This window comes from Cryptomeria japonica, chromosome 10 (assembly GCF_030272615.1).
Source record: "Cryptomeria japonica chromosome 10, Sugi_1.0, whole genome shotgun sequence".
Classification (NCBI taxonomy): Eukaryota; Viridiplantae; Streptophyta; class Pinopsida; order Cupressales; family Cupressaceae; genus Cryptomeria; species Cryptomeria japonica.
In genome coordinates, this window is record NC_081414.1 from 502517178 (window position 1) to 502805535 (window position 288358).

Genomic DNA, 288358 nt, shown 5'->3' on the forward strand with positions numbered 1-288358 from the left:
TGCCATTTGTTCAAGCTAGGAGTAAGGAACTTTTACAGAATAAGGATAATGAAGAGAATGATGTACTTAATGAGAGATGTCAGAAGATGAGTCAGGAGAACACGGTTATGAGGAATGAAATGCAAGCTATAACTATGAGGATATCAAAGGAGATTAAAGATCGAAAGAAAAAGGAAGAAAATCTTGTTGTATCTCTCAAATTTTTTTTTGAAGAATGTGGTAGGTTGGTTCATAAAAATGATATGTTGAGAATTGATTTAGTACAATCCCAGAGAAATGAACAAGAACTTGAGAGACAAATGATAATTCTGAGAGATGATCTAGCTATTGCAAGTGAGTATAAAGAAAAATTCAAGGTTAGTTCAGCACAACTTGATGAATTATTGAAGAGACAAAGACAGAATGGAGATTCCAGTGGACTTGGATTTGAACAAGGACAAAGTTCCAAAACTGCTAATGAAGATCAAAACCAGAAGGCATTGGTAAGGCTGTTTAATACTTACAAATTTAATGGTAGATGCTTTGTTTGTAATAAATTTGGTCACATAGCTAGGCAATGTAGAAATAGAGCAAATCAGAACCCTGATTTTGCTCCCGGTCAATGTTCTAAATGCAATAAGTATGGTCATAAGACAAAAGATTGCAGAATGCATGTTAAATGTTATGCATGTGGAAAATTTGGACATATGGATAATCAGTGCAAGTCAAGCAATTACACTAGTTTTAGCAAAGCAATTCAAAAGAATAATGTTACATGTTATGCACGCAATGAGGTTGGACATATTGCTAAGTTTTGTAGAAGCAGAAATCCATCGATTGGTAATGATGGATCAAATGAGAAAGGGAAAGAGAAGGTAAATGAAATCTATCAAGATCATACCCAGAGATGGGTCAGGAAGTCAGAAGAACAATCAGCAGATGGAAATGCACCAGTTACTCAACCGACAGAGGAGGTTGCTCCTGCACCGGCAGGAAGCTCATCCGATAATTGAAGCAGATGTCTTAGGGGTAGGAAAAATTCATGAAGACGCTGCTTATGCCCCGGGAAGAGGTTCTGGAAGATGTTCCAGACATTGGAGATGCTTATCCGGCATGGAGATGTTTGATCGAGATCTGATATCTTCCACTGGAAGTCATTCATATTAATGATGGATTAGGGTTTCTTGGAGGTTAAAAGGTTGAATTCACTTCATTTTTTATCACTTTTCATTCAGAGCGATTCAGAGGAAGTCTAAGGTGATTCAGTGTGATCGATATCTTCTTGAGCAATTTCACCAGCGATCAGAAGAGTTCTTTAGGGTTTTTCACCAACAGCTATTCACAGGTATTTATCTTTCATCATGGAAGCGGGATCATCATTTGTACCTATGTTTATTGCAAATACTAATTTTGTTGAGGTCAAGGACCATCCTAGGCTGATCTTCAAGCGATATCCGCATATTGCTACTTTGGATGATTTGGTTGGCACTTTTTCCTATGTCCCGGAAGGATTCGTGTATGTTGAAAATGTCAGATCTTACATTCACTGTCATATTGAGGATTTTGGAACAAGTGATATTAAGAGCATGTACATGAGCGAGTTAATGGGAGATTTTGGAAAGATTAAGCCCAAGTACCAGCATATTGAGGATCTAGGGTTTACCGACATTCTGGATATTCCAAAATTTGAAGATGAGATTGTTAGATTTGTTTTTAGCAGAGTGCATGGAGAATTTATCTGGTTGGACAGACCATATCAGATCTCGAAGGAGGCCATCAAGGCCATCACTAGTTTACCATAGGTTGGACAACATCCAGAGAAGAAGGTTTCTAATGATCAGGTCAACAAGATCACCGACACAACATCAGATAGGGGATCAATGAGGGTTAGTACTATCACCGACAGATATCAGATTCGGAAGCATGATTATTGGTTACAAGGTAACTCAATCAAACCGACTGAATTCTGTTTCTAGCTCCTACATTTATGCAGCTCATAAAATGATGAGGGAAAATGAGAAGTTAGATCTCTGTGGTTGGATGTTGGATGAATTGTTGATTAACCTAGGAAAGAACAAAGGAGAGAAGAAGGGAACATTCCGGTATGGAAACCTAATTGTCTGTTTAATGTTGTTTTTCATTAATGAAACTCCCAGTAAGAGACAATGGGCATTTGATATCCAAGTAGGGAGGCAACTAAAACAATCTATTGCAACATTGGGTAGTCAGCGGGATGACAAAGTGTGGGGTTACTTTAAAGCATTTCAAAAGGCTATGAATTCTAGGGAGAGAGTTCCAAAGCACATTGTTGAGAAGTACTCAACTGAGATATGCTTCATGGTTAAGAAAGATGAAACTTTGATGGAGGTTGTCAAGCCCCAAAATATTTGGATTGAGGAAATGGGTTATGAAGTTGATGCACATATTCTAGATGCTTATGCACAGTTGCTAATTGATGCACCTACTGACGAAACTGTAAAAACCTTTGGTACTGCTAAGCAAAAGAAGTAAGAGGTTGAAACTGAGTTAAACCAAAAGAAGAGGGAGAAGCAGCAAGGCAAGGCAAGCAAGTTTGTGGAACATGTTTCTCAGGACATCAAAGCATTAATTGATGATGTTCCGGAGAAAGGGAGAAAAAGGAGAGAGCCATAAATATTCGTTGAGCCAATTGCAATAGAATCTAGATCTGATGATGCCACACCCTTAACATTCAAGAGGGTATTAAGGAAGAAAAATGAAGAGACAAAGGTGGAAGCTAAGATGCAACCGGATAGGAAAGTTACAATCAGGGTACCGACATAGAAACGAGCTCCTAAAGAAACGCCTTTTGCCCCATCTAGTAATCGAATAAGAAAGAAGAAGGATGACACCGATCTTGCACTTGTATCTGGTAATGTAACTACTATTCCACCCAAGACTTGTACAAAATTAGTAGATGAAATAACTAAAGATGGTATGTTGAAGAATGTACAATTTTATGATGAGCATTTGGATGATGATGAACAGAGAGAAGTTGAGGAATCAGTTTTGTTATATTTGGACATTTATAAGAAAGCCTTGTTAGAAATTGAAAACCAAATACCGACATAGTTATATGACATATTAGATGCTAGAAGATTATCAGCAATGGAGGAGGACAATCATATAAAGATTCAGGATTTGTTATCTATTTGTGTTTCTATTACTCTAGAGGAGATGGACAAGACACTTGAGGTTGCAGATAGAAAGATATTTCACAACAAACACAAAATAGTAAGTCTTATGTTAGGTAGGGTTAATGACATAGTCAAGGAGACCCACAAGGCATGGGTCCAATTCTTTGCAGCAAACTATGGTTTTTATACTTCACCGGAACCTAAGATAGATACTACAGATATCTTGGTTGAAGGGAAAGGTAAAGGTATTAGGGGTACTTCACCCTCAATTTTGAAAAATTAAGATATTAGATATAGAGTCCCCGATAGAAACTAATGTATAGGAAAATGTTGAGATATCGACAGAATCAGAGAGTGTAAAGGTTGCAAGTGTACAGGTTACTAATATTGAGGACAACAGTCCTTCAGAGGGGAACTGATAGTAATTGATACTGCACCAAGTGGTGAAGCCACCGGTGCAAGTGAGGAAGCTATAAAATTTAAACCATCAAAGGAGAAGAAAGGGGAATCCGACAAGGAACCGATAGTGAGCCCATCATTGTTGTCAATTTACACCTTGTAGGTTGAACATAAAAGCATTACAAAGATGAGTTCTACTGAACTCATGATGATGGTTGCACAAAAAATGACGAAGGAAGGATCTATGGACAAAGGGGTTATTGATTAGTCTATCACTGTTTTGCATAGACTTGTCCTGGAGTGCAAATTCAACAAAGAAACAAGCTCATCCAGTAAGCTTAAGATAATAATAGAGCACATTTCAAAGGATTTTCAATCTCTACAACAGATATCAAATCGACAGGCATTGGAGAGGTTTACACAGGCAAAGAGAGAAACATTTTATCAAATGATTGAGTCAGAGAGGAAAGAGATTAATGATAAGTTGAAGTTGATTGATAATGCATTAAGGCAATGTACTAATATTTATAGAGTATGTTGTAACATAGGTTTACTTACTGCTGAGACAGATAAAAGGATTAAGGATATTCAGGGGGAGATTGTAGGTATAGTCAATTCTTTTGATGGATCAAATTCCTTAACTACATCTATAGATGGTCAGATTTTGGTTTTGGAAGCCCAAGTTTTATCTCTTGAGAGGGAAAAAGATAAAATCATAAGGAGAGCTAGAAGTCTTAGAAGATTGGTAAGTCCCCGGTTGGATTCATTAAGTGTACATAAGAAAGAATGTATAGATATGGATGGTAAGCCCACACCGACATAGCTAAATGAGAAAGAGTCATATGCCCATATGCCAAATGAACTTGTATCTATTTCTGACACTTTCAAATTAGGTTGGGATACTTATCTAGAGATTTTGGAGAAGACCTATTAAAAAAAATTTAAATATATTCAGCTCCGATAAGGTATTTTGGGACATTCTTTGTATAGTCTTTTCATTCTTCCTCCCGCTTTTTGATATTTTTTGGTATTTTTGGCATTGATGTCAAAGGGGGAGGTATAGGTAAAAAATATTTAGGAGGTATGGAGTATTTTGTATTGATTATGATCATAGATGTATATTCAGCTCAAGGGGAGAAGGCTCAAGATGAAACCAACAGATGGAAACCATGATCATTTTTCACATGAGTGTTGCTATCAATGCCAAAGGGGGAGATTGTTGGCAATTGACACTCAATTGGTTGGTTTCAATATGTTTTCATTGATGGAAACATGGCAACATGTTCCGGCTTCTTATTTTGGTTTAGTAGTGTACTGACACTGACATCGACACCGACAGGATTCACCAGTTGGAAGGAATTCTTTGGTTACCGACATTGTAGGCCAACATGGTTTATATTCAGGTTATCAGTATTGGAGGCCAACATCATTTGGGAGATCCGACATCGACAATTGTTTTTGATATATATGTGTTTATGTTATTGAGCCGACATGTATATTCATATTGTAATTATCTTTGTAAGCCGACATAAGGCATGATGGATTGTAAAGGGTATATAGGTCAGTTGATTAGATCATTTTTGTAATAGGTGATGATATGTAGGATGTAGGTTATGACATGCAATGGAGATGTGAAATATATGAGAGAGATCATGTATGTGAGGATATTTATGTAAGAGGGTATTCTAGTAAGGGTTTAGGGTTTTAGATTGGAACAGATAGAGCTTAATCAAAACTGTATTCAGGCATAGAAGATGCTATCATTGCAGTTCAATCATTTCTCTGGATTGTAGTATGGATTTGTATGTAGTCAGTGAGGCTCCTTTTGTGATTGAGCAATGTGATCTAGACTGTAAGCCTTCCTTTAAGTGCAGGCCCCTATATTTTGTAATATCTTTTCATATGGCTAGTGGATTAATATTGTGGGTCACAAATCCCATCGTGGTTTTTCCTCTTTGAGGTTTCCAGGTATAATTATATATCTTATGATATTCATTTGTGTGATTGGCTTATTGGTTGCTTTAATTCTTTCAATTCTATATGTACCGGTATACCAGTTGGTGAATGCATGTTTTAATAAGGTTAAAATTGATCATTATGGTACAACACTGATTCACCCCCCTCTCAGTGTTCTTGGATTCCAACATATTGTAATACTTGCAATAACTATGGACATAAGGCTAATCAATGCAGAAATAGATCACATCCAGTAAGATAAAAAATGAAGGATATCAGTTTCTTCAAATGCAAAGAGTCCAGACATTATGCTAATCAAAGTAGAAATGAAAATGTAGAGAAATATGATGGTAAAAGTGTAATGAAGAATGGTGAATCAAAGAAGAAAGAAAGTTTGGTCTGGAGAAAGAAGAGTGAGAACAAAGGAAGTAAGCCTGAAGTACCAGAATCCGGTGCAAGCACCTCTTCCTTTGGTAACTAAGTAGAGTGCTTTGGGTAAGGGGGAGTTCCTTTTGAAAGAAAAATATTATGTCCTCCCCATCTGAGTGGATCATGTCGTTGATCCGGAATGACTGTGCTTTAATTTCTTTAAAGGTTATCCGGTAATCAAAGGAATTTGCTAACATCATCGATAAGATATTTCTTGGCAGAAAAACCCTAACGGAAGTGTTTTTGGCAAGATAAGTATTAGCTTTTTGAATTCATTCTTTCATTATCAGTTTAATAATATCGGGATCAATAGAGGAGTAGCAAAATAAGAGAGCGGTGCGAGTAATCATGGAAGAAAAAATGATTGTCGGAGAATCTAGTAGCAAAGAATTTTAAGTTTTAGATAAGGTGTTCCTAGATGAATTTAACCCAAAGAAAATCATAGAGCTTGAAGCTAGTTTGAGTGATGTTGATTTGCAAAGAGTCAAAGGATTGGAAAGAAAAGGTCTGAATCTTTGGACAAAATTTCCTTGGTTTGATAATGTCGAGGTTATCAGGATGATCCTTAGCCATGTATAGGATGACAACACCATGTTAGATAAACCCTACCCCATCTCAAAGGAGGTTATCTGTATGATCACCGATTTGTGCAACAATGGAGAAGTTCTGGCAAAGAAGTTAATCTCGAACAGAGAAGTGAAAACCCTAACCAGTGTGAAGGGTGATCAACGAGCATTGATCATTAACACTATCATCAACCTTGTGGTGAGGTATGTAGCCTACGATATTTCTTCTAAAATCTATTTCAAGAATAGTGAAGGTGCCACCTTGGCAATTGCAGTATATATGGCATGTGTATTCTTGCGATGGAAAAAAAATCATTCGACTTGTGTGAATTATTGAGAGCATTGTTGTTAGAGAATGTTAAGATGACAAAAGAAAGGAATTATCCTTTCCGGTTTGGTTCATTGCTTGTGAGTTTGGTTATTTATTGCTTGGGATTCCTTTTGACAAAAGATGATATTATATGGGAGTCTGGTCTTCTGATTGAAAGATAGATATTTGAACAGTCTGAATAATAAAGAGGAAGTCTGTGATGCCTATTTAAAATCCTTTCTAGACATGTGGAGTGTTGGCCCGATATCTTTTATTTCTGGTTCTGGAGGTTCTTCCTCCAGAAAGAAGAAAAGAACAGCCTATTCTTATGAGTATTTCAAAGTCAAAGAAAAGAAAAGTAGAGGATATTTTAGTGATTGAAGATCCAGAGTCTCCTGTAGTTGGAGGATATTCGGCAGTTGCAGAGCAGGAAGCTAGAGAATTAGATGATGGATCTAATTTGCTCAAATTAGTGGACAAAAAGGAGGGAATCAAGACAATTGGTGTGATGTAGTTGACTTCAGTTGAGTCAGATAGAGTTGAAAGCATTTTTTTGAATCATTTGATCCGAAATAACATGAGCATTGAGAATATCAGTAATTTACTTCTGGAATCCCTAAATGAGGTTCTAAAGGAGAAGTTCTCTAAGCAGTTTTTTAAGGGTAGAATATCTGAATAAAAAGGTTTGGATATGCATAATATGCTAAATGAATGTGCTAACGTGCAAAAAATCTTATCAGCATGTATTTAGGAATTGAGGAACTGTATCCGCAGTGCTAGCATAGTTTACAGGTATTGTATCTCTTGGCTGATAGTTGCAGTGAAACACAAAAGCAAAATTGATGCTATTGAAGATGAGTTGACAACTTTAGGCAAATATTTTGATTTTCTGGATGATAAGAATGGTGAGCAGAGGAAAAGAATCAAAGAAGAAAGAAAGTTTGGTCTGGAGAAAGAAGAGTGAGAACAAAGGAAGTGAGCCTGAAGTACTAGAATCCGGTGCAGGCACCACTTCCTTTGGTAACTAAGTAGAGTGCTTTGGGTAAGGGGGAGTTCCTTTTGAAAGAAAAATATTTTGCCCTCCCCGTCTGAGTGGATCGTGTTGTTGATCCAGCATGACTGTGCTTTAAGTTCTTTAAAGGTTATCCGTTAATCAAAGGAATTTGCTGACATCATCGATAAGATATTTCTTGGCAGAAAAACCCTAAGGGAAGTGTTTTTGGCAAGATAAGTATTAGCTTTTTGAATTCATTCTTTCATTATCAGTTTAAGAATATCGGGAACAGTAGAGGAGTAGCAAAATAAGAGAGCGATGCAAGCAATCATGGAAGAAAAAATGATCGTCGGAGAATCTAGTAGCAAAGAATTTTAAGTTTTGGATAAGGTGTTCCTAGATGAATTTAACCCAAAGAAAATCAGAGAGCTTGAAGTTGGTTTGAGTGATGTTGATTTGCAAAGATTCAAAGGATTGGAAAGAAAAGGTTTGAATCTTTGGACAAAATTTCCTTGGTTTGATAATGTCGAGGTTATCAGGATGATCCTTAGCCATGTATAGGATGACAACATTGTGTTAGATAAAACCCTACCCCATCTCAAAGGAGGTTATTTGTATGATCACTGGTTTGTGTGACAATGGAGAAGTTCTGGCAAAGAAGTTAATCTTGAACAGAGAAGTGAAAACCCTAACCGACGTGAAGGGTGATCAACGAGCATTGATCATTAACACTATCATCAACCTTGTGGTGAGGTATGTAGCCTATGATATTTCTTCTAAAATCTATTTCAGGAATAGGGAAGGTGCCATCTTGGCAATTGCAGTATATATGGCATGTGTATTCTTGCGATGGAAAAAAAATCATTCGACTTGTGTGAATTGTTGAGAGCATTGTTGTTAGAGAATGTTAAGATGACAAAAGAAAGGAATTATCCTTTCCGGTTTGGTTCATTGCTTGTGAGTTTGGTTATGTATTGCTTGGGATTCCTTTTGACAAAAGACAATATTATATGGGAGTCTGGTGTTTTGATTGAAAGACGGATATTTAGATATTTGAATAGTCTGAATAATAAAGAGGAAGCCTATGATGCCTATTTAAAATCCTTTATGGACATGTGGAGTGTTGGCCCAATATCTTCTTTTTTTGGTTCTGGAGGTTCTTCCTCCAGAAAGAAGAAAAGAGCAGCCTATTCTTATCAGTATTTCAAAGTCAAAGAAAAGAAAAGTAGAGGATATTGTAGTGATTGAAGATCCAGAGTCTCCCGTAGTTGGAGGATATTCGGCAGTTGTAGAGCAGGAAGCTAGAGAATCAGATGATGAATCTAATTTGCTCAAATTAGTGGACAAAAGGGATGGAATCAAGAAAATTGGTGTGATGTAGCTGACTTCAGTTGAGTTGGATAGAATTGAAAGCATTTTGTTGAATCATTTGATCCAGAATAACATGAGCATTGAGAATATCAGTAATTTACTTCTGGAATCCCTAAATGAGGTTCTAAAGGAGAAGTTCTCTAAGCAATTTTTTAAGGGTAGAATATCTGAATAAAAAGGTTTGGATATGCATAATATGCTAAATGAATGTGCTAATGCACAAAAGATCTTATCAACATGTATTTAGGAATTGAGGAACTGTATCCGCAGTGCTAGCAGAGTTTATAGGTATTGTATCTCTTGGCTGATAGTTGCAGTGAAACACAAAAGCAAAATTGATGCTATTGAAGATGAGTTGACAACTTTAGGCAAATCTTTTGATTTTCTGGATGATAAGGATGGTGAGCAGAGGAAAAGAATCAAAGAAGAAAGAAATTTTGGTTTGGAGAAACAAGAGTGAGAACAAAGTAAGTGAGTCTGAAGTACCAGAATCCGGTGCAGGCACCTCTTCCTTTGGTAACTAAGTAGAGTGCTTTGGGTAAGGGGGAGTTCCTTTTGAAAGAAAAATATTTTGTCTAACCCGTCTAAGTGGATCATGTTGTTGATCCAACATGACTGTGCTTTAAGTTCTTTAAAGGTTATCCGGTAATCAAAGGAATTTGCTGACATCATTGATAAGATATTTCTTGGCAGAAAAACCCTACGAGAAGTGTTTTTGGCAAGATAAGTCTTAGCTTTTTGGATTCATTCTTTCATTATCAGTTTAAGAATATCGGGAACAGTAGAGGAGTAGCAAAATAAGAGAGCGGTGCGAGCAATCATGGAAGAAAAAATGATCATCAGAGAATCTAGTAGCAAAGAATTTTAAGTTTTGGATAAGGTGTTCCTAGATGAATTTAACCCAAAGAAAATCAGAGAGCTTGAAGCTGGTTTGAGTGATGTTGATTTGCAAAGATTCAAAGGATTGGAAAGAAAAGGTTTGAATCTTTGGACAAAATTTCCTTGGTTTGATAATGTCGAGGTTATCAGGATGATCCTTAGCCATGTATAGGATGACAACATTATGTTAGATAAAACCCTACCCCATCTTGAAGGAGGTTATCTGTATGATCATTGGTTTGTGTGACAATGGAGAAGTTCTGGAAAAGAAGTTAATCTTGAACAGAGAAGTGAAAACCCTAACCGACGTGAAGGGTGATCAACGAGCATTGATCATTAACACTATCATCAACCTTGTGGTGAGGTATGTAGCCTACAATATTTCTTCTAAAATCTATTTCAGGAATAGGGAAGGTGCCACCTTGGCAATTGCAGTATATATGGCATGTGTATTCTTGTCATGGAAAAAAAATCATTCGACTTGTGTGAATTGTTGAGAGCATTGTTGTTAGAGAATGTTAAGATGACAAAAGAAAGGAATTATCCTTTCCAGTTTGGTTCATTGCTTGTGATTTTGGTTATGTATTGCTTCGGATTCCCTTTGACAAAAGACAATATTATATGGGAGTTTGGTGTTCTGATTGAAAGATGGATATTTAGATATTTGAACAGTCTGAATAATAAAGAGGAAGCTTGTGATGCCTATTTAAAATCCTTTATGGACACGTGGAGTGTTGGCCCAATATCTTTTTTTTTTGGTTCTGGAGGTTCATCCTCTAGAAAGAAGAAAAGAACAGCCTATTCTTATCAGTATTTCAAAGTCAAAGAAAAGAAAAGTAGAGGATATTGTAGTGATTGAAGATCCAGAGTCTCATGTAGTTGGAGGAGATTCGACAGTTGTAGAGCAGGAAGCTAGAGAATTAGATGTGAATCTAATTTGCTCAAATTAGTGGACAAAAGGGATGGAATCAAGAAAATTGGTGTGATGTAGCTGACTTCAGTTGAGTTGGATAGAATTGAAAGCATTTTGTTGAATCATTTGATCCAGAATAACATGAGCATTGAGAATATCAGTAATTTACTTCTGGAATCCCTAAATGAGGTTCTAAAGGGGAAGTTCTCTAAGCATTTTTTAAAGGGTAGAATATCTGACTGAAAAGGTTTGGATATGCATAATATGCTAAATGAATGTGCTAATGCGCAAAAGATCTTATCAACATGTATTTAGGAATTGAGGAACTGTATCCGCAGTGCTAGCAGAGTTTACAGGTATTGTATCTCTTGGCTGATAGTTGCAGTGAAACACAAAAGCAAAATTGATGCTATTGAAGATGAGTTGACAACTTTAGGAAAATCTTTTGATTTTCTGGATGATAAGGATGGTGAGCAGAGGAAAAGAATCAAAGAAGAAAGAAAGTTTGGTCTGGAGAAAGAAGAGTGATAACAAGGGAAGTGAGCCTGAAGTACCAGAATCCGGTACATACACCTCTTCCTTTGGTAACTAAGTAGAGTGCTTTGGGTAAGGGGGAGTTCCTTTTGAAAGAAAAATATTTTGTCCTCCCCATCTAAGTGGATCATGTTGTTGATCCAGCATGACTGTGCTTTAAGTTCTTTAAAGGTTATCCGGTAATCAAAGGAATTTGCTGACATCATTGATAAGATATTTCTTGGCAGAAAAACCCTACGGGAAGTGTTTTTGGCAAGATAAGTATTAGCTTTTTGAATTCATTCTTTCATTATCAGTTTAAGAATATCGGGAATAGTAGAGGAGTAGCAAAATAAGAGAGCGGTGCGAGCAATCATGGAAGAAAAAATGATCGTCGGAGAATCTAGTAGCAAAGAATTTTAAGTTTTGGATAAGGTGTTCCTAGATGAATTTAACCCAAAGAAAATCAGAGAGCTTAAAGCTAGTTTGAGTAATGTTGATTTGCAAAAATTCAAAGGATTGGAAAGAAAAGGTCTGAATCTTTGGACAAAATTTCCTTGGTTTGATAATGTCGAGGTTATCAGGATGATCCTTAGCCATGTATAGGATGACAACACCATGTTAGATAAACCCTACCCCATCTCAAAGGAGGTTACCTGTATGATCACTGGTTTGTGTGACAATGGAGAAGTTCTGGCAAAGAAGTTAATCTTGAACAGAGAAGTGAAAACCCTAACCGGCGTGAAGGGTGATCAACGAGCATTGATCATTAACACTATCATCAACCTTGTGGTGAGGTATGTAGCCTACGATATTTCTTCTAAAATCTATTTCAGGAATAGGGAAGGTGCCACCTTGGCAATTGCAGTATATATGGCATGTGTATTCTTGCGATGGAAAAAAAATCATTCAACTATGTGAATTGTTGAGAGCATTGTTGTTAGAGAATGTTAAGATGACAAAAGAAAGGAATTATCCTTTCCGGTTTGGTTCATTGCTTGTGAGTTTGGTTATGTATTGCTTTGGATTCCTTTTGACAAAAGACAATATTATATGGGAGTCCGGTGTTCTGATTGAAAGACGGATATTTAAATATTTGAACAGTCTGAATAATAAAGAGGAAGCCTATGATGCCTATTTAAAATCCTTTATGGACACGTGGAGTGTTGGCCCTATATCTTTTTTTTTTGGTTCTGGAGGTTCTTCCTCCAAAAAGAAGAAAAGAACAGCCTATTCTTATTAGTATTTCAAAGTCAAAGAAAAGAAAAGTAGAGGATATTGTAGTGATTGAAGATCCAGAGTCTCTTGTAGTTGGAAGAGATTCGACAGTTGTAGAGCAGGAAGCTAGAGAATCAGATGATGAATCTAATTTCCTCAAATTAGTGGACAAAAGTGATGGAATCAAGAAAATTGGTGTGATGTAGCTGACTTCAGTTGAGTTGGATAGAATTGAAAGCATTTTGTTGAATCATTTGATCCAGAATAACATGAGCATTGAGAATATTAGTAATTTACTTCTGGAATACTTAAATGAGGTTCTAAAGGAGAAGTTCTCTAAGCAGTTTTTTAAGGGTAGAATATCTGAATAAAAAGGTTTGGATATGCATAATATGCTAAATGAATGTGCTAATTCGCAAAAGATCTTATCAGCAATTATTTAGTAATTGAGGAACTGTATCCGCAGTGCTAGCAGAGTCTACAGGTATTGTATCTCTTGGCTAATAGTTGCAGTGAAGCACAAAAGCAAAATTGATGCTATTGAAGATGAGTTGACAACTTTAGGCAAATCTTTTGATTTTCTGGATGATAAGTGTTGTCCTCATTTTTTTTTCCAAAAATGAAGGACCACTACATGAAATTTTTGCGAAAAAATGAAAAAATTTACTCTATGGCATGCTTCCCAAGGTAGAATTTTGACTAATCCTTGGACTGGCTTAATCCTCAGTCCATCGTCAAACTGTGTTTTGAATTTCATCAAATTCTGGGTTTGTTTGCTATGTCTTTCCTTCAATTTTGGGTTTTAAAATCCCGATTGCAGGTGGAGAATTTTCTTCAAACTGCAAGTTTTAATGTTATTCATTGTTTTGGTCTTTGTAGGGGAATTTTTGGCTTATTATATGTGCACTTTTATTTAAAAGATATTACTTGTAATTTGTTTTAAATTTCTCTTTTATTTTTGTTATTTTTAATTGTTTTTTGGTCTTGTTTAGTTAAAATAGGGATTTTTTGGCTCAATTACAAGTAAACTTGCAGTTTGGTCTAAAAACGCCTATTTTAATGGTTTTTACATGTAATAGGGATTTTAAATCCCCATTACATATATGCAAGACTTTCTAACTTGTTGTAGGGATTTTATTTCCCTTTTACAAGTAATTAAAACTTGCATTTGTCTCCAAAAAACCCAATTTTATGCATAAAGTGCATTTTTGACATTAATAAAACTTGCTATTTGGTTCAAAAAACCCGAATTTGCCTTATAAGTGAAAAAGTCAAAAATAAAACTTGCTATTTGGTTCAAAAAACTTGAATTTTCCTTATAAGTGAAAAAGTCAAAAATAAAACTTGCTATTTGGCTCAAAAAACTCGATTTTGGCCTAGTGAGTGAAAAAGTGAATTTTAGAACTTGTCATTTGTTCTAAAAAACCCGATTTTCATTCCCTTATGCATTTCGAACTTGTTCTTCTCTCCAAAAAACCCAATTTTCAATTGGAAGTGAATTTGTTGAATTTTTCAATCAATTTTTGTGGAGATCTTCAAGGAAGGAGAGGCGTTTTGGTTTCTACCCTATTCTTGTGGATTTGGAACCACTTGTCACTCCATTTGGGGATTGTATTGACCGGTTTTTCGCCCTAAATCAGCAATCACATTTTTCTTTAATGCCACATTTTGGTTAATCAAACCTCCAACAAGTTGCAATCTCCTAAATCGATTTGACCTCTCTCACCTAGGCGTGGAGTTTGGGAGGAGTTTTGAGCTATTTAATGATGCCATTGAAGATGCTTTTGGTGGCCACGTTTTTCTCCACGTGTTTCCTTTGGCTACATTTTGCAAGGATTTAACACCATTTCTTCTTCTGCTCCTTAGGCGTTTTGCTATAACTCTCTTAGGTATGCTCTCTCGTTGGCATTTTGGCCCTTCAAATTTGGGATTGCTGCCACGTTTTTCAGTTTGGACCATTTTTGCAAAAACGTGATAAGGGTTTGGCATTATAGATTGCTTCTATTTATTGGTTTTTCTTCTTCTTTCCAAAGATTGTTGCATATTTGGAGAATCTTTTTCAATTTCAAGAAAGGTATGTTTTCTTTCCTTTCTTTCCTTCATTTTGTTTTTTTCTTGCTTTCTTAGTTTTCTTTCTTAGTTGCATTTTTTGGAAATAAGTGTTGTTCTTCCCCCAAAAATCGGTTTTTGTGAGAGAAATATTCCCCTTGGTATGCAATTTTCGAATTGCATTGTTCTTCCCAAAATTCCCTCTTTACTTGTATTCAGGATTTTTAATCTCGACTACAAGTTCGCTGGAAATTCTTATTCTTGCCCTACGATTAAGGAATTTAATCATTTTTGGTTAAAATTCTAAGTTGAAAAGTGTGAAATACCTCTCCCTTTCAAATTTGGGTTTTAAAAACCAGATTACATGTTGAAGAGTTCTTCCCATTTTCATGAAAATGACTTTCTCAGATTTTCCAATTTCTATCCATTCATATTTACCAAATCCGTACTTTCCATCTCTGTCATTTTCCGCAAGTCAAAATCTCATTTTCCATCCATTTCTCCATTTGCAATTTTACAAGTGTACTTGCATTCGGGTTTTAAAACCCCGATTGCATGTATGTTCATTCCAACTTGTATACTTGCGAAAATTTCCCCAAGATCCGAAATTGGTCAAAGTCAAGATTTTCTCATGTATTTCCCATCTTCCTCTTGTAAAATCGTGAAATTCAAGAAACGAAGTTTTTCCCATTTGGAGAAGGAAGAATGATATTTGTAGCTGACTATGATGTTGCCTTAACTCTTTTAAGTCTTCATCACAATATTCCAGGTTCACAATCAATGTCAGATTTGTCGGCATCTCCAACTCCAAAGAAGATGAAATACAAATATGACAAATATTAGACCGAGGTTGCACCTTCCTAGGTTTCTTCTCCTTTGGATTGCATCAGAGACACGGAAATAGGGCACATTGATATGTCATAATTCATCAAAAGGGTAGAAGATCCACAGGATAATAACTTACAGCGGTTGTTAGACAACCATATTCGCCATGCATCATCTTTTCCGGTGGCTGCCCTACAACCTGAATTTGTTCTTGCCTGCGCCCATCATTTTGACAAAGAGTCAAGAGTCATAAAAAATGATGATGGCGAAGCTATAATTCATCTCGATGCAGATACAATCGAGAAAGTCTTCAGAATACCTCCTGCACTTGTTTATATGGAAATCTCCAAAGAAAGTGCAGCGGAGTATTATGTGAAGAGGGCAAAAATTGCAAGCGACACATCAATAGATGGATCCAAGAGCCATGAGCCTCCTTCTCAAGGTGGGCAAAGTTGTACTGCTACGATTTCAAATGGGAGATTGGAGACACCATAACCCTCCTTAGCAGGATGATGGGCCTTGAGCATTCCAATGTCTTTGAGCCATGGATGTACCAGTTTATCATGTTCATACGGCAATCTCATCACATTTCATGGGGAGAAGTCATCAGCGATGCCTTGTGCGAACAACTTGCAGCAGTTCCTACCACCATGACCTTCTTCATGAATTCATATTTGGTATACTTAGCAGCATCACTTAGACACTTTCCAGGTCTTTCTACCAAGGGTGATCGCTCACTTATACCAATTTGGGAATATTATGACCAGTTGCCATTGAGACCCAGTGGACTACATTTCAAAAGAGTCCAAGATGCATTCTTCGAATATTTCATGTGTCAGTTTGACAAAAATCTCAGGAACAAGAGAGTATCAGATGAGGCATGGGATAAGGTGTACAAGTATGGATGTTTGTTTCTGTAGTTTCCCACCTTCACCTATATGAGGATCGGATGCTATGATGGTCAGTCATATATGCTTCCCAGATACGCAACTAATAAGATCATTCTTATGGAGTTGGGAAGACAAATCATGGCTGTTCACACTTTTTAGTCTGCTAGGCACAAGGTTGGAATGGGGATCTCTACCACAAACCCATTGAAAATTGGTCGGTATTCCCTTGTCACATCTATGAAGGCTAAGGCCATGGAGACTAAATTGCAAGAAAATAAGCTCAAAAGGTTTAAACCTAGAGCCGATTTTGATTATAGGGGTATGAAGGAGAAGATCAAGAAATATTTTGTGCATGTACATCGCATTGAAGACATCTGGGTAGATCTTCGCACGGAAGCCGAAGTTCTGAAGATGGATTACTGCAGGCTCACTGTTGAGCAAATTGTTGATTTGAACTTGGTGGATATCCCACAAGGGATGATTGATGATGGGCACATACTTGATCCTGAATACATTTGATGGAGGGTTGAGGAAGCTCCACTTCCTTTGATCCAATGGTTGCACAAAGAGTGCATATCCATCCTTGATAGATTTCAGCCTATCTTGGCTAACACCAACGCATGGTTGAAAAGTAATGCAGTTAGACTTATTAAAATCAAGGTTGGTAAAGAAGATGATTCTATGGGGCCTCTTGGATGGAAGTCTGAGATTCAGGTTGACAACAAGGAGGGTGCTTCATCTTCGGGCACAAGGATCAAGTTGCGAGTCAGTCGTGCAGTAGTGCTTCCTCCTGAGGAGACGATAGTTTGTGGGAAGGAAAAATCATGATTCCATGTTCAAGTAATTGATTTGGATAACCCAGATGAGGGGCAACAATCTGATGATGCTCCCAAATCTCCAGTTTCAGATTCGCCTCATGAGATCATTCCACCAGTTTCCACTGAGACGCCTCTTTCTCCTCCTGAATTGCTTGTGGATGAATCTCCTCAGAATGCAATTCCCATTTCAACATACGAGCCATCTCTTGATCATCAACAAGAGAGTGTGTTGAAAGTTCCTGATAATATTCCTACTTGCATCCATTTATCATATATTGATACTTCCACTTCTGGTTTTGAAGAATTCATGAGGCAATCTTCATGCCCATTGGTAATTGAGCAAACCGTGGTCGTCATCCAAACAGATATTCCTCCCAGGATGACCATGGTGATTCAAACATAAACTGCTTCTCCTTTGCCTACAGTTGCTACTGGAAATGAGTTGGTAACTTTGCCTCCATGGCTTAGTTCTTTTACCCCAAAAAGGAAGAAGCAAAAAATCTCACCTAATGCCTTTGATTATCAGCAACTCAAACAGTCCAGTTCCAAAGTTGCTAAGAAGGCCAAGACTATCTCCAGAGTAACTGTTGACGGTAACAAGATGAAGGTAGCTAAAGTTGTTGAACCTATTGCAGATAAGCCACTTGAAGAAATGTCAGTGGCCGATTATAAGGTTACAAGGATAGAGTTGGGAAAACAGACACATTAGGTCATTAAACATGATGCTCAATTTTATGTTGCTTCATTGGCACAAAGGTGTGATGATCTTCTAGCAAAGAAATACGAGCTAGAAGAGGAAAACCGACAGCTTATGGTAGCCATTCATAAAATCACAAAACCTGTTGCTAAAGGGAGTAACTCCATAGGTTCTTCTGGTTACCAAGAGTCAATTCGTGGAGTGGAAAGGGCTGCTCAGAAGGTACAAGCACTGGATTCCTGGGTTGATCAGCTTCATGATCTATGTGCACAAGTAATGAAAGACATTTTTCAGATGATGTCTAAGTTAGAGACCATTAAGGAGAAACTGGATCAGACTTCTAATACTTTCAAAAAGAATCTGGAAAGTGTTGAAGAAAGTTTGACAATCCGGCGTACCATTCCCCAACAACAGCTGAGTGTTCTACAGGAGCATGTCATCATCTCTTCCAGGATCATGTACTTGGAATTTGAAGAACTCCTGGAAAACAAGGCCCTTGTTCTTAAATCCCTCATTGAGGAGATTGGTGATGCAAAGAGATTTCGAGGCGAAGTTTACTGAGATATTGTCTCACATTGTGAAAGGGCCTCTTGTAACATATTAAGTCAGGATGAAGAGTTGATTCCAGAAGAAGAAGTTCTTGCTGATTTACAAATGAGGATTCATAATGAATGGAGGAGCGAACAATTCTCGGCCGCTTCAATTCAGACATTGATGAAACGCCAAGTCTTTCTGCATGAAATCCAGTCTATCCTGAATAAAAACAATTCTGCACTCCTCCAGTGTCATGACACTATTGTGAAGACTATGGTTGTTGCCAAGAACACCCATGAACAAAATCTCGAGGAACTACAAACGAGCATCCAGAAATTTCAAGGATTTGTGTCTTCACAAAATGCAACTTAAGTGTTTTTCAATACTTAGTTGAATTTAGTTGTAATTTAGTTTTGACAAGTTACAAGTCTTGGTGGTTGAGAGAATCTCTCAAGTTAGTTATGATCCTCCCACCTTTTTCTCAAGGCTCCTCTTCTATAAATACTTGAGGGGTCTTTTGTAATCTTTATCTTTTGGGAAAGCAAGCGAAAACTCTGCCAAATTTACAGCAAGAAGTCTTTGAGCTTATGTATGTGAATTGAAGGTTTTGAAGAATAAAAAAGAAGGATCACTCAAGTTTTGATTCTTTGAGCTACATGTTTGAGTTTGAATCTTTTTATTTCTTCTATGCAAATTATTTCTAAAGGAGCTTAGTCCAATCTAATTTGAAGTCTTTGAGCTGCAAGTAGAGAAGATTAATTAAAATAGGAAAATCTCTAGAAGTAGCAGCAAGTCTTTGAGCTTGCATCTATTTTTGAGGAAAAATTACTGTTTGATAAGAAATAGCAGCAAGTCTTTGAGCTTGCATTAGTTCTTGTCTTTGTGTTGAAATAATAGATTATTCCAGTCTTTGAGCTGTTATCTTTTATTCGTTGTAAATTTTAGTATAGCAAAGGGTAGATAGGACTTCCAATAGTCAAGTCTTTGAGCTTGATATTGTTGTCTTGTCCCGAAGGATGTGACGGGAGTCTTTGAGCTTTCAGGAAACTTCATTTCCTTTCTCTCATTTCACTTAAAAGTGGTTACTGTTGTTCATATTCAATCACTATTCTTTTCTGTGAAGAGAAAAGGATATTGTCTTTCTTGAAAAAAGAAGAAAGATTGTTGTCCCATCCTATTTTATTTCCAAAGTTGTAGTTAGATAGGGGGAGCCTTCCCTTAATTAGGAGAGTTTTTACTCATGTGTTGTGGTTAAAACCACAATTTTGTATATTTCCCTAAGTGTACAAAATTTTCAACCAACAATAAGGATGGTGAGCATAGGAAAAAAATCAAAGAAGAAAGAAAGTTTGGTCTCGAGAAAGAAGAGTGAGAACAAAGGAAGTGAGCCTGAAGTACCAGAATCTAGTGCAAGCACCTCTTCCTTTGGTAACTAAGTAGAGTGCTTTGGGTAAGGGGGAGTTCCTTTTGAAAGAAAAATATTTTGTCCTCTCCGTCTGAGTGGATCATGTCATTGATCCATCATGACTGTGCTTTAAGTTCTTTAAAGGTTATCCGGTAATCAAAGGAATTTACTGACATCATCGATAAGATGTTTCTTGGCAGAAAAACACTAAGGGAAGTGTTTTTGGCAAGATAAGTATTAGCTTTTTGAAATCATTATTTCATTATCAATTTAAGAATATCGGGAACAGTAGAGGAGTAGCAAAATAAGAGAGCGGTGTGAGCAATCATGGAAGAAAAAATGATCGTCGGAGAATCTAGTAGCAAAGAATTTTAAGTTTTGGATAAGGTGTTCCTAGATGAATTTAACCCAAAGAAAATTAGAGAGGTTGAAGCTGGTTTGAGTGATGTTGATTTGCAAAGAGTTAAAGGATTGGAAAGCAAAGGTCTTAATCTTTGGACAAAATTTCCTTGGTTTGATAATGTCGAGGTTATTAGGATGATCCTTAGCCATGTATAGGATGACAACATTATGTTAGATAAACCCTACCCCATCTCGAAGGAGGTTATCTGTATGATCACCGGTTTGTGCGACAATGGAGAAGTTCTGGCAAAGAAGTTAATCTTGAACAGAGAAGTGAAAACCCTAACCAGCATGAAGGGTGATCAACGAGCATTGATCATTAACACTATCATCAACCTTGTGGTGAGGTATGTAGCCTACGATATTTCTTCTAAAATCTATTTCAGGAATAGGGAAGGTGCCACCTTGGCAATTGCAGTATATATGGCATGTGTATTCTTGCGATGGAAAAAAAATCATTCGACTTATGTGAATTGTTGATAGCATTGTTGTTAGAGAATGTTAAGATGACAAAAGAAAGGAATTATCCTTTCCGGTCTGGTTCATTGCTTGTGAGTTTGGTTATGTATTGCTTGGGATTCCTTTTGACAAAAGACAATATTATATGGGAGTCTGGTGTTCTGATTGAAAGACAAATATTTAGATATTTGAACAGTCTAAATAATAAAGAGGAAGTATGTGATGCCTATTTAAAATCTTTTCTGGACACATGGAGTGTTGGCCCAATATCTTTTATTTCTGGTTCTGGAGGTTCTTCCTCCAGAAAGAAGAAAAGAACAACCTATTCTTATCAGTATTTCAAAGTCAAAGAAAAGAAAAGTAGAGGATATTGTAGTAATTGAAGATCCAGAGTCTCCTGTAGTTGGAGGAGATTCGGCAGTTGCAGAGCAGGAAGCTAGAGAATCAGATGATGAATCTAATTTGCTCAAATTAGTGGACAAAAAGGATGGAATCAAGAAAATTGGTGTGATGTAGCTGACTTCAGTTGGGTCGGATATAATTGAAAGCATTTTGTTGAATAATTTAATCTGGAATAACATTAGCATTGAGAATATCAGTAATTTACTTCTGGAATCCCTAAATGAGGTTCTAAAGGAGAAGTTCTCTAAGCAGTTTTTTAAGGGTAGAATATTTGAATAAAAAGGTTTGGATATGCATAATATGCTAAATGAATGTGCTAATGCACAAAAGATCTTATCAACATGTATTTAGGAATTGAGGAACTGTATCCCCAGTGCTAGCAGAGTCTAGAGGTATTGTATCTTTTGGTTGATAGTTGCAGTGAAGCACAAAAGCAAAATTGATGCTATTGAAGATGAGTTGACAACTTTAGGCAAATCTTTTGATTTTCTGGATGATAAGGATGGTGAGTAGAGGAAAAGAATCAAATTTTTTCAAGCTGAACTCTTATTCTTTCACTTTTTGGCATTGCTTGGAAGTGTAGTTGAGTATGAGAAGAACCTATCCACTCCAGATAATTCTTCTCATCCAATTGATCTGTTGGTGGAAAATAGAATCCTTTCAGTCATCATTAAACTGGTCATAAATTCTTTGGAAGTTCTTCTGGATCTGAAGGAGAAATGCAAGCTTATCTTTTCAAAGAAGAGCAACTGAAGGTTCTTGTGTGGTATTCAATTTCTGATATTTTTGTAGTTATATATATATTATGTCTTTTTCTTCCTTGATGTCAAAAGGGGGAGAAAGGAATATGGTTTCTTGGACTTGAGGAGTTGCATAAGAAAGGGGGAGTTGTGTCATACACATATATGTTTTTTCCATCAATGATAAAGGGGGAGATTGTTAGACTTGTGTGAATATTGTTGTCATTGATGTCAAACTAGCTATCCGGTTTGGACTGGACACTATATGTAGTTTTGTATTATCTGGATTGGTCTAGATACTATATACAGTCAGTATGTGCAGTTCTTTGTTATGGACATATGTTATGATGCAGTTAGATGGAGGTGATATGATGAGGTAATCTCTAGAAGATCTTCGTTCTAGAATTTTGAGTTCTCATTAGTCCCAATATCAGTTATGAGCTCTGGTAATGATAATAGTATCTCTTCGAGTTTCGTGTTGCGGCATTCTTAGTACGCGTGGAGTCTATATCTTTGGAAGATTGGAGATGCTATGCTTAATTTTCTTTGGAAGATTGGAGATGCTATGCTTACTTTTTTAATAATGGATTAGTATCTTTGGGTCCAGATGACCCTGCCCCATTCTGGTAATATTGGTAGATGCATTGGCAAATGTAGTATGAAAAAAGAAGCATGTAGAGATCTCGCAGAGACCAATGTAAGTGTCTTGTTTATTTTGGATAATGTGTTGGGCTTGGTTGATACACTATCTCGTGTTTGTATCCTCTGGTATATGTATATATATATATATATATATATATATATATATATATATATATATATATATATATATATATATATATATATATATATATATATATATATATATATATATATATATATATATATATATATATATATATATATATATATATATTAGCGTGTGTGGTAGAGAGAGTATGTGTGAAAAAACATTGAGAAATATATGAGGTGCGTATGTGGAAAATATCAAAGAAGCAGAGTCTGTAGTATGAGTTGCAGCCAATGAAGGTAGATAGTGTTGCATTAGTTCTTCACCAGACTTGCTATAGGACAATTGTATAGAGATCTAAGCTTAATCTTGGAACTGATCTCATGCATTTGGAGATGCAATCCTTTTCAATTCAACTTTTTCTATTGTAGTGAGCATTCCGGCAGTGATCCATTCTTTTGTATCTTTGCAGTGAGCAGTCCAACAGTGAGTCATTTTTGTAATCTGGCAGTGAGCCACCTGATAGTGAGCCACTCCTTTGTAAACACCATATAACTAGTTATATTATCCTAAGAGTTAACACTCTCTGTGGTTTTTCCGCATATAAAATTTGGTGTTTCTCTTGTGGTTGTGTTCTTCATGATTATTCTACTTTTGTAGTTTTATATCTGTTAAGTAAGATAGATGAAGTTTGATATTTCTGCGAAAGATTAAAGTATTGCTAAAAGTTTCTTTTTACATATATCTATGAGAATACTGATTCACCCCCCTCCTCCGCCCCCCCCCTGCGTCAGTATTCTGGTCCTTTCAACCTAGTCAACAGTTTTGCCTTTGTTTTCCATCTATTTGATCGAGTAGTGTCATTAGGGGAACTCATGTAATTCTTGTCTTCTTGATCCTGCTCATCATCTTGGTTTGAGAGGGGGTTCTTCACTCAACACTATAGCAACTTTTATTCAACAGTTGTCTACAACTTCTTTGTGCTTTGAGGATGTTCTTCATGTTCCTATTCTTTTGGAACATTGATTTGGAGGCTTCTTAGTCCTTCCTTTTTAGCAGTTCATATTCTTTTCATGCATTGCAACTCTCGCTTTTGGCGAGGGATTTTTTCCCACATGGTTTTCCCTTTTTCTCTTCTTAAAGAGACTTCATTGATTTGTACATGGGTACCTAATTAGGCCTTTTGTTGTTGAGACCCATTTTTGCATTCATGCATTTGGAGATTTTTTTACTCACCCTAAGTTTTGCTTAAGGTGGAGGGTGTGTGTTAGAGCATTTTTAGCTATTAGTTTGTTTTTTACAACTAGTTATACTTTTTTTCCCTTTTGCTTACATTCACTTAGGAGTGCTTACTTCTAGTTGCTTTAGTTGTGCATCTAGTTTAGCTAGAGTTGAGATTTTTTTATCTCCTCATGCTTGCACTTTAGTTCTCTTAAATTTAGCTTAGGGCATATTTGTGATTTCTTTAATAGCACCTCGTTGTACAATTGTAATTACTTTTTTAATCTTTTCTTTTAAGGAATATGACATATTCTTGCTACCCTCATTTGTGGAAGGTTTTCTAGTTTGTTGTTTGATCTTGCAGGCTTGTGTTGCAAACTTTTATGTTGCAAAATTCAACATTACCTTGGTTATTTATCACCTAGGTTCCAATTACACGTCACTTAAGCTTACTTAGGTAACTACACAAGATTTGTTGGAGAATTTTCACTCTAGGTGGACTTATCATATTATTACTTTAACATATCCACTTATAGTGGTTCCACTTTTCCACCTTTAGTGGGTGACCCACCTTTTGTGGTGTTATCACCTGTCTACTTTAGGTGCGATGATAGCTTTTCATTTAGGTTATCATGTCATGAGATAAATATACTTGTCATTATCTCATTCTCTCTTTTGTACTCACCTTGGCTATATAATCAAAGGGTATCCTATGTACATATGCCTAATTCTTTGCATCATTGATGAGAATAGAATTTGTTCTTGTCTCTATTGTTCTCTCTTATTATTGTGCTATTATTTAGGCCTCTAGATCTTGGGTGGCTACCTTCATGGATGATTTAAACAATTTTAAAAGAAACAAGTAATAATTTTATAATCCTCACCCCAAAATGGGTTGGTGCAATACAATTTATAAGATATTCTCCAAGCTACTAGTCCAATGTATCCAACCTTTCTTAGAAAAAATCATTAATCATAATCGAAAGGGCTTTGTTCTTGGAAAATATATCATAGACCCTATTATTTTGGTCCATGAAACTCTCTATTCTACAAATAAAAGCAATAAGTGGGGGGTGGGGGTATGATCTTAAATATTTTTTAAATGTAAAGTTTATCATAAAGTGTAACAAACATTCCTATCTAGTGTCTTATATAAGTTTGGCTTTAGGATTTTTTTAGAAGGGTAGAGAAATGATTTTCAATCCTTGCCTTTTATATTCTCATTAGTGGAAGTTTGCATGGCCAATTTAAAACTATCAAGGGTATAAGGTAAGGATACCCTCTCTTCCCCTATCTTTTTATTATTTTTCTAAAAGAAAGTGTTAGATGAGGTAGTCTCAAAAAATTCAAACGTACTTCCCACCTCCTGCCTATTTCCCACCAAAAATTTGTGGATGACACTTTGTTTTTTGGAAAAGAGTATATAGGTGAAGCTACCAAATGAAGAATTATTCTCAACAAATATGCTTAATTTTTTGATAGAAAATCAACCTACGTAAGGCTGGCCTATTTTTCCTCAATGTTCCTATTTGGATGAAAAATAGAATTTGATAGAGTCCTCATTTGTAATATTTAGAAGCTTCCTAAATCTTACTTGGATATGCCCCTAACTCAAGGAAAAACTCAAAACTCTACTTGGGTTAATTTAATTGAAAGTATTCGATGAATTTATCTACATGGAAAGGTATTATTCTAAGTAATACAAGAAAATTATGTCATTAAAGACAATATGAAAATAAATTCTATCTACTTTTTCTCCCTCTTTAACATCTCGAGTGTTATGGCCAGTAATACTAAAAAAATCCAACATGGTTTCTCTGGTCAAGTGTTGAACAAAAATAAAGGTTCTCTTGTTGCTTGAGATGATGTTTTTTCCCCTAATATCAGTGAGGTCTTGACATAAGGAAGACTGAGATGATGAATAAGACCCTCCTACTCAAAGTGAGATGGAAATTATTGATGCTTAGTTTTGAATGGTCTTCTATAATGAAGGTGGAATATCTAAATGCTAGAGGACTCCTTTTGGTTCAATCACAATAATTTTCAAATGGTTTGAACATATGGAATAATATGGTTGAGACTAAAGACACTTTATCTATGGGTTTGAAATGAGAGGTTGGTAGTGATGGATAATTCAAATGTTGGGAAGGATCATGGATTATATTTTTCATCTAGAGTCTCCTTCTATATGTTTTGATATGCAAATTGATATGAAAATAATATTGGGAATATTTTTGAAGGAATATTGGAACCTTGATTCTCACCCCTAAAGGAGGATTATTGCTAGCTGGAGTGACCCCCCTCTTACTATAGGTACCTCTAAATTGCTTCACATTATTTCAAATCATAGATTCTACAGATATTTGCTATGGGATAATTTTTTTATGCCATTTATTAAGACAGGGATTAATCTATTAAATCTAGATATAGTTTGATGTCCAATTCATCTTGCCCCTTTAAACTATATGAATACTTGGAAGCATAGAAATATTCCCAAAATTAACTTTTTTTGATGGACTATCTACCACAAAAAAGTGTTAACAATAAATAATTTTCAAAAAGGAACATTCTAGATGGTGAACAAATGCTTCTTGTGTAAAAAAGATGAAGAAAATATAGATCATCTCTTTATTAATTGTATTTATGCGTATAAAACTCAATGAAATATACTTAACAATTTCTTTATCACTTGGGTTTGATAGGACACTGCTAGAAGGATTACAGATAGCTAGAATCACCTCTTCTTTGATCCCCCTGTTTGATGAATTATGGTGGCATGCCTTCTTTCACATTGGTTGGGGGATTTGGAAAGAACACAACAACATGATATTTAGAAACCAACATAAATCATTGGAGGATCTGATTGATTCTATATTTCACAAAACTAGTGAAAATGTCAAATTGATAGATATCCGAAAGCCCAAATGTAATCCCTCGGATCTAGAAATGAAAATAGCTAAAAGATGAAGATTTAAAAATAAAATAAACTAATGTTGATCTCTCCAAGGTGGCCTCCCATCAGATCACTATATAGTCCCCTTTGACTATGGCTGGTTCAAACCCAATTTGATGGCTCTTCTAGGGGGAGATCAAGCTAGGTAAGTGGAGATGGTATATTGATAAACAAAAGGGGTATTAATTTTGCGTACATCGTGAACTTGGAAGTCCAGCTCGGTGATTTTTCCAAGGTATCAATTATCTTCCATGGTATTCTTATTTACATTAGCAAAGGTCTTAGAAATCTTATTATTTAGGGGGACTCTAAAATTTTAATCATCATGCTAAGTCCCAAAGCTAAACCAAGCTAGACCTATGAAGATATCATAAGGGATACTATATCTAACATTAGAAGATTGGTGTATCTAAAATCCAACACATGTTTGAAGAAGGGTATTCGATGATGGATCTCCTCACTAAATTTATCTCCCAAGTTGATTCTATAAATATTTGGAATGATATTTCCACCCTCCTAGATCATATTAGAAATCATGTAAAAAATAAGGCACAAGTTAATGATTCTTCTATTGTTACTTAATATACAAAAACTTCCCATTGATACAAATGCATTAATTTTAGTATAGAATCACCCATAATGAAATTTTAAGACATAAGATTATAACTCCCACTCAAATTTTCTTAACAGGAAGAAGAAGAATGGCTTCTAGTTGTGCAATGATAAGGATAGCTATGGTTTTTAGTAATTTCCACTTTTGCCCCTTTTTGCCTTCATTATTTCGTCACCCACCTTTATACCATCATGGGAGGAAAGGTCTATTACGAAAAAATCCTAAAGACTATGAAAGTATTATAAATGATAAGGAGGTTTGGTCCATCCATTAGAAAGGAAATCTAGCTCTCTACATCGAAGCAATGAATGGTTATGACTCCCTCATCTTCGAAGAGTTTTCTATCTTATGGAATGCCAAAATTGTTTATGTGAGAGGCATTTCCTTCCAAGTATCCATGGATTTGATAGCTTCAACTATTGGTTTGTCTTTGGAGGGGGGCCACATTCCTAAGAAGGTGAAAAGGCACTACTAAGAAGATATGAACAAATTCCTAAAAAGAGGCAAGAAAGTTAGTAGATTGCAAAAAGGGTTTAACAAAGATGATTTTCTTGGTGTATGGAAGAAATTTCTAGAGGTACTGATGAGGTATATCGCTCTCAAAGGTTGCTACAAAAGGTTCCATGCTTACATGTGTTGGACATTGTTGCTGCTAGGATATGTTGTTGTCATTGATGTCAACATATTCCTACTCTGGTGACTGCAGATTGGTTTATTAGGTTCATGGTTTGGTGTATGGAGTATTCTTAAGTATCATTATATTCTTCTGTACTAGTGTTGTTGATCCGACAAGCTTAATTGATCATATCATATGATCCGGTTTTGCAGTTTGTTTATCTGATCAGTGCTTTGTAGAGTTCAGTATTTCCTTTAGTATATTCTGGTGAGATCAGCTCTTGATCTGAGATTTTGGGATATTGTTTGGGATGGTCTTGTGTATCTTCATTATAGATGGTTCGTGATTTGGGGCTCTACAAGTTATCTTTTCTTCGTGACAGTTGTTCTGATTGAATGAAAAATAGGTTTTACAGACCCGAAACCATTACAACATAGTTAAAATAAAAAGCTGAGAAAATAGAGTCCTCATACAAAGTGACTGGTCCAAAAAACCAGCGAATAGAAAAAACAGCTAAACAACAAAAAACAGCTAAGAACCCAAGGAGACACTACATAGTAATTTTCTTCAGCAGATCCTCTGCCTTAGTCACCAGCTCATCATAGGTCGCCCCAACTGCTTTTAGCTCCTCCAGGTCCTTATTCACTTTCTTTTCCTTCCTCTTTCCATGGGTGCAAGTTCTGGGACCTTGGGCTTCCCCGGTTCCTTCTGCATCCAGGTCAATTTCCTGGGTTTCCTTTTCATCATCGAGCTTGCTGATGAGGGTATGGGTGTTGTTGGCTGAGATTTTCAGAATGTTGAGACTCTGCTCCGCAATGTTCTTGAGGCACTCCTCTATCTTGTCCACTTTGGCAACTATATCCGAGAGCCTTTTTTCGTTAGTTTCCTCCAGGGTTTTTCTATCTTGTATCTCATTTTCAATTTTCTCAAATCGAGGATTAAAGGCATCTCTGATGTCTTCCGCTTTGGCAATTGTGTTCTTCAAATCTTCAATATAATTGGCCATAGTGTTCCCCTCTCCAATGTTAATGGTCTCCAAGATCATGACTCTGTTGCAGAGTTTTTTGTATTCATCCACAGTATTCTTATTCCCGTCAATAAGCCATTCAATGGTTTTCATAAAACCCTTCAAGGCCTCGGGGTGAGCACCAAGAGAAGGAGAAACTTTACTAGGGGTTATATGTTCATCTTTAGCAATATAGAGGGCAGAAATATTGTCAGCGGCCCTGAGGGTCTCCTCCATAGTCTCCATCTCCAGCCTTTGTTCAGCTTCCAGGGTTCTTGTTTGCTTGTCCTCTTCTGGTTCCTTGCCTGTGTCCTCCGAATCTTTGCCAATCTCCTCTGTTTTCTTTTGCTTCTTCCTGGGTTGGGCTTGGACTTTACTTTTTTCCTTCAGCACTCCCTTAGGGTTCTTCTTCTCCTCAGGGAAATCAGAGTCCTCTTCTTCCAAAGAAATACTAATCAAGGGTTTTCTTTGGGGTTTTTTACTCTTAGAAGAAGAGGGTCTTGATTTCCTCTTCTTTCTCCTCTCATACTCTGAGTCGTCAGAGCTTTCCTCATTTTCAGTCGAGGAATCATTATCTGAATCCCCCTCCTCCGACAAATCAGAATCAGACATTTCTTCTTCTGAATCCACAGAGAGCTGCATTCGATTAATTTTACTGGCCTTTAGATGATCATAAATGAGGACCATAAGTCCCTGGTGCATTGCAGTGTCATCCCGAGGATTTTCTTTATATGCTTTTAGGGATGCATCCATAGAACAGAGCAAGAAATAAGGGAAATTCACCTTATCGTTATGCCTAAAATGATTTAAGAGGACAAAGTGATATCCATATACTTTCGTAAACCTGCCATCTAGAGTTATATACCTCATTAAAACAAAGAGAATTTCCTACCAGGGCTTTGCAAAAGCCCTAGGCGGGTAATAGGTTTTGCTCAACTTTACCAGTCTTTTCTTCTCTTTCTCTGTGAGCGGGTACCTTTCAATGGCTTCCCTGCTAACCTTCCTGTCTCTGTAGAAATTGCAGCCCTTTTTGCAGCCCTCCCTTTTGAGTCCTGTAGCTTTAGCTATTAACTCTTCGTCAATTTCCACCAGTTGGTCGCCCATTTTAAGCTTGCCCTTCTTCCAATTTTTTTTGCAGAAGAAGCTGGTTATCTTTCCATCACGGCCATGGAGTCTCTCAAGGAAGCTCGAAAGACCACCCTTCTGCAAAATTTCCCACACCTCTTCTTTCTGTTTCCACTCCTTGCAACTTCCTGGCTCATATCTTCTCCTATTTCCGCCCATGGTGTCGTTTCTCACAGTCAAGTTTAGGTTATAGAGCTGGTGAAACAGAAAGATTTTCGAAGCTAAAACAAAAGCCCAGAAAGCGTGCGTAGCATTATTGATTTGACAAGTTATAATGCACGTTCTGCTAACTTTGATGTTATAATGAGTAATTCCCTCATTATCGAAGTAACTCGAAGAGCTTACTTCAGTACATATAATAATTGCCTTGTCAATCAAGATTCTTTGGGGTACTTCGATATCTTTCATTTATTATGATTTGTCTTACATCTCCGGGAAGACCGCTCTCACTTGTCCACGTGGTTATTGTATCATTCTTCACCGCCACGTTTGCAGCCCAATTAGCAGAACAGTTGGCCTCCCGATATATATGGGATATGTGGCATTTTTTGAAGGTTCTGATGATGTCAATGGCAGAAAAAATTATATTGTGGATCGACCAAGAGGGCTGAGAGGTCCCATTGAGACACTTAATAATATTGTTGGAATCCCCTTCGATCCAAAGATGGGTACAGTTCCATTTTTTGGCTAGAATAATGCCTTGAAGGGCTGCCATAGCTTCCACCTTATGATTGGTTTGAATGCCAATAGGGACAGCAACCATACCTTTGCAAATGCCTCTGTTGTCTCTGAGAATAGCTCCACAGCCTGAAGGACCTGGATTTCCTTTGGTTGCTCCATGAAAATTGATTTTAAGCCAACCATGGGGAGGGGTTTGCCATTTAACTTCAAGCCTTTTATTGTGGCTGATATTATGACCATCAGTGATCTTCATATTCCAGGCTCTTAAGATATTTGACTCCAAAGAGTTGTTTGAGTAACAAGAGACCTCCATAGTTACCATATTTTCCTGAATAGCCCTTTGAATTTTCTGAAAAACAATGTCTTGATTTAAGGACACATCCCTAAAAATTCGATTGTTTCTTTCCTTCCAAAGACCCCACAAAATGTGAGGCAGAGAGAGCTACCACATACACCTCAGAAAAGAGTTGGTCCAATGAATTTGCTAGGAAGAGAACAAATCTCTGATGTTACTAGGAAACACCCAAGCAAGACTAAAGCTTTTGAGGAAGCTTTCCCAAACAGAGGTTGAGAAAGAACAATGGAGGGCAAGATGGTCCACTGACTCTTCCTCTTGAAAGCACAGCACACACCTATTTGGAAGAGAAAAACCTTTGCATTTAAGGTTGTCAACAGTAAGGATCTTATTCTGGAGAATAGTCCAGAAGAACATATTGATTTTAGGAGTTAGCCCTTTTAACCAAGCTTTAGACCAGAAAGGATTCATAGGAGGGGAGGGGGAGAGGATACAATACATCGAAGATACAGTAAAGGTACCTTTGGGGTTATATCTCTAGATCAGGGAATCCTCTTCCTTATTTAGCCAGATAGCAGACAGTTGGGTTTTGAGCTTGGAGAGACTAGGATGAATACTATCAATGTTCTGCCAGTTGTTCCCATCCCAGTAATCTGCCACTAAGGTACCAAAAGAGTCAATACAAGAGGGGGCATGGGAAGCCCACTCATAGAAATCCATTAGGGGTTTGTCAAAAAGCCAGGGATCCTCCCAGAATCTCACTTTTCTACCATTTCCAAGTTTCCATGTCACACCTTTAGCAAACACCTCTTTACATTTAGAAACATGGTTCCAGATATGAGATCCATTTATACTAAGATCCGAATTAAGAAAAGAAGATAGAGAAGAGGACAGAAGAGAATACTTACTTCTCCAAATTTTGCACCATTCAGAATCAGAGTTAAACCATCTCCAAACTTGTTTTGACAAGAGAGCTTCATTTAAAGTGTGAATCCTCCTAAGCCCCAGACCACCTTTGCTTTTTGGCTTTCAGACCTGATCCCATGCCACCAAGGACATTCTTTGCTTTTCCTCCACCCCAGACCATAGGAATCTTCTTTGAATTTTCTCAATAGCTTCAACATACTTGACTGGAATTCTGAATAAGCTAAGAGCATAAATGGGGATACTTTGAAGAGTAGCCTTAAGAAGAAGGAGCTTACCAGCTTGAATTAAGAGAGCCCCTTTCCAAACTGCAAGTTTTTTGTGAAATTTATCAACCAGCGAACTCCAATAGGATTCAGGAGGGGCAATCCCCATGGGGAGACCAAGGTAGGTAGCAGGAAGGTCGGCAATCTTACACTCCATAATTCTGCTGATCCTTTGTTGTCTTCTCTCTGGAGTGTTAATGAAAAAGACATCACTTTTGGCCCAATTAATAAGCTGCCCCATTGCGGAAGCATATTTACACAAGGTATTCTTCAGAACTTTAGCTTCTGAGATGCTTGAATCCCCTATAATTATTGTATCATCAACAAACTGCTGGTGTGAACAAATAAGGTCAGCAGAAGAAGGTTGGAGACCCTTAAAGGATCCTATCTGCACCAAATTTTCCATGGTCCGTCCAAAGCATTCTACCATAATAATGAATACGATGGGGGAGATAGGATCTCCTTGCCTAAGACCTCTCGAAGCTTGGAAAAAGGTTGAAGGAGAACCATTGACAAGAACAGCAAAGGACGCAGTAGTGGTAAGTTGGGATAAAAGATCCACAATTCTTGGGGCAAACCCAAAAGCAATAAGGACTTTCTGTAGAAGAGACCAGTCCACCCTATCATAGGCTTTGGAGAGATCTAGCTTAAGAATGAGACCCTACTTCTTCGCTTTAACAAGAGAGTGAATATTCTCATGAACAGTATAATGGAATCGAGAATTTGTCTTCCAGGAACAAACCCATTCTGTTGGTGTTTAATAAAAGCTGGGAGAATAGACAAGAGTCTAGAGGTCAGGACCTTAGATATGATCTTGTAAAAGGAATTGCAGAGGCTAATAGGTATGAACTTGTCCAGAAAATCAGCAGCTTGAATCGTGACAGTTGTTGTTGGTTGAGTGTTCTTGAGTTTCAGATGTTGATCGATGAAGATTTGATAAGTGGTGTTGGTGCAGTTGTTGATGATGATTCTAACGTGCTTGTTGTTGTTTCCTAGTTATGTCCTATTTGTTCTGATGATCTGCATTGATCACTTTGCAAGTTTTTGGTGATTTTGTTGAACCGGTGATGTTTTTCGTGTTATGCGGTTTTCCTGGTGATGTAGTGTGTTGTGGTTGATCTTGGCGTGATCTTCGGTGGTGTTGCGTGTTTGGAGATTTGAATTAGGTCCATTCTATCTCATGTATATCATTATATTGGTCCGGTGGTTGATTTTTGTATCGTGTGATGTAATTTTGTAATTGTGAGTCGAGGCTTTAGCCAACCTTGTTATCAAGGTTGATGAATTGTATAAATAGGTGATATAGTCATGTAAATTAGGTGTCGTGATTGTGTCTACATTATCAAAGAGTGGTGTATGTGTGATCAAGTGATTCATCCTTCGACATTGTGATTGAGCAGAGATTGGTATTGCAGAGAAGACAATTGAGCTTAACCGAAACTGTCATCAAGCATTTGGAGATGCTATTCTTTCAATTCATTTCTTTCGGATTGTAGTCTGAATCTTGTTGTAAGTCAGTGAGACTTCCCTAAGGGTTGTAGCCTTTTAGGTCATTATCTTTTGAGCAGTGAGCTCTAGACAATGTGTCTGAATGCATGTGCATTCCCCATTGTATTATTTTCACATACTACTATTGAGTATCATCTTATTGTGGGTAGGTTCCCACCATGGTTTTTCCCTTAACCGGGTTTTCAATGTCAAAATATTGGTGTTGTGTGTTGTGTTATCAATTTGCTTATCTTTGTTATTACCGCAATTTATCAGATTTATTTTTATGATTAAGTTTGTGAATCCAGTGAAAACTAATTCACCCCCCCCATCTCAGTTTTCCTCCATTGTTGCTACTAACAACATGTTTCCTATGTTGAATCATTTTATACAAATATTACGATGAATTTTTCATTTTGGTTTCATTCCTCTTCGATTGATTTTGTTCAAAAGGTCCTTGTTAATAGTAAAGCCATTCTATTGCACTAGGGTCTCACAAAATTCCTTTACTATTACAATTTTTCCCTCACTTAGGTCCTAATTATTTTTTCATGTGTTTATAACCCCTCCTTAGTCAGGTCAGAGGAGGGTCCTACCATTAAAAAACCAAAATATGTCCTACCTAACCTTGTTGAGTTGTGTGAAACCCCTCAGGATAACTCTGCCTGTGATCCTTAATTGGACCCCTCTCTAGTTTCACCCGAGCCCAAAAGCCTCTTTTATGAATTTCCTTATTGGTATTTGCATCTCCTCTTTTAAGGATGAAAAATTGACATATCTCTCCTAGTCATGGCTATGTATCTCATTCCCCCTAGTCAAATACAATCCACTCCCTCATACAACCCTCTGCCTAAGGAATATTTCATCAAAGACAATCTAGATAGTTGAGTTCCACTAAAAAAAACCTTCAAATGTACAATCATTTGGGTCCTATTCAAAATAACTCGACTTGCAAGTCTTGTGATGAACTAGGAGAGAAATATGAATAACCCATGTAATGAATATATATATTCAAAATGACATTCTCAAAAGGAAATTACCACAATGGCATGTTTCCAAGAGAAATATACATAATCTAAAATTCCTTTATCTGGGTTAATCCCTAGAGTGGCACGAGGAGTCTATTAAGGAATATGTTTGAGATTTTATTAAAATACTGGTAATGAAGTTTGATAAGTGGGAACAACTTGATAATGAGGTGGAGGAGCTTAAGATGGTGGTTGGGAAGTTTAAGATGTGGAGAATCATGGAGAAGTAGGTGGATTCACTCAAAGTGAACAAGGAAAATATCATAAGGAATATGAAGGAATGATTGCTTATTGCAAAGAATTGATGGAAAAAAATGCTAATACCCTTTAGGTCTTTTAGATTGAGCTCGAGAAAAAGAAAAAAATACAAGGTAGAGGAGTCAACTGTTTAAGCTATCTCTTTGGGCATTGTTATTAGATTAGGTAATACAAAGAAGGTAGCAAAAGGTAATGCTATTTCTTAGTAGGGTGTCCAGGCTTCTATCACTAATGAAGATAAAAGTGGTATTTGTAAAGAGGTTTCATTTGAGGAGAGGTTAAATTTCCTCAATTAGGAATTGTAGATTGCTTGTTGATCCCTATCCTTTTTCTTTTGATCATCTATTGGTTCTAGTATTCACTACTAGGTTTTCTCCTATTTTTGTTTTATTCTATGCTTTGCTTTAGTTTCACTCTTGGTTAGAGTCATTTCATTAACCTCTATGGTTGTTTTGTGATAGGTTCAAGTCTTTTTTCATGTTTAACTTAATAAAAACAATTGAAATAACTTTGAAATACATTCATGTACAATCCTTGGTCTCCAATGCCTTGATAAAGAATATTTTATCATGCTTTGTCTTTGTTTAATACTTGTTCTTTTATGTGCTCTTTAAACTTTTTTAATTTTTTGCATATTTTCTTTGTTGCTTTTTCCCTTCATCCATTATTTGCTACCATTTTTCTTTATCCATTTTTGCTATCTCTTACTTTTTCCAACCATTATCCCTTGTGTTTCATCATTCTTGTTGTGTATTTGATCCACATTACACTATTAAAAGTGGGATAGTGAGCTATTTAGTTGATTGACAACAATGGATGTTATAATTTAAATGAAGTTTGTGTTCTTCTATAGTTTTTAGTAAACACTGAACAAGGCCCAAATAATGCAATATGAACCATTAAGGCAAAAAGGGATGACTCAAAGTAACTAATCCTTGATAATCTTAGAAAGGCTACAAATAAGTGTGGAAATGATGAATAGTGTATTATCTCGAATAATAGGTTTATGGTTCCCAATGAAAACCATCTACACATTTGAGTTAGGAAGTGCATACAAAATTCATGACAATGATTAATAGAAAAAGTGAAAGGATGTGATTTTCTCATTGGTGTCCTATTTGTAGTGAACCAGGTTAGTGAATGTGATGATTGAGCCAATATTCACTAAAAAATGATAAGAATCAATTAATAAGTGGATAAAATGATAGGATAGAATGATTAGCAACGGATAAAAACCAACCTAGCACCGTGTATTTCAAATAAAAATGAAAAAAAATTATGAAAATAGATTTATCTCTGTGTAGTGGGATGATGGAGGATGAGAGCATTCATGTTTGAGATGGTGGTCACCTTGGTTCTTGTTACATTTATCTTGATGGAGCACATGGAGCACTTTAATTCCTTGATGGTATATGTGGCTATGGGGATTGTTGCATTGCTCATGTTTGAGGTTATTTGTTACCCCTTATCCCATGTATACAAGTGGGAGAATGTTAGGAATTATGTATTTTACACCTTGTATAATGTTTATAATGTTTAATATAATTATTATGGGTGTGGTCCACCTAGGGGTTCCTAGAAGTAGATGCATCACAAGGAGTTAACATTCTTGAGGCCACTTTATGTGTTGTAACAGTGGAAAATATATTTAATGTGTGGTCACACATTAGGAAAATGTATTTAATTCAATATTGGGGAACACTAATAGCATGAAAACTTAGTGTCGAATATTAAACAAAGGGTCAATGGTTTTATAATTTGATAGTTTTAGTAACATGGTTTTATATAATACCACTTGGTGGTTTTGTGTGAGCTTGTGTCTATGAAAGAAAACACAAGGGTAGTTGTCTAAGGTTTCCTTGTTGGGGTATTGAGTCTTCTTCTGAAGAGTGCATATGTGAAGCATGCATGGGTTGTGTGGATTCATGCTTGGACACATGGAGGATGCATTGGAGAGGCTTGATGTTTCTAAGGTATTTATGGAGGCTTTGAATATGTATTGTAATCGTCATTGTTAAGTAATACATTAAGCACAGATACTTTTGCCGCCTATGTTTTACCCTCTTAATGGTTTTACTAAGGTATATCATGTATTATCTTATTACTTGCCTATTAGATCTATGCATAATGGTTATTCTGTAAGCTTGTATGCATGTTTTTTTCTCATGGGTTATGTAGGAAATGGATTAAGAACTCAATATTGACACATTATTTCCTAACAAGTAGTACAAGAGAAGCAATCACATGTGGCAGTCGATTAATCAATTGAAAACTAATGAAGCATGGGCAACTAAATAACTAAGATAATGGAAACCCCTTGCATATCTTGAGTGCTTGTAAAGGCTAAGAATGATTACTTGGGATGCCCCTTGCATATCTTGAGCACTCATAAAGGATACATATGTTGACTTGGGAAGACATGCAAACTCATGGAGCATGAGACATGTATGATCGAGTATCCTTATCAATACAAGAGGGTATTAGCTTCCACATGTAGTCGTCCCTTAAGCTCCATGATGACACTCACTAACTAGCTCTCCTACATCTAGTCCTAGTGTAGTTGTGTAGCACGTAAAAGATGATTTGTTCCTTTCCTATTGGTGTTGACTTTATTGATGCATACTTGGATGCCATGTATTCTGTATTCTTGGATGTTGTGAGAACTTTGTGATTCAATGCTATGTATTCTTTGTGCTTGGATGTGCTTATGCCTTCTCCCCATGTTTCTTGTGTATGTGAGTGTTTGGGGCTTATGACTATCTCCTAGGATGGGGGAGTGGATCTTTTGATTCCATGTGGTTGGGTGACATGTATACCACCATTGGGGTTCAGAGATTAAGGACCAAGTTATCTCACTGGACTTTCTCTCTTGTATTTGCTTATGTATTTTTAGTTGATTCATTGAAATGCAATGTTGATTGTTAAGGGCATTTAAGAATAATGAACCTTGGACATCTCATAATGGCATGGATTGCAATTGTAATGTAATATGGATGGTAGTGAAATTGATATCATATTTAAATGACTTCACATTTGAGTTGTGCATGGTTGTGTCATTGATACGTTTGTATGCTTTATGGTGCAAAGGTAAAATGAACATAGGCATTTTTAAAATTTGGGTGTAAAATGAATGTAGGGACTTGTAATTTGGGCTTAAAATGAACTTGCCCTTAGCAGTAGTTAGATCCTATCTTGAGCTTCATATAGCTACTTTTGTTTGTAAAATGTTTCTAAGGGTTTCAAGCTTCGTTGATCAGGCTTTAATCTTTGGTTTTCATTGAGTTTGTGAAAAGGTTAAGGCTTAACATCAAACCCTGATAATCGGTGGCCTCTTTTTAAGCTCCAAATTTCTCTAAGGTCAGTAGGCCTTAGATGTTTTCTTTTCACCTTAATGCCTAATCATTCCTTGTGGTAAGAGGAAAGGTTTATTTCCAACCACCAACCCCTAATATGTGACCAAAAGGCCTTGTTTATCATAAGCTATTGGACATCGGGCATCAAGCTCATGCCCTTTCAACTTTGACCAGACTGGTAAAAATGGTAAGCAATAACCTAACATCTGATCCTTGATAAATCTCCTTTCGACCTTCAGAGTTCCTAGGTTCATCGGGCTTTGGAATTTGGGCTTTTGCCTTACCATTTACATTCTTGCTAGGTAATGGGTAAGCTAGAACCGGATCTAGTCTAGTGGTCTTTGGACCTTGAGCTTTCTCTTTTCTAAGTTCCTCTATTTCAAAAAACAAGTAACGCAAAATGCTTAAACCCCAACCACTGAAGATCAACGGGGTTGAGAGGGAATAAGGCTTCCCGATTAGGTAACCTCTTGTATAGGTTGTTCTTTATGTTGAGGGTTCTCTTTGATCATGTCCTGGATCTTATAGTGTCCTCATCCTACCCCTTTTCTCAAAAATTGGCAATTTCTCTGTCTAGTCGAGCAGTGTTGGTTTCTAAGTATGTTGTAAGTGTTTTAAAGTGTAATTTATAATGCATTAGGGGTTGATGATTCCCTCATCCTATCATTACGCGGTCTTGTGAGAGAATGTGATCATGGGTTTATCCCTGATTGGCTTTAGGTGATGTTCCCTCTCTTTCATAGGTTCATCATGGTAGTTTTATCCCATGACCATTCAATCTTTTGTCGGTGCCACCTTATGCATACAATGGTGAGGTTGTTCTAGTTGTCAATACCATTGTGTCATAATGTTCCTTATCTCACTTGTGTGCATGTTCTAGCGCAAGTGCAACATGTTGTTGTCATGTCTTTGGTGTTGTTCTTATTAAAAAAAGGGTTGTTCCACCAGGTTTTGCCTTAGCCCTTTGAATGAGGCACTACAAAAGTAAAAGAGGTTGGAGTATTATCACCTCAAGCTAGAATGAGAGATGAAATCTAGAAAAAACCATGAGCAAGATTACCTCAACATATGTAGTTAATCCAAGGGAAATTTGGCTAGATATCAAGTGGTTCAAAAACCTTTGGTGAATACTAATAAGTGCTTTATATTAATTTAGGTATAAGGTTCAATGACAAAAAAAATAAGAGATTGATGTATGTGAGCCAAAGAATTCAAACATTCTTGAGATTTATTGATTGATTGATACATTAAAAAATGGAGTTGGGAGGGAAGATAGAATGGTCCAAGGTTTCAAGTAGATGTTTGGATTTGAGTGAGAACTATTACAAAAGACCTAATGGTAACTGTACAATAGTCTATCATGAGACACTAGCATGTTGTAGAGATGTATACACAATACAAAAATGTTTAGTTAGCTACAACTTCTAAAAGTTCCAAACACTACGAAAACGCAAGGTTAATGCAACAAAAGAATAGTTTTGCACAAAAAGGACCATGAGAAGACACAAACACAAGGACAAAAATGACACTATGGATGGGAATGGCTAAGTCAATGGCTAAACGAACCTAAAACATGTTAGGGAATATGGACACCAAAGCAACTCCAAAATTTAATGTGAAAATTGCAAGGTTATGCAATTATCTATGTTACAAAGTGAACGATCATATACAAGTTAAAAATGGAGGATGTAAGAATAGAGTGATAAGAAATTGTGGATTTTGGAAATGAGATGGTAATAAGGGAGAAATATCTACAAATGATGGTAATTTATAAATTCCAAAAGTTATAGCTAAGTGTAGTCAAACTTCATGATTGGATGACTCAAAATTGGAAGCCTTTGATAAAAACCAGAGGCATTTTTTGTTTGTGTGCTAATTGGTGGTTCTTAATGGTCTATAGAAACCAGTTGGACAAAGATGTCTTACTTAATAGTGGGTCATGATTTTGGGATAAGGTATTTTTGGGGGCAAAACCATGGTTTGTAGAATTAAACCCACTCATTGAAGACTTTTGTATCTCCATGATGGGGGTTAAGTTGGTAAACCCTAATCTTCAAGATCAAACTTGCAAGTGCTTTTCCTCCATTGAAAATGATGTGGGCAAATTTATTTCTACACCATCTCTTAATCAAATGCTCAAACATTTCACCTTTGCTAGAATTCTTGTTGGGATGAATCTTGTTCATGCCCAAATGAAAATTAGCTTTCAAATTGCTTTTTGTCAAGTTAGTTGTCAATTAATCTTGAAGTTTGCATTGAGCTCAAGTCAATTGTTGCTTGCCTAATCAAATTGCAGGAGTTATCTTCTCTTTGGTCCTTTCAAGTAATACATTTTTAAGAAAAAATGTGATCACATCAAAGCAACAACTAATAAAAAATAATGGAGCAAGACAAGGACATAGTCAAGAAAAATGGAATTTTTAATCATATAAACAAAGGTAGTTATGAAGCCAAAAATGGACTGATGTAGCATACGAATGAGACCTATTTCTTCATACCAATGGATTTATCCTCCTAACTCTTATCTCAAACATACCAAATCTCCACCACTGCCAAACAAATTCTAAAATGCCATGATGCACACTTTTCATGGGCAAGACCATTAAATTACATGTAAGAAGTGAAAAACTACCAAGGAAATTAGGCCCAAGGAGAAGAGTTTAAATGAAAAGAATGATGCTGAAAATAAGTTCCAAAGATAATAGAAAATCATGCTTCAAATGTGGTAGTAGCATCATGAAGATGCAACAAGGGAAAAAAAGATTAAGTTATGAAGTTGAGGTGTTATTTCAATAATGGAAATGTCACTCTAGAGTTCTACTCCAAGACCCCATTATATGACAATCATTAAAAAACTCTACCCAAAATGTAAGAGGAAGTGCTCTAAGTTAGGGCAGTCAAATGAGCTAATAATACCAAATTAATATTGTGCTAAAATATAATAGAGTATTATAAAAGTGCACTAGTTAAAGGAGCATATCAAGATAGTTTAAATAGTGGCAATCACCTTAGGAGTCCATGCCTAGATAAAAGAGGCCATAAAACAATTAAAAGAGGCACACATTTTATGTGGCATTAATCCACATTAAAATCTAGGAGAGAGGATTTTAAGTCAACAAAAGCACATATCCACATTAAAATCTACTCGGCTATTAACAAATACAACAAAGACCTTAGAAATGTGTGCCCAACTCATGACACAAGAATATGATAAATAGTGTGCATCATATAGTCTAAAGTCAAATTTAAAGAAAAAAGCTACAAGTTAAAGCACAAGTGTAAGTCAACCATTCCTCATACAAACTCACTAAACAATTTTATCTATGTTGTTTACAAAACCTACCATGGTTTTATGATTTTGTATGTTTATGAAAAAAATTATACTACAAATAAAGCATCCTACAAATGTAGCAATTGAGAAGATAGATTATAACATCTCTTACAAATTTTCTATACATACATCACTTAAAGTTATAAGGATCGCACAAAGATTGATTTTCTTGAACAAGTTGTGTCTTATGGTTTTTAGTATAGTAAGATGGATGACCTGTCTCATATATGATTTTCAATCTTAATCACATTTCTTAAGGTTTGGCCATAGCAATGAAAAACATTTACTACCATCTAAGTATTTCAACTATCAGAGTGTTTACAATTTCATTCAAACAAATAGATAGGATTACAATACCAAAGGATTGTCATATTAACATGTGACGTTGAATGATTCATTATAGTTAGGGTGTCAATAATTTTCCAATGGCTCTAAAAGGTTTATCATATTTAAAAGGTTCAAAAGGGTTAAAAAAATTTAGGTCAAAAGTTATTTTAGATTTTCAAAAAGTTACTCATGATTTTTTTTCAATGTCAACCACATTTGGCTACTATCATCATTAGCAATGACTATTTTTGAATGATAACTTTGAGCCTATTTTAAGCCATTATATATAAATTATTGTTTTAGTATTAGTTTCCTTTAAAATTGTTCTTTTCTACTTTCTCAAAAATAAGGATATGATTTCTTTAAAACAACACTTTTTAAGAATTTTTAATTAATATACTTAAATTCAAAGTAGCTACCCTTTGTGAGTTTATTGTAAAGTGATATAAACACATAAATTGTCAAGGTAGTTGAAGTCAAGAACTCTATACAAATATTGTCAATGAATTAAACTTAATTTTTTATCGCATATTTATAATTTCATAAAGCAAATTGAAGAAGATGACATTTATTCAATCTTCTAAATTGTCTCTAAATACAATTTGTTTGCTTGCTTTATCAAATTGTTTAATGCTCAATTTATTTCATTTTTCTTGTTAATGTTAATTTGTTAGTTTTTTCTTTACACAACACATGCACACACACACATACGCACACACATAGAAATATCACTATAGAGCTTGATTGTAAAAAATTCAACCCATGCATTTCAAGAAAAACATAATCTATTAATGACTAGCATTCATGAAAAATCCATTGAAATCTTTCACATTGTGCATGCTTGTAATTGTTTTCAATTCCAGGTTTGGCTATAGGAATCTTCCCTAAATAATTTGGAGAATAGTTAAATCCTATATACCTTATTTGTTTGAGTTGTCCTAAAATTTACAAATTAAAATGCAAATAATTTATCCAAAAAATCCCTTGAGGAAATAAGTTTAATAATTGGGGACAAGACATAGAAGTAACAAATAGACTATGAAGGAAATGCTTTCACATATAGGTTGTGTTATGCAATTGGCCACTTGGTTGCTAAGTGCTTAAGTCTTTTCACTCAACTCCCTTATTAGAGACCAACTAGTTGGTGAAGGGGCAAGATCGATATTTCTAAATTGTCTTTGATACAATTTAGTTGTTTGCTCTATCAAATCATTTAATGTTCAACTTGTTTTATTTTTCTTATTAATGCTAATTTGTGTGTGCATGTGACGTTTGTGAAATCTTGCAATAGAGCTTCATTGTAAATGAGGCAAAAACATAATCAATTAGTGTTTTACATTTATACAAAACCCCATATTGAAATCTTTTACATCATGTAAGCTTGTGATCATTGTCTATAGTTTTATTCTACATTTGATTAGGTCTTAGAAAGCTTACATATATAATTTGAAATATGGTTAAACCATACATACTATTTTGGTTTGAGTTATCTTAAAATGACATTAAAATGCTAATAGATCTAGCAAAAATCCCTTGAGGTATAAGTTTAATAGTCGAGGACAAGATCTGAAAACGACAAATAGACTATGAGTGCAATGCTTTCACATGTAGGCTAAAATAATCAAGGTGGTTGTAGGATGACCTTTCACTCCTTTATTAAAATGGTTTACTTTGGAAAGAAGTTTAAAATGTTAATATTTGAAATATTAGATCATTTTAAAATTGATAAAAAAAAATACTTTGATTCGAATTGGTGAATGTATGATTACTCAATTCCTAACCTTTTATTATTTTTTTGACTCTTAAATACCTAACCTAGATTATTTAACAGAATATATTCAAAACTTATTTAAATTTCAATATTATATTTAAAAAAATCGCTAGACCATCAAAATTGCTATACCATTCAAGAAAAACATATTTAACATTTAGAAAGCCGAATAATAATAATAATAATGATAATGATAATGATGATGATGATGATGATGATGAAGAAGAAGAAGAAGAATGCAATAATAATAATAATAATGATGATGATGTATGCCATTTTTTTATTTTTTTTCATGTTTGATGGATAACAATAATGATGTTTATAACATAAATATAAAACTATTGTTTAGCCCTTCTTGAAGTCGAATAGAGCCAAATATAAGAATAAGAATGACAGTGCCTCAAATGAGGCATTCGTATATTAGGAGCACGTATGTCTATTTGCAAGTTGTAATAAGAAATTTTAAGCTTAGTTACCACTTCTTTTACCATGAATAAAAGTATGATGCGGTTACATTTAAATTGATGAAAGAATGACAAAAATAAGTGCACATATACATCTATAGACACCACATACAACAGCCATTTCTAGCCTCCAATTGGCCAATTAAGGGATATGATCAATTGGCTAAGCATTTAGATTTTAAGCTAAGCAATTGGCCAACTAAAGGATATGATCAATCTTCTTTTGCATAGAAAATATCATCATATGTATATCATCTAGATTATTTCCTTTCAATAAGCGAGGATTGCTGGCATTGACCTTCAAAACGAAGTACCTTATGAAAAGGAAAAAATCTCTGCAAGAGACACATGAACAAGACATTTTGCTAGTACAAGTTGCAATGGCACTCCCCCAAAAACATAAGCGAAGGGCTACTTGCATAAAAGGTCTCCATTTAGCAGAGGCCTGGTTGATCTGCACATCAAAACCTTGTTAGGAAAATAAAGTCAAATGATGAAAGGGGCATATGTAAGAAGTTAAACATGAAGAAAATTCTACACGTTTACCTCAATGTCCTGCAGACAAACTTGGACGCGGTCTCACAACATTTAGTGCACCTCTTGCTGTAGCCTGTTGACCATCCCAATATATTAATGGAAAAAATTACTTTGATTGTACTGATAGAATTTGCCTCGAAACCTCCAGGAAAATAGGAAACACTTCCTATGTAAATAAAATTATTATAACATGGGCACTCTAACAAGATGACATTACCTCAAAGAAAGAGTTGTAATTTAAACGGAGCAAGAATTGTCTCAAGAAGGGTGCTCGCTGGCTTCCAGCAAGCTTGCTGCTCCGGAGGATTGTATATAATGAATTTGATTTCTTGTTGAATTCCTGCTTTGTGCAGAAAAAATTCTTCAAATACAACTAGCTCAAAATATATTTAAAATCAATATTTATCTAAAAAAACTCAACTTAGAATGGCCCGATTCATTTTACTTTTCATTAAATGCTCTTCTAAATTTGCGCCTAAGAAAAATCAAATTATTATCTTAATTGGAGTTTGTGCAAGCTGTGGATGAGAATCAGAAATTCAAATAACTCTTCATCTTAGCGGTTTTTCTTATCAGTTCAAGACACTGTTATGATATACATTTAGTAGTCATAAGCATTGACATGCATCAATTCGAATCTACCTCAACTCCATCTTGAGCATATAAATTATCATTAAATAATGAAACCCAACTTAATAGACATTCGATGCTTCATGTGTAGAGACTTAAATTTATCCGTAAATGATCACATTTAATTTGACCTTATCCTTATTTAATTAAATAAATAATAATTAATTAATTCTTATCTTACCTCTGTACTTCACCTTTAATTAAATTTATTTACATTGGTTTAATAAAGTTTAACTTTATCTCCAAATCATCCAATTAAATCAATTAATCAATATCTACTTAATTGATTTAGGCTAATTAATCTTTATTACATTTTTGTCAATATTTAATTCCACAATATTTCTAAAGCCACCAAATTTTAACCATATCAATTGATCCATTTACATGGATTAAAATCTAAATTGATCATCATCTAACATGTGTACATATTCCCCTTAATGCTCACACGTGTGAGCATGCTTACTCAGCCCTCCTTACACGTGTGAGCATGCAAGCTTATAAGCTTGAAGCACTTTCAAGCATCCACCTCATCTTTGTCTTATTAATCTAGATCCACTACCTTGCTCAGATGTGTGGCATGTTTCTCAAACGTGTAGCTGTTAAAACTTGAACCAGAATATAGAAAATCTGAGAACAGAAAATAGAGAAAGAAACACAAATGAACAAGCCCTCTTATCCTGGAAAACCCTCCACCCGAGGGTGAAAAACCCAGCCCACTCAAAATTAACTTTATTATATCTCGGAAAAGAATACAATTGACGATAGTCTCAGAATACTATCAATCGTAATAATGTGAGTTCGATTCTCTATGAATCAACCAAAAAATGAACTCAGCTGATACAACCAAAAACTTCTTATATCTGAAACTCAGTATTCAGAAAGAAATACACACTATTTCTGATCTGACAGACATGATCATAAGGAAGAAGAAGCCGATCAAGAAAGTTGCAGGAGAGGAAGACGTGACAAGGAAGAATGACAAATATAACATATCGGAGTATCAATGAAGAGTCACACGAAGGAAGAGGTAGAGGCATGGACAGTTACTTCTGCATGGACAGCCTCTTCACCTTCACCGACAGCCTCATCACCTCCACCAACAGCCAACAAGGCAAGGAAGGAGCGGAAGCTAAGGAGCCGATGCTAGACAAGATAAGTAAGGAATCGATTATCTCTATCGAAGCTATATCTTCAACACTCCCTCTTACCGAGAGAGAGAGATCTTCATTATATCAACATATAACAAGTACAAATACCTACAACTCAGAAAATGTCAACAAAAAACATCACAATTTTTATTCAATAAGGTTGTTATCTCAATATAACAATATTCATCATAGCTACTCCTAGAGGATGAGTAAAACCAAAAAATAAAAAAACATAAAGTCATACACGACTTCCACCATAGCTACTCCCAGAGGGTGGAACAAAGGATTTCACCTCGAACTTCTCTCGCAGAGAAGAATTCAATAACAAGGGATTTCACTTCCAACTTTTCTCGCAGAGAAGAACTCATTAGCCAAAGGATTTCACCTCGAACTTCTCTCACAGAGAAGAACTCATTAAACAAGGGATTTCACCTCGAACTTCTCTCACAGAGAAGAACTCATTAAACACAGGCAATGTATCACTGAAACTGAGACTCTCTCTCAGCAAGTGCATCATTCTCCATCATACCAAACTTTTCTCGGAAGTAACAGAACTTCTCTCGGAATTGGCTTGGTGAGAATGTCTGCAGTTTGCTCCTCTGTAGAAATGTACTTGAGTTCAACTGCTTTTCGCTGAACCATGTCTCTCAAGTAATGATATTTAATTTCCACATGTTTGCTTCTATCATGAAATACTGGATTAACTGAAAGTTTCACATAGCTTTGATTATCACACATAATCACAATAGGTTCCAAAGGCTGTCCAAACAAGCCTGCAAGTAATTTCCGAAGCCACGCAGCTTCTCTTGCAGCCACACACGCTGCAACATATTCTACTTCAGCTATACTTTGTGCAACACAAGATTGTTTCCTGCAGCATCAAGAAATCATAGCTGAACCTAGACTAAAACAGCAACCTGAAGTGCTTTTTTTGTCATGGACACAACCTGCCCAATCTAAATCAGAAAACCCCTGCAAGTTCAGCTCTACACACGAAGAAAATTTTAAGCCAAATCCAATTGTACCACGTACATATCTCAATATATGTTTGGCTGCCACAAGGTGAATATGTCTTGGTTCACACATGAATTGACTCAAGGTATTAACTGCATAGCATATATCAGGCCTTGTGTTAACCAAGTACATTAAGGAGCCAATTAATTGTCTATACATAGTAGGCTCAACTAAATCTGAAGTAGCTGCATCCTCATGAAATTTCTTCAAATTTACTTCCATAGGAGTCACCATAGACTTACACTCTAACATGTCAAATCTTTTCAAAATATCAACTGCATATTTACCTTGACTCAATATGATTTCATTTGGTCTTTGCCATACCTCAAGTCCAAGGAAATTATGTAACAAACCAAGATCCTTCATTTCAAATTCTGAAGCTAAATCCTTCTTACATTTGACAATGAGATCATCATTACCACTGAGGAATAAATCATCAACATATAGTACTAAAATCAGCACCTTATCATCACATACCTTGAAGTATAAGTTTGGATCAGCATCATTCTTTAGAAAACCCAAGCTCAAAAGATAATGGTCTATCCTTTCATACCAAGCACGAGGAGCTTGTTTAAGACCATATAAGGCCTTTTTCAGCCTGCATACATGAGAGTTTCTATTGTGAATAATAAAGCCCTCTAGTTGCTCAATGTAAACCTCCTTTTCAATTTTACCATTCAAGAAGGTTGTTTTCACATCCATTTGATGAAGTTTCCAACCCTTAACAGCTGCAACGGCTATGATAGTCCTGATAGAAGTGTAACTTGCTACAGGTGCAAACGTTTCTTCGAAGTCTATACCTTCCTTTTGGGAAAAACCTCTAGCTACAAATCTGGCCTTGTACTTTTCTATACTCCCATCAGCTGAATGTTTGATTTTAACAACCACTTAGAAGAAACCACTAATTTGTTTTTAGGCCTTGGAACAATGTCCCATACATCATTTTTCATAATAGATTGATATTCCTCTATCATGGCATCCTTCCACACTTGCTGATTAAACCCTCTTCAACATCCGAAGGCTCGAATGCTAAGATATGACTCATCAAAGATACATAACCAACAAACTTGTGAGGTCTTTTGCTTTCTCTGAAAGTACCACGAGGGGCTGCATATTTTTCAGCGTCTTCCTATAGGAGTTGAGAAAATACAACACCACAGGAGCCCAAATAATCTCTGCAAGCTGAAAAACTTGTTACAAGGAGAAGCAATGAAGCAAATCACAGAAGGAAAGAATACACAGGAAAAATATGCTCCAAAAGATGAGAGCTCAATAATCTCCAAAATGTATTGTCAATAATAATCCTTTTTCATACAATGAAAAGAAAGAACTCAACCTTTAATAGGTCAAGAAACCCTAAAAGGGAAAACCTAGGTTTGCACATAATAATTAATTAAAATAATTAATTATATGCACCTAAAGTTAGCTTAAGTGTAAAAGAGATAAAGGGAACTTAAATAATTAACCAAATAATGTTTAATTAATCAAGTAAATACCCGAATACTCTAACAACCCCCCTTAAGCTAGACTTAGGGAGAAGCTAAAACCTAGAACTGCTAATGAAAGCAATAAAGATGGGTCCCGGCAACAAGGCCTGATTAGTTACCCAAATACAATGAAATCTCTATGAACTGGAGAAATAGAGAAAACCACATAGGAACACAACTCTACTCCAAAAAGAGATGGAAAAGAACACCACTGAAGCATGAAGAACCTGCAAACTCTGTCGAAGAATAACTGCTGATCTGAAGAACCTCCACTGAAATTGAACATGACCAGGTAGAGAAGACTGTAATCTGCATGAGTGCCCTCAAATGACACTACTCGAATCAGATGGCAAACAAGGCAAACACTGAAATCGAAGATACAGATGACATGAGAAACCAAAGCCTGAAGAGCTGATCAATCGAACCACGGAAGCAGTAGATCCAACAGGATAAACCTCCCCATAATGAGGAAGTGGGAAAGGAACAGGAACACTGAAAAGGACAGCCAAAAAAAACTGCATGACGAAGAACCAAGAACATCAAAGGTGCTGAGACACATCATCATGAGGCGAATGTCGTGGAAGGAACACTCACTGGACAAAGGAAGATGACAAACAATAGGCAAACATCAACCCCCTCATGGCACTTGATCAATAGTGCATGTACAACAAGACACAAGATATGCAAGATTCAAAGTAAACAATGCATGATGGCACTTTATCTCAGTGTGTTTGCATAAATACAAGCTACAATGATAAGAAGACTGGAAATAGAAATGTGAACCAAAATAGAGACATCCTACTCAGAGAAGAGATCCCAGGACCTGAAACAACCACGATATCCACCAAAGTGCTGAAAAGCAAAAAACTGAATAAAATATGCATGGAGCAGAATCTGGAAATAAAACTCAGATGGCTGGAAAGTACACAGCACATGCTTTCCGAAAATATAAAGTTTTTGAAAAACGGAGGTCGGATGCTCATTCTATGGCTCCCAGAGTGCAAAAACTAGACCTCACTTTGACTGTAAAAAAACACAGTCAAACAGCAAAATTGGAAAAAATTACCAACACCATGAAGTCGGCCTCGGAACCAGCTTTCCGACGCCTATTCGTTTTCGAAAAAACGACTCCGTATGCCCAAGATAGGGCCAAAAAACCAAACCCCCCCCTGAAAAAGCCAAAAAAGGGGGTCTGGTGGCCAGTGAGTGGTCCGATGGCCAGTGGGTGGCGCTCCGGTGGCGGCCTGGTGGCTCCCCGGTGGCTGGGCAGCCAAGTCCTGGCAACGCCCGAGCCTGGCGGCGGTTTCCGACAGGCAGTGGAGCCAGCTGAGCGGTCGGGCGGCAGAGGAGGCCGGGGAGGGCCGGCGGCAGGGGGCTAGGCAGCGAGGGCCGCAGGCGGCGGTCGCGGGGCTGACGGGGGCCGGGAGGCGGCAGCCGAGGAGCGGGGGGCCGCAAGCGACGGCCGTGGGGCCGGCAGGGGTCGAGAGGCGACAGCCGGGGAGCGGGGGGCCGCAGGCGGCGACCGTGGGGCCGGCGGGGGCCGAGAGGCGGCAGCCGGGGAGCGGGAGGCGGCAGGGTTGCCGGAGGTGGCCAGGCTGGAAGGAGGCCAGAAAACGGCGCTGGCAAGGGGGCCGGGGGCTCTGATACCATATAGGAGTTGAGAAAATACAACACCACAGGAGCCCAAATAATCTCTACAAGCTAAAAAACCTGTTACAAGGAGAAGCAATGAAGCAAATCACAGAAGGAAAGAATACACAGGAAAAATATGCTCCAAAAGATGAGAGCTCAATAATCTCCAAAATGTATTGTCAATAATAATCCTTCTTCATACAATGAAAAGAAAGAACTCAACCTTTAATAGGTCAAGAAACCCTAAAAGGGAAAACCTAGGTTTGCACATAATAATTAGTTAATTATATGCACCTAAAGTTAGCTTAAGTGTAAAAGAGATAAAGGGAACTTAAATAATTAAACAAATAATGTTTAATTAATCAAGTAAATACCCGAATACTCTAACACTTCCATAGTATGTCTAGCCCACAAAGGTCTTTTCTTGTTAGCTGAACTAATATTGGTACCTGTTGATGTAACTATAGAGTCAACTAGATCAATTGGATCAGCTGATTCAACATGATCTTCTAAATCTGTAAACTCCCTTTGAATGTCTGAAGTTGGATTCGGATCAGCTGTATCTAAATCTTGAGGGTGCTCAAAATCTTCTTTATCAGCTTCTATGCTAGATTCTTTGAATTTCATGCAAGCTACATCTTCATCAAAAGAAATATCCTTGCTGATCTCAATCTGTTTTTGTCCAGGAATGTAGATTCTATATGCTTTTGAAGAATCACTATAACCAACAAAGATGCCTTTCTTGCCTTTAGGTTCTAATTTAGATCTTTTCTCTTTAGGAACATGAATAAACAGGGCATCCAAAAATTCTGAAATAACTTACATTTGGTTTAACACCTGTAAAGGCTTCTTCTGGAGTCAAGTTGTTTAGAATTTGATGAGGACTATGATTCTGAATGTGAACTGTTGTCCTGCAAGCCTCGGCCCAAAGAAATGTTTGAAGACTTTGGTCATGAATCATAGAATTTGTTGCTTCAACAATTGTCCTATTCTTCCTTTCAGCCACACCATTTTGTTGAGGATTGTAAGGGACACAAAACTCCCTCTTAATCCCAGCTTCAACACAAAAGTTATGAAAAACACCAGAAACATATTCTCCTCCATTATCAGATCCAAGAATTTTTATTTTCTTGCTAGATAGATTTTCAACTAGAGCTTTGAACTCTTTCAATTTGGACAGCACTTCATCAGACTCTTTAGACTTAAGAAAGTAAATCCAGCACTTACGAGAAAAATCATCAATAAAGGTGACATAATACCAAAAGCCAATAAGAGAAGCAATTGACACAGGTCCACATAAATCAGAAAGAATTAATTCTAGAGCATTCTTTGCCCTACTTTCACTACTATGAAAAGTGCTCTTAATGTTCTTACCTAGAGCACACCCCTTTGCAAACACCTTCATGGTTTTGATTCAGCTTAGGAAGACCAATGCCAACCTTCTCCATTGAAGACAAAGTTTTGAAATTTAAATGACCAAATCTTTTATGCCACAACTCACTTGAACTTGAAGAATCATGAGCTAAGACTTGAATGGGATGAGCTGAAAGCTTGTAAAGACTATCATGACGAACACCAATAACATGAGTTGATTGAATACTAGAGTTCTTCTTCCATGCTAGTACTTTTCCATCAGAAAAAGCAACATGATACCCTTTGTCTTTAATGCAGAAATAGAAATCAGATTCCTCTTAATACCAGGAACAAATAGGACATCACTTAAATGAAGAGGAATACCAGAGTCCACCTGAAAAGAAGTATAACCAGCACCCTTCACAGAATAGCAAGCATCATCACCAATGATAAGTTGAAGATGAGAGTCTTTTTCTTTTAAGTTTGAAAGGTGCTCACAAAAACTAGTGATGTGACGAGATGCTCCACTATCTATCAACCATGTATCACAGTTAGTAGGAACATTACTAGAAAGTGCAGAAATAAATAAGAATCCTTCAGAATTTTCACTTGACTCACTTTGAGGAGAAGGATTCTCAACATTTGCAGCAGTTGCTTGAGTCTTAGATTTTGAAACACAATCACAGGCAAAGTGACCAAATTTGTCACACCTAAAACACTAAATTCTAGAAAGATCCTTCCACTTTTTCTTGGCAACAGGGGCTGACTCATCATTCTTGTCTCTGAATCTTTTGAAGTTACCTTTCTTTCCTTTCCCCTTAGATGCATGGGCAGCAAGCACATAATCACTTCATGATGAGATTTGCGACCATAACCTCTTGCTTCTTGTCTGCATTCTTCTTGAATGCAATCTGCCCTCATCCTATCAAATTTAGGAAGATCATCTCTTCCACTAATGCCTTGAATGAAGGATTCCCAGGAGATGGGAAGTCCATTCATAGCTAACATAACCAAGTCTTTATCAACAAAAGTATCTCCAATTGCACTAAGCTGATCTTTTAACTCAGAAATCTTCATGAAATAAGAAGTAACAGATTCTCCTCTAGACAATTTCACATGCAGCAGTTGACGCCCAAGGGCTAAAGCTCTGCTGGTATTGTTGAATTCATAAAGATCCTTTAGAGTCTGAAACATTTCCTTAGCTGAATCCAACTTAGAGATGATAGGCACCAGATGATCCTTAACAGAATTAATCAGAATTTTCTTAGCCATGGTCTTGTTCTTTCTCCATTGAACTTTCTCTGCATCAGCAAAAGGTTCTTCTACATCTTTCGAGACATAGTCAAGGAGATCATTTTCTTCTAGAGTGATCAGAATTCTAAATTTCCAAGAAGAGAAATTTCACGAACCATCTAGTCTATCTTCTACTTTCAATCCGTTCACCATAATGAATTACTCAGGCAAACAACTGAAAAAAATAAAGAACTTAAAAATTCTGGTTCTGGATCGATCTTCTAGACCCTCTCTGATACCATGTTAAAACTTGAACCAAAATATAGAAAATAGAGAAAGAAACACAAATGAACAAGCCCTCTTATCCTAGGAAAACCCTCCACCTGAGGGTGAAAAACCCAGCCCACTCAAAATTAACTTTATTATATCTCAGAAAAGAATACAATTGATGATAGTCTCAGAATACTATCAATCATAATAATGCGAGTTCGATTCTCTATGAATCAGCCAAAAAATGAACTCAGCTGATACAACCAAAAACTTCCAATATCTGAAACTCAGTATTCAGAAAGAAATACACACTATTTCTAATCTGACAGACACGATCATAAGGAAGAAGAAGCCGATCAAGAAAGCTGCAGGAGAGGAAGATGTGACAAGGAAGAATGACAAATATAACATATCGGAGTATCAATGAAGAGTCACACGAAGGAAGAGGTAGAGGCATGGACAGTTACTTCTGCACGGACAACCTCTTCACCTTCACCGACAGCCTCATCACCTCCACCGACAGCCACATCAACTTCACCGACAATAAGCAAGGCAAGGAAGGAGCGGAAGCTAAGGAGCCGATGCTAGACAAGATAAATAAGGAACCGATAATCTCTATCGAAGCTATATCTTCAATAGTAGCCACCCTACCTATTATACATGTCGTTCTCACATGTGAACACACCTACTTTTACACCTCATGGGACACTTGTCCCATGATTACAACTTCAATCAATGCCTCCATTTACCTCAAATCCTAGCCCTCCATTAACAATGCATCGTAGCTCTTGAATTCTCATATAAAATCTATTAATGAGTGTCTTCCTTTTTCATTTAATCATCTATCCATATCCTAGCTACATAATCATTTTTTTCTAATATATCCATTCTTCACTCTAGCCTTATACTATCCATTTGATCATCTACTTTCACAATATCATCATGCCATTTTCTTAATCAATCATCCTAATACTACTATAATGTTGCTAGTCTACTAAGTAACTACATTCGACCAATTAATCCATCACAAAGAGCAAATCAAGTGGAACTATTGGGTGTACTTTACTTTCAACTCAATTAGAGGAGCAAAGAAGAAACAAGGCAAAAGGTTTCATTATTCAATTTAGAATCTTTGTGTTGACAAAAAAGCAATTAACTCAAAAGTGTCTTCTATTTGTCTACTACACCTTAGAAGAAACTTCATTTTATTTTCAAGCCAAAGAAGAAGGAAAAAAAAGAGTTTTGAGCCAAAATTGGATTACATTAAAGGAAAACCAGCAAGAAGATCGAGCAAAAATCAGTGGTTGACTCACATTTGGGCAGGTTTGTAGCTACTTTTGGTGCATCGAGAAGAAATTGCATTGAATTGGGAAAAACTCAACATTGATTTCAAGCAAGATTTTAGGGGTAAGTTTGTATTTTGAAGGTTTCTTTTGTATTTTTAATAAAAAATCCTTTTTTTTACATTTCTTTTCTTTTTCTTCTATTTTGTTTTAGGGGACCAAACACCAACCACTAGGCATTTTTGTAAAAAAAAAATATTAGTTTTATAGTTGCAAACCCTAGATTTTTTTAAATTAATTATAGACCATAATTGTTAATTTTTTTACTTATATGTTATTGCAGCACTCTTTAGATTTATAAATTGTCTTTATCACAATGCCGGAAGCCCCAATTAGAAAGGAGCCTTGTTGGAAACATGCTATCTTTGAGCAAAAGAAAGGAGAGATAATTTGTTTCCATTACAAACAAATTATGCTTGTGGAAGGCATTAACAGGTCAAAATACCATATTGCACATATACCAAGCCGAGATACTAAACCATGCCCACATGTGCCTACTAATGTTATGCATGAAGTGCCAATTCAATTAGAAGCCTTAAAGTGACAAAAAGAACATAAAAAAGAGGCAAAGAGAGGAGATGACATCCATTGGTGGAACTTGAGAGTCTTCTTCCATTCCTTCACTTGTCCATCTTTGGGTAGTGGTAGTGCTAGTGGTAACAACAATGATAGTGTCAACATTGAGCCTAGAGTTTGTGCATCAAGGTTAGATTCAATTGCCACGCACCACTCCAAGTTCCCAACCGTCACTTGAGAGCATGTGCTGGAACAAAGATAAACATGATGCAACTAAAAATGTAATTGAAAACTTGTGGTTCTATTGCACCATTCCATTCCATGTAGCTAGGTAATTTTTTTTTTTGTTTGTTTTAAAATGAAATATATATAGCTTAATTCTTTGTCTCTTGAATTTTCATACTTAGAGGTATGTTGAATTCAAATTCAAACTCTTGACTTTAAAATACTTATTTTATTTAATTTATTTGTGTTAGGTCTACTTATTGGCAAAACATGGTGGATACCATTATTGTTTGCAGCACAAGGTTCAAAGCCTCTAATGATTCGGAGATAAAAGGCCCCATTTTGTCTTAAAAAGTGGTTTTAGTGAAAGCGAAAAGCAATGAGAAATATGATGGAAGAAGGGCTGCACCATCACGATCGATGGTTGGAAAGATGAAAGAAATAAAACATTGCTAAATTTTCTTGTTTCTTCCTCAAGTGATTGTACTTCATGAAATGCATTGATTTAGTGATTAATATTTTTAATTTATACTTCAACGAATTATTGATTTTGTTTCTTTCTTAGGTGGCACAATGTTCATAAAATCTATTGATGTTTCAGGGAACACAAAAAATGTTGAATTCCCTTGTACAACTTTGGAGAGAATATTGGCTATGGATGAGGAGAAGATTGTGAAAGTAGTTATAGATAACACAAAAAATCATGTTGCTGCAGGTAGACTACTCATACACCCATTATTATTTTGGACTCCTTGTACTGCTCATTGCCTTGACCTCATACTTGAGGATCTTCGCAAGATTCCATGGATCAAAGATTGTAAGGAGATAGCCAAAAATATTTGTAAATTCATATATAATCATACATGTGTCCTCAACCTAATGAGGCAATTCATAAAGAAAGAGTTGATTCATCCAAGAATAACCCAGTTTTCAACTAATTTTATCACATTGTAATCCTTGTTTGAGACAAAGGAAACTTTGAGGCACATGCTTGTTAGTGAGCAATGGACTTCCTCATCATATGCTAAGACCAACATAGTGGTTGATGTGGCTAATTGGATTTTTGATTAGCAAAGCTTCTAGATACCGACCAAAAAGATACTAAAGGTAAATTTAATTCTACATTACATTTTTATTCCTATTTTTAATATATTTTCTTTTTTGGTTCACACTCATATTAATGTTTTACAATAATTGCAGTTCACAGATCCTTTAGTGGTTCTCCTATGAGTTATTGATGGGGAGAAGCCAATGAGTTACAGATATGAAGGCATGGATAGAGCCAAGGATGCTATTAGATCCATTAATGAGGGAGTTGAGGATAGCTATCACCCCATTTTGGAAATCATTGATAGACGATGGCACCTCAAACTTCACAAGCCCCTACATGTAGTTGCTTATTTCTTCAATTAGGCATTCCAATTCTACTTTGATTTCAAGATGGTTGACAAGGTTTTGAGTGGGCTCTACTTAGTCATAAAGTGGATGATGCCTGATTCTAGTGTTGGAGCAAAAGTAGTCACCAAGATTGAGATCTTTAGAGTTGCACAAGGAGATCTCTTTGCATGAGATATATTGAAGGCAACTCAATTGACATTCAATTGAAATTGCAACAGGTAAAAATCTATTAAGGGCATAATTTAAGTTTAAAAATTAAAACTTTTTTTTTACATTATTATTAAATATTGAAAGTTAAAGTTAGACAATGAGATCGATTTTTTTTATTTTCTCACTTCAGATGCATGGTGCCAAAAGTACCAAATTTTAAAGGATTGCAGTTTGAGTATTGAGCCAACCATGTAGTGCTTCAAGTTGTGAGTGCAATTGATGTATGTTTGAGTGCATATACTCCAAGAAGTGCAATAGACCGTCAATGCAAAGGTTGAATGATGTAGTTTATGTTCATTACAACCTTCGCCTTCACCACAAACAGATTTTGGGTAGTGACTTATCATCCAACACACTAGAGGAGGTTGATCCACAATCAAATTGGATCACTAAGGTTGAGGATCATATCTTAAGTGGTAAGAACCTTGATTGGGTTGACTAGGTGAATAGAGAGGCAGAGGTAGTAGCCAGGTCGAGGATAGAGCACAAGAAGACACCTTGAATGTTGGTGTGAGAATCAGTGAGATACAGGTAGATGTCATGGCTACATCATCATCCAAGACCTATCTTAGATACCCACACATGAGGGCTAAGTGATGCACATTGTAGGCTCCTTTGTGCCATAGACTTCTTTTTTTTATGTTTGTTTTGAACTTTTGATGCCATGGATTCTATGAGGTTTGTATACGCTTGACAATATTTATACATCTAAATGTGTCATTTGCTTTAGCCTAAGTTGTCTGCTTTGGTATGGTATCGGGTATATGTACCAGGTTCTAGCATGCTGGTTCTTTTATATTAAGCTATATGCTTTCGAAACTCTTTTTAGACAGTTATTATGGTATAATTGTAATCTGTTTTTTGTTGTGCTGGTTCTCTGTACTTTCATTAGCCACCTGATCTTGTTTGTTATTGGGTTAGTAAAATGCTTTTGTTGGGTGAGTGCCCTGTTTTCAATCCTTGTTTGTCAAATCAAGAAACAAAATATGTACAAATTTAAGTGCCATGAAATCCTGAGCATTCATTTATTTTGTTCAGAACACCATCATAAGAAAATTTTCTGCCTTCTTAAAGATCAGCTTTAGATAACTCAAACTACATTTTAAAGAAGCCTGATCAGTTTCCTCTTTTCTGAGAGGATTGGCAAGCAACTATAAGCTGAAGTAAGACAATGCTGCATGATTGAGGAAATTAAAATAAACTAACCTCAGTGATCTGCTCCAATTCTGCTGTGTTTGGATTGCCTTCATATTGTTCAATTAATCGACAAAGCTGCAAACATAACTTTATGATGCTGTCCAAAATTCTTGATACCGATCCAATATCCAGAAATGATTGAGAAATCAAAGCTGATAAGTACCTGCAAGAGCAGAAATACATAGCTATGGTGTATCCTTTTGACATAACACTGAATGTAGATTGCAAATTCACATACCAGGGTTCTTAAAGACAAAAAAATAGGTCACTGACATACAAACTTGTGCTTTAGTGAAAATATAAAACTATATGGAAAGGTAAGAAGCAAATTAGAAATAGAATCCATAAGAAATCAAATGCAACAAACATCTCATGTAATACCTACTATAAGATTCACCAGTGCACTGAAATCTCTTATTACAACAGAACTTTTAAGGAGAAAATCAATGACATCGTCTCCAGTATCTCATAATGGTGATTTCCCTACAAATTTGATTCGAAGATATCAAGCATGCAAAAGAATAATTGGATGTGGAGGAATGCATTTAGGTATGGAAAATAAGTGTAGAGCTCAGAAACTCTTGATATGGTTCAAAATATTATCATGTGACATAATTAATATGCTGGAAGAATCAAGCAGTAAATATGACAATGGCCAAATCCCTCACACATTTGTCAATTGCCAAACATGTCACCAATGCTCAGTGACGGGATTACACATTTCTCTATGGCTGAATATATCACTGTGAGAGGAGGACACAAAAAAAGCATTTCCAGATTTCACAAGCAGGAGCCTTCAAAGCCACAAGAGACAGTGACTGTCTCAGAGTAGCTATTTTTAGCTACCAATATTTTTTTATTTCAAAGTTTTAGAAGCAGAAACCTGTAACTCCACATAAGGCATTGGATGTCTCAAAGTAGCTATTTATAGAGAGTTATTATTGCTAGAATTATTTTCAGAGAAAATGTATTATAGATGAATTAGTATTTAGATATTGCTTAGTTTGCAAGCAATTCTGTCGAACAAAAACTTCAATTGATTCATTTTTGTATTTTTTCAATAAATTTTATAGCCATGCAAATACTGAAAAATAATTAATTGCATGAGCATGCAAACTCTTGTTTATACTTGTAAATAAGTGCTTTATGTACTCAGATTTTCCAAGAATAATTTTATGTTTCGCTGCTGAAATTATTGTTCAAGCTCTCTTTGTGTGCATATGATAAGACTGTTATGATAAATACAATTTTGTAATGTTTTTGTCTTGTTTGAAAGATTGGTAATGAAATATCAAGCTTTGTATAATGATCATGATTAATTTGACTACTTCTAGTTTTATATGCAATTCTCAGGTATGAGTAATAAAATTATGCCTCAGCCAGAAAGTACATGTGCTCATGTTGTGATAGGTCAGGTTACTATTAGTGGACATAAAAGATAAAAATATATGTTCCAACTATAAAGCACACAGATACATTGAGAGGGAGGTAGGGGGAGGGGAGGTGAATCAATATTTGCCAATTCCAAATTAATTCAACATTAATAATCACTAATAACTTCTCCAAGCATCATAGAAATAGCTAAGCATCAATCAAGCACACATTACCACAAGAAACACCAGATTTACATGGAAACCTCACTGCTCTCCAGGACTTGCGCAAGGACAAAAACTGAGAGTAGCATTGGCAACAAATACTGCAATGGTACAAGGAGAGAAATCGTAGGGAGGAAGAAGAGAGGGATACGAGCAGATGCCATACCCCTGGCAATTAATGCCCCTATGACCAAACAAGGAAAGAAAATGTATTGCAAACACTCGTGAGGAGAGAGAGGGATCAATGAGAGGATCTCTTTGGATCAAGGAACAAGTGACAGACGACAACAATTATGGAGAATAGTTGAGGAGTCCTAGAGTCCAGCAAGGAGTAAGAGCAGAAATGTCAACAAAAGCCGTAGTCGGGAGAAGTAGAGACCACCTACGTGGAGTGTGTGGGAATAAGTTGCCAAGAACCTACCAATCCCGAATGAAGTAAATGAGGATCTTGCCTGCAAGGAAAATAATCAATCCATATACTTAGTGTTGGATGAAGGGACCAACTCCACAGAAAGTAACCTGTCCATACAGTCGGTATGTGACGAAGAAGACAATGAAGGCAGGGACCTGCAGAGCGAGGTTGCCAAAAAATTTGAACACAATTTGCACCGCATTGAGAGTGTATCCATAAGAGAGGGACCGAGAATAGGGGGCTTGAGCCAAAGACCTCGAGGAGGAGGGAGTCCAAGAATGAAGAAGGTAGCCAAGGTGTCGAGAATGCAAACGGTGGACGTGTAGGGGGCTTGCGCATGACCAAGAGTGCAAGTGAAGCACTGGAACGTTGAGAGCCAAGCAGTTCAATCTGGTCTTGGGCACACGGTATACACCGTTTGAGGATGATGGTGACCCCCCCAACGAGTCCAATTGTGGACAAGCAGAAATTTCCCAAGTTCACTGGTAACGGATTGGAGGATCCTGTAGACATTGCAAGACATGTGAAACCATATGGCTGGCAAGTGGTTAGGATAACAAAGACTACTAGTTGAGGTCATTCCCTACAACATTAAGGGGAGTGGCAATAGATTGGTTTTCAAAGTTGGAAGCGACACACTCGAGTTTGTGAGATAGCTTGAAGATGGCATTCCAAGAGGAATTCAAACTCTTGCGTGATGACAATGAATTTGTGGCAGAAATCTACAATACCAAACAAAGAAAACATGAGAATGTGAGAGCTTACAATTGTAGGCTCATGGAGTTGTTGGGTAAAATGGAGAACTCGCCAGAAGAAACGGTGATTCATCGAGGGGTTGATCCCCTCGCTGAGGACGAAAATGAAGGCGGTACCTTCATTGTCGTACGCCAATACCAACAATCGAGCAATGGACATCGAAAGTGAAAACAAAACATCTCGAGGAAAGAACAAAGCAAGTGGCGATGAAAATATGGAAGATAATGGCAATGACAGCGAGTCCAAAACCATACAAGCCCTCAAATGGGATATGCTATGAATGATGAAAGAATTAAAAGTGGAGAAGGAAGGGATGAAGGAGAATAAAGAAATGTGGTGCACCGATTGTAAAGTAGAAGTTCACAAAAAGAACACTTGTTCAAAGAAATTGTTTTGCGACATCTGTCAAGTACTAGGACATTCCATCAAGGAATGCCCATACAATCTGAAGACAAGAAGCACACAAGTGCTCCTCGCCTAAGGGGAACAAGCAACCCCTCCGACCACATCACCAAAACCACCCGCCAATTCCAGTGCCTCACTTAGTGGCTACTGTAACAACAGGCGAGGGAACAACCGCTACAATAATAGTAGCACAAGGAGCAGAATACAATACGATGCGAAGGGGAGACCCATGATACAGCATCGAAAATGCAATGAGTGGCGTCACTTTGCTTGGGAGTGCCAAAGCAGTCAAAACAATACGAGCCTATTGTGCAAGTGGTGTGGACTCGTAAATCATGAAGACGTTGACTACCTGAAATAGAAAGGGGTCAACATGCCGGTTGTGGAAGAGTCGGATGAGGAAGTGTTGGCGACCACCAAGTTCCAAACAAAGAAAGCAATATATCAACACCCCCGTACAAAAAAGGAAAGACTTCGGCCAGCCAAAGCCGACGTGGAGCAGGCAATGGCGGACGAAAGAAGAGTTTCTAATGAAACTACCATTGCCGGTACTCCACTACAGTCAGAGTCTAAGACAAACATGGTAAGACAGGTGTTGCAAACCATAATACCCGTACAGGTAATTGACCCTCTACATACCATGCCACAATAAAAAATGGCCATCACCAATATAGTCGATGACAACACAGTCAGCTAGGAACAAGACAAGGCACAAAAGGAACAGATAATGAAGTCACCTAGCAACCTGGCCACTGATCCCATGTTGCTAAGGGTGAGTATTGGAAGGAAGTCAACCATTGTCAAGATGGAGATAATGGGAAGGAAGCTCACAAACACCATCGTTGATGGAGGCTTGGGTGTCAATGTGTTGCCGAATGAAACATGGAAATGTCTGGGGAAGCCAACACTTCGGTCGCCAACCTTCCATCTAGTAGGTGCCAACTAGCATGCCACCAAGCCACTCAAGACGTTAATGGCACAAAAAGTGACAATTGACACACAATATTTCTTCTTGGACTTTGTAGTTATTTTGTTGGAAAAGAAGGCATAAGATGCTCTCCTCAGAAGAGGTTGGTTGATCACTGCCAAGGCCAATCACAACTAGAAGTGGAACACACTCTCCATTTAGAGCGAAGGAAGTACATCATTGACCTGAGGAATTAGGCAGTGAGCGAAGAACTGACATCCTCTAACTCGGAGTCCAAGAGTGGAGATTTCAAGATGGATGAAGGATGGACGACGATGGAACCCAAAGACAAAGGGGTACATGAACTGGAAGACCACTCAGAGGATGAGACAAGTTCTCTAAACAAGTTGTTTCAGTGGCAGATGGAGGACAACGGAGCCTTTTACCCTAAGTGTAACATGTTGCAAATCTCAAAGATTGAGGAAGTTGATAAGGGTACAGAGTGTGCCACATTTCCCCCAGAGTACAAAGAATATAAGGAGGGAGTGGTACGAGTAGACGACATGCCAACCCACCACTTTGAACGAGACAAAATCATAAAGTAGGAAAAACAGAAGTGAAGAAGATGAACTTTGGTGATGAAGACAATCCAAAGATAATATTGGTCGGTGACAACTGGAACCCTATACTGAAGGTGGCTACATTCAAAATCTTTATGGAGTACAAGGACACCTTCGCATGGATGTAAAAGGATCTAAACAGGATACCTCTGGAGTTGTGCGTACATAGAATCCCCCTCGTACCGATTGCACAACCCATACGGAAGAGGCAGTACCAGATGAATAAGATCTACGCCGCCAAAGTGCAAGAAGAATTTGAAAAAATGTTGGAGGCAAGTATAATCTTCATAGTGGAAATGTGTGAGTGGGTCCCTCCAATCATCATATCCCTCACCAATCGTCATATTGCTCAAGAAGGAAGTGAACCATATAAGGATCTGGGTGGACTTCAGGTGTCTTAATGTGGTAACGACAAAGGACCCCTTCCCGATTTCATTCACCAACACCATACTAAAAGATGTTGTAGGCCATGAGATATACTCCTTCATGGATGGATTCTCCGTGCACAATCAAATAAGCATTATTGAGGAAGACAAACTCAAGACTACCTTCATGGTGGAAGATGGGGTGTATGCGTACAATAGGATGTCATTCGGCTTGTACAATGCCCTCACCAGCTTCCAACAGATAATATTGCACATCTTTGATAAAATGTCAATGGGTAACTTCAAGGGCTTTCTTGGACAATTAGTCGATATACAGTGGGCAAGAGACCCACCTCATCGCACTTTGGGAATGTATGGAAAGGTGTCGAAGGGCACGATTGGCTTTAAATCCAAAAACGTGCAGATTTATGGTGCCACAAGGTAAATTGCTTGGCCACATTGTGTGCAAGGGGGGATTGAAGACACACCCTGACAAGATAGGGGTCATCATATAGATGGAGTCCCCAGAGAACATAATAGGAGTCAAATCCTTTATGGGTCACGTTGGTTATTATCAAAGGTTTATAAAGAACTTCGCACAAATCTCGTATCCGTTGGACATACTGACACGAAAGGGTGAACCATTCATGTGGGGCGATGAACAAGAGAAGTCATTCAATGACCTTATGTCCAGACTAGTTAATGCACCAATTCTTGCGTACCCAAATTGGGACAAGGAATTTCATGTACACATGGATGCCTCCAATCAAACAATCACGACAACACTAGCACATGTGGGCATACAAGGATTGGACCATCCATTTTTCTTTGCGACCCGCCTACTTCACAAGTATGAAAGGAATTAGAGTACGATAGAGGGAGGCATTTGGTATGGTGTACTCCGTACAGATTTTCTGCCACTACCAACTGGCGACACCCTTCACGTTTTACATGGACCATAAGACACTCATGTACCGTGTAAACAAGCCCATCATCCAAAGGGAGGATGAGCAGGTGGTTGCTCCTATAGCAAGAATTCACCTTTACCATCATTGTGCGGCCAAGGAAGATTCATGTCGTCGTTGATCAGTTGTCGTGGATTAAGTCGGGAGAGTCGCTTGACAGGGTGAATGAGGACTATCCCGACACTCATCTATTCTAGATTGCTGCATTACAGCCATTGTGTGAGAATATTGAGGAGTTCTTGTCCTTTTCCACCTTCCTGAGGGACATGCCACCAAGTGAAAGAAGGAAACAAGCCCTTAAGAGTAAGACCTTCCAACTCATTAACGGGCTACTGTACAAGATGGGTCTAGACCAAGTACTACGAAGGTGTGTGATGCAAGAGGAGATCCTAGGAGTGTTGAACAAATCACACGAAGTGCTGGCAGGAGGCCACATAGATGCCACCGCATGTAAAGTATTACTGGCGGGACTATGGTGGCCAACACTGCACGCTGACGCCTGTGAGGGGGTAGTGGGGTGCAACACATGCCAAAGAGCTAGCAAGCCACTAAAGTGGGACTTCATGCCACTATTCCCCTTGTAGCGCCAAGAGTTGTTCGAAAGGTGGGGTCTTGACTTTGTTGGACCACTGAATGTGAGCCACATGCATCGATGTAAGTACATTTTAGTGGCAACGAAGTACCTCACGAAATGGGTAGAGGCGAGAGCTCTTCCAGACAATATTGCCATCAGTACGGTGCAATTCATTTATGAACAGATTGTGATAGTTTGAAATCCCCATCTAGATTACAAGTGATCAAGGAGTGCATTTTGTGAACCACGTCATTCAAGCCATGATGACAAAATTCAAAATATTTCAGAACCTCTCCAACCCCTACTACCCTCGAGCCAATGGTCAAGTCGATTCAACAAATAAAGTCCTTATCTCTATCATAGATAAGTCGTGCAATGTGGAGGAAGACTGGGAAGAAAGACTCCCAGTAGTGTTGTGGGTGTAACGCACCATGTACAAGGGGACGATGGGACACAATCCATTCCAACTCATGTACGGGCAGGAGGCGGTGGCTCCAGCGGAATACATAGTGCCCAGTCTATGAATTGTTGTGGACAACTGTCTTAGAGACATCGAGAGCCTAAAGGGTTGTCTTTTGAATCTCACCAAGTTGGATGAGTGATGGGTGATGCCACAGTGGGCGATAGAGGTTGTCCAACACCGGCGAAAAATCTGGCACGATAAACATCTTCGACGAATGAACTTCTGGCCAGGGATGTTAGACCTGAAATACAATGGTCGTAGTGAACTCAAACTGGGGAAGTTTAGAGTTCGTTGGTTGGGACCCTATAAAGTGAGGGAAGTTGGTCAAAATGGGGCCATTAAATTGGCAACACTTAATGATAAACCCATTCAAGACCCAATGAACAGCTCAAAACTCAAGATTTACCAAGAGAGAAAAGGATCTATCATTGGGCTCAACATGTTAGGATATGCCACTTAGGGAGATTATAGGATCGGAAGGGAGGAGATGTTGGTGGAAAACCTAGTAATCAAGGAGCAACCGTATAGATCAAAATTAGGCTTGGGCCGAACTTGTAACATCATTGGAGGAAAGGTTGGTAAGAAAGCACATGGAAAGCATTGTCATACCACACATACATAAACACCTGACAAACGCTTTTGGCACACCTGCATTATGGCTATGACTCAATGGATATTGGAAGTGGAAGCCACACTATGAGGGTATACGCCAAGGGTACTTGGCTTATGAGATAGATGAAGAAGCAAAGAAGAAATGAAAGGAGGAAAAAGCCACAAAGGAAGGGAAACCAGAAGAGGACTGAGAGGAAGAAATAGACTTGGCGGAGAATAGAGAGACAATTGGGCCATGCCTAAAGGTGGAAATCAAGGTAAAGGATTGATTTGTCATAGAAATGCACTTTGGTGATGCAATACCTGCATCCAACTTGCTATGTCGAGTGATGCCTAATCCAGTCAGGCCACCACAATTTAATGGAAGCAAGGTGAATTATTACCAGTAGTACGAAGGACAATACATTGACGAAAGCTACAAAGGTATTGGGCCAGCACCCTTGTTGGATAAAATTTTTGATTTAGATTATGTGGGTACCTATTGTGAGCAAGAGTGCTATAAGCGTTTGTCGTTCACCTATTGGTGGCGACATGGCTTTGAGATCAAAATGAGACCCTGGGATGGACCTAGGGGGATGAAGCAAAAAGCATATGAGGACGACGACATAAAGACCATAAGGTAGAAGGTGGAAGAAGTGAAAAGCAAAGTTGGCAAGGTTAAATTACTATGGAGCAAGAAGGATAAAAAAATTAAAGAGAAAAAGAACAAAGGAGGTAAAAAGCAAAGTCGCAAGAGAGGTAAGGAGTTGCGAGAACTTGAAAAAATTAAAAAAATAAAAGGTATGATTTTTTTGTAAAGGATTGAAGGTGAAAATTTTGAAAATGAAAATAAATAGAAGAAGCCAATTTTTCTAAAAAAATTTAAAAAATATGGTGCAAATACAAAGGAGCCTCCAAGAGAGGCACCATGTGTAGCACAAAAGTTACCCTTTCGTATGAAGAAAGGATCGTACCGTACGAAGGAAAGAGAGTGCAAGGACGGTGGTGGCCATATAATGACAGAGGTGGTGGGTTGTACGTAGGAAGTGTGATAGCATAGGGCAAGAGTTGTCTGTATGAGGACAGGTATCGTTCATACGCCAAGGAGATCATTCTAGAAGAATCTGCCAGGTCGTACAATAAGTTGGAAGTTCGTACAAGAGTATTGTCCCTAATTCACACATGAAAATCAGCTTTGGGAATCCGAGCCAATCAGGTGGCAACCAAGACAATTACAATAACTACCAACACAGACAAGTTTATAAAGGCCAGACCTCCCATTTAGCCTTAGTTATGATAACTGCCATCAAATTTGGGAATCTTGTAAGATCCATCTTGTGCCATCCAGGATTTGCCTCAAGCGGTTAAACCTATCTAGAGGAACTTGGCCTCGATACCAATTGATAAATACACCTTAGGATTGAGAGGGAGGATGCGGGGGGGGAATGAATCAATCCAGACCTAATATTTAAACTTTATTACTTAATCCACAAACTCTTTAACCTTATTAGTATCAATGAAAGATATAACAAAGAAACGCTATGCAAAAGAGAACACCAGATCAAATAGGGAAAAACCATGGTGAGAGTCAACTCACAATATATGAAATGATTATAATTTTAGGCTCACTACCAAGGAAGTGCACTACTCCCTAAAGGACTTGTAGGCTAGAGCACACTGCCCTAGGGAAGATACAATGCTTGCAGTCTAAAGATCACTTCTCTAGAGAAAGGTACAATGAATTTATGAATTAGGAACAAATAGGACTTCAGCAATACTACCTTTGGCAATCTCCAAAAATGAAGTTGTCCTTGAATCTACCAACTCCACAACAATCGCCACACACTGACTCTATCACAACTGACTTCTGATATAATCATGTAGGCACAACACACACATACATCTACACTCACACACTCACGCACACCTTCAACATCAATTTGATCTTCTATATATACTGTCTTCTTCATTGCAAATATCAATTAGGTCAGCCAGAACAAAGCACAAGCATAGGTCCTATCAAGTCGGCCACCAAAACGTAATTGTGGTGAAAGTGGTTCAATCCAGGAGATAGAGAGGACCTAAAACATCTTAACACTTCTTTTTAAGCAGGTAGGAACAATTCACACACTATCAATCATCCTTCAAAGGTCAGCAACAAGGTGACATGTAGATACATCAAACAACACACCACATGTCAGCCCAAAACATATCTTTCAAATGAACAAATCCAATGTGAATCCCCACATGCCAAGGTAGGACCCAAAATCAATGCAACACAAACTTCTAAGCAAGTGGAGATATCCAAGGATTCACTGCATGCCAAGGAACAACACCAGTCCCCGAACCAAAGCAATTACCCTAAAAAACAAGTTCCAATAATAATGCACAATCAAACAATCCATCTGACATCACGCAGAGCAACTACGACGTTCCATGAATATCTAGCAACATTCTTAAATCCTTCCTTCTCTTCTCTACTTCAAGATCATACTAGGACAACATAAGTGGTACTAAACTCTCCATTTTGAAAAGCCAGTCAAACACAGAACACAATATCATTCCTTGCAGACAACAACACCATCTGATGATTGAACTAAGACACAACATAGACGTAAAGCCACAACATTAGAAACGTCAATGCAGAGCATTTATTAAACCACTTCTAATAGAGAACCAGATTGTCAACCAACAACAATTACTGACCATATCCACTACAACACCAAGGACCTGAAAAGATAGAAAAGCAATGTCTTCAAAGCATAAACATTATATCCAAGTCCGCAAGACCATATCTGTAGATGCGGAGGAATGAGGAGCATTCCTCTAGGCACACATTAATACATACTTATACCAACTTGCTCCATTAGGTTTCAAAGGACCAAACTGTCCTAGAAACATCTCCTTCTCATTCAATGCATCTTCATTATAATGTCATGCATCTAATCCTCATCTTAATATCTCAATCCATTTGAACATCAACATACCCTTGCTTACATCAGTATTACCAACACTCTCAATACAACCAACTCAGTGCAGGCATCATATACCAAGGAGGTGGACATCTAGAAACCATCTCCAACCAATATCCAACTATTCCTCTCATCAATCTCTTCGTACCAAATGAGCAAATCATGACAAGAACATACAAAGAATAGCCATGACAAATAGCCAATGCAGTCTCAACATTACATCCTCAAAAAACTATTCAAGCAGTCATATAGTTACTCATGTCAGTTACATCACTACTACCAACAAACACTGCAACTCATGTCAATTGCATCACTATTGCCAACAAACACTGCAACTCATGTCGATTACATCACTACTACCAACAAACATTGCAACAATACTCAATCAATCATATCATCAATGACCACAACAATCCAGGACAACATACAATGTTAGACATCTAGTTGACATCAATGACAACACATATTGGCAACACCCAACTCCTTAGTCAGTTTCTTTGTATGATGATCCATGATACCAATCCTAAGCTACCAAATCCATGACACCAATGGAGCTGTCATAGCAAACAGCCGCAGAAAGATTGATGCGAGAGGCTAAATCTGAAGAAGCCTTATTCAAAGATTGATAGGAAGAAGCATAGCACCCCAAGGCAAGCCCTAGAGAAGATTTCATGGGGTGTGTGGAGTGTTGACGGCCAAGAGTACTCCAAGAAGGGTTAGGGCTTGGGAGAGATGTTTTCGTATTGCAAAATCCATGAATTGAACCGCTAGAACACAAGCCTACATACACGTAGGAAGAACCTTGAGAGGGAGCGCCATCGGGAGAAGATATTCACTAGTGAAGGAATTCAAGAGAAGCATAGAGCTCATTTTTTCAGCATTAATTTTTTTTTGGATAGAATATGAGGATACTTATTACATATATATTTTATTATATAATTTTGAAAAATATTATTATTTTAATCCCTTTTTTTAAAAGTATTAGTTAGTCTAATACTCCCTTCTGAAAACATTTAATTAAAAAGGGAATATTACCGTTAGTTTAGTTATAATGATCTTACATGTAGACAAGTTTCAAATATAAATCCCCACTATTTGAAGATGTGTCTCCACAAAAAATTGTTTTGTGGCTAGTGACATATTATTTATTGTGTTAAATACATTTAAAAAGGTTTTGTCATACAAATGCAAACTACAAACCATTCCTTTTTTTGGCAAAATATGAAAAGCAAAGCTTTGTTATTTGAATATATTAAATATTCCACTCCTTGTAAGATTTAAATAGAACTAACATTGCACTATTCCAGTATTAATTAGAATGGCTTTGAAGCAAAATTCTCCAAATTTAAAAAGAAAATTCCTCATTTTGTGTTTCTATTTATTTTTTATTTGCTTTTTTTAAGTTTAGGTTGTTGGGGGTGTCTACCTATCCCTTGGTATTTCAAATTTATTCTTGTTGCAAGGACATTTTCAAAAATTTTTAGGGCAAGGAATGGCAAGGGATGTTTTCCTTCCCAGAAGTCTGTTTGTTGTTGAAACTCTTCTCCAAAACTCAAATCTAATTTGCTGTTGTAAAAATGAATGATTGAGAACAATGCTGCCTCCTTATGTTGCTTTATTGACTCTCAACCCTAATCAAACCTTTTAGGGTTTCAACTTTATTAAATTAAAGTTTATTTTATAAACTTATCTCTCCCTCATGAAATTCGAACCCCTTATAACTCCCTTTATTAATAATAATAATAAGTTGTTTTAAAAACAATTTAACTCAAGCCTTGCTAGGCGTCATGGCCCATGGTGGGCCACATTTTAGTTACTTTATTAAAATAATATAAAGTAACTTTATTATATATTTATTTCATTAATTTATATAGGACATTAGAGTCATAGTTTAAATATTCCATTTTATTCTTAAAATCATCATCTGGACTCCAAACTAAAAACTGAGTGCTGCCACCAGTCCAAGGATGATGTTTGAATATAGTAGGGTCATTGGCAGTCCCCTCCTAAAAATAGGACCCCTTCCTAAAATTTAGGAAACTATCTCAAGCCATCTGGAATGAATCAAAATGCCTCTCGAACCATCTCCCAGCCTCCTAAAAATAGGGATCCTACTAAAAAATAGGAGACTGCATCTACATATCTGAAAATGCTCGTAAAGCCCCCTACAAGGCTCCACTAACCCCAGTTGGGTCCCCTAATCACTCTACTGACATACAAGAACCCTAATAGTAGGCCAACCTCTTGTGTAGTATGAATTGCCTAAGGAAGGAACATTACAGTCCTCCCTTCCCGGGATTGCTTGCCCTCAAGGAGACATCAAACACCTTGCTGCTCCACTTTGATTAAAAAGCCCAAACACCACAAACCGTGAAGCAACATATTGGAATCCATGTGAAATATTGTACCAAGTAAATCAATACCCAGATCCCAAATGAAAATATAGAACCTACTATAGGAGATGTAGAAGAAGTATCTTAACCAATCACCATAAAGTAATCATCCATGTATGTAGAACATCAAGACAATGTGAAAATGAACTCCCACATGCCAAGAAACCAACACAAATGACCACCAAACCCTGCTGTCATAACTTGGACCAACAACATACGTGATGTCATCTAACCCAAGCAAATCATAATTATCCATCTCATACCTTATGTCCACTAATCTGTGAAGTGTCAAATAAAATGAAGTAACCCACCAACAAATATATCGCTGCCATATCATAAGATATTGGTGACATAACCAAAGATGAGCTACGAATGCCATTAACGCTCATCAAAGACAACTCTTGAGTGGCTGACCCACTACGACCGTCATTAAAAGAACCTTCATCATAATCGTGAAAATGATCAACAACTGAACTTTCTGAATCATAGCTCTTCTCCTATTCACACACAACAACATGATCTTCTTGTTTGGTTACCTCAAGAGGTTCTTTCTTTGCCTGCTCAACTTGTATACATTCTTCCCTTGGAAGAAATAAGGATCTAAAGTAGGTTTCCCTCTTCTGTCTTGTTTGCTCCATGCAATTGCAGCAATCTTTGACTTCTTGCAAGTGCTGTTTTGCTTGGGCAGCAAGTGCCTTGGCCGTCATTTTCTCTTTGTCTTCACGTATTGCACATGCCCTGTGACTTTTCCACGTCACCCATGTTAAGGTACAAAAAATCAGATCTTATGTGGTTCATATCCACATCAATGGAAGATAATATGTTTCTGTCACCATTATGGGTGAATGAAGACTCCATCCTATACACTGAAACTACCATAGGCCCGCCATCTAAATGCGCCTTCAACACAACCTTCTTACCATCAGCTATAAATTCCAACTCCATCCTCCTAAAATCCTGCATATACCTGCCAAGAGATTGTAACCACTGGATGCCCAACAATACATCAATCTCACCGAGACCTACAACATAGAAATCATCAGTCAAGGTGTAATCTCCCATTTGCATGTTAAGTTGTAGAACTCTCCTGGTGCACCTCATAAAAAATCTATCTGCTACTGTCACGCTGAAACTAGGAAAATCCTCTACCTGCAATCCACACCTAGCAACCAAACCCTCATCAATAAAATTGTGCATGGCACAACTATCAACAAGGCAAGTCACAAGTTGTCCCTTAATCACTCCCTTCAGGCGAATAGGATGATATCTAGGGACTCTTGAGAGAGAGAGACAATGATTACATTGGATGTGGCCAATGCATCTTTCGCTCCAAGCTCCACCTACGGAGTCTCCTACTCAAGCTCACCATCGTTGCCCTCGGAATTTGTATCCTAAATATGCTCATCATCCACATCTGAATAAACCTCAATGAGATGCGCCTTTCCTTTTCCAAGGCATCGATGTCTAGGCTACCAAGGCTCCTTACACGAGAAGCATAGCTTCTTCCTCCTCAACTCATTAAGTGTCTCCTAATCAATCTTGGGAGGGGGTGGTGCACTTTAGTGTTGTGTAGAAGACCTCTAAAGAGGCTTGGAGCCTTCGAAAAACTTCTTATTCTACTGATAAGAAGTAGGTGGTGGTGAAGTATCGAGGTCTAAGGTAGTCTGAAAAGCCTCCTGTAAAGTCCTAGGCTTAAGAGCCTTAAACAAGTCCCGTAACCTGTCATGTAAACCCTCAATGAATAACATCAACACAAGTCTATCAGGCATCTCTGGAACCATAACAGCAACGCATTCAAACTCATTAATGTAAGTTTCAACATGTCCAGTCTGTCATAGCAATGCTAAATCCTTGTAGTACAACTCAACATCCTTACGGTCAAATCTGGCAATCAACTGCTCAATAAACTCCCTGTAAGAATGAATGAGTCATTGGTTTTGGGTAGCCAAATCACGGTGCCACCAGTCATAAGGCACACCATCCAAATCTAGTATTGCAAAGAATAGCCTCGTGCTTAGGCACCGGCTTAAGCGAAAGGTAGATGTCAAGTTTGTGCACCCAGGCTCGTGCACTGATCTTCCCACTACCATCAAAGGAAGATAAAGTGAGCTTACTAGTAGCTCGCTTGAGGTCACCACTTTGCTATTGTCTAGGCCATCTATCACCCCTGGCCTTCAAATTGTCTTTGCGCTCCAAACAATACTGATGTAGAGGAAAAGCATCCCTAACATACTGTGGAAGGCATGCCCACTCATCACTAGCCGCCATGACAACATCCTGGAACTCAAAGCCCTCCTATGGGTCTACTGGTGGTGGCTCATCTCTAGGAGGAAAATGAGGTTACATGGGCCTGTTTGTTGTCCATGTTGATTTTAACACTTTCAGATTAATGTAAACTCAGAAAATCAGAATTTAATTACTAACTAAATTGATTAAACGGATAGGTTATAGTTTCCAGATTTAAGCATAGCCAAGAAAAGAGCAAAATAAGTACAAGACACAATTACCCTGGGAAAACCTCCTAGGAGGAAAAACCCAGCTAGAAAAGATCCTCAGATCTGATTATGGATTGAATGCATATGAAGGTTAAAACACTTATCTCAAGTACTTGAAGGTGATTGCACTTAGGACTGATAATGTCTTCCACAAGACTGCACTTTCATAAACATCAAATTGTCACATCTGCCCCCTTTAACAGCAATCAGGTTCAAACCCTAGATCTGCAATATTTGCATATGAAGTCTGCTCTTTTATGGACTGCAGCCTTAGCACTCAGTTCGCTCTCCACATTGATGAATTTCGCACCTTAACTAGCAGATGAAGTTCGCTTTAATGGCAGAGGTAATTCGCTGTAATGGCAGATACAATGTTGCTCCTTTAAGTTCGCATTAGGCAAGCACATATATTTCGCATGGAAAAACTGAATGAATGATTAATGATGTAAAGTTTGTGTTTATTTATATGTGGAGCAATAGTCTTAATCATGTCGGCTTGCCTTTATAAATTAAAGTCCTTTAATTTATTAACCGAAATGCATAAGGATAGGTTTGGCCCTATGTTGGCGTGTTAGCTTGTATGTATGTAGCGTGGGGTCTTCTTTAGATGCCGTGGGGTATAGGGTCCAGCCCTACACGTTGAGAAGGGGCTGGCCCCCTTGGGCGGATTCCAATGTTGCCCAAGGCAATTGGAACCCGCCATTCCCTAATTATAATCAACAGTCCATGTATGAGTCCTGTCATGCCTAGGAGAACCAAGAGCATTGTCTATCGATGAAGAAGCTCTACTACTCCCATGGCTACCTACAACTGAAACGGACCTATCAACCCTGTCATGTCTACCATGCCTATCCCTAGGCCGGTCCATATCCAATCTATCAAGAGTTCCACTTATCCACTCTAATGCTCATGCAATCTGAGGCTGTGTATTAGTGAGAGTTCTAAATAACTCTTGATCAGGGTCTTCTTGCTGAATCTATCTCTCCCTCTGCTAAGGACTCCTATTACCATCCTACATATCACCCATATCTGCACCAACTGGAGTATTCGTATCAAAATCTAATTCCACTTGTGCTCTCCTACAAGAATAATATATGTATGGTCCATTCCTTCCAAAAAACATAGGAATAATCACAACACTCTCAGGCTGGAAGGATCATAGCTCTGATACCACTGAAAGATCCCCAACAAAATGTTACCTAATTTTTCTGATTTTTGAAGTTTGTTGATTGAAGGTTTTGGGATAGTTCTCAAGTGTCTTTGTTTGAGTTTTAGATGCTAGTGATTGAACAAGGTTTTAACAAGAAACATATGCCAAATCAATAGTGCCTTTGAATCTGATTGGTAAAAATATAATGATCTGATATAAATTTTTGAGTTCTAAATTTTCTAAGATGGCAACATACAAATTCAGATTAACAATTAGGAAACACCAATTTGCAAGATGTAATCATACCCAAAGCCACTCTAGTCCTTTGGTAGAATTTTATTGATGGAACCACAAAGAATTACAAGAAAATCTGTGCCAAACTGTTCCAAAATGTCTGATTCTGAAAGTTGTGCCCAAAACGCTTATTGGAAAGCCAAACCCTAACTCCTAGTGGTCCGACTGCTGCTCCAACTATGGCATTTTCTTTAGAAATTGCTGATCTGCTAGTAAATGATTGGTTCTAATCTGATTTTATGATCTGATCTGATCTGCCCTGAGAACCTAACGTCCAGCTAGGGTTTGATGGCAATAACACAAAGGAGGTGGCAGCTAGCTGAAGTTGCTGATAAATGCTATTAATTGGTGCGCAAGCAACCTAGATCTACAATCTGATTCCTTTAATCTGCCCTTCGAAATCAAATTGATAACATTCAGAATTAATAGTAGAAAGGAAAGAGACAGCCTGGTGCATTTTTGAGTCAAGCGACGAATCTTGTTGATCACCCAACAGTGCGCCACGTGGTAGGAGATCCTCAGCATGTTCAGGAGGTCGCAACTGATGGTGCAGCATCCCACTTGCATTTGGCGTGTATAAATCAGCGTCATATTCAGCAGCGAGCTGTACCGGCTGAAAATCAGACCTGAACTTGAACTCAAGAACATGGGGTGCTTGGCCTATCGGTGCATCTCCATGTTGCATAAACCATGCCACCTTGTGCATTTCTGTCAGCATATCCTCAAATACTAAGGCCTCCTAGATAGCTTGATCTTCAAAAACTTCCCCAATTTGTTCCTGGAATACAATCTCCATCTGTGCAGCTTCCTCAAACTGTTCTACAGTCATTAGCTATTCTACAGGGCTCACTTGACCATCCTCTTTACCATTTTCTTCCTAAGGTATAAGGCATGCAAGGCAATCCATTGCCATACTCTGATCGGTGGATTCATCCGAGCCAGCCTCTTGCAATTCATTCCTTTCATCCTCAAATATTGTGGTGTTGCAGTGGTCTTGCATTCTCCTATACTCATCAGCAGCGAGGTACACACTCCACCCTTTGTGATGCATTCATCCGATGACCCTAGTACTTCATACTGATATCTAACTTGATTAACAACCTCCAGACATAGCGAACAAGTGAATTCGGAATGAGGAGCATTATGGATCCTACACCACCAAAGTGACAACACACTTTCCGAAACATATCTCCTCATTGAGACCAAATTGGTTCTCAATCAAACCCCTAAATCAAGTAAATTTTTCATTGCATTGCGGGTGATTGGAACTATCTGGCTCTATGAATAATTCTAGCTTGGGGATATCCCAAAAAAAGATCTTTCCTTACGCCGCTAGCTCCACTCTTGACAAAAAAGCCAAACAGTTCAGCTCATCATGTCCAGTTGTGCTATGGATTTTGCAATGTCCCACAGAACCAAATTCAAACAAGCACCCGGGATACAACTGTGTAATCAATCTCTCATGAAGTTGGAAAATGTCAACCTAGGGACCATTTCTATGAAGTGGTTGCTCCCACATTTTGACTCTAAAATTTATGTTTTTCAGATTTTCTACATTTTGGGTATTTTATGGTTTTTCTATTTTTTGGATTTTTAAATATAGAAGAGATCAAACATATCTCAAATATAGTCTTAAAAAGGGCATACTAGACTCAGCTTGCAACAAATTCATAGCGCGGCTATCCTTCCAGCGCCAATTCTATTGATGGCGAAAATCTGCACTTTCTATCAATGTAGAATAAAATACTGAATGTATCCTATCCTCTCTTCAATAAGGAAGACCTCTAATGCTATTCGGATTGATCATAGGAGATAACCTCAATGTTCAACTATCAGGTCTAGACTTGCTTAAGATAACTCGGTGTTGATGTGTTTTGTTGGTGATCACGAGCAGACTTATGCATCTGACAAGCAGGTCTGCATCCGATATAGCAATCTCGCAATGTCTCACTTCTCAAATTGAGTGAAATAAATAGCAAAGGGACAGGATTTAGAGATCCTAAGGACAATGACAGTAACGGTTGGAATTGTAGGTACATAGATTTGGAATAAAACTAGTTCAAGCTTAGCCAGAGATAAACTCACAACTCTACAGGAATAGTGCAAGCTTCGAGGGAAATAAAAGGATTTTCAGACTATGAATATTCATTTAGATACCGAATTTTGCAACAATCTAAAACAAACATTCACAGTTGAACTAAGAGCAACAGTAGACGCGGACTAACCATGCACAGGGACTTACAATCAATAAGCCTCCAACGGTATGAACTTGAAATCAAATCAAATACCCTCACACTTCACCATTAAGATCACTGAACTTCAGCTAGCTTGATGAAAAGAAACCATGCAAAAATATTAGGGCAAATAGCAAAACACCATGCTTCAATGCTTTATTCATTTGTCCTAACTGCTATTACAACAATTCTTGTCCAACAATCCCTACTCTATTCTACTTCTACTTCTAACTACTGCTAATTCTAACCTGCTAGCATCTAAAATTCTAACTATCTAACCTTTCTCCTTCTAACCTCTACAATGAGAGAGGCTCTGGCCTTTTATAGATTTTACATTTTGAATCAATGGTCAAGATTCCATTCATCCAATGGCTCAGATCTGTCTTCTAGAAAACTTGACAACTTTTTGGTTAATAATCTCAACAACCATCAACCACTTTTTCAGCTACTTTCAACTATTTTCAAATAAGCTCACTAGAAGACAAAAAATCACAGAGCTCAAGGCATAAAAAGTTAAATTTGGTAGTTGGGAAATAACTAACTTGTGGCCCCTTTTTGAATTGCATTATATAGGGCCAAAAGTAGTCATTTTACAATAAAGCAATTGTTATTACAATAAATAGAAATTATGTCATTCCCAGCTGTTCATTTTCTGTTTCTGCATGCTCCTGTAGCATGTTGTGCCTGCCCCTGTCACTGTTTTCCAGAGTTTTGGAAATGGTACCAATTGGCCCTATAGCACACCACTCTGTAACTCTTTCTTCAATCTTACACCCTGACTTTCAACTTGTTGCCATGCTGATGGTGGTAGTGGCCTTTTCTCATCCAACCCCATCTTACTTTGTCTTCGGCTCTACTCATTGACATCTTCAAGTTGCTGACATGGAATTCATCCTCCTTTATCATGATGATCCTTCTAGCATATTTAGGCAATGCCATGGACCCTTGGCTTCCCCAAATGATCCCTTCCTCTATTGCTGCTTTGGATTGTAGTGTTGCAAAGCCTCCAATTGTCCTAGGTGTCTCCCACATGACCTCCGTTGAGTCCTCCATCCTACATGAACAAGCAGGTCAAAGATCAACGATCATTTCCTCTAGTCATTCATTCACTATTCATTGAAGATTTGTCCTTTACAATGCTTGCTATCACTCACTCTTTCACTCATTCCCCGAAGGAACTCAAATTGATTACCCCCTTTGTGATTCAACATTTGAACATTACTTTGCAGTCGCATCTATGAGGATCTTTTGGCTTTGAGGAAGTGCTTCGGGAAGAGCCAAGGATCAAGCTTGGCATAAGGAAATCCCATTGGAACATCACCGAATTTTGGCACGAAATGAGAAAGTTTCGCTTTTTCGTCAGCCTTGGAAGAATCATTGGAATAAGGCATATTCCCACCTTTATGAAAACACCGAAGTTTGGAAAGCTTGGATGAATTCAGCCTAAACTTCGGCCTAAACCTCACCTTTGGAATGCCAAAAGTTCTGCAAACACCGACTTCTCTCATCTTTTGGTGAACTCCGGCCTTTTCAAGGGGATTGGGAAAAGGAATAATCTGACTTTCTAGTTACTAAAGCTAAACTTGAAGAGGTTTAGGATGAATTTCGGCATTTTCTTAGGCATTTGGGAGCACTTTTAGGGACAAGTTTATTCCCTATGTCAGTGAAAATACCGAACTTTGGTCTGAAGTTCAGGTTTCAAGGAACATTAAACTTGCTTGTTATCACTCTCCTTGGCCTCTAGCCCTCTAGGCACATAGGTTTGATGTTGTACATCATCTCTCTTTGCATGCAACCTTGCTATCAATGTTTATGACTGCAAAAATCTGATCCTACAAGCAAACTTGAGACAAACGTCGGTGGTAGGGAGGCCAAAAGGATTAAGGCCTATTCCTTATGGTTTCCCTTGCATCAAGTTGGGTTCTTGAATGACCTTATTTTCTTTCTTACTCTATGGCCTAAATCTTTCATGTTTCAGTTTCACCCTATCCCCATGCTTGGACTTGATTGTCTAACACATTTGCATATTCCTAAACCCTCTCTCTCTCAGAAGGACAGAAATGCCAGCAAGGCAAAGAGGAAAGGGGTCCCTGTCAGAGACGGGGAGTGTGTGCACATCACAGCACTTTGCAGGAAACCAATAAACAAAACAATGTTTGAGGATAAACCTCTCCTCAAATAAGGAGGGAAAGCTCCTTAAGATCTAAACAAACTTGAAACCAAGACAAACTCACCATAGACTAAAACTATAGACAACATATACAAGTATATACACGATACAAGATTCATGAAGGGGGATTTGCATAAATGAAAAGTATTAGGTCCCTGTGTTTTTGCCTCAGACGAATACGCTGGACCTTTCAAAACTTGTGCCTTGCAAATAATATTTTTAGATAGTAAATGATGAAAAAACCAATTTAAACATGCCCAATTGACACTGTTAGGCTGGCCAAAACAGACATCAGGAATTCAAAACAAGACTGTGATAGGAGTACAACACAATTTTAAGGAATTAATAGCTAAAGTGCTTTAAACGTCACAACTTAGGTAGACAAATTTCATTAATACATAGCTTGACTCGGTACAATCAGCTTTAAATATACTTGATGGCATTACAAACACGTTCAAAATAAGTCAGCTTGTACAACAATTTCTGCATCATAAGCATAGCATCAACTACCATTATTAATATCTTGTGCCCAAGGTGCCTATTTATAAGTTACAATGAATTAATCCTATGAATTTGAGAATAATAAATAAATGCACCCAAAAGAAATGGTTTAATGTAAAATCCCCAAACATTTTTTCTACTGTTTTTTGGAATTTTTTCTGAATGAGCATTTATTCAAACAGTTTGCACACATATGTGAATAAAAGGTATCCGGTTTAATAAGTTCCTTTATTACAGAATATTCAAGTCCTCACTCAGCATTCCTTCATTAACAATGATATTTCTTAGAATTATAATTAACATAATCAATTGAAACACAGAATTTTCTGTTATAATAATTTTATTAGAGACTTTATAAGATGAGCAGGTTTACAATACATATTAGAACTTCTAACCTTTCTAAGCAGCAATACATGTATTTTGGAATGTGTAAGATGTTGTTAATCCAGTAGATTGGTGACTCTGAGTTACCACGTCTATGCATTAAGCATCCATCCAGATTTCAAACCTAACTTAGAGAATGCTCCCAACAATATGTAAATGCTTCAGATAGTTACAAGTCGGCCTGTTAAAACAATGTGACAACAGCGCACAAAATATAGCAGATCATCAATACCAGCATTGAAGTCTTGAGATGTCTAGAAATCCACATCTAAGCATAACTATGTCACCAAGCTCCCACGTTCCTATAGCAGCAGTCCACAACTCCAAATGCCATCAATCGCCCAACAATGAACCTATTCAACTCCCAGATTGCAATGATTTCAAAGAAGGAAAGGGGACGACTAGCTTAACAAATAGAAAAGCCTCCACATGCCTCAAATAAATGCACGCTTTGTCTGCTAAGTCTCATGCCTCTGCATTTGGTGAGTCGACTCCAGATTGCAGTCAAAAGCAAGTATTAAATATGAAATGGTCATGCCACAATCAAATCAAATCTCTAAGCTTCGTGCGGGACTTAGACAACATGTAAACTGCACCAACACCTCCCATAATTTCCACCAATTGGACGTCTTATATAGAGCAATATCTTAGTTGATTCGGCAAAGAAAACTCACACCTAACATAAGCTCTTTCTCAATTTACTCACACCTTTTCAGTGAATGCTTCTTTTTTTGTTAATTTCTCACTCCCCCCTCCATGTCACCTTCAATTGAACACAGCTGAGTGACTTAATTTATTTGCTATTTATTTTCTTTTCTTTTCCCTTTCTTAAACTCATGCCTGCTTTAAAGGGCACCAACCCTCCTAAAAAAGCCCTTTCAAATTAACTGAAACTGAAAAACCTCCTTTCTACATAACCTGCAATCTTTTATGCGCAAGCTAAAAGAAACTCTGACTGAATGTTACTACATTAACCACAGAGGATCTTTCACCAATGTGGTCAATCTTCTCTGAGAGGGTTTCCATCCTCAAGAAGGCTGAGATGAACCAGGTTCAATCTCACAAACCATCAAGGGTTTCACCAGAGAGAAATGACATAATCTACATAATGTAAATGAGCCCCTGAATTGCCTTTGATATCTTTTCCTGCCAAACTTTATGGAAAGAACAATTTTATATTCACCTTTTTAATTAAAACTCCATTTTAACTCCAAAAGACCATTTTACCAAAATAGTAATCATTTTGATGTGCAAGGTCCTTGTTTTATGCATCCATAATTTAAAACATTTCATCCTCTTTCCAACAAGTTATAACACTAAGGCACTTTTAAAATAATATAAATAATACTAAGCAACCTTAATAAAATAATTAAATTTAAGCAATTTGCAGAAACTGCTAGAAAGCATCGAAATCAAAATATGACTGCACTAGAGTGATGCCGATGATAAAAAATGAGAATTGGGGCTGACTGGGTGACTTACTATAAATAGATGCTCTATCCAAGAATCTTGGAGAACACAATAGAAGCTGGAATTCACTACAGAATGTGGCTCAGTGTCCCCAAAATTAGCCAAGCTCACAGGCAACATCAAATAACCCCTATGACATGGTTGGCACTCACCAGAAGGTGAAAGCTAATCGCAAAGCTAGAGAACCCAAAAATGGGGACATTACATTTGAAGCAACCATTCTAAATGCTGTGAAGAAAGTGGAAAGAAAGAAACTTTAAAGAAAACCTATTCTAAAACAACTAATAAAATACAGACTGATAAAGATAGCCCCTAATCCACTACTTGGAAATATAACACTAGAAATAGCCACTAGGAAAAACAAAAATTTGCACATGAACAACCTCCATGATTTTGAAACACTTTTTGTGCTAAAACTAGTGAATCCTACAAGCAATTAAAAATCCCTTGCTTGATGATATCTAAATACTTGAATACTTGAATCAGATATATATTTCAGTTTTGAAAACACTTGGATCTAAAGATGAAACTACAAAATAACAAAAAGATGGAAACCCTATCACAAAACTTGGTAAAACCACCCATAGACACACAAGAAGTTATCCTTAAAAGATGCAATGATACTTTGAAAATGACAAGTAATTGCCCTGAAACCCTACGAGTTTTTCCTTGAATTTGCATCCCAAATCAAGACCCTATTACTGCAAAATTGTGTTCAAAATCTAATGAGAATCAATGGGTAACAATCATGAATCTAGAACATTCACAAAATCCTGGGAATTCATATGGTGTGCTTACAATGCTAGGAGTACTATATGACTTTTCTTCCTTCTAAATAATGATCTGATCTGTACAAAAATATTGATATACGTTCTGCAATGAAGACATGAGAAGTGTGACAATCGCCTTCTCTTTTGCTTGGAAATGAAGACACAGGAAGTGTAAAAGTTGCCTTCTCTTTGGCATGAAAATTTGCTGATACAACGAAAAAACATGTTTTGCTATCTATAGTTAAAAAAAACCTGCATATTGCAAAACCCTTTCCACTTCTAATGCATTATTTCATCCCATCCTTGCTAAGGTGCCCAAAGTAAAAATGTTTGCTACTTTAAAGACCCAGATGCTGCCATGAAAACACTACTTTTTAACATACAAGAAAGCCCAATACTCAAGTCTGCCACTGGAAACAACACAAATGCACTTGTCTCCCTTACACTGACTTTAAAACATAGAGGCATGCTTTAAAACACTTCAAACATGTCTTACAAGTGCTGAGAAAAGATATCAGATGGTTGAACCAGACATAAAGTGTGCCAAAGTCACTTGGGAAGAGTTTTTGTTTGACTTAACTATGTTTAGATGATGGGAAGAAGTTTGTATCAGCTAAGCCAAGCATGGCAGACTACCACCATATTAGCAACTTTTGGCAGAGATGTGCTATGGCAAAACCATAGCACCTTATGTGAGGCAGAACATTGTTTGCTTACTGCCACTTCTGCAAATCTGGGTGGATGTTGTAAGCACTTAAACATCTTTTCCTTTTGGCATAGATTCTATTCAGCTAAGCCTGAAGTGGAAATTTGTCATCACTCTGCCAACTTCGACAGAATTATGGTTGGAGCTTCACAATAAAGTCACCACTTTTCCTTCACTTTTTTCAATAGATGGTGGAAAATTTTGATGGTTGGACCATTGGAAAAAGGCATCATCCTTTAAGTTGGGCACAGTTTTCATTCACATTTGCCACTTCTTATCTTGACAGAGATTTCCCATGGTTAGGCTACTTAAAAAGTGTGCCTGTCATGTCCCCATCCTTGACCCAATAATCAGATTAACAATTATACATAATACTAATAGCTACTGTATATTTATAAATATCATAGCATAGAGACAAGCCTCTAAGTGAAACATAGAAGAAAAAGGTAAACTCAATAATTATTTAGGAGGAAGGTCCCCAACTATATTTGCTATGCAATGGGGCAAACACATAGTGGCAGACCAAATCTGACACATGTCAGATTTGTCTGCCTTTGCAACAACTAAATAAGATTAAAGACAGTAATTAGAGTCTGAGATATTGCTTAAAGGAAACAATTACGGTGATAGTGATCATTGGTAGTGATCACAATTGGAAGCAATGCCTTATGTAACAGAGATTAATTGAAAATAAAGACGTAAGTATATTAAGACAGCAAAGCATACTGAATGAAGGGACGTATTAAGGGAGGCAACGAATAGAATGAATTAATGCAGTAATTATAATAATTATTATCACTGGTGTACAGACGACACGAATAAGATACTAAAGGCAACGATTATAATCACAAGCAACCACTACTAAGGCAGATCGAATAAGATAACATATGCGCTTATCATAAGATAGAGATTGGTTAAGGGTAATCAATAACTAAATTAGTAATGAAGTGGTGTGTTAACATAAGACATCTCTTGGCAGCAAAACTTATCAGTCCCACGTAGATACAAGAGACATTCATAATCATCCCAAGAGACATGGGGAAGTGGCAGAAAAAAGATCACGGCACTGGGTAGAAACTGGTTGCATATTAACACGACTTAGACCAGAGAAAGCACATCCGGTGTTGCAAGTATATATCTCCAGATCGGAACAGCAACTAATCACTCAGGGTGATATCAGCGTATTTATAATTATATATATATATATACTGACATACCAGATATAACAAAGACATAAGTGGACATCAACATCACACTTATCAATCCCTCTACATCAATTTGGGGGAAAGAGGAAGGTTTGTCAGTCTTACCACAGATTTGTTGTATACTCATATCAGAATATCAGAAAGGGGCTCATATTTCTGTATATATATATTGCAGATCCAGATAATATAACTTCACAAACTATTAGGGGTTACATCATAAATTGCATCATAATAATCATTGTTGCAAGTGTCTACTTTCATGCCACAGATAGCAACATATCACTGTAAGTGATATAATCATATACCTCTGCAGATTCATAAGAGCATATAAGGAACAGCAGACCATCACATCGTTCTAAGCGATATCTGGAATCATTATTGCACACATTTAAGGGCCAAAATTAGACAGCAAGAATAACATCATTGCAAGTGTATCAGACAGAGCTTTACATCAAGTGAACTCAGGCAGACAATAAAGGTCTTCTTTGCATATGCATCAATTTTTCATATCGGAGACAGCAAGTTAATCTTATCATTATTATATTGAGTAGACCAAATCTTCTTGCATATGTTTTAAGCCATCAAGATAAGTTCCATCTTCCAATATTATCCTTAGCATTATGATTTAAATATTATAGTAAAATGTTTTTAGAGTCTATCAAATTATATTTATAAATATATCACAATTCTCACTTCAAGTTAGAATTGTTGTTTCAGGACTAAATCAAAGTAAATCCCAATCGGGGACATTACAGTGCCAAAGTCTGTATGGGTGGAATTCAAGTTCACTTTAGCCAGTCTTCAAGACCCAGGGGAAACTTTCATAAGTGTTAGTCATCTTTAGTCAATGCTGAGCAGAACTTGTTATGGCCTAAGCCAGTATTTAGAGTTTGAGTAGAATTACCATGTGGTTAAGCCAACATGAATGTGCATCCAACACTTTGAACCGGCCCTGTCACATTCATTTAGATCTCTGGTGGAAAATTGTGTTGTCTTAGCCCTTTGTTTGCTAGGTGGAACTTTTATTGGCATTGCCAAGGTAGAACTCTGATAGTACTTAGCCAACTTCTTGCTGCTCCACTCTCGTTTCTGCTGTTCATGCTTTTTTATTAATCTGGAAGTATGCCATTAAAAAATTCTGGTTGTAAATTTTAATCATTATTTCATTTGCAAACAGCTGCAGCCTCAATCAACCTGTGACAATCAATAGTTGAAAACAAGACCATGACACAACAAATTTAAAACTGACTGGATAAACCATAACTTGAATAGGGTTTACACATATTGACACACAATCACGGCAACAAATGGGAAAAGGTAAGTACAAATATTGAGTTTTATATGGGTGCAATAGGTTGTAGTTCACTGCCACAAAATCTTTGTATAACTAAACCATGCTAGGTCATAGAGTTCACTAGTTGCAAGTGAGAATGCTCTATTGGTGTTCGGAAGGCCCTTATGCAGGGAGCACCCTTGTACAACTGATATGAAAGTGGATTCTCCATGAAGAGTTTCTCCGAGGCATACAATTTGTGTTAATCCCTTTTCATGTGATGTTTCTTCACTTGTTAATGTTATTTTCTTGCAAGTTTGCTAGCAATCCATAGCACAATTAGATAAGATCTAGCTGTGCATAAGGATAATCAGCTATTTCCAAGCATAGGTCTTGTGTCTCTCAACACTTAGTCGTTAGAATTAATCCAGCATAAACACTCTTGCTTGCACTACAATTTTGCGAATTGTTTAAGCATCCACCTGAATGGTAGCATATTTTGGAGTATTGAGTTAAAAGATGTGCTTAATGTAAGCATATAGGTGGAAATATTAACATTTGAAAAGGATTTATGGTGTTTAGGAATCAGCCATAGTTATTATACTTACATCTTAGTTTGAAGACTTTATATTTGTTGTTCAAATAAGTATATAACTTGAGGCCAAAAGGTTTTGTAAGGAAGTCCATATTAATCAGGTTTTCAATTGAATACCTATGAAGCTTATGGAGCACTCTGAAAACCTGATTTTAGTATCAATTAAGCTAAAGAGAAGGAATAAAATATCCAAATGTCACTGTCAACCAATAAGCAACCACCTAAGCCTTTTCAAAAGCATGTGAATAAGAAAAATTGTACGATGATTATTGAACAATAAGATAGTCTAATAAAGACCTAAGATATGGAAAAAACAAACTAATAAAGATCTGCTTTTCTCTATTGTTAATAGTTTTTCCTTCGAATTTACTAGTGCCATCTTTACTGTCAGATAGTTTAGACCATAGTGCCAGGTTTGCTTTATAACAGCTGTCAGAGTTTGTTTAAGGAAATTGCAAGCATAAAAGAGGGAAAAAGCATGCGCACTCTTGGTGATATTTTGTAAGTTCAGTAAAATCCTTGGAAGTTTCAACACGTTCTTGCAAAAGATTCCACTGAGATTCAATTACATCAACCTGCCATCATCAAACTGGTTAATTTCATCAGGTCAATGTTCCTTCGCTGCGGAGTGGTAGATTCACTTTCTTTGGAATAAAAAAGACATATTTCATATATAAATGAATATGATATGCAGGTAAACTGACACATAAAAATAATTGATTAATCTATGGTTCATATACTGAAAATCGAAAAATAATAAGAGGTTGCATATATTATGATTGGTTCAATTATAACATATACATCAGGTATATTTAAGAAATAGTAGAATATGAGATGACAAATGAAACAGAAATATTTAAGTACAGTATATACTAGGAATGTACAGGAATTGTACTCAGTAATTTGATTGCCTCGAAAATAACTTTAAACTGATTACATAATTAAGCTGTACGGACATCAACCATTAGTATACCATACTTGAACAGTGCTTGCAATGATTGTCTGAAAGCTAAATATGTTGTAATGTCCCCTACCTGATTAACATAATTAATCTATTTCAATATACTCTAATTGATTGAGAGACTAATCATGAAGCCAATCATTGGTATTCTTCAAGTTATTAGTTTTTAACAACTGCTTATTTATTTTCCTCATTAGATGATTAATTTCATTATTCATAATTCTCAATATAGATATCAGATCCTGCTACTACTTCAGTTTTAAGGGAGAAGGGTTTATGTATGTTACCAAAGCGCTTAGAGACCAAACACAATAGGTTCCCTCAAAGTTTACAGATCCAAGCACTTACCTATCTTGGGTCTATACCCTCAAGGCTTATGGGTCGCTGATCCCCACCCTATCTTGGGACTTAACCTATTGCTTGGATTTAGACTGCCCCTCTTTGGAACATCTCATTCCCATCTTCTTAAATACTGACAGTAATAACTTGATTCAAACTATAAGTATATTAACTTCTCATGTATTATGAATATATATGAAATTAAGTATGATTGTCATACATATTGCAGTCTATATTAATATTTGTGAGATTTTGCCAAGATCTAGAGGCAATGGAAAGCACAAAATAGAGAGACAAAATATAGGACAAGAATAAACTGTATTCTCATCAATAGATAAAAAAGATTGTTACATACAATGTAAATGAGCCTGCTTATATAGGCAAGGCAATATGGATATGTGAGCACACAAACATGACATGTGGCTCAATAAGAAACAAGGGTAGGTAGGAAATAGGTGTGGTAGGTAGGAGAAACAATAAAATATTCCACATAAGGTGGATCACCCACCAAAGGTGGAATGTAACAACAAGACCACAAAAGGTGGAAATTCTCCTACACGCACTATCCCAATGTGGCACAAATACCCAAGTGTCTCATACCCAAACTACTATGAAATGCTTTATCCTAAGTAAACTTAAGTAAGGTGTAATAATATCCAAGATGAATAATTATTTACACCAACACCCCCCCTTAAGTGCAACTTAGGGGAATGCGCTTAAGCCTACAATACAACTAAGCAATGCAAGATGGGTCCCAGCTACGAGGCCATGTTAGGTACCCATGTACAAATGCAAATGCATGCAAAACAATGCAATGAAATCTCTCACAAAACGGGGAAAGAGAGAAAAACCCAATGGGAAAAAACCCTCCCTCAAAAGAGAGATGAAAACTATACAAGAGAACTCTCATAGAAGTATGTGAGGAACAAAACCCCATGTGAGGAACAAGTCCCCCCCATATGAGAGAAGAGGAGAAGCTAGGAAGCCCCCCCTCAATGTAGAATCTACACCAATGATAGAAGCTCGAGAATGAATGAAGAAACTGCTCCAAGAACGTCGAACAACATTCCTCCCCTTAAGAAGAAACAAAACCAAAGGTGGATCCATGAAGTCTCCCCAATCATGAAGGGAAGATGTAGGAAAAAAACTCATGATGAAAGGAATCTTTGAAAACTGGTCAAGTGTCTCCATGTCGATGCTGAAAGATACCCCCTCCAAAGGTGGTAAACTGCTCCACACTGCTGAAAAAGGTACTCCAAGATCTAGTGAAGATGAATGTAGAACAAGTCCCAAAGACTCACATGTCTCCTCAAAGGATAAAGAGACCTCCTCCAACTGTTGTACATAAGAATCCACAATCATGTCAACATCGAAAGAATGATCATGTAGAGAATGAACAAGAGGGTCAGAGTGTTCCCTCGCAACAATCGAAGAAGGATCATCTTCATCAAAGAGAAGATGAATATCATCAGTGATGTCTCCCAAATCTGCAATGTAGGATTCCACAAACAAACCTGCAATGTCTGTCAAGTACTCATCCCAATGAACTGAAGCTGGAAGACATGAAAAATCCTGCTGCACTGAATCACATGAAGGCAAAACTGTCGCACTATCTACATCATCAGGTGCAATAGGTGATGCGATATCAATAGGAGGAGATGAAACACAAGGCTCAAGAACGGGGTCACATGTGAGAATCCCCAAGTTCAAGTACCCAAAGTTCTCAAAATTTGAATCATCACAAGAAGTGTGATCATCATGTGTAGAATCATCATGTGTGAAATCATCATCAACAAAATCTAAAAAGGAGTATAACCGAGATGCATGATCAACCACCCCAGTCGCAATGATAGGTCTAGTCTCCAAGTCTCTAATGAAAACTAACTCAGGTGTGAACTCCACAATTCTCTTAGTTGCCCCATGTGTGATTTGATAGATGGAAAGGAGATTGCTTGTCAAATGGGGTACACACAACACATCATTGAAGGAGTTATCCCCAATGGCAATAGATCCTTTCCCAATCACATCCATGTATGTATGACTGCGCATCAAAATCTGCGACATGGTGCAAGGCTCAAATGAAGAGAACATAGACTGTGAAGATGCCATATGATGAGAAGCCCCTGAATCTAGAAGCCATCTCCCTGAATCATGACTTGTAGTAGCACAAAGAGCTTTTGCTTTTCTTGTCCCAAAAGAGTGAGTCTTCCCACTTGTAGAAGCCATGAATGCTTGCCCTTTTCCTTTTGATTGTGAGGAAGTAGAAGTTGACGAATCATCCTTCTTGTAGACATTAGGCAAATCAATGTTATGCTTTTTGAGGATATGTGTGAGCTCATCAATCTTCTTAGAATGGCAACGACGTTCCTCATGACCAAACTTTTTACAATAGGCACAAGTAGGTCTCTCCCTTTTTGGTGAATTGTCCCTCTTGGAAGAGGATGAATCTCCTTGTTGTGGAGAAGATGATGCTTTTTCCTTAGGCTTTGATTGTCATTTCTTCTTGTTTGAGTTGTCATTTCCTTGATTTCGTTTGTTCCCTTGATTTGCCACTAATGCTTCAGACTTAGAAGCCTTAAGAATGCCCATGCTTATCAACTTAGTTTGTTTCATCATCAACATTTCAGCGAAAGCATCAAATGTAGGCATTGTGTAGCTTGAACCCGTTGTCATCCTATGGGTTTGGAAACTAGAAACAAATGCTGCATATTCTTGTGGAAGCTTGCCCATCAAATTGAAGATCAATTGAGTATCCTTCTTATCAATGCCACAATCCTTGAGTTGTGCCCTCAACTCTTCTGCCTTAGTGACATAATCTTGTATAGTATCAAAGTTCTTGGGATCTAACATGGTGAGGTCACTATCAATTTGATATCCCCTAATCTCATCAACTTGACCATACAAGTCTTGAAACTTTTGCCAAGCATCCTTGATTAGAGTACATTTCTCAATATAAAAAATGAGATCCTTTGATACATAATTTCTTAAGGTACCAATTGCCATGATATTTTTAGTGAGCCAATCCAAGTGACCAACAGGATCAGCCCTAGGATCAACGAGAGCAACAATAGTTCCATCAATATAATGAGTTAGTCCTTTTTCCATAAGTTTACTCCATGCATCAATTTTCCAAGTAGCATAATTATGAGTGAAGAGAGGAAACTTAGGAGAACCCATAGCAACAAAAAGGGAAAAAACACAAGATAGAGAGAGGCACAATCACACAACACACCCCCCCAAATTACTCAATCAAGAAACCCCCCCCCCCCCCGCAAAATCATGATTTGGCACTTTATATTTAGTGCGTGTACAATGGGCCACTTGCAAAACAAGGCAAGGTGGACTTCTGATTTTGTTTTACAACTTCTCAAAATGAGATATAAGATACTTCAACAAATACTGCTAGTGATCTAAACTGAGATCCAAGCAAAATACAAGTACCAAACAAGCCAAAAAAATGACCAAATACTGAAAGTACAATTTCTTCTCAAAATCACTGCAAACAAATGGCAGATTATGATAGTAGACAAAAAATTATGCACTTTCAAAAAAAACGGCACCTGAAAAGGAGTCCATATGAGCCCAAACGAAGCCTCCAAAGTTGTAAAAATCGAGATTTCACGATTTCAAAAAAACCTATATCCGAAAATCAGAAAACTCCTGCACCACTGTACAGATCACGAAAATCTACCCCAAAACAAAACAAATTGCTCGAAAAAAGGAGTCTGGATGAGTGAGATATCATTATTTGAAAATTGCCTGCAAAATTATAATTTCTGGAAACTTTCCGTCGCAACTTCAAACTTCAAACGCCTCTAGATTTGGCCTCCGAAGTCCGATTTGGACGAAACAAAAAGCAAAACTGACTTTCTTGGACCTCCTCAATCCAATGGTAAACCTCATATTTGACCCATCAAGCTTCAATAATAACCTGCAATAGAAAGCTCCAAAATACACAACCTCAAATAGCATCAAATTTCTCTTAATTGGCAAACCAATGACACTCTAATGGCTCTGATACCATGTGAAATTTTGCCAAGATCTAGAGGCAATGGAAAGCACAAAATAGAGAGACAAAATATAGGACAAGAATAAATTGTATTCTCATCAATAGATAAAAAAGATTGTTACATACAATGTAGATGAGCCTGCTTATATAGGCAAGGCAATATGGATATGTGAGCACACAAACATGACATGTGGCTCAATAAGAAACAAGGGTAGCTAGGAAATAGGTGTGGTAGGTAGGAGAAACAATAAAATATTCCACATGAGGTGGATCACCCACCAAAGGTGGAATGTAACAACAAGACCACAAAAGGTGGAAATTCTCCTACACACGCTATCCCAATGTGGCACAAACACCCAAGTGTCTCATACCCAAACTACTATGAAATGCATTATCCTAAGTAAACTACACCAACAATATTACTACTAAAAAATGCATAACAACATTATCAGGCTTCATATATTAAGCATACATATTCAACACGCCCCCATGCATACCACCAAGCACAAAGATGCTATTGACTGTAACTTAATAACAGTTCTGATCTAATCCAATCCATGGTGATGTTGTTGGATGCTTTGATTCCTTTCCTTTATATCTCTCAATGTGAGGGAGAGGTCACACCTCTTCATCATGTATGCCCTTTGGCAAGAGACACACCCTTTCACCATTAGCTCCCTTTGAAAGAGTGCAACTCTTCATTATTTCTGCATTTTGAAAGGGACACAACCTTTCATAATCAGATCTGCACTTCTTATTTAAATCAGATCTGCACTTCTGATTTTCAAATTGTCCCCTCTTCAAATGAGTTGTCTTCTCCCTTTTATATCTCACATTTGAGGGAGTCACAACTTATCATTTCATGCCTTTTGACCATTCATTAACTTAATTAAATTTAATTAATTATATTTCATTATATTCTTTTCTATTTTAATTTTTTTTTTTTTTAATTCGTTTGTTTTTTAATTTTATTATTATTATTCTCATTATTAATATTATTATTAAATTATATTTCAAAGTAGGGACATTACAGTCCGCCCCTCCCAAATTGGCTTGTCCTCAAGCAATGCTGATTTTAATTTTCTCAAACTAAGTCATCTACCAATATGAATAAAAAACATGGAGCATACACATGAAAAACACGAAGCATGCACATGGATATTTGCAAACACAAAGCATACACGTGAATACATGTATTGTCAGATATCTTCTTATTGTCTAGAATGATTCATTGATTCATCTTTACCCTGCAAGATGGCAAGATCATAGCTCTGATACCATTTGTAATGTCCCCTACCTGATTAATATAATTAATCTACTTCAATATACTCTAATTGATTGAGAGACTAATCATGAAGCCAATCATTGATATTCTTCAAGTTATTAGTTATTAACAAGTGCTTATTTAATTTCCTCATTAGATGATTAATTTCATTATTCATAATTCTTAATATAGATATCCGATCCTGCTACTACTTGAGTTTTCAGGGAGAGGGGTTAATGTATGTTACCAAAGCGCTTAGAGACCAAATACAATAGGTTCCCTCAAATTTTAGAGATCCAAGCCCTTACCTATCTTGGGTCTATACCCTCAAGGCTTATGGGTCGCTAATCCCCACCCTATCTTGGGACTTAACCTATCGCTTGGATTTAGACTGCCCCTCTTTGGAACATCTCATTCCCATCTTCTTAAATACTGGCAGTAATAACTTGATACAAACTATAAGTATACTAACTTCTCATGTATTATGAATATATATGAAATTAAGTATGACTGTCATACATATTGCAGTCTATATTAATATTACTACTAAATTCTGCATAACAACATTATCAAGCTTCATATATTAAGCATACATATTCAACACACCCCATGCATACCACCAAGCACAAAGATGCTATTGACTGTAACTTAATAACAGTTCTGATCTGATCCAATCCATGGTGATGTTGTTGGATGCTTTGATTCATTTCCTTTATATCTCTCAATGTGAGGGAGAGGTCACACCTCTTCATCATGTATGCCCTTTGGCAAGAGACACCCTTTCACCATTAGCTCCCTTTGAAAGAGTGCAACTCTTCATTATTTCTGCCTTTTGAAAGGGCAACAACCTCTCATAATCAGATCTGCACTTCTTATTTAAATCAGATCTGCACTTCTGATTTTCAAATTGTCCCCTCTTCAAATGAGTTCTCTTCTCCCTTTTATATCTCACATTTGAGGAAGTCGCAACTTATCATTTCATGCCTTTTGACCATTCATTAACTTAATTAAATTTAATTAATTATATTTCATTAAATTCTTTTCTATTTTTATTTTTCTTTATTTTTTTTATTCATTTGTTTTTTAATTTTATTATTATTATTATCATTATTAATATTATTATTATTAAATTATATTTCAAAGTAGGGACATTACATATATTCCATCACAAGCACCATAAAATACAAGAGACCAACCACTTTGAGATTATGGAGTTGGAATACTAAAATGTACCTTTTCTTAATGCTTTCATAAGTAATAATGAGAATTTGGTATTTTGCATTGTTGCATCTCTTATGGCTAGGGTTTGAACTATATGAATTACATGCATGCACATATGCATTTCCAAAAATACATATGAACTATAATGTGTACACAATCACACATCACTCTTCTAAAATGTTATTCATCTAAGTTGGATCATGGTAACAAGTAAACTTCAAAGCAATAAAAGCACATTGAAGAATAGTAAAGAGTGATCTTTTGGAGTTCTTGATGTAGAAGATGAATGGAACAACAACAAAAAGTGATCAAGAATGTCGAATGTACAAGTATTCATAGCAAGGTTGGCCATTAAGCATCGTAGAGGTGCTAGGAAAAAGCCACAAAACGATTGGCTTATTAAACCTTTCAAGATGATAGTCAAAATGAGAATACATAACTTCACCTTTCAGAAGTTTTCCAATATTGGATTTCTCCTATGAGTATCCTTGTGTCTAATTCTCTTTTCATGTGGGTTTCATTCGATTGCTTTCTTATTCTATTCCACATAATTACTTCAGCAACTCAAGCACTTAAGAAAGCATCTAGTTTACCTGGTCAGCTCATCAAAAGCATAGTACTTGATCATAACAACGGATAGAATTCAAATTCAATTCTCATATGAGATAGATAAATTTCATGCTCTTTGTGGAACTAGTGTTCTTACAGAATTTATGATTCCCATGTTAGTAGCAGCATAGAAGGGGTATAAAACATATGTGAGCCATGTAAGTGAGCCTGTGCACTACTGTACAATGAATTTATGACATAGATGGTATCCATAGAGCTGTACGAAATATAAACATGCAGCCTTGGGTTCTTGTTTCAAAAGCATAGAACTTAGGAACAATACATAAAGAAACTAAATCCATGTTGGTATATTGTGATTTAGAATATCCAATCCAACTACAGAATAGATAGAATCAAAATCAGTTTTCCTAATTGCTTGTAACATTTTGCTAACATGTTTCAGTTGTATGCACTTGCCTCCATGTTTAAAAATTGAAAAGGGTGGGCTTTTATGGTTACACATCTCAACCATGAGAAAATCTCTAGAGAAAGAAGATTCAAGTACTTGAAGACTTGAAATAGAGAATTCAAACAGAGAATAGAGAGTGTAGAAATATGACACAACACTTTGAGAGACACAAAAGTCATAAGTAAGATTGGCAAACCATGAGATCTTTTCATGGGTACCATTGAAGAGGTGCAACAAGAGATGCATGTAGGAAAAGAAGATAAAGAAATTCCAAGATGATGGTGAAGGTGTAAAGAGGATGGAAAAATTCTACCATGCCAAAAAGACTACCCTCTATGATATGGAACCAACCAATGTAGCAACCAAAGGTCTATAGAACAACGTGTGATTGAATGAACTATGCAAGAAAAACCTACAACATGACTATGTTTCTTGAAATCTGACAAATATTAATAGGCATAAACATGCCTAAATTGCAAGATTTAGAAAGTACTAAAACTATCATATTGGTTGACTGAAAAACCAAGGTGAGAACCAAATTGAAAACAATTAACTAGTCAACTCAGGCTAACAAGCTGACCATTAAGTATCTACCTTGCTACTTTTTACATATGATCTAAATAAAAGACTATAGAAATAAAAATATACAATATAAATTTATCTTAGTTCTTAACATCCTATACCATACCCTATAAACCCTCACCATTCCTCCCAACAGTAGAAGCATCAGACTGAACTTGTTTGTAAAAAGGTATCAAAAAGCTGAAACTTGGCAAGTCAAGAGTCTTCATGTCAAAACACGGCCAACGTCCAATAGAAGCTGAAAATTAGGAAAAACATATGTTGAAAGGTTGAGGGAATGCTTGGACTTGAACATTCACCCATGGTGTGTTTGAGGAGATTCATGTTGAAAAAAATGATAGATGCCCAACTATGCTTGAAGATCAGTCGAAAAGCATTCTCAAACACCTATTGGAGGATAGTATATGGTCCATAGCAAAGAGTATTAACTTCACTGGGTGCCTTATCCTTGAAAAGACATTTGTCCAAGTACAAGCATACTTTGTCCCCAACTTGGAAACGATGAGGAACATTATAATGTTCTAAACTTAAGTCTTCTAAAGAATCTAAACCATTTTAGACTAAAAATACTAAGAAATGTAGGGTAGAGTGATCCTTATCTTGCTCTTTGCAAGGCAATAATAGGGGTGACTCATAGCAATTCAAAGGCTAAAAACCAAGGTAGACCTCAAAAAGAGAATAAGCTATAGAGGAATATATCGCTCAATTATAGGCACAATCAATATGGGTTAGGCCTAGATACCAGTTGGTTGGAGAAGTGTGGTGATAAATTCAAAAACTTTGCACAACAGTGCAATCAACAAATTTTATCTAACCATTTGACTACAAATGAAAGTGGAAAATGTAAAGAACTCTCCAAAAAATTTCCACGAGGAATGCCAAAAATGACCTATATGAGAATCAAGGTTTGAAACAAAGTCAATAGATAGACTAAAAGATTGGCAAATATAGTCAAAGAACAATTGGGCTAAGTCATTTCAAAAATTAATCATGAGCCAAGGAATAAACTTAGCCATTTACTAAAACAATCAAGAACCAAAAAAATTAGTCATGGATGCAAATAATCATAAAAAAGTCACTAATTAGGTAGAAGGAAACAATCTAACAAGGACAAGTTGGAGTGGGCAATGGAACTAATCCAAAAATGGATCAAAAAATGAGTTATGTCACACTACAACTCTATAGTTAAGAAGGCCACAACTTGAGTGATAACTTTGATAGAGGAAGTAGGTGTTTTAAGGCAAAAAATAGAGGTGTTTGGAGCTTCTAGTGAAACTATCAGTCCCAACAAGGACCAATTATGTAGCTACTAATTACACGGAGTGGTTGTTTTGCAACTATCAATGCGGTTTCAAAATCGCCACTCTTTAGATAGTTTCATCCCATGACAAGGAAAAAGCCCATGGTGTTTAAAATTCTCCATTTTTTCTCTTTCTTGCATGTTTTCAACTTCTATTCAGGTTTGCACAAGAATACCCAACTAGCGTAAATGGAAAAGAAGCATCCCAAGAGATGTATAGATAACAGAAGATTAAACAATATAGTAATATACGCATGTTTAGCTATAAGTAGGTTATAATAGTAAAAAGAGTAAATCATATGAGTTAATGATTGATTCCTATGAGCAGAAAAATGATTGCTTTGTCTTGTTGCATGCCCGAAAAGTCTGAGATTGTACTTGTTTTGGAAATGGTGAATGAGGAGGCCATTATATCTCACTCTCGCTAAAGCTGTCTCCCAAAAATCATTTGTCAAGGTAATCCTTGTGTCTTCCATTCTTTTGTTGATTTCTTTTGATCACTTATGTTCGGTTGCTTATTTAAATGCTACAGTATTTGAGTCCTTCAAATCTGTAACTGACAGGCTATGGGATGGAAGCAATAGTCTGCAAAAAGTCATCATTATACCCGATTAATCGGGAATCGTTGCTGGCGCCAATTTTTTCACCAAAAAATTGGGAATCAATCGGACAACAATTTTTACCAATTTTCAATGAAAATTTCACATTTTAATCACAAAAAAACATGCATTTAATCGGGCAAAAATCGCGCAAAGCCTGCAAAAGACTAAACTGTAGCGAAAACCGTAAAATGTCTGCAAAAGTCGTCAAATTTTTTATTTATTACATCGCGCGGCAGCAGGTTATTCATTCAGCTCGTTGCAAAGGAGAAAGAAGTTGAAGTCGAAGTGAATACGAAGTGTGCTTTGGTCATGCAACAGAGACTTCACCAACGACTTCACCAGTGACTTCAAATTCTACAAATTAATTGAAGGTATTTATACCCTGTTCGAGCTGATTGTAGGCTCCTTAATCTTATTTACTGTTCCTTCTTTTGAAAAGAGACTATGTATACTGTGTATGAAATTCTTTTGAAATTCTTGCATACTGTGTATGATGGACGTGTATGTTTGTGTGTGTCTATGTATGTTTATCTTTGTATATTTGTCTCTGTGTATTTGTCTCTATATGTTTATGTCTTTGTATGTGTATGTGCATATGTATGTCTCTGTACATAAACATGGAGAGACATACACAAAGACAAACATACAAAGACAAAAACAGAGACACAGAGAGACAAACATACAGAGACATACACAAAGAGAAGACCATGTCCTGCACATTGCCTCTGTCTCTTAGGTATTTAATGGCAATCTTTGGCTCCAAAAAGTTAGCAAGATGCCATCTCTAAGGGGGGTCATGTTTCTTGAACAAATATAATCTCTTCATGAAACCATGGCCCCCTCTAGTCCTACTGTGATCTTCCAACTACTGTCCCAGTTTGGGTAAGGATTCTTCTCATTCCCAACGTATTCTTAGGGGATGCCTCATTTAGATGAATCTGAAATACAATAGGAGAATATGTTGCTGCATCTTGTGGCACAGACAGGAGTATAAAATTATGTAGGGATCTATGTGAATTTTTAATAACAGTGAACACTGAACAATGTAATAAAAAATTTAATAAATAGTGAACAATGTAAAAAAGAATATTAATAGATTGGTGTATTTTTAATAATAATGAACAATGTGGATTTTTTCAATAATAGTGAACAATGTAATTTTTTTAAATAAATTGGTGCATTTTACATTTCTATATAAAGAACAATCAATTAAAAAAATTGAGATCAAATTAAAAGAACAAATTATATAAAAAAATGTGTATATATCATGGAAATCAGTATATGTTCTACAAATTCGGTGCAAATGTGTGTTTTTGAAGAATATTTTTTAAAAAATGTATTTTCAAATGTTCAATAAAGTTGCCGAGTATTTCCTCGAGTTATTTAAAATTTTGAGCTTGCCAAGTCATTGCCGAGTCCAATTTTTTCAACTATGGAAGCAATGATAAACTGCAAAAGGTGCTAGATGTGAGAAAAAACCAACGATAGAGGGCTGGCAGTGGGGCTTCAGGCGCTATGCCCCCGAAAAAAAATTAAGATAATTTTTTGATGTGTCTAGGCATTTTTTTTATTGATACAGCCGAGTATTTACCAGACTCACCAAGTTTTGAGATTTCAGCCAAAACTCTGCAAGTAAAACTCTCTAGTTTTTGCCTAAATAACTCACAATTTTTTTAAAAACTCATGGTTCTACATACTCTACAGTCAACCATTTGCCCTATTACAGACCTTCAACTAATCTGATTTCTATTTCCACTTGATATCATTCAGTTTGTGGATGATTTAGCAGCAGTTTGGACTGCCTTATCAGCTGTTGTTTCAATTTTAGGTGTCTTCCCTTCTTTTTTGGGTTGTTGTGTCAACATATAGTGGTGTTTGCGGCGTGTTTCAGTTTGTAACAGACATCATTTAACAGTATTTTCAGAAATCGAACGTGTAATCCGATTTACATCAGCTCCAAACATCATCTCTTGAGGCAAGCTTTAGTTGGTTATGTCTTTAGCTATTGTGGGAGTGATATTCTATGCTAAACTTGCATTTTTCAAGCTAATTTGTGTTGTTACAGCAAACTGTTCTTATAATCACAAGATTTTATATCAGCTTGCTTCAACAATGTATTTCATAATCATGTTAATTTGTAATGTATTCATATCTATATTGTAGTCCCTAAACGGTATTATCACAATAGGATCATTATCTTGTATGCATTTCATATTGTAAGATTGGACAGTATACCACCGACAAGGGCAAGTCCAAGCAATCCTATGGCCATAATCTTCAAGTAAAGAGGATGCTCAGCAAGAGCACTAGGATCATTACCCTTGAGTGGAGATAAAAGAATGTTAGTACAGCTACTCCTTCTAGTTCAAGCTCTATGAAGGTTCAGACAACTTTGGACAGTTAAGAGATAGATTTGTAGGCTCTTGGTTAGAGTGAAGCAAGGATTGGTGGCAATCATATCTTCTGTTACAATGGTCATCCCTCGTTTCTAAGTCTACCTAACTTTTGGAGTCCAAAAGCCTTAATATCGAGGTGCGATAAAAAAATGACTAATGGTGCACTGAAAATCTATTACAAAGATGGTCGCATCTTGAGGAACACTTTTGATAAAGGGGACAAGTGCTTTTAGGCAAAAAACTGTGTTTTTGGTTTTTGTGTGAAACCACCAATTCTGACAGGGGACACTTATGCAATGATTAAAAATTGCATCCCTCTCTGCCTATAGATTTTCCTATTGGCAAACTAGCTCAAAGGATGAATGCCATCTGATAGTGGATGCCATATGATGTAAAAAGAAACCTTATAAAACAGATAAAGTCACATAAAATGGAAAGTCAAGATCTCAGAAACTGGTAGTTGAGGTAGAACAACATAAGAAGAGACAAGAAAGTGAGAATTGGAGAAAATACTAAGAAAAGAAGACTAAAGTTTACAATATAACATAGAAAATTAGAAAAAGAACCATTAAGAAGTTCTTTTCTATTTTCAAAATTTGTAGTGTTTTAAACCATAAAGAGATAGTTTAGCAAATTAAGAAAAGAAACTCACCTGTATGTAGAACTGCAAATTAGTAATCAAGTAAGTCATATGTTGTCGAACACGCCACATTGGCATGCGCTGTTGTCGACGTTGCTGGGAAACCAATCTGTTTGTACGATCTTTACGTTCAAGAGCAGAATCTGCATGGTCTTGTTGCATTGCTTCTGCCCATGATTTCTCCAGTTCCAATTGAATCCGCTTTAGCCGTATCAAATACTGAAAGACTTTACAATACCTGGATCAAAGTTTCGTGTTTATCTAAACCACACAAGTGTTTTCCAACATTGATTACTACCATCATTAAACAAAACCAAACTGCAGTATCAAATAAGGTTTCTCACAATAATAGTCTGGCCTACTAGATAAACAAACAGTTAAGCATCAATATAGGCAAAGAAATCCCAACTTGGCAAGTACTTCTCGAGTAAAAAGCAGCTGCAGTGGCCAATCAACACTATATTCCAGTGCAATACCATCCCAACCATCTAATGATGCACCTGCTGTGGAATTTCCATAGATATTAGATAAGCTAATAGAATTTCCATCACCACTAGCTCTCAGTTTTGATATATCTCCCTTGGAGGTTGATGTTACACTTTCTAATAATGGCATCCTACAAAAGGTCACAAAGTTCCAAACAATCCCCATCAGATTGCATACGGCAAATGAAACACTAGCAAACTATACATATAAATATTTCTCTCATGTCAATTCATAAACAAACTTGTACAAGCAGGAAAATTTTCTTGTGATTACTAACCAAACTAGATTAACACTGAATCATTTCTATACCTCAATGACACCCTTGAAAAGTATCTATCATCATCTCCAATAGTTTTAACTGCAGCCTGTGTGAGATTTGTGTCAGAACATTTAAAAGAGGCAAATGAACGGACATGGTATTACAAATTTGAAATACTTACAAAAAATCTTAGTCAATGTCTGCAACTGGCTATCATAAAATAACATTCAAAGATATCCAAAAAAATGCAAAAGAAATATGATAAACTGGGTTAATAGCAACTATGGTACAACTAAAAATAAATGAGTAGAATTGAGATTCTCTACTAAAGAAAATAAATTGTAGCCTCAACTTCTCTATTTACGCGGAACTATTTAAAAAATATGATGCAGACATCCTCAATCAAAAAACTAAAAAATCTTTATTTAATACTTTAGATGTGGTATTTTTGTTTCTTAGATGCGTATTAAAGAAATAAACTCCAATTTGGTAAAGCTATACAAAAAATTATGTTGCGTCAAATTTTCAGCTAAACCCTTGTCTTTTTGGCAAGCATGAGTCATGTTTCACTCTTTTGTCTTGTTTGTCTATGTGATTTTTGCCTTTTCTTACTTATGTCTTTGCAGAATTGACAAGCAGAGCTATCAATCATTTTTGTCAAAGTGTAAAACAAAGTTCAATCAGTGAAGAAGAGATGAAAATTACTAATGTATAAAAAACAGCAGGCCCATGTACGAGCACATGCCATACAAGCAAGAGGTCAAGTTTCGGTGATAAGTTTCATGATAGAACTATGGAGCATGCCTTTGGGCAACAACAGATTTTACTTTTTCTTCAAAAGCTTTCAGATGATGATCAAAGAATGATATGCTGCACAAAGAAAAAGTTTCAGTCAAAATTGCATCTCACATTGATTTGTGTGCTTCCTATAATGGAGCCACTAAATTTACAAGTACAAAACTTCATCCAACATATACAAGCACGTGCCTGAATACAAAACATGTTGAGCTTTTTAAAATTGAAAGAGCAATAGGAAGGTGCACATCAGGAACAGAAGAAACAAGTTTTGGTGTTAAGTTAAAAAGTTTCAAACCATACATTTTAGTGGATGCCTTTCCAAAGGATTATATAGGGTTGTTTTATGTTAGTCCTTTTTTCACAAATGATGTTTACAAGAGCCTTATGGGAAAATATAGCCAATCAGGAAATACAGAAGAAGGAATGAAGTTAAAGAGGACTATGGTAGACAATTTGAGTTGCAAATGCCAAAAAAAATCTCCTTCAGCTCATTAAGTAAAGGTCATCTATTTAGCATGGATTCGTTACCATGATAAATCCAATTTCAAATCACAGCTTCAGCATCAATAGAAAATCCATCCAGTTTCCAGAAGAATTATATTTTTTAGGAAGTTGCTATTTTTAGAAACTGATAAATTTAGCAGCAATTATTTTTTGTGGAATGATGAGAGGCACTCGATAATCCAGATATCTATTCTTGGAGAGTTGTTTTTCAGAAGGCTGCTTTTACAGGAAATTGTTTTTTTTCAAATAATGAGGGTACATGACAAGGTCAAATGTTGGTCAAAAGCAGGTTTAGGCTCCAACATGAGAAAATGGAATCAGAAAGTAGAGTGGTAGTAAATAGAAATAAAATTTATCAAAGACAAAGTATTTTGTCAGAAAGTGTTTGAAAATACTTCCCAAAAACAAATCCTGAAAAGTGAAAGAAATTAAAAAGCTGCCCATATTTATGTGAGACAGACTTTTGGAATGACATAACCATTCACAAATTTCGCTAAGCAGATGCGCAACAAAGAAAATACCACCAATCATCAGAAATTGTTTAAGTTGTCAAGTTACTATGTGGTGAAATTTTCAAAGGGATTTGCCAGACCATTTTCCCTGCCAAAAGAGATTTTAGGATGGTATGACAATGTCAAAAACCCAACAAACAAAATTGGCAATTTAGGTGATGGAGGTTTTCCCATGGTTTGCCATATCAATTTTCCCACCAAACATGGCAAGTGCCCAAATCTCTCCATCTTGATTAAAGCAAAGATTTTCTCTTGGCATGCCAACATCAAATCCTACTAAATAGAATAAAAAGGCAAGTTGGGCACCCAATGATAGATTGTTGAGGCTCATTTGTGACAAGAATTAGGGTTTGAAGACACCAAATTTCACAGGTGATGAAGGATGATAGGGTTTCCAGATTCAAGTAATCAAGATTGAGAGTGGTTGTAATATCCCCACTTTAAAATATAATTTAATAATAAATAATAATAATAAAATTAAAATACAAAAGAATAAAACTAAAAAACTAAATTAAAATATAAAAAAATATAATTAAATATAATTACAATTTGATTAACGTTAATGAATGGTCAACAAGGATGAAATGATAAGTTGTGACTCCCCCAAATATGAGGTATAAAAGGGAGAAGAGAACTCATTTGAAGGGGGGGATAATTTGGGAATGAGAAGTGCAGATCTGATTTAAATAAGAAATGCAGATCTGGTTGTGAGAGGTTGTGTCCGTTTCAAAGGGCAGAAATAATGAAGAGTTGCACTCTTTCAAGGGTGATGGTGAAAAGGTGTGTCTCTTGCCAAAGGGCATACATGATGAAGAGGTGTGAACTCTCCCTCACATTGAGAGATGTAAAGGAAAGGAATCAAAGAATCCAGGGACATCACCACCGATCAGATCAGATCAGAACTGTTGTTAAGTTACAGGCAGTAACATCCTTGTTCTTGGTGGTACGCATAGGGATGTGCTTAATAATTAATATGTATGCTTAATATATGAAGCCTGATAATATTCTTATGCACTATTTAATAGTAATATTAATAGAGACTGCAAAATGTATGACAGTCATACTTAATTTCATATACATTCAGAGTACAATGAGATATCAATATATTCACAGTCTAAGTACTTAATCAATTCTAATTCTTCCCCCCATAAGGAGAGGCGTGGTGTTGTTAGGGAGAAGCAGAGTAAATCCATCCCAAATCAAGTGAGCCCCAAGGGTGAATGGACTGCTGTTCCTGAAATCTGGGCTCCATTACGGAGGTGGTGTCATTGCACCCTAGACAAGTAAATCCCCATCCAGGGCTGGAAATTATAAGGTAGTAAAGACTTGGGCTTGGACATGGACAATATCAGTTGTACTATGAGCAAACATACTTACTTAGTTTGTGTAATTAGTGTAAAGGCAAAGATAATGAGTAGTGATGTATGTTATTCCTTGGGAATCAACAACCTCCTAGTAGGGGACATTACAGTGGTCATTAGGGTCCTAAATTTCTTCTAAGTAAGCTGCATAAAAATCACTAAGAGTGATCATTCATATATAAACTGGTTATTTTTAGGCATGTCTATTGTCCTCATTACAATAAGATAACCTTCTAGAAGGTTTATCATAGGATGTGATATATTTAATCAAGATTCATTTAAGATTTTAGGTTTAGACGATTTATTTTAAAATAATTCTGTAGTTAACGTTCGCTTTGTGTTCAAGAAAACTATTTTAGCATAGGAAGCTTAGTATTTATTTATTTATTGCATGCAAAACCTTGTAAACAATTATAAGTGTTTATGCACTTAGAATTTAGATAATGGTACTTGTTGCTAAGCTTACTGCTCAAACTTTCTGTATGATCTTTTGTATATGTTGATTAGATAAATCAAATACTTATAATAAAAATTGCAAGTTTTGTTTTGCAGATTTCAGTTTGTGGTTGTTGTGGCTTTGCATGTAATCCCCTCCATTCAATTTGCTGAATTTTGTGTGTTTAATCTAGTTTCATTGTGGTGTAATCATACGTTATGGTCTTTGCTTTTAGCTAGATAGTGTGAGAATTTGTTAGCGACTGTAGGTGTTTAGCTTTCAAGAAAGAGACATAACAATCTCTCATCTTAGGTAGAAGTGCCAATAAGCCTTGTGCCCTTGTCTAAGAACCAAAAAACAGGCATATTTTTTAAGTTTGTTTGTATTTCATATTGAACACTAAAAATTGTCTAGAGTTCTACGGATTAATTTTGTTGCAAGGAGCTTCCCTTCCTAGATCAAATGTAATGGATATCCCTGATTTTTTTTGAAAGGTTTGCCAACAAGCAATAAAATGACAAATGGAAAGTCATACCTTGCTGATAGGAAAATCTGATTTAACTCTTTCAATGCATTATCATTTGCTCTTGCTTTTCATTAAAATCATTTGCATTTTCACATGCATATCATCATACAATGCTAATGCATCTAGCAATTAGTTTTAACACTGAAAACATATGAAATAGTAAACAATATTAAATCAGTACCAGACTTGCAACTACATGATCAGATTAAAAAAGTTAAGACAGTCCACCCATATCATCATTCTTGACCATGCCATGGCACACCAAGTCATGAAGAGTTCAAGATGTCTCAAAGGGCAAACAAATACTCCCTTGAAATGCATCAAACCAGAAACATAACTTCATAGATATAATGTAGTAGAGTCTAAATGCTGACAGTCACCAACAGCTATAAAATCAGGCATAAAATCATCAGATTGCAGCCTCCAGATGAGGTGCTAAGGTTCAATATGCAGCTCCAACACAAGAGAATCTCTCAAAGTATGCTCAGACCCTTATGCCAACCTTACCCAGGACTGAAATTCGACTCAGAACTTCTGAAAAACCAAAATGAGGCAGTGGATTAACAGGGGCGATTGGCACTAAAATACAAATCTTTGTTTTTTGGCCTCCGAAACATCAATAAACACCTACTATCTTTCAGAACTGGACGCCACTATTGGAGACTTATTCCACCTCCAACCACCTCAAAAACCCTGGTTTCAGTCCTCACACGTACCAACGAAAAACTGAACAGCAACCATAAAGGGTATGGCTCCTCTAAAAATTAGTCTCTGCTGCAGTTACCACATGCAATGTCCCTAATCTGATCACCCAATGATGAGAAACAGTTTGAAGCAATACCCAGAATCATATGAATGACCCTCTAATCATAGCGTGGGAAAATGAGCCTTTTTACTTGCACAGGGAGGTGAATGGCCAAACCACAAACTCCTGCAAGTCCACCTGTTAAACAATACCCACAATGCCAAAAACCCCAACAACAACAATCTTCAAAAACTTCTATCAATTCACCTTAAAAATCTTCATTTCCTCTGAACCCTAAATCCAAACTTCATTAATAACCTCTGTGTTTCCTAAGTGAAAACACTAGACCAGCTAGGGTGGATTGTCCCTTGTTGTCCCCTAAAAAATGGCCCAAGAACACCCGTATTGGAAACACATCCCCCCATCCCAGAAACTTGGGAAGCAAAGCTTTTTCTCTCTTGCATACCCCTCGTAAAGATTAAAGGGAGGGATTAAAATTAATCTTTCCTTGGTCATTAGAGCTCTAACTAATAGGCCCTACACCTACAAGATAAATTGATTTATTCATTTATTTTATTTTTCCCGGATAATTCTTATATTACTCTTTTTTCATGTATGGAATTTTCTTACATTTAAGGATGTTTTGTCATTAATGAGGTGGCTAGGATTACTCTTATTTTGTATTTATTAAGCCAAATTATCTTTCACCTTATTTTCTATTTAACTTTCCTTGCAATGCAACTCCTTTCTATCACTATATTCCTTACAAGTAATATTGAAGCGTAACTCCTTTCTAAGGATTTATTATATTGCTTGCAAGGAATATTGGAGTGTAACTCCTTATTATTGTACAAATGTGTGCACACCTCTTGTCATGAGGAATAGTACATGGTGGCAAATATAGAGCCTTGGAGTAACATGTGCATATCTTCTTTTCATATCCTATAAAATAGAGGTTCTTCGTCCCTTTTTTATGGCAATATTTAGTTATCATGTTATCTCAAAACTCTCATGTTTTTGGTATGGGAGATGTAAGCAATGTAAAATATTGAGTTGCCATCTTCATTGATACACATGGGATTTTCTTCAGTCAAATGGTTTCTCGACCTTAAAAATACTCACCCTTGTGGTATGATTTTATATTAATTTATTCATTTAAATTTTATTTTATTTTATTTGCATATGAAATTATATCCAGTCGTTGATTTTGGTGATCCAAGGATCCAATTTACTTCATGGCAAAGAGGGGGCTTCAGTTACAGGTCTCAAAACTAGTCATTGATGGCATCAAAACCTGAATGTGTTTCCATATTTGGATTCCTCTCGAAACGTTGTGCAAGTTCAAAACAAGCATGCCATTTTGAGTTTGTATAGAAAACTTATCACTTCCAAAAGGTTCAGGAGCAAAAAACTGCCAACAAGGGTGATTTCACAAGTATTAGTAGCAGTTATGGAACAATTAGAATGATTTTGAAAGACTTGGGGTTGTGTTGACGTGTATTTTGTACACCATCATACACAGAATAAAATACCAATAGGCATCTTATCCTCTCTTGAGAAAATAGTCTCTAACTGCTGAAGATTCGCGTAAAGGATCAGTTAGGTAGACTCCAAGGTTCTTTTATGTAGGGTCTCTACGTGTGGACAAGCTCCAGTGGTATGATGTGATTTGCTGGGATCACAAGGGGACTTACATGTGATGATTGAACTTCCGATCTGCTTTGCTGGACACAGGCTCTGACTAACTTAGATTAAAAAAATGGAAAAAGGATAAGGGCGAAGAGAGGATCTAATCCTAATACTAAGAATGTAGGAGCAATGATTGATTTTTGACGAAACTCTAACTAGGTCTTGTTTTGACATCAATGGAACATCTACACAAGACTAGTGCGATCTTCTATGGGAAATGACGACGAAAGAATAAAGCAATAATAATTAAATCGCCATACCTCAAATCGAGAGCTAACTCTAGAATGCAAAAAGGAAAAGATCGCCTAGGCAAAATTGATGGTAAAAATAGATCTTCAATGTGGTCTCCTCAAAAAATCAACTTCGCCACCCTTGGATTGAACGTGATCTTCAAGTCTTTAGCAAATTCGCCTTTGATGTGATCTTCAAACTCGCTCAAATGGGTCTTCAAGTTCGCACCACCTTAGATAATTAAGCGCCACCTTTGGTTTGAAATCGCACTTCTTTCCTTCTCCTCAAGATCGCATGTGAAAGGATAAAATGATGATGTGAAAATGATAATTCCACTCCCCTTATATAGCGCTTGCAATCGATTTATCCCTTAGGCCGACTTGGAGATAAAAAACACTTTTTAAAAATGATTTTAAATGATTTGCAATAAAATAAGAAGGCCGACCTCCTTAAATGAGCGCTTGAAATCGATTTTAACATTGGAATTGATTTGTTTTCGCCTCGTGAAGTGTTAAAATGTGAAAATCGATTTCAAGCGCTCATTTAAGGAGGTCGGCCTTCTTATTTTATTGCAAATCATTTAAAATCATTTTTAAAAAGTGTTTTTTATCTCCAAGTCGGCCTAAGGGATAAATCGATTGCAAGCGCTATATAAGGGGAGTGGAATTATCATTTTCACATCATCATTTTATCCTTTCACATGCGATCTTGAGGAGAAGGAAAGAAGTGCGATTTCAAACCAAAGGTGGCGCTTAATTATCTAAGGTGGTGCGAACTTGAAGACCCATTTGAGCGAGTTTGAAGATCACATCAAAGGCAAATTTGCTAAAGACTTGAAGATCACGTTCAATCCAAGGGTGGCGAAGTTGATTTTTTGAGGAGACCACATTGAAGATCTATTTTTACCATCAATTTTGCCTAGGCGATCTTTTCCTTTTTGCATTCTAGAGTTAGCTCTCGATTTGAGGTATGGCGATTTAATTATTATTGCTTTATTCTTTCGTCGTCATTTCCTTAATTTTGAATTTTGGAATTTTGTTTTGCCTTAGCTCAGTCTTTTTTAGGAAATGATTAATAAAGGACTTATCATTAAGTTTCCTAAAATTTGCTCTCTAATTTATGTTATGTATTGCAAAATCATGGTACTAATTCTGAAATGTTGTGTAGGCATCAAATGGAGATCTCTTCAAGGAAAATCAAGCCGGATCAAGGACGGTCTTCGCCGGGACGGTCTTAGCCAGGACATGGGCGACCTCTTTCAATCCAGCATTCCAAGGCGAGGTACATCATCTTCTTGCACATCAAGGACGCAAGGAGTTAGAACAAGGGCTCGTTGAAGAAGCAAAATAGATCCAGATGAATTAATTAAAGCAAGTTTCTCAACAACATCAAGATGAATATCTACCAAGTTACAATTGTCAGATGGGGTGGCGTCCTAGTCATCATTTCTCCAATCAGTGAGGTCCACCTCAGCATGTCCAGATTCAATGTACTTAACTCATGGAAGGTGGCACAAACTCCGATGTACCTACCCTGGCTATCCATTGGCCGATTTTTCTAGAAGGGACATGTGTCCAAGCAATACAATTTTATCATTGGTCAAGCATTAAATGTTATGTAATGGTTGTAACAAACCCTAATTAGGGTTTTCATTGTAAAATCTTGGCCATTGATCTTGAATTGATCTAAGCCATCAAATTGTATTGTGGGCACTATATAAGCCCAGGCATTTCATTTGTAAAAGTTAATTAGCAATTGTTAGAGATAGTTTGTAAATAGTTAGAATAGTTAGAGAATAGTTGGAAGCAATTAGAGTAGAATAGGAGGACAAGGCAAGAAATTGTTGCCATTGATTGTAAACAAATTCCATTTTCATTGAAGTAATGGTGAAATATGTCGTTTTCTTGCAATTTGCATGGTTTCTTGTGGAGTCTTCAATCTTAGATGGTAGATGATTAGATGAATGGAGGAAATGTGATTGATTGATGGTGGAATTCGTATATCCATACTACTAGCAGTTTGTTGATTGCAGACTTGCCTTGCGTAGTCAACTGGAATCGTTCAGCCTAAGCTCAATTTCAATTTGTCGCCTCTTCATTGATATGCATCAACTTGGATGGTATCTATGCCTGCGGTGATGATTTGAACATCATAAAGCTTCCCATAGAAGATCGCACTAGTCTTGTGTAGATGTTCCATTGATGTCAAAACAAGACCAAGTTAGAGTTTCGTCAAAAATCAATCATTGCTCCTACATTCTTAGTATTAGGATTAGATCCTCTCTTCGCCCTTATCCTTTTTCCATTTTTTTAATCTAAGTTAGTCAGAGCCTGTGTCCAGCAAAGCAGATCGGAAGTTCAATCATCACATGTAAGTCCCCTTGTGATCCCAGCAAATCACATCATACCACTGGAGCTTGTCCACACGTAGAGACCCTACATAAAAGAACCTTGGAGTCTACCTAACTGATCCTTTACGCGAATCTTCAGCAGTTAGAGACTATTTTCTCAAGAGAGGATAAGATGCCTATTGGTATTTTATTCTGTGTATGATGGTGTACAAAATACACGTCAACAGGTTGGTTTTGAAATCACCTATCTTCTGAAATAAGTGATTATGACCATACTCAAAAAGAGTCTTGTGACATTCCAATTTTTTTTGTCTCTTTAATTTCTTTGTTCCTTTTGACTTTCAGTGGTTTTTTATGGCCCTGGAACTCTATGTATATGCATTGTGAGTTTGAATTGATCATCAAGGAGATCCTAGAAGAGGAATTCAGAGCCATTGTAGTTAGAATTCTCCTTGTATTTCTCACGGTTTAAAACTCTTGGAAAGAAAAAAGACAAGTGGGTCATTTGGGAGACTTGCAATTGGTATATTGGGATCATTTAAATTCTATGTTACCCCGAGTTTATAGGACGGGGGAACAGGGGAACGGGGAAATGGGTTTCCGGGATGGATTTTTTTTCCCAGAGTAGGGGACGGCAGGGGATGGCAGTGGGGACAGCTAGATAAAAAAATGGGAAAATTTTAAATATATAGGGAAATTTTAAATATCCATATAAAAAACGGATAAAGCATGCTTATATACATTATAAAACCTTAACATTACCGTTTGTGTTAAATAATTTAAATTGAGAGTTTGCATGAGAGTGGAAGTCAAACAAATAATCAAAATTCAATCGTTAATTTTATGGGACAACCAGAGTACAGGTTTCCGAAAGTTTCCAAGTTTCCAGGACGTCCCCGTTTCTGAGACGGGTCAAATTATGCTGGAAACCCGGGTAACATAGTTTAAATTGTGTTGAGAGCTCTTGTGATAGCCCAATAGTTGTATATTAGTTGTATTTTCCATGAGTACTTAAGTGTGTGTGTCCACTCACATATTTGCTGGAGTTCTACAAGAAATGTATATCTCCAAGATATCTTGGCCTCTTGATAGTATTTTAACGTTCTTGTGGTTGTGCCTTCATCTATTCGATCTTGTTCCAAGTATAGTAATCAATTTTTGCTCTCAATTTCTACCTCTTAACAATATTCATTGTTTATAGTCTAGCCAAGCAATATCCTAATAGTTTATAGAGCAAGTTACTTCCTTGTGGAATTTGTTGTTGTTGGAATTGTAGGTACAAAACACAAAGCAAGTGGAGAAGCCTGCTGCCCTATTGAGAAACAAATGTTTCCCAAAAGAAACCATAAGCATCGATAGAGGTGCATCTAACCTTGGTCAAGAAACAAAATTTCTCAACCCACAAACATATGGCTAAATTGGCGGTATACTTTGATTTCATTCTCTTATATTGGAACAAAAGGTTTCCTATGCTAAAGTCAAGTCTAGCAAGTGATACTTTAGATTGGTCTAACGTCTCTTGATTTCCATAGGTATTGGAAAAATTGCTGTTATTAAATCTTGGGATAAGTTTTGGGAATTGTTGTGGAAACATTTTAAACCAAGTTATCAAGAAAGAAGAAAGAAGTTGGAGATAGAAGAAGCAAATCACGTGCTCAAAAGCCTGAATACCAACAAGGCATGTATGAAGACAAAACCTGCTAGGCGGGTTGATCATTGTGGGAAAACATTTAGTGAAAAAACCTTTTGCTTGAAGCTGCATCCTGACAGAAACTTCACAAGAGTGGTAAGACGACAAGAAATCTTCTTATCCTTAAGACTCACAAGAATGGCAAAAATAATGACAGATCTTCTTATCTCTCTGCTAAGGACAAAGTTTGTTCAAGAGACAGATTGCATATCAAGTTTGGATCCTACTATTTAATGTAGGAGCATCCATGGTGGGTAGGAGATTCAAATTTGAATTTGGCCTATTCTTCCTCAAATTTGGAATATTCCTTTTTGGGGATGGGAAATAGGAGTTACAACTTGTGACAACTCAAATTCACTACTAAAAGATATTTGCTTGTTATTCTTCTAGATTTGACCGTGTATATTTTGATGCAGCATCAATATATACACGGTCGAATCCAGAAGAATAACAAGCATATCATTATGGACTGTTGAAATTTCATGAATTCAATTAAAAGATATTTGTTCAAATGGGCGCATAAGAATGAGTTACTGGACAATTTTTATTTTGGGGTCCTGTTGACTGGAGTTGACGGCGAAGTGACCAATATTCTTAGTAGGTTTCGAGGTGGAGTTGATAAAGAATCCAAAAGTTCTGAAGGCAATTTCTAAGTTGGGAAGATGTCTTTCCCTTATATGCGCATGACTTTGGGAAGGTTACCAAATATGACTTTTGGTATTTATGGTGGTTAAAAGGAAAGTTTCAACATTCATTTGAGAATTCCTGTAATGTCCCGTGATTTGTTTACTTATGAGATAGTGACAATTATCTAACTGTGAAGGATTTTTGACTTTGATGATTTTGACTAAATGCTGATGTTAATTTGCAAATAATATAAATTATATAATATACTGGTATTTATGCTATTTCTGATATACAATTATCAGTATGCACAAGTATTGGGTAATTAGAATATATAGATTACTTGCTATCTTAGATGTAGATATGTATAAATAAGCAAAGGAATCTTCAATGTTTAAGTATATATAGATGATAATCTGCAATATTTCAATACTGCTGTGTCTGATTTAATACTTTGAATGTATGCAAAGAAGTATGTTTCTCTCGCAGATGAAGAGTGATCCTTGCTTCCCTGATACGCTGATATGATCATGCAATGATCCTTCTTTGGAAATAGCTTATAAAGCTATTAAGCTTCTGTCTGATCTACCAATATGAATATGCAGATCGTATATATTAGTATCACTCTACAGTGATACGTTGCATTTCCAGATATAAAGTTATGTGCTTGCAACTAGGAAGGTGATGTCTCTAATATAGATATTGTTCTTTAAGCAACCAATTATGGGCCTTCGGCCTTGCTCACTTCAAGCTCTTCCAAACTGGAATAAGAAAACAAGATAAAAATATATTCGACGTCCTTCTTGGAGAAAAAAATGATTGTGAATATATATCCACACAATCAGTCGGTTGTGTCTCTTTGGAGAATAGAGACATGTCCTTTGTTATCGCACCCTTTTGTTATTGACTTGAACCGATTCTTAAATAATCTTAATCGGATTAATAGGGCATAATGAGTGGTAATCGGTGATCAATAATTTATGTTTAATGGAAGAACCCGATGGCAACATTGTCATTGGATTTTTCCCTTGCATAATGATTATCAATTTCACTGTTGCTGTTTATCTTTCTTCAACTGCTATTAATACTGTGCATATCCCGTATCAAACTAATCACTAATCAGTAACCTGTATCATATTTTATTGATTCATATATTGTCCTATATTGGCTTCACCATATATAGCTGTTATTCAATGATGTTACTAGGAAACTGTCTTATTTATAAGACTTCACAGTTTCCTTGTTTCTTAATCTCTTGCTAATATCTAACTACTTAAAGATTGTCATCAAAACTACTACCCTTGATCACACAACTGCTTGTTGTTTTCTAGGCCAATGTTGGGGACATTACAATTCCCATTTTCAGATTTTTGGGAAGTTTGAGGGGAAGAAGAAATTTGTCATTGAAGAAATTTCAAGTTTGAAGATGGAGAACAAGAAGAAGAAGAAATCGCAGGTTGGAGGTTAAGAAGCTAGTTTGCAGCTGAATGCATACTTGAAGGAAATTGTTTTTCCTAAGTATTTCTTATTTATTATGTGCTGATTTATATCAGTTTTGTATCAGATTTTGGAGTGATAATGAAACCTACAAGGCTGCCATACTTCGTATATTTCAGATTTTAAGGCAAATCATTAATGATTTATGTGTGGTTTTGGTTGCTATTTTTCCTTTCTTCATCACTATTTCCAAGGTGGGTGGGTTCCTTCTCATAACCACCCTGGGGTGGGTGGAAGGCTATAGTTTTGGATGAATTGGGCAAGAAATTGCTTCTATTCATAGCAGACCTATAATAGGGCCCCGGAGGTCAAGGTGCTTTTTCAGATAACTGGTATCCTTCAGTAGGTTGTTTGTTTTGAGTATGGAGAAAGAGAGCAATTGGATTTGTTGTACATCAAAATTCAACTTAAGGGTGTTAAAGTTGATACACTTTTTTATTCTTCTTCACAATTCAACCTTATTTACCAAGATTTGGTTGCAAAATTTGACATACAAACTTATCAACACCCCAAGCCTTATGCTTTGAGTTGGATCAAAAATGGTACTCACTTGTTAGTTAGTAAGCAATGTAGATGAAGTTTACCATTACTCAACAATTTCTTCATAATGCGGTTTGTAATGTTGTGCCAACAAATGTGTGTCGAGGTGTGTTTGGCAGCCCCTACATATTTGACAAATATGTTGTATACATTCTAAAGGCTAACAGATCACCAATGTGAAGGAGGGCAGAGTTTCATATCGATTGCTTCCAAGGGAAGAAAGAAGCATTAAGAACCTAAATATTGGAGCAAGGAGAATGTTGAGTGGTTCAACATAGGTTATTCCACTAGTGGGGAAAAAAAGTAGTGTTGATAGAGTTTCTAGATGGGAACCATGTTATCCATAAAAGGAAACATCCCTCTCCTTTTGAGTCTCCATAGTTATTGGGAATTGTTATCACAAAAGCTTGCACCCTTGCTGAGCTATCAACTCAGCAACCTTGTGAAACATGGAAACATCCTCGAGGTGTGGGACCTTGTGCAAGGAGGTTGAATCTCTGGAGAAGGCCGGCTTCGTTCTCTATCAAGGTGCAGGTGTCGAACCAACTCAACACTTCAAAACTAACTCCTAAATCTATTCTCACAATCTGCAGAGGAAAAGGGAAGAGAGAAATTGCTTGAAACAAAGGGAGGTGATGCACCAAGAAGAGATTGTTCCTCTCCCTACCCAAATGACACAAGGAATTAACTGAAACACCCTGGAAATGCACAAACTTCAATTGCATAAGTGGCCCAAAAGCATGTATGGAGGTTAGGATTTGCTAAGTGTCAAGAGGGGAGAAGGATTCCCACAAGTCACACTCAGAAAACAAGTTGACACAGCAAATATGGAGAGAAAAGCCACAAGACATGCACCTATGATGAAGGTAAGAAAACATACACAACATACATAAGTTGAAAGAAGGCAAGAATGGTGATCTTCCATTAATTCAAGGCCAAAAGCCAATCTTACAGTTGCAGAAATGCAAAAGATTACAAGTCTTTGAGAAAAGAGAAGAGCATGAGAAAGCTCAAGGCAGCAGGGAGAGAACCCCTTACAATGAGGCTTAACAGCCTTATATAGAAAAATGGGTTACAATGGTGATCATGACCCCTGCATGTCAGTCTGGAAGTGCATGCACTTGACTTGTACATGCAAGCAACCTAGCCATACCTCCAAAGGCAATTTTGAGGAAGATAGATTGACTGACCTTCCAAAGTCAGGCATGACATAAGTCACCCAGCATGGCCCCGTACCTCCCTTGATGGAAATCCTGTCAAAAACATTAAATGCACCCCTGTGGCTCCACAAAAAAAAGTGCATAAGTCACCAAAAATGTTGGAGCATTTAAAGCCTTGAGTGTCGATCACGCCATCCGGAAGTGTCGCCTGTTGCAAGGAAGCCCAGAGACTTCGGAAGCTCGGACTCCCGAAGTGAGGAAGACAAAGGAAGAACCTCAGAACCTCGGGGTTCCAGAGTTCCGGAGGAACTAGAGAGAGAAAGCAAAAGGGGAAGGAACTTCGGAACCTCAGGGTTCCAGAGTTCCGGGGAGAAGGAAGAAGGGGGAGGAGGGAACGTCGGAACCTCGGGGTTCTGGGGTTCCGGGAAAGGCAAGGAAGGGAACTTCGGAACCTCGAGGTTCCGGAGTTCCGGGAAAGAGAGGAAAAGGAATAGGAGAGAGAAGGGGAACTTCGGAACCTCGAGGTTCCGGAGTTCCGGGCAAAGGAGAAGCTTAGGAGAAGAGGCGAAGGAAAGGAAGGCTAGGAACTTCGGAACCTCAGGGTTCCGGAGTTTCAGAGAGGGAAAGGGAAAAGGGACAAGGTACTTCGGAACCTCAAGGTTCCGGAGTTCCAGAGAAAAAGAGAGAAAGGCTAAGGGGAGGAGACGGACTTCGGAACCTCGAGGTTCCGGAGTTCTGGAGCAGGAAAGAAAGCGGCTAAGGCAAAGAACTTCGGAACCTCGGGGTTCCGAAGTTCCGGAGCAAGAAGAAGGAAGAAGACAAGGGCAAAGAACTTCGGAACCTCGAGGTTCCGAAGTTCCGAAGCAGGAAGAAGGAAGAAGACAAGGGCAAAGAACTTCGAAACGTCAGGTTTCCGGAGTTCCGAGAAAAGGAGAAAGAGAGAGCCAAAGGAGGAACTTCCTCCGGACAAGGCAACACTTCACACCTTATGATTCCTCTCTCCTTGATCAACTAGGGCAGCGCTGGTCCATGGAACATGTCTCTGATCGATTCTCACTGATGGACCAAGGGTGTCATAAAATGACAACAGGAATTTAAGAAGAATATCTCCCTAACTAGGGAGGTGTGATCCAAAGCGGACCCTACTTTACTACATGGCAAGGTAGAGACTTATGTTGCAGGTCTGATAACTAGTCTTAAGGACATCAAAACCTAAATAAGTTTGCCTATTTGAATTCCTTTTGTAAATTTGTGCAAGTCACAAATTATCTAGAGTCAGCATGCAATCTGGAAGGTCAGAGAGTGAAGACTGCCAACATGAGCAGTTTCAAAAGTGCCAATGATGGTTTTGCAGCTGCCGATGAGGTTTTGAAAGCCTTGGGGGCAGTTTTGCAACTTATGGGGCATTTTTTTAACCAGCTCTCCACTGAAACTGCGATTTCAACTGTATGCAGAAAAATACCATGTGACATTCCAATTTTTTTAATCATTTTTTTCCATTTCTTTATTCCTTTCAACTTTTAGGGGTTTCCTAAGGCATTGTAACCTTATATATAAGCATTGAATGAATAAATGAATGTTTCTAATAACATCCACCATGCAAAGTCCAAAACACTGTGTCTACTAAACCTCCTTATTGTAAGCTCGAATTGAACACCAAGCCTATAAGTGATATTGAATGCTATTGTAGTGAGAATTGTTCTTGTATTTCTCACTGTTCATGATTTTTGCAACTAACACAAGCAGAAGAGCCTTAAGAGACGAAATTGTGTCTATTGAGATCATTATAGTTATTTTGAGAACTCGTGATAACCTAAGGGCTTGAAATTAGCTGCATTTTCCATTGGAGTAATCAAGTGGCTGTGTACTCACATATTTGCAGTGGAAGGGTATTTCTCCCAGGTATCTTCGTCTATTGATGGTAGTTTATCTCCCATGGTTCTGCCTTGTACTAGTTAATCTTGTTGCAAGTATTTCAGTTGATTTTTTCTCTCAAATTGTAACTCTAACAGTATTCATTGTTAAATTGTAACTCTAACAGTATTCATTGTTAATAAATGTACCTAACGAATATGCTTCTAGTTTATGGATCGTTTTTCATAATATGTTTCTAATAGAGATAATGAAAATCGAAGGACACATCCACACCACTCTCTTGAAAATCAAGGGACCTTATGCTTTGCCTTCTTTTGAGAAGGTTCCCACATCTCTAGTACAGAAATTCTGAGGATTTTGACATTACTCTCTTGAAAATCAAGAGACCCTATCCTATGCCTTCTTTTGAGAAGGTTCCTACATCTCCAATACAGAAATTATATCCCATTGGCTATGTTTAGCCTCATGGACATTAAAAATTTTCTTCTTCTTCTTCGTCTTCTTCTTCTATGATAGATTATTGTTATAACTCAATGATAAGCATCGTATATCAGCCAAATAGCCTCCAACACTAGCCTCTTCACACTTACAAGACCATGCCAACAAAATGACATACACCAACTTTCTATTCATCTAATGTTAGGACTTTTAAAGATGTACAGCCACAATTAGGAATGTTTAATGCACAGTTTGAAGACTCAGACTCCGACTTGACCAAGCAACCCAAAATTTTGACTCAGACTCAAGACTCAGCGCAAACTCAAACCTCACCATAGACTCAGCCGAAAAAAAACATCATAATTACACCCAAAAAAAAGATTAATGAATTTAGAGAAAATAAAAGCATAATTTGACTATCAGTTTGTCATAATTAAAACATTACACCTCATATAAGTCACAAACTCTCAAAATTCAAAATTTCATAGTTTCAAAGTCAAACAATACACTATAACACAACAAAATTATAAATAAAAGTATAGTTATATTACATATGATGATATGTCAAATTGAAAAAATAAAAAATAAACTACAATCTGCATCATCTTTCCCCTCCTATTGTAAATTTTTCAGGCCTTCAACTACAAGCTTAGACAGTATCAAAATGATGATAGATTGTTTCTTCAAAAGTGTCTTTATTTTCCTCCATTGAACCCAATTTTCCTGCTTCTATTTGATGATTTGATCAACTTTGAATGCTTGAAAATATCTATTCTCAAATCACCTTCTTTCTATCTTGATGCTTCACTAGGTGAAACAGGAGAATCAGAGCAAAAAATGACCAAAAATAAAATTTGAAATGCCAATTATAAAAACACAGCTTTTATGTCCAAGCACTAGACAGAATAGTTTGAGCTCAAGACTCAAGAGTCTGAGCCTGAGGCTCGAAGAGTCCTGGAGCAAGAATCAGCCAAATACTCTCCAAGACTCAACTATACTTAGTATGACAGTCTGGTCAACTTGGCTCAGCCAGCTCGAGCACTCGAGTTTGTAGAGTACTTGGAGAGTTGACAAACTATGCTTTGATGCTAAGTTACCGGTTCTTCCCCTTTTGGCCTGGGTCCGGGTCCTGGTTCTTGCCCGGTCCTGGTTCTCCCCGAGTTCTCCCTGGGTTCCTCCAGGGTCCTTCCCAGGTAGCCTGGTCGGGTTCCCTGTGGGTCCTGCGACGCAGGACCCACAGGGAACCCGGCCACCTGGGAAGGACCGCAGAACCCACAGGGAACCCGGCCATCTAGGAAGGACCCTGGAGGAACCCAGGGAGAACCCAAGAGGACCCGGGTGGACCCAGGAGGACCCGTGTGAACCCAAGCCCGTGGGTTCCCAAAAACGGGGCCCACGGGTCAAAAAAACAATAAAAAACAATTAAAAAGAACTTTTTAAAATAGTTTTTTAATAATAAAACTCTAATTCGTCCCTTTATGACTTTTTAAAAAAGACTTGAAACTAGAATATTATCTTTTTTGCAAATTATGAATATGATATTAGACTTTAGTTATTGGTTTACTGATTACATTTGTGATATATGAATATTTATTGGCATTGGCAATTATGGATTTATGATTTATCATTTATGTATGGAAAGTCACATTGTATATTTTATTTTTGTATGGATTGTATATATTGAACATATATATAATTAAAATATATATATGTGTGTACGGACGAACCCGTACCCAAGATTTCTTCTTTTTTTTTGGCGAATCCGTACCCGAATCCGAACCCGAACCAGTAACTTAGGTTTGATGTAGTATCCAAATATCTTCTACTCATTTGAAAAAAACAATAATTAGGCAATGTAAGTCAACTTTAGGGACATCTTACAGGATAATTTTGCAGTTATAATGATGACCCTAAAATCAATTTTCATGAAGATTTCTAAAGTCATGCCATGAATTTTGTGATTTGCATATTTAATTTTATTTATTGGAGAATGATTGAAAGATTTTAATGATGTCTAGGAAACTAAACAGCCTATGGGACCAAGAAAAATATCCTTATCTTCATGCTCTTTTCCATGTTGGACTCTATATACTATAATAGTTTACCAAAACAAAAGAGATTTTGTTAGAATATTTAATCTTTACTTGGCTTAGGTTTATTTGTATTTAGTTTGGGATATTCCTTTGGAATCCCTACATGTAATTTGTCCTCTAGTACATGTGTGAGAACAAGTCATTTCTTTTATTTTCCTTTATTAAGGAATATTAGATTTCCTCCTTGATAGGATGTGGACACATGGCACACACATTTTATGAATGGTGGCATTCATAGATTTGGGAGTTACTTTGTAACTCCTCTGCTCATCTCTATTTAAGAAATGTCTCCTCTTTCATTTCTTCTTAATGACATTATTCTAAAGAGCTTATCTCTCTCTCTCTCTCTCTCTCTCTCTCTCTCTCTCTCTCTCTCTCACATTTTAGGCATTGCCTCATTCATAATAACACAATGGGTTTTTCTTTGCTTTTCCTCTTTCAAAAGTTCATGTGCCTCCTTCTTCACATTTGGGTGATTGTTCCAAGGTTTCTGCATTTCTCTTGGTAACATTTACTTCATCAATAAACTTACTTGGATTTTGTTTTTTCTTTCCTTGCTCTTGTATTTCCTTTCAGATTTCAAGCAGCACATTTTTTTACTACACCAGACACTTGGGTAATATAGAATTGTTTCTTTCTTGCTATTGTGTACAATGAACCACCATACCTCTTTCTAGTATCTTAAAGATGTCTAAAGTTGTGTTTGCACACACAGAGAGACACCTTCCCCTTTGATGACATGGATGGTTATTGTTGATGCCCAATTCAGTGTCGTTAAATAGGGTTAGCTGCAACATCCAACATACAACATGCACTTTATTATACCCTTGTACAATTGTTGTATAACAATGGTAACCCCTTATTGGTGCATAAAATCTCAAGATGCCATCATGAACTAGTATAATACCAAGAGTCTTAACTCCAATATTCACTACTAACTACAAGATAAATTTCAGAGTGAGTATAACCTACCCATCAAAATATATACAACATTAATCATGTTATTAAATTTAAACCCACTTCAACATGATTGATTATTTTATTCAAAACATAGTAGCTTTCAATAAATAAATATTCCATGATCAACAAATAACTTGTTTTACCCATGAAAACATTTCCTTTACTAGGAACATACCAGACTAAAATTGTTCTGCACTTTCCAAGGATGTGGTGTGATATTTGTTACACATAAAGGTATAACAAGATAAGCCCATCACAAGTAGAAGAATCTAAGCTTTGATCAGCCATAACCATTGACAAATTCAGACGAAACACACAAAAATATTAACTGAAAATGTTTTCCAAAGAAAAAATCCAGCATCAAAGATCATGATCATGAAACAATGAAGATTACCTGTTGGAAAGGAACTTTAAGGTCTGTCTCAGCACTTCCTGGACGAGGCGGCAAACGCATCAAAGAACGACTCTCCTCAAGAAAACACTGCAACATAATAAACTCCTTATATTTAGTTCCAATGAAACTTGAAAAATAGGACAACAGAGAACATGCACTACTTGATCCATTTCTTTACTGAAGAAATCAAAATGTCACACAAAATTTCTCAAGCTATTTTTACATATAGTGTGAATAGATATAGAAAAATAAACTCAGCAATATGCAACATGCTTCAGAATTGACCTTAGAATACCTGTCGCTCAATTTTACATTTACTGTAAGAAGGATTCATTATAAAATGAAAGAAAGAGTAAAAAGATATCAATGTACAAAATTCAACTTGGATGGTTTGATGCTTCACAAACCACTAAAAATAAGCAAAATTACAATAACAAATTCAAATTGCCTATCATATAAATAGAAGTCACTTGTGCAATTTGCATGTTTCATTAAAATCAAAGCTTCTAATACAAAATGACCAACTACCATCAGTTTCCCATATCATTTCTGTTGACTACACCTCTTGTTATCAGAAATCAAACATACACAATAACTCAGACATGTATAAGGAAATTAGAGAAATACAAATTGTATGTGGATCTTCATTTTCAATGGGAAATGGAAGAAGATTAGACGGGTGAAGGTTAGTGACTTAAATACCATTAAGTTCCTCAAATATATTATTGCATAATGACATTTCATTAACTTAATATTTAAAACTTAAATAGTTTTATAAATTAATACACCTGCATAAAAAAAAAAATTGATACATCATACAACAATCTGCATGTCTCAAAATTTGATAAATATATAAGGTCCAAAAGGTTTAGTCATTATATCAGCAGTTTGTTGTAAACACAATATTTGTAGCATAGTAGGTGCACCTGGGTCCAACTACAACTCACATTATATCCTTTACAATCATACTGAGTCAAAACTTATACAAACTGCTGCCTTCTACTCTGCCTCAATAGAAAACAAGACAACTGGATGTTGCAGTTCTCTTAATCATGAAACAACTCTTGAATTTGTGACAAATGCATAGTCAATAGTAGATCTCCTCATGTCAATAGAACTCTGTCGACCCCTACTCTAACATGCCGAAATCAAGTGTGCCTTTGACATATCATATAACTCATTTTGTAATGTCTCCATTATCACGCAATGTTGTTCTAGGATCGTTTGGCCAGTTTCCAAGTTTTCTTGTAAGCCTCTAGGTGTGCTAGGGAGAAGTCCAAACTTCTTCGAGAGCTCAAGTTCGATTGTTTTGGGCATATGATGATAGCATTGAGCTCAGTTGGTTATTTGGTTTCTCATGAAACTTTTTTAAGTGTTTTCGGACTCTTTGTGTATTCTCCAAACCTCTTGGAGAGCATGTCTATTTTTAGTAAGTGTCTAAGTTGGCACTAGTCTTCATCCCACTGCAGCAATTACATCTTGGCATGTTCATATTTGGTTTCCAATGCCTTGTGTTTTCTGCAACTTAGATGGGAGTATTTAAATATATACTTAAGTTTTAAAGTTAATGTTATATTATTTCACTTAAGTGTTATATTTTATAAAGTCATATATAGGAGAAAAGCCTTGAGAAAAAGGTGGGAGGATCCTAAGTAACTTGTAAAGTGATTTTAAAAGCCCTATTACAAGTTATTTGTAAAAAGTAACTTGTAATGAGTCACGAAAAACCCGATTTGCTTCAAGTAAAGAATTACAAGTCATTTTTAAACTTGTAATGAGTCTTTCCAAACCTGAAATCAGTTTTGCAGCTGATTTTTACTTGCTCTTGCTCATATGAACCCCGATTGGAGAGATTTTTGGCATGAAGAACACTTGGCAAATCTGCAACTTCAATGAATCCTTGTTTCTTGCCCTATTCACACCACGTTTTGGCATATTTTAGTTGGCTTTCTCCTCTTCTTTTATGGCCATGTGTGTAAAGGAGGCATTTTGGTCTGCGTTTTCATCTTCTCTTCATGTTTTAAGGAAGAGCTGAGTCTTTGTTGCTAAGTTACAGGGGCAGATTTGCTAAGACATGGTACAGATTTTTGTTACTGTTTATTATGCATTTCTTTCTTATAGCCCAAACGGTTAGGGTTTGCTGAAAACATTTTCTATCCATAAGTAAAAGCAAGTAAAATGATTTTCCAAAGAAGCTTTTGTATCTTCCCTCCATGGTCGGATCTCCACAAGGCAGCTGCAAGCTTCTTTTATTCTAAATGTCAAAGTTATTCATCTCTATTATTTTACTCCCATTGTGGATGATTTGAAAAGTTTTTCCCATTTGCATTACAAGTTAAATTTTCCTCTCCCAATCATGGCCTATCAGAGATGTCTATGTGCATTCCCAATAAGACAAGCTTCTGTTCTTCCCTTCAAGTAAATTTGCATTTTACTTGTAATCGGGATTTTGAAACCCGATTACAAGTAGTGATATTTGACAAGTCTATGCTTTTCCCATCAAGAAAATGCTTGCTTTCGGGTTTGTATGGCCTTTCACCATGTCAAAGTTAGCCTCATGTGAATACTTGCACTTGCAGTCGGCCTTCCAAAACCCGAAATTGGTCCAAAATGCAGTCAAAAACACTTGAAAATGAGTCTCTAGGGTCCAATTACAAGTGCAAACTTGTATTTTCCCATTACACATATGAAGTTGCATGTTTGTTCTCCACAATTGCAGGTCAATGCTCTTGTTTTTCCACACATGTAATGCAGCCCTCAAAACCCGAAATTCACTTGTGAGCCCATTTTTGCATCAATTTATCCCTTCCCTTGTCAGTCTTGTTTGCACAAACGATCTATCAAACCAACAAATTAAGGCATGGGCCTTATTTTGCAAGCAAATTCCAAGATTGGAGGATGATACAAAGAAACAACAACAACATGACAGAGCCACACAAGGAGATGGATAAGTGATATGAATGATTGAGAGCATAGAATGCTTTCAAGATAGAGATAGGCTTCTTACTTCAGCCTTGCAAAGAACTTCCCTCCTGAAAAGCCAGTACTACCCCAAGTAAGAAGATAAGATTGAAGTTCGTTGGCCAAGGACACAAAGATTATTAAGGATGCAAATTCCCGTTCCGGTTTGAGATGTCTTCACCAATCTTGAATACTTCAAGTTTTAGTATCCTGAAGCAGCATGAAGATCATCACAGACAAAGGATGATGTAGTTAGAGTCGTGTCTTCGGACGCATAGAATAGTTTCAATTATGCATTTGTAATTTTCTTTTGACATGTTACATGTACAAACAAATTTTGTAATTGCAAGTGTCACTTTTACTTGCATTTTTAAAATGTAATTACATATAAGGCAACTACAAGTTGAGTTTAATAGAATTTCTCAAGCTGGTTAGGATCCTCCCACCTTTTTCTCAAGGCTTCTCTCCTATATATGCTTGAGAGGATCTATTGTAATCTTTATCTTTTGGCAATGCAACAAAATTTTGCCAGTTTGTATGTGCACTCTAAGACTTTGAGCTTAAATGTAAATCAAATTGATTTCAATAGAAGAGGCAAGTTGTGTTGAGACCTTGTGCCAATTCAAGTTGTTATGTGATGACATTTTCTAGAGTTGATTGTGATTTTTGTTCTATTGTTCAAGAGGGATTCAAGTTGAATCTTGCAGACTTTGAGCTACTTATTGTGTTTGGAGTTTTAGATTGGTTTTAAGATTTGATATTGCAGACTTTGAGCTGCTTGTCACGTTTGAATGTATTGTAGGACGCTCAAGCAAAAGGGGTAACTTGTAGACTTTGTGATGCTTTTATTTTCTATATTTGTGCATAAGAGGTGCATGATGCAGTTAGACTTTGAGCTGCTACATATTGTGCCTAGTTACCAGAAAATCATCTAAAAAGGTTGATAGGAGAGTAGATAGTTGAAGACTTTGGGCTTTCTTTTTGTTTTCCCGTCTCAGAGAAGCAACGGAGGACTTTGTGCCTTTATGGAAACTTTGCTTCTTTATTTAGTTTACTTCATTAATCATTTGTGCTTTCAGCTGTGATTCTTTTCTGAAAGAAGAAAAAAGAATAAGTGTCTTTTTCTGAAAAAAGAGAACAAGATAGAGTTTCACCCAGATTTAGAATAGATTTCGAGTTAGATTTTATTTCTGAATTGTTAAAGTAGAAAGCAAAGGGGGAGCCTTCCCTAAATTAGGAGAGTTTTCTAATCACACTGTGGTTGAAACCACAATTTTGCACATCCCCCAGGTGTACAAAAGTTTCAACCAACAAATATCAAGGAGTGCCGAGGGACTCGAAGGTTCTGAGTAGGTGGGAAAATTTAGGGGATATTGATTTTGGGCACATCGACATCCAACAGTTCAAGGATAGGATGTATGGCCTGAATCCAACCTGGAGAACCCAAAGAATGGTGCAAAGTGGGATAGCGCAGGCTGCTGGTTTTCCACAAGCTATCCAGAACTATGAACTGATCATAGAGTGCGCTAGGCACTATAAACAAGCAAAAAGAGTGGTGTTTGTTAATGAAATGGTGATAGCAGATTTCACTACTAAAGCCCTTATAGAAGTCTTTGGCATTCCTATTCATGAGGATGCAATAGTCGTGCAAATGGATGAAGCCCAAGCCATATATGACCAAACCCAATTAAATACAAAAATAAAATGAATGACAATTAGTTCAGCGAGAAGAGGCCCCACATCTCCAAGATCCTTAAGAATGTTAATTTTATCAGATTTGAGAATGCTAAGGGTTATTTTATTTATCAAAGTACTTCGTTTATCATATATTGATTTGATCTCTTTTGAATATAAGCAAGTAAGAAACAGCAATCAGAATTTATGATTTGTATTTCAATGAATATGTAACAGCAATGTTCGTTTTTTGTGCAGGCCGGCTGGTTCAATATTTTCGATTTCTATATTGTCCCTTAACCGCAGCTATACACCATATATACAATGGTGTGGAGGCATGCCTACGTAGAGGCATGCCTCTACGTGGAGAGACATGTCTCCACGAACCCGTGAGGGTTAGACCGATACACATTAAAAACAATACGCTAAGATGCAAGATGGTATAATTAACCAATTCGACTTTAAGTCAACTAATGTTTGTCAAGCGATTAGATGTAACAAGTCGATTATATCAACTATTGGTTTTAATAAACATATTTAGTAATCAGCTTTTTCTTTATTACAAAAATGTATGTATATATTATATATACATATATATCAATAATGTAAATCACAAACATTATTGTATATATAGATATATATATATTATAGATACATATATACATTTGTAATATATATTAATATATGAGTATTAAATCCAATCATCAATTACAAATACTTCGGTGACAATACATATAAGCTAATTTAACAAAACTTGCAAGGATAAGGCAACTATCAAATGCTTAAGGCCAATTGGCCACTTAAGCATTTGATTTCGACGATCAGAATTATCTGACCGAAGCTACACAACATTAACAAAGAAGACCTACAGGAGTGAGTTCAACGAAGAGTATTGGGATATGGTCACCCTCCTCAGCCACATCATGGGATTGCCTCACTCCAACATGTTTGAGGAGTGGATATTTTACTATACCGAGGAGGTTTTTAGGGGTAAGATCCGATTAGACTAGGCCTAGATGATCAACGACAATATCCATGAGCAACTAGTGCAACTATCAGAAAAGAGGATGTTCACAATGTCCTCTTATGTGCTATATGTGCTGGCCCGACATTCCAGACTTTTGGGACTGATTCACCTAGGCGAGATCGGAAGCAGGGAAAAATAGATGAAGGTGCACGAGTGCTACCCCCAGCTTCATTTCCACAACATAGGCCAAAGGGAGAGAAACAATGCAGCATATGCAGTGTCCCAATATGAGCGGGTGAATGATGCTTTTAGCATGCGAATGGTCAGAATAATGCAAGGACTGTAGCAAAGGTTGTCCAAACAAGCAATTGCGTTGGTGAAGAAATATGGGGCATGGTTCATAAAGTTTCCTAGATTCTCTTGAGAATTTTTGGATTGAAGGCTCGCCATACAGACTCCCTAAATACCCCACAAATAAACTGGTACTCCTAGAGGTGGCCAGACAAGCAAATGCAACAAGGAGAATCCTCAAGGAAAAGGTCATAGGAGTGTTGTTTCCAATAACGATTGGGGATAGCGATGTATATTTGAAACTCCTGCACAGTCAAAACAATCGGCAAAGGAGTTGGCATCATATGGCTTACAAGAGCACCCTAGTAGGAAAAACTTCGATCCTACAGGGCTAGGACAAAAGGCCTACGGCAAGCACTACAGGCATAAGATGAACATAGAAGATAACTGGGCCAGCTACAGTGATGATTTCGAGGTCCGAAGAAGGGAATGTGCTAGACTAAGCCTGTACCAAATCAATACCTTTGAATATGCCCGAGTTCTCAACCAAATAGATGATGACGAGGATTGCTTACAGCACCATGCCTATAACTCCGTCAAGGATTGCTCGTCGGCCTTGATTAACTAGTCTCAGGATCCTATCACTAGTTTAGAGGTGATAATGGGGGAACCTAAGAGATTCATTGACACTTGGATACAACGGCGTATCGAAGAGCTAACTCGTGAAGGTGTGAAATTCACCTATGATCTGATGGGAGGCCTCGAGTCTCAATCCTCAAAGAGCGACGAGGAGGCACCTGCTGCAATTCAAGAAGAAGAAGAAAACAAAGAAAGTGAAGGAGAGTCTCAAAAGAAAAGAAAGAAGAAAAAGGCTATTAAAGAGCCAAAGGTATCCAAGAAGTCCCGAAGGAAGAAGACTTTGTCACCTGAGGCCCCCACCCATAAGAAATTGAAGATAAGGAGGCCATCTATTGGAGTCACCTCATAGGAAGACTCTACTATTGTAGGAGATGCAACTGACATAGAATGCCAACCAACTCCTCCTACGTTGCAAACAAAATCAACTTTCATCAAATCAATCAACCTAGAAAGGTCTAATCTCTGGCACCAATAAATCCAAATTATTGATTTAGAAGATTCGGCAAATCAGATTGAGGAAGGAGAAATCCCGCCTGCAAGATCGGAGGACAAAGAAGAGGATACAGACAGAGGTGGAGAACAGCAAGCCTTTAAGATACATCAGCAGCTACTGAGTGGAGTGGGGAAAGATCGACCAGAGAAAAAGAGCATGATACTAACGAGAACCGACCTTTGTCTATAGGTGGGCAAGAGAGGGTGAATATTGGATCAATTGCGGCTTCTAGAGAGCAGGGAAAATAAATTGTGGTTACTTTCAACCAGTCTGCACCTCTTGTATGGTTGCAGACCCGGATAGAAAAGAAAATAGAAGTGAGGCCACCCTTAAGTCTTGAGGAATTATTTTCTCGAGTAGGACAACCTCAAGTCAAGGAGAAGTCAAGAACCTACTCGAAGATAACCAGGGATGCTCAACAAAACCGAGTTGTGCATGTTGTCGTTCCAACATCAAACAAATCAACTGAGGATGTAACCCCTAATGATTATCACATTTTATCAGTAGAAATGGGAAGGGCAACCAAAGAACAAGAAGTTGAGGAATTTTGCGACTCTTTCGAGGTTATATTGAGGCAATTGAAGAAAGAGACGAAGGAAAAGGAAATGTATAAAGCCCGGGCAGAACAGGTTGAAAAGTACGTTGATCACTTGCTCAGACCATTGCAGCAAGCAGAAGAGTCGTATGTCCCTCCCGTGGCATTGGCACAAAAGACAACTGTTGAGTTTGAAAAGTAAGAACCACTGCTAGAGCAACACGGGTATGGTTCAAAGATATAATCGAGAAAGAAAACCAAGTGCTCAAGGAAATAATTTCCTTGCAGTGTGAGATGGACCAGGACTTGCAATCAATGAAGGCCATCAAAATAAGCCTGGAGGAATTAAAAAAAGTGGTTAATAATCCAATTCCTCTTGTGAATGCCTTGTTGTGGACTTTCCCGGAGATCCCCACGGGCAAGCAGATTATATAAAACACATGAATTCAACACCATCAAAGATTGGCATCGGGCCCTGAGATTGAAGAGTGACATACTAAACATCATTGATGGAGGATGGGAGACTTGTGAGGATGTCATGGCATTCATTGAAGATAGTTGCTCCTTGCTTCTAGAGAAGTTGATTGGTGATAAGAACCCTCAAATGGATATTGATAGTTTAAGAATCCTTTGGAAAAGCCAGCTGAAGAATGATGGGACCCCATATACCAAAGATGACATGGTGACTGCTAGCAAGTTGTGTGTTGTGATGCGCTCATACGAAGCCAACAAAGCTGATTGGAAGCAGCAATTGAAAAGGGTGGACAATCATTGCGTGGATACCAATTATCGAATGGACAACACACCCATTCCTTCCAAATAGGAAATAAGGTCTATCATGGTGAAGTTCCAAGAGAATGTTCGGGCAGAGCGGGCAACAAGCAGGGATATTTGGAAAGAGTACTTAGATAGTGAAAAAGATTTCTTTATGTAAACAAGAAATATCTATTTTGGGCTGAAATAAAAGATAAAACACAGTGCCCAAAGTTAGTTATTTCCTCAACAAGAAAAAGTACCTTTTCCTATCTTGAGCTCCGCGCAATTTGCTTTTTGAAGGGACTTAACGGTTGGTAGTTATAAAATTAGTTGGGATGTGAAATACATCCTTTACTAGGTATGGGGGAGCATGTTTTATGGATGACTCTGGACCATTTGCTGGATTAAATCTTGGCCATTCATCTAGTTTCTGAAAAATCTATAAAAGGGAGACTTCCCTCTCCATTTTTTGTAAGAAGATTATGAATTGTTGCTAAAACTCTGCCAAATTTAATACAGAACTGTTGAAGAATAGTTTGTGTATGAATTTCCTGCGAGCGCATGGTTCTCCTTCTTCCCATTATTTATTTCTATTTATGAATTTTTAGTATGTAATGGTTTCTTTGAGTTAGTATTTGATAGTGTTTTTCGTTCATACCATTGAGAGTTAACTGAGTGCTAATTTTTGTGTATGATTAGAGTGAACATACATAAATCTTAGTTCGATTGCTAAATGTTAAGTTGAAATGCTATTGTTAGCACTTTAAAAATCTGTGTTAACCCTTTGAAGATTGCACCAGCCTTTGCTTAGTTGTGTTAAAAACTGGCAAAGCAAGGCTTGGTTTTTGAAAGCTCCATCTATTAACTCAAAATCTGTTCTAGTTAGGATAAATTAATCCCTCTACCGTTCTCTTTTGCTATTTATTTCAAAATCCGTTACCAAATATCTAGGACAGCATCATGAATACTGAATATCTGATGAATGTAAGGCTTGTTAAGTCTTAAAGTTGCTTGTAGAGCCCATTTTAAAAGCTTATCCTCACAACAAGCATAAGTCCCCTTGTGTTTACCGGTGAAACACATCAACGCTGAGTTATCCATGGGCCAGTCAAGACCTGACAAAATGAGCCTTAAGGTTATCTCTCGTGATCAGTCCCGATAGCACTACGGATTTCCTTATCCAAGAGAGAATAGGATACACTCAACATTCTATTCTGTGTTCACCAAAAGCAGCAGTAGAGCAGTTTTTCACCATCAACAACTCCAATTTTCCTTTCTGGGTTGTTTGATAGTGCTGAGTATATTTCCAGCTGTCCGCCTTGTTTGGAGGTGGTCGTGGCTGCATAGAAATGAATTATGGAGAGTTTAAAGTGACAGTTTTGGACCTGCAACAGTGATGTTTCAGACCTGCTATCACTCAGATAAACATATCAGACCTGTAACTGCCATTTTCTTGCCTTTTTAGGGTGTTAGAATAATGCTCGGTGTGTTTGATGTCATCTAGCAACCTTGGGAGGTGCTCTAGGTGAGTTGAAAGGTGTTGGAAGGACATTTTAATTGCTGATTTGCCTTGCAACTTCAGGACAGCGGATCTGTAGCATCATTTTCTGTCATTGTTAGACCTGGAAGTTGCCATTTCACACCTTTTTGGAAGTGATAGGGAGTGCTGGGAGTGTGTGTTGTTGATTGGAATCTCGGAAAGGTGATCTATGTCAACTTTGAGGGTGTTTGAAGGCTTATTCACTGCTGTTTTGGACTGAAACTGCTGGATTGAAGACCTGCAACTGTTGACTTAGTCATATCAGAATGCTTTAGCATCATTCCAAGGTGTTCAGACTTGTACCAGCTCATCTCCAACCTCCTTTGAGGCATTTTTCTTGTGGGCATTTCCATATCTTGGTCATCATAGTACTGACAACCCTTTGGAGGATCATTTATATCAGAACTCATAATAGTAGCATATCTTTGTTTGGTATGTAACGTGGATGTTTCATTTGGACAAAAATTAAAAAAGAAGGGAGGGTAGTTATTACTCAACCTCCCAAAATGGCTTGCAAAACTCCCAATGTAGATGCTTGAACCTCTCATGTAACAAAAAACGAGAACCTTGACCACTAGAAATCAAAAGGAAACCATAGGTCCTTCCATTCCCATACCATGTCTGACTATCCCCCGTTCATCAATTTCAACATTACAGTTTACTGATGCAGATCAGTGTTCGCAGGGCCAGATCAATATCACTGGGGCAGATCAGACATTCAAGACATTTTGCTCTATGCTCAGGGCCAAACCTGCAAATATTAAAGGAAGGATGTGTTGCTAAATTGGGCACAAAATTGTCTTCTTCCCCAGGATGCATTGCATTACCCTGAGACTTCAACAACCCTATAGACATCTTCTCAATACATCAAATCGACAGAATGCCTTTCTCATGTGGACTTATGTCTTTATTGGATTCTTTGACTATCGGATAGGAACAAACCTCTCAGTCATAAACAAAATCCAATTTTCGGATAGCTCCCCTAACTGCAACCACTTGCAAATAATTACATTTATCACACTTATTTCAGAATTAATTAAAGTATTAAACACTAGTGCAATTTCTTTCATCTTCAATTATACAGCCATAAGGTGTACGCATGTATATGCTCGTGTCCTACATTAATAAACAACTGACTGTTTGCAGTTAGAATACAATCTATAGCACTTGCCTGAAAGAAATCTCCTTTTGCCAAGAGGAAGTAGTCTTTGAGTGCTTTCAAGTGACCATTTAGGTCAGCATGTACAACAACAAGCTACAAACAACCAGAAGAAGAAACCAAAATATTTAAAATCCCAATCAATATTTAAGGATAATCATTATCCAAACTGACTATTTGAAACTTTTCACATTTCTGTTTTGTCGAACCTGCCAAAGATGTGCAGCTGCAATAGTTCGAATAGAATCAACAGCATATTCAAATGAGCGCTTGTGGAATTCAGGCAAATCCTGCATATGCATCAGCGAATAAAAAGTTAAGCAAAAAAACATTGTTGCATGTACGAATTAAAACAAAATGGAAAATTCACATCTGACACTATGAAATGACCACAAAGGTGATATTTCACAAGCAAATATATTTTAAAAAGCAGTTCACAGAAGAGTGAAATTATCTCATAACTTTCACTATATGAACTGCTCACTCGAATCAAGCATATACTATTAATTTCTACATCCAGTATCATATTGAAATTTTGATATAACCCTCAATCCTTTTAACTGAATGGTGTCATCTTGTGACAAAATTTACCTTCAACTCTTGGAGCATTGCAGCAATTTTATCAGCTTCAGATTGTGGAAGAAGTTTGGTATCATTTAAAGGCTTCACTGCCAATAAAGAATCCTTTTGTAAAGGAAAACCTCCTGTTGTTGCAGACATTTTGTTTGAAGTTTTTGAGCCCTGTTGATGAGATCCCAAATCCTGGCTTCGAAATGATGGGCTTGGATTGCGCAGAACTCTAATTGCCTTTCCTACAAAAAGGATGGACTCCGCAACTTGCATTTGAATGTAATCAGGTTTCATCTCCTGAACAACATCAAACAAATACTAGTTGGAGATAGGTGAATGCTTAATACGGGTTGACAGCAGATGAATTAAAGTAGTACCCAATTAGTCAATGAAAAATGCTCAATAGCACAGTCAAAATCTTCCTAGAAATGAGATGTTGAAAACCTATAAATTACAGAAAGCACAATCAAATTTGAAAGAAATCCTTGTTAAAAGGGCATAAAACAAAATTCCATACAATAATTCATGTTATGGGCCAGAAATATAATATCTGCAAACTTTCTCAATACAAGGCAATTGCAAAAACATTGAGACAATTAAACCTCCACAAAAATCTAGTTTAAGTTAAAGTTGACAGAATCCCGCTGGACATTTTGACAGTTGTTATTCTAATTGAATACATAAGTAAACCAGGTAAAGGAAAAGGATCACAATCTCTCTGCTCTGTACTTATAGAGTTTTTGAATTATTGGCCAGAAAGAAGTTCAAAGCTAAATTCAGGCATCTAGCCATCTAATAATTGTGTTGGTCTTCAAAAGACTTTGATTCCATAAGAGTGGAAAGAATCAACATCAATGACTTTCCCTGGAGGGAGGAACCAATTGAAGTGACATGGTAAACATTTTACCATTGACGTAGTTTGAAACTTTGAACTTTGACATAATGCATAGACAATAGCATTCCAAGGAAAAGGACTCAAAATTCCTCTAGTTAGGCCACAACCCTCACCAGTCACCTTCCTTGGTAGCCAAAAGCAGTTTAAATAAGATTTGACTTTAAATAGAGGAAATGATTTGTATTTTTAATTCCACAAAGTTATGGGTTAAAATAAGTGGCACCATGTTGATTATACTAATTAAAATAAAATAGTAACTGCATAACGTAATCGTTTCAATTCTGATGTAACATAAAAAGATATGCCTCAATCGGAGCAGATGATCATACCAAGGAAACATGAAACCCTGTATGCCAATCTGCCAAATGTGCATCTTCGGTTGACTTATCAACAGCATCTGAATCCCCACCATGCTGTCTAAAGTTGAAAAAGAAAATGTACAATATTAAAAATAATATACCAAAAAAAGAAATACAACCCAAAATGTACCTAGAGAATATCAGAAAAGTAATTCAAGACCAAGTCAAGCATGCTTGTGGACATGGCAAATCCATGAGAAATTCCTAAAAGATCCCTCAAAAGCAAACGGACTAATATGCCTTGGTTCCTAAAACTTATATCAATACAAAGACTAGTCTAATAGAAATCATAATCATGCATATATGTTGATATAAGAACCATCAAATTTGCTAGCAAGTCACAAAAACCTTTACAAGACCGATCGTCATTGTTGAGTCCATCCTCATTTCAATTTATCACATTGCAAACTCATTCATGTGAAATTTAGCATAAACTCATATAAAAATTATGTCATCAATCTTGGAAGGAAAATGTTAAGTTGCCACTCAATGCATACAATTGGCAGATAAAACAACAGTGATGTAGACAAAAGCTAAGAAGATTCACAAAGGAAATCCCATCACAAATCTAGACAAGAAGAAAAAGAACAAATATAGAAAAATTAGATAAGAACAAAATAGTAATATTTGCAATTAAAACAAGAAGCAAATGTGGAATCTGATGACATATCATAACAAGAAGAAAATGTAATATCCCCATTTTTAGGTTCTCTTGCACTGCAATTGGCTCTAACCTTCTCAGTGAGTGTCAGCCTTGTAAAAGGGATTATTTCATGTTGCCAGTGAGCTCAAATAGTCTTGAGGACACTTATGCATCTTTCCGAGGTGAATTTTGCCTTCTAGTGTATTCTCCAAGATTCTTGGAGAGGACCTCTATTTACAGTAAGTCACCCGGTTGGCTTTGTTCCCAGAATTCATCATCAATATCACTCCTGTGCAGTCAGGTTTCGATTCCAATGCTTTTTGGCAGTTTCTACAAAATAGGTGTATTAATAGTTTTATTTTAATTATCTCACTAAGGTTGCTTATATTTTATTAAAATATTTTTAAAGCATCTTAGTTTATAACTCATTGGAACCAGAATAAAAAGCTTTAAATACGAGGGACCTTATATATCAAATTATCATTATTTTAATAAAAAGGTCTGTTGAAGCTAAAATGTTTTAATTAAAAAATGAATTTTAATTGCGCTTTCCAAAAAGTTTGGCGGGAAAAAGTATATAAGGCTTTTCAGGGGCTTTGCATTATGCAGATTATTACATTGTCTCTGGTGAAACCCTTGAGGTTTGGAGATTGATCTCCGTTCATCTCAGCCTTCTAGAGGCTGGAAACCCTCTCAGAGAAGATTGGCTACGGTGGTGAGAGATCTACCCTGGTTAATTCGTTGCAGCTCATTCAAAGTTACAAATCATGCATGGAAAGAAGATTGCAGATCTAATTGAAGGTTAAATCATGAAGTTTTGCAAGCAAACGATTTTATTTTAGGTGATCGTTCCTCTTGAGTTGACTGTTATTCTTGGTTTCAAGGATTTATTGATAGATTTAGTTATTTTTTAGTTGCTAGCTCTTCAGCAGCTAGAAGTTAAAAACTATGATGTCATAAGTGAATGTTTTCACTTCCTCTTGCTAGGCATATGAGTATATGAAATTTGGGCACTTGGGAGTTTTGTGTTAGACGGGGAGGAGATTTAGAAATTAGCACCAGTCCTTAGTCAATACGCAGGGCAGAGACAGTTAAACTGTGGAGCTAGCAAGGAGACAGGAGTGAATAAAGACAAACTAAGAGAAATCGTGACTCATTTGAAAGTAAAAGTGATGACATGGTGTTGACGTGTATTTTGTACACAATCATACACAGAATAAAATACCCAAAGGCATCTTATCCTCTCTTGAATAAAGTCGCTAACTGCTGAAGATATCGCAAGAAGGATCAGTTAGGATGACTCCAATGTTCTTTTTAGTAGGGTCTCTACGTGTGGATAAGCACCAGTGGTCGTTGTGATTGCTGTGTCATCAAGGGGCCTTACGTCGCCGAAGATTTTTCTAAACTAAACAAGCTTTTCAAAAATATCAAAAGGATAGGATTTGCAAGAGGTCTAATCTAGTCTAACCCTAAGATTGACTTAATGTGGACGAGACTTGGTGAGATTCTACCAACTTCAATATTGCCATAAATTAACAACTCAATTGAAATTGATGCGATCTTCTAAGGTAGCAAGTGATTTTTCAATACATCAAAGATCAAGGACATTACCACGAAGGTACATATCCAAGATACAACAACGATTGAAGGTTTAAGCAATTCAAGTATTCTCCAGTCGACCACGCAAGGCGTTCCTACAATCAGCAAGAAGCTAGTGGTTTGGAAAGCGAATCCTACCAAAGATCAAGTCCAACACTTTGTCCTTCGAATTAACACACTACTTTGATTGAGAATGATTCAAGAAAAATGAACAACCATGAAGATAACCAAGAGAATTGCAACAAAACACCATAACTTCAATATTTCGTTGATCTCAAAGCCATCATGTACAACAATTGTTTGAATTCCTTTCTCAAAGCTCAATCTTGCTACAAAAGTAAATTGCTTCTAAACTCTCTTATTTCTCCTTAATCTCTAATTTTTCTAGTTCTAGTTTCTCATTATGCAAAATGAAAAGAAATGAGGGTATATATAGCATCCTCAATTACAATGAACGGTCCAGATCGAAAGAAGATCAATGGCCAAGATTATGACACCTAAACCCTAATTAGGGTTTTATTACAAAAGTTCCCCTTTTATTGCACAACATTAAATGCATAGCCAATTATTAAATTTGGCACGAAAATCTAGGAGACATAAACCAATGACAATTAAGGTGCCATGTCATCTATAACAATCTCTCATCTAGAATCGTATTCCCTTTCCAATGCTCCTTTTTAGCATATGCAATGAATCTAGACACGATTCCTTCGATCTCAGCAATTGGAATCTCGGGAAGATTCTTCATTCTCTCTTCCAAGTGGATGACCTGATCAAATGCCTGGAGAAGAGCAGCGTCCCAACCAGGTTCAAGTTCCTTAGTCTTTTCAATTAGCAGCATGGTAGCAAACATCTGGTCCCATTGCTCATCTATAATAACATTCTCATCTTTGCAAAAGATGACCTTGACTCTATCTTCCAATTCTTGCAAATCCACATCTGTCTCAATCTCGATCCTCCTGCCAAGAATGGTACGTAGTACCTCAAATACTCTGTCCTGGATCGAGTGGATAACCTCCTCAACATGGCTACATCTAGTACTGATGTCCTCGAAGAGAACTTCCTTCATCTGGAGTAAGGTTGACCACTCTGTAAATCTTGCATTTCCTAATGAAATTTAAAGGCAATCTAGAATGCATCTTTCTTTTCACTTCAAGATCGTCTAAGAGATTCATCATAAAATCTTCTATCTGAAACTCATGCTTAAATTTCCTACCGACTGTCTCCTCTATATATCCATGTGGATCAAAGCTCTCTCTCAAGGCAAAGAATGAAAAAGAATACAAAGCTAACTCCTTCTCTGCATCATCCATGGCTAAAGCATTAGGACATACCTCAACTGAATTGCCTAAGATGATAGGTACAGGAACTCCATTTCCATGTCTGTGTCTGAATGCCTTCGCATAAGCTGCCAACTGTCTTGTTACCTCAAGTAACACTATTCTGTCTGTCGGATATCTCGGCAACATGTATGGAGGTGAAGGACATCCATGGACTCTGATATAAGTAAATTTCGGAAATTGGATAAACCAAGCACCGTACCTCTTTACTAGTTCCTGTGCATCCTGAGATAATCTATTGTGAATCCCGCCTTGCAACGTCCTGGTGATGTTCATCGTGAAGGTATCATTAACTAACTTGTAGTTACTTCCTGGTGGATGATGCAAGTGAACATAGGAATCACAAACTCTGACCTCGCCGGGTCCTCTTCCAATCACTCCTCTATGAGGTAGTCCTGCGTACTCAAAGCTCCTAATCAAGGCATATATGACATATGAACTCATGTGGAAGGACTTGGTAGCCTTGAGTCTCCTTAACTGTACGTCCAAGCAATGGCTAATCATCCTAGCCCAATGAATTGTTCCTTTTCCCTGAACTATTACCTGGATAAAGTAGAACATCCACTTCTCAAAATAGAAGGCTTGAGGAGCTCCTGTGACTCGGTTGAGCATTGTTATCAAATCTCTGTACTCCTCCTGGAAGTCGATCCTGTGTGGTGTGTTCGGGATCTTGCTCAGGCGAGGACGACTCTTAAGTAACCAGTTCTTGTTGATGATGCTTAGGCAAGCATCTGGATCATCTTCGTACATAGACCTGGCTCCTTCTATGCTCTTGTAGACCATATCTCTGTGCTCTGGAAGATGGAAAGCCTCACTTATAGCTTCCTCTGAAAGATAAGCTAAAGTGTTTCCCTTGGATACGATCGTTCTGGACTGTGGATCATAATGACGAGCACACTCAATCATCAACTCATGGCACTGAATTGCTGGAGGGAAGCCGGCCGCCTTAATGATGCCACTCTCAATTATCCTCCTGGCGACAGGTGATGGCTTGCCAATGTAAGGGACCTCTCGAAACTTCTTCATGCTGAAGTTGCCCAAGTTGGTATCTCCAATGTTGCTCCACTTAGACACGATCTTGGTCTCCAGTTCCTCGTTCTTTTGATCTTCCTTCATGAGAGCAGGACGACTGGTGGATGCTCCCGCCTTCGGGGTCGCCATTGTAATACCTACACAACATTTCATAATAAGAACTAGATTTTGCAATGCATAACATAGATTAGACCAAAGATTAATTTTAGGAAACTTCATGATAAGTCCTTGAGTTATCATTTCCTAAACAACGATTGAGCTATTGAAATTCAAAATTTCAAAATTCAAAATTTAAGGTAATGACAATCAAAATTCAAAATTAAAACAAAGGATTACATCGCCATACCTTACTTGAGATCTAACTCTAAAATGCAAAATAAAGAGATTCGCCTAGGCCAAAATCGATGTTTGGAAGATTCCAACGTGATCCTTTTCAAACGAACGTCCACCTTAGCAATTCGCCACCTTTGGGGTCTTTGACATGATCTTAGCAGGTTCGCTCAACTCCAATCAAACTCGCACTCCCCTTGGATGAAGCTCGCGCCTTCCTTTGAATGGAAATTCGCACCTTGCAATTGATGAAATTCGCTCCACTTGAACACAATTCGCACTTCTCCTTTACTCTCCAAAATCGCATATGAATGAAGGTTTAAATGATGATTTGAAAATGAAATTTTCACCTTCCTTTATAGGCGCTTACCCCCTCCATTACCTCTAGGCCGACTTTTTAAAAAAAACAAATTTTAATTAAAAAAAACAAGGGCCGACTTTGTAAAAAATAAAAGAATTTAAATCCAAGCGCTCCAATTTGATTTTATTTAAAATAATAATTAATTAATTAAATGCCTTCGTTTTTTAATTAATTCGATTTTTTAAATAGGCAAAATTAATTAATAAATGCTCATGCGCAAATTTTAAATGCTATTAATTAAATATTCAAATTTTATCGATTTTTTAGCATTTAATAAAATTTAAGAATTGTGTTAGCGCCAAAATTTGGGAGAGGTAAGCGTACAAACCACATCGCTCTGGTCCCTGGGAGAGGGACAGGAGCGAATTATCATCTTAGTCTTGATTCTTTTGCCTTTTACGTTCAAAACCATCATCTCCACGTTGAAACTGGCATGTTTGCTAGGAATCTCGAGCTTGATTGACTTGATTTCGTAGACGAATGCCCCTTGTGACCATTATCGCCCTGGTCCCTGACTGAGGGACAAGAGCGAACTTCCATTTTTAGCTCAAATTTGTGATCTTTGACGTTCACTTCTTGTTTGTCGCCTTCCAAATGACGTTTTCAACCTTATGCATCTTTGTTTTGATGTGATCTTTGGAAGAAAATGAGTGATGTAGTTAATATCGCCCTGGTCCCTGGCTGAGGGACAGGAGCGATCTTGTCTCCTTGCTCTAGTTGATCACCTTTTAACGTTTAACTCCCTCGCATATCATCTTCCCAAGACACCTTAGACTTTGTGCAACCTTGTACGTCCTTGACTTAACGTGATTTTTGAAAGAACTGGCTAGTATAATGAATATCGCCCTGGTCCTTGCCTGAAGGACAAGAGCGATTCTTGGTATCCTGGGCTCATCTTTGTTTCTATCAACTTGCAATCGCCTTCACAATGTAAAACGGTATCCTTTGATCCTTCTTAAACGCTTGAAACATGATCAACATCCAAAACTTAAGCATGTTTAGAAATTTCGCTCTGGTCCCTGAGAGAGGGACAGGAGCGAATTTGGGTATATAGTATAAATCTTTCATCATATTAACTTGCAATTGTCTTCAAGGTTCAAAATGATGCTCTTTACTCCCTTTCGAACACTTAAAATGTGAGTGGCAACTTAAATTTGGACACATTTGAATATTTCGCTCTGGTCCCTGACTGAGGGACAGGAGCGAACTTGAGCATATAGTGCAATTCCTTCATCTTTGGCGGTCCTTGCAACTTCATTCTTCGTCGAGACACCTCAAAACGTCATCGCCACCTTACACCTTGACTTGGAGTGACTTGAATTTGGGTGGAAGGCAAGATAACTAACATTTCGCCCTGGTCCCTGGCTGAGGGATAGGAGCGAATTTTCATTTTCAAGCTCAATCACACTTTGCTAACTTCCAAAATTATCTTCAATGGACTCGTTGTGCCCCCTTTCATTTATCTTTGGCCTGGAGTTCGTTCTAACTTGGCAAGAAATTGATCTAAGGAAGAAATCGCTCTGGTCCCTGGCTGAGGGACAGGAGCGCCTAGGCAAATATGAGCCTCCTTTTGGTGTCTTGCAATCTTCAATTTGTCTTCAACAGGTTCGTTACACCTTCCTTGCTTGCTTCAAACTCAAAACTTACTTAATCTTCGCTCGAATTTTGCCCTATGAGGAAAATCGCTCTGGTCCCTGGGAGAGGGACAGGAGCTATCATCAAATTTCGCCCTGGTCCCTGACTGAGGGACAGGAGCGAATTAGTTTCTAGGCCAAGTTTTCCTCATGTTAGTGTTTTCAAATTATATTCAACTGATAAAATGCACTTCCTTGGTTCTCCTCAAATCGCGAAATTGTTGAAATCTTGCAAGGACAAGGCAATGCTGGATTTTAAGCTCCGGTCCCTCACTGAGGGACAGGAGCGATCTTTGCTCCTGGCACATTTCCATGCTTGTGAAATTCTTCAAATTATATTCAACGGAAAGAACATGCCTCCCTTTATCACTTCCAATCCGAAAATTGTCTTGATCCTGCAGAGACAGTAAAATTTTGAGAAACAAGCTCCGGTCCTTCACTGAGGGACAGGAGCGATTTTGCTTCCACAGGCCAAAATATCATGATTTCAAGGGTTTAGTTACTTCACAAGGCAACAACAAGACCTTTCCAATGCCCAGAATCAATCATCAAAATTCCAAAATTTAGCCAAAATCATTCAATCAGACAAAATCAAAAATCCCATCATTAACACTTAGACAAATTTAGACTTGCACTCAAAATTCCGACTGAAATTAGGCAAATTTACTGGACCTCTGGCGAATTCACTTCATTTCAAAACTGCATCCTACGGGAGGAAGCTCAAAAACTCTCAAGACGGACTGGACTCTGGCCTGAAAACGTCAAAACGGGAACCCTAAGGCTTGACCCTAATCCAGACAACTGACACACTAAACCAAAACCCTAAAAAAACGAAGAGAAAGGCGAGCAAAACGAGCAAAAAGAGGGGGTCCCCATTTTAATGGGGCGATGTGTGAAATGGTCACAACACATGGCAGCCTAGAGCAGCAGAATACTTCTAAAAAGAAGCAAAAGAGAATTGTGGAGAAGTGAATTAAGCTGGCCATGGTAATCAATTCCCAACTTGGCCAATGACATTGGTATTTTGAATTCATGGTTCTTTGCTTGCTAGCTTGAGATATCTATAATGGAAATTGAAACATTGGTAAACGAGGTTCTTATGGACACCTACATATTAGTTGGACGTAAGTGAGAAGAATCTGATCGGAGGGAGTAAGAGAAGCTCGTAGTAGATTGGTTGGGCAAAGCAATGTAATGAATTGACACTGAAGTTAATCATTCTCATATGGCGTCAGAGGGCTTCTTGCGTGGTGCAACTATTCCCTTTCCTTGGCATGTTTTTTGTGTGCTGGGCATACAAGGGTGACTGATGGTTTGGCATATTGACAGGATCAAATCCACCTTGCTGGACACATATTCCCTTCCTGGCAAGATGTGAGGGCTGAATGAATATTTGAAATATACTCTATCTTCCATTGCAGAGTCGGATTGTGTGAAGGTTGAACGTTGAAGATTGGGTACTGCTAATAAAGCATAGAACTGAGTAAAGGTAGGGTCGACATGTTGTGCCATTCTCTGAAGTTGGTATTAATCATTGCAGCATAGAAGGGACAAGTGTGGATGTCCAAGTTTGTTGAATGCTCCCAGCTGTCACAGAAAATTTTCTGGCATTTGAATTTGATGGTTGTGCAAAAGATTGCAATGTTTCTGTAGTGTATCGGCTGGCTTTAGTGACTGAGTATTTGTTGCTGACTGAAATCACTTAAGGCTGTGGCATAAGGTAAATGCTGTTGTAATCCCTATATCTTGTTAATTAATGAAAGATATCTGCTTGAAGACTGTAATTTCTGTTATGAAGTTCAGAGTTATGCATATGTATCAAATGCATTTGTAGAATCATATGTCTGTCTTAACTTTCTGTTGTTAAGATACTGGACATGATGTTCAATTTACATTCAATATGCAAGTTATAATTCTATTATCTAATTTTGTATTATTAATTTCTTATTGTATATATCTAACTATCTTCTTGCTTGTAGCAGATGAGAGGAGCATTTTATATTTTCTATTTCCTATCTCAAGAATGCCACTTACTATAAGCATATGACAAAGGAGGCACGGTCAAGCAATGCCTTGATCGGTCATGACCGATCAAGACATTACTTGATCGTGCCTTTTTGTTTATACTAACAAAAGCATGTTACGGTAAATGCCAATCGGTGTTTATAACCGAAGTTCATCGGTGTATTAACCCAACGCTAACAACCAATAGTATATCGGTGGCTCTCAATGCTAACAGCCGATAGTTATCGGTGTGTTAGCCTTGACAACCGATAACTATCGGTGTAGACTAACACACCGATAACTATCGGTGACTAATACATTGCCACCCACTATGCATTCCGATATACCTTATATGCAACCCGATATATATTATATGCACCCCGATATAATATTATATGTAACCCGATATAATGAATATTCAATTCGGTATATATTTATCGGTGTCATCATTATTTATGTTTAATTGATATTCATCTAAATACAGGTTTCATTAGTAGATGAACATGAGGAAGATACATAGTGTGATTATCAATAGATTGCCCATATGCAAATATAGAATGGCTATCAAGGATGAATTAATTACTTGATGGTTATCTCATAGTTATCGATATGATAAATGATTGAATGAGAGACTTCATTTATCTCTCATTCAATCATTTATCTTACCGAAGCTATTATGCATTAACACACTTTTCGAAAAGCTCTCAAAATCCTCTTTCCATTGAATCTAGATTCATAATTTTGAATATCTGTGTGAGACACACAACCCAAAAATTCTTCCCTCTTTGTCCTAAAAGGAGCTTTGATACCAAATGTTAAGGACCTCAAATACAACTCCATAGAATAGCCACTTCAATGAGGCAATTCTCTTATGCCACTTCTAGGGGGAAAAGTTTCTATATAGCATAAACTCCAATTACCATATTCAAGATTCATCGTTTACACTTGGGAAGCCCTTATAATATATAGAATTTTGCTACAGACAGCTATTGACATCCTATGCATGTGGGATAAATACTTTCATTATAATTAATTATTGAGATGAATTACAAAGTATATACACCCACACCTTTACTTATTTACTAATTACTACCAAATGTAACATAATATCATATTCCTAGGTACATCATAGAGTCCATTGAGTTTGGAAACTAGCAAGGTGTTTTTTATCTTCCACATTGCAACCAAAAACATGCATGGGATGCATTCTTCAATAAAAATGCTGGGGTTTTAGGAAGCAAGAATTGAGTGCCAAGGTAGAGAGGGATTGGTTGGAAGATTATTATTCTGCTTTTAGCATCATGGCTGAGAGACGATATATTCTCAACATAAAATCAACTCAAAAACAGTTAACCCTACTGAGTGGCAATACCTAATCTACATATTAATCAAGTAATCAAAAATTCACCAACCAATTGATTTGCACTCTACTTAATTAAATATAATTAAGCATACATTTCACAATCACTTCCCATTAATATCAATTCATTATAACAAGTTTTTTTTAGCATTTCCCATGACATATTTTCAATTTTTATGAAGGCATGCCAATCTATTGTCGATTCTTGTAATGTGGTAGTGAAGAATAATGACATTTTTCTTAAATTTGCATATCACCCAATTGTCTTTCAAAATAATGTCGTATGTCCCAAATAATTCTTATTTTTTTATGAAAGTTTTAAAAATCCTGCATTCATATGGTAGTTTACATTTTCGAACACAAACCTTCCTTTCCTAGTGTCTCATTCTCAAATGGACTTGACCAACAAGACCTTTCCCTCCAACCTCAGCATCCATGTTCTCCTTATCCTCTTCCTAGCTTGGTGCCTTGACTTATATTTGTTATTTGATAATTATTAATTCTTTAATCTTTGACTTATTTCTTCTATTCCTCCTTACTACAACTCTTCAAACCATAAATTCACAACTCTTATTTTCCTTTTCCTTATTCTAAATTATCTAAGTGCCTACTTTGGATTCCTTGCCCTTTTCTACTTCCTACTGATTGTGTAACCCTATTGTTCTAGTTTCAATGAGACATCATATTCCACCACGATTATTGCCAATCAAGCCACACCAAAATTAAATCTTGGCATGTTACACACAAGATCGACTTTCTAATTGTAAACACCTAAAATGCATTCTCGCATTTCCACTTGATCACACCTAAAATACATTCCCACAATTTTGTTGTCCTCACATCAAATCCACCTTACTTATTGGCTTCTAACATTAATTTTGATCATTAGTGATATATGATTTCCACAGTCCATAGAATTTCTTGTAGTAGATTTCGGGATAAGATCATGTGCGAGATCTAAAAACTCGCACACAATCTTATCCAGAAATCTACTACAAGAAATTTTGATCATTATCCTCACATTGATTAAATAAGTCCCTACTATTTAGTTAACCAATCTAACCTTTCTTCCAGCATTGAATAAATTAACTTTATTTAATTAATTTAACCAATTTGACATTTCTTCAAAAGTTCAACCTTAATTGAATAAATCACATTTTTTTAATCAAATCAATCATTTTCCAATAAATATAATAAATACAATTCCTCTAAACCCCCCCTCATCATTGGTTGAATAAACAAATCAAGTTTAGTCAACACATTAATCATTTACACATTCTTCCACTTTGTTTAAAATAAACATACAATTTTGCACATGGCTCCACAAAGAACCTTTGTCAATTCTCATCCTCCATCAAAATTGAAAAAATCTACACCTTTCAACTTTTCCCAATCTTTCCCCTAATCATGTGCACCAATCACATAATGCTACTTGTTGGTCTTTCATTCTCCATTGCATGTGGATCAACCATATCCCTCAATTGCACAGGATCTAAACTCACCCATCCATCACTCCAATTCGAATTCTATAAATTCACCCTTACACAAGCTATTTTATAGATGAGGAAATGGATAAAAAGAAAGGTTATAATGCTGGATTGAACAACCAACATTGATCTTCAACAATCAACCAATCACCTTGAGCACAACACTTGGTCAACAAGGTTTGTTTGGTAGGAAGCTTGTTCTCTCTTACCACTTGTTTTTGTTCCTTTGCTCTATCCAAGGTTTAGCTAGGTATGGAATAGGATTCTTGTTTTTATGCATTGTTTTCCTTTATATTTTAGTTAACATTCTGACACACTCAATCAGACCACATTCCAATCTAATTTTTATCTTTGTTTAGTGTTTTTTAAGAGTTTTTATATATTTTCTCATGGAATTATCATTTTCCCCAATTTGGCATAGGCACATTATGTAACTGCATATCATCTCTATAGTTTGGCGCATACACTCTGAGTCAGCCCACCTACAATCCAACCAGCATTAAACCCTAAACCCCAACTTGTGGCACGACTGCATGACCTCCATGGCACATGCGCCCCTAATTAGTGCATGTGCACTCCAGGTTCACTGAACAAATTTCAACATAGGCACACTACCTTATAGCAAAGCTGCAAACACAATGGAACAAGAACACTGATTAGGGCCATAAGCACACTAATGAGTGTTGTATGTGCCTTTTTGTTCTTGCATTTATTTTCACCCTGTTTGCATTAACCTTTGCATTAACCTATAGTATTTCTACATTTTGTTTAGCATATGTGCATTATGTTTTAATGTATTTATAATCTATTTATCATTTTTGCATTTTGTTTAGCATTTTTGCATTCTAGAATCCTAAGTTTTAACGTTTCAATGCAAATGCTCAATGTAACAGAATATGCACAATTTCAAAGGCATATACACTCTATGTAACAACACACCTGCTCCAAATTCATAATTTTCTTAGGTTTTTGGGCTTTTGTTGCTAACACTCATCATAGCAGAGATCCCTTTGGTCTTTTTGTGATATTTGCTAATCTCTTGTTGCAAGTTCATTTGTTGAATACCATTCCTAGCAGAAAACTACTAACATTTGATGTAAGTTCATTTAAGCAAGACATAACTTTAAAAGTTTTCATTTGCTTTGTCTAAAGGAAAGTAACTTTTTTGTTCGATTTGGTTTGTCCAAGAGGTGTGGATGTTCTTCCCTCACACCACACGGTGAAATTGGGAATCAAAAGCATCCCTTGTACACATTTGTCTCGACACCTCACATATTCATTCCTAAGGTTAAAGAACTGATTTATCATATTTGTTTGATTTAAGGGTGTGTATGGTCTTCCCTCGCACCACAAGTTTTTCATGTCTCCTTCTCTACTGTAAAATTTATTTGAATCCTTAGCCTATTTCCTCAGTTTAGTCCCATAGGCTAATGGAGTGCTTAAAAGGGGAATAATTAAATAATTAAATTTAATTTACCCAAAAGTAAATTGAAGTTATATTTTAAAATGGCGACTTATATTTGATTATTTAAAATGGTTGTTATGAGTGAGTTTAAAACGTATTGCTAGACCCAAGGTCCTACTAAAAGTGAGACTTTTAAAAGACATATTTTATAACTTTATATGTGCGCACGCAGGGGTGGAATAGAAAATTATATTATAATCCCTCAAAAAAGTTATATTCAGAGGATTAGTTTAAAAAAAAATTATTACTTATTTATCAATTTCTTCTTCTAGAGAATGAACGAGTTCTTATTCATTTTCCTAATGATGAACACCCCTTGGAGAGCTTGTTTTGGGAACGAAAACCCTCCCAGCCATTTGAATGGTTTCATCCAAAGATCACCATAGAGCTGAATGCTTGCAAATTCAAAATTCTTCTAGTTTCAGAATCTTCTTGTGTGGAATTTTCAATATATATTTCAGTTGGTGTGGAATTTATTGTTGATGTATGAGATGAATTTATGTTAATGATTTTAAGTATGTGTGGAGGAATGAGTTTTCAATGATCAAGATTTAAAAATATTAAAGGTTTGCAGTGGCTAGTTGTTCAGCTGTACCACATTTTTTATTGCTTCTGCTGAGAATATTTATTTTCCTTGCTACCCTATTGCATCCTTTGGTGATTAATTTAAGAGGTCACAACCTCTCTATCCTTGGTCACTCTACATTATATCTTCAAATTTTATTGCTCATGGATAAAGGTGCAATTCCTTTTAGGAAAGCACCTTGATATTATATTAACGTTTTATTGCTGATGTTTGGTAGAAATAAGCAGACTGCAGCATTCTTTAGCTGATGGATATTATTTGAGCAGCCTTCAGCACCTTTTCCTCGGCAGTCATACCATTCAACGTGGCTGAAACTTTGGATAATATCATTCTGACAACACATTTCAACTGATATGATATTCTTCCAATAACACTGCAAATTAATATTGTTAATATTCATTTTTTTGGAAGTTCATATTTGCTGGTTCAAATATATTGAAGAAGATTGCTGCTGTTATGTTAAAAGATTTTGTATCGTAATTTTAGCTACAACCAAAAGAATTTCTGTTGCTAAATTTTTCTACAACTGATAGCATCATCCAAGTAATTTACAAGATTGTTGGACAATTATTTGACATAATTCATGGATTTGGTTAGTGAAGAGTGTTAATTGCTTATCATTCAAAATTGTAATAAACTAAACAATTTAATAACAGTTAGAAATAGCATTGATATTGTAAGATCTTGGACTGTTTACCACCGAATCCATTTTTTTTACATATCATTATCCACCATTTTACTGTTGAATGAGAATTGGATGATATAGTCTGTCATTTTGGCATTGATGTAATTCTACTTGTTATTTGTCAATTTGGCATTAATCAAATCTGAATCCCATTATCTATCATTCTGGCATAATCAATCATATTTTATGCTCTGCTAGTATGACACTATTTGTAATCTAGATGGCTTGCCACCAGTTAGTTGTGATTATTTTCTTGTCCAAATACCGATTTCCATATGCTCTCACCTTGCCCACATCAAAATCTTGGTGATCAAAAAACCCTTAGGTTTGTGTTGATTGACTTAAAAAAAAATTAGTGAATTTGAGCTAACAATTCTACAAAGGAAAATACAAATGTGGTCCTGGGAAGCAAAAGAATCCCTTTAATCACTTTTTTCCCTCATAGGCTAATCCCATGTATGCTCTTTCCATGCACTGCAAGCCAATTTTGGATATCAAAAAGAGTTAGTCCTTTTGCTTTAGTTTTTTTTAAATCCCAAAATTCAAAATTTGTTTAGGCTCCAAAATCCAATCTTCAAAACCAAGGACCTCTAAAACAAATCCATGAATCTAAGCCCAAAGTCAATGGTCCACAATTCCAGAAGTTTGGAATCGACTTTGACCCTGAAATCTAACAATCCCAAATTACCACAATCCAAATATACAAGCAAAAACATAACGAGCCAGAACACAATTCATTTGAATCCCAAAATCTAGCAATATGCATACTCGATTCAAAATCCAGAGTCCTACCATCCAAGAGCATAAACAGTAAAGATCCCTAAACCAATGAGCCCTAGAATTCAAACATCCAAAAGCTACCATCACATCCAACAAAAGAGCTAATTTTAGGAAATAACATGGTGGTTGAACTTGTTGGTCCTAATTCACATTAGCCCCATGACATTTACACATACATCCATAATCCCATCCATCAATCCACCCCTTTACCCATGCCAATCCAGCATCCCAAATACCTCCTTCACTACATCCCTTTTATCCAACCCTTCATAGAATCACCACACATCCTTCATCCAACCTACTTCCCACTCCGATTTTCTTGGCAACATCTTGGGAGAAGCCAACTTAGCAATCACCAAAGCTCACAACAAAATCTGTCAAGCACAACACTAGCAGCATGAATGACATGAAGCAGTAATTGAAAATGGAACGTACCATAGAAACAAATGCTTGAATCCAACTTGTAAAAAATCAAAAATCAAAAATTTTAAGAGAAAAAGGCACCCAATAATGAAAACCATTCCTATGGCGCCTTGGGCAATTACCATGATAAAACCCATTTGAGGACATCATGTGTTAGTGTACAGCCTATGTGTACCCTATACTTAGGAGCATGCTTCTTCCACCCACTTATCTCCTCCGTCTTTCACAACCATTAGCCAATCATCCATCATATCCACATTTCCATGCCACCATACCTATCCGCATTCCCACTTTTGACTTTAATAAGGAAGTAGACAAGATCTTGAAACATGTATTTATCAATCCTTTGATATGTCCAAGCATCACATCATATATAAATGGTATATCTAGAGTAGGGGCATATCATTCCAATGCGAAAGTGTTCTTGGAAATCACATCCTATATCCACTCCCATTGCCCATTGCCATCCATACTGCCACCCTTCCATCCATCCAAAACCTTCACCCTTGGTGCTAGAGTGGATTATTTTCTAAAACAATTCAAACATCAACCAATCATAAACAAAATGTGCCCTAAAACCAATCCATAGCCTTAAAATCTAGATGCTCAAACCTTCAAGATTGTGATCCCCTACCTAGCATCCACATCCAATCCAAGCAACCCAGCACATATCCACCAACATCCATAAGTTTTGTCCTTCGTAGAGCTTAACTCCAAACCTTGTTTAGTCTTAAATCATTACATTTGAGTTAGATCATTTCCAATCATTACATTTTTCTTGGGATTTATTGCTCCCAATCCTTGCATTGTTCTTGATATATATCTTTCACACATCAACAATGCTATCATCACCATCAAATCAATGAATCATTGACTTTCAACTTGACTAGGGGCTAAATCTTATTTGATTTTCCTTTCCATCCTCTATGCATGCCTTCTTGCGTGCAGTTCTTTTGTGGATTGCATTTCTGAGATGCTCCTTGGAGAGCTTCATGACCACTGTCATAGTGGTGTATCAAGTCACAGGCCTACTTAGATATCAATGCACAAGATACATCATCACTGCAGTTCTTATACTTTGGTGCATAAATCAAGTGTTATAACAAATCTAGGATGCTCACTACATTTCAACATGTCCCTGCATCCAATTTCAAACACCCTCATTAAAATCCATCATCATTATCATTCTTTCTATCATTACTCTTATCCTCATACACACCCATCATATCCCTCTACATGACTTTCTATACATCTCATGTCCTTTACTAACAACATTTCTTCATTTCCTTACCTCCTAACCTTCACGCATCTAATCATTCCCCCTTCCTTCTATCTCTTCAAACCCATCCCATCAAACCTAATTCTCCTTTCAAGAGGCCTCTGAGTCCTCCAATCCTCATCCCATCAAACTTGGTTCTCCTCTTGAGAGGCCATTGAATCCTATCAACCCACCTACTCTCTTGGGGAATCTTTAACCCATTCTCAAACATGATTTATTTCAAAAGGACAAGGCGAATTCTACCACTAGTTCTATCTCACTAAGTGACTATACTTATCTTCTTTAAGATAGCATTGCTCTTTAGTAACAATTTCATCTCAAAGAGGGGCAATGTACACACTTGAAATCCATTCATGCAATGCATTTCCACCATCATCACACGAGATCCACCTTGCTTTTCCACTTCTAACATTAATTAATCTATTTGATCATTCCTCTAATGTTGATTAAATAACTCTCAACAATTTAATTAAGGAATCTAACCTTCTACTTAAATAAATTGAATAAATTACCTTATTTATTCAACTAATTTAACCAATTCAGCCTTTTGTTAGTGGCATTCCTTGCAACCCACAGGTGAATTAACCATACACAAAGCATGCAACATCAATGATTACAAATGATCTTTAAATTCTCTTGAGACTGAAATTTGCAAACCCTGAATACAAACTCTTATGCAGTGCACTTTGAAATGCTATATATATAAAAAAAAAATCTCTTGCTAAATTGCTTGAGCAGAACTAATGTTATATTTTTTTCTTCTTTTGTTGCTTCTCCAATAAGGATCCTATTTGGTCTTTTACAATTAGTTCCGCAGAGGTGGTAAAATAAAAGTACATCTAACAATACATAAAAATTTCTTATCATAAGAGAATCAACAAAAATTTACCAGCTGAAAAAAAATATTCATGTTGATTATGAATAATGATTTGGTCTTACTACAATTACGTTTGCACAGATTGTCAAACATAAATGCATCTGATGATAATAGAAACAAAAATTTACCTGCTAACAAAAAATTCATGTTGAATATGAATGATAATTTGTGTTGCCGGGAATAATCATTATGTTATGTTGTTATATTATGTTTATGTTGTCGTCGGTAATAATGAGTTACAGCGGTCAGTTAGTTAGCCGACGGGTAGGTAGTTGGAGTCGCGACGGTTGTGTCGCACCCCTTCAAGTATTATATATTGTGTACCTTTTCTTCGAAGTAGGATCATGTTACTCGTGTCAGATGTAATGTTATAAGCACTTATTGTACATGGACTGTGGAATTAATACAGAGGCTGGTTATTTAATATATTTCCATTATGTTCTGTGCATTTACTTTCTGCATTTAACCGTTTACCCGAGAGGGCAAACATTTGGCGTCGTTGCCTAGACGAACTCGGGAACGGAAGACACGGATGGCGCACGGACACGATGGGCCTACCCGTCGGTGAGATTAACCCAGAGGCCGATGACGCGCAAGGACACGATGGGCCTACCCGTCGGTGAGATTAACCCAGAGGCCGATGACGCGCAAAGGGAACAATCATCGTGGGACACAGAGCGTGATGGCAAGAGGCGAAGGGGAAATTGAACCCTGGAATAATCCCGACACACTGTTGATATAAATCGTGGCCGAAAGGCAAAATAAAAATAAAAATAATAAAAAGTTTTTTTGTGAACATGGCGTGTGTTTGCTGTGTATGGAAGTGACTTACGCCCAATAGACTAAATAAGGACAAAAATAAAAAGATACGTTGAATCTCAGACAGCAGATAGAACGAAGGCGTAGGCTAAGGCAGCTTGCCGAGGGACAAGGCAGCTTGCCGAGGGACAACCGGCCGAGGGGTTGCCCGAAGGGAACCCAGGAGGTGTCACGGAGGTTGCGGAGGCAGAGATAGACGGAGAGAATTACACTGTCGTAGGGTTGCCCAAAGGGAACGGAGAAGGAGTCACGGAGGGTGCCGAAGGAGAACTCTACAGTTCGCCAGAATACCACCGTAGGGTAAGAAGTCGGGAAGAGTTGGTGGAACAAACAAGGTGAAGTCTAAACCTGATCGACGCTACCAAAGACTTGCTAAAGAATTTGTCCATTTCGGAGGACAACCGCAGGGAGACAGCAGAAGGTGACGGTACGACCGAAGGTGCCGAGGGAGCACAAGGGTACCGTACGAGAGGCAATTTGTTTGGTTCGGTGTCAGCAACTTTTTCCGGAGGACCCACGAGTGGAGGTTCAGTTGCAGGAGGCGGAGGATCGCTAGGTACAAGCACACAAGGAATTAGAGGAGCAAGACCCAGTGGTGGGATGGCGAGTAAACAGAAATTGCCAAAGTTCACAGGGGAGGGCAAGGAAGATCCCTTACGGCACTGCCGTACATGTGAAACCATTTGGTCCGCCAACAGAGTGACGAACCAGGATGATTGGGTACAGCAGTTCCCAGCCACGTTACGTGGAGTTGCCATAGATTGGTACTCCGATGTACATAAGCAAAAAGTGGCCACGTGGGCCAACCTATAGAAGGAATTCACGGAAGAGTTTCGGTTGCTCCGTGATGACAACGAAATTGTAACAGAGATATACAGTACCAAACAAGGTACCAAGGAGACAGTACGGGCATACAGCAGGAGACTGAAGGAATTGTTGGGTAAAATGGAAAGCCAACCGGTTGAGGGCTTGAAAAAACGATGGTTCATTGAAGGATTGAAATCCTCCCTACGGAAAAAAATGAAAATTGTACCCCCGACGTCATATGACGACGCTTATAATAGGGCGATGGACCTAGAGAGCGAATACAAAACATCAAGGAAGAACAAAAGTAATAAATATTCATCTGACGATGATGAAGATTCTGACGGGGAAAGCAGTACGGTGGCGAATCGAGTAAAAAGGTGCATGCTCTCCAAAAGGACATGGAACGAATGCTGAAAGAATTCAAAGCCATGAAAGGGAGTACAAGTAAGACGGAAGAAAATGACGTGTGGTGTACCGACTGTAGGAGTGACAGACACACCAAGGGGTCCTGTCCCAAGAAGGCTTTCTGCGACATTTGTCAGATTATGGGACATTTGACAAAGGAATGTCCCTACAATATGAAAACCAGGAGCCAACAAGTTCTCTTCACGCAAGAGCAGCCGGCCATCGGAACTTCGCAAACCAACACAATGGCATCATCTGGAGGTTACCGGGACAACAGACGTGGTGGCGGAAGGAATAGCAACAATAACAATAACGGAAGCCGTATCCAGTATGACGCCAAGGGCCGGCCAATTATCCAATGTAGAGCCTGTAATCAGTGGGGGCACTTCGCCTGTGATTGCACGTAGGAAGCCACCCCTCAGCACCTCTGCCGATGGTGTGGGCCAGGCGACCATGAGGACGCAAATTGCCCGCAGGCAGGGGTTAATCTCCTCAACATTGAGAAGGCTGAGAAGACTGGTGAGAAAGAAGTACTGGCGATCACCCGCGCCCAAACTAAAAAGGCCACTTATCCCGACCCCCGTACAGAGAAGGAGAGATTACGGGAGGCAAAGGCCAATATTGAACGTGAGATGACGGCCGAACGACAAGACAACGATGTGGCGAGTACATCATCCCGTACGGAAGCGGAAAATAACATCATTGGGCAAGTACTGCAGATGGAAGTACCTATAAGGGTAAAGGACCTTCTAGAAACAATGCCACAGTTAAGAATCGCCATTTTTAATTCCATACAAACCACTGCGCAGGCACCTTTGCGTGCCACACAGGCGGAAGTTTCGGTCATCCCCTCGGCTGACCCAATGTTGTTGGCCTTAAATAGTGGTCGGCATCCTGCTGTAGTAGAGATGGGAATTCTCGAGGCTATCCTCAAAGACACCATCGTGGACGGAGGTTCGGGGGTGAATGTATTGCCAGAGGATACATGGAAGAAGCTGGGGAAGCCAACACTATGGCCACCCACGTTCAACTTGGTAGGTGCAGACCAGCACAGCATCAAGCCACTCGGCACCCTGATGGCCCAGCTGGTCACCATCGGCACGCAACCTTTCATACTAGATTTTGTGGTAATCCCACTCAACAAGAAGGGGTACGACGCCATCTCAGGCAGAGGGCGGCTGGTTACAACAAAGGTGAACCACGACTGGAAAAACAACACCCTTTCTATGGAGAAAGGGGGGCGGAAGTACACCATTGATCTGAGGACCCAGGTTGTTGATGAGGAACTGACATCATCTTCGGAATCGGAGGGTGAAGGGAAAGGCTACCCGAGGGACGAAGGACGGGGCTGCAAGGAGCCCAACGACGAAGGGATTCTCAAACTAGGAGAGTGCTCCGAGGATGAGACAGGGTCATTGAACGGGCTCTTCCATTGGCAAATGGAGGATTATGAAATGTTCTAGAGCTATAGGCTAGAAGTAGAGGAACCAGAGCAAGTAATAGAGGAGGCCTACCTGTCAGAATACATAGATAATTGGAAGGGAGACGCCCCAAACCTCGGTGACGTAGATAATCCGAAGATCAATTGTGTCGGCAACGATTGGAACCTTGTGTGGAAGGCCGCAGCTTTCAAAATCTTTATTATTCTTCTTCTTCTTATGTACAGGAAGGAGACCGTGGTCCCTGTAGAATTTGTGGTTCCAAGTCTTCGGATGGCCATTGAAAATAGATTGGCCACCAACGGGCCCAAATTGAAACCCTACCACGCGAAGCGCGCAGGGGACCCGAGAGACCAAACGGACACCCGAGAGCCTGGAGGGGGACCCAAGAGGATGGAAGGGGACTCGAGAGACCAGGCAGGCGACTCAAGAGGCACAGGACCACAACAGGCAACTCTCAGGCGAGGAAAACCGAGAAGGATGAAGGGCAATCCCAGAGACAGGGGACCTGAGCAGACGACTCTCTAGACAACTAAATTAGGAGATGAAAAAAAAAACCGTACGGTCGTACGACAGGCGACCGTATGGTCAAAAATATATTTTTAAAAAAAAATTAAAAAATCGTATGGTCGTACAACGGGCGGTACGGTAAAAAAAAATTTTAAAAAAAGAAGAAAGTGGGCCCACCGTATGATGGAACCACTGACGGTGACACCACCGACGGTGGCACCACCAACTGTGGAACCACTGTGCGATGGGGCCATCGGCGGTGGATGCCACCGTGCGGTGGTCACCGCACACCGCCAACCGCCAATAAAACCCCGCCCGCACACTTGCGCCGAACACTTCCACAACCCGCACAACTCCAAAGCCGCACACTCCTGCAGCCTCCATGCGTAGCCCGCACAGCCTCTAGCCGCGCAGCCGCTCCGTCGTCATGGTCCGTCGTACGGTGGAGGGGTGTAGGCCGCACGGGAAGGTGGCCGCACGATTGGGTAGGTGGCCGCACGATCGGAGGTGCCAGCGCTGTTGTTGACCGTACAGGGAGGTTGTATGGCCAGGGTGGCATCGGGGACATTACAGTGCCAAAAAAAAAAAAAAACGACGAGGACCAGATTTAAAATGATTCGCTGGAGTTTGAAGCCAGGACACTGGAAATTCAGAGTGGAGAAGAAAAGTTTTTGGCATCTTAAAATATCACAGAAATGTTGTGCGCCATGGACTTTCGTATGGTTCTAAGGGTTGTAAATTGGTGTTGGCTGCCCCAGGACCCCGCAAGGGGCGCTGCCCCCAGACCCCCAGTTTATTTTTGAGCTACAGAATACCACGGGAAGTGTTGTGGTTGTTCGTACTGTGAGAAAGAAGCTTGCAGCTAAGCATTGGCGGGGAAGCCATAAGCCGTGGAGGGAGACGGATTTGGAGGTTGGGAACAAACAGAGTTTGAGGGAAGGCATTGTAGGTCCACGCAGTTGTATGACACCAGGGAGTTATTCAATTCAGTTTTTAGCCTTTGGGGGAGTGTGATGGAGGATTTGAGGTGTCTCCTAGCATTTGTGCCAGCGGATTGTGGCCACCTCCAGGCAGGACTGGTACGCTTTGAGGAACTCGGAGTATGTCTCGGCTGGACGTGAGGTTGCCTTGGTGGATGCACAGAGGGCTCGGGAGGAGCTGACCACCAAGTTGGAGGCAATAGTCGCGTGAGACTTAGTTCAGCATACCCAGGAGTTGGATGCCGGGAGAGCAGCACGGGTGGCTATCGAGGACAAATTGGCTAGGGAGACAGTATCATTTGAGTAGCAGTTGGTGGAAGCTAAGACTGAAAAACGTGTTTTGCAGACAAGTTTGGGTTAGGCACAGGAGGACTGTGATGGCAAAGGAAGCAATATTGGTGAAATCCGCACTTGAGCATTGGATGGTAGCAGAAAAGGGTTTTCAGGCAAGGACGCAGCAAGTGTATAAGATCCGGGCCCAACTGGCGTCAGTAGTTCCTGCCGTTCATCTCTATTTTGTATTAAGTCGTTGGAGTCGACTTCTTTTCTTGGGGGGGATGATGTTGCCGGGAATAATCATTATGTTATGTTGTTATATTATGTTTATGTTGTCGTCGGTAATAATGAGTTACAGCGGTCAGTTAGTTAGCCAACGGGTAGGTAGTTGGAGTCGCGACGATTGTGTCGCACCCCTTCGGGTATTATATATTGTGTACCTTTTCTTCAAAGTAGGATCATGTTAGTTGTGTCAGATGTAATGTTATAAGCACTTATTGTACATGGACTGTGGAATTAATACAGAGGCTGGTTATTTAATATATTTCCATTATGTTCTGTGCATTTACTTTCTGCATTTAACCGTTTACCCGAGAGGGCAAACAATTTGGTCTTACTACAATTATGTTTGCACAGATTATAAAACGAGAATGTGTCTAATAGGAGTACAAAAAACAATTTACCTGCTTATAAAAAATTCTTCATGCTGATCTTGAAGGATACCGTAGACCATCCAAGCTGCCAGTTGTCGATACATAACCTGATGTCCATGCCAAAGAAGTCTGAAAGCAAATCTAATGTGTTAGTAATGCAGACAAACAAGTAAGATCCAAACTTTAAATAGGAATTTCTTTTATTTAAATTTTTTTCAAACTATATCCATAGTCTATTTCAGCAGAGAAAATAGCAATCCTTCTGTTACCAAAATTTTCCTTATGAGAGCTCTTTGTTGCCTAAAACAATATTCAATTTTTTCTAACACCCCTTCTTGCTAGTTAAACTAGCTCTACTTTTGAGCTCCATTGACGTAGATTGGTCACTTGGGAAATTTAATATTTTCTTTTCTTTTCTTTTTCTTTCCTTGAACACAAAAATCCTGGATTCTTGAAAGTTCAGTATGAATAGCCAGATGCATTCAGAGGGTCTTCTCAACTCCCCCACATAAAAGATGAGCATTATGTCATGCACAAGAGACAATCTAACATGTGTGTGAGAGACAAAGGTTCCAAATATAAGATTCAAGGATTTGGTAATATATTGTTTCAAACATATATATTTAGAAAATGCCAAGTTGCAAACCATATTCATGAACCATGAGCAAGTGCAGCAATAGGGAGAATACAGAAACATAAATTGTCACACCACCAGCATAGTACTCATCCATCACCCTCTTCAAGTTCCATAAACTCGTTCATATAATTATGCTTCATTGGGAAAACCACTATGGAATTATTTCATGGGAAAGGGTTATCTAGGATATCTAAGAGAAATGTACCATGAACTGCAAGAGGTACATTCCTTTTGCAAGGACTTGGGTAAGATTATTGAAAAGGTGTTGGTTAACCACTAATATGGGTTCCTAGAGGTTTTGTGGCACAATCACCATGCATAAGCTCATAGATGAGAAAATTGTACCCGGTAAGTTGCAACAAGAAATTACCAAAGGTGTGAAGTTTCTATCTTTGGGTAGCAATCATGCAGGGCCCCTAACTGAATGGGAGCAACAGGGGTTAGTGGAGGTGAACTTGAATGCAGTGGAAGGATAGGGTGATTCAATGGGTAGAGTCTGCTGGTGGGGGTATATGACAATTTAAACTGAAAGGTAAATAACAATTGAGTACTATATTAGCCAATAGTTGGCATTAATTTGGCAACTTATGCATCTGCACAAAACATAGGGTATTGAAATGTCTCAAACATGACAACAGTTTCTATTATAAAGTTCTCTTCATGTACTGGCTGATGTAAGACTAGTATATGGCCATTTTTGCTTGTCATGTTATAAGGCCCTTGATGGATTAAAAATCAGGCTATACTTTGTTGATAGGCCAAACTGTTTAAAATAGCTGATATAAAGAATGGTAATGAAGGTAATATAGGCCATAGATATAAACATATAGCTTATAATATGTAATGAAAATGTTTTCCGGCGAGGGCCCCAATACTCTCTCATAAATTTATGTAATGAAAAACTTATAAATATATGGTTAGAGCACAAGAATTCTTAATGATAGTTGATGCTGCACTTATGCTGCTAAAGTTATTGTTCAATCTAATTTGTTTGTGTCTACGATTATTATGTTTGTGCTTTCATTAATTGAACTGAAAAAGGATATAGCATCAAGATTTGCATTTATCTCATATGTCTACCTTGGTTGTAGCTTTGTACACAACGTAGCTTTTCAATTATAGAGATCATGTGGTCTATATGTTAAATTAACTAGTCCTTTTGAAATCTTATGTTCATCCTTTTATCAATTTCTACTTATAGCCACTAAGTAGGTGTGGTGTTGTTAAATCCAATTTTTGAAGACTTGATGTCTAGTCATAAAATCTCACCTATGAGACAAGAGTTGTTACAAATCTTGTCCTCACACCTGAGGCAAAAAGATGGGATAGAAGTGCATGATGTTGATAATTGTATATTTTTTCTATAGCGTAGAGTCTAAGGTTAGTTAAGTTACTCAAGTTTCTTTCTCTTGTTATTTGAAGCATAGTTTGAAGACTTGCCAAATACTCAGCGAAACTCGCAAGTCTCTGAGCTGACCGAGCCGAATCGACCAGACTCCAAAGCCGAGTATGGCAGAGCCTTGGAGAGTACTCGACCAAGTCCTACTCCAAGACTCTCAAGTCTTAGGCTTAGACTCTTCTGGTGCCTAAACATAACAGACATAGCAACTAAAATTTCAAATTTTGAGGATTTGAGGATCACATGGCGTGTAATATTTAAATTATGACAAATTGATAGTCAAATTAGACATGTGTGTTCTCTAAATGCATTGATTTCATTTTTTTTTGTTTAATTATGAGGTTTTTTTTGGTCAAGTCCCAAGTCCAAGTCAAAATTTTGAGCTGCCGAGTCGAGTCGGGGTCCAAGTTTTCTAACTATGATTTGAAGAGAGTTTTCACCTCACACACTATTCCAGTTTGAGTTGTCTTGCAAAAGACTTTAAATTTTTAACATATTGGTATTAAGTTATCAGTGATCTTTATGGCATCAAACTAATAACGTTACAAAACTCCTTGCTTTGTATGAGGGGGGTTCCCCAAACAGGGAACACAAAACTAAAATTTAATAATAGAAGGGACATCCAAAGTTACTATCTAGCACCTCATCAATGCTAGGAAAGGAACCCTACCTAAATGAAAATGGGAAAATTTATCTCATATCAACGAAAAGTTAGTCTCTTGAAGAAATCAATCTCCAACACAAAAAGACACTTCAACCAAGTAGCAGATGATCTTTCCAATATAGTGATGAGCATATTGCCTAGTATAAGTCGATAATCTACTACAAATTCCAATCTTTATTGACACAGAATCGATATATAATAGCCCAAAATCTCATGACCCTTAGAACACCCTTGACATGGATATATCATACATGTACTTGGTAATGTTTAGAATGAAAATTATCAAAATTATAAAATATTAAACTTTGTTTCTATAATGATTTTAAACCAGTAGAACTTCTAATCCAATTCTAACACTTTTACCCAACTTATCTTTTGTTGCCTTCCCTATTTAAACTTAATGTCTATGGCCTTCACATCTCACCTAATTCTCCCACTTTAACCCCCTTTCCTACAACCACCAGCCCCTCCCCTCCCAGTTTTAACCTTTCTCAATGATAATATCATATTATAACAATTCTGATTTAAACCATAACATTTGATCCACCAAAAGCTGATTTTTACTTTGGTTAAAACATGACAAATGAAATGGACCCATTTCAGCAAGATATTGTGTGTCTTATTTTACAAAGGAAAAACAATTTTGAATTCCCCATCATGAGCAATCCAATAATGGCACACAACTCAGAAACTATCATTTCAACAACCACTCAAACCTCCATAATAAAAGCTAAAGCAAATAGATATGGTGTGTATAAGTACAGCTTATAGACCAAGAATCTGTGCATATATCTTGTAAAGAATGTGAAGAGCATCACTTAGATTCTATGAGATTGAAGAATACCTCTGCATGCATGCTTGTAACTCCGGCACCCCACAGTGACATTTCTTGTGGAGTAAATTCAATAGGCGTCCTCCTCGAACATCTTCTCGCTCAACTTCCAAGATAAAGGAATGAAGTGGTGGCAGCAATACTTCAAACTGAAAAAAAAAAAAGGCAAAAAGGTGATAAAGCATACCTGCCTTTTAAAGATAGCTAAATTAAGCACATGCAATGTATAGCTAAGCTGCTAAACAACCACATTCAATATATGCCTCTTCTATAACCCATGGTGACTCAACCATACAGCATTCTCAAGGAACAATAATTTATGACATTTTGTATTTACACAAAGCAATAAGAAGAGCCTAAAATAAAAACACAAATCCATAAGAAATTGACATACAACTCCATTAATGTTTACACATAAATGAATAAGCAACCAAGAACAAAGTCATCACATCACACAGAATGAGCAGCAATAATCCCAAGGATTGTCACAACCATTATGTTGTGTTTTCCATGGTTTAAAAAGAAAGGTATTACAATCTTGTAAAGTGAAGAAACAATATGACAGATGTTTAATGCCAATGTTGGATTGATTTTATCCTAAGATATCTTGATGACTTCTTTGGTATAAAAGGAATCCTCCTCATAGAGTGGTTTCTGAATATTCATCTTAACGCCAGATTCCATAATCAACGACTTTAATTAAAAGCTTGAAAGAACTATTGGATGTCAAAATATATTTTCCTCATGATTAAGGGATCTAAAATATAAATTTAATTGATAAGATAAATGTATAGCATAAAATGAAGCATACAAGAGACATTCACATCCTGATGGAAACCTATTAAATACCTCAAGAATCAATAATGTATTACTTCTCCCAATTCATTGGCAGCCCAGATTACATAGCATAATGAGTTCTTGGATGCATTTTGCATGGACCAAATAAATAATAATTTTATTTTTATGCTGCTGGACAATTTTGTTCTAGATAAGTATGAAATGTTACTTCAGAAAGGAATCAGCAAAGATATAATCTTTGGTTATAACCTTTCACCATATTTATATGAGTGTCCTTGAATTAATCAACTGATCCTATCCATGGCAATACAAAGCTTTTATTTAATTTCATTTCTATTCATTGCTTGTTGTCATATACTACTGTTAATCTGTTCTGCTACTTTACTTCTCATATTGCTGTTAAAGAAAATGAACATAGTCTGTATGTGTGAGAGTTTATGTTATTATAAGTGCATAGTGATTTCAAGTGCTCCATAACTGATTCAATCAGAAAAGCAAGAGACAAGTACAAAGCCAGATCGACAAGGAGGTTTGCAAGGCTGTGTAGGAAAGGTAATCCAGATTCTAGTTAATATTGTTATCGGTCAAATATCTATTCAAAATCATACATAGATACATCATTTGTGCAGTTTGGACACCTTCAAGTGTTGTAGTTAGTGTCTTTTGAAGGGGTAAACAGAGTCTTAACGTATTATCTCTCATTTTTGTCAAATTAGAAAGAATGCTTCTCTGTATTCACCCCATGGAAGCAGAGCCTCTTTTGACCAATGTTCCACGGGGATGCGTTCCCCCACAAGAAACCTACATCCCCTATAGGGGGGCATTTCAAGACTTGGAGACTTGCGGGAAACATTCCCCCACAGCACCACCACCTCCGCCACCTTTGTCAAGGACGCCAACAGGTCGCTTGTTATATGGAACATGCCATTACATACTGATTGCAACCTTTAACTTCATGAAAACTAGTTGGCTTTTCATGGGTCACTCACAGTGATGTTATATTGCAGATTTTGCCTTGATGATTTCAATGCACCTCTATTTCTATATCAGCACCACCCCCTCCAACCACCGCTCCGCCACCATCCCGTTACTGTCCCCAAATTCAGGCCCTTGGTTCCCTGGTCCCCAAAACCCATCCCCATGTCCCCCCGTCAGGAAAATCTGTCGAACTATGCCTTTTTCTTTAGAGATACAATTTCAGATTAAGTTCACACAAAAAGTTAATGGAAGAAAATGAGCTTTAAGCTAGAGTCTATCATTAATGCCTTCAATATTCACCGAGTATCAGGACTTATCAAGACCTGCCCCATGTTTGAAGTCTGAATTTTATTATGTTGTTCAAAGGGGCATGTATGAATCTAATCTGGAACTTATCAAGACTTGCCCCATGTTTGAAGGTTGAATTTTATTATTTGTTTCAAAGGGGCATATAAGAATGTCATATGACCAAGTTTAAGACATATAGAATGTTAGTGTCATGTGATAAATTCAAATTGTCCTGTATCATTTTAGTCAATTTGCAGGTTGTTCAAGTCATAAACATTGAAAGAAACTAAGATTGGTTGAGTACAAGGATGTAATGACTCCATTGTCAATCACTTCAACATTGTAGTTAGCTCCGGTTTCTTGGTGACCATCAACCTTGTCAAAGGGGACATTTGATGTTGGCGATGAGCTCAATTGGTCTAAAGGACTAGTATGACACTTTTTTAAGTGAATTTCGGCTTCTAGTGTGTTCTCCAAGATTCTTGGCGAGAGTGTCTATTTATAGTAAGTCACCTAATTGACATCGATTTTCATTATTCATCATTGGTATCAATTGAATATGGTTGATGGGCCAGATTTGGGATAAAGAATAAGAAAGATTTCAGCTTGGTCTAAGTGTCAATCTGGGGATCGTAATCTTGCGAAAGGTGTCGAAGTTGTATGCCACAAAGGGGTGAAAGTTGTGAGATGAGTGGGGATAAATGCAGCTATGAAAAGAAACCTACAACAAATCAAAACAACTCTGGTGACAAGAACTATCACTTCCTGGCAACAGAAACATCAAGAAATTATAATGACTACAGAATTCAAATAAACCATAAACCATGCTTACAATTAGCACAAAAACAACATTCAATCAGGAACAAAAATAAACAAATGCCTAAGCTACAGAAATCACCAACGTCCCAAGAAGTCCGCCCTAGCTCCTTAGTCTGCTGGATGATGGAATACAAGAAGCTTTACACGAGAATGATCATGCAACAGATATTTTATTTATCAGAAAATATTACAGTCGATACAAAAGTCTATACAGAAATCTGCTCCCGCTAGAAATTATATCTCCATGTAGCTTATACCATGCTGCTTATATATGTGTAGTCATATAACAAATGCGCACAGAAATAGAATGTTTACAACCAACGAACCAGATAATAGAATGATTCACATAACAACTTTGCTATCAGCCACGAGTTAAAAACAGTTCTGTTGTAACAGCAGAGGAAAATAGGAAACGGGTAGATTTCTGTTTCCACTAAACAGCTAGAAAATAAACCACGGGTTCTCCTTAATCATATCAATATTGCTGACGTGGTGTTGTGCGTTGCACGCACTCCCTGTCGCCGACAGGGTCCCCCTCTTTAGTTTTCAGCCTTCGTCCTGCTGAGTTTCGATTTTTGATTTTTGTCTACCGTCCCTTTTGTTGGGATCCAGGAAGTGGAGAAGCAATAGGCTTTGCTAGTTTTAAAGCCTGAGGGTCTGCTAGGTAGGCAAGAGTGTCAATTCCAGAACCTTGCAAAATTCCTCAGGAGGCCGAAAACGCCTAAGTTTCAAGTTTGTAAAATTCCTCAGGAGGCCAAAAACGCCTAAGTTTCAAGTTTGTAAAATTCCTCAGGAGCCCGATTTTCACCAAATGGAAGCAAAGCGTCAAAGTTTTGCAACCTGTTCAAACTCGCCTTTGGTCCGATTTTCCAGTCATAGAGTTAAAAAGTGAAAATAATAAACCCTTTTCAAAACACACATTTAGGCCGATTTTCGGGAAACTAAGTGAACGCGTTAAAGTTATAAAACCTTGCAAAATCGCTGAAAGAGGGTAAAGTGAAAGTTATGAAACTTTTCAAAAGTGCCCTTTGGGCCGATTTTCGGGGGCCTAAGGAAAAACGTCAAAACTTAAAACTTTGCAAAAGTGCCCTTTGGGCCGATTTTCGGGGGCCTAAGTAAAAACGTCAAAACTTCAAAATTTTGCAAAACTGCCCTTTGGACTGATTTTCGGGGGCCTAAGTGAAAACGTTAAACTCTACGCTTGCAAAACGTCCGTTTTGCCCGAAAATGAAGGAAAAGTGTCATTTTTATAAGTTTGCATTTCATCTTTTGGGCCTGAAAAAGGGCAAAGGAGTGGAAATCGTGAAGTAAAAGCACCAGGAGGTTCCTTAAAGTTTGCATTTTGTTCCCTAATGCCGAAAATACAAAATAGGTGAAAAGTGTTCAAACTTAAACTTTTTAGAATACCTTCCCAGCCCGAAAATCGCGAAAATGAGAAGGCGTTCTTTATAGAGTTTGCAAAAGGCCTCTTTAGGCCGAATTTTGAAAGTGCGAAACGGAGTATAGCGTTAAAACTTAAACATTACAAACCCCTCTTGACCCGAAAATGGAAATTGCATGAAGTAAAAAGCGTTAAAACATTAAAACTTTCCAAAGGCATTCACAAGCCAAAAATCGCTTGATAAGGTAGAGTGTTTTAACATAAATTCAAGTTTGCAAAAGGGCCTTTTGGGCCGAAATCGTGAATAACAAAGAGAGGCAAATAACTTGAAACTTGGCAAAAAGGCCTTTTAGGCCGAAAACACCTAGAACGCATAGAAAGGAAAAGGAACCCAAAAACCGCTTGCAAAAGGTCCGTTTTGCCCAAAAATGAAGGAAAAGCGTCATTTTTATAAGTTTGCATTTCATCTTTTGGGCCCGAAAATGGGCAAAGGAGTGGAAATCGCGAAGTAAAAAGGGGGCGTTAAACTCGAAGGTATTTGCATTCCAGCCCTTTCATCCCGACATTAGGAGAATCGCGGTTTTTCCCTAGGGCGCCTTTCTTTACGAGCTTGCAAAGAGTGCTCCCAGGCCGAAAATCGGCAAGTATAGTCCAGTATCGCAAAGCATAAGTTAAGAAGAGCGGAAAGGAAAGGCATTTTTTTAAAGTTTTCAAAAGGACCTTGCAGGCCGAATTTGTGCAAAGCTTTTCTAAACCCGAAGTTTGGAGAGATCGCAAGAAAAACACCTTGTGAACCAGGTATGAATCGTTTTGTCTCCTATAAAATCATTTAAATAAATGCAAGACTAGTCACTATGCTTAAACGGTTAATCGAGAATTAATCAGGTGACCGTGAAATTTTGTGGATTGCAATTTTCTTTTGAAAGGTACCGAGCAAAGCGATAAATATAGCATAAAGGCAAAGCGAAAATTCAGACTTATAGCAACTTTCAACATTTAAAAAAAAAAACTGAACTTAAGACTTCGAGTGCAAAATTGGCAATCATTGAACACCCGAGCCCTGAACCGCAACCAAGTAGCAAATTTTAAACAAAGAACTTAATAGCATTTCACTTCCAAATTAATCGGGCTTTTTTTTGCTGAAGCATTGTACTTTCTTCGAATTTCAGTTTTCTCGTTGATCCTTATGTGCTAACATCATCCTCTATTTTGACTAACCTGTTTGTTTCCTTCATCTCATCTCGTAATCCGTGTCCGATTGTGCAAGATAAATGCCTAAATCTGCGGTAGAATCCTCAAAGATGCCTAGTGCAACCGGAACATCTCGGGTCTCTAAATCTGGTATTCCCCGTAAAGGCAAGAAGATGAAGTACCAATACCAGAGAGGAGGACTGAGGGAGTCAAAAGTCCAGAGCATATGGGAAAACATAGGTGATACTGATTTGGGCCACATAGACATTCAGGACTTCAGAGACCGGGTATATTCTCCTAACGCCTATGGCAAGCCCAGGCGGATGATGGAAAGTGGTATCGCTCAGGCGGCAGGTTTCCCTCCATCCGTGCAGAATTATGAGCTAGTAGTTGAGGCTGCCCGACATTATCAGCCAGAGACCAGGCTAGTGGTTCTAGAAAATATGGTGCTAGCTGATTTCACACCTGAGGCCATTGGGGATGCATTTGACATCTTATTCCTGGATAATCCCATTGCTACAACCATATATGAAGCACAAGTTGCTTACGACATGAACCCTGCTAAATGCAAGACATTGATAAACGAAGAATGGTATAAGGAGAGAAGGCCTCCGAGTATTAAAATCAGTAAAAGGACCCCCAGAAGTGACTTTCATAGCGAGCATGGTGATATGGTCACCTTACTCAATCGGGTTATGGGACTCCCTCAATCTATTTTTTTTGAAGAGTGGATGTTCTACTTTACGGAACAGGTCTTTGCCGGAAATCCAAGTTCGACTGGGCTCAGATCATCAATGATAATATCCATACAGAGCTGGTTGAACTTGAAGAAAAGAAGTACTTCACCATGACCTCCTACCTGGTTTATATGTTCGCCCGACACCAGCCACTGACAGGATTAATCAAGAAGGGTGAAATCGGAAACGACCCAAATCAAGTCAGGGTGTATGACTGCTATCCTCAACTACATTACTACGACATAGCTCAGAGGGAAAAGAACAACGCTGCTTATGCAATTGGTCAATATGAGCGTGTCAATGATGCCTTTACAATGCGCATAGTCAGGTTGATGCAAGGGGGATTGCACATAAGGCTCTCAGAGCAGGCTACCATTTTGGTACAAAAATATGGCGCCTGGTTTATTCAATTCCCTAGGTTCACCTATATCAGAATAGTCGGCTTTGAGGGAGCTCCGTTCCGACTTCCACGCTATCCCATAGATAAAATAGTCCTTATGGAAGTTGCAAGGCAAGCACATCCAGCGGGCAGCTTACTCAGAGATAAGAAGCAGTCCGGATTCACCTTCCCTATGGTTTTGGGTGCCCTCAATGTCCATTTCAAGAATTTCGTACAGGCTGATGAGTCACTTGCTGGGTTAGCATCTTATGGCCTACAGGAACATTTCCCAAGGAAATATTTTGATCATGACAATTTGGCAAAAAGAGCCTATGGCAGGCGCTACAGAGCAAAGGCAACAATTGAGGACTATTGGAGCAATTGTTCCGATGACTATGAGGTCCGACGGCGTGAATATTCAAGGTTAAGTGTGCAGCAGATGCGGCTTTATGAATACCGTCGAGTCCCAGATTAGGTGACAAATTCTGGTAATTGCTTGTAGGTCCAAGAGTTTGAGGCAGTAAAGTTCCTCTTGTCGAGCATTGATTGGTCTCAGGATCCGATTACTAATTTTGAGGCAGTTATGGCAGCTCCAGGAAGGTATACCGATCACTGGTTATCCCAGCAGATTGACAGACTAACCCACGAAGGAATTCAATTTACATACCATATGATGGGCAGTCTCGATTCCCAGTCATCGGAAGATGAGGGAACCTCAAGTGCACCGAAGGAAGAGGTTGAGAAACACGGAAAGAAGAGGAAGAAAGCCAGAGCTAATAGAGGCACTTGGGCATCAAAAAGAACTAGAAGGGAAAAGATCCCTATTAGAAGGCCTGAGGTCAGTGCGTCATCCAAGGACCCCAGTTCAGAGGATGACGTAATTGAGCTTGACTATATACCTGCTCCACCCTCCCAGAGCGATGTTGATGCATTCGAGGCTAATAATCCTCCGGCACAAGATGAGCTAGATGCAGAGGTAAGGATCATTGGTTCTAGTGAACCTGGAAATCAAGTTGAGGAAGGAGAAATTCCGCCTAATCAAGAGGCTGATATGCATGAACTCACCCAGGGGAGTCAGCATGAATTACAACTGAATAGTGCTAGCAAAGATGACACCACCGTCAAAGGAGAACGAAAGGCAGATGAGACCCATGAGCCCGACAGAACTGAAGAGCAACCATCACATGGGGATTCCCGACAGTTGTTCAGTGAGGTAAGAGAGAACTCAGCTATAAGTAAAGGGTTGGATACTGCATCTGTTCCTTCTACGACAGATCAATTGCAGATCGACAGTGGTCCAGCTGAAACCTCTAGGGAGCAAAGTGGGAATTTGGCCATAACATCCGGGCAAACCATCCCGCAAGATTGGCTAGTTGCTCATGCACAACGGAAAGCAGCCGTCAAGCCACCTATCAACTTGGAGGATATTTTCTCTCGCATAGGGGAAACAAAGTCCAAAGGGAAGAAAAAGCCCAAGACCTACTCCCGATCACCAAGGATGAGCAGAGGAACCGCACCATCCATATCGCTACCCCACCTGTCGATAAGCCAGCAGATCAAATTGCATTGGCCAATTATAGCATTGCAACCATCCCGATAGGGCGAGCCACCAAAGAGCAAGAAAGGGAAGAGTTCAAGGACTCCGTGCAGAATATGCTCAGGCAACTCGACGAAATGACTACTGAGAGAAACATGTACCAAGTTTGTGCTGAGCAGGCTGAGGGATATATTGATCACCTGCTAAAACCATTGCAACATGCCCCTGAATCCCATGTCCCCCCATTGGCATTGGCACAAAGGACTACAACAGAGTTTGAAGGAGTACGTTATACCGCCAAAGCTGTCAAGGAATGGATTCGAGACATTAAGGAAAAGGGAGAGCGGATCATTGAAGATGTAAAGGAAATGGCCCATCACCGAGAGACCATTCTGGTCAAATTGTTCGAGGTAAAGAAGGAATGTCTCAGGGTTCATTAGGTGGTTGGTACAATTCTCCCCCTCATGAGGGCTCTTTTCTGGACCCACACGCAGATTCCTACATTGTCCGCCATCCTGGATCCTTATGACATCAGCATTTTTAAAGAATGGTACTGGACTGCCAACATGAAGAATGACACAGAAGGCACCATTAATAAAGAGCAGGAGACATGCAAGGAAATTTTGAGGGACATGAGGGATCTTGGTGGAAGGATCCTCCGATCAATGGTTCTGGGCTGGAAAAATAGATTGTTAGATGACCAAGTACAACCAGATTGGGAGGATAGATTGAGAATTGATAAGGTCGCATACTCCACGGAGAACCTAGAGTTTGCCAATGGATTGCATTCGGACATTTTATGTTTTGAAGCTCATCGGTCCGACTGGAAGGATGGATTAAAGCATGTAGATCGCCACTTGGAGGGTATGCAATATAAAATACGCCATCCTCCTATGCCTCCAAGCATGGTGTTGTTCCAGCTATGCATCAGATTTCAAGACTATGTTCGAGCAGAACGTGCGGCAAGTCGAGACCTCTGGAAGGAGTATTTGCACGGCGAGGATGAATTTCTGGAACAAGGGTCTACAACAGAAAAGGAGAAAGTGCTTTCATAAAGTGCAAAATTCTTTTAAAATTCTAAAAAGCACTTTTTGACCATAAAGTTCATTTCTAACTGCCAAAACAGTTGTAAATCTTGAGCTCCGTGCATGTGCACTTTTTGGAGCAGCTTTTTGGTAGTTAATAATTACCTTTTTGGGTAGTTATTGTTTCTCCTTTTGTGGTTGTTGATATTTTGCCTCCCATTTATGGGCATGGGTATTATGTTGTATTGATGAATCTGGGCCACTTGTTTTATTTTAATCTTGGCCATTCATCTAAGTTTTGAAACTCTATTTAAAGGGGTTGGTTTTCCCTTATTTTTGGTAAGAAGTCTAAGATTGTTGCTGAAACTCTGGCGAAATTCATGCAGAATTAATGGAAATTAAAGTTGTCTTATTTCTTTGTGAGTGCATGGTCTCCTTCTTCACCATTTAATATTCTTGTTATGTATTTTGCTTTCAGATAGTATTTTTGGGGATAATATTTGATAGAAACCTTGTTGTTCATACCATTAAAGATTGGTTGATTGCCATTCCCCCTGCATGGTGAGTCTGAACCCATTTATGTGCTTAGTTCGGTTGTTAAACATCAAATGATGTCAAATTTTGTATTTATGTTTAGTAGCATGAAAATCCAACTCCCTTCGAAGATTGCACTAGATTTTACAACATTGTGCTTTATTAGCTGATAATGTTAAATCTGGTCTTTTTAAGGTTTCCGTCTATCTTCCTCAATATGCTATCTTAGATAGATTAATTAAATATTTTCTCTCTTTTCCCTTCCTTTTTTCCTTTTTCTTATCAAAAGAAACCATACAGTCAAGCTGAAATAGTATCAATTAGAAGCAAAAATCAAATGATATGGACTATTGAACTTTACGGAACCCGTTTGAAACTGATTCCGTCCAACCTTAAGTCCCCTTTGTGTTTCCAGCAAAACACATCAAACTGCTAAGCTATCCCGCAGTCAAGACCTGACAATCGAAACCTTGAGGTCGTCCCCATTGATCAAATTGAAACAGCATTAGGGATTTCCTTATCTCAAGAGAGGATAAGATTCTTAGTATTTCTATTCTGCGTTGGCCGGATGAAGTCATAAGTTCCACGACTTTAGACACGTCAACACGTGGTAGTAGTTATTGTTAGACATATCATATGCTAAAGTGGGATAAACAGTTGGGAGTAGGAGGTGTCTTCTTTCAATGGCGAATATTGAGGTGAGAATCAACATTTCAAATATCAACCAAATCTTGATGTGCATAGCCATGTAAGCATATTTGATGCCTCTTGAATATGCATTGGTCAATATCATTGGAAGAAATAATGCTCCGAATTGATGTGACAAGAGTCCATGTGGCAATAATGAGTGACAAGAAGGTTCCTACACAGAAGATGACAGGAAGCATGCTGCAAGATATATTTTCCAAGGTGTAAAATAACAATGCTCATTAATAAAGACAATCAATAATTAATTTCCATAATTTAAACTCAAAACTAAATTAAATATCACTTATTAATATTTAATCATATGCAACGTAAATGGTAGAATGATATGAAAATGGAATGGAATATAAAAATGGATATGGTGAAAATGGCATAAAATGTAGCATAAAATGAGACACAGATAGCTCTCATCAGTGGTCAAATTTTGATTCTGATGCTTTCTAGCAATTTCTACAACTCGAGTGTATAATTGGTTTGAATTTAATTATTTTACTAAGGTTTCTTAATCTAATCAAAATAATTCAAAAAGCACCTTAGTGTCATAGCTTGTTGGAAAAGGGACAAAAAGTTTTAAATCATGGATGCGGAATATTGGGACCTTGAGTACCAGATAATATTATTATTTTGATAAAAGGGTATTTTGGAGTAGAAGAGATTTTAAATTAAAAGTGAAATTTTAAAATTGGTCTTCTAGAAAAATCAGAAGGAAAAGTATAAAAGAAGGTTTTGTGAGCTCATTTGCATTAGGCAATTTATTCTATTTTATTCTAGTGAAACCCTTGTGATTTTGTGGGATTGAACTTGGTTAAAGTCAACCTTCTTGAGGACAAAAGCCCTCTTGGAGAAGATTAACCATAGTGGTGAAAGATCCTCCCAAGTTAATACGGTGAGATTCATCCAAAGTCTCAATTTGAGTGAAAAAGAGATTTGACAAGACTCGCATTTGGCACAAAGACTTGAAAATAACTTTGTTTGAGTTAAATTTCTAATTTTGGGCATTTAAAAATAGTTTTCAGCTTTTGGATGCCATATTTCTCAGTAGTTGGGCATTAGAAACTAATGAGATATTGGGTGATTGAGTATGGTGTTATTCATCTTGGCATGTGGTATTCTTCTCATGGGCGATTTATCTTCTCCTTGATCGCTTAGCATTCAGGAAGTTCAGCATGGAAAAAAATGGTTGACATGGGGCCATTTTTATGAGGTACCATTGTCAAGCATGTGACATCTATGCTGGTCGATGGGTTTCAGAACCTTCAAATTCATTCAAAAAGAAACATTTGGGCTGTATTTATTGGTTGCTGCTCATATGAGAAATCAACATTGAGATAAAGTACAAACTGCACATTTGTGGGACGCTGGGAGGTGTAAAGAGGTGGCATCCACTTGAAAGAGTCCTATGGGTGAATAGAAATTTCAAAACAAAAAAAATTGGTTAGCGTTGGGAATAAAAGACAACAATAAATATACAGCTCAAGTCTCCCAAGGGGAATAGGTCTCGTCTTGCTAGCCACCAAAAAAAAAATGCCTTTTTGGAGAGTATCATGGGAAATAATTGAAGACTCCTACAGCGATAAGAACTCTTATTCTTGTCGCCACTTTCTAAGGAACTTTCTGCCATAAAGTAGAAAAACTAGCTGTTTGTGAGGTTTCAAGACCATCAGCACATGAAGAAAATTAAGTAGAATGAAGTGAACTTAAAGAAAAATTAAAGCAAACGTTGGAGCTATGCATGTTAACTGAATTTTGGATCAGCCACCACCCTTTTATAAGAACCAATATTGCTTGGAAGGTATAAGGAGATTTCAATGTACTAGGATGAAGACAAAATAAACTCATTTCAGTTGTTCTTAAAGATTAAACCAAAGATCGGAAAATTGCCTCGGACTCGCCAAACTCGGCGAGTCCAAGTACGAGACATGCCCCCCGAGTCTAGCGAGCTCGGACTCGGACTCGTCCGAGTCCAAAGGGCAAACTCGCCAGACTTGCCGAGTTGGCGAGTTTGGCATAAACTCGCCAAACTCGGCGAGTCCTGTGCCTGGGACTCGACCGGCGGCAAGGCCCAAAAAAGGCCAAAAAAATGCATTTTTTAAAGTTTTTTTAAAATGAATAATCTCATCTTTGTTCACTACAACCTCCGCCTGAGAATGAGAAAAACTAGGGTTACAACATGTCAGCCAATAGAAAAATAACACCTGATGCCTTTACTAAATAATAAAAGTCGTTTTGGGAGCGCCAAGGGGCGCTGCCCCCAAACCCCCGTTGAAAAATATGGGGGGAAACTGCGTCGATAGAAGTAGGGAAAATTTAACCTCCGAGTCTGACACTGATTGGGTCGACCAGGTAGATATAGAGGTTGAGGCTGTAGCCATGGCAAAGGAGGAGTAGAGAGCACGATCAGAGACAGGAGATACTGATAGTGACACAAATGTTCCTGATGTTGGTGAGCATGGCACGATGTCACGGGGAGTGACTATGGCTGCCGAATCATCCAGGACCTACCTTAAACGCCTTCGCAGGGGGCCAGGGCGAGAGAGTGCACGCTCCTCTGAGCCATTGGCTTGTAGTTGTATTTACCTTTGGTATTTGTGTGGAACATTTGATGATGATCATATGATGACATGGATTTTTTATTCCATGAGTTTTGTAATATTGTATACATTTGACAATATTTATATATTTATGTTTGTTATTTCCTTCAGCTACAATTTGCGTTTATGCTTATGTGATTGATGTATACTTGTGTATGTAATCAAATGAGCCGATTTTGATGATGTTATTGTGTCTTTAAGGTGTATTCAATAAAGGGTGCATGAAACAAGTTTTAAATCTTTTAAAATCTCTAAATTTCTTGAGTTTTTCACTTTCCCGAGTCCAACCGAGTCTGAAGCCGAATTTGACTCCGATTCGGCCTTGCCGAGTCCGAGCCAAGTCCAAGTCCCGTTTCTTTGGATTAAACTCATGCATGGTGGATTGATTACCAATGTCCTACCACTGTTTGACAAAATGCCCGTGAGTTATAGTTGGACAATTTTCAAGTTTGTGGAAAAAAAATTTGTTTGAATACAGAGGATGATTCTTACAAAGGAAAAAGTGTAAAGTGTAAGTCAAGAAGTACTTGTGCAATGCATCATGACCCTCCAAAGTCTGCTTTCCATTTACAAATAGCAATTAAGTATAAGTCAATTCAAGTGTGTGCTCATGTCAGATAAGAATGGGGTAAATATTTGAAAAAATGAAAAGACTAACAGAGAGTTTTAATTAATTTTTTCTTGCTTGAACTAATTGAACATGCATGCAAATTTTACTTCATTAGGCCGTAAGGACAGTATCAATATATGAAAAAGGGTTGTTGAAGAGGTAGTTAGCAGTTACAGATAGTTATGGCATAGTCACTTAGATATGTGCTATATTGTATGTATATTTTCACCAAAAGATGTGAGTATGAGGATGGACTAAATCCTCATCCTTAGACTAGAGTTCCTGGTGACAGGAATATGCAACTAGTATAAACCAAAGTTGCATGGACACGGATATGGATACGGATACGGCCATTTTTTAAGACCCCCATGTTGAGATGTTGTCATTGATGTCATAGAAATCTTGGTATTAATCTCCATGATCAGATTTGAAGATGAACTCCATATGTAAGATGACAGAGATCAGCAAACGAGATGACAAAGATCAGCAAACGAGATGACAAAGATCAGATTAAATGATGAATAAATTACAGCATTTAGAATATAATATAACATTATAGACAGGCAGCAATTCCATGTTCTACAACAGTCTAAAGAACACTAAGTTTGATATTCAGGATAACGCGATTTATTATTGTGATCATCAAGCAAATTAAAGTATGGCACATGTATATGATACTACAGCGATCAAACGGATGTCACTATCAGCAACTAAGGCAGCGATTACCATTAAGACAGTGATCAGCATTGATCAACAGGAATCAATATGCAGCACTAATCAGCAATGGTACTACTAAGAATAGTGATCAGAATAGCCATCAGTTACATAGCAAAAAATTAAAATTATAATCGATTCATAATATGCAACAGTTTGATATTAAGGAGACAACGATTCATTATTATGATCATCTTTGAGATAAGCCACGATTCGTTAAGAAAATTACAAAATAGTAATTTAATATTAAATTGCATGAGATGCAATTTGATAAAAGGATGTGATCTGAAGAGATGAGATTTGATAAGAAAAGGTACAAACAAACTAAACAGCAATTCATTAATGAGAAGGTGTGATTTGGAAAAGATACGATTTGCAATACACATTAAAAGATAGCATTTATTCATGAAGAGGTGCAGTTAGAGTATAGAAAAATAACCGATCAAAGCTTGTAATATTTGTTAAAATACAAGGTACGGTTAGAGAAGCAAGCAGATCAATTAGCAAGCAAAAACGATATGATTATGGTTTAGAAAAGTCACCACTGATTCGGTTAAAAAGATACAACCTTCCTATGAAAGGTTATGAGAGAGATATATAAAGGAACTAAATCATTTTGAGATGGGTGATAGTGCGTGTAAGTGTTGAAAGAAAAGCTTATGCAGCAAAATCTGTTCAAGAAAAGAATACAAAAGAACAATACATGTATATAAGGATATAGTTTCAGAATTAAGGAGGAGATTTTATGAAGCCTTGATGCAGATTTTTCAGAAGGCATAAAGATCAGTTTTCGACTGATTGGTAAACACAAATGATAGCAGAATTTTTGTATTGAGGTTGGTGCCTCATTTTGGGTGGAGTTGGTGCTTCATCCTTGTGAAGTTAATGCTTCATATTTAGGAGGTTGGTGCCTCATTTCAGAAGTGTGAGTTGGTGCTCACAAACAAAATTAGGGGTTGGTGACTCTAGTAGGTTGGTGCCTACAGCCATTTTACAAGGAGTTATATATACATATATAAGCATTTATTGCTGTGGTTTTTCCCATAAGGCTTTCCACGTAAATTTTGTGTCTTGGTGTTCTTATCTTGCATATGTATTAAATAAGTTTTAAAAAGTATTATGCTCAATAAAATTTTAAGGAGAAAAAATTCTTTAATATACTGATTCACCCCCACCCTCTCAGTATGCTTGAGTGCTCTTCACCCCAATATCAATATGCCTATATACCACATTCATAAAAAACACACAGAGATATATTTAACACAATTTTCCAAGTTATTAGAGGAGATTTTCATTACTTCAAAAGCAATATAGACATGTAATTGCTACATTAATAATTATAAGTTGATTTAACAATTTACAATATGCAAAAATTAGTAGAGTTGCATTGGAAGATAACCCAAAAAAACGGGTCACTGAACTAGAAAAAGGTTTTGCTTATACCAATTTTTTTTTAAAATAGCATGAATGAAGTTTTTTTAAATTAAATTCAGGAAGGTTTACATCAGATTTTTAAAAAATCAAATCATATAGCATTTGGCACGGTTGGAAATTCAAGGTTTTTTGGGCGTGTGGTTACAGTATCTGACATGTATCCAAGCCATATCGGATACATATTCGTTTCAGATACAGGGATACATGCGCCCAGGGAGGGACAAAGGAGTATCCGGCTACTCTGGTATAAACAGTAGAATGATACCATGTTCTTCTCTCAAAGCCTAATTTAGGTCCTGAATTTTTTTCTCTTTTGTTAGAAAATTGCATGTTCTATTTTCAGCAAATGGATATATTATATAGTATTATATGTCATATATCACTTAATTGATTTTAGGGTATTTCTATTCAATTACTATGAATGTACAGAATGTCTGACTGGGAAAACAGTTTACGACGATGTTAGATCCTTTTTTCTTAATCACAATTACCAATCCCATTTGATTAGGATGGATGGATAGTTGATGAGCTCAAACCTTGTTGCATAAGAATTCATATCCTTTATACTATGTGTGAAGAAGGTTTGGAAGTAGATTTTGGAGCTTTGCTGGACTGTGCATGCAATTTCTTATTATTGTTATTATATATGTATGCATGCATTTGTTGGGGAAAGAAAATTCTTTCTGATTTTCTAGAGCGGATATTGGTCATTAGGCAGGTTAACACCTCATCATCAACAACATTATCCACCAATTTTGCCCCTTTCTTACTTGTTGGCAAAAGTAACTATAAAACACAAGCATACCTAATTCTATGAGGGAAATGCCCCTCTAAAAAACAGGGAAAATGCCAATCTATTGATTTCAGTGACAAATTTTGTTGCTAACACCATGGATAAGGAACCGAACCTATGCTTAGAAAAGGAATAAGAACAAGTCATTTGGACTAGTTCACTGGCCACAAAAGCAGTGGACAGTAGAAACCAGCACTAGAGAGCTGAAAAGAAGAAAATGAAGACAAAACCATCCATGATTTCAAAACCAGCAAGCTATGGTGTCAAACACAAAGACTCAACTATGCATTGTTTGACCCAGGAAGATTACTATATAGCCAATGGGATAAACAAGAACAAACCTTGGCTAGCATATTTACCAAGCTCATTGCAAGACTATGTTATTAAGTGGTGATAATCAGATGGAAAAAGGAAAGATCGCATGGGAAAAAGTAAAAACTGCATTTACATTTAGCATTTTAATGTCTACCTTTTGGTACAACAAAAACAAAATAGTGTGTGGGGTAAACCTCTCTTCAAATCGGAAGGCAAAGCTCCCTTATAGCCTAAAACTAGCTTTACATGCTAGACCATGGATGGAATCTACAAATACTCACACTATGCAGTTCAATCTCTTGGATTTTTATCAAAGTGAAATAAACTAAACTAAACAACTTGCCCTATCTTTTTGGCCTCAGATGGAAGAACAAGACTGAGGTCAGCTCTTTACTCGCAGAAAAGATTTATATTATTACTCACATGATTGGATCAACAACTAAAGTAAACACAACAATCACTTGTCCTACTGGCTAAAAGCAGAAACCAGTAAGTCCATGTATACAAAAAATTAAGGAAATAAACTACTCTAACACAATATAACATTAGATTTCATTAATCAAATTGTTGGAGATACATATAAAGCTACAACTTAAATGGAGAATAACACCAATACAAAACTTGACACTGTTCTTCACTTTCTATTCAATCAATGGGCATCGAAAAATATAGGGGGAAACTGCGCTGATGGAAGTAGGGAAAATTTAACCTCCGAGTCTGATTAGGCTCCATATAACAACATAATTAGCATTGAAGAAATCCTGGTATTATACATTTTTGAGTTGAAAGTTTGAAACTATGAGTATGAATGATGAAATTTCAAATATGATGAAAGTTTGAAACTAGTTTTAGCTAGAGTTGGGAAGAGGAAGTTGTATTTACTTTTGGTTTTACAAAAACTATTTACTATTTTGCTTCCAGCCATCACCATTTCTCATGAGGATGCGATTTTATAGACACTTTGCATTTAAATATATCTAGAATCAGCTTGTTTCTTTTGTGTTATCATTTATTGACTCATTGGATGCATCTTCTCATTAAATTTTGCAAAAAAAATGCATTTTTTATTAAAATTAAGCGTGTTTTTGCGTTGCCGAGTTTTTCGCCGAGTTTTTCTCGAGTTTTCGCCGAGTTTTTTTCTCAGGGGCTTGGCGAGTCGAGCCGAGTCACGAGTAGTTCAACTATGGTTGAAACTAAAAATGGAGGACAATAGAAAGTTGTAACAAACAAATAAAATCCTATTGCATTATTGAATGAAGACTAGTAGAAGCTCAACAATGAGGCTCAAGGAACAATACAATTGTCTCTCCATTACCATCCTAAATGATTTTGAGGAGACTACAACATACAAGTTGTAGAGAATGATGAGTGAGACCTATCAAATAAATAATCTTGTAAACAAAGTGTGTTTGAAAAGAAAACAGTATCCATTGAAAATAAAGAAGACTTGATAGCCAGGTATCTAAATGATTTTAATTTAATTATCAATTAGCTAGGAAGTACAAATGTTAATCTTGATGAAGAGAATAGCTCTATTTTGTTAATTTTTTATTTATCAAAATCTTTTGAGAACCTAATTGTTGCAATCAGTGATGGAACCATAGAATCCAATGGGTACCCTTGTTGCGACTTTGCTCAACGAATAAAATGAGTGAATCAATGGACAAGGGTTACAAGGATGCACTGCATGTTTGGGATAGACCCAAAGAAAAAGATAGTAAGAAAATGAGGATAAGGATGTTGGTGTTGGAAATAAGCCACACCTAGACTGACGATGGACTAGTCCAAGAGGAGCCAGTAGCTCAATGGTAGAGCACTCCAGTAGCGTATGGAAGGTCCTAGGTTTGAGTCCTATCTAGTCCATGTCTCAACATGGTATCAGAGCCAGGTCCAGGCTAGGAGCCCCAAGCACACGAGAGGTGTGGCTTAAGGGGGGGTGTTGGTGTTGGAAATAAGCCACACCCGGACCAACGATGGACTAGTCCAAGAGGGGCCAGTAGCTCAGTGGTAGAGCACTCCAGCAGCGTATGGAAGGTCCTAGGTTCGAGTCCTAGCTGATCATACCAGCGTTAGTGGACCGGATCCCATCAGAACTCCGCAGTTAAGCACGCTTGGGCCGGAGTAGTACTGGGATGGGTGACCTCCCGGGAAGCCCCGGTGTTGCACCGTTTTTTTAGTTTTCGTCGGGCGTCACAATGCTATTTGAATTAACCTTTGTGTTGAAATATCTAGCTAGCATCGGATTCTACTATACTAAATTTTAATGTTGCCTTTGGCAATTAAAATTTAAGTAACATGTGAGCGATTAGCTATTGTAATTTTAAATTGGGCCCTAAGTCAATGATATAAAAAGTGTGGCCCCAATTGTACCTTATTTGTAAATTAAAAGGTGGCGCCAAAAGCAAGGAAATAAAATAAAAGATAATATTTATAAGTCAGCCTTATAGGCCCAGCCATCTCATGAAAGAGAGATTGAGTCTTGTATATAACAAGACTCAATCTACACATTCAAAAATACATTCATTCCATTGTTATGCGAAATTATCAAATAATCACATCAGTGAATTATCCATTCATCATCAGCAAAATACTTCTGCATATTGATCAGCGATCTACTCCAGATATTCAAGTCTTGAGGTCAGAGATTTCACTTGGATAACCCTCCAAGGTCAGCGAACTCCTGTTTAGGATTGGCGGACATCACACAAGGTTGGCGAACCTTGTTTAGTGCTGGAAAACTTGTCTACTGTGACAGCAAAATCACCTAGGGCTCTTCAAGGTCAGCAAATTCATCTACAGCTGGTGAATTCACTTACCAAGACAGCAAGCAAACTCAGTCTCAAGGGCAGCGAACCAGTAGATCACCTTCAGATCTTGCATATAGTCTACAGTATACTCTTCAGATAAGTCTGTTGTAAGTTCGGTTCAGTTTGCTGCTTCATGTGTGAAGCTAATTGTAAATCTAATACTGATTTCTGAGTGAATACAATTAAAGTTTTGTTGCTGGGTTTTTCACCTCCAAGAGGGAGGTTTTCCCAGGGTACTGCTGTGTAATGTGTGTTCCATTTATTGTTTTTGCTTACTGTATCAATCTGATCATAAAATCAACCAAGGAGAGACCCAAATCAAAAGGACGGTCTAAGACTCAAAGTGTAATGTTGTATTTATGGAAAATGGAGCCATGTGAAGAAGGAATGCATAAACAAGAAAAACATTTATGATGATTGCTAACTAAAAAATTCTCTAATGATGAAAATTATGCTTTTTTTATTTCTACTAACATTGCTAATGATGAGTAATGGCTTATTGATTCAAGTGCCTCATATCACGACTCCTAGTAAGGAGTGGTTCTCTTCTAACAGAGCATATGATGGTGGTTAGGTTTTCCCTGGCTATATCAGTGGTTCCCTGTTGTTTTGTATTTTGCTTTTGATTCTTCCCCAGTGTGGGGCCTCTCTAGGATTTTTCTCCTACGACTTTCTTTGTGAACTATTCTACTCTTGAGTCCCATTGACGGTTTGACCTACTTTTGGTCATCAATGGACATTAATACTGTACCTTTCTTTCTTGGTGACAAAAGTTCACATCAGATTGTTGGAAATGGAAGGTAAAAATTGAGTTTAGTGATGGGAGAGTAGAATCCCAAATAGATGTGTTGCATATTCTAGGAATAGAAATAAAAATAGAACTGAAAAACAAAAATTCTCTGCTCAATCTAGCCATTCATTCAAGTCAAAGTGTCATCAGACTTTTTTAAGAAAACAAGTGAAATATTAGAAAAGAACCGAACATTTGCTAAACATTTTCATTAGCCCCTACTCTCTTGACTAAATGAAAAAATTCTTAAGAACAGCAAAGACTTTTGTTTCAAAGGGATTGGCAACTAGAAAACCTAAGACTACACTGAATACTTAAATATTAAGGCTTCCATCAAAGTTAAACTCGGTGTTAGAATACCTTACATTTACCCATTACTTCTAGTTGTCTCAAAATAACTTCAGCAACTTGGCAGCAACAATGCATTGAACAACATCAAGTTCCACCAACAACAGTAAACCCTACTCAAAATCTAGAAAAGTGAATAAAGCTAACAATCATGACCCTAGGCATTGCACTTGCAATGGCTACTGCTCAACTGTAGCACATTTTTTATTTTTCTTATAGGCTGGACCTTTCTCCTAATGATATAACGGGACTCTGTCTTGTCCATTCATAGGGATTGACGGGAGTGCTGGTCTCTCCTCTGCTCCTCGATCTGGTGCAGACTACAATTTTGTTCTCCATCAGGTCTCTTCTTCTGCCTCTATATTGTGGATTCTCATTTAGCATGAGCCTTCAGTTTCACAAGATTATTTGTATTGCTTTGTATTTAGTGATCTACCTAGGGTTTACCCGACTGGCTTACCCCTCTTTTCTTAAGTTTATTCCCTTGATCTAAATAAAAAATCTGTTCTATATTTTTTTATTTTTGATTAGTTGAGTCATTCGCTATTCTAACTTGTACTTTTGAACCCCACTAACCTCCTTTGGTCGTTTGCAAACACTAATATAAAATAAAGGTTCATATTTCAAATTTTAAATGAAGTGAGAACATTAGAAACCTAGAAGGCTAGAGTTATGCTACCATATTCTTTATATTCTTGTGGAATGGATGTCAATTCTTCTAAATGATGCAGCATCTTTTGCAGATTCTCTTTTCAGGGACCATTTATTTCTTTTGGAACAATATGAATGAGAAAAATAAGCAGATCAATCCAGACACAAGCAGCCTAGTAAAAAATTTGAATAGATACCAAAAGAATATATACTCACATAAAAATGCATAAGGATATTTTTATAATTGCCCTCTGTAGAATTAAAATTAACAAACCTTGTTCAGTCCCTGTGTTACACTAGCCAACACTGGCACAGGATCAGCCAAGAAATTCTGTTCCACTTGTAAAACTGCAGACCTATAAATTGACAACACCTCAGAGATGCCATTTGCAAGAGCTCTGCGATAAACACTTGGTCTCTTTTTCCCTTTCATTACAACTGGATCTTGTATTTGAAAATCATGGTTTGCACAAGTTATCCAGCTAAGATTGCGTGATTTTACAGCAAAGCGGTCCAGTTCACGATAGAAAAACCCCAGGCGAAGAAGTCGTTCCAAAATTTCCCTGCAGTTGAAAAGTGTTTGTTACATCTAATTCTCAGTACCAGTCTACTTTAAAGAAAACACCTGGTCCAAAGGATATTCTTTGGAGAATCGCAACTGGTCCCCTAAATTAAAATGTTTTAAAAGAATAAAAATATCAAAAAAAAATAATTATCATGGAAAACGTTATCATTATCAGAAGTAAGGAAATCACAATAATCTGAATTTCACAAACCAAAAGCAACAGTATAATCTAAAGATCCATTTCTTGACTGAGGAAAAAGATTTGTCATTGAACATGGGAGCGAACAAAGTGCAAAAAATAGGTAGACATGTTAATAATACATGCTTCTACTTTGCTCCGTTCCATAAAATATATGATACTCCAAATGGCCATAATTTTTGTCTCGCCTGGGAGTCTGAACCAAAACTTGACAGATGATATGTTATCAACAGACTATCAAGCATAGACAACATAAGAATGTCATATTAACAATTTAAAATTTAAATCACTATTCTGCTAGACAGTTGACATGGATTAGATATGGATATCTGTGGAATGAACTCAAGGATTGACAGATAATGATATTCTGAAATGGATATGTTGTATGGCCCTTGATAGAAAAACCAGTGGTCAATGGAATAGCTGCCTGATGAATGGCAGCGAGGAATGTGAATTTAGGGTTAGGAAGAAACCATTTCAATAGACCATTCATATATTGCTTTTCATCCTTACATATGCCTTGTATTGAAGATAAATGATGGGCTATCAATGTCATTATTTTTATTTCTTGAAGTTTATGTAATTAGGGGTTTTGTTTGAGAATGACTATTACTGCTCTGTGAGCCTGACAATCTTTTACAGATTTTATCTTGGTTGCATGTTATGTTTTACGGTTCAGAAAGAATAAGTCTGAGTTTATTCTTTTCTGCATGGCAAAAATCCTTAAATGGTAATTTTATTTTGAGTATTTTAATTTTATTTCGCTCATAATCAAATCTTTACCTTTCCTGCTTTCTGGATAAAAGTGAACCCCGTAATTTCAAAATTTATCATTAAAGGGAGCTGTACCTCTAAAATATAGAGGAAAGTTGTTAAACGGTATCAAGTTCTCCAACTGTTGCTTTGTTTGCCACTGCTGGCTGGGTACCCCGGAAGTCAATTTTAAATAAAATTGGCAGTGACAAATCTATTAACCAACAGTAGATAAATTGGTACCACTTGAAAAACCATTTTGATCATTTGAATGTGGTCTTCAAGGCTGTGACATTTATGCAGAAACTAGAACATTTTTCTTTAACTTTTTGATGGCGATTCTCTACTATTCTCTAATATTTTACAAGTGAAGAAAGAAGCCAAGGTACATGCTAGTTAAAGCCCCTTAAATTGTCTGTAATTTAGAATTTTCCTTTTACAGAAGGTGAGATGTTTGGGAAATTTTGTGATGTTCTACGTTCCATATTATTTTTGGGATGGGGACAGCAAGTCATGCAGGAACACATCCCCAAGATGGCAGGGGATGAGAGACCTGTTTTGGGGAATACCAATTAAAACTAAAATATATAGGAAATTTGATTTATTCATTTTATAAAGCATTCATCATATTCATTATAGAACCATATTACATAAAATTGGAGTTGAATTGAGAATTCCCATGAGAGTTGACAAAAAAATTAGCAAAATGTCATTGTTTTAATTGTTAATGTGCATATATAACAAGGATCAAAAGCTACAACTACAAAATCACAAAAATGTAGGAAAACAACATAGCAACTAGATATTCTACTACTGCATTTGATTTTCCTCTAGAAATGCTATATCAAAATGGAAGTTTGAGTCTTAATGCGTTCTCAATATAAGGGGCTGACTCATCCAATAGTATCTCAGCCAATCTCACATTTCTGTCCGCATCAATCTGTGTGGTATCATCAAGGTCAAAATCCAAATGTGCAGGTGGAATCTGATGATAATCGAGACTATCAATCCTAAGCTCAAAAGACACCATGCATGGCCACCAACATCTCCACTCATTGAGAGATAAGCCTATTTGTTTTGAGCACTAAATGAAGTTGTATGTGGACCAATTCCTCCCTACAGCGAAGGAACTAGCAGCTTATGAAAGGAGGCACAAAGTAAGCATTCTCAACTCCATTGCATCCTTACTATGCCATGTCCACCATCCAATAGGATCAATTTGAACTCATGTAGCCCTATTTGTCCTTGCCACTAGTTTACCAAATGTTGGACCCAATAATTGAAAAAGAGATCCACTATTGTTGAGTTTGAATGTCTACTTAGTACTGTACATCTTTTGAAAGGCCTTCATAAACCCTTCTCACCTCTTCATCTTTAAGAAGAGGCACTATGACAACACTTAAAGCATACCATTCAAGATTTAGAGCATAGACTGCCACATAGAGCAGGGCATTCAGTGTCCCACAGCCACATCTCAATGGGCTTCATTTCCTAATCAAATAAAAGGAAATTAAGGATCCCTGCTATGAATTGCTTGCTTCATCACAAGCAATCAAATATATCATAAAAATACCTATTCACCAGCACAACAGGAGAGATGAAAGAGTAAATGTATCTAATAACAAATTTTCAAACAAGAATATCACTCAAATGATAGAGTGAATGATATTATTTTTTTTTTTTTAAATTAAAATTTGAAAAGGAAAAAATTGTTAATTACCAACATTATTAATTTCTTGCCTCAAGGTGGACCACCAATCATTATGAAGGATATTCTTCTTCACTCTCATAAATTTGTGTGTTGATTGTGAGACTCAAAATAGGATATTGTCTGCCACTATGCATGCCTGGAATTCATCTGTTGTTGGTTTGAAGATTCAATTCAAAGACATCTAACTTGGAAATGTCTGATTGGCATTTTCATCTTTCTTATTTGTTATTGCTCTGTTAAAGGAGATTGCAGTCTTTGGTTTTGTATTTACCCTTTGTCATTGTTGTCAAAGGGGGAGAAAGTGAGAAATGGAGGAATGGTGTTAGGGGGAGTGAGAGAATGAATAAGTTTTTTGTTTTGCCATTAATGACAAATGGGGAGATTGTTACACATTTGGATGTCATTGTTGTCATTAATGTCAAGCCTTTTGTCACTCATATTGCCCCGGTTGTTATTGATTTAGTTGGTGGTCCAGATGTTTTTGGAATGATGTGTCAGTTTGTTTCCGAAGGTCTAGTGTTCTTCACTTGGTCCATAAATGCTTCTAGTGATTGCTCTAGAGGAACCTATAGTGGACCGTAATAAATATTTGTTCCGGATATATCTCAGGAGTCTATGTTTGGTTAAGAGAGATGTTATGGCTCCCTTGGGTGGACCGCTTTACTTGTTTTTGGTCCAAGATAAGTAGTGTGTTGCACAGGACAGATTTTGGTGATACCGGTTTGTGCCTTTTTGGTTACAGCAGTTGAATGCAAAATGTTTTTGATATTAGTTGGAAGGAGTGCCAACTGGGTATATATCATTTTACCTTCCGGATAACATATTTTTCGGTCGATGCTATATACAAGTCACATACATGCCTAGCCAACCTAGCGATAGTTATTCTTGATCAGATTGGTATATATTGGTTATAATAGATGTGGATCAGATATTAAAAAAAAATAGACGAAAAGGTGGATGAGAGAAGCAAAAGTAATGCGAATGTAGGATGGACAGACGACCAATATGCGAAGTGACTAATGTTAATTTGTTACAATACTAGGATCACAAGAACATGACCATGCACAGTGATCATAGGGTGTGCTCGTTTAACCACGGGCAATGATTCTTGTCATTGTTGCCCTCCCAACCATAAACGATATACTGTTATTGTCTCCCCCGAGCACGGAAATTATATCTCTGATATATATATATCAAATCTGGATATGACTTTATAGTATTGCTTCACTTCTTGAAGCTATATGAACAAGTTGGTTTGCTCTTCTAATGAATTCATTGTGGCTGAAGAATGAAGTCAATCTGCTATGTGATGCGATCAGCAGTAGACCAAACACGATCTGCAGATGATAATGCACAGGCTGAAGGTAAAGGCGGATCTGATTGCTCTTCTAATCGATCTGCTTGTATTATTCGATAATCATGCTTCACACATTAACCTTGCCTTCTATTCATGTGGATGCAGAATACAAGACGTAAAACACACTGTTCGTTATTCCTTCCACGACAGTCGCTATTCCTGAATGTCGACCTGCTGATGTGTTTGTTTTCTTACTTACCTTTGCTTCCATCGACAGCAAGGTATATGTATACAACAACGTTGGTCCACGAAGGAGTCACGACTCATTGTGGAACCGACATGATTCCCCAAGGAGTCGTGACTCCTACATGGAGTCGCGTTGGTTTAACTAAACAATGATTCCCGATAATATCGTCAGATTCTTAATAGATATTATCAGTTAAACAAACTGAGAGTTATATGCCGTCATTTGCAATGAACCAATAATATTAATTAATGAATTAATATAATATGATTAATATTATGAATAGCTAGTAACGCCAGGCTGTTACAATTATTCATAATATTAATTGTAATATTAATCATAACATTACCAATCAATACTTAAATGATTACATAAATATATATCTATATGTGACCAGAGTAGTAAGGATAGATATACGGATAAATACAATACAAATGTCTAAGGCCGTAAAGCCAATTAGACATTTGGTTCATCTGACTGATGCTACATATTTCAACACTCCCTCTTAGCTAGGGAGGAATATTTCTATCCTTCAATAAGTTACAACACCTTATTGTGAACACAACAATTCCATTTATTGTGTGAGAGATATCACCTCACCGTGATATCAGGAGTTATGGCATATCCACGGATATCACGTCGCATGATACCCACCAGAATCTCGTAATGTAATACCCACCATTATGGCTTGTCCACGGATATCACATCTCATGATATCCACCTTAATGGCAAATTTAAGGATATTGATTCATGGCATGTCCACGGATATTACGTCACATAATATCCACCATGAACATCTCTGTTAGTAACATCATCTAGTATGGCATATCCATGGATATCATTTCTCATGACATCCACCATGAACAGATATTACTTAGATGACAACCATCATGACATGTCCACGGATATCACGTCTCGTGATATCCATCATGATGGTAAGATCAATATTGTTAGATCGTCATCTTACAATAAAGATCAAAACTACAAGTGTCCATCACAAAGAGATCGTCACCTCCAAATAATGTTCACAGGGGCTCAACAAGCACTGAACCAATGTAGTCATGGAGTCACACACATGACACTTAATCATGAACCATATCAGATTAATAAGATTGCATAATAAGAGTTTACACTTTAAACATCATAGAGAATACATTAGTACTATTTAAAACAAATCAATGTTGCTGAGACCCAATCTCAACTAGGGCAACATTTTTCTACCATACCAAGCTTACCTCGAAAGTACACAAACTTTATTTTGGAGAGAGGCTTGGTGAGAATGTTTGTCGTTTGCTCATCAGTACTAATGTATCTTTATTGAATAGAATTCCGATCCACCACGTCTCTAACATAGCGATACTTGATCTTCGCATGCTTCGTTCTGTCATGAAACATACGATTGACAAAAGGGTTTCACACAACTGTGGGCTCCAATGATTGTACAAACAATCCTGCAAGGAGCTTCTGAAGCCACACTACTTCACGAGCTGCCACACATGCTACAACCCAATGAATCTATCTTGGTTCACACATGAACTGACTAAGAGTACTCATTGCAAAGCAAATATATGGTCTGGTGTTGACCAAATACATCAATGATCTAATCAACTGACAATACATAGAGGAATCTATTAGATCTGAATTGGAAGCTGACTCGCTCAACTTCTCCAGAATTATATCCATCAGCGTAGAAATGGATTTTCAGTCCATCATGCCAAATCTCTTCAGGATGTCTATAGTGTACTTCCCCTGACTCAAGAAGATCGCATGCGGTCTTCTGCCAAACTTTCAGTCCAGGAAGTAGTACATGTGTGCGGCAATATTGTACATGAAAATAAAACTAGTTAATTAAGTTGTAATTGTCTTGGTTAGTTGGCAACCGCGGGGTGGTAGTTGCGGTGCGACGGTTGGCACTCGCACCCCCTCGGTATCTTTATATACTTCTGAATGTAACTTGTGACGGAGGAGGACGATTATGAATGGAATAACATCTCTTATATTTGACCTGATATCTATGGCAATGTTATTCTACATCACATGCTTTATCTGTGTACTTTAAGTTATTCACTCGAGAGGGCAAACATTTGGCATCGTTGCCTAGACGTACTCAGGAACGAAAGACGCGGATGGCGCACGAACACGATGGGCCTACCCGTTGGTGAGATAAACCCAGAGGCCGACGACGCGCGAACAGAACTTTACACAGGAGAAGACACCGCAATGAGAGAATTTTCAATTCTGCTCCAGGTAGCCATCCAGACCTACGTCCGACAAGAGGCGACGGAGGCGGAAATCCCACCAAGTGTCGTGTGGACAGCGTTGGAGGTGAGCCCGGCAGTAAACCGGTTTATGAACCATCTTCCCCGGTTGCTTGCACAGGCATCGCTAGCACAACAAGCTCACCTGGAGGAGATTGCCCAGGAAGAGCGATGCCAATAGATCCTTCAGCAGTACGAAGATACCAGCCGACAGGAAGCAGAACAGGATGGCGCCAGACCAGGAAAGAATTGAACCTTGAATCTTCTATATTCAAATAAAAGTGTCATTGACACGAGTTGTATCTGAGGAAATGAATTAATAAAGACGTGTTTTGATTTATGTATTGTGAATTATGGAAATGCACAGCAATTAATGCCCAACTTATTGAATAAAGATAGAAATAAAAAAGCAGAAACGGACGAGTGGGAGGCCGCGCAAAGGGCCTTGATTCTGGAGCAGCAAGTAGAACGTAGACGGAGGCTGAGGCAACTTGCCGAAGGACGACCTGCCGAAGGGTGGCTCGAGGGGAACCAAGGAGGTGTCACGGAGGGTGCAAAAGCCGACGGAAATTTCTACGCGTCGCCAGAACACCGTAGGGTGCGGAGCCACGAAGAGTTTCTGGAGGAAACAAGGTTACAGCGGAATCTAGTCGAGGAGACTCGGGATCAGTTTAGAAACGTATCCCTTACACCACAGAGTGAGGATCACCAAAGGGAGCCAGAAGTGGGCGCGGGTGAGAATGAAGGGGAAGACAACCGTACGGTTGTAGGTGCTACACACGGCAAGCAAAACACCGTACCCCCAGTCACCCACGCAGGACACACCACCAGCGCAGGGGCTCAGACACAGCCACAGCCACCGCAGGGGAGACGACCCCCATCAATGGCAAGTAAACAGAAACTACCGAAGTTCAATGGCGACGGGAAGGAAGATCTCGTTCGCCATTGTCGAACGTGCGAAACCATATGGTCAGCAAACGGTGTTACCGATCAAGATGAATGGGTAACACAATTCCCAACAACCTTGAGAGGAGTGGCCATAGACTGGTACTCAGATATGGACAAGGCCAAAGTCGGTACATGGCCCAACCTGAAGAAGGAGTTTGGGATAGAGTTCCGCCTCTTGAGAGATGACAACGAAATAGTCGCCGAAATCTATGGAACAAAGCAAAACAAGAACGAGACTGTCTGAGCCTATAGTCGGCGGCTGAAGGAACTATTGGGAAAAATGGAGAGTCAACCAGCAAATGGGTTGAAAAAGAGATGGTTCGTGGAGGGACTGAAACACTCCCTCCGAAAGAAGATGAAAATCTTTCCACCTACATCGTACGAAGACGCATACAATAGAGCGATGGATCTCGAGAGCGAGACCAAGACATCGAAGAAAAAAAAGAAGAAGGATAGCTCGTCCGAGGAGGATGACTCTTCACAGGAAAGCAGCAGTGACGGCGAGGCTGGCAAGCGGGTGCAAGCGCTCCAAAAAGACATGGAGCGAATGAGGAGGGAGTTCAAAACAATGAGAAGCACCGGTCGGACTGAAGGGGACATATGGTGCACTGAGTGCAAAGAGGAGGGGCATACAAAGGGTACTTGCCCGAAGAAAGCATTTTGCGAGATTTGCCAAGTGATGGGACACTCCACCAAGGAGTGCCCATACAACATGAAAACCCGAAGTACGCAAATGAACCAAGTGTTGTTCACGGAGCAGGCCACAACATCCGCACTAGCGGGTACGGCCCAGCAAACCATCACAACAGCATCATCTGGAGGTTACCGGGACAATAGACGTGGCAGCGGAAGGAATAGCAACAATAACAATAACGGAAGCCGTATCCAGTATGACGCCAAGGACCGGCCAATGATCCAATGTAGGGCCTATGATCAGTGGGAGCACTTCGCCCGTGATTGCACGAAGGAAGCCACCGCTCAGCACCTCTGTTGATGGTGTGGGCCAGGCGACCATGAGGACGCAAATTCCCCAAAGGCAGGGGTTAATCTCCTCAACATTGAGAAGGCTGAGAAAACTGGTGAGAAAGAAGTACTGGCGATCACCCACGCCCAGACGAAAAAGGCCACTTATCCCGACCCCCGTACGGAGAAGGAGAGATTACGGGAGGCAAAGGCCAATGTTGAACGTGAGATGACGGCCGAACAACGGGACAACGAGGTGGCGAGTACATCATCCCGTACGGAAGCTGAAAATAACATCATTAGGCAAGTACTGCAGATGGAAGTACCTATAAGGGTAAAGGACCTTCTAGAAACAATGCCACAATTAAGAACCACCATTTTTAGTTCCATACAAACCACTGCGCAGGCACCTTTGCGTGCCACACGGGCGGAAGTTCCGGTCAACCCCTCGGTTGACCCAATGTTGTTGGCCTTAAATAGTGGTCAGCATCCTGCTGTAGTAGAGATGGGAATTCTCGGGGCTATCCTCAAGGACACCATCGTGGACGGAGGTTCGAGGGTGAATGTACTGCCAGAGGATACGTGGAAGAAGTTGGGGAAGCCAACACTATGGCCACCCATGTTCAACTTGGTAGGTGCAGACCAGCACGGCATCAAGCCACTCGGCACTCTGATGGCCCAGCCAATCACCATCGGCACGCAACCCTTCATACTAGATTTTGTGGTAATCCCACTCAAGAAGGGGTACGACACCATCTTAGGCAGAGGGTGGCTGGTTACAGCAAAGGTGAACCATGACTAGAAAAAGAGCACCCTTTCTATGGAGAAAGGGGGGCGGAAGTACACCATTGATCTGAGTACCCAGGTTGTCGACGAGGAACTGGCATCATCTTCAGAATCGGAGGGTGAAGGAAAAGGCGACCTAAGAGACGAAGGACGGGGCTGTAGGGAGCCCAACGACGAAGGGATTCTCAAACTAGGAGAGTGCTCTGGGGATGAGACAGGGTCATTGAACGGGCTCTTCCATTGGCAGATGGAGGATTACGAAATGTTCCAAAGCTACAGGCTCGAAGTAGAGGAACCAGAGCAAGCAACAGAGGAGGTGTACCTGTCGGAATACAGAGAATATTGGAAGGGAGATGCCCCAAACCTCGATGACGTAGAGAATCCGAAGATCATTCGTGTCGACAACGATTGGAACCCTGTGTGGAAGGCCGCAGCCTTCAAAATCTTTATTCTTCTTCTTCTTCTTATGTACGGGAAGGAGACCGTGGTCCCTGTAGAATTTGTGGTTCCAGGTCTTCGGATGGCCATTGAAAATAGACTTGCCACCAATGGATCCAAATTGAAACCCTACCACGCGAAGCGCACAGGGGACCCGAGAGGCCGGAAGGACACCCGAGAGGCCGGAGGGGGACTCGAGAGGATAGAAGGGGACTCGAGAGGCCAGGCAGGCGACTTGAGAGGCACAGGACCAACATGGGAGACTCTTGGGCGAGGAAAACCGAGAAGGATGAAGGGCGATCCCAAAGACAGGGGACCCGAGCCAAAGACTCTCCAGACAACTAAATTAGGAAATTGAAAAGAAAAAAAAAAAATACGGGTCCGTACGGCAGTTGACCGTACGGCTTTTAAAAAAAAAAAAAAAAAGAAAGACACAGTGGAACCACCGTACGGTAGCACCACCATGCGGTGGCAACACCGGTGGTGGAACCACCGTGCGGTGGCAACACCGACAGTGGGACCATCGTACGGCAGCACCACCGTACAGTGGCAACACCGACGGTGGGACCACCGGCGGTGGAAACTACCGCTGCCGCAAGGAATAAAGGCGCGGAGCGCAGAGACATAAAACGCAAACATAAACGCAGCACCGCACAAACAAACACAGTCGTACGGTGGAGGGGTGTTGACCGCACGGGAAGGTGGTCGTAAAATTGGAGGTGCCAGTGCTATTGTTGACCGTACGGGGAGGTTGTATGGCCGGGGTGCCATCGGGGACATTACAGGAAAAAAAAAAAACGACGACGACCAGATTGAAAAAATCATTCGATGACATCTGGAGCCAGGATGCTGAAAATATTAGAGTGGAGAAGAAGGGTTTTGATATCTTAAAATATCACAAAAATGATGCGCGCCATGGACTTTTGTGTGGTTTTGATGGTCGAGGGGATGCACTGACTGTGGCAATGGCTCTTCAAGAACCTGCTCTGATACCATTTAAATTTGTTACAATACTAGGATCACAAGAAGATGACCATGCACAGTGATCATAGGGTGTGCTCGTTTAACCATGGGCAATGATTCTTTTCATTGTTGCCCTCCCAACCATAAACGATATACTATTATCGTCTCCCCCGAGCACGGAAATTATATCTCTGATATATATATATCAAATCTGGATATGACTTTATAGTATTGCTTCACTTCTTGAAGCTATATGAACAAGTTGGTTTGCTCTTCTAATGAATTCGTTGTGGCTGAAGAATGAAGTCAATCTGCTATGTGATGCGATCAGCAGTAGACCAAACACGATCTGCAGATGATAATGCACAGGCTGAAGGTAAAGGCGGATCTGATTGCTCTTCTAATCGATCTGCTTGTATTATTCGATAATCATGCTTCACACATTAACCTTGCCTTCTATTCATGTGGATGCAGAATACAAGACGTAATACACACTGTTTGTTATTCCTTCCACGACAGTCGCTATTCCTGAATGTCGACCTGCTGATGTGTTTGTTTTCTTACTTACCTTTGCTTCCATCGACAGCAAGGTATATGTATACAACAACATTGGTCCACGAAGGAGTCACGACTCCTTGTGGAACCGACATGATTCCCCAAGGAGTCGTGACTCCTACATGGAGTCGCGTTGGTTTAACTAAACAATGATTCCCGATAATATCGTCAGATTCTTAATAGATATAATCAGTTAAACAAACTGAGAGTTATATGCCGTCATTTGCAATGAACCAATAATGTTAATTAATGAATTAATATAATATGATTAATATTATGAATAGCTAGTAACACAAGGCTGTTACAAATTATTCATAATATTAATTGTAATATTAATCATAACATTACCAATCAATACTTATATGATTACATAAATATATATCTATATGTGACCAGAGTAGTAAGGATAGATATACGGATAAATACAATACAAATGTCTAAGGCCGTAAAGCCAATTAGACATTTGGTTCATCCGACCGATGCTACATATTTCAACAAGTAAGAGCAATGATTCAGAGACATACAGAGCAATCAGATGAGTATATGCATGCAACTGTTATCTGCATTCTAACAAATGCGTTTTGTGTACAATTCAATCTATTATTCTTACTGTTTTATGAGATCAGTTTTGTATCTTGCCCTATAGAAGTGATCTTCAGCAGAGCAAATCTCTCTTTTGTATCTTGCCTGAGGCTGTGCGTCTCAAACTGCAAGTCCCAAGCAGCAAGCTCTTTTTGGCAAGAATACTTTTGTTGTAAAACAGTTATTATATATCGTGAGTTTAATTCTCACCATGGTTTTTCCCAGTTTGGGTTTTCCATGTAAAAATTTGGCGCCATGGTGTGAATGCTTTGGGTGTTAATGCAATTTATTTTCTGCTCATTAAAGATGATGAGTGGTGAAGATTTAAACTCTTTAATTTGATGATATTCTGTGAATGCTGATTCATCCCCCCTATCAGCCTCCAATAGTGTTCAACATCATGGTGCCTACAACTACAACATCTGACCATATTCTTCTCTCTTCACATCTTGATGGATGTCCATACTTTGTCCCAAAGCTTCCATTTTCACACAAACAAGAGGAGGATGCTAGAAATTGGCATGAAGCCTGCCTTTGGAACAGAAAGAATGTGCAAATTAAACCAATTTTTTCTTGGCATTTTTAGGGCAAACCCATATTCCTTTGTTGTTGACTTTTTATAAGGTCACCAAACCATGAAACCCCTGATTTGAATGTCATCAATATTTCAATGAGTTAGTGAGCCATTTAAACTATTGATTTAAGACTATGTCAGCAATTTGGGAGATTTAAGAACCAACAAAATGACTGCTTGAAGTTGAGAGGTTTTGAAAACCAAGAAAACGCCAAAACCATATGATAGTTTCCTGCTGCATTTTGAGGTCTAGTGCAGTTCACGTTTTGAAGAAAATAAGCATTGCACTTACTTTTGTGAAGTTTAGGGTTAGAGCTCAACTTCACATTTTGCACTATTTTGGGATTCTGGAAATTTATGACATGTGCAACTTGCAATTCTGAAAAAAGTCTCCCCATCTACAACTTGCAACCACACTTCCGGAAACCAGAAAGTTTCAAAACTCTCACTTCCAACATACATTTCAAGAACCAGAAATCTTTAACCTGCAATACCTGTATTCCGGAGACCTGTAACCTTTTGCCATCTGCAACACAATGCATTCCAGCATTTTGGAAAGCCTTCACTCTGTGCACATATCAGGAACCGAAAATTTTATCCATTTGTAGTTTGCAGTGTATTCTAGAAATCTGTATAACTTGCAACAATTAACATAAATCAAAAACTTTAATTTGGCAAGTGATTTGACATTTGATAATGATTGGGAACATTTGTAACCGAGGACAAAGGATAAAAGCATTTGATATTTCTGACTCAAACAAGCTGACATTTCAAGGAGCTTAACATGCAATTTATTGTTCACAAATAATGTGGGATAACAACTTGATGACACATGTTGATTCCATGAGCATGGGCAGTTTAGAAATTGCCAAGGTTAAAAAAGGCCAACAATAGGCCAGTTTGTTGGTGGTGACTATATGGACCTCCAGGATTGTTGTGCACACTAGCGATTCACCTCCTCTCAAAGGTTTCTAGCTCCTCTATCCAGCTTTATCCACTCTCTAATAGCCTCTTAAGAGGAAAACTATAGCTTTATCCACTCTCTTAAGAGGAACAAACTTACCTCTAGAGAACAGAAAAGCTTCCGGTTGTACATAGTGCCTAGCATCTCATTGATCACAAGACACCTAAGGACAAGTAGACCCCGAGGACGTAATGATATGTAGAGTATGACGAGCTGCAACAAGTTGATAAGGAGCAACATGTGCTGCCATGAGTGGTTGGGATCACATGATGTAGTTTAGCCCAGAAACTCCAGTAATAAGTAGTTTCTAAAACATCAATTGGATGATGACTCCAATTTTTGAGCTTGTTGCTCGAACTAGCCGTGCATATCTTCTTTTGGCATTGCCATTTTTCAATTTTATGTTTGAAAATCTTAGTCGTATTCTCAACTCACTTGTACTTCCAAACTTTGTAACCTTCGTTGATATAAATAAAATTGAAAAATCATCTTATGATTTATGTCATTATAATTATCAAATGGACTATTAGATATCTTTTTTTAATTGTTTCAAATTATTAATACTGTTAATATCATCTTAGTAACCATTCCCCTACTATCTCCAAAATCTGGGAAAATTCTTGCTTTCTCTGCGCACCCCATCACAGAAACTCAGAGAAACACTGATCAATCAGTTAGTTGAGAAATATAATCTACCGTTCATGATTTTGGAGGGATATGGTGAAGAATGGATATAAGATATCAGCAATATAGAATTAAGCACCGCCTCAAAGTCAAAATAAAGCAAGCCTTACCAGCCTTTAGGATAGCCATTAAAGGAAGAGAGCAACAACCTAATTATTAAGGTAACAAAACTTTGTCTTTATTTCCCTAGTAAACGTGATGGGTTGCCACGGTGTGGTAATAGGGAAGCACGCGTATTGTGCTCAATTTTAAATTCCACTATATCAAATCTTATTTCTTGGGGCCTGTGTTAGCAATCCGATGATGAGCCAAATCGATGGCTAGCGTCAGGCCTAAAGTGGTGAACATCTAGGAGAGGAGCATTTTGCCCAGTAACCAGGCTCTTGTGCAGAGGTAGACTGAAACACGGTGTAAAAAAATCCCCTTGATTTAAAAATCATCCGAGAATTATTCAGTTTGAGTTGGTGAGACTTAGATAACAAAATAGATGATTTAGGAGGCCCGTAAATGCCATGGTGTCTCTAAAGTAGTCTACTTAGACATTATCAAGAGGGAAAAATACGGGGGTGCTTTAGAAATTCTATTAAACTTTGCAAAGAACATAAATACCTCTCGGAGTTTTGGAGGAAGGTGAGATCAGGGGCTAGCTTGAATGTGCATTCTTCAGCAACTTCATCCAGGGATTGAGAGGACGCTGTACTTTGTTCTTCTTCTCTTCCATCTATGATGAAATCCCCAGTACATCCCACCAGTGCTAACAGCAATTCATGCAGCATATTTGCCTCTCTTCAATTCAAATCACTTCCCCTGGTTTTTGGTTTTTATTTGTTTGACGAAGGTAGCCAAGTATTTTACGCGAAAATATCACTACTGAATCGAAGGTCCTTTCTTCGACGCCCGCCTAAAATAAAATCGGTTCCTCGCCAGTTGAGAAGTGCCTTAATTTTTGCCTGGAAATATATGAGAGTAAATTGGAAGAAATGAAAATGTTTTTTTTTTTTTTTTTTTTGGAGTAATACTAAGAAATGAAAATGTTTTTTTTTTAGTAATACTAAGAAATGAAAAGTGGTTTTGTTAAAGTAATTATTTATAATATAAGTGAATTGATTTTGAAATGTGAAAGAAAAAATGAATGTGAAGGAATAGAACTCAATTTAAATTGATAAGTTGTACAAATTATTTTTTAATATAAATTGTGTTTACAATATACGAAGACGATTAATCTTAGGGATGGATTGCATTGCTAGTTGTTGAGACACCTTTTATAGAATTGTCATTATTCAAAAAATATACAAAGTTTTGTATTATTAATTTAAACGATATGTAGGCTTGCTTATCCTTTGCCTAGTCCTCTAAAAACTTTTTGGTTTTTTTGTTTCAAGATGTCAGACAAATACTTCACTATAATCAAAAATAAGCATATTGTTGGACAACCTTTCTATGCCATATTTAAGAATATGATTATTCACAATGTCAATGATTGATGTCCCTAGGAAATTTTTATTATATGTATAACAAAATACGATCTTTGTGTAACAATGTGGCCGGAAAAATAGGATTAATTTCTTTGTATTGCCTTAGGGTCTCACATTACACCAATATGTCTATGCATCGATTGCAATTTAAAGTATGTTCTCTAACAAGCTATGTTCATTGACCACTTCTGAAACTTATTTTATTTTCAATTAATCTTAGCACAAAAGTAGTGCATGCAATATAATTGAAATGCAAAAGATACACAACCATAAGAGAGACACCAATTTTTTGTACGTGGAAAACCCAAATGGGAAAAACCACGGAGAGGGTTGACTCTCAAGATAATTTACAGCTAGTTATATGAGATTACAAGGCTCACTATCGAAGGGCTCACTACCTAGATTACAACGGCTTACTGCCAAGAGATAGAAACAAATATGAACTGAGAAAATTGCATCTACATATGCATAGGTTCAGTTCCTAATAAGCTTAGAGAACTAAACAACTGCTTGCAGTAGATCTAGTCAAGAATCTTTGCAACTCTTTTGTAATCTGCTTGCTCTAATCACACACACACACACCGGTAATTATATGCACCAAGTCAACCTTAAGATCACTTTCTCCATGAATACTTATTCATTGGTCTTCTACATGTTTTCTTTCAAGAATTTCCAACAATCAAATCACACGCTACAAGCACCGGAGTAAAACAAAAACATTCAAGGTTGACTAGACCTAGAATGATCATATCCTCAAACATCTACAAGCACGTTTCTGAAGCACATAAACACTATCCAACTTGACACAAAGAAGTTAAAGACATAAACAACAAATTACAAAAAGATCATCATTAGAAACCAAAATGCGGAGCACATAAAACTATCAAACACTGTCAGAACTGACGAATCATCGATCACCATCACAACTGTATATACTTCCTGAACATAACTTTCGGAGCACCAAAAAATTAAATACAGCATCCTTAAACTATGTCCACCATTATACCAAAAGTGTGCTACCATATGCAACGAGACAAAAATGTGAAGCTCTACAACCCTGAGACTTGTCAACTATATGCTTCCAGATGACATTACCACTACTACGTATACACCTGGAGCACAAATTCAATTGCCACGAGAAAGTCCAAAACTTGTTCAACATGAAATACATATCCACATACTATCAACACACATTTCCGAAGCAATCATCCTTCTAGAAAACACATCTGCAACAATTATCTTTGTAACACTAACTTCCTGACATAACAACAAGATTCTACATCTTCATACATACATACATATCTTCCATTGTTCTACATTACCTTCACTTTGTACACTGCCTTACTTCATCTGGACCAATCCAAATCATCGGGTTTGACATTAATGACAACCAAACATACATTTCTAACAATCTCCTCCTTTATCATTAATGGCAAAACACTTATTCTCTACTTTATCTAATCTCCCCCTTTGACAATATCTCTATATATCTCCCCCTTTGACATCAAGGACAAAGGGTAACAACAAAAAAAGGTTACCAAAAACTATGCTTCCCCCAAAAAGATGTTTCAATTGTGTTTCACATGTAAAATTCTTTTATACCTCTCTTTAAGTTTTGGAAGAAAGGTCTTCCAAGAATTCATAGTCATTCTAAGTTTTTCACACAAATTGTTGTTCTCCACCAACAAGTTAATAGCATCAAATAAGAAATCAAGTATGGAAGGATTCTACTCGCACTTTTTGCTTCAACAAGGAGACCAAAAAGATGTTCCAATCTAGCTTCAACTATCTCCTTTACTTTCTATAAAGTATTCGCTACGTCTTCTCGTTGTCTTTGGATTGATATAAGCTCAATTGTAAAGAATTTATCCTTTTTCTCTGTGCACCATCTTTATCACCGAAAATATCAAATGTTTTACCAAGGGAGTTTATCTCGGACTCAATGGAGTCAATTTTAGCTCTGAAATTTTCAATAGCAGCAAGCAACCAGAGATAGTACTTATGCACTCTAGCCACTTCTTCAACACATTCTTTTATTTTCTTTATACTTTCTAACAATCTTTTATATGCACTGGCACACCTTTTCTCCATAACTCCTTGTACTTTATCTTTTTCAACAATTTCTTTAGTTGATTGCTTCAAACGATCTTTGAGTTGTTCAAATAGGGCATCTGGTAAAATATATGCAATATTATTTAAAGCAATGTTGCTCTAGAGCAGATACACAACTAAGACTTCTTCAATTTTATCCTAATTGTAGGATGGACGTGAAAGCCACACATTTCCAATTTTCCTCGTACCATCTTCTTCTTCAAGCACATTTAAATATTTGTTGTCTTGCAAGAGTCATCTTCATCCATATTATTTTTTGTGTTCTTCGAATATAGCAATCTTTTCCTTAGCTTCTTTAGGAGGTTTCAGATCATCAAGATTAACTGTTTTTTTTCCTTTCTCCACTTTTCTTCATTTTCTTTGGTTCTGGAGAGGAAACTACAACTCTTCTCTTCAAACTTCTTCTACCAGAGGAGGAACTATCCTAGGAGTGCTGACAACACCAAGAACCATACCAGAACACCACATCTTCTGAAGATTCGTGAGTTGATTTTTACATGTAGGTTATCTTTATCTACTAAATAATCCAGATACCTATAAATTTATTTTCCAACAGGGGTATTTGACTTCCATACAACATTATCCTTTAATGGTAAAGATCTTAAGAAACAAAGCATTAAGCACATGATCAAGGAACCAAAATGGAAAGGATATCCATCATCTTTTGTCATAGTGATATTTTCTGTCAATTGCATATGCAATAATTCACACAAATCAAAATATTTACCTTCTTTTACCATCTGATGTGCAATGTACACAGCTATAGCAGAAGTTGATCCTTCTATGTTTTGGAAATAAATCTTGTAAGAAACACCATAAGCAACATACCTCACCACCAGGTCGATGATTGTATCAATTAGTAATGCCCTTTGATATCTCCTAATGCTAGTTAGGCTTTCGACCTCTTTATTTTTTACTAATCTCTTTACTAATCTGAACTTGTTTGGGTGTTGCTTCATGCTATGACACAATGTTGACAGGGTTACAGTGTCAGTCGAGCTGTTAGATCCAAACAAAACCATTGCAAGATATAAAGTGGTGTGGTTCAGGTCTAAGGACCTGAATGACACCACAAGGTGTTGCGTGCATATTCAAAATGTCAAAAACTATAATCATGATGTTGCTCGGGTTGTTAGATTCAAACGACACCATGATTGTGGTGTGTTTCATGTGGGTTTCGAAATAAAGATAACTCAACAATGGAAGGTGTTTGTATTTCAAAAACGCTAAACATAAACCCTCAAAAACAAATGAAGAACAACAATGGAAATTATACCTAGTAAAAATCGATTGTGACACTTTGCTTCAAAGAGATCACGATGAAGGCAAGGCACGCAATGAAGACAATAAAAACCAAAAGAAAAGATAAATTAAAGCATTAAGAGTTCGACTTTGAAATGAAATCAAATACATTAAATACAAAGTGAGAAACAAATCATGTAGATCAGGTCCATAGACCCGATTTGCATCATTAGGTGCATTTTGGGTCGATAAACCCGATTTGCACCTAAACAAACCATGCAAGCGCAGGATCGGGTTTAGGACCCGATTTGACAACAAACCTAACAAAAGAAAAATAAAACTAACTTAAACAAGAATAGTAAACCTTTCAATGAAACTACTTAAACAAAATGACTAAAGGAACAAGTCAAGAGAGGGGATTTAGATGAAAATCACCTCTATTGACGTTCTTGGAGTATATAGACCGTGCAATTCGAACAAAAATTGTGGGGGTTATCCTATTTTTTCAAATTTGGAAGGAAAATCTGAAAACATGATAACAAAGTTGTGGGACCCTATGAAGATTAAGGTGTAGAAAAAATTATCCTCATGGAAAGGAAAGTGACTTTCATGGGCAAGACAAATAGTGATATTGAAGGGTGTTGTTTCTTCTATCCCGATTTACTTGCTTTCCTATCTTGCTCTCACAGAAAGAGTGAATAACTTCTTAAGCCAAAAAATGAGAAAAATCAATTGGAAAAGAAATGCAGAGAAAAATAGGGTGGCACTAATATCTTGGGATAAAGTATGTAGATCAAAGGATTCAGGAGGAGTGGGATTGAAAAATCAAGCTTGCCAGAACAAGGCCTTAGGGGATAAACTAGTATGGAGAATTACAAGGAACCAAATTTAAAATGGGTAAAGATCTTGAGAGAAAAATACTTGAATGACAATGATTCAACAGATATTTTGATGATTGAATATCCCCCCAAAGGCTCCAAAGTGTGGAACTTCTTCTTGAGCTGCAAACCAACAATCACAAGTCACTTGACGTAGGATGTGTTTCGTGGCAATTCAGTCCTCTTTTGGGAAGATTCGTGGTGGGGTGGATACTCAATTCTAGAAAGCTAATTGTAGATTGGGCACACGAGAGACTATTTGAAAGAAAATTGGGGTACATATCTCAAAGTTTATGTAATTATCTTTGACAATAACCTGGCAATAGGATGGAAGTGGAAGGACTTCTCAAAGCTCCCTTTGACAAGTAAAGAGATAGAGATGTTAAAAGAAGTGCTTATTAGTAGAAGAGTATCCTTTAGGAAAGGAAAGGATAGGTTGGTATGGGCTTTGGCTAATCAAGACAGTTTAATGCAAAATATGGATATAAAGTATTGGAAAAATAAGAACAGTATCGGAATAAGGATATTCCAACTCAACTATGTTGGACTAAATATTGTTTGTACCCAAATCATAGGTCTTTTCATGTGTTGCAATACAAAAGAAGATTCTAACAACATATTGTTATAAGGATGTCCTTATTCTCAGGCATGTTGGAGATGATTGTGTGCCGAATTGGGATGGGTGATAGCATTGCCCAATGATATCACATGTCTATTTAAATGATGGCCTATCAGAACCAGAATGGGTTTCTCATAAGATTATGGGTTACTTGTCCATCTATCCTGTTATGGGAACTTTGGAAATAGAGGAACAAGAGAATCTTTGAAGACAAATCAATGGAGTTGGAATCCTTCCTTAATAAACTAGAGGTTGTTATTATGGGAACATCCAACAATAGAATGACAATTCATCCAAAGAAATACAAATTCTTAGAATGGGATGAGTAAATGAGATTGAGATGGGTTGGGCATAAGGTTCCCCCTCTTGTTTGAGAGGACAGATCAAAGACACAAAATGCAAGAGAGCAAGCCAACTAGAGACCTCTGGCACAAGGATGGTTTAAGCTAAATTTTGATGGGGCAGCCAAAGGAAACCTTGGACCATCTGGAGTGGGATGTATTATCAGATTCAAGGATAATGATATAGTCAGCAGTTTGGCTTTTCTGATAGAGGCGAGACCAATAATGTTGCAGGATTCATGGCTCTCATCCAAGGGTGACTTTTTGGCAAGGATCTTGAAATCAATAAGTTGGAGATCGAAGGGGACTCTACGCTAGTTGTTAATGCAATTAGAAGAGGAGAAACACAAAATTGGCAACTTGGGGCCACGGTGAACAGAACCTTAGAATTTATTAATTTTTTTGAATAGTCACCATTAATCACATATATAGAGAAGCAAATAAGGAGGTCGACAAACTTGCCAACTTGGCAACTGTTGAGATGGAATATGGTTCCATTACGCCTAAGTTGTGTATCCCACTTTAATATGCCTTCATAAAGATTGAGATCAATGGATAATTTAACATTGTATTTGAGAGTAAATTGTCAACATCATAGCGCAATCATTGGAAATCCAACAAAATCAACATCGACGAGGTTGCCATTCCAAAGAATCAAAAGAGGAGTTGGATTAGAGACTAACTGGAAGAGAGGATGGTGGTATCCAAAACATACAACAACTAGATTTATAGGACAATTGTGGTGTCTGGGTAAGAGATGTGGTTCAATTTCACATGAATTGGCTACAAGCGTATTCATGAATAAAGGTGGTGAGGACATCAAACCTCAAGAATTATGGGATAATAATGATATCCCTTCTTGAAAATTCAAAAGGACAGGTGAAAACTCTATAAGTGAAATTGCCACAAGGCACAAAAAATCATAGTTATCAAGCATTTATTTCTTCTCATTTCTAGTGTTAGGTTATTTCTCAGTATTGAGAGCCCATGGATTCTCCAATTAGATTGATAGAAGATAAGGGGAAAATGTCTTTCTTAGGGGAAATTAAAGAGAAGAGGCTCAAAGGGATTATGGAATATTCCAATAGTCTCATAATGCATGATGTTATAAGATTCTGGGCGATGAATTCATTGAGTGAGACCACAGGTACCACGTTAACATAGACACTATAACAGGCTTTCTAGCAACGATCTTCATGGTCAAAGAGTCAAAGGAAGAAGCCAAAAGGATTTGCAGGAGGTATTAAAGGAATCATTCTTGGGGGAGTTAGATAAAGTTGTAGCAAACATTAATGAGAGTTTGAATATTCCATGTCTAAAGGACTAATTATTTTTCAACGGGAGTGGCAAATTGGTTCCCAAATGGCTAGTGCACACAATTTAGAATTAGGATTCTTTTGCTCCAAGAATCCCTGACATTCAAAGGAGTGTGGACTCTCTTCAAAAATTGTTTGGTTTGAAAATGAATGAGGGTGAAGATTGGATAAAGAAATATAAGAATCTTGAGGGCCTACATAGTGAGGATGAAGCACCAGAGTTTCAAATACAGATTAAAGACGAGCCCCTAGTGACGATTGAGTTGGGTGTGCATGGCTAGGGTCAAGTAGGCGGCCCATTAGCATCCTCGGCACCAAAAGGGAAGACTCTGGTTTCTAGCTAAGTTGCATTCGCTCCAGACTATCTCATGGTGTGGAATTTTTATTTTGAATGTATAAATTTATCATTTCTTTGTGTTTTAGGTTATAGACATGTTTATATAGCCATGTTATTTTATGGGTGGAGATATAGCTTGACATATGTAATGTATCCCTGGGAAAAGGGATTCTGAATAGGGTTTTTTTTGTCATATCTTCGTAGTATCTAGGTGTACAGGGAACTGCTTTGGGAAAAGCATAGTTAGGGTTCCTTATAGCAGTGTTAGTTCCCTTCTTTATGTAAGTTATCTTTAATATTAATATACAAACCTTTTGTAGCTACGCTACACATTATTTAGCAAATATAAAAAAATAGTTAAATTAAATTAAATTGAATAACTTATTTTAAACTAATTAAAACGACTTAAATTTAATTATTGTTTAAAAAATTAAATAATTATTAAATTAAAATTATCGTGTCAATGAAATTAAAATAAATAACTAAAATTAAATTAAATTAAATTAAAAAACCAAAATTAAGTGCTCTTGATTTAAACTCAATTTTTATGTAAAGAATTAAATGAGAAATTAAATTAACTTAAATTAAATAGAATAAAATAAAATAAATTAAATTAAATAACTTAAATAAATTAAAATAATTAAATTAAGTTAAATTAATTAAATTAAATAACTTGTTTTAAGTTAATTAAAATTTCATAATTGTTTAAGAATAAAAAATAAAATAAACTAAATTAAATTAAATAATTTAAACTAAATTAAACAAATTAAATTAAATTAAATAACTTAAATTAAATTGAATTAAATTAAATACAAAACCGTGGACTAAAATGGTATGCAAAAGCCCAGAGCACGCGACGGTTGTTTCCTTACTTGTAGATAACTATGAATGGAAGATTTCAGTTCAAATCTTAAAGAGTAGAGCTTTTTTCATGAAATGGAATGGAGATTGGTCTGCTTTTACAAGAGTTAGGTCGTGGGTTGACGCTAACTGGGGAGAAGCCTGCGTGCTGAAAACCCTTCCAAATGGGTTTTATCTTGTCATTAGTCTGAGCGAAAAAGATAAAGAATGGGTACTAAAGAGTGGTTCATTCTTAATGGGGGAAAGGGTTTTTTTAATCACGGATTGGAGGTCGAATTTTGACCCTAAGAAGGAGGAGATTGATATTGTCTCGTTATGGATACGACTCTACAATCAGCCTCATGAATATTGGGATACTGAAACCTTAAAGTTGATTGGCGATAAGCTTGGAGGGTTTTTAAAGGTTGATGAATCTCCGGAGGTAAAAGAATATTGTATGTATGCTAGGGTTTGCATTTAATGAAAATCCATTCATCCACTTCTGCAATATATTGAACTGAAGACAGGTGAAGGAGTATGGAGACAGCCCATTGAAGTTGAAGATTTGATTGACATGTGTGCCATTTGCAAGAAAAATGGGCACTTGGATGCAAAGTGTCAGAACACGGATAAGGGGAAGAATCAATGTCAAAATAGACTCCAAGACCTGCTAGTCAAACTGACAGAAGCCAATGTCATAATAGTAAATGATGGAGTAAGTGTCACACCGGAAGGTAGAAACAATCAAAACAAGGAAGTCAAAGGTTTGGAAACTGATACAACACAAGATGCCAATATAATGGCTACAGGCCTGAATATGGAAGGCAATGAACCCAATACAAATGAGATGACACCCTCTAAAAATTTGAATGTTTCTACAAACACAGAAAGCAAGGATCACAATGATGGGGTTATAAATAACCCCGAGATTGACATGCCTAGGGCAAATCCAGAAGGTGCAATTGATATATACAAGGAGCCAGGAGAGAAGATAAAGGAGAATGTTGAAACACATATTGAGCAGGATAGACTTTTGTCACCACACATTAAAGATATTAATTTCGAGAACAATAATAAAGTGTTACCCAAAAGCGCAATCTCTATCAAAATCCAACAGAATAGAGGTTTAAAACCTAATGAACCTTTAGTGAATGAGGTGATAGACCAGAATCTCAAGTCTAGCTTGGAGGCGGGTGATGGGCAAATTGACAAGGTAGTGGAGGAGTCTGATGATGAAATTTTTAAAGATATTCAAATCTCACCTATTAGAACTTTAAATTTCATGGATGAGGATAATCGGGATTTGGAATCTCTAGAGAAGGATGGTATGGATATGCAAGAATCGTAAGATGAAGCTGTCAATATTGATAATATGGGTCTATAGGAGGAGGAGGAGGAGGAGGAGGAGGAGGGTTGTTTGGAAAAAATATATTTGAATACGACTAACTCAAAAATCAACAAACCAAAAATAGGGGAGAAGAGGTCCAATAAGGAGAGGCTTGAGATGACATGCCTAGCTAAAGGACAAACTAAACTGAGATCAAGAAGAGCATATGACTCTTCCTGGAGGCAAAGAGGTGCCTTTCATGGAATGTCAAGGGTTGTAATGCCCCTGACAAGCAGCGAATGATCAAGAGATGTCTTGATCAAGTACAGAAGATATTGTGATGTTACAAGAAACCAAGCTAAAAGTTAAAGACATTCAAGATTTTAAACTGAGTTTTCAAAGATGGAGAGGTGTTTTTTCGGAGGCAACAAGAGCTTCAGGAGGTTTGGGGATTTTGTGGAATGATGATACTTTAAATATTAATCTAGTAAGAATGGATAAGAATTGGAAATGGGTGCAAGTGTTTCCAAAAGTTTAGCAAAGTAACTTTGACTTGTTCAATGTGTATGGTTCGATCAATACTTTAGACAAAAGGAGGATGTGGGATGAGCTGGGAAATATTTTAGCAAATCTAGATGATCATATCTGTGTGTTGGGGGTGATTTTAATGCTACTTTGTCCCCTCCAGAAAAGAAAGGTGGAAATCTGAGATACAACCAAGTGCAACAGGACATTAGTGACTCCACTATTAATAGTGGTCTAGTGGAACTAAAATTCAAGGTAGGGGATTTTACATGGACTAACAAAAGAGCTGGATTTTCAAATATTGTAAAAAAGTTGGATCATTTTTTTCTTGCAGGTGATTGGATGTCTAAAGCATGGATTATTGAAGTTGATATACTACCTATTCATGGTTCAGACCACTATCTGATAAGTCATCTCATTCAAGATGATTTTGCCCCAGCAAGGTGTCCTTTTAAATTTGAAATGATGTGGTTCAAGGCCAAAGAGTTTAGAGATCTCATTAGGAATCTTTGGCGAAATGCTCTGGTTTGGGAAGGTAATCATGCTTTTATCTTTTTCAAGAAATTACAGTTTTTATAGGAGGCTCTGAAGAAATGGAATAGACAAAAATTCAAAAATGTATTTGTTGAGAAGCTTGTCATTGAAAAAAATCTAGAAAGCCTGCATAATAGAGTTATTCAAAATGGTATGCCAGAATTAGAATTTAAGGAAGAGAAAATTCTCAACTAGGAGTATTTGGAGGTGCTTGCGAGGGAAGATATTTTTTGGAGGCAGAAGTCTCAGGAAACTTGGCTAAGAGAGGGAGACAAAAATACCAAGTTTTTCCATAGTTTGGTAAAACTTAGAAGGTCGATTAATAATTTTTTCTCCATCAAAAATAATGAAGGTGAAGTATTATCCAACCAAAAGGAGATTGAGGAGGTAGCACTGAACCACTTCCAACAATTATTAATGGAGGAGGATCCACAATGTATGGTTGATGTAAACTTTTTAGATATTATCCCTATGTGCATCACAGATTCTCAGAATAGATGTTTGACTGATAAAGTTTCAATGGAGGAAGGGAAAACTGCCTTGTTTGAATTAGGTGATAACAAGGCCCTGGGGCTAATGGATTCCTTGCATCTTTTTTTCAAAGATTTTGGGATTTGTTTGCAATGCAGATGTGGCAAGTTATGGAAGAATCAATAGTCGGGGGATTCATATTGAAGGACTTTAATAATACCTTCATTGCTCTAATACAAAAAAAATAGACAGTTGAATCTTTTGATGATATGCGACCCATCTCCTTGTGCAATACTATTTATAAAATAATCTCCAAGGTGATTGCAAACAGGTTGAAAAAAATGTTTAAGTTCATCATTTTGGAGGAACAAAGTGGGTTTGCTCCAAACAGATCCATAGTTGAAGGCATCATTGTGACGCATGAGGCAACTCATTCAATTCGGGTTGCACGAATGGCTAAGATGTTAGTAAAGCTAGACATACAAAAGGCTTATGATAAGGTATGGTGGAATTTCCTCTTTGCTATATTACAAAAGTTTGGCTTTCGTCGAGAATGAATTGAATGGGTGAAAAGTTGTGTGTGAACTTCACATTTTTTTTGTTTTGGTAAATGGAAGCCCTTAGGGTTTTTTTGAAGCCTCTCGAGGATTAAGATAGGGTGACCCTCTCTCGCCCTTCCTCTTTATTATTATGATAAAGGTGATAGGTCAATTGATTGCCCAGAAGAGGGAAGCTAGTGTTTGGAAGGGTGTTAAAATTGCATAGGATGTAAGGGTTATATCTCACCTTCAATTTGCTGATGATACTCTTTTATTTGGGGAGGCAACATTGAGAGAAGCTCAGGTTCTGAAAAGTACATTGGATAGCTATACTTTTTGGTTTGGTCAAAAGATTCATTAGAGAAAATCTGAAGAAAAAAAAATTTAACACCTCTCTGGGGAGACAAAGGGAGATTTCTCACATTCTGGGTATGCAAGTTGGGAATCTTCCAGGTAAATAGTTAGGTATTCCTTTATTTGGAGGGGCAAGCCGATCTACTCTGTGGAAGAATCTTGTAGATTGTTGTATTCAAAGGATGGATGGTTGGTAAATTAAATGGCTTACTTCAACGGGGCGCATCTTGATGCTAAAGTTCGTCATATCTTCTATACCACTTTTCTCAATGATGTGCCTACAAATACCCCAGAATGTGTTGAAGGTAATTGAACAAAAATTAAGAAATTTCTTTTGGAATGGTGCTTAGGAGGAAGATAAAATCTCGCTACTTGCATGGGATAAAATTTGTGAGCCTAAACAACATAGTGGGGTGGGTTTAAGAAACTAGCAGCAAGTGAATGAAGCAATGGGGGCAAAGTTAGTCTAGGATATCTACAAAAATCCACATCAACTTTGTGTTCAAATATTGCGTACAAAGTACTTGGATCATCCGGATGATTGAAGGATCTTCACCATTGCAAACCCTCCATGTGGTTCAACAATTTGGAACTTTATTATATCCTACGGAAAAGTTATTACAAAACATTTAACATGGCAGATCGGTGATGCTAGGAGAGCCAATTTTTTGGTAGACTCATGGGATGGAAAGGAGGTAATAGGAAGTGCTAAGGAGTTTAGGGAGGTCAAAAGAATACTGGAAGATGCTTGGGGAGTCAAAGTCAAGGATTATTTGGAACCTCAAAGCATTGATGGGAGGATTGTATGGGGGTGGAAATCTGTTAGAGGTGTCCTAAATAATCCAGATCACATTAGAATAATAGAGGATATTTTCAATAGCAGAAGAGTATTTGTTCTCGGTGGAAAGGATGTGGTTAGGTGGTGTGGTGCGAAGCATGGCAACTACTCGGTCAATATTGGGTATCAGTTGTTAGACTCTAGAGATGTAAGGGAGGAGTGGCCAACGAGTCTATGTTGGGGAAAAAAAAATCTCCTGAAAGCTGGTACTTTTGTGTGGCTTGCGCTGAGGCAAAATTCTGATGGGGAAAGGAGGAAACACTTAGGAATGGTTGGGCCAACAAAATGTACAATGTGTGAAAAGGATGAAGAAAATGTTGATAATCTATTATTGAATTGTGACTTTGCATTAGCTTGCTGGAGGATGGTCCAAGGGAAGCTTAGATGACAAGGACCTCTCCTTGGGATGCTAAAGGATGTATTTCTATGTTGGTCGTACAGGTGTAAAAAATCCATTTTTTCGTGTATGGAAAATTAGTCCTCTAGTGAATGTGTGGGAAGTTTGGAAGGAGAGAAATAGAAGGATATTTCAAGACAAGAGTGAGTTGCTCGATAGGATTTTAGCCAGAATTGATACCTCTATTGAAGAGGTTGTAGGGGTAACAACATCAAGGGTTTATGTGAAAGATATTGTACTATCCAAAGAGGATTCGCGCATTCAAGGATGTTGGCCTAGAATCAAATTTAGGTTCGTTCATGGGCCTAGGCGAGATAATCCGTCTTGTGGGCATCCAATTGCTCATTTAAATTGCAATTGGACTCCACCAGAAGAAGGGTGGATAAAGTCTAATTTTGATGGGGCATCAAAAGGAAATCCAAACAATTCTGGTGCAGGGGTAGTGTTCCGGGATTGGCAAGGCAATATTGTAGCTTGGAGTGCTAAAAGACTAGAGAGAGGAATGAACAATGCAGTTGAGGTGCAAGTAGCACTCTTGGCAGTTGAGTGGGGTTTAAAATTTGGCTTTAAAAAACTTCATTTGGAGGGTGACTCATTGATCATAATTAATGCTATAATCAGAGGATATACTCCCGCTTGGATGTTAAACAAGTATATTCAGATGATCAAAAAAATTTGGATTATTTTAACGATTTTAAAGTCACTCATGTGCAGAGGGAGGGAAATACAGAAGCAGATACTTTATCAAAATGGGCTTGCATGTTTGATATTGTACAGGACTTCCAGTTAGAAGATATTTGCAATCAATTGGAGGATGACGTGGGCAAAGACATCATGGAAACAACAAATTCAAAAATGGAGGACAAAGGATGCATTGATGGAGGGACAAGGTAGTTGGCATGATTTAGAGGAGAAGATATTATTGAATCGTGCGAATACAATGGGATTTATACTTGGACAAAGTTGTGATGAATTTGCATTTATCAGTCTGGCATTGGTGGCAGTGTTTGTTTTGAAGCTTGGAAAATGTGAATTATGCATTAATAGTAACATTAAGTGTTGCCTTAGTTTTCCATTCTTCATTCCTTCCTCTTGAAGCTTTAGTAAGTTTGTTGTAGAGAGTAGTGGTTGGATTCGTAAGGTGACGATCTTGTAGCTAAGAATTATGGAGGCGGGCTTCACTTTCAAAACATATAAGAAACTTGTGTCATTTGTGGGGAAGGTGACAAATAGGCATATTCAAGGCCTCTTCTTTTATAAAGATGAAAGACAGTTCATTTTGGGTGAAGACATTGTCCATATTAGTCACAGATACAAGACTAATATGGACATTTACTCGCTTATTGTTGTTTGGGGGCTTGAATTTGAGATTTTGGTGGCTACGGTGAAAACTGTGTTAAATGATTTAATTGCAGAGGAGTATCTGGGGGAATTGGACTCCATTTTCGAGTGGGTTGTCCCGGGAGTTGGCATAGACATTTCAAAAGGCTCGATTGAGCATGTGAGCCCCATTTCATTCATCTGTGGGCCAAAGGATGATACGAAGACGAGATGCAAAGCCTCAGTGTGGAGAGGTTGGGAGGCTTTCAAAACTTTTGCAGGGCTAATGTGGGTGGAAGAAGCCCTTCGCGTGGTGCATAAAATTTCCAAGATCGAAGTAAGATGAGAACTGCAACCGAGGGCACACACAGAGGAGGTCGTGCAAATTCTTTCCAGGTTCAATGAAGAATATGGTAGTGTTGGACAATGAACTTAGCTGACAGATTGCAATGCAAATTCAATACTTAAAAAAAAAACAATACTTGTATGTACTGTCTAGCGAACAGATTGCCCATGATACTACTTTCTTTATGCACAGTTATAGCATACAGTAGGGGATAGATGAATCAGGGGTTTTTCTGTGTATGTTTTGGAAGGGTTTTTTTGGTAGTTTTTTGGGATGATGATCTTAAGAAAGATGTACTTTTTGTTTCGAAATATTAATAAAATCAAAAACTTGTTACCGACCAAAAAAAAATTAAAGTAAATTAAGCAACTGAAATGAATTAAATTAAATTGAATAGTCAAATTATTGTTGATAACTAATGCTCGTAGTTTGACCACAAGTGAAACCCATGCTTCTATCAGGCAAATCTCTCTTTTGCATAAATTTTGCATAGTTAGATCTGTAGTTTTAAATATTTTTAGAATATTATAATTTTATGTTAATTTTTTGATTTTCTATTATAATTTTTTGAATAATACATGCAAAATTGGATGAATAATTATCTTCAAAATACACTCTTACTTCAAAAACCATAACACAATAAATTTTAAGCTAATTAAAATTTAATAATTGTTTAAGAATTAAATAATTAAAATTAAGTGCTTTTGATTTCAACTTGATTTCCATGTAATAAATTAAATAACTTAAATTAAGTGCTCGTCGTTTACAATTCTTTTGCTAATATTAAAATAAATTAAATAAATAAACTTCTATAATTAGTTTGTCAAGTTGAGCAATCTGTTTGTTCCTTAAAGGCCACAAATTGCTTTTTTTAGGAAAGAATTCTATACATATTCATTCAACCTATATTCTTTGTTCAAGATAAAAGTTTGCTTTTTTTGAGGAAAGAATTCTATATATATTCATTCAACCTATATTCTTTGATCAAGCCAAAAGAAACAAGTTTCAAATTTGAATTTGCGATTATTCAGCTAAAGCAAGTATGTTAGAAGAATAAATCAATTATGGATTAGTTGAGCACACTTCCCTCACAAATACTATCACTTTTATGTAGATCTATAATTGAGAATTATAAATTTACTCTTTGAACAACATTTGCAACATCCTATTAGATTGCCTTTATCATAGCCAAATTATTCACCTAAAGCAGGCATGTTAAAATAAATCAATTTTGTTTTGTATTTTTATATTTTAATGTTTTATTGTTGCAAGTAAATTGCTATCATGAATGAGAAATTTAGTTGTGAAATCAACATGGATTTTTAAAAAAGGTTTCAAGATCATGAAAGTCAACACATTTACAATGAATTGATAGGGCTAGTGATGTTATCAATGTAGGACCTAGATTTTATTGTAACTTGCATTGCAAGTTTTAAAAACCTTCCAACTCCCCTTCTTTCTCATAGAGTTCATGGTCCCTGAAGATTGAAGTAAGAAGCTTGTGCTTTAAATCAGGGATCTCATTTTCTATATCCAAAACAAGGCTACAGTGCAACGAAGTTCTTGCCAAATGTTAGCAATTATTTTGTTATAGTAATATAGGATACCAAATAACTATAGAGATATGTATAAGCAACATGCTATAGACTGGTAAAGATGTGAGCAAAGTTTACAACATAAATGTCACAAATTTTGCATGCATTGCTAGTGTCTGCATGTCTTGGTTTTTAAAATACAAGAGCCAATAGAAAGGTAGAAAATTGTGATGTTATGGTTATGGTGATATTGAAGAGGGTTTGAAAAGTTTTTGTTGAATATTGTTGTAGAACAAACTAAATGTATCCAATATAAGATTATAAAGATTAGTGGTAGGTTTGTTTTATTCCTTTGGGAAAGAAAGAAAAGAAAGAAGACAGTGGAGTTGATTTTTGCCAAAAAATTAGAGGTATAACTACTCTTGATGGTATAGATTTTGTTTACTTTTCATTTTCACAAGACAATTTACTTTTAAACTTTTACACCAAGTTTTTTTTTTTGATAGTTAATAGGCCATGGCCGATATATTTTATTAGTTTAAAAAAAAATTACATTCCCAGTTCAGTGTGGGCACCAGTAGGAAAGAACCGGGTAAAGAAAACCTCAGGTCTTGCCCAAGGAAATACATTCCTAGTTACAAAACAGAACATATATCCCATAAGAAAATTACATTCATTGGCTTACTGCCAATTGATTACAGTACAACCATCAACAAGGATCCTTCTCCACCCTTTCTCTATGATAAATCTATTAAGTGGAGACTCTATTGGAGAAGCATAATCTTTAGTAGCAACACTTAAACCTGCACTAAAATGCTACACCATCTAAAAAACACTTGTTAGCTATAATCAGAAAGTAAGAGAATGTTGGAGAATACTGCTTGTACGAAGATCCTTCACCATCGGTGCTTAAACCGAAGAAGAACCTACTTGATAATATATTCCACGTAGAATACAAATAACTTCATCCCAACTAAACATGATCAGTCAAAAGATCAAACCACGTAATAATGTGAAGTTCCTAAACAAATGCATGTGGGAATAACGAAAGAGAGATTTCCATCTTAGAGCTAGCTAAACCAAGGATACTGCAACAACAGTAAATTATCAATTAACCGAAAACTTGTTAATAATATCCATCCACAAAAGGGCTCTAAAGATGCTAAAAGACTGATGCAATTAGAACTCTAACCATCCTTAGCAGAGATTTATCAACTAAGTACCAGGGAGACCAAAAAAATTATTCATTTGCATTCTTCTTGAAGTATAGACATACAATTCAGTGATGTAATCATATTGCCGTTAGAACTCACCATCCATCCAAGGCAAAGGTTTATTAGCCAAATAACATGGAGGCCAAAAGGAATGAATATGCATTCAGTTCAGAGAGTAAAGATAGTCAATTCTATACCTAAATCTACCTTAAGGAAAGAGCCAAGCATTCTATATTTATGAATATATATCACAAGATATATATAACAATGTAAATTTATGTGTCTGTATATATATATATATATATACCTTAAGGAAAGATCCAATCATTATGTATTTCTGAATATATATGACAGGATATATATATATAACAGTATAAATTTATGTGTTTGTACACACACACACACACACACACACACACACACACACACACACACACACACACACACACACACACACACACACACACACACACACACACATATACATACATATATACATTATACATGCACACACACACACACACATACATATACATACATACATACATACACACACATACATACATATATACATGTATACATATATGTGTATGTGTGTGTGTGTACATATACATATACATATAGTATATGTATATGTATATATAGATACAAATATGTACACACACACACACACACATATATGTATGTATGTATGTGTGTGTGTGTGTATGTATATGTACATATCTACATATATATGTACACACACACACACACACACACACACACACACACACACACACACATGGATTATTTTATGTGTAGAAAATGATTTAGCCAATCATGTGTGTGTGTGTGTGTGTGTGATCGGTTAAATCATTTTCTACACATAAAATAATCCAAAAAAATATTCTCTACACAACAGTTTAAAAATTAAATTATTCAAAATATTAATGATATCTAAAAGACCTATTTTACCTAATAAAAAACGATATCTAAAAATCCATTTAAAAAAATTTACTATGAAATATTAAAAAAAAAGTATTTAAATATTAAAAATAAGTGGAAAAATTCATTAATATTTTCCAAACAATTAAAACTCATTGTTTAAGTATTCTTTTGAAAAAATTAATTTTCCTGATTAAAACTAAAAATTATTCAATTTAACCATCTGAGCCAACATTTTAAGGGAAGAAAACATAGACGATTCTACAATCTTTACAAAGGATTCAAAATAGAAAATTCTCCCATATCGCCTAAAGTTTAAGAACTAATTAAACTGAAGATAATTAATTTTCTTAATATTTTTACTTTAAAAAATTTGCATCTACACTATAATAAATATTAATAATTTTTTGGGTAGGAAAAATTCTCAATTTTGATTTGTTAATTTATTTTTTATTAATAACTAGTTAAAGAATTGCCCTTGCCAATAGTTCTATGCCTATGGCAAGAACTAATAACTCATTTACATCAATTGACATAACCAAGTTAGCATCATATCCTACAAACACCTTGCTTAGAGCCCTTTCACTATTTGTGTTGTATAAAGAGATGTGCCTTGATCCTTGCCCTCGTGTGGCAATTGCTATCCGATTGGCAACAAATGCTAGCATATAAATTTGAGATTTTATTAGCATGTTCCACGTTTTCGTGATCTAAATTTTTAGGGTGTTCATATTTAGGATACAATTACACTCTGATGTATGGCAAGATTGCCATGTTTTATTTTAGCCCTTTTTTCGTATAACTCAAATTATGGGCAATGTTTCCTTAATGATGTTTTTTTTTTAGATCTGAGCTATATTTGATGGATAATCATGCACTGTTACCTTGGAATGGTTCTCAAGAATATAATTCTGCTATATTTGGCTTGAAAAGAGCTCTCTAAACTGATAAAAAGACTCTGAGTACCATACTGTTTTAACACAAACTAGTTTGTCATCCTCACATAAATTTAGGGGGCATTGGAGAAAATGGTTGTATGATATAGTGTCATTAAAAAATCAGAGCTTTCTAGTTCATGCTATCTAAAGATGTGTATGCCCCCCCAAAAGTGGTTGGGATTGTTAAAATTCTTTTCTTTATTCAAAGCTAAAAGTATAAATTTCAAACAATGGCAATATCAAGTTGAATTCGATCTAGCTAAGGAGTCTCTAAAAAGAGCCAAATCTTTAGAAAAAAATAGCTAAACATTAAAAATATAGTGAACATAGGACACTATCTTCTTTACTCGGCCATACATAATACGACATCAACATAATAGTCTTCACTAGTATATTGGATAATATTTATTATTGAATAACAAAATGTATCAAGATGCTTTTTAGGTGCAATGGCTAGCTTGGTCACTACATCCTAGGTTTAGGACTAAGATGGGTTTGTTTTCTAAGATTTAAGTGTGGGAGATTTTTAAAATTATATCAACCTCATATGTGAATGAAATGCAACTGTTACTATTAGCATCATGGTAGGAAATCAATTGCATTTTAACTTTTCATGAAGTATTTTAAATTAGAAATAGAGTTGTCTAGAGCTCTCAACATTTCTTTGCTATCTTCAATCAAGTATTTTGTTATCCCCATTTTAGACAATTGGAAAAATGGGGGTAACCCCACAAAATTTTGGCCTATTTGTGGTTTAATTTTTTTATGCATTCATTTCAAGACGACTTCATTATCTTGCACGTGGTTGTCATTTTGCATTTCCAAGTTGCACCAACTTTGAATTCTAGGTGTCAATCAGGCCTATAAACCCTATTTACACCAACTTGGAATTCTAGGTGCATTTCAGGTTCACAAACCCAATGTGCACCTCCTTTATGCCCTTTCTTTTGCACTAAGGTGCAAATCAAGTTTGTAAACCTGAAATGCACCTTGCCAATAACAAGTGTAAATCAGGTTTACAAACCTGATTTGCACCTATTTATGTCACTTGAAGTATCATCAACGCTCCTTATTATAAATCGATTAGGAGTCCTTATTGTTTTTGTTTTATATCTTTCCTCTGCATTTTCTTTTTGGCTTACCTTTCGAGCTAAGTCAAGTTCATGGAAGTGTGCTCCATCTTTGGAATTCATGACTTTCTCTTCTTACTAGTAAGTTTTCATATCATTTTTTCTGGTTTTGGTTCTTTCATTCTGAATATGTCATTCCTTTGATTTGATAGGATATTAAAAACCCTAATTATTTTTTGATGTATGGCTTTCAAATGTCTTTTCATTCCTTATGTTTTTTCACGCATGATGGTGTGTTCAGCTTGATAAACCCGAATTGCACTAGAGATTGGTGGTGTTTGGGCTTATCAACTTGAACACCCACCTTGATTCTCCCTTTCGATGGTTGTTTGTTCAAGCCCCCACATTCATGGTGTTGTCAGGGTCGGTGAATCTGCATAACACCCAACTTCTACCATCCTTTGCATTTTGCACTTTTCATTGTAAACCAACCTTTGGTGCAGTGCGGGTTTGTAAACCCGAAACACACCAAACTCTATTGGGGTTCAAGTTTACAAACCCGCACCTCACCTTGCCATTGCATTTGCTTGAAGTGTATGTCAGGCTCGTAGGCTCGACCGACACCTTACACCAATGCATAGTGTGATAAAAGGTGTATGGTGGGTTTATGAGCATGTTCTTCACCAAATTTAAGTTAGCATTTCTAAGTGTATGGTGGACCTATGGACCCACCTTACACTTTGTTCTTCTCTCTTTGGTGTCCGACCTACACCAATTTTTACCTTGCCCTTTATAAGTGTAGTTCGGACCTATGGGTTCGACCTACACCTATAACAAGTTTTTCCTAAGGTGCAGTTTGGGTCCATAGGTCCTAACTACACCTACCCTTTTTTAACAAGTGTAGAACTTTGGGCCTATGAACCTAAACTACACCTTTGAACCATAATTTGCCTTAAGTGTAATTCGGGCCTATGAACCCAAATTACACCAATTGCACACATATAAATAGAGTTTATAAGTTTGATTTACACTTAAATTACCATGATGCAATCAGGGTTTTTTTAACCCTACTGACACCAAATGCAACTCATTCACGAGCCTACTCAGTTCAAGATGAATGAGATAATTGATGTTTTCTCTTCTCTAGTACTGGTTATTTCTCCATGTTACAGTGTTATTACTGTATAGATGACGGAGGCATCCCCAAGCAAGAAGGCTATGAAGTTCAAAAAGCAAGATCCACATCTGGTCTTCCTGCCATCATTAGTCTCATTAAATATTTATCACATAAGGGACACTGAGACAAGTCATGTTGATATATTAGAGTTTATTAAGAGAATAGAGAAGCCACCTTCATACTACAAGATGGAACCCACCATCAACAATGGTATTCATCTAGTTTCAGCATTCCCCATGTCTGCTTAGGATCCTGAATTTTTCATGGTCACTGCAATTCATTTTGATCCTATTAGCAAGAGCGTCAAGGACACAAGAAGAAAAAAGTTAATTAGACTTGTTGAGGACTTATTTGACACTATCTTCAAGTGTCCTCATATTCAGAAGTACTCTGATATTACAATGTAGTCAGCACAAGCCTACTATGACAGGAATTTAGACAAGTGTAGGAAGAATATGAATGACAATTGGTTGAAGACCCTAGACCTACAATTTCTAGGTGGCCAGAGACTTTTCCCAAAAGCGATCTTATTGAAGAGGTCAATGATTTGGTTACTCTCTTGATTAGGGTGAAAGGGCTTCTTACATCCAATACTTTATTGTGTGAAGGAACTTTCTTATGTCATTCTTGACTACTTTCTTTTAGATTAAATCTTGCATCATAAAAAGTATTTGTGTTAAAGAGGTTGAGTAAAACATTATAAACTTTGTTTTATGGTATCTAATTGAAAAAGTTTGAATTAAGTGGATAATAAGGTGAAGTCTTTGTGCTTTATTGAGTTATCTTGTTAGAGTATAAAATTTTATGTTACACTTGGAAGATTTTATACTTACAATATATCAATCTTGGGTTACAGTGGTTGATAGGACTTGAGTATTCGAAGGAAACTTTGAGTTCTTTTATTTACAAAAGGCCCATCCCTTAAGTCATTTTCAGAAAAAGGAAGCAACGAGAGTCTTTGTACTCTTATGGGCACTTTGCTTTCAATTAGTATATATTATTAAGGTTACTTCAAGTTTTTGTTATTTTATTAAGAAAAGAAGAAATATGTTCCAAATAGAGAATTGGATAAAACTTGTTTTGAAAAAAGATAACTAAGTTATTGTATCATCTTGGATTAGTGTAAAGTTAGCGGGTAGATTTAGAATAGATAGAGATTGTAGTAGAAATGAGGATCCTTCCCTTTATAAATAGGAGATAACATATCTTGCCTTCTGAGAGGTATCATCTCATGTGTTGTCATGAAACTCACATTTTGCAAGCCTCCATGAGTTTACAAAATTTTCACCCTACAGTTTGTCGTGACTCTGCTAGGGACACGAGCACATAACCTGTTTCTACTTTGGCAAGTAAAAGTTACATGTGTGGGAGAAGAAATCAAGGTGTTGTAGATCCTATCTTTGAACTTCTTCAAAAGCATCATTTTCATCATTTACCTATGCATGCAAGTTTTTCCCTTAAGAGAACAAGGAGTTTTCCACCTATCAATCAAAGATCTCCCATTCCAAGTGAAGATTCAAGTGCACCAAGGTCTTTGGTAATTCCACAAGTGCAATGGTTTGTAATTCCTCCATATCAACCTTTTCAACCAGTAGCAATGGTTGCACAAGGACCATGGGGCAAAATTTTGATCCCCTTAACTTGAGTCCACCTCTTAATCCTCTTCCACAAGGTTCATGTAAGAATATTCCCAAGTTCTTTGGGGATGAAAAGCAACACCCAGATGAACACATTGCAACTTTTCAAATTGTATGTGGAATTCTTGGTGTAGATTTTGAAGATGTGGCAATATTTCTTTTTGTTGAAACACTACAAGGTGCAACAACAGATTGGATCTACCATTTAGCACCTCAAATGATTACTAGATAGGATATTCTCAAAACTTGGTTTGAGGCACGATTTAATTTGGCAGAAGATGCACATGCTCTCTTGACTCAGTTAACTTCTATGAGGAAAGAACCACATGAACCCATGAGGGATTTTGTGGCAAAGTTCAATAAGTTGAAAAATAGAATTCCCACTAATTCTCAACCAAATGAGGAGAATCTTAAGTGTTTCTTTGTTAATGCCTATTTTTCTGAGGTTAGCTTTTTATTAAGAAGAACACCTCCTGCAAATGTAGCAGTGGCTCAAGCTCAGGCCGTGGAGATAGAAGATCATCTGATCCTTGTTGGAAAAATTAAGAAGGATCCAAACAAGGCCAAAGTAAGTTTTTCTACTTCAGAGACTTTGAATTTTCCTTTTCATGTACTATTGATCCCATATTGTAGAGACTTGTGAAAAAAGTGCTTGCTTTAAAGAAGCAAATTTCACAAGTCTTTTCCTACCCCATACAAAGATGTTCCACGAAGGACCTATCCCAATAATGCGTCTAGCTATGTAGCTAGAAATCAAAATAAGTTACCTCCTCCTCCTGAAAGGTTGGCCCTCGAAGGACCTCATGTCAATGCTTCACTGGGATATTATGAGATGGAGCAAGGAGATAATATTGTTGAAGAACATCCCTTGGAATATATTGTTAATTCCTTTCACAAGGGGAAAGTGAGTTAACTAGGGACTCAAGTATCTGGTTCATACAATACCAGGAAGTCGTAGAAGAATGTACAAGTGAAGCATTTGTATTTTTCACCCATTCACAAGTCCCAAATCAACATGATCAGTAGTCTAGAGTCAATTCTAAGGAAAAAGACACTCCTCAATTGTTGCTAAATCTTATAAAAAGAGGTACTCCTTTTCCCACTTTGTCTAAGGATCTTGTAGAAAATAAGCAAGTACTCCTGACTCTTCTTCATCGAATGTGTCAAAGAATTTACCTATTAATCCTAAACTTTTAAGTGATGTTCAATCCACTCCATTGAATTTGCAATACCAACCTTTTGACATCATAGACCATGCAAAGAAAACCAAAATTTAGATGTCAAAGGTAGAATATTTAAAGGCAAATCCTAACCAGTTTGATAGATTGGCCAAATTTGTTAAGGAAAAGGAAATTCCCTAGGTTCCTGTTGTCTTCCAGAATAATTTAGTTGTTGTCACATCTACTATATCATGTAGAATTGAACCTTTTATATTTCCCTCCTTATTAATGGTTATAAACTTATCAACCGTGTCATTGATTATGGGGCTTCAGACAATGTAATGCCTGCTAAGGTAGCTAATTCCTTAGGTCTTACCCTTACCAAAACTTTTGGTTATGATTTTCAATGGAAAACAAGTAGGTACCTCTGATTGATCAAATCAAGGATGCTTAGTTTTCTTTTGCCTCCTTCCTAGATAAAAGAATCAAGATGACTTTTGACGACCGATGTTCCAGCCTCATACGTATGCTTCTGGGAGGAAACTTCTACAAGGATGTGGGGGGTGAGATCTGATAGTTCTGATACTTAATATAAGTACAGATCCAATAGCCAACAAGATGAGAGGGGGGGGGGTGAATCATACAAACTTAATTACCCATAAAAACATCAGATTCAACCTCGGTAACAAATATCAGTCATATAATCAAAAAACTGTCAAACATGCAAACTCAAAAGCATATGAACAATATAAACCTCATAACACCAGATTTAACGTGGAAACCCAAATAGGGAAAAACCACTGTGGGATTTCAGACCCACTAAGAAATATACTCTTCTAGAGTATGCTCGGTTAAAAGCAAATCCTGTTAAAGATTACAAAACACATTGCTAGATGTGACCCGGTTAAGGGATTTCCCTCAGATCTGTTAGGATCTTCACTTTGTTAGAAGTGACCTTGTCAAAGGATTTCAAACACTCAATCAAAATGTCACCTTGTTAGAGGATTTACATATAAGACTGTTAAGTCCACTCAGTTAAGAGATTTCCTGTCACTTTCACAAAATAACAGTAATAAAATCTATCTGCAACTTCACATCTAAAATGCTAAAGTAGATTCCTATTTGTTCAATACAATCTAGACATAGAACTAATCTTGTCTATCTGCTGGGTATCAATACTATGTTATTCTAATAGGTCTTCAAGCTTCTGTGCTCGGTAATCACTATGTAGCATCCCCTATGCATACACTTGCCCGCATACATTGTTTATCAACAGTTCCTTATTTATAAACAATCTTCTAACCGCTTAATCTCCTTGATCACATTTCCCATGATCAATCATAGCCATCAGATCTTCAATCTTGTCCAGGTTCATTGTATCTTTTTGATCTGAAAACGTTTTACCCTGCCTCGGAACTTGCACATTCACCTTGGAACTTGTGTTAGGGTAATGCGGTTTAATTTGAGCTGTAGATCTTCTTGCCGACTTTCCATTGCCTTAGATTTGTTAATAAACTTCTTTCACGGCTTGCCAATCATTGATCCGCTCCAGCTCATCAGCATCTTTCATTAAATATCACATGTAAACATTTAATGCATTCTGTTATAGCTCGGTTACAACTCGGTGAATACTAAACTTTACTCCATAGACATTTTGTCTTCATTAACCGACTGCGATAACCTTAGGGTTTACCGACTAGGTTCTTTGCTTGATAACATATTATAGTATTAACCTTTACATTTGACAACATATGTATGATGTTAAAACAATCTAAAACATCAAGATCTCATCATTGTCTGACTCGGTAGAGTTGCCCATTGAATAACTTATCCCCTTATTCATCATATTCTTTCCTGTGTCTTTACCGACTTCTTTATAATCTTCATATCATATTTCTTAAGATATGGCAACATCATACTGAATTAGAAAATTAATTTCTTGACATCAATGACAAAATAATAATATCAAGATAGTAAAACATCTTTAATCAGTTATGTCCATAATCATCAACAACCTTCTTAATATCCTTGTAATATTGCCAACAATCTCCCCCTTTGGCATTGATTTGACCCTTTTGCGGATTGCTGTGATTCTGAAATGCTCTCCCCCATACATCAGACTTCTCTTCTGTTTTCAGTCTTTACTTCAATCTGTAGTCTTTTCTCAGTTTTCTCCCCCTGGGTAGGTCTTCTCCTTCTTGGTCTTCTCCTTGGTCTTCTCCCCCTTTGACAACAGTGCCAAAAAGAATAGAATTAAAACACAATTTCTTGCTGTAAGAAGTTATTTCCTACTGTTGTGTATCAACTAAGTCTCGGTCAGAGCATTTGTTTACAATTCCTGTTCCCTGTATCATTTTCTGTATTATCCCAGTATTATTCCAGTACACTTTCAGAAAAACATTCTAAAGTGTATCACTCCAGCATCAACTCCCCAAAAGATATTCAATAGAGTCATCGAAGTGATGCTTTCACCGAACTCGGTTAGTGAGTAAAAGATAGGGGTAGGACCCCTAACTTACTTCTGAGATATTCAAAAGTGTCCTTTGGTAGTGGCTTGGTGAAGATATCAGCTATTTGTTCCTTTGTGTTAACATATTCCAACACCACTTTCTTCTCTTGAGCTTCTTTTCTAAGATAATGATATTTGATAGATATGTGCTTTGTCTTAGAGTGCATAACAGGGTTCTTTGAAATATTAATGGCACCAGTATTGTCACAGAATATAGTTACTGGCTCGGTAACTTTCTCATTTATACCTTCCAACAATTGTTTGATCCATGCAATGTTGGTACAATTCAGTGCTGCAGCAACATATTCAGCTTTGGCTGTTGACTGAGAAACACATCCTTGTTTCTTGCTAAGCCAACTCACTAGTCTTTCTCCTAAGAAGAAAGCTCCTCCACTTGTTCTTTTTCTATCATCAATGTTGCCTGCCCAATCAGCATCAGTATAAACTTTTAAATCAAAATCATTTCCTTTCTGATATACTAAGCCATAATCTTCAGTGCCTTTCAAGTATCTGAAAATTCTTTTGATTGCTGTCATGTGTATTTCCTTAGGATCTGCAGAGAATCTTGCAACAATACCTATTGCATGTGCTATATCTGGCCTGCTGTGAACAACATATTGTAGTTTTCCAATCATGGATCGGTAGAGTGTCTCATCAACAGATGCAGATTCATCATTCTTTGATAGTTTGCAGTTTGTAGTCATAGGAGTACTTACTGGCTTTGAATCCTCCATTCCAAATTTCTTCAAGATTTCCTTTATGTATTTGGATTGAGTAATGAAAATCTCATTTTTCATTTGCAGTATATGTAAGCCTATAAAATGCTTTATCTCACCGATTAATGACATCTCAAATTCTTTGCTCATTTCATTTCCAAAGTTCTTGCATAAAGAGTCATTTCCACAAAATATAATATCATCAACAAATATGGCTGAGATTAGTATTCCATTTTCATCATTCTTCATGTACATGTTGTTGTTCTCATTTGTCCTTATAAAACCAATCTTAATCAAATAAGAGTGCAATCTTTCATACCATGCTCTAGGTGCTTGTTTCAGACCATATAAAGCTTTGTTCAATTTACATACCTGATCTTCATTATTGTCTTCAATAAATCCTTCAGGTTGTTCAATGAAAACTTCTTCTTCTAATATTCCATTCAGAAATGCAGATTTGACATCCATTTGATATACCTTGAAGTTTTTGAAAGCAGCATATGCCAACAATGTTCTAACTCCTTCGAGTCTAGCAATAGGTGCAAAAGTCTCACTATAATCAATTCCTTCTTCTTGGGCATAACCTTTGCAAACCAATCTTGCTTTGTTCCGAATGACCTCACCTTTCTCATTTAACTTGTTTATGAAGATCCACTTTGTACCGATTACATTTTTGTCCTTCGGTCTTGGGACCAGTGTCCATGTGTCATTCTTCTCGATTTGATCAATCTCTTCAGTCATAGCATTTATCCAATCTTCACTGTTGAATGCCTCTTTCACTATTCTTGGTTCAAATTCAGATATCAAACATGTGTTCTATCTCAGTTTGTTCCTTGTCATCACTGGATCATCCTTATCTCCTATAATCTGACTTGGTGCATGGTGCCTTCTGACATATTTGGCTAATACAGGCTCAGTAGGCTCTGTATGATCTTCTTCATCACTCGATAACTGGATATCTTCCTCATTTCCTTCAACAGTTATCTCGGTAGGACTTCTCGGTTGCACATAGACAAATTCATCATAGTCTTTTGGTCCTTTGGAATTCCTTTCATCAGTTCTTTCTGCAATTTCATCAATTTTCACATTTGCACTTTCTACTATTTTGTTAGATGATTTGATCAGACATTTAAATGCTTTGCTTCTAGAAGAATATCCTAGAAATGTTCCTTCTTCACTTTTCTGATCAAACTTGCCATTTCTATCATCTTTATGAACATAGCATTTACTTCCAAAGATCTTAAAATAACTTACATTAGGTTTCTTGCCATACCAGATTTCATAAGATGTCTTCAAAGTACCTTTCTTCAATTGAGCTCGATTCAAGGCGTAAACAACTGTGCTTATTGCTTCTCTCCAAAATGTTTGTGGAACCTTCTTCTCAATCATCAGTGTTCTAGCACAATCGACAATAGATCTGTTTCTTCTTTCAGCTATTCCATTCTGCTATGGAGTTCTTGGTGCAGAGACTTGTCTTTTAATACCATGATCATTACAAAATAGGTTGAACTCATTAGATGTGAACTCTCCTCCTCTATCTGATCTAAGACATTTCAGTTGTCTTCCTGTTTCATTTTCAACTCTAGCCTTGTACCACTTGAACATTTGAAAAGCTTCTAATTTTTCTTTTAAAAACATTACTGACATCATCCTTGAATAATCATCCACAAATAATATGAAATACTTATCACCATGATAACTTTGAACTTTCATAGGACCACAAAGATCAGTGTGCACAAGATCTAAAATTCCCTTAGAAGTGTAGGACTTACTTGTAAAGCTGGATCTTGTCATCTTACCCATCTGGCATCCTTGGCACATAGCATTCTCAGGTTTTTCAAGACTCGGTAGACCTCTTACTTTGTGCTTCTTACTTATCTTGATCAAATTATCAAAATTAACATGACAAAACCTTTTATGCCATAACCAGGTGTTATCAATCTTTGCATGCAAACACTTGTTGTGAGTAGAGTCAAGGTGAAATGTATTACCTTTTGTTTGTGTCCTGGTAGCAGCTAACTTTCCATTCTTATCATGAACTTTGACAATTCCTTTCTGAAATTCTATTCGGTAACCTGTGTTGTTTAGTTGTGCTACACTCAACAAATTATATTTCAAACCTTCAACCCAATAAAAATCATTGCATCTTGCTTTATCAAGAAGTGTTATGGATCCTTTATCTCTTACCGGACATGGTGCATCATTACCAAATCTAACATAGCCTCCATCATAATCTTCTAACATAACAAACTTGTGTTTATCTCCTGTCATGTGATGTGAGCATCCACTATCTATAATCCAAGAATAATTAGTGTTTATGTGAGATATTAGGGCTTTTTCTTCATACATTTCTTCATCTGATCCATCCTTGATGGCCACATAAACAACTTCCTCTGTATCAGTCTCATCTGATTTATCATCTGCAGATTCCTCATCAGCAATTAAGCATGTCTTTCTATCTCTTCTTCTGAAGTCTCGGTGTCCTCTGTAATGATTATCTTTTTGTCTGTCATCTCGGTAATCTCTCTTTTCAGTGAAATCTTTGTCAGGACAGTTAGAAGCCATATGTCCAATCTTATCACAATTGAAACATTTCAAAGGTAGTTTTCCTTTATACTTACCTTTGCCTCTTGGTAACCTTTTGGCCAATAGTGCTTCAAACTCTTCTTGCTTTCTGATTTCTTCATACAGTTTATGTACCTCCTCCATGTTCTTTCGAAATCTTTCACTTGCTCCACTGTGATCTCCTTCAGAGTACTTATACTTTCTCTCATTGTAATCATTAGATTCATTCAGATGAAAAGAACTAAATGCAGATTCAACTTTATTTACTGATGACCTACTGTTATCAAAATTACTTAACTCAAATGCATGTAGCTTACCAATAGTAGCATCCAAGAAAATTGGCATATTAGGTACAGACCTTAATTCATTGATTGCAGAGACTCGGATTGCATAGGTAGGTAGAAGGGTTCTTAACAATTTACTTGTCACATCCTTTTCTTCAATAGTTCCTCCTGCTCCTTTGATTTGATTTACAATCTCCTTTAGTCTTGTACTATACTGGGTTATGTTCTCACCTTCATTCATCCTCATAGATTCAAGTTGTCCTCTTAGACTATCAACTTTTGCTCTTTGAACATATTCATCTCCTCCATATATAGATATGAGCTTAGTCCACATTGCCTTTGCATCGTTGCAGCCTTCTAGATCATTAAACTCAAAATCGGTCAATGCAGATGTTATTTCAATCATTGCTTGAATATGTCTTGCTTCGCCTATATCTCTTCCATAGTCAATGGATAGGTGCTCGGTGCAACAAAATCATTCTCCAGATAGTATAAAGCATATTCTCCAACTCCTGATAGATGTAGCTTCATCCTTTTCTGCCATGTAGAAAAACTTGACTTATTCAGCTTGGGTGCATCCCTTTTATACATCTTTGGATCTTTAACTCAAGTGCCTTTAAACTTTCCTTTCGGAGTCCAAAGCTCTGATACCAATTGATAGTTCTGATACTTAATATAAGTACAGATCCAATAGCCAACAAGATGAGGGGGGGGGGGGGGGTGAAATATACAAACTTAATTACCCATAAAAACATCATATTCAACCTCGGTAACATATATCAGTCATATAATCAAAAAACTGTCAAACACGCAAACTCAAAAGCATATGAACAATATAAACCTCATAACACCAGATTTAACGTGGAAACCCAAATAGGGAAAAACCACTGGGATTTCAGACCCACTAAGAAATATACTCTTCTAGAGTATGCTCGGTTAAAAGCAAATCCTGTTAAAGATTACAAAACACATTTCTAGATGTGACCCGGTTAAGGGATTTCCCTCAGATCTGTTAGGATCTTCACTTTGTTAGAAGTGACCTTGTCAAAGTATTTCAAACACTCAATCAGAATGTCACCTTGTTAGAGGATTTACATATAAGACTGTTAAGTCCACTCAGTTAAGAGATTTACTGTCACTTTCACAAAACAACAGTAATAAAATCTATCTGCAACTTCACATCTAAAATGCTAAAGCAGATCCCTATTTGTTCAATACAATCTAGACATAGAACTAATCTTGTCTATCTGCTGGGCATCAATACTTTGTTATTCTAACAGGTCTTCAAGCTTCTGTGCTCGGTAATCACTATGTAGCATCCCCTGTGCATACACTTGCCCGCATACATTGTTTATCAATAGTTCCTTATTTATAAACAATCTTCTAACCGCTTAATCTCCTTGATCACATTTCCCATGATCAATCATAGCCATCAGATCTTCAATCTTGTCCAGGTTCATTGTATCTTTTTGATTTGAAAATGTTTTACCCCGCCTCGGAACTTGCACATTCACCTTGGAACTTGTGTTAGGGTAATGCGGTTTAATCTGAGCTGCAGATCTTCTTGCCGACTTTCTATTGCCTTAGATTTGTTAACAAACTTCTTTCACGGCTTGCCAATCATTGATCCGCTCTAGCTCATCAGTATCTTTCATTAAATATCACATGTAAACATTTAATGCATTCTGTTATAGCTCGGTTACAACTCGGTGAATACTAAACTTTACTCGGTAGACATTCTGTCTTCATTAACCAACTGCGATAACCTTAGGGTTTACCGACTAGGTTCTTTGCTTGATAACATAGTATAGTATTAACCTTTACATTTGACAACATATGTATGATGTTAAAACAATCTAAAACATCAAGATCTCATCATTGTCTGACTCGGTAGAGTTGCCCATTGAATAACTTATCCCCTTATTCATCATATTCTTTCTTGTGTCTTTACCGACTTCTTTATAATCTTCATATCATATTTCTTAAGATATGGCAACATCATACTGAATTAGAAAATCAATTTCTTGACATCAATGACAAAATAATAATATCAAGATAGTAAAACATCTTTAATCAGTTATGTCCATAATCATCAACAACCTTCTCAATATCCTTGTAATATTGCCAACAATCAACACGAATTGGTCAAAAAGCAAGGATACCCATCAAATGTGAGATGTAGAGATTACTTCCTAAAAAGGAAGTGAAGTACTCAGTGGTCAAATCAGATGATCATAAATCTCAAATCCTTTTTGAGTCATCTAGAATGTGTACTTACTTTCTACAAACAAAAGAAGAATCAAGTTCTTAAAGTGACTCAAATGATGATAGTTTTTCAACTGATGGCTTTGTGTCGATTTCCTCTTTTCGTGAATCTTCCAATTCACAACCTGTTATTTAAAAAAATGATAATCAGGTATGGCTTATGGAACTTTATGGTAGTTGTACCTCTAATAGCTCCAATAGTGTAGTTGTTCTGATTTTTCCCAAAGGTGAAATCTTCCTTACCCTTTCAAGCTTCAGTTTTCCAATACCAATAATATAGTTGAATATGAGTCTTTTTTGTTGGGTATTGACATGGCACGTAAGAAAGGTACCAAGAATCTTCATGCACAGGGAAATACTAAGTTGGTAGTTTGCTAAGTCAAGAATATTTATCAAACTAGAAATGATCGGTTGAAACATTACTAGAATTTAATTTGGGACAACATTGAGTGTTTTGATTATTTTAACATTTCAGTGGTATCTAGAGAGTTTAATTATTGAACAAATTCTCTTTCTCGGTTTGCTACTCTCTTGATCCCACATAATGTTTTTTCTCAAAATGTGTATTCCATTGAGCTAGTCTGTAGGCCAAGTGTACCAGATAATTGGGATCACTGGCAAATCTTTAATGATGACAAGCACAATGTTAATTTCCTAGAAACTAGTGATAGTTTTAATAATTTATATTTTGAGGGAAGTAATTGCTTTGACTCAATGGTTAGCGATGATTCCTCTTATGATAAAGGTTTTCTACTATTGAAAGGGAACAAGATCCCAAAAGGTTTGGTGTCTTTGGAAAAGCTTTTTGATAATCACGACCAATACATTAAAAAGCAATAACAGACAACATTAGATTCTGCTATGGGGTATGATAAGTACAATATCGGGTTAGATGATTATCCAATATACGTGAACATTGGTAATAGTTGTACTCTAGCAGAAAGGAAAAAAATCATACAATTGATGCACCAATACATTGATGTGTTGGCATACTCTCATGATGATTTGAAATGTTTTCAACCCAAGGAAATACAACATGATATTCCTCTCAAGTTTGGGACAAAGCCTTTCAAACAGAAGAAAAGGAAATATAATCCCAAGATTTTAGGTACTATTCTTTCAAATATTCAGAATATGTTGAATGCTAAGATAATATTTCCAATTCATCATTCAACATGGATTGTTAATATAGTTCCTGTATGAAAGAAAAATGGGGAGATCCACATTTGTGTAGATTTTCGTAATCTTAACCAATCCTCTTTGAAATATATCCTTTACCAGTGATGGATCAAGTTCTTCAAATAGTGACATGATCCCAAATGTTTTCTATGCTTGATGGTTTCGTGAGCTACAATTAGATTGAAGTCAGCAAGGAAGATCAATATAAGACCGCTTTCACAACACCTTGGGTACCTTCGCTTATCAAAGGATGTCATTTGGTTTGATTAATATAGGTGCAACCTTCTAGAGGGATACGGATATGGTTTTTAGAGGTATCATTGGTAGGTACATTTTTGTGTACTTAGATGATTTAATTGTCTTCTCTAAAGATCATGAAAATCATCTTTTTCATTTAGAAGATGTCTTGAAAAGATGTTGTAAACACAAAATTTATTTAAATCTCAAGAAATCGGTTTTTGGGGTTACAAAAGGTAAGCTTCTTGGACATATAGTGTCCAAAGAAGGTACTAAAATTGATCCGAAAAGGGTCAAGGAAATTCAAAGTTTGGATTTACCTTCAAGTAAAATAATTGTACACTCGTTCTTTGGCAAAGTTAACTTCTTGAGAAGGTTTGTTCCAAACTTTATCGAGAAAACTCATCATATTGTGAATATGATGAAAGGGAAGACTTCTTTTCATTTGACTCATGAAGGGAAAGAAGCCTTTGAGGAAATCAAAGAAGCAATAGCTCATGCTCCAGTACTGGTATGTCCTAATTATCCCAAATATTTTATAATATACAATTATGCTTCTGATCATACACTTTTTGCAATTCTAGTTTAGAGGAATTTAGAAGGAATTGAATCACCCATAGCTTTCATGAGTTGTCCACTCAAAAATCATGAGCTTAAGTACTCACAAATGGATAAGCATGCTTTCATTGTTGTTAAAGTGGTAAAGCACTTTCAGTTTTACATCTTGAACTCTCATGTCATATGTTTAGTCCTAGATACTACGATCAAGTCAATTCTGACACAACAAGATTTTGGAACCAAGAGGGGTAACTAGATAGCAAAAATATAGGAATATGAATTGGAGATCAAACCGACAAATTTGGTTTTAGGAAAGGGTTTATGTCAGTTAATGGTAGAGAATGAATTTGAAGAAGTTGTTCCCCTTGAAAAGGATCTACATGGTAATGTTCCCATAGTATTATTTGTAAGTACCTTAGATTAATGGTATTCTAATATTGCTTATTTTCTTGCTTATGGTGAATGCCCTGCACATATCACATATAAGGAGAAGAGGACTCTGATATTGAAATCAACAAATTATGTTCTCTGGGAAAATAGTTTTTATAAAAGGAGTCTAGATGATACTTTCTTAAGGTGTGTAGATAAAGGTCAGTAGGCTAAGTTATTAGAATCTTTTCATGACTTGGCATGTGGTGGACATTTCTTATCCCTTGTGATAGCTCACAAGATTTTGTGAGCTAGGTATTATTGGCCTTGTTACTAGATTTTCACTCACAACTCAATCATGTAGAGCTTATTGTAATAAATTGAAAGGAGAAAAGGTAATTTTTTCAATATTTTTTATATTACATTCAGGTGCATAAACAAAAATCAAAATATTACATTAACAAATTATTGCATTCATACAAGTGCAAGTAACATATAAAGGATTTATGCAAATCTTTTCTATACAAAGAAGTAGTCTTTATTGAATGTTAAAAATTTACATTGTCTCACACAAGCCGTGAGACTAACTTTGCTTATTCAATGCAAATGAAGAAAAAGCATATACATGAATAAGTAATATAAATGTGCATATAAAGAGGGAGACCAGACATTGCTTGGGAATGACTAGTTCAAGGTGTGTTGTCATGCACTACTGCTACCTCAACCTGCTTGTGTCTTTTCTAGCTCCATATTGCTCCCAGTTCCTACATCCAACAATAACAATGATGTTAAAGCAATTCTCTATGCAATAAAAGGTCTCCAACCTTACAGGAACAAACACTTATGCATCTATAGGTGAAAATCATGTTCTTTTATTTAGTCAGATTCAACATGTGGGGTGAAATGAGGCTCCCACAAGGGTTGAGCCCAACATGCTTCTATGTCACTATGGCTTCGTCAAGCGGGAACTCATCATCAACAACAGTGAGCCAATGGGATCACTGTTATAGTTAACAAGTTTGTGCCTAATGAAGCTATAATAACATGAGGAAAATAACCATGGAGTTTATCAATATTGAGAAGTCTCAAGCACAAAGGAAAGGTACAATCATTAGATCACAAATCTTTGATCAAACAGTGAATAGTGCCTTAGAGGACAATAATAGAGCATGTATAATAGGCAATAAGAACAATGGTTCATAGTAGCACTTAAAATATGAAGAACATTATATGTTATTTTCAATATTTCACAAAATATATCCGCATTCCATACAGTGGCCATTACAAAGATAGTGACATTTGTGGAAGACAGTTACCAAGGGTAGAAAAGAGTGTCATGATAGTACTTTGAATGGGTTTACAAAGCCATAGCAAGGACTGTCATAACAGTCAAGAAAATCTTAAGTCAATACATGGATAAAATAATGAATGCAATGAAATCAGAAAAAGATCATAAGTCATCTTCAATAGAGGCTAGAAAGACACCCCAATGATGATTATAGCAGTTTACTGAGTATGGAAAGTCAAGGTTTAGAAAATGCAGTCGCCTAATCAAACACAAGGAATAATATTTTACTCACTGTCATTAAATGTTTACAAGTGAAAATGCTTGCAGGATATGTATAAGAAGATTCAAAACCACAGTGGCATATTGATAAAGAATCTTCAATGTAATGGTATGAGAAAAGCCAATAATAGTGATATATACAAAAATCCCTTAATTAGTTTGCAATCATGGATAATAACAATAGCATTTAGAAGATAGGTCATTATCCAATGATGATAGAAATACAGTGCTAGCGGTCCACACAAAGTAGAAAAAGGATACACTCTCAAGGCACAAATATTATCAAAATCTTCAAGATCAAAAGAGTGAACTAGGATAGCAGATCAAAGAGAAGAAACAGTATAAATAGAAGCCAATTTTGTGAGGATTCATGATCATAGTAAAGTGAATTCAAGTTTTTAAGGACAATGACCAACCCACAGAGCTTCAACAAAGAGGTTTGTCCAAAGGAAGACAACTAATGAAAATAGTCACAATAATGTAATAGAAAGTTGTCTCAATGTATAAGCATCTCACAGATATAAGAGATTCATGATCTCAAAAGCCACATAATGACCATATACAAAAGCATAGTCTCAGATCATTCTGATAGTGAGCCCCATGGAGTGATCAGTAAAGGTAACAAAGCACATAGAGAAAAGATGGTTTCATTTTAGGAATAGTCATTGTAAAAAGTGTAGCCCCTCGGAGCAGTAAATAGAGTGAGAAGCCTAAGGATAGTATGAGTAGTAAAGTTGCTGCATTCTTAGTCTTGTGACAACCTATAGCAGTCAACGTGACAATCATAATTTATAGTATTATTACACTGTATGTAGAGCATATAAAGGCAGTGAGCACTTAAGTCAAAGCAGTTATGAATATTATTCTCAGAGCCAATTATAGTTGAAGATTTACAAGCACCTTGGAAGCCCTTCACACTGAGATGTAAAGTTGTCATATGAAGAAGTCTCAAAAAAGAACAATGAAGTAGCTTAAAGAACAACAAACATAAACTATGAAAATTATTTTAGTAGAGATACTCAAATGATCCATGGAACTTAGTAAATGAATAAAGCTCACAACAAATATAATAGACATTGTCAGTCAAATGCATTCACAAAAGCATGAAGGCAAAAGATACTAGTCTCATACTTAGTTACAAGCTAAAAGTTCATAGATAGCAACATGAAGATCCCACTGCCATAAGAGACTATTACAAAGAAAATGAGTGTCCTTTGATGTCTAGTGAAATAAGTCTCCTCAGTACTTGACAGAGATAGGACAATCACAAACACAATGAATAATGATCAGATATCAAAGAGGGTTTTAATAATGAGTTACAACCATGAACAATGAGAAAAACCCCAAAATAACGTGAAGACAACATGAAAATCTCAGAGATAGAGAACGACAGAGATATCAGTGGGTGGTCAATAGCTTGAGAAGGAGCTTACAACCATTAAAGTTACAAGATATATCACAGTCTATGATAATGATAAAGAAAAGTCTGTCATAGAACAATGACGGTGTGCTTGTGATCATGGAAACCCTTCATTAAAATGTACTCCTAAGATCACAATGGTAAGACTTTGAGAATAAGAGATACAAAAACCCTTCATCAAATACAAAGCATATGTTGTGGTGATCTTACCTTGCAATTTCCCATGAAACCGTCTTTAGATCACAATAACAGTGTCTCAATAGGGGGTTTCAGGCTCAAACCCTAATCTCCATGGTGGCATCAGAGATGAGGAACAAAAATAAAAATGAAATAAGATGCAATATTTTTTATCTTTTACCTTTTTGCTAGGGTTTTCTTGCCCTAATATGCCCGATAAGAATAGGCATTTATTTTTTCTTTCTTTTTGAAATTTCTTCCTCACTAATACCCCGTGGGTATGAAGGTAAAACACTTGTGTATACTTTGCATATTTTGCTCAATGTAATTAATATTCATTAGATGATGAATTATAAATCACTTAATGAATATTATTAATCGAACAAGTCCTAACATGTGACAAGTGACTGAGTCAAATGGTAGATAAGAGTGAGTTTTATGAGATGCCAAGCATATAAGGAAGTTGAGGAGGTTAGCCAACATGTGCTAGGAATACAGGAGGTTGTTTTGACTAATTTGAAGACTTTGAAAAGCATCTTGGAGTATTTTTAAGGGCCATTGTGGTGGACAGAGTCATGGAGAGACTTTTTAATTTTTTCTTATGCCTTTTTGGAGATCTTTATGAGGCTAAAAAGTAGGGTTTTTGTTTTTGATCAACCAAAGGAAATTCCTATCTTTTTGTAACTGCTTGGAAAAAGCATAAGTATGCTTAGAAATTCATTTTTGAAGTCATTTCTTCTTATGCACTTTTATGGACTTAGTGATTATTATTTTTTGCAGTCCTTAGTCAGATTTTGAGCATGCTTTGTAACTCATTTGGGATATGAAATACATAAAAGACCTTGGATACTATTGGTGAGAGATTTTGCCTTCTTATTATTGTAGTTTATGTGTATGGTCATGATTGATCAAGTTACTTGTGAAAATTCTTTTCCTTGTAGCTTTGTCTCATATTTTATACTTTCTCTACAAATAGCATGTTCATGCAGGTTGCTAATTGTGTTATGGAATGTACATGACTTTTAAATTGTGAAGATATCTTCCTTTTATGAGCCTTTACATGTTTCCTTTTAGTAAAATATTTATGCAGATGCATGTTGTAATAAGTTACGCAAATTGAGTTTCAGTCAGTGGTAACTAAGTGTTTTGCCTTTTGAGTTTCATATTTCTTCATTAAGTTAGGTGTATCACCATCCTTTTCATACCTTTGCAGTTTTCATTTTGAGTTATCTTTCTCCCTTTTCCTCGTGAGTTTAGTAGTTTTAGGTGATGACCGGCTAGGAGTCGACCTTATCTAGAGATTCAGTCCAAATTCTCAAGGATACCCATAACATTAGGAGTGTTTCCATGTTTCACTAGAAAGATAGGTTCTACAACTTAGCAAGGGTGCATTTTTAGGTGATAATAGGCCTACTCTCTTCCAAGATGCCTATGATTGGGTTTGAAAATGTAAATTGTATCAACAATTTGTTGGTAAGGCCAAGCTCGCAACATTTCCTCTCAAACCAATGGTGATTGAGGGACCTTTCCAACAATGGGGCATTGACTTTGTTGGTCTGATCAATCCTCCTTCTAGTGTGGGTCATCACTATGTTCTTATTGCAATGGATTATTTCACCAAGTGGATTGAAGCAATAACTGTTAAGCATGCTACATCTGAGGTGGTATGTGATTGCATAAAAGAAAACATTGTGAGTATATTTGGTGTTCCAAATAGGATAGTGGCAGATAATGCCACTTATTACTCCTCATATAAGATTACTCAGTTTTGTTTTGAGTATCATATCATTCTTGCCCATTCTTTAGACTATCACCCACAAAGTAATGGTCAAGCAAAATATAGCAATAAGAATCTGGTCACTATTATCAAGAATTTGGTTGATGAAAATCAATGTTTGTGGCATAAAGTGTTGATTGATGCTTTGTGGGCAGATCGTATCAAACCTAAGAGTGCTATTGGTTTATCACCTTTCCAACTTCTTTATTGTACTAATACAAAAATTCCAGTTACTTTAAAGCTATCGTCTTTGAAGTTAGTAAAAGCAATTGAAGATCAAACTTATGAGAGTTCTCTGGATAAGTGCATCATGTTTCTTTTGGAACTTGAGGAAAAGCGGGTTCAAATAGTGGATCATATTTTAGAACAACAAAGTCAAGTCAAATCTCTTTTTGACAAAAAAGACAAGCAAAGAGATTTCAAGGTCAGAGATCTTGTCCTACTTTGGGATAAGAGGTATGAACCTAAAGGGATGCATGGAAAATTTGATTCTATGTGGACAGGGCCTTTCACTATCCATTAGATCTATGGTGAAGGAAGTTATCTTCTTGCGTTAAATGATGGAACTCCATTTTAATTGCCACATAGTGGCTAGCATCTCAAATCGTTTACTCAATAAAAGTTTTAATGCCTTGGCACATTCTTTCTTTTTAATTTTTGTTTTGCGTCTTTTAGTTTTTTCTGGTTCCTCCCATCGCCTAAATGTGGCCTAATGGATGGATGAAGGCACATAGAGTGTTGGGATTCTACAACATTTTCTCATTTCAAAGAATGGTCAAAGGTAGTTCCCCAGTTAGAGCCAATGTTATCCCCATTTTAGACATATTGAAAAATGGGGGTAACCCCACAAAATTTTGGCCTATTTGTGGTTTAATTTATCTATGCATGTATTTCGAGACGACTTCATTATCTTGCGCATGGTTGTCATTTTGCATTTCCAAGTTACACCAACTTTAAATTCTAGGTGTTAATCGAGCCTATACACCCAATTTACACTAAATTTTGAATGATAGGTGCATTTTGGGTTCACAAACCCAATGTGCACATCCTTTATGCTCTTTCTTTTGCACTAAGGTGCAAATCGGGTTTGTAAATCCGAAATGCACCTTGTCAATAACAAGTGCAAATTGGGTTTACAAATCCGATTTGCACCTATTTATGTCACTTGAAGTATCATTAATGCTCCTTATTTTTAATCATTAGGAGTCCTTATTGTTTTGATTTTATATCTTTCCTCTGCATTTTCTTTTTGGTTTACCTTTCGAGCTAAGCCAAGTTCATGGAAGTGTGCTCCATCTTTGGAATTCGTAGCTTTCTCTCCTCACTGGTAAGTCTTCATATCATTTTTTTTGGTTTTGGTTCTTTCCTTTTGAATATGTCATTCCTTTGATTTGATAAGGTTTTGAAAATCCTAATTCTTTTTCGATGTCTTTTCATTTCTTATATTTTTTCACCCATGATGGCATGTTCGGGTTGATAAACTCAAACCATACTAGAGATTGGTGGTGTTTGAACTTATCAACCTGAACACCCACCTTTATTCTCTCTTTCGATGGCTATTTGTTTAGGCACCCATATTTGTGGTGTTGTTTGGGTCCATCAACCCAAACAACATCACATTCGTGGTGTTTCTTAGGTCGGTGAACCCACATAGCACCCAAGTTCTACCATCCTTTGCATTTTGCACTTTTCATTATAAACCCTCCTTTGGTACAGTGCGGGTTTGTAAACCCGAACCACACCAAACTTAGGTGGGGTTCGGGTTTACAGACCCACACCTCACCTTGCCATCGCCTTTTCCTGAAGTGTATGTTGGGCTCGTAGGCCCAACCTACACCTTACGCCATTGCATAGAATGATACATGGTGTATGGCAGGTTTATGAGCCCGCCCTACAACAGATTTAAGTAAGCATTTCTAAGTGTATGGTGGACCTACGAGATTGCCTTATAATTTTTTCTTACCTCTTTAGTGTATATCGGACCTATAGGTCCGGCCTAAACTAGTTTTTACCTTGCACTTTATAAGTGTAGTTCAGACCTATGGGTCCGACCTACACCTAAAACAAGCTTTTCCTAAGGTGCAGTTTGGGTGCACAGGTTTGAACTACACCTACCCTTTTTTTTACCAAGTATAGTTTGGGCCTATGAACCCAAACTACACCTTTGAGCCATACTTTGTGTTAAGTATAATTTGGGCTACACCGATTGTACGCACGTAAATAGGGTTCATAGGCCTGATTTAAACTTGTATTACCATAATGCAATTAGGGTATTTGTAACCCTAGGGATATGAAATGAAACTCATTCATGAGCTTTCTCAATTCAAGATGAATGCAATAATTGATGTTTTCTCTTCTCCAGTACTGATGATTTATCCATGTTACATTGTTATTACTATACAAATGACAAATCCATCCCCGAGCAAGATGTAAGGAAGTTAAGTAGTGGAAACAACTTCCTACACTAACCTTGAGAGGAGGGTAATGCAAAACTTTTTCAGATCGTTACAACAGTTACAGAAAAATAGAAATAGATATAATAGCATTCATACCACAACACAGTGATTACGTGGGGAAAACCCTTTCGGGAGAAAAACCCCACACTCCAAAAGCAGCTCAATATTTTATTCAACAATCAAAACCAGATTACAACATACTTGCAGAGTAAGCTCTTCGCAGGAGTACCACTAATCAGAGATTCAGAGGCAACTCAATAGCCATAAGACTCTCTTACACCCAACCTCTATCTCACACACCTCATAAATAGGAGATACAATACAAGAAACCGTCAAACGGTATTACAAAACCATGGGCTAAAACCACCCAATAAGGTGTAGCCGACCTTATCTCCCTTCTAGATGCCCTATGACATGTTAAAGCACACATCAACATGTGTCGCTCCCTTTTACAGCTCATTTATGTATCCGATACAAATTATTTTTCCTATTTCAGGAGTACAAACTTCCGGAGGCCATAACTTGAGAACCGGGTGTCCGATTGACGAACCGTTTGAAGCGCCGGAAATCTCGCGAAGTGCTCTATCACCTCGTAACCTGCTACGCCGGTTATGACCACTTTTCAGGGCATTTCGGAGCCTCTAAAGCCCCCTAAATTAAGTTTAAACATTTTATCACACCCCTCCAAGACGAAAACTTTAATATCTTCAAAACTAGCTGTGACCTTGCGACGCAACTTTACCGGAATGCTTATCTAGCCAACCAAAAGCTTCAGGGAGAGTTTCGCACCATTTCGTGCTCAAATGAAAAGTTACTATAAATAGTAACCTCACATAAATGCAAGGTTGAGACACCATTTTTCTCAACACAAGAAGGCCATGAAGTTCAAAAATCAAGATCCACATCTCGTCTTCTTGCCATCAACAGTCTCATCAAATATTGATCACATAAGGGACACTGAGATAGGTCATGTTGATCTATCAATCTTTCTTAAGAGAATAGAGAAGCCACCTTCATACTACAAGATGGAACCCACCATCAATAGTGGTATTCATCTAGTTTCAACATTCTCGATGTTTGCTTAGGATCCTGAATTTGTCATGGCTTCTGCAATTCATTTTGATCTTGTCAGCAAGAGCGTGAAGGACACAAGTGTCAAAAAGCTAATTAGACTTGATGATGACTTCTTTGACACTATCTTCAAGTGTCCTAACATTGAGAAATACTTTGATTTTAACATGCAGTCAGCACAAGCCTACTATGGCAGAAATTCAGACAAGTGTAGGAAGAATATGAATGACAATTGGTTGAAGACCACAAGACCTACAATTGGTAGGTGGCCAAAGACCTTTCCCATAAGTGTTCTTATTCAAGAGGTCAATGGCTTGGTTACTCTCTTGAGTAGGGTGAAAGGGATTCCTACCTCCAATACTTATTATGAATGGATTTATTAGTACATCCATTTCATCGGACAGAACAAGGAGAAGATATTCTAGGGGAAGTAGATAAGCGATGCTATATGTGAGTAGCTCACCAAAGTTCCAACTTCTCTCGAGTTCTCCATGACATCCTATCTAGTATATACAACAACTTCTATGAGGCATTTCCTAGGACTGTCAACAACAGGAGACAAAAGGCAAGTTGTTATAGATGAGTACTACTCCCAGTTGATACTAAAGAACATTTTCAATCATTTCTAAAGAGTGAATGATGCATTCTTTGGTTATCACATGTGCATGTTGAATAAGATTTATACAACAAGATAGTGTTAGATCATGCTTGGGAACTTGTGAATGAATATGGTTACATGTTCTTGCAATTCCCTACCTCCACCTATCTAAGGGTGGGATGCTTCAATGGTGAACCTTTCATGCTCCCTAAATATCCATTAGATAGAATTGTTTTGATGAAATTGGCTCATCAAATGGTGGCAGTACATGAAACACAAATAAGTTCACACAAGACAGGTTTGAAATTCTCTTTGACTATTGGTAGGTAATCTATCAACTCAATCTTCAAGGTTGGGGCAATGGAAGAAGATATGAGGAGAGTAACTATGAGATTCTTCAAGGCAAGAAGAGAATTTTATTACAGAGGAATGAGGAACAAACTAAAAAAAAGAAGTGCATGTGCATTGTATTGAAGACATCTGGATTGATTGCAAAATAGAGCATGATATTAGGAAGCTTGATTATTGTTGGCTCACAGTGGATCAAATTCAATAATTTGACCTTGCAGACATTCAAGATAATCTTGAAGAAGATAGTAATGTTCTAAAACTTACCTATGTTGAAAAGAAAGTTTCATCAACACCCCTGCCTCTCATTCAATGATCACAGAAGGAGTCAACTTCTCTAGGGTATTCTTTCGAATACTAATGTTTGGCTTTCAAGCAAGGCAATTTATTTGAAACCTTTTTCTATTGGTTTTGATGATGATATAGTTGGACCTCTTGGTAAGAGGTCAGAGATTAGAACAAAGAATAAACAAGATCCCACTACTCCTCAAAAGGCTCTGAAGCTGAAATTTACAATTGGGGCAAACAAAGGAAAAGCCCAAGTAGAACCATCCACTTCAAATGTTGAGGGGACAAAGGAGTATATAGTACAAGATGAGCATTTAGATGATGAATATCCTAATCAAGAGCCCATTGATGTTGATCAACTTGAACATGAGCAGGAGGATAATGAAGAGCATGATGAATATGATGAAGAAGGACTACCACAATCAAATAAGTCCCATGAATCCCTATCCCAGGTATCTCTATCTTCTTCTACCATGGTTCATTCTTCTATTTCTACCACTGAAACAAAATCTTTGGGATCTACATGTGTCACCTTTAGTACAATTGTACATATTTCCTCCACTATTACTATTTGAGTATGCTCTGGATACCTTGTATGACAATATCGAGAATGTTTTTTCTACTTTTCTAAAATTGTTTGAAGTGTTGGGTACCATGTTGGATGATTTTGATCAGTTCATGATAGGGACGGGTCCTAGACCCAATGAGTCATCTCTAGAAAATCCTCCTATTGTTGTTACCACAACATCACCTATTGTGACTACTACTTCTCAAGAGAAAATAGATCCCTCGCAATCTTTAATCACAATTGTTGATGATGGTTCCTCGTTGCCACCATGGTTGTTCTCCAATGTCCCTAAGAGGAAGAAACAAGTTGTTTCTCCAGATTATTTTTATTTTAGTCAGCTCGTCTCCACCAAGCCTAAGACCACCAAGAAAGCCAAGGCTATATCAAGGGTGAAGATGGACAAAGCTAGAACAAATATGCAGAGATTTCCATTCTTCCTCTCGATAAAGATATTGATCAAGTTCAAGACTCAGATTATACCATTAGCAAAGTTGATTTGGACAAACAAACTCATTATTCTGCCAAAGGAGATGCTCAAATATCTCTATATGCTCTTGTTGCTAGATACGATGATAAAATCAAGAAGGATAAGCTCAAAGCACAGGTTGAGCAGCTCACCACTGTGCTAATCAAGGTGACTCAACCTTGAAAATCCATTGAACTAGTGACTTCATCACTGGATCAATAGGTTATGAACAATGTTGAGAAAGCAGCTTCATGAAGTAGAGCAGTGGGTGAGTGGATGGATATGATGCTTAGCCAAAGCACATGACTCCTGAGTTTAGCAGTTACCTTAGTCAACAATCTTGATATCGTGAAAACTGAGGTGGACAACACCATAGAAATATTCTCTAAAGAATTAGAAGCACAGGAAAAGGATTTTTATGCATAGTTGAAACTTGAAGATTTCAATTCAGATGATCTTGTACAAAACAATGTCATCCCTTCTCAAAATATATATGTTGAACAATGAGAGGCACTAGAGCACCAAATGAATATTCTAGAACGACTGATTAAGGATATGAGGAAAACTCAAAAGGAATGCACAGACAAAAAGGAGATTGTTGACAAGATATCATAAATTCCTTGTACTTTCCTTGTTGAAAATAAAAAAAGCAGTAGATGTTGATGTGGTTATCAAGGAATTTAGTTTATTGTTAACTATTGAGATTGAGAGAGAGGAATTCTATTTGTCCTCTTTTTACAAATTGGTTGATCTACAGTTCATTCTAATTTTTCTAAATTCACTTCTAAAGAAACATAAGAAATGTTGTGTTGATTTAGGAGATTCTACCATACGAGTCAAGGTTATCACCAATCATAGCCAAGGACCCAATGAAGCTTAGATGAAGATTGTTCTACAAAAAATTGAAGAATTCTAAAAACAAGATCAACATGCAAAAAACGACACTTAATCATTTTTATGATTTTCCAATGACATTTTATAATTCCAATCGACACCTTAAGTGTCATTTGGTATATGCTCCAATACACATGTAGGACTGCGCATGCCCTAAGTCAAATAGGTCTCTACTTTTGACTTGGTTACAAATTAGTTGTAAATTTTCCTATTTTTGTGCATCATCCCTCTTCTATATATATGAGGGATCTCAATATAATAAGGATCTTTTTCCATCTTTTAAGAAATATGTTGAAACTCTGCAGAATTGAAAGGCTATCTAAGTCTTTGTGCTTATAGTGTATTCAAGAAAAAATAAATCAAAGAAGAAAGAAGTTGCATCCAATCTTTGTCTTGGGACTACTTTATTGTGTGAAGGAATGTTCTTATGTCATTCTTAACTACATTCTTTTAAATTAAATCTTGCATTGTAAAAAGTATTTGAGTTAGAAGAGGTTGAGTACAATACTGTAAACTTTGTTTTATGGCATCTTACTAAAAAAGTTTGTATTAAGTGGATAATAAGGTGAAGTCTTTGTGCTTTATTGAGTTATTTTGTTAGAGTAGAAAATTTTATGTTATAATTGGAAGACTTTGTACTTACAGTGTATCAATCTTGGGTTACAATGATTGATAAGACTTGAGTATTTGAAGGAAACTTTGAGTTCTTTTATTTACAAAAGGCCCATCCCTTAAGTCATTTTCAATAAAAGGTAGCAATGAGAGGTTTTGTACTCTTATGGACACTTTGCTTTCAATTAGTATATATTATTAAGGTTACTGTAAGTTTGAGTTATTTTATTGAGAAAATGAGAAATCTATCCTAAATAGAGAATTGGATAAAACTTGTTCAAAAAAAAGAGAACTAAGTTATTGTATCATCTTGGATTAGTGTAAAGTTAGCAGGTAGATTTAGAATAGATAGAGATTGCAATAGAAAGGGAGAGCCTTTCCTTTATAAATAGTAGAGATCATATCTTGGCTTCTGAGAGGTATCATCTCATGTACTGTCATGAAACTTACATTCCATAAGCCTCCACAAGTTTACAAAATTTTCACCCAACATATTTTTTGTTTTCGAAGTATCTGTGTTTCATATGGGTGTTTGCAATGATTTTTTGTGGGTTAACTCTTAGAGACAATACCATCTTTAGTATATGACAAGTAGTTGGTGAGGATTAAGGTAGTTGATTATTTGTAAATGCATACTGCATGGATTTTAATAGGGCCTCTTTAAACCCATCTCATGTTAGAGGTATGGATGAGCAGTTTAAGTTAAGGGGGATTAAATTTGTTCATTATGGAAAAGTCCATTCGCTTGGTTTTTGCATAGATTTCATGAATCTTAAAAATTTCTCTAGACAATTGGATACATTCACATGAATGATTATTCAAGGATGCAATGTCTAATCTACCCTTTAAGGTTAGATATGATGTGTAACGCCATAAAATGGTTAGTCAAGATTAGTAAGATTAGAAACCATTTTAAAAACGATATGAAGGAAGTATGAAAAAGCATAAATGAGAAACATGAATATAAAGAAAGACTTCACTCATGATGCTCCCTATGCCATTTCGATCTTCCTTATCCTCCTCGTCTCCACGAACCGCATTGCTTTGAGGTTGTCAAATGAAGATTGGGAGATTGAGTGGAGTTAAATGTGGAATGCTCTCATTAGCATAACAAACTAAGTGTGGATGATTGGATGTAAATCAAAATGGGCATTGTGATTGTGCTATGATGAAAAGTGGATGCAACTAAAAGGGCACATAATGATGTGATGAAAAGTTGATTGATTGATGGATAAAGGCTTCGATTTATAGAGTTGGGAGCCTAGAAATGGATGGTCAAGATTAAAAGGGTGATCAAGGGCTTAGATTGAAAGAGAATGTGGTCCTAAGTTTGAAGGCTTAGCCTTGTGACAAGTGTCACAAAGGGGAGAGGGTGAGGATCAATGCGGTCCCAAATTTGTAAGCTTAGCCTTGTGACAAGTGTCACAAGGGGGAGTGGTATGAAAAGTCAATGTGGTCTCACAAGTGTGGTCCCACCTTGGGAGAAGGGGGATATGTGCTCACACATGTGTGAGCAACCTAGGAAGAAACAAAATTGATTAATTAGGATAATGAGGGGACTAGATAATAGGTTTGTAGGAATCACTAAATTAGCCTAATTAATCATAGATTAATTTAGCTAATTAGGATTAGGGACAAAAATGGAATATTCCATAAAGGTGAGTTTGATTTATTGAAATAAATCAATATTTGGAAGAAGTGAAAAGGGGATATTAATTAAATATAATTTAATTAATTAAAAGGTGATGGTAGGCTAATATAATTAATTAAATTAACAATACGATAAATACATAATTAATTAAATATTAATATAGTCAATTTTATGTGTCTACATGATGTAATAAGAAATATGGCTATACATATTCTGTTTCTAAATTCTGTATTAATTGTGTCAAGATTTTTGTAAACACCAGTATATGAATGGTGTGTAATTTAGTTTTTGAGGGGTCCATATCTTATCTTGAAAGGTCATCTCAATAATATGTCTAAGATAAATGCTAGAACAAATTATCAAATGTGATGTTGAATGACTGTAATTGGCTACACTTTGGCTAATCTTTGACTATTTTCTCGTTAGGGTGTTACATGGGAATATGTGGCACATTACCCTATATAATATTGAAATAAAAGATACATATATAGGCTTATATAAAGGACACTTATATAGGTATGTATGAGAAAGATATCTTTAATATATGACAACTTGAAAGTATTATTTTATTTGTAGAATCATGTCTATAGGTCTTCTACTTTCACATTGATGCCCATTCACTGATCTATTGGTACCATGTTTTGTGTTGGCAAAGATAGGTAAAGCAGATATTTGAAATGGTCTTTACAACGACCGCTTGCATCTGCTACAAGTTTCTAAAGCCCTTTCTACAAATCAATGTGTATCCTTCAATCATTGCAATCGATGATGAGGCATCCTATCAAACATTTTGTTTCCTTATCCCCGCTTCCACCAAAAAAAATCAAATCAAATGAATTGATATGTTTTGATGGGTGTTGCACTCTATTTCAAAGCTCCCCTTTTGGCTGGCATGAAAATATTCTCACAAAGGTTGATGCATTGGCTTTGTGCCAGCCAATTGCATATGCTTGGAAGTTTCTAACACCCTTTCACTAATGTGTTGATCTGTCTTTGCATCAATCAATCTACAAGCCATAAGTACATTGTGAAAGGTTGAAGAATTTGTCTTTATGCTAGTCTATGCCTCCACATTTGTATACATTTTGGCTGGAACATTGGTTATCATAATATTAAACAACTTCTTCCTTTCATTGTTCTTTGATGGTTGATGATACCTAGTTAAAACTTCCCATTTGGCATGGGCAAGGCAGATGTTAGCAAAATTTGGGGAATTTGGTTTTACATCTACCAATTTTTTTTGCATGAAAGTTTGAAAGCGTTTTCGCATAAAATAAAACGGGCGCTCCCATTTGTCTCACTGCTGCCATGGAAGATCTTTACTAGTTGCAAGGATTTGCATCCATCCTATAGCTTCTGAGGTATTTTTGGGGCCTTTCTTGCTTTATGCAGTAGATAGAAGACATGGGCATGCATCCTCACCATGCAGTTGATAGCTTTGATAAGGCACGTGAACTGCTTGACAGAATGACTTGAATAATTATTTGACAGAGTGCCATGATTTCAAGATAAGCAAAATGCGAAAGCATTGGCAAAGGCACGTGAACTGTTTGACAAAATGCCTCAAAGAAATGGCGCTGGCTATCCAGCCCTTTAGAACGCACCCCTAAGACCCTATGCCTGCCTCCCCAGTCCCCCCTGTACGCACCTACTTAACGCTGCTTCAGATGCCTGCAGTGCCGTGAAAAAGACCGAGCCTTTTTAAATGTTTTAAAGCGCCTTCCCTTCCCCATTGCCCTTTACATTTTTTATTTTTTTAAATATATTTTATATAATTTACTCAATAAATTTTAATTTTATTTAAAAAAATTAATATAATTTATTTAATACATTTTAATATTATTTATTTAATATATTTTATTGATATTATACTTTATTTATTTTTTAATATATTTTATTAAAATTATATTTTTTTTATTTTTAAATTTATTTTTTATTTGTGTATATTAATCATTTTATTTTTGTGTATATCAATCATAAATCTTAATATGATAAGAAAATAGAAGTAGTTGCAAGGGGCAGAATCTTGTTGTTGAATAGCTAGTTGTTTACGTGAATGGTGAAGCCCTATCATCTTGTTGCAATGTTTTTTAAGTTTTTTATTTTTGTCGCAATTACAAAGCTACATTAATTCTATCCTTATTATAAAAATCTTCCCTTAAATTTTAATTAACTAAAGCTACAAACAAAAGTTTCCTCATTAAAAGTTACATAAAGAAAATATTACAAATTATTTTTTTATTCTTTAAATTTTATTTAATATTACAATCTACATTAGCAAAATCAAAACAACAATGATAGTTGCTTTAATTTATTCCTATAAAATATTTTCCATTCCTTCAAATGTTTTCAATCCTAAAAACTACATTAATCAAATCAAAATTAAAAAGTAAAAAATATTTTTTTTCAAATTAAACTTAAATTTTATTGCATACACATATTAAAATTGATTAATCCTCTGATTAAGTTACAAAAATTTAATGTAAAGTACTTAAAAAATTAAGTCCTTTGCCCATCTCGCCAGTGAAGGCTTGTCTGCACCTCCTTAATCCTCGCGGTAAATCTCTCACGCCTGGCATTTTTGAATATTTATGAGCAATCGGAAAGATTCGTTTTTATGAGGTTTTTCTTTCCTTGAAAATGTTGCGTTCTCCACCGCTTTCTCTGCCCTGCATCCCAACTGGATTTTTTTTTTTTTTTTTTGTCTGGAGCAATATTATTTTTTTATTTTCATTATAAAAAAGTGTGGATACAATTTATTATTATTTTAAGAGATTTATTGAGAAATATACTACCATATTAAGAGGGGTTCTATAATTTTTAGAAATATATAAATAATAATTAAGAGTTTTTATTGTAAATTTTATAATCTTTTTATAATTCTAAATTTTAGAGTTGCAAATTGAATAGTATTATTTTTTAAATTACTGAAATATTCCAATTTTTTTGTAATAGTAAATATGTAAATAAATATTTATTGTAAATTTTATGTTCTATTTTTTATTGTAAATTTTTGAATATAAGGTTCATTTTTACTCTAAAATTTTTAATATTATTTTTTATTTTTTATTATTATAAAAGTTTGGACAAAAAATTGAACAATTGTAATGGTAAATATGTAAATAATTAGGTTTCCACTTTTATTGGAATTTAAAAGTGTTCTTTACTCGAATTTAAAATTAAATAAATGCAAATTTATTAAAAAAAACATACACATCAACACAACTTCCATACAGTAAGTCATCATGATATTATATTTTATATGAACATATTTAAATATATAACTTTATAAGATATACATAATAATAAATACAATTATAATATAAAATTTATATAAATTAAAATATAATAAAATAATTTAATATTTTGTGAAAAAAAAATTCTTTAAAAAAATTCTTCCTAATATAGTATTTTCAATATTAAAACAATATTTTATAATATTAAAAAAATTAAAACCAAATATTAAGTAAACTACGTTGATTGATAAGTGAGATGAGTTCTTTTGGTTAAAGAGAAATGTATGAATTGTTTTCCCTTAAATATCTGCTCTCATCTCATATGACGTGTCTTCATGGATTTCAAGAGAAATAATAGGAAGTACAACTGAATCTGCTCGCGTCTGTCATTTGTGTAGGAATTGCACGGTTAAAAAATGACAGAGCAATGAACGGACAAAAGACCCGTAACAATTGACATTGATGTGACTGGGAGCAGATGCAAGACTGGATGAAAGCGGAGAAGATATTACTGTGGGCAGAGTAATAATTCGAAACCAAACCGCGAGAACGATTTTAAATAAAATAAAAAAGCAACCGAAAAAATCTTTCGACAGTGGCAGGCGTTTCTTTTGCAATATCAAATCAAAATCTTTCCCGACACCCGAGACAATATTTTGCATTAGATTTGGATGAAACATATTATTAAATCGTTCCACATACCGATAGTAGCCTATCGGCTAATTAATATTCATTTGAAAATAAAAATATGCCTCCCAACCGTGCAGGGGTGTAACCCCACCATCAATTCAGTATGGGTCCCTCGCTACCATCTAAACAGAGGGTTGTTCCATCCTCCCACCCACAACATTTTATATAGTGGGGTTTCGGTTATTTTTATGATATTTATTTTTTATTGATGGTCTTATTTCATTTTTATTTTTGCTTTTACTATAAGCTTTATTGATTCATATTTAAATATTATGAAATCTCTTAATTTTAAAAAATAACTTATTATAAAATCATCTATTATTGATTAATTTTTTATATATGTAGATGATATATTGAATCAACATAGTTAAAAGTTAGATGGTAATTCTCTATGTTTCATGAAGTGTAAAAAAGAGGTTAGAAATATATGATGATTCAATATATTTCTAACAAAGAGGCTACAAATATATGTTGATTCAATATATTTCTAATATATTTCAATTAAAAATAAATAAATTTAAATTTAATATTTATGTTAAGATTGGTATATCATTTATAAATCCCATGCAGTCTTCTTCGAAGGAAATGCATGAGTGATATTACTTACAAGTAAATACAATAAATCCACTAACATAAAATATCAAATTATATTAAATGAGAAGTTATTAAGAGCATAAACTCCCAATTTTTAGAATTCACAGAATTCCCACCACATTGGAAATCTTGATATGGAAAAATATCAATCATATAGAAATATTGTTTGAGACATTGGATGCTTTTTATTTCTTTATAAATTTATTTACCTATAATAAGCTATAAATTATTTTTAATATTATTTCTTAATAAATAAAATCTATAATTATTATTATTTTTGATCAGCAATGTTTGATTTTATTAATAAAGGAAAGGAAAGTACATCTTTAGAAGTATACCACTAGTCCAAAACCACCCAAGATCCATAAAAAACCACCCTCCCAAACCACTATCACAGACAACCATCCCACATAAGCTCAAAATTACATTCCCAACCAAAATTAACAGTATTGATTAGCAAAAAACAGTAAATCGATACCACTTGACAAAAAACCACACAGTCATTTTAAAACAACAACGAGAATAAAGTCCCGATCAAAATACACAGCCAAGACAAATTACAGGCTACCGGGGAGAATTGCCAAGGTCGGTTTCTCGTCTGCCACCTCCACCTTCTTGCGTCCTGTCCTCAGACAAAGCCTCCGGTCGCCCACCTCCATGTTCCCTGCTTCCTCTCGGGCCTATCTTATCACTTCCTCAAGTTCCATAATTTGAGCAAACATTTTGAGTGCCTCCCACCCTCTCCTTGCAGTCTCCCTAAACCTGGCTTTCACCGCTTCTCGTTGCATAAGAAAAGGGATGTATCTGCCCCTTAATTCTTGATGGGCCGCACAAATTTCCTCTGAGACATCAAAGCCTTGCCTTGGAACAACCCACTCCAACAAAGATTCTAGGTTGACAAGGTATTCCACTGGCACAATTGCCTTCATCACCCTCCTGACCTTTGCACACAAGGAGTCTAACTCTGGCCCCCACACCAAGATTAGAGAATAGACATCCGCCTTGGTGTAGTAGCGGTGCTCAATTACCTCCTCTTCCTCCCCCAAAACTAGCTCCACACTTTGAATTAGCAGAGGATCCTTAGACACGAACATATTCCTCAATCTTCTTTCTGAAACCGGTCCCAAGAAAGCAATTAGGAGTTTGGTTGTTTTAAGTGTGAAATTCGTGTCCATATCTTCTCCAACCCGCTAACTAACACCGTCAATGCAATTCTCAGACTCAAACTAGAAACTTCCACCATATGCTATGACAGAAAAATATCTTTCCATACTCCTCATAAATGAAATCCTCACAACCTTCGCCGCCACTACAGAAAAACTCGGCATTAATTTCTCACCACCTTCAAGCGAGCCCAAGTCCTCGGGCAGAGAACTAAACGTCCTTTTCTCTCTCATCATATTAATTGACATGTCAAACAATCTGATTAAGCATGCCACTATACTATGTCATCATTGCCTCCCCACCAATGCGTCACCCAATTGTCCAATGTGCATGCCACATTGGATAAAGCATCTGTCACCGCATTTCCCCCTCTTCTTATGTGAGAAATTCAAAAATCCTGTAAGATATAAAGTTTCGACCGAATAATGAAAATAAATTTATTCAATCTCCAACTCTCCAAAGCACCCTTCACAATTGCATCTATCACCACTTTCGAATCTCCTTCAAGATGCACTCTAAATTTTTCATATTCTCAGCTAGTTCTACTGCTAATAAAGGAACCTGCACCTCCACTTCATTATTGGTCCCATCACGCAACCTCTGCACCCCTTTGAAGAGGATCTTCCCTTCCTCATCACGGACCACACAACCCGCACCTGAGATACCCAGATTCCCTTGCGACACGCCATCAAAATTGATTTTGATCCATCCTTGCTCCGGTTTGGTTGATTTCTCCATCTCCTTATTATCCCCCGAATTCAAAGGTTGAACCCTTGAGAACCCATGAGAACCCATGAGCGGGTCAAATAAATTCTATAATTATTGTTTATAATTCATTTTCTTTTAAAAAATTTAAATTTAAGAATTATTAGTTATTTTAAGTTCATTTTGAGTAGGACGATAATAAGATTATATATTTTCAATTTTAATATATTTTAAAATAAAGTAGTAATAAATTTTTATATGTTTTACTCATTCATACATAGTTGAGGTTTTTTTCATATTTAAAAATATTTAAGATCACAAAATAAATCTAAATATTCAAAGTGTGCACATCATTCATTATCAAAATAATGGTTTTCTATTGTAGAATATAAGCCTATATAGAATATATCTTAAATATTCAAGTACCACACATCTTCCTTTATCTAAATAGTGGCCTTCTATTGTAAAATTAGGGTTACAATTAGGCTTAAAGTTCAAATAAGGTTTAGTTATGTTTATGTCTAGAGGTAAATTAGGGTACATGTTTACTTATGGCTACAATAGTGCTAGGGTTTAATTATTATATGGCTGAAGTTATGGTTAGTATTAGGGTTATAGTTTAAACTGGGTTAACATTTATTTAGAGTTTCGATTCGAATAAAATTAGAGTTTCGATTCAATTATGGTTTAGAATTCTAATAAGTTAAAATTAGGATTAGAGTTCCACTAGAGATACCATTCAATTAAGTTTAAGGTTAGACTTCAATTAGAGTTAGGGTTAGAGTTAACATAAAGTTAGTGTTAAAGTTCAATTAGTTTTAGGGTTAGAAATATATGGTGATTCAAGTGTAAAAAAGAGGTTAGAAATATATTGAATCAACATATATTTTCAACCTCTTAGTTAGAAATATATTGAATCACCATATATTTCTAACCTCTTTTTTACACTTTCATGAAGTGTAAAAAAGATGTTAGAAATTTATTGAATCAACATATTTATCCCTAAACGTTTTTTTACACTTCATGAAACATAGAGAATTACCATCTAAGTTTTAACTATGTTGATTCAATATATCATCTAAATATATATTTTTTTAATCAATAGTGGACGATTCTATAATAAATTATTTTTTAAAATTAATAAATTTCACAATATTTAAATATGGATCAATAAAGCTTATAGTAAAAGAAAAAATAAAAAAGAAATAAGAACATCAATAAAAAAGTAAAGCCAATCTGCCAACACACTCCTGGGTAGATCTAAAGGATTGAGAGGTAGGAAGAGCAATAGGCTAGTCAGAGACCAAAGAGCAAATGAAAAGGGGCTTGTCAGTGTTTTGAATTACCTGAAAGTATCCAAGGGAGGAAACTCCTCCCTTGGTGAAAGATGAAGATCACCTCATGGAATGTTAGGGGCTTATCTGCCCTTGACGAAAAATGCTTGGTCAAAAGATCTTTGATCAAGCTAGGCTTGGAATTGATAATTTTACAAGAGACAAAGCTTAATGGAGAAAAGGCTGTAGAATTTGTAAAGTATTGCTACAAATGGGAAGGAATTTTCCAGGATGCCAGGGGAACGACTGGTGGCCTGGGATTGTTGTGGAATCCGTCTTTTATAGAGGTAAATCCAATTACATCATATGATCATTGGATGGCTTGTGTTATCCACTGTAAGAGAACAAACATTCATTTTCCTTTGTTTAATGTTTATGGGCCAATCAAACCTGAGGAGAAGCTAAAAGTCTGGACTAAGATTACCCTGCAAGTTAATTTGTTAGAAGCGGATAAGGTAATAATGGTAGGTGATTTTAACGCCATTCTGGACATTGATAACAAGGAGGGTGGCCTAAGGAAATCCACCAAAGTTATGGATGATTTTCGGGATTTTCTTTCAAACTGCAAATTGGTTGACATCATTCCCAAAAATGGGAAATTTACTTGGACAAACAAAAGATTAAACCTCTCTAAGATATCTGAGAGACTCGACAGCTTCTTAGTTGTCGAATGGTGGATGAAGGGCGATTTCTTAATGGAGACAAACATTATCCCTTAGACTAGATCGGATCATTTTCCTAGTACCCTCTCAATTGATCATGATAACCCTTGCCAAAAGAACAACTTCAAGTTCTTAAGCATGTGGTGGCGTGACCCAAATTTCAAGGACAATCTTAGGGAGTGGTGGTTAGAAGGGGATATCTTCTCTGGTTCCCCAAGCTTCTGGTTCACAAAACAAATCCATTTTCTGAAAAACAAACTTAAAGCCTGGAACAAATTCTCCTTTAGGAACATCTTTGCGGAAAAGAATAAGATTGAGACAAAAATAGAGGCCATTAGCAATCAGATTATGACAATAGGCATGACAAACAATGATTATGAGTCTGAGAAACTCCTAAGAGAGCAGTATTTGGAGATTCTCAAAAGGGAAGAAATATATTGGAAAGATAAATCAAGGGAATTATGGATTGCTGATGGGGACCTGAACACCAAATTTTTTCACGCCTCCTCCAAATCCAGAAGAATTAACAACAAAATTTGCTCCATCAAGGATGACAATGGCAATTTAAAAACTTCGGTGAAAGATATTGAGCAGTCTGCTATCGATTATTTCATTGATCTTTTGGGAAATGGCAATCTGGATAACAATTCCAGATATCCCTTAATTGCCAAGGTCATTGAAATACTCATCACCAATGAAGACTGTGAAATGCTGCAAGCCTCGTACACGTTGGAGGAAATAAAATGTGCTACTTTTTCCCTACATCCTCATAAAGCACCTGGACCCGATGGTATGACTGTCGAGTTCTTTCAAAATTGCTGGGATTTCGTGGGTCAAAGAAATCAATAACACTTTGATATCCTTGATTCCCAAGAAGCAGGACCGTGACACAATGAAGGACTATCGTCCTATCTCACTATTCAACACAATCTACAAAATTATATCCAAAACCATGGCAGAGCGACTCAAAAAATTGCTACCCAAGTTAATATCAGAGAACCAAAATGGCTTCACCCTCGACAGGGAGATTGTCGACAACATCATTTTGGTGTCTGAAGTCATCCATTCAATCTACAAAGAGAAACAAAAAGGTATGATCATTAAAATCGATGTTGCTAAAGATCATGATCAGGTGGTTTGGAACTTTTTAATAGGTGTTCTGGAAAGATTGGGTTTCCCTAAACAATGGATCGAAAGCATTAATTTTCTATTTCTATTGTTAATTATTCCCTTATTGTCAATGGAAATGTATGTGGTTTCTTTGGTGCCACTAATGGCCTGCGCCAAGGAGATCCTTTATCTCCTTCCCTATTCATGTTGATGGCAAGAGTCCTAGGGAAATTGATTCAAAAAAGATATACAAATAACATATGGAAAGGGATTAAAGTGCATAATTAGTTGAATGCCATCACCCACTCCCAATTTGTTGATGACATCGTGATCTTTGGGGAAGCTTCACTGGCTGAAGCCAAGAACATTATGAGTACGCTGAAGATCTATTCTGAGCAATCTGGGCAGCTGATGAATAATCACAAATCGCAGTTATTTTTCTTCAACACCAACAAACAGACACAACTAAGAATTGCAAGCCTTTTTGGAATTATTGTTTCATAACTCCCAATTAAGTATCTTGGGGTCCGAATTGATAAAGGTGGCAGGCAACCACAAATTTGGGATGATGTGATAAAATCTTGTATGGCTAAATCAGAACTTTGGAAGAATAGATGGTTAACACAGGCAGGCAGATTGATTATGATCAAATCAGTTCTCTCAGCCATACCTATCTACAGTATGTCTTGTTTCAAAGTGCCTTCTGCTGCTGGAAAGGGTATGGACAATTTACTAAGAAAATTCATATGGGAAGGAGTCATAGATACAAAGAAGATACCACTAATTAACTGGGACACTATGTGTCTATTGAAAGAAGAGGGAGGTGCAGGATTAAGGAAAATGGAACTACAAAATATTGCGTTGGGTGATAAATTAACTTGGAAAATGTACACAGAACCGCATAAACTTTAGTGCAAAATATTCAGGAAAAAATACTTGGATTCTGAGATCCCAAATAGAATCCTCACGGTGGAAAACTCAGAAAGAGGATCTGCCACCTGGAACTTTCTACGGGATTGCAGATTTATAATAATAGACCATATTTCATGGCATATTGGCAATGGGAGATCTGCAAAATTTTGGTGGGACTCATGGGATGGTGCACCCACATTATCGGAGATAATTAGTGACAATGATTGGATAAATCTTATTGAATCCATTTATGGAATGTTTGTCAAGGACTACTTCGAGCAGAATAGGGACAGGGGTGGGAAGAGAGTGTGGAAACATGTAAACATTGGCAATCCGATACTATGTGACAGATTGTGGGAAGTACTAAAAAGTAGGAGTATCCCGGTGTCAAATGAGGAAGACAAGATATTCTAGTGTGCCTCCAAATCAGGGGAATATAGTGTCAAATTAGGATATGAGGTGCAAAGACAAAGAGGCATGTGCTTGGATTGGCCATATAAGTTATGCTAGAGCAACATGCTTCTTCCTAAAGCAGGGGCCTTTCTCTGGATAACACTACATAATAGGATCCTCACAGGGGACAAACTGAAAATGATTGGTATCTCAGGATCCAATATGTGTGTCATGTGCAGAGCGGACGAAGAAACCGCCAATCATTTACTCTTCAATTGTCCTTTGGCAGAGGCTTGTTGGAATTGGTTTTTTGATAAAACCAATCTTAAGACTATCAGGAGCGAGATACTCAAGGACTTCCTTATTTCATGGCCTAGTACCCTCTCTTTGAGATGGAGTTCTCTCTGGCTAGTCGGACCTTCAATGATTGTTTGGCACATTTGGAAAGAAAGGAATATGAGGATCTTCAAAGAGGCTCCGCTTCCGGTTGATAAAATAATTGATAATATAAAAAGTGCAGTAGAAGAAGTGATAAATGGGAAAATTGCTAAGAGAAAAATCAGAAACTATAACGATTGGGACCGTAGGATGGAAAAGTTTTGGCTCCTCAAAGACCCTAGACCCATAGTCACATCCACCAAGGCAAAAATTGATAGGGAAAATATCAGATGGAAGGCCCCGCCAATGGATTGGATGAAACTTAACTTTGACGGAGCAAGTAAAGGGAACCCTAGAGATTCTAGCTTTGGTGCCATTATAAGAAATAATATTGGCGACCCTATCTATGGGGTGTATGGTGGACTAGGATTTGCCACTAACAATGAGACAAAGATCAGAGCTTTAGAGGCTGGATTAAATCTATGTGTGCAGATTGGTATCTCGAGAGTAATCATTGAGGAAAACTCTCAAATCATTATTAACAACATCATTAAGTCGAATTTCCAATGCTGGAAGCTAAGAAAATGGCTCCCCCGCATAAATTATCTCTTGGAAAAGATTGGCACTTTTGAAATTAATCATGAATACCGCGAAGGGAATCAAACGACAGATTATCTTGCAAACTTGGGAGTTGTGAATAGAGATGGCATGATCACCTTTGATCGACATTCTGCGAGTGAAGATATAATCAATCAAATCAAGCAGGATTCTTCACACGAAGGTATCAGATAACAATTGTATGGTAGAGGTATGAATACCCGAGCTAAGGGTATAGGTGGCACGAGATAAGACTTCGGCCCTGGTTTGTAGTACTGTGGCAGGATGAAACTGTCATTCCAATCCTAATATTGGCAAAAATATGGAATGGTGTAAATTCCAATACTTCTGTATTGGCGGTAGAAACGCATCATTATCTTTGACTATATTCGACAACTTTCTTAAAGACAATGTGTGACTGAAATATGCGAGGAAAAATCTAGACATATCCGGCTTTATAAAATGTCTTCATCCCTCATTCTAAGTTGTCTGATCCAAAAGAAAGAAGGTAATGGCACATTTTGGAGATATTAGTTGTGTCAACTGCGATAAAAATCTAGGAGCCCAGCTCTGAGACTCGTTTGTTACTGAGGATTATGTGTATGATGCTATACAAGGGTTGGTGGGCATTACTCTGAACTTTGACAGGCATTGGTGTGATGCCTTCATTTATGAGGCAGTTATTCTACCATTGGTGGACATTATCGACTCAAGGGAGTGGTCGGTTGAGCTGTTAAATGACTTTGTCAAGTCATTTAATGGAAACTCAGTTGCCAACGCGATCCTCAACCTTGAAGAAGAGGTGATGGAAAGTATTCTAAAAATATATTTCCAACCTAAATACTATTTGTCCTCGGATTCTGGTGAGGAAACATACGACTCGAGTGAGAAAGGGAGCTCGAACTCTGAGGATAGTGAAAAATGCAGGGCCAAGGAATGAAGGGTCGAGAAGGCTGCGGCAAAGGAGCGAATGAAGATATTCGGGGAGAACGCTTGGGAGGTATTTTGGTGCGCGGCTCTGAATGGAAACATGGCCCCATTCAGGAGACTAACAAACTCCGAGGAATGGTGGTTCTTAGACATTTCCACCGCGACCGTCATCATTCTGGGTGAATATGCGACCCTCATATTCCAGGCAATCTGAGGGGGTGATTAATGCTTCTCTTAGGTTTCTAGGTTATCATTGTCTCTTAATAGATACAAATGGCCTCTGCTACTGTTATTTTTGCCTATCCGCTACTGGTGTTGTCTTTCCATAGGAAGGTTAAAACATTCAATCTATGTTCATACACCCGTATTTTGTAACTATGCGGGTGTCATTTCTGTTTGTATATATTTAAAAAAAAAGCTTAATAGAGGGCGCTATCCCCACGCTTGATAGCATTTACCTAAAAAATAAAAAATAAAAAATAAAACGAGACTTAATTAATAAATCAATATGATTTAATTATTTAAGTAAATAACCTTATTATTCTAACACCCCCCCTTAAGATGAAGTTAGGGAGAAGCTTAGCATGAAAGCAAAAATGGGTCCCGACAATAGGGCTTGATGAGGTACCCAAGTACAATGAAATCTCTGTAAAGTGGAGAAAAGGAGGAAACCCTGTGGGAACAAAACTCCTCTGCAAGAAGAGAAACAAAAAATGAAGGACTAAGAAGCCTCCAAACAAGAATGTTCCAAAAGATAGGAACAAAAGACGAGCATGAAGAAACATTGAAGCATGAAGAAGCTGCAAACATTGTCATAGGATGATTGCTATGATAGTGAAATAAGAACCTCCTTTGAAACAAAAGATGATTAGGATCAAGAATACATGAATCTGCACGAATTCCCTCAATGATACTACTCGAATCCAAATCAGATGGAAAACAAAGGAAAAACATATGGAACCCAAAGATACAAATGGCACAAGTACCAATAGTCTGAAGAATTGATCAAGTGAAAAATGGAAGGTTGCCTCTAGAAATAGGAATGTAAGTGTCCATATGGTATGTGCTCCATCTCACTGAAATGCATGGGTAACCAGCCGTTGCATCCGCCTAGTACATAGGGAACAAATACTGAATACATAGCTCACTCCAACACAAAACCAAGGAAACATTAGCACCATGTCGACTTGAATTTCATCTTCAAGATACTACCTGCAGCATATTAGTTTCACAAAATACAAAGGAAATACTACAGGAAATCCAAACTCAACCAATGAAACTACATGAAATGAATATAAAATGAAAACAATATTACCTTCATGATTTAAGTCTCATTGTGTCCTAACTCCACTGTTCCTGGTTGCAGATGATTTGCTCTCAGACAAGCACTAGTAGCTTCCAAGATGGCATATGAAGAATGGACTGATAGTTAACTGATTACTATGATAATGCAAATGATATTAAGCTAAAATGCTTTGAAAATGATTTATGCTCAAAAACTCTAAAATGCTATTTGCTTCAAACTCAAACTCACGGATGCAAGATGAAGACTCCTAGATGACTATATGATTAGCTATTATTCTATTTTTTCTATTAGTTTCAAAATGGCTTAGAAGACCTCTTTTTATAGATTTTTGAGTGCATGAGCTTAGGTGGCAAAGATCAACAGTCATGATCAAATCTTGCAGATTGGATGGCTATGAGCAAGAAGCTGAAGGTTGAGAGAAAGGGGGAAGGAGAAGACAAGTGTCACTCATCTCACCTTGACTGAGGGGAAAACTTGAGAGAATATAGGATAGTTGGAGAAGATGTAGGAATGAGAGGACAAGTGGACTCAAGTCCTCCTAAGATATAGGGATGTTAGAGAGAATATAGAAGAAGGTTAGGAAATGTGTGTACGTACACAATATTTCATTTATTTTGGAAGTTGGAGATAAGTGGCTAATAAATGTTTTATTTATTTAATTTTGTTGAATTAATTTAGCCACACGATGGATGAGTTGGTAAAGGAAAGATGAAGTGGAGATGGAAGATGAGTTGGAAAAGAGATTAAATAATTAAGAAATTACTTAATATTTGAGACTATAGGATAAAAGATAACCATTAAATATTAGATATTTAATTGATTGATTAGAGGAAAATGATAAATGAATTAATGAATAAAATGTTTCATTTAAATTAATTAATAGAAGGACATGAAATGAATTAAATAAATTAATCTTTTTAAATTAACTATTTAATAGAAGAATAATTAATAAATAAATAAATAATATTTATTTAATTGCTCATAGCCATTTTTATGTGTATACAAGCACCAACAGTAAAACCCCCCCATAATGCTGACAAGGGAGAGGTATGACAGGTACACTAAATTTGAATGCCATAATGTAGTGCATGAAGAAGAACCAAGAACATTTGAACGTGTAAACATGAAAGTACAAGCAAATACAAAGGGTGTGCAAACCAAGGCACACACACATGAGAAAGATATGAAGGCAAAACAAAGGCAAACATCAAACCCCCATGGCACTTTATATCATAGTGCAAGTACAATAAGACATAAAAATGATGTGCAAGATCCCATAATACATGTGCAATACAGAGACACTTTATCTCAATGCATTTACAAAATAATAAGTGCTTACAATGAAAGCTCAAAATGTTAAAAAAAGACAAAAGATTGGAAAAACATGAAGAACAACAAAAAATGAGTCATCCCATGTAAACGATAAGTTTCCACGAGCTTATTTGTCCAAGTAATTCACCAGAGTGTGAAAACACAAAAAACTGAATTAAATGTACTTGGAGTAAAATCTAGAAAAATTGCATGGATGAATGCGAAGAGCTCTGAAACATTGTCCCAATGCCACTGGAATTGTGAAAAACAAAGAAACTGGTGAAAAGTTATGAGCTCAAGACCGAAAAATTACACCTCTGACTTCAAATGGTTATAGAATACACTAGTAGCTATAAAGCTCACATATCTGGAATGTTGACGAAACTAGCTTTTCAATGATATCTCGTTTGCCAAAAAACGATATTGTATGCCCAAAACAAAAAAACCCCTCTTTTAGGGCACAAAGAGGGCTCAAAGGGGCCATGCAAGCTACCTGTACCGTTGACATCATGCTGACATCAGTGGAATATTCCTCTTCCCCTGAAAAATTCTCACTGCCGGAAAAATGTTGGCGGCGACTAGCAAAAAATTATGGGCTCAGGCAATTTGGCAAGGGCCTCAAAAGGTAGCGTGGCGCTGAAAACAATTGGCGGTCGACCAAAAATGGCGGTGGCGGTGGTGACAAAATTTTGATGGGGCTTGTTGGTTTGGAAAAGGGCGGGGGGAATAAAAATCGTCGGTCTTGCTGCAGGCCGTATGGACTGCAACAGGGGGTACGCTTCTCTTCACTTGTTTTTTTTTAAAAAACTTTTCAACATTTTTTTTTATTTGTATTTTTTTGTAATAATTTTTAAATTTTTTTTTTGGGAGAAAAGAACAAACCTAGAAAATAAATTTTAAAAAATACCATTTTTTCAAAGTGCGTGCACAGGCGACCGTATGACCGAGATAGAGAAGAAATTTGCCCTTGATGTTTTCGTCACTGAAAATAGACAAATTATATATCAAAATTTATGGAATCGGCCTCCTGAATTCAACCGTCAGGTCCTTTTTTGTACAGATTTCTCCAAAAAATTAGGTGCCCTCTGGATCAGGAAAAAGCCAGATCTTCAAACCCTCACATATTTGGCCCCGTGAATCAAAAATTGACAAACAAGAGGTCAATCTTCACTATTTCACACGTGTTGGATTCAATGGTGAGGTCCAAATCAACCCAAATTGCACAAAAAAACTGATATAGGTAGAATCTCCCAGTCAAATGAATAGGAAAGCCTTAGGTTCGAAGCTCTGATACCATGTTAAAGTTGTGAAATACAACCTCAGAGAACCCAGTGAACACCTGTATGCAAATAACATATCACAACAATGGAAGATTCACACGAAACACAAAAGTTGCTTTGAAACCCTAGAGAAAAATAATGCAATAATGATAATCAGTGTTAAGGATTACAAAGGTATCGATCCTTATAAAAGGAGATCAAAACCTAAATATAAAAACCCTAAAAATAAATTAATAATTAATAATGAATTAATTATTAATGTGCCTAAGTTTAGCTTCCTAAATTTAGCTTAAGTGAAAATAAAACTAAAAGGTGACTTAATTAATAAATCAATATGATTTAATTAAATAAGTAAAGAACCTTATTACTCCAATAAGGTTTTTAAAAAACTACACAAAATTAGTCATCATTGTAACATGTTAATGTGATCTAACTAGTTCTGAAACAAAAAAATCACACTACATTGTTTAGGATCTTGAGGATAAGATAGCTTTCACCAGTAACATAAGATATATTAGTTTAATTATCTAGTGATGGGTTTGAGGATAAGGACCACTTAGAATGTCTATTCAAGATCCCAAATTTGGTTTAGTCATGAAAAGCAAAAGTCACGAAAACCAAATCAGATTTTATATTTTATTGTGAATCTCAAGAGTCATTGAGAGATGTTAGAAGTCAAAATAAGTAAACATGAGTTTGACGAACCAAGTTGGACTAATATAATGTTATAGAGTAATCTCTCAATCAGTTCTCATTGTTGGATTTCTATGCGTTATTGAATATTTTTTATTATTTTGTGTATAATTATTACTTCATTTTCATGACAATTCAATATCCAAACATAAGAGGATAGACATATAAGTTTTAAGCATGCTGATAAATTGTTGTACAAGGCATGAAATAGTAGGTGAATGATTGTCATAGGAATACTTTTCATTATTAATTCACTTGTGTATATACTATATAAGGAAAAATTTAGATGGACCTTTCAATACGCATAAAAAAGTTGGGTCCAATTTTTTTTTGATGATTATATTTTCATATACAAAGAGAAAGCCGTGCTTCTCATCTTCATATTCTTCTTTAGAACCACCATCACTTTAAATTTAAATATTTATCACCTTCCTCATCATCATCTTCGAATTCTCTCGTTGTGAAAAGTCATTTGTTTGTATGAGTTCTTTAGAATTTTAATTTCTAAATTGAGTGAATCTAGATATATGATTTGAATAATTTCTTAAATGTGATTTCCTTGACCATGACCACCTATGACTCGACTTGAATTGCATCTTCATCTTGCTCACACCCTCTTTTTCGTTTTTGATATAGATAATGACTTTGAAATGCCTAGAAAATTTTCTCGACTATAACCCATTATGATACTAAATGTCATTGCATCTTCATATTGTTCAACTTCATTGTACATCTCCCCCCTCTGCCATTCCCACCACCCCTAATCATGCTCTATTTTTAGATGGCAATTCAACTTTACTCATGTTTATAAATTTTCTTGCAACTTGGTTTCTTATGCACAAATTTAGGATATTATTTTGAATAATTTTTAATCATTGCTAGATTTAAGAAAGTATTTTAATTTTAAATTTAGTACATTAGTTGTATTCGTATATTACCTTCTTTCTTTTGTGATGTTATCACATTTGTTATAAAGTTTGATTGTTAGTTAAAAAAAGAGTCAATGGTCTTGTCACATCCCTACCTTAGACCCTTTAACTTGTGCATTATATGGATAAAATATTAATTAAAATAAAATAATAAAAAGAAATGAATGTACAAGAAAGGGAGAGGAAAGTTGGATGACCTCAGGTACAATTCACATTAACTAGCTATGACACAAGAGAAAAGGGGGGTTGTCATGCTATTAATAAGACATGGCATCCTTATCCTTAGTTATCTAGTCTTTATGCTTCAATTGTATTAAAAAATAATGTGTGATATTGGCATATCAAGTAAGGAGATATACATAGACAGTTGTGGAAGAAGGCAAGTGAGAGGAGCAACCATGGACAATAGTTGGAACCTAAAAAAGGATACGAGGCTACAAAAACTACCTTATGTAGTAGGTAGGATATTCTCAAAACTAGATTCATTCAAAATGGTTTATGATCTTTTGAGAAAAAGTAATTGGCAGAAGTAAAGGTAGACTCCAAAACCTTTGATGACATCCTTCCTTCAATCTTGTGTCTGAAGGAAAGTTTACAAACAAGCAATGGATATGCTTCAAGATTAAAGGATAGACGAAATTCATTAGATGTAGGGAAAAACTTAAAGAGGAAAGAATGAAATCATCAGGCAAAGAATGGGTGATGAGAAGTTTGCAATCTCTTTTGTGGGAAATTTATTTAGTAGAAAGGAGATGAAGGTGATCTTTATGTCTAAGGATAGCTAGAAAATCATGAAAGTGTAAAGTAGTTTTAGAGGAAGAAACAAAAAAATAGAGGCAAAATGAGAGGTGATAATATATTTCAATGCCTAAATTAGGAAATCTTAAATACTATTCCAATCCGAGCTAAGTACAATCATATATTGCATAGCTTTGGGCTTTGAATATCCACTCTTCTAGCTATCACCCTTATGATTTTGTAGATTTATAGGGGAGACTATGGTAACAATAGTGAATGATAATAAAGTAACTTTTTCTACTTTCACATTCCCTAAGAATTGTCAAATGCCAAGGTTTACCTATTCATTTTGGATTGTAAAATAGCGTGCAAATCTTATCCTTACATATTACTAAGAACAAACTTATTTCAGTGCTACCTTCCTCAATTGAGTTAGCAGGTTTAGTTTGTGAGTATTTCTAATATATTTTATTTGATAATCATATTAGTGCTTCTGTTCTTTGTTTATTCTCGAATTTTTCTTCATTAGAAGTAATTTTAACTTCGGGCATGCATCTTATCATTAGAATCAGTCATTAAGAAGGTTGATAGGAATATTTTGTTTCTTTTTATCTTTGATTCTAAGAGTGATAATTGAAAGTTGTATTCATGTCCTCATATGGGCTGTTGGATGTTGAACACCAGAAATTTTTTCTCGACTCCAACCTGGCTATAAAATATGTAGAATAGTTTGATAGAGATGGATACATAGTATCTCTCACTCATATATTAAATCTTAAACATATTCATTGGTGTTATTCCTCCACAACTCATGCCCCATTTTCTCTCTTGAGAAAATAGGGGCCCCATTTTTTCTTTTTACTTGGTCTTTTTGTTTTCATCTTTTCTTTTCTTTTCCTTCCCCGTATTTCCTTTTCTCCTTTCCTTATTGTCTTTTTATCCTTCCATCATTTTAATTCTCTCTTTTATCCCCTTTCTCTTTCCCTTTTGTTATTTTCCTCCCCTTGTTTCAGGCTTGTATGGATCGGGGATTAGGTTTTCCCCTTTCAATTTGGGAGATAGGAATCCTCGACCCCTAGGTCTTTTGTCTTTAACCTCCCTTCCAAGGATTGGGGGTATCTTTATCTCTAATCTCCCACTCTCCTTATCGAGGATCAAGGATTAGAAGTGACAGTGTCCACTTTCGTGGTGGCACCTACCACCTCCGACCCCCAACCCCAACCCTCGATGCATCTAGCCTTCACCTTCCCGCACAACTGCCTTTTATACAACCTTATTTTCCCTATTTAAAGCCTAAATTATGTTCATTTGCATCATATTGTGATACACTTAGGGTGATTTCAGGAGCTTTAACTCAAGCATAGGAAGCATTTTTGCACTTGAGTTTGTATGACTTTGGTGGTGTAATTAGGGCAGGTTTCCTCTTGTTTCAATTAGGGTTTTGAATCCATCACTTTGTTTTATCTATTTTATTCCTTTCATTTTTTGTTGTTTGGTTTTCTCTCCTATGTTTGTGTTAGGGTTTTTCCTTTAGGGTTATGCACCTTGTGTTTTTTGTGTATTCACTCATAGGCAGAGCTCTCATCCTCCCATTGTTTTTTGGAAACATGCATTTGGGCCTTTCCTTTCTTTTTCCCCACATCTTCTATCATGCAGTGTGTGCCCTAGGTTTTTTGGCATTCTTTCCTTAGTTATATTTTTGTTTGTTCGCTAATAAGTGAGATTCTTCCCTGCATTTCATGCCCGAAAATAGAATTATAAACCTTTGTGTAGATGATTGAATAATTCAAATTATTTTATAAAAAATGTTAAGTGTTTTGATGGAGCAATTCCCTAGCAGGGATCAGGGATATTGCTATCATTGACCCCCAACTACTAGAATCTTAGCAAATGGAGAATATGATCCCACAAGGATTAGGGATGTTCCATCCCTGATATCCATTATAGAAGGAGAAGCTAGAATTGAATATGGAATTGAGTTGGGATTAATGGGACTGGATGTGGGAGGTCATACATGCTAAAATAAGGCCTAGTTGAGCAAGAAATTACATAAGGATGCAATTTACGACACTACAGTTTCCTACTTTGACTATTTTTTCTACTCTTGTTTGAACTTACAAATAATTAGCTTCCAACTATCATCTATCTATGAACATATGTATGTGAAAATTCACTCTAGCAAATTGGTGGATACATACTCAATTTGAGCATCAATAGTTTCTAAATCCACTAGTACTTGACAAAAAGCGGTCACTTTATAAATTTTGACATGTCGAGGCTCTTAGTTCCAAAAGTATTATAAAAATATGAGTAATAGCATATCATGGATATATGAAACCTCGAAAAATTTAACTTATTTTAACTCTCAAGATTCCATCTTGATATGTGATTAAATTCAAAATTCTACACAAATATGGGTATTACTTTGTAAGTGTGAGTACTTTTCCTCACAGTAGATTTGAATGTGATGGATTTGATTCATTTGGTATTATTGTTGGTACAAATATTAGATTCATGGTATTGGAAAAATAAATTATCAATATTTAAGGTTCTCAATGGTTTGATGAGTTATTTAAACCCATCATTAGGTGTTTTGACACTTCATGAACCTAGGAAGAGATTCTCAATAAAGGAATTATTTTACATGGAAAATATGTTTTAGACCATTCAATTTATGCAATGAAGGATACAATGGGTGAAACAACAAGATGAAACCTACAGTCATATGATTCTCAATTTTAACAATATATATGGAGGAAAGAAACTATCTTTCTCATGGTTTATTGGTAGAGAACAAGAGTTATGAGGTAGTTTTTGTGCTTAGGAGCATTAGGAGGAAATGAAGATGACTATATTTGCTCCTTATTTTACATTTTTATTGGTTATTTGTCATCTATTTATTTGGTTAATTTATAAATTCAATATTTTTGCTCACAAGAAACATTTAGTTTACATTCCTTAGTCTTATAGTCATAACAAATGTCCTTGATTGATAGGGAGGAACCTAGATTGCCTGAGTCAGCTTGACTCACTCCAAGGCCTTTTTCCTAGCCTAACCCAAGGATACTCCTCTCTATTCCCCTATTCCACTCTAGGTCCTCACTACCGAGGTTTGTTACTCTGCTCTTTGTGAATTCACTTTCGTAAATCCACCAACTCACTATTCCACTGAATCTAACCAGATACCTTGCAGGGTTTACTCCACCATTAATTATACCTACAACTTCTCCTAAGTTGTTTTCCTCTCAAGTTTGAATCTTCTCTCCCTTTGATCCCATCTTCCCCTAGTTCGAGGCTAATAGCCTAGACTTCGGTCTACCCTGCAAGTGATTCCTCTTGGTCACTGATACCTAGCCGGGCTATCATCAAGCTCGCCTAGGGCGAGTCTGCTGAAACGACCAATGCCATTCCCTGGTCTACTACAAATAGAACTCTACTATACATGGCTAGCTCTTCTTGACAACCTCCAATGATCGTGTGGATCCCACGATGGAGAATCAAGATAGAGCCATGTTATAACTACTTGTCACCAACAGAAAACAAGAACAAAAAGACAACTTTATCTACAGAGCCGAGCTTGGCACAACTTCAAAATTGGAACTCACAAAACACATAAAAGTAACATCTACTCTATTTCCATTATCACTTAAGGATTTAAGCCATTTTTACAGCATAAACTAAACTCTAAGAATGATAATAATTATTATTTATTCTTTAAATGGTTTTCTCATAGTTGTTATCTAAATTTAAGCCTTATGCCTACGATGCTAATTTTATTGACTTTGGATTTTCTATGATGTTTAATTATTTCAAACCCTTAAATTTAAAGTTATAGTAACCTAAACCAACAGGAGTTAGGATTTTGTGTCTTGGTTGTTATTTTGACCCATATGCCTTTTGGAACTCCAAAGGTTGGTCTTCGAGTTCAATTTCTTTTGTTAGTGTTATTGTGTTCAGACTTATGTTTGGTCTTCAATTATGGAAGTTTGTGATGGCTTATTAGTCCCTTGGTATTATATGATTACTCTCCTTTTGGGATTGAGTTATGTTGAGCTCTTTGATGGAAACTTTTGTAGCTAATGCTTATGTGGTTGAGATGCGATGTAATTCCAAATTTGGTTGGATCTCATTATTTGGTCTATGGTGCTTTCGATGTTTCTATGAGGCATATGAGATTATTTTATGATGATTCTATTGGTGATGGTTGGTTTTGAGTATGTTTGTGTCATAAGGGGGAGTGGCTTCCAAGTGGGGGTCGGGGACTAAAGTGGCTACCAGGATAACCCATTGGAAGTTTCCTTAATAAGTGATAACCTAATTAATGAATTGGGGGGTTGGGTTTTAATCACATTAATTAAGATAATGGATGCCCCGCTCATGGCTTGAGTGCTCATTTAGGCTCAAAATGAGGTGTGGAAGGCCTGGAATGGCATGATCAACTACCTTGTCCTCTTGAAAGGTATGTTGGTTCCGCATGAGACTTGTATGGGGGGTGGGGGTCAGGAGAGGCTACCAGGATAAGCCACAATGAGCATCAGGGCCTATGGAGACCTGCCAAGATAACCCATATCAAGCTATGCGATGACACTCTCCCCTTGTGAGCACTGGTGTCCTACTTTTGTTCTTGCAGCCCTTGGAGTATTCTTGTTTTAAGTTTTCTCCTGGTGTAATTTGTTGGAGTCTTTACCCGATGCAAGTGTGTTTAGACCATGTGATGTTTTTCACTATTTGTTTTCTTGAGGACCTTATGTTATCTCCTAGAAAGCGGGGTGGACCTTCGGGTTCCACATGGTCGGGTGGTAGTTGCCTTCTTCCATTGGGGATTTTGTACCAGTCTTGTGTGGATTGGCTTTGTACTTGCTCTAGCTTTCTCTCTTGGATTTGGTCAGATTAGTGTTTCAGATGATGACTTTATGTATTAGTCAATTGTACATATGTGTATCTAATGTAACCTATGTACATACATGCATTCATGGCAATGATGTAATTGTGATGTACTTATGATGTAAACTTGATGTATATGAAATGAGACTTAGATGGTAGGGTTTTATATTAGTTAATGAAAACATTGATTCTATGCAATAATATGTGTTCATGATGAATGTAGTTGTAGAAATATTTATATTATGGAATGTAAATGTATGATTCAATACTTTGCTTAAATGGATTACTTTAGCTGTTTATTTTTTCTTAAGTACATGTATGTATTAATGTTATCTTTAGTTAGATTAACTTCTTTAAGTGATGTGTAGTACCCCTGCCCTAATCAGATTTGTAAAACCGGTTTGACCTTGGTTGACTTTTTATGTGGCATTCCTGGATGGTTGATTTACCATGATGAAATGTTATAGTCAGATATAATGATTATTGTGCGTACCTGTAAATGTTCTTTCGCATTGATTCTTATGTAAGTTTATTTGTTCTCCTAATTCGTGTTATTTATCTCGAGCTAACACTTTCATTAAATATATATATATGTATGCATGTGTGGTTCATGAATGCAGGAGATTGCAGGTATAGTACCGCATAGGTACGAGGTTCGTCTCCACCTGGATTTGCATGTTTGAGTGTACCTCTTTGGTCTTTAGAGATTGGATTAGGTGGTCGTATGACCCTCATTTTACCTTAGTCGTGCTCAAGTGAGCATCGTCAGTCGTCCGTTGGTTTCCTTTTTGGTTGGGTATGCGGGTCGTGTATCTAGTTGGCTTTCTTGGGTTGCATGTTTTGCGTGTGGTAAATTGAGCATTTAATCCTAAGTATTTGATTTGATTATATGTGTTTTTACACATTAGTAATCAAGGGACTAAATTAAATACGACCCCTTTGTGCGATTAATCATTAATTAGAATTGCTCTATTCATGTTTGTAGCAAGTTCGATTAAATGGTTAATTTTAAATGATGAATTTATTCAGTTTATGCATTTTGAAAGGAAAGATTAAATTTTATTTGAAATAGAAATAATTTACCCTCTTTGGCATTTTGAAATAGAAATGTTAGTTTCAATTAATTGAGAAAATCAATTTTTAAAAGAAAAGCAAGTTTAGTATATTTGATTTGTTTAAAAAGAATGATTTTTCATTTTATTTGAAAGAAAGTATTTTAAATTCAAAAAAAGAATTTTGGTCAAACTTTTTCCATTTAACCTAGGTTTGCAAAAATATTTTGGGAGGATTATTTTTGGAGAGTTATTTTTTGGGGAAAAATAGTTTTGGAGAATGATTTTTGGAGAAATTTTGGGCATTTTGGGGGAAGAAGGATTTCTTGAGCTTGCAGATTGGGCTCGTCATCAAATATTCCAGAATTGCTAAATGAGGTAGGAATCTTGTTTTTCTTTTTGATTTCTTTGTTTAATACAGATAGTTTGGTTTTTTGGAAGAAATTTGGTTGTGTTTGTGGTTAATCTCTTATATTTTGTGGAAAATGGAAGAGTGGTAGTTAAATCACAAACTCAAACCCTTCTTGCTTCCTTTCCAAACTTCCAAATTAGATTTTGGTTGCTCAAAATGATTTTTTTTTTAAAATCAAAAATTGGGTTGGTTGTTCATGATAAAACTTTGTTAAAACTCCATTGAATGTTTTCAGAATTAAGTTTTAAATTGGAATTTAGTTTTGGGTTTGACAGATTGGTTGAATAAATTTGTGAGAAATGATTATTTGCCCAAATATGATTTTGGTTGGAAAAGTTTTCCTATTTTGGGAGGTTATTCAACAAAATTTTATTATTTTGAATATCATGGGTATTTTGGAAATTGTTTGTCTCAGTTTGAGACTGTGTTTTTAAAATTGGGGTTTTTTATATTTTAAAAAGTTTTTTAAAAATAAATAAATAAATAAAATATGCTAACCCCCCCCCCCCCGCCCCACAACGTGGCAGGAAAAACCCCACCACGCGGGGAGGTAGCAGGGCTACCCAAGGTAGTGCTTTGCTACCAATTGGTAGCAGCGCTACCAAAGGTAGCGACCTGCTACCATTTGGTAGCAGCGCTACCAATGGTAGCGTGTGCTGCCAAGGGGGTCCCGTGAAAAGGGAGGGGACCCACGTGGGTACCCCATTGTTTATGTTTTTGTATTTTTTTGTTAAATTTTTTTTTTAATATAATAATATTTATATATTAAATAAAGTTTTAATTATTATTTAATTCAAGTCATTAAATAATAATTGATTATTAGTTTATTATTAATTAAATGTATAATGGTATATATATATATATATATATATATATATATATATTTTAGTTTATATATTCGAAATATACGCAAGGATATATTTTGTTTTGATTAAGTAAAAACAAGTTTTTGAAAGGAACCCGAAACCTTAATACATATCAGGAGAAAGATAAAGCATTAAAGAGGAATAAACCGTGCGTGATCAACCAAACAAAAAACAGTTCCCAACCAAAATAAAAAGGGAACACAAAACACAGAAAGTCGCACTAAGACAACCAAAGGATAGCAAAAAAACAGCACAAGGACAAAGACAGAGACAAAGACAGATAAATATTTTTCATAATATCTTTTGCATGAACCACCATCTGCTTCATGTTGTCCGCAGAGTTCTTCAATTCATCCAGCTCTCGTCCCTTGATGTCACCCTCTTTCCTGGTCTTGCCCCTAGTTCTCTTCTCATGACCCTTTTTCTCCATCTGGTCCTTGTCGCCGTCCTCAAGGAAATATTTTGTTAATGTGGGAAATGTTTATCTATTTTCATTTCTTTAAATGTATATTTCCTTAATCCGAAAAGTGTAACTTATTTCTGAAAAAGATAAGTTTAGAGAAATTGTTTTCGAACCAATATGGAATGACGTTTTATTTTAAAAATGAATATCATATTTTTAGTTGATTAATGAATTTTTGATATTTTATCATTGTGTAAACTACATATATTATAATTATATTCATTTGATTTTGGTTTGGAAACTCATGATGAAGTATTTATATTACTTAATGATGCAAAATGAACTATAGTGAGTTAGTAAACCATGAGCAACATGTACCTAGACAAGGTAGATAAATCGCAATCAAATTAGATCTTTTAGAAAACTGGATCGATTGTAACGTTTAAATGATATGGAAGAAGATTGTATTTTTCGATTTATGTCTATGCATGTTTAATTTCCTGTATTTGCATTTGATTAAGAAATGGCAAGTCTTGATTGTGAGTGTTGGATATTGTCGTTTGTTGATTTGGGTACCTGCTTATGTCCTTGATCTCGAGTATTGATTGTTTTCATGTGATGGTTTTTGTATCCGGTCATGTTCTTTATGCGAGTGTTGAAATGTTGGTATGTGGTTGACCATAGTTGGTCGTGTCTCTAGTCAAAGTATCGTCAATCAGTGCACCTCGTATGAAGACTTGTTTGTCCATGTGGGTATTCCTACCGTATTAGACTGTGTATGTTTGTCCTGGTGTATATCTGGGTTTTAGGAGTTCTATTGTTTTTGGTCTAGTGTCATATAGGAAAGTGGATTTCGAGTGGGGGGTCGTGCCCAAAGTGGTTGTTGGGTAACCCATCGAAAATGTGTCTAAATAAGTGATAACCTAATAGCATATTAGAGAGTTTAGTTATTGAAAATACCAAGTAAGATAATTGTGCCTCACGCATGGGATGAGTGCTAGTACAGACTCGACATGCAGTGAGAAGGCCTGAAATGGCAAACCATCAACCTTGTCTTCACGAAAGGATGTGTTGGGTCCACATGAGGCTTGGATGGGCCGGAGGTTCGGAATAGGTTGCCAAGGTAACCCAGTAGATGGGGTCAGAACCTATGGAGGCCTTTCATGGTAGCCATACCAAGTTATGTGATGACACTTGTCCCTTATCTCAGCTAGTGTGCAGTTGGTGTTGTCTTTGATAGGAGCACTGTTGTGGAGTCATGTCTTGTTGTTTATGCCCTTGTGAGAACCTGATAGTCATGTTAGACCATGGGTTGCTTATGATGGGTTGCGAAGACCTAGTCTCGTGGGTGCTCCAATTGTTCTTTTGAGATTTCTTCTTATCATCTTCAATTGGATCCTTTTCCTATTCAGGGATCATTCATGTATCTATTGAACCGATGTGGTCGTATTTATTATTGGTTTATGTACACCTTGATGGCAAGATGCAAATGATGTGAACCTTATGTATTCTTCACCCTATTATTTATCAGAGGGGTCTTGCAGTTGAGCAGACCCAGAGACGTAGCCCTTTAGGGGTGAACTCTGATATCATTTCGGTGTTATGTGGTGTTTATGTTCTTATGTTTCATTTTTAATTTAGCATGTATGGATGGTGATGCCCTGCAAAATGGACAAGGTTATTCTAAGATAAACAACACAAGACACAAAAGAAAATCGTTAGTGTTATTCAATCAAAAACTAATCTAAATAGGCATATCAAGAGAGACACTAAAATCATGCTAATATATCTAACTAATGAAACAAAGATAATGAGGCATCTCCAAATGCCTCTTAGCATGTTCTTAGCTCCTTCTCCCTTGTTCCTCTCCTCTCCAAGTTCCAAAATAGTGTAGCTCTCAGCAGCTTTTTGCACTATGGATGCTTATGGAGGATTGAGATTGTAGTATTGTGCTCCAAATGTAAAATGAAAAGCTAATATTAAGCTATTGATGCTAAAATGATTTATTTTAACCAAAATGACAATACATGAGTTTGCTATGCTAAATGCTCTCTAAAATGCCTATAGGTTAAATGCATACAAGTTTTCAGGATCTGGATTATGAAGAAATGGGCTCTATTTATAGGGAAAAAGGAGCAATGGATGGTTGAGATTGAGCAATCTCAACAAGGGTCAGGATTGAATGATTTCAAATCCATGTGAGGGCTTTCAACCCAATCCCAGGATGACAAGTGTCAATGTGAGATAGGTTGAGAGGAGAGGGAATAAGCATTAAATGCTTGACATGACTTTGGAAGTTAAAGTCAAGGTTAGTTGAATGAATAAACTCTTTATTCAAAGAATAAAGTTTTTATCCAATGGATAAACTCTTGTGCAAATGTGAAATGGATAAATATGGTCAAAACAATAAATGTTTGGGGAGACAAGTTTGAAATAACCATAAATGGTTATGTAAGAGCCATAAATGGTCATGTAAGAGCCATTAGTGGTCTTGGAAGACTTTGGGGGTTAATTTGTTGAACACACAAAGCATTAAATGCTTTTCAAAGACTTTGGAGTCTTTGAGAAGTGACTCCATTTTGCTTAGGAATGTGACAATAATTAGGAGATGGATTAGGCTAATTAGGAAGGGGTTAGAAGAATCTAGAAGGGGATTAGATTTTGCAAGTGGATTTGGTGGGTGAGGGAAAATAGGATTTTATTAAAATAAAAATTCATTTATTTCAATAAATGTGTGCAAGTTGCATTTGTAGGAAAATGCAAGTGGGGGGGGGGGATAATATTTAAATAAATGTTTAATTTAATTTATTTAAAAGAAGAATAGGGGGATTTAATTAAATAAATAGATTTTATTTATTTAATTGATTTGTATTTGGTTTAATGAATTAATTAAAATAAATTGAATAATTTATTTAATTAATAGAAGAATGTTTGGAGATGAATTAATTAAATATTTATTTAATTAACTGATGGCTAGTGGATTTTTAATCAAATAAATAGCGAATATTTATTTAATTAAGCTGGACAGATTTGTGTGACTACAGATGGCATTATGGATTAAAATGTATAATGTGGATTAGATGAAGTTAATCTTAAATGCATGTATGTAGTCATCTTATTAATTGCAGTAATTTGGATCATGAGGAATGTAGATTTGAATATGGGAATGTATTCATTATTTTATAATGCAATTTAAGTATATAAGGAAAATTATAGATGCATGTCATATGTTTTGAATGTAAAATTGAATGTAATGTATGATTAAATTGTAATGGATGAACTTAATCATGTTATCTTTATTTTTAACCTTAATGGATGAACTCATCATGTTATCTATAACTTTATCTTACCGAACAAATTCATCCTTGTTTAAAGTATTATCATGTCATTAAGTTAATTAACTTAAATGGATTAGTTAGTGTGAGTTGAGTTATATGTTGAATTAAGTAATCACGTTGGGAAACTCTTTAGGTGTTATTTGAGTCTTCCGCTGTGTTATCTAAACTTATGATATCTCATTGTATCATTATGTTGTGTTTAATTTATAAAAAAAAAATATTTGCACTCTATTCTTGTGTTTTAGCTTTATCCCTTCGGGGTTTCCTGGCGAGGCATTACATGATGTATGGTTAGATTAAGTAACCACGTTGAGAAACCTTAAGGGAAATGTTGTAAGAGTCTTCCGCTTGTGCACTATAGAATAATCTTATCTTATTAATGTTATTGAGGTTCATTAAATAGTTTTTTAAAAAAATCTCATTTTCGGGTGTGTTAGTCAAATCCTCTAAGGTTTTGTGGTGGGGCGTTACAATAATAATGTATTTTATTTAAAGCATTTCACTCAAACTTTCCATGCTTGAATAATAACCCCATATGTTAAGGCACTAGTTCAATATTATGTAGAACCCTAAATGAGAAACTATACAAGTTCTTTGCTAAATATACTAATGGTGACCTTCTTAATAACTTATATTAAGCAGGAAAGAATGATACCTAATGAAAATGGGTAATTTTGAACAAGGTGAATACATCCATTAAAGCATAAGAATAGAGTAATTACTGCAACGATGTTATTATGAAAAACATACATAGATAAGCATATGAACAATTCACACAAATATATTTATAAAAGAAATATTACAATTCACGTAGAAAGAAAGCAACCTCCAGGTTTAAGAACCGAGGATTAGATTTGATGCAGTTGATATCCCGTTCTTGGTCTAGATAAGGCATACATCATGTAAAAGAAATTAAAAAATAAGACATTCGAAATCAAATATTAAAACAATCATGTTATTGAAGCCAAAGTAATGACATGGGATTTGAAGCTTTGTGAGGGTTATTCATTAGAAGATCTTCTCAAGAAATTGTGATGGGAAAGACGTGCAATTCAAACAAGGGCGAAAGCATAAATCTTGCAGGTTGAGCAACTTTTAGCAAAATCTGATTGGCAAGAATCTCCAACCTTTTCTAGCGCCTTCCCAGCTTGTGCCAAAAATGGAAGCTTTAGAATAGGGTCTACACATCCATCGCAATAATTTGGATAATGTTCTTCAAACATTTCTAATAATTTGATGAGCCTTAATTTCATTAATCTATTGGATTCCTTTATAGTATTATCTATAACAAATGATCTTTCTACAATTTATATAGATTTAATGAGCATCATACATATACTTATATATGGTACTCAAGCGTGAAATCATACATTTCAATAGTAATAATATGATTCATGTCGATGGTGTGAAAGATAGGGGAAATTGTTTGGTTGCTCAATAAAATTAAATTGAAAAATTTATTCTAATAATTTTCTATTGCATGCAAAATCTAACAATATTGAACACTACTAGGCATTCAAGGATCCTACTAATTCTATTTGTATACACATATGGATCAAGATCTTATGGATACAAAGCACATTTGTTCTTCTTCCCACACTTCTAAAAATTCATTTAAGGAACTATTACTCTAAAATGTCACCTCCTTGTGTACCTCAGATTATTTTATTTTATGAAGAGATCCCAAACTGTAATTATTATGGTCCACTTCACGGTCATGGTTTTCTTCATGGTCAACAATGTGAAGTTTTTCTTATTGATCTAGGCAATTAGTATAAGATATACATAGAAGAATTTGATATAAGTGAAAACTTAGCATAAGACAACTATACAAATTTATGTGTTGCTCTAAACATAACCAATAGCATTCTTATGGACACTTTGGGAGTATCATATTTCCTATGGACACTTTGAAAGTTATATTGGACACTATCAATGGTGCAGGAGCAGCTAAGGGTGAGCAAATACCCTTTTCAATTTTGGCATAAGGACTGGTTCTAGTCCATTAGGTTGTTTGTTTAGAGCTTGGAGTGCATTTTTGTTTTCTTTGTGAAATTTTATGTTTTCGGCGAGACTTACCCCGATGAGACCGCCAGCATGTGGAGTGCAACCATTGGCTATCGGAACAACCGGTTTTACCCTATCCCGATACCCTGATGAGTTTGTGAAAGACCTAAGTGGAGCCATTGGATATCCGAGGGAGTGTTTTCTACCTACCCTGATGAAGTCGCCAGTAGTTGGAGTGAGTCAAAGTGGAACCATCGGCTGTCAGCAGGAGTGTTTTCCAGCTACCCCGATAACCTGAAGAAGTCGCCAGCGGATTGGAGCGAGTGGAGTGAGTTCGAAGTGGAGCCATCGGGTATCAGCAAGAGATGTTTGATGCTAACCCAATGGGAAAGCATAGTGTGTGGAGCGCATCATCGGCTATCCGTACAACATGTTTAGAGCTACCTCGATACCCCGATGGAACAACATGATGTTGGGAGCGTGCCATCGGATATCGACGGGAATGTTTTGACGCTACGCTGATAACCCGATAAGAAGGTGCACACTTTGTAAACTATCATCGATCATCGGAGTGAATATTTTAATGCTATCCCGATGACCCGATAGAAAAAAAAAAGTCAGTTACACCAGGTAACCGATTGTATCGAGTTCAATCTTGTATGTTAGGAAAGATTCATGACATGTCCAGGAGGCTATAAAAGACCTAATGGGCATTCTATAATGAGGTTAGAAGGAGGTTGGATTGGGATTATCGGATGTGTGATTCCACAAGAACAAACTTCTTTGAATAACAATTGAAAGATCGTTTTCTGGTTTCATTTCTCATAGTTTAGTTTCTGTTGTAAATATGTCTTAAATCCTTAAGTGATAATGGAAATAGAGTAGATGTTACTTTTCTGCATTTTGTGAGTTCCAATTTTGAAGTCGTGCCAATCTCGGCTCTGTAGATAAAGTTGTCTTTTTGTTCTTGTTTTATGTTGGTGAAAAGTAGTTATAACATGGCTCTGTCTTGATTCTCCATCGTGGGATCCACACAACCATTAGAGGTTGTCAAGAAGAGCCAGCCATGTATAGTAGAGTTCTATTTGTAGCAAACCAAGGAATGGTGTTGGTCGTTTCAACAGACTGGCCCTAGGCGAGCTTGATGATAGCCCGGCTAGGTATCAGTGACCAAGAGGAATCACTTGCAGGGTAGACCGAAGTCTAGGCTGTTAGCCTCAGACCAGGGGAAGATGGGATCAAAGGGAGAGAAGATCCAAACTTGAGAGGAAAACAACTTAGGAGAAGTTGTAGGTATAATTAATGGTGGAGTAAACCCTGCAAGGTGTCTAGTTAGATTCAGTGGAATAGTGAGTTGGTGTATTTACGAAAGTGAATTCACAAAGAGCAGAGTAACAACCCTCGGTAGTGAGGACCTGGAATGAAATAGGGGAATAGAGAGGAGTATCCTTGGGTTAGGCTAGGAAAAAGGCCTTGGAGTGAGTCAAGCTGACTCAGGCAATCTAGGGTTCTCCATATCCGATTGGTATCAGAGAAAGTTAAAGACTTGGGGTGAAGAGTGCAAGACTGATCTAGTATCAGAAGAAGGAGTAAAGATGGTGACCAATGTAGAATTGGCTAAGAAGGTTGAAGACCAAGAAGAGGAAAACCGATTGCTCAAGGAAAGGTTGGAGAAATTGGAGCAGAAACTAGGTGTGATAGAAGTCAAGAAAGCAGAAGTGACTGGGAAGATAGATGAGAAGGGTAAAATTTTGGCAATAGAGGATGAAGTCCCTTCCCCAGACCCTGTTGTTGATCAAGAACCATTCTTGAAGGCTTTGAAGGCAATGAGTGGAAATTCTTTGGAAGGAGTACCATTATTTAGCGGCAAGATGGAAGCAGAGTTGGTAATGGAATGGATAGAGGGTATGGAAAATCATTTTGAGTGTGAAGGTGTGACTGAAGCCCAAAAGGTTAAAGTGGCTAAGTCAAGAATGAGAGGTGTTGTCGTTACTTGGTGGAAGTTTATACAAATTGAGAGAGAGAGAGAGAGAGAGAGAGAGAGAGAGAGAGAGAGAGAGAGAGAGAGAGAGAGAGAGAGAGAGAGAGAGAGAGAGAGAGAGAGAGAGAGAGAGAGAGAGAGAGAGAGAGAGAGAGAGAGAGAGAGAGAGAGAAGGTAAGATCCCCATCTCTACTTGGAAAGGGATGGTAAACAAAATCAGAGAGACTTATCTTCCTGAGGATTATGACGTGCAGTTGCATAGGAAAAGACAAAACTAAGACAGAAGGAGTTAGATGTAAGTACCTACACTGAAGAGTTTCAAAAGTTGTGTCTACGATCAAAAGTGATGGAGGATGAAACCATCAAAGTAGCAAGATATCTTAACAGTCTGAGATGGAACATACAAGAGGAAATAAGTTTTTTGAGTCCAACTATCATTCACAAATGTTATCAATTGGCCCTGAAAGTAGAAGAAAAATGAAGGTACCAGTAGAGGCAGAGGTAGAGGTCGAGATTCAAAAGGTTATAGAGGAAGCTACAGTGGCAGATGAAGTGAAATGAGGTCACAAGGAGAGTCAAAATTGACTAAGTAGACTAATGAATCCAGTGGAAGAGGAAACTATGGTAGAGGAAGAGGTCATAACAACTATAACAGAGGTAGATCTGGAAGTTCTGGCAGAGGTTCATACTTTGCAAACATGAAGTGTTACCATTGCAGTAATTTTGGTCATCCTGCATATAGATGTCCGGAGAAGGCAACCTCATCACATTCAGAGAAAATAATCAATCACTAATACATTTGGACTAGATTTCCGACTGAGGTTTCCAACGAAGAAGGTATATTGTGACCAAATTTGATTTTTTTTTTAAATGCCTGCATTCGTCGTAATTCCGACGGCAATTTCCCATTTGGTTTCAATGAAGAAGGCATTAGCAATGAGAATTTTCTTTTTTTCAAAAAAGTGCTCGAGTTCGTCGTAATTCTGACGACAACGGCCATTACTTAAAAAAAAGAAGAGGGGAATTCATTTATGCATTGCAATCTCGTGTAGGCATCTGTGGCGACTTCAACCCCCAAGAACATCAAACCCGCGTTGAAGGCATTTGTGGCATTGCTTGCAATCCCGCGCAAGAGGTAGATTCAAATTGCCCTAGTTTTTAATTTCACGTTGTAAAAAATATACATGTGGTGGTTAATTGCCCTAGTTTAATCTCATAAAACCATAGAACTGTGATTGAGGAGTGAGCGTTCAAATTTGTAGCAGCAATCCCTTCCTCCCATATACGCGCGTGTTGATTGTTCACATGAGATCACATCTCTTTGCGGCATCGTATCAAACAATTCATGAGCCTTGTCCACATTTCCACATTTTGCATTCATGTCGAGCAAGGCATTTGCAAATACAACACCTAACAAAATTCCTCTATCTGTTATGCTTTGATGGATGTCCATACCCTGTTCCAAAGCTCCCATTTTTGCACAGGCAGGAAGGATGTTGGCAAAGGTTGTGGAATTTGGCTTTATTCCTTCCAATTTCATTTGCTTGAAAGTGTCTAAAGCCTTTTCAAAAAATCCATTTTGTGCATATCCAGCAATCGTTGCAATCCACGAGACAACATTTCTTTCAGGCATTCTATCAAACAATTCACGTGCCAAGTCTATGCTTCCACATTTTGCATACATGTCTACCAGGGCAGTTGCAACTACAACATCTGACAAAATTCCTCTATCCTTTATGCTTCGATGAATGTCCATACCCTGTTCCAAATCTCCCATTTTGGCACAGGTAGGGAGGATAGTAGCAATGGTCATGGAATTTGGCTTTACACCTACCGATTGCATTTGCTTGAAAGTTTCTAAAGCCTTCTCAACAAATCCATTTTGTGCATATCCGACAATCATTACAGTCCAGGAAACCACATTTCTTTGAGGCAATCCATCAAATAGTTCCCATGCCTTGTCTATGCTTCCACATTTTGCATACATGCTAACAGAGCAGTTGCAACTACATCTGACAAAATTCCTCTATCTTTTATGTTTTGATGGATGTCCATACCCTGTTCCAAAGCTCCCATTTTGGCATAGGCTAGGAGTACGCTAGCAAACATAACTAAAGAAATGCAATGATCAGCTCCAAAGACATCAAACCACTACTAACAAAACCAAGAGTCTAAAATATGATAGGGAATAGTGTGAGTTGTCCTGAAATAAAATATTTTATTTTCAATTTCAACTAAAACATAATTAATCAGCCATTTAATGTTATTAATAAGTGTTTAATTTATGAAAGAGATAAATGGTTGGCCACAAGTACATGAGTTACTAAATGCATACAAATAAGTGAATTTGATATTCAAAACTATCTACAATGAATTCAATTCTTGTCCATTAGTCATTTATGTTTGTAATAAGCATCTTTCTTTGTTTTTCTTAATCTTTATTCATAGTTATCTGCATATTTCACATTCTATAATTAGGATATCAATTGCTATGGTTGAACACTAGCATGATGTTTGTGTTGTGGTATAGATGCATGGAAACATAATTATGGGATTGTTATATTATAGAGATCATAAATCTAGATATTGCATATTAGTTCTAGCTCTTCTTGGATTGAGTCTAAAGTTGACATACAACCATTATTAGCAGATCTATCCATTTCTAGTAAAGACAATTAAGAAAGTCATTTTCATATTGAGAGTTTCTTATCTGTTTACCTATTGATCATTATTCAACCATAATATTTAGGTCTATTTATCTCTCTTGCAAAACCTCTGTAAGTGTCCTAGATTGTCCCTACTACTCACTCTTCAATGAAATAGTGGAGTTCTAAAGATTTGTTGCACAAGATGGTGTTGAACGTATCAACAAGGCTAGCATAAAAGGCATGTTCAAGCTTCCACTTGTACAACTTACAACAAATGATTTGTTGATAGAAGAAATTCTTGAAATAGGGATACAATCGAAAGACAAGAAAGTACATACAAACCTCCTCAGTTGAAAGTAAAATCTATGTATAAAAAGAGTACATTGAATCCCAATCCATAAACAGAATAGAGATACTGATGGAGACTTAATTGGATGTAGCATGTCACACCAAAGTTGTTAGAGTATGCTAAGCTAGTACATAATGTTTCCTAAAGCCACATTAGTATTTTACCCAGATCATTATCTACCAAAACTAACTATAGTAATCCTTTTGAGGATTCATTTCATGGTGCTAGATCTTCATTTAGTTCCACTTCTTGTTGGAGAAAAGAACAGTTATTTCTTGAAGTAGATGAATATCCCATCAACAAAGGACAAGACCCTTTCTAGAATATAAAAAATTCTACTCCAACAAAAGATCATGGGGGTTTCACTAGAGATATTGAATAAGAGATAGACTTCTACTACTGCATTAAAAGCATTGGCATGTTCTTCATTTATTGATGTAAACTCTCTAGGATGCCACCACAACCAACAAAGGTGTAAAAAGTTGTTTGCAATGCATGGATTTTTACGATTGTCCTTTGAGAAAACAGAATTAAAGTATGGAAGCAGGATCTGCCAGCTCCTGAGGGAATCTTGATGAAAAATAACTGTAAAATATTTGGGTGAGCTTATATGCAAAAACTCATGCTTCCTGATGGGTTTATGTACAAAAATAAGCATGAATTAAGTGGTAAAGGGGCTTTTGGAAACAAGAGGGACAGAGAGGCAGTGGAAGTGAAAACTTCTGGTGTTGTGTCTGCTCCATCTTAGAATGGGAATGGCAAAGGTGTTGTAAGAGGAGTTGAGAAGGGTATTGGAAGAAGTGGGGGTATTTACATTCCCCCATTTAAGTTGGCTCAAATGATGAAAGATGTGGAAGACAAGAGCAGTGTGGAATACCAACGCATGACATGGGATGCCCTTCGGAAGAGTATCAATGGGTTAGTAAACAAGGTAAATGCATCTAACATCAAGAACATCATTCCAGAGTTGTTTGCAGAGAATCTCATCCGTGGGAGGGGTCTATTTTGTAGGTCTTGTATGAAATCCCAAATGGCATCCCCTGGATTTATAGATGTTTTTGCTGCGTTGGTTGTTGTGGTAAATACAAAATTTCCTAAAGTTGGCAATCTGCTTTTGCGGAGATTTATTTTGCAGCTTAAGAAGGCATACAAACGCAATGACAAGCACATGTTGATAGCAGCAACCAAATTCATAGCTCATTTAGTGAATCAACAAGTTGTACATGAGATCATTGCCTTGGAACTTCTCATCCTTTTACTAGAGAACCCCACAGATGATAGTGTAGAGGTTGTTGTTGGGTTCGTGAAAGAATGTGGTTCTTTGTTGCAAGACCTTTCACCCAAAGGTCTCTATGGGATTTTTGAAAGATTTAGAGGTAATCTCCATGAGGGAGAAATTGACAAACGAGTACAGTTTTTAATTGAAGGCCTTTTTACAATTCGCAAAGTTAAGTTCGAGGGTCATCCAGCTATGCATCCAGATCAGTTAACACATGAAGTTTTCCTAGAATATGAACTTGATCAAGAAGCTGGTTTGGATGTTTTCAAGCCAGATCCTGATTTCTTAGAGCATGAGGCAACCTATGAAAAATTGAAGAAAGATATCCTTGGAGATGCTTCTTCAGATGAAGTAGAAGGGGAGAATCATTTAGGTGATGATGATGATGATGATGATGATGATGATGATGATGATGATGATGATGATGATGATGATGATGATGATGATGAGGAAGGTAAGGAAGCACTGAGAATGCAGGATGAGATAGAGACAAACTTGGTCAATTTAAGATGTTCAAGTGCTTTGGTTTTATAATAAATGATATAAGATGCTACAATGTTGTCTTATGTATTTTAATAGCCACAGGTTTTAGAGTTTTGTACTTGACAGGTAATGGATAAACAGTGTTAGGAGGAGAAAATATTGAAGGCCAAGTGCAGATTGTGATAATACTAGATCAATGAATCTTGTTATTTATTGAGTATTTCTTGTTTTCCATGTTGTGAGATGTACCATAAGCAAACTAGAAATCTAAATTCAATAAGATGCTTTGTTCAATGATGATAATTTATATTTTCTTGCCTGTGAAGAAAGACCATGTCAGACAATATCAACGAACAACAAAATAAGGAGACAATTGTTGGATTGTGGTCTAACTTGAAAAGAAAAGGTGATGGAAAATGTTATTGTCCATGCAAAATTTGTAAGGGGTTAAAGACTAGAAGACTTCTAATCAAAACAATGAAGAAACATTATAGGCTGCATGGTCACATTGAAGGTGGACATGATTATCATCCATTGGTAATTTTTTTATTATATCATTTTGACAATTTATATACATAATAAATCAAGTGATGATGAGATCATGATCACGGTTTATTTATGTTTATCAATTTTATATAGGTTGAGAACCCCGGAGCACATGGTATGGATCAACACAACCCTAAGAATATGGTTTTCGAAGTGGATGAACATGGAGGTGTGAATATCGAAGCTGAAGATAATGATCCCGTGGAAGATGACGATCATGAGCCAGAAAACACAATTGAAGATGATGGTACAAATACATTGATCCATGACTCATTTAGTACTCATGCAGCTGATCATGATGATGAAGATGACCTTGATGTTGTTCATGATGTCCCTCTACTTAAGAAGGCATTTGAGGCCCTTTACGAAGGCTCCCAAGCAACTCTTCTCTCCGTTGTATTGTTGTTGGTGAACTTGAAGGTTATGAATGGTTTATCCAACATAACAATGTCACGTATGTTAAGGTATGTCATATATGTCATAATAAACTATGAATCATGATGTACCATTAATATTCTTTATTATAACAAATTAGATTTTTTTGTTGTAGATTGATAGGTGAGTTTTTGTTACCACCATCAAATATTCTACCTCGCTCATACCGAGAATTATCTGTTGTTATGAAAGATATTGGAATGGAGTATCAAGCAATAGATGCTTGTCCCAATGATCATATTATATATCACAAACAACATGAATTTCGAACTGAATGCCCTGAATGTCATATCAGTAGATATCAAAC

At 36.8% G+C, this 288358-nt stretch overlaps 1 protein-coding gene and 1 non-coding gene across 2 annotated transcripts; one reads left to right on the top strand and one right to left on the bottom strand.

Annotated features, from left to right (window-relative positions):
• Nucleotides 1–44342: 44342 nt before the first annotated feature.
• LOC131039344 (gamma-tubulin complex component 4) lies at nt 44343–199318 on the bottom strand. Its single transcript, XM_057972057.2, has 17 exons — nt 198975–199318; nt 184156–184444; nt 162469–162605; nt 158955–159053; nt 135121–135208; nt 133918–134193; nt 133536–133616; nt 133339–133422; nt 122312–122398; nt 101939–101994; nt 101553–101759; nt 101156–101381; nt 87298–87386; nt 58556–58709; nt 45108–45230; nt 44900–44963; nt 44343–44807 (listed from the first exon to the last, which is right to left on the bottom strand). Exons 1-16 carry the CDS (start codon nt 199139–199141, stop codon nt 44901–44903), a joined length of 2226 nt encoding a protein of 741 aa, XP_057828040.2. The 5' UTR covers nt 199142–199318; the 3' UTR covers nt 44343–44807; nt 44900.
• On the top strand, nt 181335–181454 carry LOC131039457 (5S ribosomal RNA). The gene has a single exon (XR_009104633.2). It is a non-coding gene; the product is annotated as a 5S ribosomal RNA (ribosomal RNA).
• Nucleotides 199319–288358: the final 89040 nt, after the last annotated feature.

What these genes read in the sequence shown, in the direction of transcription:
- LOC131039344 (XM_057972057.2), bottom strand. Translation starts at nt 199,141, where the DNA reads ATGCTGCATGAATTGCTGTTAGCACTGGTGGGATGTACTGGGGATTTC. An exon ending in TAACACAGGGACTGAACAAG is followed by an intron (nt 162,606 to 184,155) that starts GTTTGTTAATTT and finishes TTTTTTTTTCAG; the next exon opens with TTTGAAGTATTGCTGCCACC. An exon ending in CAGCTGCACATCTTTGGCAG is followed by an intron (nt 133,423 to 133,535) that starts GTTCGACAAAAC and finishes GGTTGTTTGTAG; the next exon opens with CTTGTTGTTGTACATGCTGA.